The sequence below is a fragment of the Haliotis asinina genome, chromosome 2 (assembly GCF_037392515.1).
Source record: "Haliotis asinina isolate JCU_RB_2024 chromosome 2, JCU_Hal_asi_v2, whole genome shotgun sequence".
NCBI lineage: Eukaryota > Metazoa > Mollusca > Gastropoda > Lepetellida > Haliotidae > Haliotis > Haliotis asinina.
Genome location: NC_090281.1, coordinates 76,575,748 through 76,864,105, shown reverse-complemented (window position 1 = coordinate 76,864,105; position 288,358 = coordinate 76,575,748). Strand labels below are relative to the sequence as shown.

The 288,358-nt window shown below is 39.9% G+C and overlaps 1 protein-coding gene across 1 annotated transcript; it reads right to left on the bottom strand.

Annotated features, from left to right (window-relative positions):
• Positions 1–99,642: 99,642 nt before the first annotated feature.
• LOC137274349 (carbonic anhydrase-related protein 10-like) lies at positions 99,643–205,559 on the bottom strand. Its single transcript, XM_067807500.1, has 10 exons — positions 205,361–205,559; positions 144,376–144,420; positions 126,348–126,484; positions 111,361–111,549; positions 108,089–108,184; positions 107,544–107,610; positions 104,280–104,434; positions 102,071–102,190; positions 100,673–100,715; positions 99,643–99,737 (listed from the first exon to the last, which is right to left on the bottom strand). Exons 1-10 carry the CDS (start codon positions 205,422–205,424, stop codon positions 99,712–99,714), a joined length of 942 nt encoding a protein of 313 aa, XP_067663601.1. The 5' UTR covers positions 205,425–205,559; the 3' UTR covers positions 99,643–99,711.
• Positions 205,560–288,358: the final 82,799 nt, after the last annotated feature.

Here is a 288,358-nt window from a genome sequence, read left to right as displayed (position 1 = left end):
ATCTCTAACCTGCACTCCTACACTTCTGACCTCTTTTATGGTACTATATTGCATTCGTTGTCTCTTTCCGTTGTGTCATCTGATATTTATTCTCAACATCTCTCTCATTCTTCAACATTTTGTCTGATGTCCGTTAGCCTCAACTTGTCTATATGTTCTTTTACCAGTAAATAACCCAAGAATAAAGAGATCAAGTTTGACATTTGTTATTTAGTTTTCCCCGACAATTACATGATTACTTTCACAATGCACGCTTTTTTGCAGACACTTAGGCTACATATGTCAGCCAGTACCTAATATACCCATACATCATAAAAGGTCATTATGACCTTGTGCTATTTAGGAGAGCTTGACAACAGAGAGCATGATCAGGACATTGGCCTACGGTAAGGATAGCTTGAGCTGGCAAGTGTAATAAAATTCCACTAATCGCTATTCCCCGGGGAGTACAATTTAACTAGTGCTGGAAATTATATGAAATGGGCACTGAACACCATTCATGACACGAGGTGTTCGGGAAATGTAATACATGTCGTACTGTACGGGACACAACAGTTGACTCAGAAATACTGTATATCTTATAATATCTTTCGGAAATCTGTTGTAGTACAGAGGCATCAAAGAAGTTTTTTAAGCGGCGAAGAAAATTAAGTCGCTGTTTTTGTAAATATGATCGATGTGTTTTTGAAACGAAAGTTTTTGATCTAAAATACCACCGAGACATTTGTAATAGTCCATCCTTTTCTGCATTATCAATTATAAGAGGATATACAGGTCCATTTATGTCACTGGTACACAAATTGAAGCGTAAGGGTGAAAAAAGACAGCCCTGTGGAGCTCCAGTAGAGGGTGAAAGATAAGAAGACTGATAGCCATTGACACTGATATTTTGAGTTCTTTGTACCATGAACTCTTAACCCATTTGATAATGTTGCTATTAACGCCTATGTTGAACAATTTACTCATGAAAAGGTAGATCCATGCGAGTTCCATGAAATAGCTAAAACTTTTTCACGAATGAAAAACGTAATTTGTTGACGTCAACCTGGACAAAAACATCTAGAAACAATAGCGACCTCTAACGAGAAAACACGGTTGTAACTTTAGAACTATTATCGGGAAGCATAGGGAGGTAAATGCCCCCCTTCTGGACATTTCTGGATGAATACCACGAGCATGTGTTTGGTGTGAGTTGTGTTGTGTTGTATTTCTGTTTTGCTTTTTGGTCTTTATGTCAATGGATGAAATGGAATGTTTACAAGTATCTACTTGAGATACTTGAGATATCTACGTGAAAGTTTCTGTTGACGGCCTCTCGTTCCTATGGCATTTGGGTTATAAGTCCTGTAAGGATGTGAAATGTGGTGTTCAGAGGTTCATTCCTTGGGTATGTTAGATTGGATCTGTGGTGAAGGCAGCTTGGCTAGTTGAGTCTATCATCATCATCATCATCATCATCATCATCATCTGTTGTTCTTTATGTCCAGTGACCAAACATCCTTATTCAGGTTTCCAGAGGACATTTTTTTCTGTTCCCCTCTTTGCACTTCTTCCTCGTTACAAATAGTGAATTGTGTAAACATTTTAAAAGTTGTTTGTTAAGCAACCTTTTCAGGACATAAATTCTGCTTTTCTGACTTCGAACTCATATTGGGGGGCTCGCCGTGAAGGCATTTCACAGACACTGTCAAAAGGTGTTCAACCCTTTGTGCCTTTATGGTAAATACATTCTTATGTGTTCAATGCAATTGCTTAAATGTTTGACAACCTGATTTTACCACAACTGAAATATGATACATTGCATGTCTCCAGCGTTGTCGCATTGTCGCATGTCGCGTTTTAGTGAACTTTTAGGCTTTTTGGGACAAATCTCAGATAGGGCGAGAATGCGACAACGCGACATATTTTGACATTGAAAATTGTCTCTGTGTCGCTTGTCGCGCTTTTGAGGAATAGAAAAATGTTATTTAAGATTAAAACGCGACATGCGACAATGCGACAAATGGGCTAACTGCCGCGTTGTCACATTGTGGCATTGTCTCACTTTGGTTAATTTTTGTCTCATTTTGCTTGTATTTGAGAGGGCAACAAAGCGACAATGTCCCTTCTCGGATTCCATACAATACCTCTGTAAAGTTTTCAACTAGGTGCGTAATGGACATTCAACAGCGGGAGAAGAATTATGTCTGGTTCAGTACAAGGTTGACTTTTGGCATGTGTTCAAATGTTTATTTACACAAACAGTTGACTTTTCACAAATGAGGAAAATTATTAAACGTCTTCAACATTTCTACCTTTAAATATAGCATATGGTTTATTAAGGCTTTGAATGATGTAACCTTGACATCAGGACAAATCAACAGTATATTGAGAAAACAATGTGTTCTCTTTGTAAACATAGATGTTCTACAGGCTAAAGTATCTTTTACATTTGCAAACAAAGATAACGCTACATAGAAAAATAACAGCATCTACTCCTTAATGGACATTAGAGGACGAAACAGGTGTTTAAGCAGTCTGATCTCACAGTACCTGAACCACATTATTTCTCCACTGCCCAGCCCTCCCTTCAATGATAAAGCCTAGGTTTCCTCAAAGATAAAGCCTAGATTACCTCAAGTTTTGGAACTCTGGTCTCCTTTGGCCTCCTTTGCAGTTCAAATGGGTTTATTTGTTACACTCAAAATCATCAAGTGCAATTCAGTTCAATGAATTTAGCGTGAAACAGTCACGTCTGCAGGAATTGGATTTCAACTCGAACTGTGTTCGACTCGTTGCCGCCACAGGAGACACTTGGCTGAGATGCAAACAACATCTCGTTCTGTTGGTTTTTGTCTGCGAAATATGTATCGTGTCTGTGGAATGCATGGAAAGAATGCCAAATACTAGGCATGTCGGGCATACAGAACTACGAGGAATATTCGTCTTGGGCCTCACACGGTGTGTTTGTTTGTGTGTCTGTTTATTTGCTTCTACACAGTGATATTCTAGCTACTTGACGACAGTCTGGAGCTAATAGAGACTGGACCAGACAACCCCGTCATCTAGACATCATGCACATCAAAACAACGGGCATTCCCATCCGATCCCATGTAGTGTCATCTGCAAGCATAGGTTGCTGAAGATGAATTCAAATCACAGAGCCACAGAAGAGTTGATGCTATAATTGATGTACAACATAGTTCCTGAGAATCATGTTTCAAGACAGTGTTATGAATGTTGCATGACTAAAAAGTATGTGTGTCATGTAAAGTAAAACCTCATATATCCACACAGTCCGATTATTTAGAATTAATTTAAGATCATTATGCTCCTTGTATTTGTGGTTGTCCATAACACTGTCTTTTAGAATGTGCTTTGTATAACGATTTGTTTGTAAATGTAAATGCTGTCGTTAAGCATCTCACACCCATTAATCTACATGTATTGTTATGTGTTCATGTTACACTATCTCTTTATGAAAATGAAATATTATTGGAACATGTACATAGATATATCAAGCTCACTGAAAGATGTTTGTAGCTTTATTCTTGTGTGTAGTATACACACCCTCTTTAAAGATTTGTAGGAGAGGGCTTACTTAAGTTGGATAACTTGTACCCAATCCATTTTACTTTTCAAAAAATATGTTTAAAAAGACGCAAGTGCCTAGACAGTGCTATGTATAGCCGACACTATGTATTTTGGCATGTACTATAAATAGTAAAACTTGTTGTGTACTAGTATCCGGACGAATCATTCCTTGTAATGACTGACGTCGTTATTGTAATTAGCCAACTTGATACGTGAGTGTTAAGCATAACGTACAACTTTAAAAAATACATTTGGAAAGCGTTGGACAGAATAGGAAACCGATGTTTGACTCTAACCTTCAGTTGGTCGGAGGTTACACATACAACATTCATGCAAGAGACAAGACGTATTATAGTGTTACAGTTTCATTTCGGTAGATCCATCGTGTAGCTATCAGTCGAAATGAAATATCAACATAGAGATCTGTACATCTATGAGTAATGTTTTAACGTATCGGATTTCAGAGACTTATCAGTGAAGAGAATGACACCGTTTGACTGTATGTGTGAACTGCATATTAGTAAACTGATATCATGAAACATATTATATTTCAGTTATGATAAAGGCAGTATGTTTAACATTGAACCGCTTCTATAGGATTAATCACATTAGTATACACTGGCTCCAGTGACAGAGCCCTTTGTGCACCTTTGGAGAATGTCTGTGAAGAGCATCCATTGTTAGCCATAAAACATGTGATAAAACAATTAATGTGAGGTTCATGCTGTAATTAACCGTTTAGAATAAATAAATTCAGTTATCCTCCTTTACCACTCAAAACATGAACAAGTCTCCCTATGGACCCTGTTGCGCACAACGGAACACGACAGGCACAAGCACATAATTTCATTTCACAGAAGTTTTCAAGCTAAGCAAAAAACATCGGACTTTCAACAATGTGCATAAACCCGACACCACGTTTGAGCCATGAGGGATGTTGTGATTACCCATGGCAACCGTGACTGTACATATCAATATCATCATGATGTTTGGAAACCCTCGCTCAGTTTGATCCAAAAAATACTACTGCAAGGTGTAAGATCCGCATTACCTCTTCGATAACGTTCTGATTCATCAACAAATGTCCATCCATACATCCGTGCATCCATCTTTCCATTATCCATCCATCCATCTATCTATTTATCTTCTTTGGGTAATAGCATGAACGCTGAATGGTGGTACTGGTTTGATATAACACCTCTATTGTGCATTTTTTAAAGACACATATTTACATAACTAAGTATTAACATAACATATGGTACTATGTCACAAAAATACCCAATATTATCAATACTCTGTTAACACATGCACAAGAGGCAATTGGAATCGTACAGAACTATTCAGCAGACATGTATTATGATGATGGAAATGTCACGTATACGGATAGGAAAACGTTTCATGTTGATAATGTAATAACTAAACTACATTGCCATATATCATTGTCATGGATTTAAGTTCTTTCCAACACCCTTAATATACATGTGTTTCAGACAGTCTGTCGATGGCGTCCATAATGCTCATATAAATCACATCGTATGGCACCTACATGACTAAACGTCAGCCCCGAAGGAGGTAATTACTTGTGCATGGAGTAATCTGCAACATACTGCTGATAAAGGGTACCGAATACATTACTCATGTTTGTACAGTTTTGATCTACGAGTGTCGACAAATGAAGGTTCCAAAGGTCTTGTTGACTTACTGGTATGATGAATAACGAGACATAACACAGACGACAACATGGCTGTGGTCATAGAGTAGTAACATGAAAGGTGAAATCTGCATTCTGCAGAGAACAACTCACACATGTGTCACAAGGATACTGCGCAGCCAGTAAAGCACTATACAGACGACACAATACACCGCAGGCAACAGTAACAAGCATCGCCATCAACACAAACAACCGAAGCAGACAACATCAGACCACAGACAACAGCAGACTTCAGTATCGTGCAAAACGCGTGATATCAGCATACGGCCGAAACAGACAACATCATAAATCCGGACAGCGTTGGCAGACACCGTTTTGAAGTTGGATGACGCACATGTTCTACTAGCTCGAGCCTACGTTTCCATGTTATGTTCACAGGCTATGTAAACATTATCGTTAACCCAGATATGGAATTGCGAAACCGAGGTCACAGAGAGGAAGTCAGCCAATTCTAGACATTAAACATAAACACATCTTGCAAGCTAAGCAAGCCTCCACGCGTAACACGAATAAATAATAGATTTGGGTTTGATTACTACTACAATTCCGATATATTGACCATTTTAACTAACTTAAGATGTAGGGAATAACCCTTGCCCCCAGAAACAAATCAATAATGACATTTAGACTCCACTTATGCATTCATTTAATAGCAATTAATGAGATTTAAACATATTACTTTGTGTGACTTTCTGTTTCTATGTCTATTTCACATGTGTCATTTGTTTCAGAAATTGTTTTGAAAAGTTTGAAATTACGCTTAAGGAAGCACATATATTATAGACATGATGGATCTCACCATATAGTCCATGGAATAACCATGATGCAGGACTGTATGTCTCATGCACTAATCCTAGCATCAGAACCAAACAGATTCTTGTGGCCAAGGCCCCCGTTTCTCAAACCTCTCATAAACCCAAAATTTCGTAACCTTTTCTCGTAGCATTCGTACCTCCAACACTGTTACATAGTTACGAGGTACGAGATCTTAGACCTACGAGAGCATTGTGAAACGAGGCCGTATCTGACTGACTTGGCTCAGTGTTCCGTAAGCTAATCTTAAAGGAGAAATACTACGTAACAAGACATTGAATAGTTGATTGATTGATGTATCTGCGATAACATAAAAGTGAAATTCAGTATTAAGTAGTTATTATATTTAACGCTGCTTTGTAGACGAAACAACGAACTCTTTTGCCATTTTATCTCATTCGTCAGTACAATTTTGATCATATTCATGGTGAGGTACCTATCGCTTCGCTTCTGACAATTGTTAAGTACAGATGATTTTCCCACTTTTTAAGTACCTGTGGCACAAACCTTTCACTCCAAATTTTATTCCACTCAACTGAGCACTTAGTTGTCTGATGATCTTTTCCCTGATCCAGACTGCAAGTGACAACATCATTTACAAGTCCTAGGTGAAAGCCACTAGAAGGTTTTGTATGCATAGCTTGGGGGGATACCTTCCATGAATGGCCTATCTCTGCCGTCATTACTGACACTCTCTATGACCAGCTTCAAATATCCACTGACTTTGAAACCTCTGGACCTCGTGAGACCAGAAACATCACACAGGAATATCACGGATCCGAATAGCTAAACATTTGTAGTTATATATTACTCCATAACACCGAAATGTAAATTCGGAACTATTATTCTCTCAAAGGGGTCTCCCTGTAAACTAGATTCCATTTTATCTATTCGATATTTCCCAGAGTAAACAGTTGCGATGTCTAATAAACCACTCGTGTCCTAACCCGATCAAATAAGTCTGGCGAAAATGTGATAAATTTGGCGAAAACACTGCTGTGAAAGCACCATGCAGCTATATTCTTATAGATAGACCCACTACTGTTCACAAACGGTTCCCTTGTTACAATACTCAAGCCTCTGACCGACTTCCCTCTGTAGATATACGAAGACGTGATCCTGGTGCAGCCACAAAGGTCTCTACAGTAATCGCATTAGCTGATACAACTCAGTGTCTCGTACGGCTACTTTTACCCTTGAGCCACTCGGAACATTATTTGTAGTTTTGTTGAATTATCCTGTCTTTTTACACCAAAACGAAGAAAAACTACTGATAATGTACTTAACACAGACCTATGAGATCCCCAAGGTAGCAGCCATCTGTAAAAGTAGTCATCCACTTTGCTTTTGGCCACGTCGGTAACATCATCCACAACCACTCCGACTTGATCATAAACAGAGGCAGCATAAAAAGGACGCGAGGGTCGCGTTGTCCTGAACCTGCGCTCAAAATTCTTGTCAGTCAAGATGTTCACAAATGTCATTTAACCAATCAGTATCTGGGGAAAATCGTATCCAAAACTGGCAACATAAACAGGAGGCGAGGGTCGCGTCGTGAGACCGAGTCTTTATCGTTCATTATCTGGGGATACTTTAAGTCGAAACATTTCCTGAGATACACCACAAAAGTAAAAGTACAATGCATGAATTTCACTGCAACACTGTAAGCACGTGTTTATGGATCACTATCAAAAACAGGAATCTCCTTAACGACTGTTTCGACCGAGCTTCATAACTTTCAATTCCACGTTAAAATTTTCAAGTCCAGCTTAGAGTCAACAGTTGTCAAAGCTCACATATTTTTTTAAAAATCAACTTTTAATAAAAGTTTCAGCTTTGTCTCTCTGACGTCGATGTGTTCTCATTATCAGGTTCACCCCTCGGCGTCATGCATACCAGTCACGATGACCATCACAGATCACCGTCTTGGGTAAATACAGTGGCCACCTGTACGCCAGGATGATTTCACAGGGAACAATGTTGTCCGGATAATCTACGTATGCCACACAGTCTCATACTATGCAAGCGTCCCATGAACTGTGGTCTGATCCACCATAACATCATGTCTATCTGTAAAGGTTCACAACCAAGAAATAGTATGGCGACATTCAGAAAGTTAAGAGAAGGAATTCCATGAAACACTGTTGACAAAGCTGTATCGATGTGGAAAACGATTATCTTAAATACAAAATCAGTGTAATGTCTTTAGGTCATGTCTATCTATGCGAGGCTGTACCCGTGAAGCCTGTGTTAAAATTTAGCTTGATGCACGTTATAAAAGGCAAACATACGGGATCTGGTGGTCGGAAAACGTGGTTGATGTAACATGTCATTGTGTCCACATTGCCTAGACCTGTACACATGATGTCTGGATGAGTGCAGTGTCATTTACAGCCTGGAAAGCACAAACATTGTCTTTGCCTTTAATGTGTTTGATCACAAGATTAAACCCTTGCAAGGTCACACTCCACCTCTTTGGTCTTTGGTTCTTGTTCTTCATTTTATGAAGAAAGGTCAAGGGTTTGTGATCAGTAACCACTTCAACTAGCAAGGTAGTGGTACCTAAGTACTCTTCAATATGCCGTAAACCTAACAAAAGACCCAATGTCTCTTTCTCAATGGTAGAATAATTTCTTTGGTGCTTGTCAAATTTCTTAGGCAGCAGGCTTTCAGGAGGTGCTTTAGAGTTATCTCCTCTTAAGTTTATGTTTTGATTATTTGTGCGTACTTCCGGGAGACTGCTAGAAAATTCCACGTTGATGGCGATGGTCGTAAGTGCTCGAACTTCCAGGAAATGTTGATTGTATACATAAAGGCTAGTTGCCGTGTTGCCGACATGGATAGAGATTAAATGGAGTACATATCTGCCAATCTCCGTCAACGCTTGCATAACTGTTTCTCACTCTCACATCAAGGCTTCGGTGAGTTGACATTATATTTGTGACCCATTACTTTAGAATTGACTAACTTGTATTGTACATGAAACTCTCTTGTGAATGTTTTGTATCTTGCATTTGTTTTTGTTGAATACAAAAATATTGAAAACCTTAAACTTGTCAATGTTATATTTTGATGGTTCTATGGGGATTTCTTACACCTTCTGTCACGACAAATTTTTAACCGCAACATTCTGATTTGATAGATGTATTCCAATCTTTTCCAAGATTGACTTAGTCTTAGTCATGTAATACAGAGCTGTTTATCGATTTTCGAAAGGTAGGTGAAAATAACCTAGTACCCAGTCTAATGCTATGCTGACCATAAAATTGGTCGATACAGTATGACATTATTCTCCTGGTGTCATGGCTATAGTTCAGTTCCCAGTTCATGTCATTTCCATCACTTGTACGCTTTGTACGTCCTGTGGAAAACCGAGTAATGGATTTAGTGCACTTACTAGTTCCACTTTAGCACCGTGATCAACTCCGCCTATGTTTACCATAATGAGACTGCCTAGTATATTTTCACTGTTGTCAGGCTCTCCCAAACAACACAAGTTCACAATGATCTTTTAAGATGTATGTAGTTATTAGACACTGGCTGACATATGTCGCCTAAGTGTCTGAAAATAGAGTGTACATTGTGATATTAATCGTGTAATTGGCGAAAAGGACTAAATAACAAATCTCGAAATAGATCTCTTTGTTCTTGGGTTATTTAGAAGCGAAACAGCACACATACACTTTCAGGCAATCCGACTCAGATATTATGTGAAAAATAAATTTGAAGCATGAAAGAGATGGTGAGAATAGATAAATGTCAGAGACGACGAATGCAATTACATAAAAGATGACACAAGTGCAAGAGTGCAGGTCACAGAAAGGCTGTGCTAGGGTTTTATGGGAAATGAATCTTATGGCAGCCTGTGAGGGGGAAAAGAGTACCGTGGTTGAAAAAGAGTACACGTTGCCAAATGTCTTTAATGTGTTTATTTTAAATGATTGAAATATATTGCATAACAGAGATTTTCATTGCAAGGTCATATCTGAATATATTTAATGATCACATACATTTGACGCAGTGGTAGAATGTCCACATCACGAACATCAGGAAGTCTTCGATAAACGCCAAATATAACAGGAACTGTGTTTTAAAGAAAGAAGGCTGATGGGATCATGGTTAACAACTGTTGGATCATGACAAAATATTCATTCTGTTCTATGCATATCTCCAGATCAATCAATGTTTTCTCACTTAAAGTGCATTATGCAATGTAGCCGTGTCTCCAGACACAACGTGTTGGTAACACTACTTGAGAGACAAACACCAAGAACACGAGATATTGCTTGCATCTCAACCAAGTGTCTTGAGTGGCGACAAGAAGTCGGAGGCGGTTCGTGTTGAAATCCAATTCCTGTAGACGTGCACACGGCCGTGGATCGTATGAACTTTCTTTCATAATACATTCATGAATTGTTTCCCTGAAAGAATCGAAACATCTGTTTCGTGTTTTAATTGAAATTGGTATGACGTGGTTTGACGCAGACTGGACTAGTGGAGACACATCGGTTGTAGGTTGTCAGGCACATAAAGATGTAGAAGCATCTTCCCTTTATCCTGAATCTTAGTTTATTAGATGGTATCTTTCATACGTGAAGGGACCCCACTGCACATGGTGGTAATGTTGAAAAATATCCTCTTAAAAAACTTAGGGGGACCTGAACTTTGAAGTCTGGTAGAAAGAAAGCCCATTGAGGAACGTCACAATGACGTTCATCTTGTGTCACGTTATGACATTATTTCACGTTATCACCACACGAAAACTCAATGCATGGACAACGCCTCCTACAAGTGCATGGGGTGTCATTATGAATCTTGACTTTTTTTCAGACAGGTCGATGGATCACTGTGGACCATCTTTTTCCGATGAGATTCTTGCATCTGTGCACGGTCAGGGATTTCAGGGTCAAATCAAACACTACTGACTGAAAATTGTAAACCTGAAGTTGTTATGTTACAAGTCACCTAACGAGGGAGATAACTGAACGAACAGCTTTGCGTTGAATGAAATCCATGTGGTGATGTATTTGATGTATTCTCTAAACATTCATTATTATTGTATCGACATTGATTCAATCCTATATATCTCCCAGTTTCCACAATCGTACATTGAAAGTACAGTTCCCCTAATTTTTTGAAGAGTATATAAAGCCAAGTTATGTATACGAGCCTCAAGTATTCGGTCGAGTAACGTTATATGTCGATGCCAAATGTGTCAGGACTGGGAACCATTCACTTACGCACTGTGTCCTGAGATGAATATGTCCTTAATAAGACACATGTGTGAATCCTGACCGGGCCCATGTGGGCATTTAAGAACAGTACGTGGATTTTCCATCATGACAGTCTTACATCATGACAGTCTTACAGCATGACAGTCTTACAGCACGACGCAGGGGTCCTCAGGTATGTTATCGCGCATTGTGGATTCCAAAGGAGATCGCATTGAAAAACTTGTATCAGTGACAAATATCAGTATTGAACTGTTCTGTCATATGCTGTACAGGCTGTACTATCCTCACATAGTCTGATACTAACACAACCATTCGATTAAAACGGGTCATTAGACCAGGCTGCAAACACAACCTCGGCTATGGATTCGGAGATATAAGTTTTCTTATGTAAATTATAGCTCAGTTTATTTTCAACTTCTTTATCCTTGCTATACTGCTTGTTACGTACTCAGCAAAATAAAAATAAAAACATGACAGTCATTATTTTTCAAATAGTGTTTTGAAACTTTTCTTGAAAGAGTTTTTGTTTTGATAATGGTTAAATGCATTGTCAAGGGTATTATGTCACACATTCATTCTACTGGTCGGGCCTACGTAGCAAGGGGGAGAGCACTGCACGCTAAAATCACGTTTCCACTTGCCACAAGTCACGTGACCTTTTGATACACGTGCAATTGATCCCACGGTAGCAGAGTAGAGTGCCATCTCAGAAAAACACGGTTTTATGGTCAATTATTCGTTAATTTGCAATGCCACGACTATCAATCATTCAGCGTGAACGTGCCATTGGCATGCTGAATACGTGAACGTCCGTCACTGATGTTGCGAGGGTTATGGGATGCAGTCGACAGACCATCCATAGTCTCCAGACACGTGTCCATCAAACTGGCACCACAGACGACCGACCCCGTCCTGGTCGACCACGTGTTACGTCACACGCAGAAGACCGACAGATTGTTTTAAATCATTTCAGTAATCGGTTTGTCACTGCCACATCCACTGGGAATGTATTGTTTGGAGGTTGAGGGAAACCTTCATGCTGCGACATAGAGAGATCAGGCGCTCGTTTCAGAGCTTTTGCCATTCATGGCAGCTCATGGTCAAGGTCTGACTTTCCAACAGGATAACGCTAGACCTCATACGACCAATTTAAGAACGAATTTCCTCAGGAACGCTGGCATCAATATCATGGAGTGGCCCTCAAGATCCCCCGACCTCACCCCCATAGAACCTGTGTGGCAGGTGGCAAGTGTTAGGCAGGCGGCTCCGTCAAGTAAGGAACCCTCCACAGAACTTGCTGGAGCTTGGTGCCATGTTGGTACTAATATGGCGGCTCATTCCCCAAGCTTTGTTCAGACGCATCATCCAATCCATGAGGAAACGTTGTATAGCAGTTGTAAACGCCCATGGAGGACACACCCGATATTGACATGATTTCATTAAGTTGTGACTCACAGTTTGTGATCATGGACATTGTAGTCGCATTTCCGGTGGAACCGATTCCATGACAAACATGATCTGTATGCTATAGCATAGACAAAAGAATTGAATACAATCGTTATTTCAAAGCCATTTTCCAAAATGTTCAAATTATTGACTCTGAAACGAGTGTACAGTTTATATTTTTGTTGAGTTTATATGTATGTATACTAGCCTCATATAGAACCTTTGCATTGTCAAAATATTATCACAGTTGATAAGTGCGATAACAATGTCAAAGGTATATATAAACTTAAATGGGGAGATCATGAGATCATAACAAGTCGGGAGAATTTCAATTGAAAAGCGAATCCACAAGTGGGACAGGGGTTGCACGACCATGTCACAAGCTCAATAACGGGTATGTCCACCATCGGCATTGGGAACAGCAGTGCATCGACGACGCATGGAGCCTACCAAACGTGCAAGGAAAGCTTGTGGGATGTCACGCCAGATTCTCTCAAGTTCTGTTGCGAGGTCAAGGACGTTATCTGGCAGATGAGGAAGACGGCGTAGACGTCCATCCATCTCGTCCCAAACATGCTGTATAGGGAACAGATCAGGTGAATGTTCAAGCCAAGACAGTAGGTCAACGTGCGGGCGATGTCCTGCTAGAATGTTAACCCAGGGCCATGACGTTACAGGAAAGGAATTTCCACAGGTGGAAGAAACTGATTCCTGTAGACCATACCAGTCAAATTGCCATGAAGAATCTAACAATCTCAACAGAAGTTCTTTGGCGTGCTGTTATTCCACCCATCTCATATGGGACCACCACCAAAGCGATTCCTCTCCAAGACTTAGGCCTGTGCATAACGTTCTCCCACGTTATGGGAAATTTTAAACCTGGACTCATCATTTGTCCACAAAAACAAGGGCCTGAGGACATGATTTCGGCACAACATGAGTTGAGCTTTCCAATTGTGTGCGGCATTTATTTGGTCTGCGTCTCTTTCCCAGAATGCACGTGCAACAACGTATTGCCCGTCTCAAGAACGAAACCACTGACGTCATGGAACGTGGCACATGCAAGCGTGTTATATACGTATCACTAATCTCTGAGTTTAAGTCCTTATGTGCCTACACTGGTTTGATATATTTAGATTTTAAATGTTTGTATGTATACAAATTTTCTATGTTTGTATGTACATATCTGTGTATAGTGTGTATGCTATAATATTTTATATTTATCATCACCATCATCATGGCATACACAGGAATCATACCAGCCAACGTACAATCAAGTAGAAGAGCAGCAACTGTTGATGGTGCGTGGATGATTCGTACAAGTAGACGCTTAAAGAGATCAGCTGATTATTGAAATGGCTCGATATTCGAAAGGTCATCTGATTCGTGGGCGATTCCTGTGCTGAGAATAGAATAGCGATGAACCAATAACTGTTGAGTTTGAAGATCTTTTGACTTCATAGGATGTAATGTTCTGTGGGGATGTGGTAGAGACGCAGGGTTTGGGTTTCTTTTCAGAAAAAAACAACACCCCCCCCCCAAAAAAAAAAAAGAAAAGAAAAGAAAAGAAAACCAAAAAAAACCCCCCCAAAAACCCCCAAAACAAAAACATATATGCAGTTGCACACAATGCTGCTGTCAACGCAACGTAAAGCCGTTGGAACCATTTTGGAAGTAGTTTTGCCAAGGTACACTGGTTTTGTTGCGGAAGACACGCACCATCAGAGAAAATCACTAAATGGTATATAATTATCATTGGTCATATGTTTCGTCATACGACTTATAGTCCAGGGCCTACATTTTCGAAGCTCTCTTGGTGCTAAGACAGTTGTAAGTGCTATGCATTAACATTAACTTACGACAATCTTCGAAAATCTAGGCCCAAGTTTATCGACAGGGTATTTGTGCATGTTCTAAATACGCTCTGAACGCCTTTCTCTTGAAGGTATCATTTTGTCAGCACAGACTCTTCCAAACAGCAAGAATTAGACACTAGTTCTTTTTTCCTTGGTGACATTGCAAGACGATTCTGGATACTAAATGGTGACAGATTGTATAAAATTAAATGTGCGATCTAGATTTGTAATAAATTTTTGACAGCGTGACATGTAATAGAAATAAACACATTTCCACGGCCATCCGTTTTGACGTATCTTAAACAACCGAAGCACAAATAACAAATATTCAAGTTAGAACCTTTTCATTACAAAACACTGGATTATTGTACTCGACGGTAATTTCTATCACCCAGAAAGAAATCAGTGAGGGTTGTTTTCAGTCGCGTTGTTTCGCAAGACCCTGACCACACAGTAGCTCTGGAGAAGGTAATTTCTTGAGTAGAGATTGATATCGCAGATTAACAGTTAAGATTACATTGTTCAGGCCATGATGAAAGATATCTATTCTGTTTCTGACTGACAAAATGATTACCGGATATTATCTGTCTGTCGACAGATGAAGGTACCGACATCCAAGTGTTGAGTTGGTCTCCAGTATAGAACAGAAGAATGGCATCAAAGATGGGATTACATAGCAGCGGCCATAGAACAAATGCAACAAAGAAGGTGAATTCAACGTGCTGCAGAGGACGACTCGCACATCAGAGATACCTGTCACGGGGATATTGTATACAACACATAATGCGAGTGAACTCGTCATAAATATATGTTTTGAAACATAGATCAAACAGTGAAACATGTCCTTGAGCTTCAGAAGTCAATTCCAGATGTAAAACATAGACACATATTGCTAACGCAAGCAAGTCTCCACTTCTAACCAGAATAAATAATAGATTAGTATTTGATTACTTTTACCAGACCTCCAAACACCGACCTCTTCAAGTAATCAGTGACGTAAGAACAGTCCTTTGCCTCAAGAAACAAATCGACAAGGTCATTTAATTTCGTTTTAAACATTATCTATTCATATGGGTAACAATCAGTCAGCTATAGGAAGTGCTGAGACATACGGTTTGTTTGTTTTAAATGAGCTTTTAGACTATTATATGTCATAATGGCATATATAACATGCTTCAACGAAATATATCACAGACTGCGCTGGTCGTATCCATGCATTATTACAACAATATGTATTGTAAGCTTGGTCTCATCCTCCCATTTATATAATTCATATTATAAACTGTATGGGTCTTATCGTCTCTTTCAAAATAACGAAATATATTTTGGCCGAATTGATCTCACTCGCCCTTTCATTTGTGATACACCCACTCTTGTCTCACCCTGTCATTCATATAATTATATTATGTATAATATTTTACATACTGCATGTGTCTCACCCACTTATATTTACATCAGTTAGAGACAGACCTATATCTCCCGATGCTCTTCAGAACATGACGCGAGGATTGGGTGGTCACAGTCATTGTCGCAGATCCAGAGAGAGAGACTTGAACATATTCCAAACCACACTTGTATTGATTACATAGAACATTCTCTTACACAATGACTCGCTGTAGGAGCCACCGATTACACAATTAACCGCTATATAGCTGGAAAATTGCTGAGTGCGGCGTAAAAATCAACTTACTGACTTCACAACCTAAATCACACGGGTGTCCAGGACTTCACTTCTGAATTGCACATTGCAACGCCTTAGATGACTTGACATGCCATGTACACTACCAGATACTTGGTAAACATTTCATTTCACCCATTGACATAAAGAATAAAAAGGAAAAGAGGAAAAGAGAACTCAACGCTGAACTGAAAAGCAGTCCTTAATTACCACGTGATCGTGAACCGAACCATTAAGGAGCAAAACAGCATAATTTCAAACTGAAACAACAATTTCCGATACACTTGTTTTCGTTCCCATGTAACCTGCACTGCGTTTTCCATCCTGTGACGACAAATAACGGATACCCCAGTGTGTATGTAACACTTTCAAGTAAACTGAGGTCGATCATCTTCTGTCTGACAAAGAAAACACACAAATGTGATTTAGGCTAATGCCCCCACAAGTCTGACAACGAATGCATGCACGTGGGGTAGTCATCAACGAAATGCCCGGATGAGGTCGTTTGTCTCTCAACACGTTAGTGCAGAATGTCAAGGTTACAATCGTATTACGTCGTTTGGGGCTGCATTGCTTCTGGATTTTTTTGTCGAGCTTGCCTTTAGTAAATGACGTATTTCATTCTCGAAATCGCTCGATTTATATCGACGAACTCACGTCAGTTATTGGATAGTTGGAGTTTAGTCTGATACTGAGAATCCTCAAACACAACGTCTTACTTCGTAGGACTTTAAAACTCGGTAATATTTAATTAAATTCTTCAGTAAACATCACCCTGTCGAGTTCCTGCATGGATATGATTGTATTTGTAAATGAGTTAGTTTTAACAAATCTTGATATTATTAATAGTAATCTAACTGACGTCATAGAGGCCATCTTAGAACTGTGATTGCTGTTCAGTGATCAGGCATTTTGTAAGCATCAGTTTGATATCTTTCTGCTTTCTGTATAATGTCCCAAAACACTGTAATTCATATCTATTTTCACAGAGTAAACTTTCAATCCCTGTTGAGTTAACGTGACGAAAACAGTCTGACGAAAATGTGATCATTGATTTTGCTGAAAGCATACTTCTGAAAACAGCACATACCATAGCTCAAACAGATGTTACACTACTCAAGCCTCTGACCATATTCTCCTCTGTAAATACAGGTAGACGTGATCCCTGTACAGCCTCAAATGTATCTACATCAATGACATTAGCCAACACAAGTCTGTATCTCGTACGGCCATTCTTCCCTCGAGTAGGAACATTATTCGTGAATACAATGCAGTTTTGTTGAATTATTCTGTCTTTTGTACACTGAATGAAGAAACACGACTGGTGGTGTATTTATTTAAGTGAATTTATTTATTCATGTATCTGCTGTCATTGAGAACGAGGTCCCATTATATCTCCAATATGTTCCAGTAAAAACAATTGCTGTGTCAAATCAACCAAAAGTGCCTTAAATACAACTTATGATGCTATCTTATTCCTTTTTGCAGATCTTTTCCTATAGAAATATCATTCATTGCTTTGTATACTTTGTACATCAGCATAATTGCACCTACCAACGTCACACATTGATTACTTGTATTTTTCCTATATAAAGGTGACAAAATGGCAAATAAAAATTGTGATTAAACATGGTCAAGCATGTCTGACGAAAATGTTATCAGTGTGACGTGTCATATCAAACAAACACTAGAATGTCAAATGTTATGAATTTCAATGTGTCAATGTTTTAATTATGTGAAAACGGAGGAAACAGATGGCACAAACAAATTGCTGAATTGGTTTTGTGTGTGCATGTCAGAACCAGTCAAATCGCCATGTCTGTTTCAATTATTCTAACCATATCATGCCAAACGTTCTCTAATGTGCCAAGTACTTTCTCAAAACAATATCAAATTCTCAACTGACTGTGCATATTTGTGACGAACGCATCAGTGGTTCAGAATACTCAGTAACACCTACTTATAATATAGTTGCAATTTACAGTGGGCTGTGCTTCAGACATATATAACATTTTTATTGGTGGTGATATCAGTTTTCAAACACTTAAGAATCTGTTAGGTAGATTAAAGTGTGAATATATGGGTTTAACACTGGTTTCAGCGGGTTCTAAGTTACAGCACAATGTAGGACGTAGGAAAAGTGATTGAGTGAATTTAGTTTTATGCCACACTCAGCAATATTCCAGCTATATGGTGGCGGCTTGTAAATAATCGAATCGGGACCAAGCGATCCAGTGATCAACAACATAAGCATCGGTCTGCACAATCGGGGACCGATGATAGGTGTCAACCACGTCAGCGAGCGTGACCACCCAATCCCATAGTCGCCTCTTGCGACAAGAATGGGCCACTGGAAATCAATATTCTAACCCGGGTTAGACGTAGGACACAAAGGCTCAATACCTTGCATAGTACTGAAACAACATGAGCTCAACGACAACAACAACAATTCTGCTCAGCCTGTTATGGTACCTCAAACTCCGGGACCAAGACTGGGTCCCTTAGAGTATTTTAGTTTGCGATGGTGACAGTGTGCCTGTGCAAAAAGATCACAATGTGCCTGTGCAAAAAGGTGACAATGTGCCTGTGAAAAAAGATGACAATGTGCCTGTGAAAAAGGCATAACGGCGACAAAATCGTGATCATAACATGTCTCTGCTGACAAGGAAAACGCAAGTACAAATCGTTTTTTAATAGCGATGGTATCAGGAGATAACTTAAAGGTTGGCCTATCCACAAAATATACACGCAAAGGCAAGCCAGCTGTCACATAAATTGAAAATTGAAACTGCATCAGGCTTTCTCACGGTCGGAGACATTTGTAAAAGTAAAGGATTAGGTAACATTTATTTTTAAAGTCCATATCTTCGTCCACTATGACATCATTTTCTTTATACTATAATCTTTTCTATCAATCAATGGCTGTGTAAATGGGTCTATTTAAAAGAAAATTTATAAGTTGATATCTGTTTGGTATTCAGGTTCAGCATGATTAGTACACGCAACTAAACAGCGTTTGGGAGCATATTACATTCCCATGTATAAACCGTACATGTTGGTTGAAAGGTCAAGATTTGGAAAGGATAGGAGACAGATAATGTACATGCTATTATGACGCATACCTTATTACTGCAAAAGACAGTTTGTACGATATACTGACAAATAATAATAAAACGCCCCTGGGTAGTTCTATCTCGCAGTTCTCTTAGGTAAATGAGACGGCACAGAAATATACATCTGTGTGCAACATTAAACCGAGGGGACTTTCAGAGATGTATTGCCGTAGAAAACATACCTCACTACACCTGTATCTGTGGCTTGCACGTCAGTCTCTTGAAAATTTCAAAAAGTTTAAAATAGACACCTATTGCTGAACTTATAATAGACACCTATTGTTCAGTTTATAAGAGACACCTATTGTTTAAACTTTCACGGATTCGAAAGAAGACATTGAAAGCCATTCGCCCCAGTGGCACAAAGAGTGGACTGTGTTTGTAAATTGCATCCATGGTAAATCATTAAGTATTAAATAAAACTTGTATCGTGAAGGTTAAATGTGTAAATTGAACCTTTTCTGTAGCATGAATAAAACAAACTGTCCTCATTTCCAACATAACACGCGAAAACACTCCCTGTAGGACCTTTCGCAAACAACTAAACATGACAGGAACGGGCATTAATTAAATTCCAAAGCAGTTTGAAAGTTTAAACAAATTCAGACTTCTTACTACCCATGACATTTAGACTGAACGTATTAATATCACCATGATATCGGAGAATCATGATCTGCTGTTAAGTAAATGTACATGTTTGAAGGTGCTGGTGAAAGCTTGACAGATAACATTCCTATTCGTCAACGAACTATTTGAGTGACATGTTATATGTGTGCCAGCACGCATCAGACATCAGCAAAAGACAGGATAGCTGTTACAGCTGTGTCCCTGACCATCAACATTGAATAAATACTTTTTGCTGTAATGCATTTTATTCACAGTAGATGTAGATTAGCAAAATGCTTTATCGACAGTGTCTTCAGTATCCATACACCCAGCCATCTACATATCGATTTATCTATCCCCCTGATAGTATATATATCATATATGTAGCTGTAATGCATCATGGATAACACTGAACGCTGAAAAACTGTATTGTTATCATGCAGTGCCACTGTATTATTTTGCAAGAACAACATGTTTGGCGTAATTAATAAATAAAGTGACCATAAAGTTGTGTTGTATGTACTATCCCCGATATATTTTCCGGAAGCACAAATCAAGAGGAGTGGAAATATATCCTTTTCCAACTGATTTGTTCAGGGGCAATTCGTTTTGATAGAAGGATGTCCAAAAGCAAGCTTTCACCTTTCGGACTGTTTGATTATCCATTTGATAACGTGTCTTTGATACAACATGTGTTACGACATATTACATAATATACATAAACACATGACTTCGTCCGATACTACGCTTTAAGCAGAGATTAAAGAGACGGTTTTGTCGCTTTTCTTTATCATGATTATTGGAACAGTGATGCTTCTGTTCATCCATGGACTCTCTATGCTAATGTATCGAGAACATAAAGAGATGTAATAACCTATCCAGTCTGAAGTGTTCAAGTGATGCGTAATATATTATTCACATGTCTTTGTCCGGGTTCAGTTGTATGGAAATGCATATACAGCTGATATATAACATGTCTTCATGCTGTTGAGGAACTTATGGCTGTGACGATAGACCAGCGCTTCCTGCTGACAGAAGGAAATCGACCAAACATCCAGCTCACGTGGAGGGATGTGTTTTTCACAGAAAGGTCACAAGAGCAAATCCACTGACAAACCTTTTTAATTAAAAGGTGATGGCAGAAAAGAGCACCATGCTGTTTTATAGGACTACTTAATAACATGCATATCAGGAGGTATCCTTTATATTTGAATATACGCCTATTGTGCTCAGGTGAACCCTTATGGACAGTACTAAGATTCTCCCTTAGGGAAAACACCATACCGTTCCTCAAGTGTCTGATTAACGATTCTACGTTGAATGTCCTACCGAATATAAGAAACATCACATAAAAGCGTATCAATGACAAATGTCAAAACTGATATATTCCATTATGCCTCCATCACATAATCTGACACTGGCAGGTATTCGAGAATGAGAACATTAGACTTTACAATCCAAAAGTTATTATGGAGAAATCACCCTTAAAAAAACAAACTCCGATATACATACGTTATTGAGGTATAGTATAAACATGTGAATAAATAAATTTTGATGTGTGTTTGATGTAACCAAATGATAATTTTCATGATAATGATGATGATGATGATGATGATGGCACTCATAGTAATCGTATTGGCCGTCGCGCAAACAATTATAAGGCTATCACGTAGAATTTGATGTTTAAAGTGGCCAATATGTTATTGAGTGTAGTCTGTTATTGCAAACTGTGGCAGGTATCGCGATGCTCTAAATGTCTCCTGATGATAATAGATCCGCCTTCCCTGGAGGATAAACAATTGTCAGCCTGAAGAGTTACATAACATGAAAAAATATTGATGAACCGGCGAACGATCGGTATTCACACCGTTTGAATTCAAGACTCTACTATCTGATTTTCTGTGAGAATGGGGTTTGTGAGTTATGATTTCTTTTTGAAGGTCATAATAACATTGGAAATCATAATGAAAATCGTTTCCAAGAAAGCATTTACCACTTTGATGAAACATTTTAGGGCGAATTTGGGATTCGAACCATTAGCATATGTCGTGGCACACCCACTCGACTGCGCAATAGATAACAGCATATCGGCCGACGGGGGCATCTATGTTCCCGTTGTAATTACACATGTGCAGTGGCATATCGTCGAAATCAACAAGACAAAGATTGATAAAGTCTTTCTAACCGGGCACAATGATGAACCATACCGAACAGTGTGATTTCTTTCCCTAGACCTTCAACACCATCATTTCAAGATTCCAATCAAGTATCCGATGAGTAATATGTTTTTCAAAAAGCAAAAACCTATTTTGGCGATAACTGGCTTCGATAGAAAATGTTCCGAAAACAATTACAAGGAACGCGTGTTTTGCATCAATATTGCAATCTAGAGCAAAGCACTGCAGAGGACCATAATATCAGATTGTAAATCCTAACTGTTAGCAAGCTGATTCAAGCTGTCCTTCAAACACCTTTTCTTGACATTGTCTTCCTTTGCTTATTTGGCCAAGAAAACAGCTCGGTGACATATAGTGAATAAAAAAAATAGCGACCATAGATATACTTTTGAAATGAGTGAGTTTTTAGTTTTACGCCGCACTCCAGTTATATGGCGGCGGTCTATAAATAATCGAGTCCGGACCAGACAATCCAGTGATCAAGAGCATGAGCATCGGTCAGCGCCACATGTGTCAACCACATCAGCAAGTCTTAGCAACCGATCCCGTTACTCGCTAGTTTTGAAATGAAGAGTGAGCACATTAAATTGCCACTGCAGCTAAACAACTAAAGTTCTATTTTACGAATATACATGTATTGTATGTCTATTATTTCATTTCCTTGGAATATGTTACAGACGTGAGAAGGGAGGACATTAACCCACAAAAATGCCAACCCATCCCCACCTCCCCCACCTCCAACCATGCCCCACCCAGCCAAACACTATGATAGTTGCACTCACATAATTCAAGAAACTTTATATTAGCTATGTCCACACATGATAAGTGATGGCACAGTTTAATGAGTCTATCTTCGTTATCTCCATCTTTTGATTGTGTAAGAGTTTCTACTTCAGCGTGGGATGAATACATTAATGTGTCTGAAATATCGATGGCATGATATCTCCTGTTTCCAGTTTAGATGTATAAACCCCATTAATATCAAATTAAACCTGGTCTTCAACAACACATGCTTAAGGGACAATTTACCTGATTGGGTGGTATGGATAGTTACTTTGATGACTAGATTTCTCAGTGTCATATCTCATTGACGTGGATTAATGTTCACACTTTCAATCACTATCCAAAGTCAACAAAACAGTCAAAATTGTTATCACGTTGCATTGCTGAGAGCGCAAATCTTAAACCTATCAGGTATAAAACATTTCCCAATGCGATGGCACCAGTAGACAATTCCCTGCACAACTAATTTGGTTTTGATATCACATTTACTTGTCTCTGAAATGAGATTTCATGACTACATGCCACTATGTCATTGCCATACATTAACATATTTATTTCTTACATTCTCAGTGTATGGATTGTTTAATACCATCTGACGGCGGTGGAGCTGTATGATTCACGTTATTACACAACTGCATATGTGCACACATGCCTTGAGGAAGATAATTAGCTTGCAAAGAGTGACAAAAGACAGATAAGCTACAGATAAAACGTCACGATTACATTCAACATGACAAGATGAAAGAGTGACGAAATGATTACCTGATGTTATCTGTTTAACAATTTCCAGTTTGAGTGAAGAATGTCGAAAGATGGGGGTATCAGCACTCAAAATGTTGACTGGCCTGGCATCATCATAGATGAGATGACATGGCAGCAGTGATATGTGACAACCAACAAAGGAGGGGAAGTCAGTTTTTTTTATACAGACGACGATTAGCACATCAGAGATAACTGTGGCATGGATATTGTGCTGCCCCTGGCCTGATTAAACTGCATTAGACGACAAAATGAACAGTATCACATGACACCACACAACACGGACAACAATAGCAGATGATATTATGCAACTCAGAAAATAGGAGCAGACGGCATCACACAACACTGACAACAGCAGCAGACGGCATCATACAAAACAGGCAACAGTGGCAGTTGTCATCACACAACACAGACAACAGTAGCAGAACCAGACAACATAGACAGAAGCAGAAGACATCATGCAACACAGACAATAGTAGCAGAAGACGTCACGAAACACAGACAACAGAATGAGAAGACATCAAGGAACACAGACAACAGCAGGAGAAGACATCAAGGAACACAAACAACAGAAGGAGAAGACATCAAGGAACACAGACAATAGTAGCAGAAGACGTCAAGGAACACAGACAACAGAAGGAGAAGACATCAAGGAACATAGACAACAGTAGCAGACGACATCACACAAAACTGATATACAGTTCTGGACAAGAAGACTTGGATCCATGCTTGTGAACAAACAAATGAGGATATGGTCTCAATGATTTACATGGGGTAAACAATATCGTGGTTCGCTGCTCTTGCAATAAACTACTGGTGTCATCATAACACTTATTGTCTTCGGCACACAATTGTATACTCTTTCTCGCTTTCCGATACATCAGTTCTTTTAGAGCCCTTATCCGAAAAAATGCACACACGCACTCATACTTATCTCATACAAATCTTATCAAAATGAATCTTGGATTCGAACCTGTGATCTAATGTATCTGGCACTCCATGAAAAAGGCACCTAAGGATCATCAATTGAGATGCAATAGACGACTGCCGTTAAAAGGGAAAACATGACAGAATGTTTAACCAGATATTTGTTAAACATTCTGTCAGAAAACACATCTCGAAAGTTGGATAAGACTGTTCGGACAATCGTTTGGACATAAAACACAAACAAATTAAATATAGAACGAAACATACCAACATTTAACTTAAACACTTACTGATTCTAGCAAATAAAGAAAGGAGGAGCAAAATAGCATGACTGATTTTCTAGTAAAACAACAATTCCGTTACAAGTAAGACTTTTCATCACCAAGTAATCTGTATGGTGTGTTCCATGCTGTGACGATAAATAACCATTACTCCAGCGTGCATGTCTAAATCTTTCAAGTTAATTTCAGTTTATTGTTTTAATGTGACAACTAAAATAACAAATGTGATTCAGACTAAAGACGCCTGTAATACCTGTTGATGGGGTTGTCATCAACGAAATGTCCGAATGGGGTAGTTTATCTTCTTGCGCTTTCCCTCAATAGTTTCAAGGTTACAACCTGAAGGGGTCTTTAGAGATCTCAATTGTTTCTGGATTTCTTTATACTGCTTTGCGTCAACAGATTACGTTTTTCATCCGAGAGCTTACTCAAATGATATTGCTGGAACGTGCATCAAACTTTGATTTGTTAGCCGTTATTCAGACACTGACTATTTCAAACACTTCCGTAATGTTTCGTTGGAGACTTTAACGATTAAATAGCAGATTGTCGCAGTTTATGTTTAAACAAAAACATAGGAAAGGGCTTTAGATAGTAATGGAATAACATTCAACTAAACTATTCACAGAGAGTCATTCTGATGTGTTCCTCGATGAGAAGATGATTGTATGTGTAAATAATTTTAGCTGCGGTAGAAACTTGCGTAAATATATTAATAGGAAGCTACGTCTTCAGACATGGGCGTCAAACTCGCCATTTTGAAACCGTCATTTTTGCTCACGTTTATGTACATCAGTGCAATCATCGTGCATGTTAATTGTAAAACTATCGGGACATTTAACACAATTGCATTAATCGTGCGTGGCAACATCATTTAAAGCTGTGTTGTAAATGAGAACAAAAGTACAGGTACCGAGTACATACTTAGAAGAATGGGCACAGATTTTCGGTTATCAATCATGACTCATCAAATATGTGTCAATTGGTGAAAGGAATTTGTGGTGCTTATATTTACGCGCATTTTCCCATATGTGACACCCCAAATGAAAATGTGAGTGGGTGATATCGGGTTTACAGGCGACGACTTGGCTTACCCACCTTCACAAAGCGAATGAGTGAGTGAGTGAGTGAGTGAGGTTTAATATGTCCTTCAACGTTGATTCACGTTTGTAAGAGTGTCACCTTGGTGTGAAAAGTTGGAGTGGCGGTGGTTCACCACCCATTTTCAGATGTCAATATAAACTCAACAATGTTGATGTAACGTAGACGAGTGCTGTCCTGGTCCCATTCTGTTGAGATGAGATGTCAACCACTAGCGTCTTAACAGGATCAAAAAAGTCTGACTAAAATCTTATCAGTTTGACGTTTCCTGAGTCGTGTTCTGAAACCACCATACATTGTTGTTCGTGCAAACGGTTCCCTTGTAGCAATACGCAAGCATCTGATATTTGTTTGAAATATGTTTACCTGATATCATTGTAAACGAGGACTCATTTATCGTCTATGTCATCCTGTCAAATCAGCCACTTGTAACTTAAATTAATCAAAAAAGTCTGATGAAAATGATATCAGTTTGCTGTGTCCTATTCTGGCAACACCATACGTGATGGTTATATTTCTATAGACAGACCCACAGCTGTTCATGAAAGGTTCCCCTGTCACACTACTCAAGCCTCTGACCACATTCGTCTCTGTAGACACAGGTAGACGTGATCCCTGTACAGCCTCAAATGTCTATTCAGTGATCACATTAGCCGACACAACTCGTGTCTCGTACGTCCATTTTTCCTCTCGAGCCAGTGGGAACATTATTCGTGGATACAAGTTTTGTTGGAGTTTTGTTGAATTATCCTGTCTTTTTACACTAAATGAAGAAAAACGACTATGGTGTATTTAACACAGACCTATGAGATCCCTAATGTGTGAGTTATCTGTAAAAGCACCCATCTATTTTGCTTGATTGTGGCCACGTTGGCAACATCTACTTCGACTCTCGTGCTACTTTGACTTCAGAAACAGAGGCAACATAAAAAGGACGCAAGGATCGCATTGTTCTCTACCTGCGTTCAAATATTTGTGAGACAACCTAATATGTTTGACATTTTTCTTTTTCTCATTAATTATCTTACGCAAATTTTATGTATGAATATAAGCAATCACATATCTATTATCATAGAAAATATCTACAACAAGCAAAGTACAATACACGATAACAACTACAAGCATGTATTTATGAATCACTATCAGAAACAGAAACCCACAAAGAGCAGTCTTTCCACGTTCAAACATCCGTCAGCATAATGCAATAAGGTGTCCACTTATAAATAATTTAACTCTTTATGAAAGGATATGATTTCCGTGTCAATTGAAAAAAAATGTGTTCACAACAGTTTGGACCTTGTTTCCCTTACTTGTACACTTTGTTGTTACCTGGCAACTTAAACGACAATGTTACACTTAACACTCACTGTAGGCATCGACGATCTGCTTCATGGTTACAGCTTGTACGTCAGGAAGACTTCTATGTGCGGCTCAGAAACATCAGCTATATCTTTAGTCTTTATTATAACCGATACCTAGACTTTGGTGATATCTACTGACTTTGCATTTCCCAGATACTACAAAAAATTGTACTGGTCTCAATGACAACGAATCACCGAAAGCCGTCGCATTAAGACAATTGCTCACAGATGTATATCTCATATGTGCACTGGTAAAGACACAATTACCCAAATGACATTTCAACACTGCTTGGATGACTATCGGCTTGTCTTTTGCAGAATGAATGTCTCATGCCATGTCTTGTCTGAGGTCAAGTAGAGCCAACAATGGCTCCTTCGCTTTCCAACCCTCACAACAATAATGCCAGATTTAACACACTTCTATCCAGTATATACAAACCTGATACAGTTCCGTTTCATATGGTTATAAGTAACATATTCAAATTGGAATATTTATAACCTATTAGAAAATTGATAAAACATCTTACTATTAATGTGAAAGCTACAAGACACAATAGCACAATAACGCAAACAAAGGTCTTAGACCTGCATAATTTTGGTATTTCTTCCGAAATAAACATATCATGCCATGACATAACTAACATATTGTTCAAAGAGAACCCACTCCGCTCACAATAACACGCATGGCGCCAGCATGACTAAAACATTCTAAGCTAAAATATTGCATGTCAGATAATATGATTTCCTTTTGGGGAACCATCTTTATTTGCTTAAACATCTCCACGTCATTAGGGATTCTATTTGCAAGAAACAATATTCCATTTTGAAGTTAATTTGTTTACAGAGAAAATGTTGCGAAAACATTTACATCACTCCTGGAGATTGCAGAATTATTGCAATCCGGGACTCAGGAGCTCAAGAAATTACATTTGTCTCGAGTTGTAATCCTTTTACAGTCCCATTTCAATTTAGACAGGTCCCCGAAGGGAAATGTCGATGTTATTGGTTATTATCAGATTTGTATTTATTGTGGGACATTATGAAGGATGGCATCAAGAACGAGAAATCAGCTGATAATTGTTGAACATACCGTGAGCCTAATCTCAGTGTCAGATTCTCAGAGCTCCATGTAATCTTCAAAAACCGTGACATGTTTCGTTAAGCCTCTATCTGAAAATGTCCAGTGAATTTGAATAGGAAAGAGTCATCTGAACCAGATACTGGGTAAAGGAATACATACACGACATAAAATAAATAAAATGTTTAAATTAGCCAAAATCAATGGAGAAAACGTGTACTATACATACCATTAAAGTGTAGGGGATATTGGATTTACAAGATTGATAAAATGCAAATGATGAAGCCAAGGAGGTACTGATGATGAGGAAAAATTAAAATTTGTTCCATACCTTGGCGAGTGTTTCGTCCGTATGGATATATACTAGTATTACCTTTTCTCATATGACATTGGCATTTTTGAGTGGTTTTCTCGCAAATTGGAATACAACCTACTTGTTTTTAATGGTGTATAATAGAGTCCTTATCAGAACGTTCACTAGCGGTTAACTACAGTAGTCAGATCCTTTGGATACTAATAATAGGTTCATGACCATCATTTGAACACACATGTTTTCTCCAGTTATTACTGCCATCAGCCAAGGGTACATACATAACAAACATATAAACTGAAGTTTGTTTGGCATTACTACTTTCATTTCGTCTCTTCTTTGATATTAGCACGTGAAACTGAATATTTCTTTCGAAACATAGTGTATGTTTCCACAGACGAAAGGAGCATTGAAGAGCAATTAATGACAAGGAACCAGTCACAAGGGTGTAATAATATACTGGCATTTTGATCTCAGAGAAGATTTTACACTTACTGGAGGAAAACAAAACCAGAAGCCAGACAATTTTTCTGTTACTTATGTCTCGTAGCTATTATATGTAATCAATTAATTTATATCGAAATACACACTAGGGTATGTTGTCTTACTGAGTTACTGGGTGTGCTTTCAGATATTTAGGAGTAGGGTCATTTGGATTGTATAAAATGTATTATTAGTTATAATCAGTAAATAACGGTTGTAAAACATCGGAACTGTCATAACTTTATTTCCTACAGTAGGTTTTGTTTGTAGTTTTATTTTTTCCTTTCAAACACGAACAAACATCACTACTGGCTCTGGTTATTCATCAGAACATACACAGTTACAAGCTTCTAATTAAGTCTCTCTGTCTCTGTCTCTGTCTCTGTCTCTCTCTCTCTCTCAGAGAAATCTTCAGATTCCTGAAGCATGACACCAGTTCTTGCAGACACTTGTGAAGACGACCAGTCAGGCCCCAGCCATTCACGTTTTCTTTCTGTTCTCCTGTAGACGAAAATTCCATAGAAATACTGCAGTAATTTCCCAATGGGTTTCTAGAAAGTGTACCATGTAACAGCTAAACAGCGGACCAACCTTTGACGTTGGCAGCAGGATATAGATTAAATGTAGAGTTCTAGTTCACGAGGACGCACAGCTTCTCCGAAAAGCCACAGCACTAAGTCAGATGTTATCTTTCATATACAAATGGAAATCTTTTGTGTTCGGCAGTATTGCTGACATATGTATAACACACAGAGTAACCAATTCAGTTCCGGACATCCGATAACTGTCGCTGGAACTATATGTATTAATAGATAGATACTTTATTTGCATATAAGGCCATTCGACCTACATTATAAAATAGTACATAGTATAAATGCGTTAACCGATATGTATATAATATGGGTCAAAGAGGCAAATTTTGTTGGCAGTATTTCAGAGAATACACTTATTATAGACCCATCACAAAGTTGTTAATTATGTTACATATCTGAGGATGTGCAGAGACACTGGATGGAGATAAAGTGCCCGGTCGTATATAACGTGGGCATCACCTTCAACAGCTTCACTGTGCTTACATTATGCAACACTAGCACTGACATTTTTCTGATCAACTGACTGTCAGATATAGTACACAGACAAAGAGGTTTATATAGGATGGTGCGTTATAAAGTTGAGTTATGAGATGTGTCCATACCATAAGTCAAGGAGACCATTCTGTTATCAATGTGTCGCAGAGTCAACGTATTTCAAATGTTTCACAGAGTTGTTAATATGTTAAATATCCGAGGTGTATACAAAGACTTCAGGCGAAGATATATTTCCCACTTGACTTTAGAATTATACATCAGCAACATTTTCACTGACAGTATCCAAACCCTTTCTGGTTTGACTGAGTACCGTATTTTACATCCTTGTCTAAACGTTGCAAGCATACCCTTATATGAAATAATATATAGTATAGTTGAATTTCCAAATGGGTATACAGTATGGGTAGGGAAGACATAATGCCCACTTAATGTCTTTGGAATTAGGCGTTGGCGAAGGCTATCACAGTACTTACTGTTGTATGTAACATGCACTTCATCTTCAACAGCTTTACAATGCTTACATAATACAGCATTATCATTAACACTAGCCATACCTTTTCTCATTAACTGGATACGAAGTATATTACATCCCGATCTAAACATTGTAAAAGTTCGTATATTTTCTTTACTAATATTTGACAAAAGATATTTTTCACAGTTCAACAAAGATTTATGAGAGTAATAGAAACACAGTGATTTGTGATAATGAAGGGATGAGTGTCACTCTTGGTAGAGACAATCATTACGTCTTTCAACAAATGTACATATAAATATTGTTGGATCGCCAGCAGATTGTGTCATCCATGCAATTCCAAACCTATATCTGAACAATAAATGTTTGACATAACTTACCCATGTTGGTCGTTTTCTAGATTCAGTTTAACAACAGAATCAGCAACCAAAATCAGATCATCTGCAAATAGCAATACAATAATGTTTAGCATTTTTCACGTATAAAAATACCATCCTGAAACTTAGTTTCTAGTGACACTTTGAGTTCATTTATGAACAAAGCAAACAGCACGGGGCTGAGGACACAACCTTGACGCAACCTTGAGTTGTCAAAGTATTCAGTTAATTTCGTACCATATGATACAGTAGCTTTAACATTTCTGTAAATATTTCGTGTGAAGGGGAAGAAATTACCCTGAATTCCAGTTTGTAAAAGAACATATAATAATTTGTACCTGTTAACCATATCAAAAGCCTTACCAAAGGCCATAAACGCAACATATTGTTTACCACCTTTATTATGTATTTCTGCACAAGAGTCTGTAGAATAAAAATACTATCAACGGCGGAGTGATCCTTTTTGAAGCCTCCTTGGTATTCACAAACTAGTTCACAAAATTCTAAATAATATTCCAATCTTTTATTTAAAACTGTAGAGAAGGGTTTGCTCTTCATTTAGAAAAGAGATCCCTCTGAAATTGTTTGGATTACTCAAACTACCTTTCTTATATACTGACATGATGATACCAGTAGACCAAGACATTGGATAGTATCCAGTGTGTAATATCTTCTTGAAGGTTATAACTAAATATGGCACCAGGACATTTTCGGCAGCTTTATGAAATTCTGCTGGGATACCATCATCACCCGGAGATGTATTACATTTCAAGTTTTGATGGTATTAATAACATCCTGTTCATTAAATTCTATTGAAAGAATATCATCTTCAACACAACATTTTGCACATGCAGTACAGTCATGATTGTTTAGATATGTTTTATGTCCTCTACAAAATCAAACCAGCACCATCCGTTTGTGTAGGATGTAGTACGGTCTTAAAATAATCAACCCATACTGAGGGATGATAGAAGACTCAGGTGAATGACTTGTAATGCACTTTGCATCGAACATTGTTTCATTTGATATTTTTGCCATAACGCATTTTGAAACCTTTACCAAGGCCTTGAATGTTGTAACCTTGATCGACAAACTTCTGTACAAGAGTCTAATGTACCCCAACATGTTTATCTGTACCTTTATGGAGGATTTGAATCAACAAACCTCGGAACATGAGTAATATTACGCTCTTTGTAAAGAAAGCAAAGCAAATCTGTTATTACGCTTAGCTCCAGTCTTCCTGTATTTCATCTATTTATTCGACAAGTTGCATGTGCTAAATGTCAACATAAAATATACGTTACACTTTTACAAACAACCAACAGCAACAACAACAAACATAGCATACAAGGCCGTATTGTTGATCGTCTGTTCAAAAGATGTCAAGGTGTCAACGGAAGATGTCAACGGAAAACAGTTTGAACAATAACAGCAGTATTTTAAGAAATTGCAAATTTATTCTTTTTCATTCTCATTAACGTTATGGAGCCAAAGGAATGATTTTTACACGTAATATGCATTCTTGTGTTGCCTCTGTTTAAAAAATGGTTGAACTTTCCGATGAATACCACAGCTATTGAAAGGAAATATTGTAAGACGAATTGATGCACTCTGACAAATAAACGGCACGACTATCTTTACAATGCCCTTGGTGATTTCATATTAGAAATATAATTAAGAAACTAATGTCACAGATTTGAAATTTAACGGGAGTGTTTCATCTTACCATAGACTGTTAGACTTCATAATCCAGTGTCCAGGCTGCTTAATGAGAAGGAATATTATCCCATTCTACCAATAAGACTAGTTTCATGATTCTATACACATGCACAAAAGTTAAGCGCCTCCCACTATTTTTGTGATCTGCTACTTTGGATACTCAATGGTGACTACCATAACGAGATCTGTGACTGTCATTGACATCATTGGTTTGATTATATTTGGCAAGTGACGACCCATTTGCCTTGCAATGGTCCTGCATGACATGCCAGCATTATTCATGCTCATCACATGCCATTTCTCGGCGGTAGTTAACTTTCTCCTCACCGTGACTGATCCTCTAACTCTAAAGCGAAAGGAGAACCTCACTACAGACCGGCGAAACCAAGTGTGTGAAATTTGATTTCAAGATTCAGATAGTAGGGAAATGGAACTGCACGTGCAGAACGTTTTCCTTGTCATATCTTGACAATCACAGGTTAAGAATCTATGGAAGACTAATTCAGTCATAAACATTATTAGTTTGTAGTTCTGATCTTTAGTGGTGAAATCAAGACACTATGTAAATAGTGGCGCTTAACTTTTGTGCTTGTGTATATTTCTTTGTCTTGTTCGTGTCATACGGACAGACGCTTAATTACATGTAAGGTATGATTGTCTTCAAATACACCGTACTAATCGGTTGTGATCATTACATCTTAGACTCAGACTTGATTACAAGTGTTCACTTACTCTCCATATAATGCCACAGACAGATAAAACTGTAAACATTACACCGAAATAGACACATCAACATGCTGCATAAGAAAAGTCTTATTAGACAGCACAACAGTGAGTGTGGGAGAGGATCGGTTAGAGAGCAGAAGAGACAGTGAGAATAAGAACGTGTGAAACAGTAGCTGAGAGACAAACGTAAGACTGAAAGGAAATGAGAGGGGCAGAGTGTATCGGGCATATATTAAACACGAATGATATCATTAACTATGCCATTTGAACACACTAGAAAACTAGTTAATTATCTACAATTAACAAGTCTTTGGTAAGACGGGTACACCCGTGGCGAAGACTACGATGATATTTCCAGTAACACCTACATAAAGTACCATTACAGCACAATCGATAATACTTTTAATCCTGAACGTTTTTCTATTCATTTTATAATTTAGATATGAAGACTGATCTCTGTGTTAACCAGTCGATCTGTGTTTCAATCAATATATAAAACTATCTTACAAATGTATTACCATCTTTAATGATTGAGTATGAGAGTATGTGTGTAAATGTATTTGTGTATGAGAAAGTCTATTAATCTGTTATTAATCATTGGCTACATGTTGCGATTAATGTGGTTTTCAATCCGGTTATTACGTCGAGTAACATGTCGCATATATCTGTTTTGAAAACTTATCAGTTTCACAAACAAATCCTCATTTGGAAAGTTTGGAGCTCTCAGAGTGGGAGTATGTAACTTACTGTGGTGGAAAATGGCAAGTGTGTTCGTGGTACGTACACAATATTGCTCATCGGTATGCGTCTGGCATTTGAACCCACGCCCAACAAAGTTTGCCAGATACGACAAAGCTTGACATTGACTACTGCTGCATAGTAAAATATTCAAACTGGCTTCACCATTCATGTTCCAACAATTTCAGCTTTGTTTCCAGTCTCTAGAGAGTTTCTTCACAGGAAGGTGATTTTTACGTTTAATGTATTCGCAGGAGACTCCAGTAGATTATGTATTGACAAAACACTGCTCCCATCTCCCAATCTGACGCATCACTGTGTAAACGACGGCTATACCGCAGGCGAACGTTCCGTTGGGACAGCAGGGTGTACTGTGACATCCGACCCAATTACACGACATTCACGATATTAAAGATATGTTCTGAATAAATGCCTTGACAACAGAATGTTTTAGTATTCCCTGATCTATAATTATGATTTGTTTCAGCTCTGGTGGAAGGTGTTGTAGCTTGTTAAAAATACAACAAACAAAAAGCAATAACCTTACATTTTAATTATATAACAAAATATGTCATAACTAATCTGGTTAAATAACCATGCGAATTTCCACGAGACCTGTCCCAGTATAAAAGAGTATTGTGTGTAATTTTTTATTTTTGATATTTATTTATTTTGCATTTATGCTTAGTTGTCAGGAGATGAAGTCTGTATTGCAACTGTTGCATGCACCAACATATCTCTCGCCACCAGTGCGCCGTGCACGCAACGGACTTTGCGTGTCTGGGAATAAAAGACCATCCACTATTGTTTGATTTATATCGGCATATTAATCAAACACTATCTGTAGGTAGTATATGACCAGTTACGTGGAATTGACTGGAACAACAGAACATAGATAGTTGTCTGTACTCATGATGATTTAATCAAATAAAATGATACAGTAACTCGACTTAATTGCTAAGCTGACTGTGATTTGCGTTGTAATTAGCCCCAAGGAAGGGAACACATATTCAAGAGAGACACTCTGTAGATACGACATTTACATCAACCAGATGACGCGTGCGTCTTACAGGTCGTTAAAGTTAAATAGCAGGAGGGATATACTGCTCTCATTCAGGTAGGTTATGAAGTCGACAAAGGATATTGCCAGTGATAAAACGTTTTAATTTCTCCAGACACTAAGCCTTATTCATCCATTCATTCATTCATTTAAAATATGTGAAAATGGAAGGAGGGCATATTTTTTTCAGACCATTTTACACAGGGCATGGATGACTATTTCATGTACTTTCCATCCACTGTTAGAACCAACTCTTTCATATTAGTGTGATCAAAACGATTTGTACACTATAACAGATTACCACTGAACTCTTCATCAATGTGAAACGTGTTTTTCAGTGTAACTTTGTGCAATAACTAATTTGTGTCTCTTTGCTATATGGGTGAAACAATGGCGATGCAACGTTAACATCACTCACTCACTCATTCACTGACTGGCACTAACCACTGTCACAGGACACTAAAGCCATAGCCATGGCCCCAATCCACTGTGACAACGAGCTGGGTCACCAATATAATTCTAAAGTGCACTCAAATGTATTTAAGAAGTGGAAATTATACAGACAATCGAATGTAAGGTAATAATCACAGATTATACCTTTGCTTTGGAGCACTGTTACATCCGTTGTGCTCCCAGGTTAGAAATGCAAGCAAGAACTATTGCCATAGCTAAGCCCGGACATTGGCTGATTTTGTGTGATTATTCCTTCTCGGTTTTATTTAGAATTGAGACTCCATGCAACTATCTGGAGTCCATACGATAAGAAGTAGGTATCTTAAGGATCTAAAGGAAGATTAAGTTTATCTTAATAAGGCTTGTCAGATAAGGCGTAAATCAGTCAATGCGGGAGACAAATATGAATATGTGTTCACATGTGAGAATGAAGGATCAGTTCATGGCCGATCTGGTGATGTAATCGTTTCTGTAAGCACTATTTCAAGATAACGTGGGATAACATTGGATATGAGGAGTGAAACATAGGCTGAAGAGGCTCGTACAACTTCTAGCTGCTGATCTAAGCGCCTTGTGTGGCGGCAGGGAGTCTGAAGCAATACGTGTGGAATCCAATTCCTGAAATGCAAGCGCCCGTGGATAGTGTAAAGACTCCACAATCAATTGACTTCAGCTAAACTTTCATATCCTAGAAAGTTAAAACATTTATACCAAATCCCATGACAGAGTAAAGGAAGTCCTTCGTGTATGTACAGGAATATTTCCATGTTTACAAACCTAAATCTCATCCTAGATAGTAATAACCTTTTTGGCAAAAGATGTATTGTTTGAAAATTCAGATGATACTGTCGCTGCTGAGATCCAGTGTCTGGCGAAAAGCCAAACATAACATAAAAAGTAATAAATGAATAATTAATCACCCCTGTCCTCGATATATCAGTGAAAGTTTAGGAATGCATTTAATTGCATGTTTGTGGCAATCAATGTGATATTTAACCTCGTTTTGCTCATTATATAATTTTCACTCAAATGTGAAAGTTCCTATTTACCATTGAAACATTTATGCTCCGCTTTGAAGTCTGTTCTCTGCTTTTCGCTGCACTGGACCGCTAGTTTCTTGTCTGTGCTTCGTTTATAGATCAAAACATAGTTAAAGCACCCAGCTGGTTTAGGCTAGTTCGCTGTCGAACACTTAAATGCAGTAACAATACTCCACGTGTTTGCTTAAAACACGAACCTTTATGATGCCAATAACATCCCCCGAGGTAGAAATTCTTGCTGCACAATGAAACAGGATACCAGTTAACCTTCTAAACAATGGATAAAATCTCTGAAGTAGTTGTCAGCAACCTGTTTGCATCCTGAAATATTAAATAGCTCAATAAGCGTACATGACAAGATGGCTTCTAAGGTTCCAGTGGTGAAAATGCGCGTCTTTTGAAGTACAGTCGACCCTGCTCTTTCCATGAAAATTAAAACAGCGTCACAAGCCTCTCGCTGAAAGGTTCTTTAATCAGGTCTAAATCATTTAACGCTATCAAAAGTTGTATTTTAGATACGTAAAGGTTATCTCCACACTTGAAGCATCAGAGACCCAGAAAGATGTTCGATACAATTCCCACACATGACTCCTCATTCTAACATACGTTCCCGTGTGTTTTGAACAGAACAATTTCTCTTGTCCTCTTTTCAGTAGGTTATGATCCCATTTGCCACTTGTACCATAATTACGTGATACTTATTCACAAACACATACCTATGGTATCGTAATCTCATCTAATCGATTCTGCTTTTAGCAAAGATTTCCTATGTTCACTGGACTGATTTTATCGGGTTTGGTTATTGAATTATCGGTTTTAGTTGTTGGTCCGCTATTATTTCAGAAGTGTTTGAAGTGCATGTCAGTGGTATCGAATCCAGTCAAGGCATGTTCACCACAGCTTATAATGTTTATTTCTTTTCTTTGTCTTTAAAACAATAAAACATCTAATGAACTGAACATGAACTTTTTCTGTGATATCTCCACTCGTGAGGTACTTAATGTAATTTCATAGCCGACTATGATGGAATTAAATTCCTCAAGGTAAACACTTATTGTAGATTTTCACGCGCATACATGGAATCCTGACACAATTGTATTTTGCATTGCCCAGATGACTCTAAAATCACTCAGATCTCTGCAAATAGGAATTAGCTTAACCGACACTGATATTCCTCTTGAAGTTTTAGAACCTACTGAGTCATTGTTCTATAAGAGCATGAAAGAACTCGTTTTTGTGCATTAATGGTTAGAAAGTGTAAATTTCTGAGTAGTTCAGTGTCGATTTTTTAGTTTTGGAGAACAATTTGTTAAACAACATTTTTCCAGCTCAAGGAATAGCGTCAAATGTATATATTTAGCTTAAGAAATACCGTTCACTTTTTGTGGATATCATTTTAGCATGAGTAATATTATCTCACTTCAATTCATTTCACAAATATATACGGATTTCTTAATTGGAGATAAAGGCAAAATCACCTCAGTCATTGAACAGTCATTTACCTTGTCTGTTCAGGTGAACAATTGGCTTGTCTTTGAATGTAACCTTTTTGCTAACACCTGATATCAACGTTTCTTAGTATTAAAACAACCCGTGCTTACGGTACAGTCGTAATCATCTGGTGGTGGATATTTCTGGAAATCATTGAATGGGATTTGTCACTTAAATTAGTGAGGACTAGATATTGTAAATTATACATATAACATTGTTCTTTTGTGCATTCATGTAATATTTACTACCTCCAAATGCACGTTCTGAAGAACAATGCCATTATACAAATTCCTATTTGTAATTTTGCACTGATAATATCAATAATTCCCAGTGTTCGCTAAGAATTTAAACTTATTTGAATACTCATTGTAATGTGAACTTTGACAACTGAACATGTATGTATTTGCGGAAAACAACACTGATTTCATGAGATTTCAGATGTTCAGGGAACGCTTCCGGGAAACACGAACACCTGGTGATAGGAATGCATTGCTTGTTTGGTTTCTTTGTGAGCTGAGTTGAGAATGCGATTCCTAATTCTATTTACGCATTGTAAATTGATGTTTTGTGTTCGTGGACAAGGTTATTCGTTGCTGGCCAGATGCAGCACACCTTGTCTGTGTTTTATATCAAGACATAAAACCTTCATGAAATAAGCAACAGAAAGATACTAAAATCTGACAAGAATCTCTTTCTAATAACGACTTTTCTGAAAATGGTTCCTCGAAAGTTCTGGCAGCTGATATTTCACTCCTTTTCATCACGTTTTAGTAGTCTATCCAGACTGGTGTCAGGTACATTGTTTGATATGGGTACTGTTTTAGGTTCACTTCGTTGAATCCATATATTAAACAAAACCCTACGAAATGTCCTGTCATCATATCATATTTCATCACATACTCAAGTGAACCTAACGCGGCTTGTATATTTTTAGGAAACTTCATTTCTTTGGTATACATTTGTTCGTAATAAATGTAGTCTGAAATCACAGTTTGTCTGACTCCCCAAGAATAGATTAATTTCTCCCTAACTTGTTATTGGTATCATCTCAGCAGTTTCTGTTACTCTCAAATGTTGAGGTCGCTGTTCATGCACCAAATGCGATGTCACTGTTTGCGAACCCATACATTTCTGAAACAATGTATTTGATTCAGCATTGTTTTCCAAAGCAATCTATTACGTCTCTGTGACACTGTCGTTTTATCTCGGTTACTTACAACAATGATGTAATCTCAGTGTCAGAGGCAGACACAACAACCTTGATCTTGACACACTCAAAACATCGACATTTGATGGTGTCAAGCGTTGAATGGGTTGACTTTGCAGATAAGAGGGAATCAGATCACATTGACCGTGGATACGATGAGAGGATCCTGTCGTATATTCCACACATCTTGGTTCAGTCCACCTGGTGGAGTGACTTGGGGGCAGGAAATATTTTCTGGTGATTTGCGAGAACTGTGGCATCAAATCCTTTTGGAAGAATTCCGTCCCGCAACCAGCTGGTATTTCATGTACAGAGGCTCACCGACGGGTGTCTTGTTACATCATATATCTCAGCACAAATCGATAACAGATTTGGTGGTACATTTGCTGGACTGAGCAATACATCTTTCTTTGCATGTTGCTTTGGGGTCAAATACAAAAGAGTAACGGACATGTTTTGAGTTAAACCCAACGTTTGTGGTAGCGATATAAGGCTCCGGTATGCTGTATGTATTACGTTTGGAGGTATTAGTTCTAGTCGCGTGTCGTTTTCCCACAATCCCATACATTTGTGTATTTAAGCGACAGTGGGATATTTTATGATTTCGTCAAAGCAGGTGCCATGTCCAGTGTGTGTTGGCACAAATCTATATGACGAACGTTATGATCAAATTCTTTCACTACATTCCCAGTAATATGGAAGTAGCCTGACGGTTTGAACGTGATCCCCAGCAGAGATTCAGCTGAAATCAGGCGCGGTGCACATATATCATGAAGTACACAGATCAGGGGGAAATTCTGGGGAAAATTATTAAGGTGAAGATCCGCCTCTGAGTAAAGTCAATTTACAGAAGAGGCAATGTATATCACCTCACCTCATTGTTCATTTACAGTTGGAAGTGTTGTTTTTGCATCTGCTGCATTTATATATGAAAACTTAGTTAAAGGTAAGTGATACAAGCTTGTACTCTGTCTAACACGTAAATGTATTTATAATGACTCACATGAGTGCGTAAAACGTGAAGATACCTGTGGCGTTCCCTGAGAGTGAAATTCTTGCCGCACAAGACAAAAAATACAAATTAACCCCAAAATAACAAGGGACAGCAATCTCTGAAGAAGCTGCCAGCAAACGTTTTCCAAACTGAAATATTCAATACCACTTTTATATCGGTGGAGACCGGTGAGCTCAATATTACAAGATGTCTTTTAACGTTTCAGTGGTAAACGTTCACATCTTGTGAGGTAAAATCGACCATAGAAATAGAGAGAGACGGGAATGCCAATTTTAAATTCAGCTGGTTAGGTTGAGGCGCGCATGCGCATCCAAGAGTTTGTGTTGTTTACTTCCGTTTGACAGCCAGCGCTAAGTCCAGCAGTTTTATTTGATGCAAACTAGTAGAACATCGGTCACTGATGTCGCCATGTATTTTAGGGTACATGCTGGCTCTTGTTTACGTATGGGTAGGTAGGCCTTTTATTGCAGTTTTTGTAGATTATTTTTAACCATTCGGTTGACGTTTAGCCATTTTTATCGATTTATTGAGCAAATAAAAGGGGAAGTTCAATAGGTAAGGGCAAATTAGGGTTGGTAGGCATCAGGAGGAAAACAGTTTAATCTCCTATTTAATCTCCTGTACATACGTATTGGAATATCCCAACAATAGTGTATTTTGCATGCAGTGAAGTGCGGTTTATCTTACGTAAATGAGTTGCATTTGATGAATTGATTCACATCTGAATGTACACTTGACATTTTCAGATTGAAGAATACTTATTTTCTGATGCGTATTTTTAAAAAAAATATGTTATTCAATGCAAATGAGAATGCTCAAAACCCAAATTCGCATGCGATTGCAATGTTAATAAAATTGTAATAAAACTGTACATCTTACCGATGATGTATTCAGTTGCATATTAAATGTTATGAAGTTGATGTATAGGCAAGGTTCGAAACAGTCACGAAGTAGCCCTGACCTATGACAAAAACTCCAATAAATCTCGTAGTTATTCGCAGTGTCATTTTGTAACATTCCACTCTCACCGACTTGTAAAAGTATTTATACAGTTATAAACCACGCAAGACTGAGCCTGATACAATAGATGTTTGTTTTCCTGTTCGTTCTTTATGGTATTATAGTCTATTTGCAGGGAACACGTACCGAGGTTTTCACTATAAACAAAAGAAATAGAACGAATGTCGTGAAATTAAGATTGCGAATCCTCATAATATTACCTGTTGAACATGTAAATCTTAGAATTTTATTCAACTTAAGATACAAATGGTTGAACAAACGATCATAGATCCAAATGTACATGGAATAAAACACCGAGAACAAGTGGAGTTGATGTAAGGTAACGCTCATCACGTACTGTACGTGAATTTGTTTCACTGTTGCAATTACTAGGTTTACCCTGATGTGATACATAATAACGATTTGAATCTATGATCGTTTGTTAAACAACTTGTATCCTATGCTGAGTAAAAATATGAGACTTATCCTTTCAGTTGGCAAGGTAAAATTATCACTTTATTTGGTTTCCTTTTTTGTTTAAAGTGAAATTTATACGTACGTCTTCACTGCAAACAGATTATAAGTTTCATTGCACATTCACACTTCGAGTTAGCAAATGATTGAGTGGTTCAGTAACGTTCACGAATAGCTAGCTCAACTGGCCCAACACTGGAAACTCTGTCGAAACCTGTGTATATGTGAGATATATAAACTGGGAGAAACTCTTACCAAATGCCATTTAGTATCCGAACAAGTTAGTCTTTTCTCTGTTCATTCCACCAATTTAAGTATTTTAAGTTATGAAACTGAATTTCAGTGGATTTGACAATACAGATGGTGTAGAATAACATGAGTGTTGTAGTCACTGACATTTTATTTCTACACATAACTGCTACCTACAGACACTGAAACGTTTTGCTGTGACATTTCCTATAACAAGTAATAAATATATTTGCACCATTCTGAGTGTTCTTTTCTAATGCCTTTGTTACCTGGTAAAAGGAAAATGTTAGTGTTACATTCTTAGAGTGTAACCAGTCCTTGGCCGCCGACACCTGAAACGATTTTATCTGTACATTTTTTTATTTCTCAAATTCTAATTAATTATACATAATGAAAAGTTATTATTGCTACATAATAATGAAGGACCTGAAAAGACACACCTTACCTCTACGTTCATTTCTGTAAGTGTCGTTTTGAATTTCTGTTATATCAAATGTGTAACTTTCAGTTGTTGGCAGTCTGTAGCCTATTTATATATCATAATGTACTCTGTAGTTCAAATGTTTTAGATATGATAACTGCTTCGTAAATTTATATATGTGATAGTCTAGTTGTTTTACGGTCCTTCGTTGGCTGATTTCAATAATTGCTGTCACTTTTTATAGGTCTATATTTTCATTTAGTCACGATATTCTCTGAAACATCGATGATGGGGTTATTAACACTCTAATATGCATTTTACTCACTCTTCTTCACTCAGAAGTCGCTCCTCAATTAAGGTATCAACTTCTAACTAAGTGTCTACCCTTTCCACAACTTCGTCCATTAGATCGTTTCTAACTCAATGTCTACCCTTTCCACAACTTCGTCTATCAGATCGTTCATCCATTTCTGGCTGTACATTTGAAATTAAAAAGAACTAAACAAACAAACAACATTTAGATATCTACAGTAATCAACATGCCTTGTTAGAAAAATCTCGGAACCCATTTGTATTTTGGTCACGCAAATCTCGCGACATTACCGTCTTTCTCTATTTTTAGGAATCGACCCTGCTTTTTCTATGAAGAAACAGCCTCTCACATATGTGGACGTTATATCCAAATTAAAAACATCAGAAAGAAACAAGATATCCAATACTGTTCCCTAGTATGGCTGTGTATTCCAATACACACGCGCATAAGAATCTGACTTGCCCTTGGTCGTGTGTGTGGCAGGCAGTAAACACCCCTGGTAACTTCACTGTGTGATTGTGATCAACAAACGCATTCTTATGATATATTTAATCAGAAAATGGACAATACTGTTTGGAAAGATTTATTTCCTTAACAGAAATGTGTTTGTCGGTTTAATTATTGAAAGAATGTCCGCCATTAACTCGCAAGAGTCAATAGGTCAATAGTGTTATAATGAAATATAATCCAACAAATACTTTCTGGGTTCATCACAGCTCACAGATGTTTTCTTTAGCAGGCATTAATACAATAAAACATTCTCTAAAGAACTAAGCATGTATGAACTTTCCCTGTGGTGGCACTTCATGGGTGTATTTCTCCACTGGTCAGTTAATAAAAGTAAGGTACTTAATTATATTGCATAGATGGTTGTGATACAATTAACGTCCTCAGACATGATGTTGTAGATTTACACACGCATACATTGGAATGGAACCCTGACACTACTTGTATTGTGCACTGCCTAGATGACACCACCATCACTCACATCTCACATTAGGAATTCGCCTTAGTTAGCCAATAGCATCCCCCTTGAAGTTTCAGAATTCACAGAGGCATCGTTTTATATGAGCGTGAGGAACACATAGTGCATTAGTATAGTTAGGTGTACCTTACTAAGTGGTTCCATGGCATGTCTATTGTTTAGATTTGAAACAAAATCCCCAACAACAAACATACCTTTTTAGTTCAAGCAATACGGTCCTCGCTCATAGGTAGGATTTAATTATCAGATCATTTATCAATAATGATCTTTCAAAGAATTGCACAAGTAAATACAAATAAATAAGAAATTCTTTATTGCAGCATTATATGTCTATATTATTTTCCTTGTTTGTTCAGGTGAACAGTTGGCTTGTTTGTGAACGTAACATGTTCGCTAACACCTGATATCATCAACGCTTGTCAGTATTAAAAATACATTTGCTTACGGTACAGTCAGAATCATCTGGTCGACCCAGCATTGAGCAAATATATCTGAATATCATTGAACGACTTTTGTCTTTGACTTTTTTTTAACTTAGTGAGGACTAAATATTCATGCAAATTACATATACATAGTTCTACGTTGTTTTGTTGTGCATGATTCATTCATGTAATGTTCACCATCTCAAAATACATATACGAGAGTACAGTCAGATATTACATATTCTTGTTCGTCTTTTTGTAGTGATGATTGCAATAACCACTAGTGATCATATTTAGTCGGATTCTTTAGTTTCCGCTGAGAATGTAGAGTTATTTAAACTTTCTGTTTGAGGTTTGTACAGCAACATTTTAACGCAGCATAATTTTGAACCATATTTGCAGAAATTTCAAATTCTCAATGTGCACAATGTTTGCAAACCTTTCTTCTCCCACAATATGTACAGTTGGACACTCTTCAAAAGAGACACTGTGCCACTTAATCACCAGGATGCTTTCATAATGTCAACAATTACAGCTGAATTGTCACACATTTACATTGAACAATTCTTACCAGACATCTACATCAGAATCTCAATTTACCAAGAATACACTGGGTCACTCGACCATACTTTAAAACGACCTAACCCTTTACAAACGCCCAGCTAATCCCTGCTACATTAAAAGCTTTGCCTCTGAACCTAATTATGTGCAGAAGGTCAAGGACCAGTATCAACATGGATGAAACAGCTAACATTGAACGCACGTGTGATTATGTTAATTCAGTTACGTCCTGATTCCACAACTGCTTTGTAAATGGCGTTTTGTGTTTTTGGATACGGTCAATTGTTTCACATTAAACTTTGCCATTGTTTTATGCCAATATCCAATGTTGTCATGATATCTTTCACGAGCACGTTGAAGCAAATAACAGACATATTACAGACAAATCTGACAAGCATGTTTTCTCAAATAACGCCTTTAATACCGATAAGGTGTGGTTATGTGAATGTAACGACGGGTGATATTGTAGTGTTTTCAACATGTATTACAAGACTGATGTCAAGTACATTGCTTGATATGGATAATGTTTAGGTTCACGTTGTCGAATCTGCATTATTAAAAGTTTTCTTACGCTCAGCGATCTGAAAACTCTGAGTGAGAGTTTTGTTTCACAACTTCCATCAATGTTGTGACTATTCGGAATTACATTATGAAGATTGTGCAAGAATCAAGAAATATGCTAGTCTGCAGACAATTATAATGGGATAGGTCAACACTAGGACGAGCACATGGTCAACAGTGTATACCTAGGAAGAATAACGTTTCCTCTTGTCGTGCCAACGGCTTCGTTATATGACAATATGGCGGCTTGATTGTTCAGACAGTTGATATTTCAGTTTTTTCATCATGTCTTACTTGTTTGTCCCTTCATCATATCAAGTTAACCAGACTGGTGTCAGGCACATTGTTTGATATGGGTACTTTTTAGGTTCGAGTCTATGTAATAAAACAGAATCTGATGAAATGTCTTGTCATCAAATCATATTTCATCGTAAATTCAAGCGAACCTAGCACGACTTGTATGTTTTCAAGATACTGTGTACTGTTCAGGGAACTTTCTTTGATGTACCTTTGCTCGTAATTAATATAGTTTGAAATCCGAAATCGCCTGGCTCTTCAAGCATAGATTAACTCCTAATTAACATTTTATTGGCATTATCTTATGGCACTGCTCACTCTTGCTTCATTTACCGGGAGGTAGGATAGCCGAGTGGTTAAAGGCGTTCTTTCGTCACCCGACCAGGGTTTCGATAGTTATAATTTGTGAAATCCATATCCCCCACCGTGATATTGCTGGAATGTTTCTAAAACTGACGTAAAACTAATCTCATTCGATTTATAATATAAAATGGAATGCATCAACAGAGACAGCGAGCCTGTTTTCTACCCATGTGCATATTGGAGGTTAACGTTTTGCTAAAACTCCGAAACGTATGTCAGTTGCATGGAGACCATGATGTTTTGCTAAAAATATGTTCGGCAGTTTCTGTTCGTTTGACTGTTACTGGGCCAAATATAAAAGTGATGCGACAGTTTGTGAACCTACACATTTCTATTATATATTCGATTATGTTTAAGTAATAAATATAGAAATGTTGAGTCCAGAGATTTCTTCTTGCAAAACCTTCTTTATATCTCCACAAGATCTTTCACCGTTCAACGGCTCTTCGGGTGGTTAATGAAAAGTAAATGTCGTCATAGGCGATGCACAACTGTAATAAAAGTCGTCATCATGAGTATGACGTTACAGTTAGTGACAATAGCTGGAGACGTAAAACGTAATCATGGGTAACAGCTATGTTGTGTTTTTGACGTCATCATGTTTTTTACGTCATGGAGAAAGGGTTTATAAGTAGCTACTGTTGGATTCAATTTCAGTGCTTTGCAATAACGTAGGAAAGGACAAACATATTTAAGTGTCTTGTCTCAAATACTCAGATAACGACTCATGAAATACTGCCATTTTGATTGTTATGGTCTTTTTGTTAATTGGCATTCCATTCGCTTGACTCAGACACTCAGTCCCCCTAATTAAGATCCCGGTGATTGTCAGCACCATAGCCATGTCAGAGGTGACATCAACCAGAGTGAATGGATGACCAGTAAACGATAAATTATCACTGTTTCTTGATTATTATGTACACGTAACGTCAGTGAAAGCGAATCTACATACACGCTACATCCACCAGCACGGGAACATCTTTCATTTGCTGAATACAATGATTGGTATGAGCAATTATGTACGGAAATTATGATACTATGTCTTTTGTCAACCGAATCCAAGAATCCGATCACCTGTAAGCTGCCTCTTACAAAGAGCAAAGTGAATGAATTAAAACAAAATAATCGTGGTTCCAAGAGTCTCTTACGTGTCAATTGTCACCAGTTACTCTTAGTGACAGACCAGTACAAGCTGGCGCAGTAATACACCTGATTGCAATATATCCTGTTATATGACAATTAATAAAGTGATAGTTCTGTAGACCTACTGCATTGAACCCATCAACATTCTCTACGTATGGCGTGTACAACATATTCCAAGTGTCATCCATGATATAAATACCTAGATAACAAACGTTATGTTAACCAAGCATACGAGATGCAACATCGTTCATACAAGTACACATTTAGTAACTTCTTACTTCAATACCGTGGCAACTTCCACGTCCCACCAAATATGGAGCATTCGGATTTAGGGCTAAAACGCGTTGACCGACCATCGAAATTCACCATCCAACCATGACGAAAGGCTCTTCTTAATTTAATGCAACAATATCACATGCCAAATCGCATGATTTCATTTCTTAAACCGTCTGTATCTTGCTAAAAGGATTCCTTAATTTATCGGCGATGTCACCTCGTTTTCAAAAAGCAATAACCCAATTTTTGACGTTAATTAGTTTAGAGAGAAAACGTTGTGAAAACAATTACAGCACACGTGCAGATTGCTTCAATATCACAATCTATGGATCGGTGGCCAAAGAAAAGACCTTTATCGTGGACCTGAGCTACTTCCTTTCACATTTCAATTTGGATGCTATTTCGAATGAGAGAAGGTTAAAAACAGCACTTTTATTGGTCATAGTTCCACTTTTTGTAGTAGAGAAACACGGTGAAGGAGAAAACCAGAATGAGGTTCTGCAGTGAGAAGTGAAAAGCATTTCTACAATAGTCAGGTTCATAATATGCCATGCTGAAAATATCTCCTGTAATAACTGTTTTACTAGATCATATTACCTTAACTGGTGACTCGTAAAATCGTGACAGTCTTTTGGTAACCCTCCACCCAATTCCATGCTATCGAACTCTTTTGAAGTCTAACAATAAACCAATATGTGCTCATCAAGAGAACTCAGTCATGGTGTTTCACCAGTTACATGGATGTAAGCCAAAATGGTACTCAGACAGTAGATGTGTGAAATATGAAATTGTCACAGATAAAGGATTATCGCCATGATTTCATTTTTTCGAGAGCTGAGTAGATGGTTACAGATTTTTTTCTGTCTAATTTCCGGCAAGAGTGCTATAATGAACCGTTTTAGCGAGTGATATCTATTTAGTACTACACAATCTTTTGTGTTATGTTTAAACGAGATAGATGATGGAGTCAAGTGTTGAAAGGGTTGGCATGCAGATAAGAGGGAAACAGATCACAGATCGTTGATAAGATGGGAATGCACCGTCACATATCACACACAACCGTGCTCAGTCACATTGCCGTGTGACATGGGGACAAGAATTATTTCTATTTATTTGCGAGAGTTGAAGCATCAAACCGCTAGGAAGAATACAATCACGCAACCAGCTGGTATTTATAGAGGATCGCCAACGAGTGTCTTGTTACATCCTATATGTCAACATTGATCAATAACAGACTTGGTGGTAAACTGGTTTGACTGAGCATTACATCTTTCTTTGTAAGTATTTTGTATGGATCTTTGAGAACCGGTACAAAAGAGCAATGGACATGATTTCAGGTCTTGGAGTCAAACCAAACGTTTATGAAAGTGATGATTGTGTTCACAGACATCTTCCTCAGTTAACACACTGAACATTTATGTCATGATCTGGACCCTTAAAGTGACATATGGCTGGAGCTATTACATTTAATTACTGACTGACATTAGGTCAAGTTGAGCGTCGTTTGACCATAATCCAATAGTTTTGTGTATTAAAAGGACAAATGAATATTTTATCATTCAGTGGAAAACTGGTGTGTGTCCAGTGTTTGCAGACATACTTTTCCACCACTACGAGACATGCGTTATGATGCCAGGAATGTGAAAGTAGTGTGGCAGGTATTCCCAAAAGACATCTGATTGTGATTGTCTAAATTTCTATTGTGCTAATGAATGGAGGAGGAAGCTGTGTTGTGTGATGGTCTCTCATTTGCAAGCACCTCTTGTGATGTCCAAGATAAAGAAAAAGCATTCAGACTCTGAAATTTGATCTGCAGTGTTTGTCTTGAAGTGTACTCAAAAGAAACATACGTTCTTTCCAAAAAGTGAGATTAACTTAAAAGTAACATATGTTCTTTCGAAAAAGTGAGTTTAACTTGAACGCTCTTATTTGAGGACTACAACACTCTTATCTGAAAAGGTGAAACATGTTTTTTTTCTTGTTGCAACCATACGAATAGTTTCCTTGCATCCCTGTAACACCAAATACAACGTACATGTCAATGCGCGACTGGTACCTTGGTGGTGCCTTGGTGAAGCTGAAGTCTTTCAAAATGGTTTGTGAATAGAAGTCCTACATGTCAGCCCCAGAGATGTCAAACACAAACACACCTTGCAACCTCAACACACTTTCACTTTCAACACTGATAACTAATGTATTCGATTAGATCTCACAGGGGAGATAACATGCGCCATGCTTCCAACATCCTTTTTGAGCTAGATATCAGTCAAATATGGATCAGTTAGAACAGCTGGTCTGGAGAATGCAAATATCGAAGGTTTCATATTAGGTAAAGGTGTACAGTATCATAGAAGGATACCAATCACGTAATGAGTAGACATATGTCTATTCACGAGGAATAGAACAACACCGATTTCAAACGAGGTTTATTACGATCAAATGAATGTGTAATAAATACATGACATAGAACACAGAAAACGTTGATGTGAAGCAACTGTATAACATCCAGAAATAACGCTTTCCATTAACACACAATTTCCATTTAGAAAGCAACTATAAAATCAAGAACAGTACATTGCATCAACGAAATATCCACGTTTGAATGTAATTTCAATTTGATCAAAGCAAAAGAACGTAATCAATAATACGAGTATGTCATGGAGGCCCATCATACCTGGAGTATCATTCACTCAAAAACACGGCTCATTTTACTGGCATCTTATGACACACTCCATTTGCCAGGAACACAGAAACATTAAGATGCGTGCATTCGAATCCATGATGCCAATGAATACCAGACATTCGCACTGGTTGTGCAATTTGTGTTTTAAGGGCCAACCACGTGCTCCTGGGATACCTTACATGTGTCTGAGACCCCTTTAAGTTTGGTAATTCCCCCAAATAAACCTTTCATGACATGATTTAACAGAAATACTGTGCAAGGAAAAGTCACGTTCACAATAAGACTCGTGACTCGTGACTCGTGGCGCCAACATGACTTAAACATTTTAAGCTAAAATATTGCATGTCAAACAATATTATTTCCTTATCGGAAACCATCTTTATAAACAATATCTCGTCGCCATTAAGGATTTTGTTTTCGAGAAACAATATCCCATTTTGAAGTTAACTGGTTTACAGAGAAAATGTTACGAAAGCATTTACATCACTCCTGGAGATTGCAGACTGATTGCAATCCGGGAATCGGGAGCTCAAGAAAGGACATTTGTCTCGAGCTGTAATCCTTTTACATTCCCATTTCAATTTAGACAGGTCCCCGAAGGGAAATGTTTCATCACGTCGATGTTATTGATTATTATCAGATTTGTATTTATTGTGGTACGTTATGAAGGATGGCATCAACATCGAGATATGAACTGATAACTGTTGAACATTCCGAGAGCATAATCTCAGTGTCAGATTCTCAGAGCTTCACGTAATCTTGAATCATGAAAATCGTGACACAATTCGTTAAGCCTATATCTGAATGTCCAGTGATTTTTCTTCAAAATAAACCAGGCAGTTTTGTGGTAAATCAGTTGCATTACTTTCTGAAACTAATTGGAAAGAAATGTTTATGATAAATAGTACGGAGTGAAAGTACGCTAAGCTTAACTAAAGGTTTGCTCCTCTTAAAAATATGATAAATAAAAATACGATAGGTAATAAATAATGAATAGATATGAGAAGTGCATATGAAAACTCATCAGGAAACATAAAGTAAAATACTTGTGAAATATAATAGATACATTTCTTACCAAATACTGAATACGAATAGCTGTAAAACATCGCAGTTGTCAGAATCTGTAGAAAGTAATTAATCGTTTGTAATCCTTACATTTTCTTTCATAACACGAACAAACTTCATCAAACCTCTAGCCATTCAACTGGACATGTACAGACTAAGGTACATTCACATGCACAGACACATGCACAGACACAAGCATAGAATTCGGTTTTCAACTTCAGAGGCCCCTCTCTCTTATGTTAGAAATAAAATACAAATATGTTTCACAAGTTGCACCCATTTGAGGATCGATGAGATTCTCTATATAAACGTATTAAATAGAAATAGAAATGGAATGCACCCAACAGTTTGTTCTGTTGTATACAGATAGATATTTCGAAAAGTGTACATTGTTTGTTGTTCATGTGAACAGTTACCTTGCCTTTGCACGTGTTTGTACGGGCCCTATTGTCACATGATACAATAACTTGTATTAAATTTGTCGTTTCCGCCTGCTGAAGTCTGTGTTGGGGAACATTCTATCATTCTCTAGCGTTATAACATGACCATAAGGTAAGGAAGCACGGTGTGATTATTTCAATCTGCCCTACGTTATGAAGTTAAGTTAATAAGTCATATTTGTTTAAACGCAAGCCACAAAAGCCGAGTCCCTTGAATGTTGTAAATTTGATCGACACACTTCTGAACAAGAGTCTGATGTCCCCCAGCATGTCTGGCATGAACATTGAAACCTTCACAAAGACCTTGAATCAACAAATCTCTGAACAAGAGTCATGCTGCTTTTGTTTAAAATCGATAGAATTTCCGATGAATAGTCTCAACTTAGAAACTTCGGAAATATGGAGAGATTGAGGCACCTGACAAATAAACAGAACCATTTGCTCTAAAATGCCCTTGGTGATTTCACACTGGATATTCAGAAAATTATGTCTCACATTTGATAACATCACGGGAGTGTTTCATCTTACATAGGCTGTTGGACTTCAAAATCAAGAGTCCAGACTGCTTAATGAGAAGGAATATTATCCCATTCGACAAATAGGGCCTATTTGAAGATTCTGTTTCTTCGTCTCGGACGTGTCATAGGAACAGACGCTTAATCACATGCACAACCCGATTGTCTCAAATACACCGTGCTTTGCAGTTGTGATTTTTGAAATGTAGACACAGACTTGATTACAAATGACAAATGTTTCGCCAATCATATGATGTTACTGATCGCAATATAATGCCACAGACAAACGAAACAGTAAACTTTTAAGATCATACACTGGAATAGATGCATTAACATGCTGAATACGAAGAGACATATAAGACAGGTCGAGGGAGAGCACGAGAACATAGATTTTGAGAGAAGGAGAGACAGCGAGAAAAAGAGCATAAGAGACAGTAACTGAGAGACGAGCTTAAGGTTGACAGTAAAAGTGAGAAGGGCAAAGTGTATTGGGCATTTATTAAACATGAATGGTATATGGTATTTAATGCGACAAACATTTGAATATACGAGAAAACTAGTTATGTATATACCTGTTCAGTCACGTTAGTATATCAGATGTGCAAAACAGGATTGGCATTTGTTACTAGAGAGAGAATTCGATTACGTCTGCGTGTAGAAGACATATAATCATTCAACGAATTGGTAAACTGTCAACGTCGTGGTGTTTATTCCAGCAATCTATTTGTGGGAACATCTTGGTAACTTAATACGCCCGTCTGATACTTGTAGGCTACTTTAAAAATTAGTACTTAGTAATACCCATTTAATCGACATTTGTAGTGTAGAAATAATCATTTCCATAATATCAGCACTGATGTGCTTAATCTGAAGAAGTCTGTTGTCGGATTGTAAGGGTAACTTGGAGCATTTTGTTCGTGTATGTCATTACACTTCTAATCAAAACATATATGGACTGATACATGTCTGAAAACACTGATTACAAAAACCTCCCGACGTGTTCCCAACGCAGTTGTTTTCGAATGTGACAACTTTCGTGAATGTACTGATTTATGTGATAGGACCTGTTATTTGTCATAACATCCTCATATTTCAGCCACTGCGATTTCTTTTATAAGTATAAACTACACCTTATGTGTTTCAATTCTATTTCATGTATTTATCTTGTGTGCTGTTTTGGTTTATTGATTTCACAATTTAGATTTGTGACCTCTGATGTCTATGTTAACATTTAAATCGACATATGAAACTAACTAATGTATGTATTTTCATTTTCAAAGATTTTGATTTGTGTAAATGTATTTGTGCCATAGGAAACCTATTAATCTATCTGACATAATGCTTTGATATCATAAACAACATCTAGCGATTAATGATTTTTCAAATCGATTATCAAGACAAATAACGTGTTGTATATATGTTATGAAAACGTAATGCATTTGACTGAAATAATCCTCATTTGGAAAGTTTGAAAGAATAATGGTTCAACGATTGGCATAATGATGTACTTGATTTACAGGAGATATATATCTGATTCCAATTCTGGGCAAATGGGCACGAGCAGTTCGTCGCACAAAGGTTAACTAACCTCCTTGAAAAACACGCCTTTACAAATATGAATTAATAAACTGAAACACATAAAAAAATTCTGTGGAAATATAGAACGCAAACACCAATAAATAACTCGATTATCCAACAAAACATATATTACTGAGCGTAAATGGCACAGGTGCAGTAGAAATTAGATGATGTATTATGACATAGTCATGACATATGGCGTGCAGCAGAACGTGACAATACCATCTTCGCTGATTCATATCACCTATCTCAAAGTGACGGAACGATAAACTTAGAGACAGACTCCCGAGAAACGTTGTACGGATAAAAAATACTTGTAGTTTGGAAGCGTAGAAACAGGTATTCAATACTTGTATAAGCAGTGTTCAGAAATGGATGAATTTTAGCAGTTCCCCGATGAAAGTAGGATAGAAAGTATAAGACCTCTTTTTGTATTTGGATCGTGTTGCAGAAATTGTTACCCCATGCCAGAGGATCAGTTTAATAAACATGCGAAATTCCTAGAGGTATTTTACAATATTACAATAAAAACTGTCCTAGATATGACATCCAATAGATATCAGAAGATATAATATTATCTTTGTGTTCCAGCTATTGCATTCATATGTGTTGTGAGTTATCCCGCCATCAGTAAGCCATAAAACGGACTTTGCGTGACCGTGGTATAAAGTATATCCAGTTATTTAATTTATCCCCAAATCAATCAAACAGTGCATCTGAGCATTACTGGATGGTATTGGGTCTCTCACGTGGACCTGACTGAAACAATAGGAGCTGCATTCGTGAAGTCGCTCCACGTGGATCTTTTGGTAGAGACCTCTCTGTACTCGTGATGATTTAATGAAATCAAAAAGTACTTGGCTTGATTGCAAAGCTAACGGTGATGTAATTTAGTCCAACAAAGGACACACATATTGACGATAAACACGTGAATCAGTAGACTATAGACACGACATTCCATATATATTGCATCAACCAGATGATGCGTGCGTCATACAGATCGTTGTTGCTAACGATCAGGAAGGGTATGCTGCTTCCATTCATGAAATAGGATATATCACAATATCGACATAGGATACTTATTTTGATATAACAGTTTCTACAGAGACTATATATGTCAAAGGTTTGAAAATGGAAAAAAAAATATATGATGTAATCATGTCATGAAAACATTTAACCACCTCGACAACCTTTATACATCATCCATGACTCGATTTGCAGAACAGCAGTAATATTCCTGAAAGTCCAACAAATACAAATAAGTATATGGGCGAGCTGTCAAAGGCTTCAGACTACTAATCCAGCGGGCTTGGAGGTGCCGGGATCGAGCCCACCTGTGACCGGGTGTAAAAAAACCTTGGAGTCAACTTTGTGTGCAGACTCTTTAAGTGCTCTTTCAGAACCCACGAATCCGTTGGTAGATGACCAGATTTTGGCCACACGAATACGTGCAAACACCAAGTAGCGAGTACAGCAACGCAGTAAACATGGACACAATACAGTGACTATCTGTCCTAGCTTGACTAGCTTTTGAATGGGTACCTCGTAAGGATGGGTAATCCACATTAACTCGGTGCGCCTGGTAGGCTGTAAGAGTTGTATGATCCCCAGGGAGCTGAGATTGCAAATACTATGAGCCGTTGTGATGGACATCCAATGATCGAGGGAAAGACAAAGCGCCCTTGAGGAGTTGAACTAACTGGATATCGGCGCTGTACAAATATCTAGTCGTATGTATCGTATCGTATATATGTATATACTCATGATACAGTCACAATTGATTCCGTTTTTAGGAGAGATTATGAAAAGAGTTATATCTATAGACTGGTACATGTAATTTGCTGTCACTGTTTGTAATTTTCAATCTGTATCATGTTACAGAACACGGTCATATTAGTGTCATCGAGACTATTCAGTACTTTGACGGATTACCATTGAGCACTGCCATCAATGGGAAAACGTGCTTTCAAATGTATGCAAGACGTTGTAATTAATACAGACAGTGGTATATCATAATGTCACTGACAGGTTAAGCTTCTCTGTTGAAGCTGACACTTTAGTCCGTCTCCTATTCTCGTGGTAAAAACGTGTCTTGCCCAGATCGCCGATGCTTGACGGTTGCTTACATCACTGACCGGTAACTAAGAAGTGGCGAAGTCTGCGAGTGATCAAAATTTTGCAATGCAACGAATATTGGTGAGTGTTTACCAGCTTGGACAAATCAGAACTTTTCCACGCTCCTTCCGACAGGATTCCCCTTCCTTACACTTAATAACGTTACTTCCTCGCTATGCCGCGAGAATGGGAGAAACCTAGATAAATCAGTGGTGGACGACCTTGGTTTTTCATCGAGCTCAAGAGTGGTAACACACCTGATGGATCAAGCAGTTGATAGCAGACGTTTGAGGTGGTGTCTCTTCAATTTACCCCCTCTAAAAACAACAAGTATTCACACGATAAAACTGTATTATTTCTTTCAGCCGGTATCCTTAAGTACTGCGAGAATTGGAAACGCCAGTTTACCTTTGTCAAATTCGTTGATCCCAGGTTAGAAACGCAAGCAAGAAGTATTTTGATGGTTAGGCTCGGTCATTGGGGTTGATTGTGTGTCAAAACTCCAGATGCTCCAGAATGTTTTTTTTTTCAGAATTCAACGCTTCTGTTCACGAATGACGGTTATTTGTAAACTCCATGCAGTTGTAAGGAGTCCATACAGCCAGCAGCTGGTTGAAGGAAACGATCTGAAGATCTGAAGGAAACGAAAGGAAAGTTTACCTCAATAAGGATCGCGAATTTAGGCATAACACGCAACCAGTCTTTGAGACAAATGTGTATATGTACATGAACTATTGGTTATTACGATCTTTGACTACTTTATGTCGTGTTCCCCTAAACACAATTTCTAGGGAAGGTTGGATAACGTTGCATACAAACATAACGTACAGAAGCGCACATGACTATTACCCTCTGATGTAGGCGAATTGTGTGTCAACAGGGAATCTGAGGCAATATGTTTTGAATCGAATTCCTTAAATGCAAGCGCACATGGATAGTATAAAGACTCCATAGTCAATTCACTTCATCTTGACCTTCATAGCATAGAAAGTTAAAACATTTCTTGCAAATGCTGTTGCACAGTTGAGCATATCTTCCAGGTATACACGTGCCTATTTTCCTTTTAGCAAACTTACATCACATTTCCGACAACAACATCATTTGACAAAAGGGGTACTGTCTGAAAATTCATGATATTGTTACTGCCGAGAACTAGTGTCTGGCGTAAAATCAGGCATAACTCAAAATATTATTTAACGTTTAAAGAAGTGATCTGAGAAGAGCTAGGACTGAATGGTTAATTATCCCTGTCTTCAATAAATCACTGAATGTTTAGGAATACTTTCAACTGCATGTTTGTGGCAATCAGTTGAATATTAAAACCCGTTTAATTCGTTATATCATTGTCATTCAAATATGAAAAATTCGCATTGACTGTTAATTATAACATGCATTCTCTGTTGTAAATCCTATTCTCTTCTATGATCTATATTGGGAGTTAGTTAGTAATACGCTTCTCTCAGCAATATTCTAGCTCTATGGTAACGGTCTGTAAATAATCGAATCTGGAACAGACAATACAGTGATCAACAGCGTGAGCGTCGGTCTACGCAACAGAGAATGTGTCAACCAGGTCAGCGAGTCTGACCACCCGACCCCGTTAGTCACCTCTTACAACAGGGAACGTTGCTGAAGACCTATTCTACCACGGATCTTCACGGGTCTGATCTGTGTTGGAATGTTACCATTCAACTGCAAATTTGATGTCTCGAAAGGTTATATTCATACAATCTTTAGATCCGTTATGCGTAAATACCTTCCTAGTCATATGTTGTGCTTTTAAGCATCGTCCATCTTTGTATACCGAAGAACCGTTCATATCGAGAAAATACACTTTGTGAAAATAATGTCTGCCAAGAGAGCGGTAGGTAGGTGTTCGATTCCCCAGCCGGCGATACGAAAATACATTGAAATACGGTGCTCTTTATCACCCTGACAAGGGCGGCAGGCACTCAGTCAGTGTGCAGGCACAAGTCTGAAGTAGTACAAACAGCAACACACACGTACATGTGTGAGACAGTTTAAGTGCAAAAGTAATGAGGGCAAAATCAACCTAAAGAACAGGAGATGTATGTCACCTGACCTGAAATCGTTCACTTACAGTTAAAACAGCTGTCTTTCGCTTGCTCTCCATTTATACATCAACGCTTAGTGAACTCAATAAACTAACAAAAGATAGTTCACTGTTGAACACTTAAATGCAGTTACAATGATCCGCATGTTTGCTAAAAACGTGACCCTGTAAAATGCCTATACCATCCCTTGGGACTGAAATTGTTGTCGCACAAAGAAAAAAAGGTACAGATTTACTTAAACGAAAATTTAAAATCCACTACTAATTTGCAAGTGTTTGAAGTAAAGGTCGATAGCTAATAATCCAATGAAGGCGTTTAAGGTTCGCCATAGCTTTTAATATTTATTGATTCAGAAATCATTAAAACAATAGAACATTATGTAAAGAACGTTTTCCGTGGCGGCTCTTACTTGGAGGATTTCTCCACTTGTGGTCCATTAATACAAAAAGATATTTAATTTAATTGCACAGAGGAATGAGATGCAATTAAATTCCTCAAGGCAAACACATAGTGTAGATTTACACGCGCATGCATTAGAATGAAACCATGACAACACTTGTATTTTGCATTGCCCAGATGACTCTACCATCACTCAGATCTTTGCAAATAGGAATTAGTTTCACTGTCAATAAAACTGGAGTTATACAATCCATTGAATCTTTGTGGTATGTGAGTGTGAAAGATCTGATTGTGCATTAGCATGATTAGAAACTGTAAATTACTAAGTGGTTCAGCGGTATGTCGATTATTTAGACTTCGAGAACATTTTCCAACGGCTGTGTGAAATGTATATGTTCAGTTCAAGGAATATCATTCTCTTGTTTTGGATATCATTTTAATAAGCATCAGGTTACAAAATCGCAACGAATTTCATTTCACAAATATATTTTTATTCGTGAGCAGATATTTCTGAATGTCATTGAAAGGGTTTTGTCACTTACGGTAGTGATGACTACACATTTATGCAAATTCCACATTCCTTTTGACACTGTTCTAGGCTGCATGATTCATTTATGTCATATCCACTATCTCAAATACAGTAAGGTGAGGGATGTCGTATTTTCGCACTGATGATGGCAATAATAGTCATCGTGATTAGTTTTAGTCACACTCTTTAGTTTTTGCTAAGAATGTAGAATCAACGATTGAGAAAGAGAACTTTGACAATGGGCCAGGATTGTTAGCCATTTTCTGAATTAAGAATGAGCCATTGCCCTTGTGTCAACAGTAAACTTTAAAATTTTAATGGGCCATTTTTCATTCCAATATACAAAATGGACCCCTGCCTTTCCTAATTCTTGTAGAATCATTTGAATATTCATATCATAATGTGCAAGTTCAGTCAGAGCAGAGTTTTCTTCTTGAACTCAGATTATTTTGAATCTGTGTTTGTAGAAACAAAATTCTCAATGTGCACAACGCCTGCAACTCTTTCTGCTCACACGTTAGCAACTGTATACTTCGCTTCCCAACAGCTCAGACGCTGTCTCACTTAATCATCAAGATTCTATCTCACCAGCTATAACTGAACCGTCACTTGTTTGCATCGAACCATTCTCACCAGACATCTAAATCAGAATCCCAATTTACAATGAAGACACTGCGTCACTCGACCATACGATAAAACGACCAAACCCTCTTTATACGCTTAAGTAATCATTGGTATGTTACAAACGTTGTCTGTGAACCAAATCATGTGCAGAGGGTGAAGAAACTACTAACATGGAATAAACAAGTAATAAGAGGCCTTGAACAGCTAACTATCAAAGCATGTGTGATTATGTCAACTCAGTTAGTTCTGATTCCACAGCGGCTTTGTAAATGGTGTTTTGTGTTTGTGGATAAGGTTATTTGTAGCTGGTTTAGCAATTGTTTCACATTAAACTTTATAATTGTTTTATGCTGAGATCAAAAGTTTGCTATTAAGCAAATAACAGAAAGAGACGTGTTAGAATCTGACAAACATTATTTTTCTAATATCGCCTTTTCTATTGTTAAAATATGTTTACTTGAATGTGTTGACAGTTGTTATTTCAGCTTTTTCATCATGTCTTAGTTGTCCAACCAGACTGGTGTCAGGTAGTTTATTATGTATGGATACTGTTTTATGTCGTTTTTGCTGAATCCATAATTAAATGTCGTTTCATAGGCAGTTACCTGACAAAGTTTGAGAGGGAGTTTTCTTTCGCAGTGTCCATCAATGTTTTGACTGTTAGGAATTACCTGCTGATCATGTGAACATGGTGCACTATTAAAAAATATGAAAAAATAAAGGGTTTGTTTTTTAGAGTGGTTGTCCCTTCAATAATTATTCTCCCTGGCAGACAATTATCATGGGATGTAGATCAAGCTCATGGTCGCCAGTGTATACCGTAAATGTCATGAATAATACCGTTTCTTCTTGTGCTGTTCTTGTTATATGACAATATTGCTGCATGGCAGAACATGATATTTCAGTGTTTCAGTGTCTTTTGAATTTTGGTTAAAATATATCATCAGTTTCTGTTTCTTTCACAAAGTAGTGGCTAACATTCCCGTAACAAAGGTGATGTCACTGCGAACCTACACATTTCTAAAATTAAATATATTGATTTTTCATTGTTTTCGGAAGCGATCTATTGAGCTTCCGTGTCGTTTTATCTGGGTTACTTACAACAACAATCTAATCTCACGACAGAGGCAGATACAACAACCTTGATCTTGTGCCACACACAAAAGAAAATGGAAGAGAAATGTCAGATTTTTAGATCAAACAGAAACTTAAGAAATGGCTGCTGTTGGATTCAATTTCAGTGCTTTGCAATAACCTAAGAAAGAGCAAACGTTTTCAAGTGTCTTGTCTCAAATACTCACATAACGTCTCACGAAATACTGTAATATGATTGTTATGGGGTTTTCGTTAATTGGAATTCCAATCGCTTGACCCAGTCATTCAGTGCCTTCAATAAAAGTCCTAGATTCACCGTGATTGTGTTAGTCAAAACCAAGGCCACGTCTTGTGTGACATCAAGGAGGGTGAATGGGTCAATATTGTTTAACACCACAGTTGCAGTATTCGCACCATTCCATCGGAACTACGACTAATAATGAATTCTGGGCCAGGCAAAACAGGCATTGAAATAAATTATTACTTTTCAAGACTATTTGATATACGTAACTTCAGTGAAAGCGACTCTACAATGCATACGTTTTCACGCGCACATGCGTATGTTTGTAATATTCTACATGTCCACAACATCTATCACTTGGTGTCGGTAGTGTGTAGTTGTAATCCCATTTTGTTTAGAGTGTTCAATGATTGCAATGAGCTTTAATCGACGGAAATGGGTTAAGATGATTTTGGTCAAATGAATCCAAGAATCCGATCACCCGATGACTCTTACCGAGAGAATGGGGAATCATAATTTAAACAAAACGGATATTTTCTGGTGGTTCCTGCTTTCTGTAACGTGCCAAGTGTCACCGTGAAAGCCGATAATTATGACAGTTACACTAAGTGTAGACAAGACCAATCCAGTTATGCACAAACGAAGTGAAACATTTATAGATGACAACTCCTTCTTTGGTGAATAGAGCGAATTTCGATGTAGATTCTTACACCGTTACAAAGCATTTACAAAATCAGTGAGCCAGTCACAGGTGGTGTGGTAATATATCTGCACTTGCAACACACCCCATTACTTGACAGTAATAAAGTGATAATATCTGTAGAATTACTGCTCTGAACCCATCAACATTCTCTACTGAGTATGGAGTGCGCAACATATTCCAAGTACTATGGAATAAATAGCTCGAAACTAAACGTTATATTTAATCAAGCACACAAGATGGAACATCGTTCACACAAGAACACACTCAGTAACTTGTTACTTCAATACAGAAACATGTTCCATGTCCAAAAATATAGAACATTGGAGCTTTATGAGTAAAGCGCGTTGACTGATCATCAGAATTCACCATCCAACCATGATGAAAGGCTCCTCTTAATTTAATGCAACAATATCACATGCCAAATCGCATGATTTCATTTCTTAAACTGCCAATATCTCGCTAAAAGAATTTTATAATTTATCGGCGATGTCACCTCGTTTTTAGAAAGCAATAACCCAATTTTTGACGTTAATTGGTTTAGAGAGAAAACGTTGTGAAAACAATTACGACACACGTGCAGATTGCTTCAATATCACAATCTATGGATCGGTGACGAAAGAAAAGACCTTTATCGCCGACCTGAGCCTCTTACTTTCACATTTCAATTTGGATGCTATTTCGAATGAGAGAAGGTTAAAAACAGCACGTTTGTCGGTCGTCATCTCACTTCTTGTAGTAGAGAAACACGGTAAAGGAGAAAACCAGAATGATGTAATAACCATGTTACTAGGTCATACTACTTTAACTGGTGACTCGTGAAATCGTGACAGTTAACCCTCCGACCTATCCCAGGCTATCTAACTCTATTGAAATCACTCAATAAATCAAAATATGCTAATCAAGAAAACTCAGTCATGGTGTTTCATCAGTTGCATGGCTGTGAATGTGAACGTTATTTACACCGTAGGTACTTCGGTGTGTGAAATATGACGGTGATCATGTCACAGATAAAGGGTTAACGTCCTGTTGCCATGATTTCACTTTTTCGAAGCAGAGTGGATGATTACAGATTTTCTTTCTGTTTAATTTCCGGCTCGAGTGCTTTAATGAGCCATTTTATCGAGTGATATCTCTTTCGTACTATACAATCTTTTGTAGGATGTTTAAACGACGACAGATGATGGAGTCAAGTGTTGAAAGGGTTGGCATGCAGATAAGAGGGAAACAGATCACAGATCGTTGATAAGATGGGAATGCACCGTCACATATCACACACAACCGTGCTCAGAGTCACATGGTCGTTTGACTTTGGGACAGGAATTATTTCTATTTATTTGCGAGAGTTGAAGCATCAAACCGTTAGGAAGAATACAATCACGCAACCATCTAGTATTTATAGAGGATCACCAACGAGTGTCTTTGATATCAAATATATGAACACAAATCGATGAATGTTTTGGTGGTATTGAGCAATATATCTTTCTTTGTGCGTATTGAATGTGGATCCTTGAAATTCCCGTAGAGAAGAATAAAGGGCCTGTTTAAAGGTGTTCGGGTGAAAGCAAACGTTTATGGTAGTGATATATGGTTATGACAGATACGTATCACCCTCATTTAACACACTGAACATTTATGTCATGATTTGTCGTGACACTAAAAGTAGCATGTGGTTGTAGTTATTATATTACATTTACTGGCATTGGGACAAGTTGTGCTTCGTTTGCTCATAATCTGATACTTTTGTGTATTTAAAGTACAAATGGATATTTCATCATTCATTCGAAAACTGGCGCTGTGTCAACCTTTTCAATACTAAAAGACATACGCTACGATCCCTGGAATGTGTGGGTAGTGTAGTCGGTACTCCCAGCAGAGATTTGGGTTAAAACCACGTGATTCTCGAAATTTATATTTTGCTAATGAATGGAGGAGGGAGTTGTGTTGCATGAAGGTCACTCATTTGCAAGATCCTGGTGTGATGTCCAAGATGTAGAAACATACACTCAGACGCTGAACATTTTGTTCTGCTGTGTTTGTCCTGAAATTGTGTACTCAAAAGTACCATTCTTTCTTTCCGAGCTCAACTATAACGGTGTTATTTCAGGACTGCATCACTCTTTCCTGAACGGGCAAAACGTTGTTTTGTTCTTGTTGCTAAACAAGAATAGTTTCCCTATGTCAATGCGCGACTGGTCCCTTGGAGAAGGCTTCTAAAACGTTTGTTTTTTTGTGATGAGTAGAGGCGTGGTCATTCGGGTCAGCACCAGATGTAAAACACAAACACACATTGCAAACTCAGCACGCCTTCTCTTCCAACACAGATAAATAATGGATTCTCATTTGATTAGATCTCTCAGGGGGGATAACTTGTACCATCCTCCCAACACTTAGGTAATATTATGACGTAAGTGCATGCTTACTCATCAACCGTTCACTAAAGAATCTTATCACCAGGTTTTTGTGTGTGATAGATATCGGTCAAATATTCATCGGTAGAACAGTGGATCTAGTAGGATACATGGACTCAAGAAAGTAAATGTAGAAATACATGTACTCAGATTGAGGAATTTCTCTAGCGATATGCATTTGATATTACAATGTTCGTAGTGAACATGATAGATAGCACTGATGCATCACCAGACACGGTGTACTGCCTGTTAGACACTCGTTCATTTACGTGTCAGAAAAGTTTCCGTGACACTGATATGAAATATCTGAATCAACATAAGACAGATAGACTACACGTGCATCAACGCATGAGAAAGGCTCCGATGACTATGATGCATGTGCATCAGCATCAGTCACTCTGATTTGATACACATAACAGACATGTTATAAGTGACAGATTCGATACACATACTCAAGCTACGGACTGGTTGTAATGATGGACACAGTACATCAAACTCATGCATGGGTGAAGCGTATCAACATATTTAATGACACCGGGAGGGTAGCAGATTGTAAAACCGATAGCACTGTCCACTTACCCTAAAATGTACACATAAATAACATATGCACCTTCAACCATTTCCAAGATTAGAACAGTGTTACCGGCAGCTACGGAATTACGAGATACTTCTATCGCTTTCAGAACATGCTGCAGTAAGCGATAGACATTCTCATCACGTTCCGCAATGTTGAGTGCCTGGTTGGTGTTCACGGTCCGTCGAGAGAGAATTATTAAGTCCTCTGGTAGTATATCACTTTGCTGTAAAAGTGTCTCATTTTTTTCTTCGATTCAATTAAGTCCTTTAAATTAAAATTCTTCGCCGCTTTAATCACTTTAAATCTTGGGGACTTGACGATAGATTGGTTGATAAGTATCCTAGTTTTATGTCTATTGTCTATAACCCTTCGCCTAAATCTGACTCGCGTTTGATACTGATTGGTGATACTTCTTTCGTTGATTATTACAGTTGCAGGTCGATCGCTTCTGTAATTTAATGGGGCGGTATGTAGCCTAGTGGTTAAAGCGTTCGCTCGTCACGTCGAAGACCCTGGTTCGATTCTGCTCATGGGTACAATGTGTTAAGCCCATTTGACAGGTTATAGTAACTCTGATGAATACACGTGAATCAACATCAGGCATATTTCAGTAACACAAATAGGATGCAATGCATCATCATCATCATCATCATCATCAGACAATGTAGAGTAACTCTGATAGCATACACGTGCATCGTCACTCATGGGTTCAATATGTGAAACCCATTTTTGGTGTCACCATACTGGGATATTGCTGTATTATTGCTAAAAGCGGCGTAAAACTAAATTCGTTCACATACACATGTATTAACGATGACGTTATTTTATTGGCTTGCAAAATGTCCTCATATCAAAATGAATTATTATGCATACACATGATAAAAGAACATAATATATAAAAAAACTTGGTTAAACATAGTGGATGTCACGAAAGGATTGTTATGGAGCTAATCAACCACAACAGATATGGTCACATCATTACAGCTTGTGCAAACTGTTATAGTCAAGCGGATGTTTCAGGATCTGACGATCAGAACACATAACCATGCTGTCCAGCATATTATTTATTGACAGTGAAGTGATTGTTTCGGGCCAAATTAATCTGAACATATCATCTTATTGCCTCTAATTTGTGTAAACCGTTACAGACCATAAAGTGATTGTCCCAGACCAAATCAATCAGAAAACACATCACCTTGTTGCCTCTAAGTTGAGTAAACCGTTAAAGACGGTGAAGAATGGTGATTGTCCGTTGTCCTCACCCACTGACCATGCCTCCCTCCATTGTTCCCCTAGAACTGATATGACATGCTGGTTATAAGAGGCAACTTATCTTATCTTACTATCCCATTTACTTAGATCGATGCTCATGATGTTGATCATTGCAATGTCTGATCAAGACTGGATTATTTATAGACTACCACCAAACAGTTGGAACATAGCTGAGTGCGGCTTTGAACAACAATCAACTCAAACCTAGTGTGTAAAGTGTAACAGTCAAGTGAAGTGATTGTCTCGGACCCAGCCAAACAGAACGCTACACCATAATCACGTTATCAAGGCTATACTTCAAATAAGACATATGTTTTCGCTAACTGTGACAACGACATAACATCTGTCCACAATACGTTGACATGCCGTTACGTCACACAACCGGGACACAACGATCAATGATCTCACCAGATACGCGGAGAAATACCACGTGTATGCGTTATTCACGATGCCGCTGCTGCTACTACTACTACTACTACTGCTGCTGCTGCTGCTGCTGCTGCTGCTGCTGCTGCTATTACTACTACTTACTACTACTACTACTACTACTACTGCTGCTGCTGCTGCTGCTGCTACTACTACTAACTACTACTACTACTGCTGCTACTACTACTACTAGTGCTACTACTACTACTACTGCTGCTGCTGCTACTACTACTACTACCACTACTACTACTACCACTACCACTACTACTGCTGCTGCTACTACTACTACTACTACTACCACTACTACTACTACTACTACTACTACAACTAAGTGGTAAGGACACTGGCTTGGTTCGACGCCCGGCCAATGCTCACGACGCGGTGTGCGAAATAACCGTTGACCCAGTAGACTGTGGCTAGTAAAATCCTGTCGGCCAAGTAAATGTACAATCACTGGCTCGATATTTTCATGGGGTAATTTTGTATGTATATCACTCTCTCCTACTTGATAAGTTATAACATGCTTACATATCATGCAATAACATGGCCTGATACAATTGTTCATTATACATGAAGCTTAATTATGACACCAGTGTCAACATTCCAGATTTCGGGCTAGTGAGTTATATTGTGGGCAGTAACTTTCAGGTATAGCTAGCGCACCTGGCTAGCAACGATTTGACACTATTCCGCACGTTGTCATGACATCCGACAACCCGAAAAACTAGTGCGACGCTATAAACAAGAACTCTAACCAGGTATTTAAGTAGGCAAGGATAATCTCAAGATGTCTAAGGTCTTGGCCAGAGTAATCGTCTACAGCTAGTTCGGGAAGTTGCCATACTGTTTCCCACCGTGATATAGAGGCGGCGTAAAGAATACTATTTTTCACCGCCGTTATGTAGCGTGAATGTTAATGAAGCCAGAGTTAAACAACAAAAACAAACACCCGCAAAGTGACATGTAATGCATATGGGCGTTTACACACAGATGCAGCTGGATAATGGTTCATAGATCAATGCCTAGGTCACCCCGTTCCCTGGTTCCCGCGATCTATACATATGTATGTAGCGATGTCGCCCATAGAATCGGTTGTTAGGATAACGTGATGTTTCTTTAAAAAACCTCATAATTGGTGTATGTCGGGGAAGTGTGATATTTACAATCCATTTGAGGCATGTGCTAATCGACAATTTTTCTTCAACTTGCATAACTAAATCACATCACGGCTCGCTCAGCAATCAAATTAAGTACCTTTGTCTGTCGGGTTCAATGCGATTGGAGACAGTTGTCTTGCATGCAGTACCATGAGGCAACCGCAGACATGTTTGAAATTCCATTGGGAATGACGTTCGTATTTGCGATCAGCAAAGTTAGACAAGATCCATCCAGATGGCTTAAATGGAGGCTTTTATTCATATTGGAAGACATATGGTTGACGGTGATTTGTTTGTAGACGCTTGGTACACGAGGATGAACCATGTACCCGGCTGTACTTCAGTCGGTTGTGGAAAATTTGTCTGTGCATTTACAGTTGAGACAACTTGAGGCGGTGTTTTTTCCCTTCATCTGGTATCAAATGCAGAGATGGAGATTTTAGCGTACGCTTCATATTTCAATCATGCGACCGTATAAGTAGTTCTTGGTATGGCAGTTAAACTTTCTTCCAAGATTATGTTTTGGTCTCGAATATCCAAATGTAGACGTGATTTTGTGCGTGGGAGTTTTTGTTACTACTGGTTGCGTATATGCCGTGTACATTTCTTAGATCAAGAGTTGACAGTTTGTGGAGTGAGCATCATATGGGGAAACGGTGTGATGTGGCGAACAAGTTACTGTGGTAGGAAGGCGTCATATATGGCAGGGAGGTGATGAGTGTGGCTGAGATGTTTACCTGGTGGAGAGGGGTGTACGTGGTAGAGGGATGAATTGCACTCTATAGAGGTGATGTATGCGGTAGAGAGGGAGTGTATATGATAGAGAGGTGGAGTATGCGGTAGAGAGGTGGAGTATGTGGCGGAGAGATGGAGTATGTGGTAGAGAGGTAGTGTATATGATAGAGAGGTGGTGTATCTGGTGGAGGGATGGAGTGTGTGGTGGAGAGGTAGAGTATTTGATAGAGAGGTGGCGCATGTGGTGGAGAGATGGAATATGTGGTAGAGAGGTAGTGTATATGATAGAGAGGTGCAGTATGTGGTGGAGAGGAGGTGGTTTATGTGGTGGAGAGGTGGTGTATTTGATAGGTGGAGTATGTGGTGGAGAGATGGAGTATGTGACGGAGATGTAGTGTATTTGATAGAGAGGTGGAGTATATGGTGGAGAGATGGAGTATGTGGCGGAGAGGTAATGTATTTGATAGAGAGGTGGTGTATTTGATAGAGAGGTGGTGCATGTGATAGGTGGTGTATGTGGTGGAGATATGGAGTGTGTGGTGGAGAGGTGTATTTGATAGAGAGGTGGAGTATGTGGCGGAGAGATGGAGTGTGTGGTGGAGAGGTAGTGTATTTGATAGAGAGGTGGTGTATTTGATAGAGAGGTGGTGTATGTGATGGACAGATGGAGTATGTGGTGGAGAGGTAGTGTATTTGATAGAGAGGTGGTGTATGTGGCGGAGATGTAGTGTATTTGATAGAGGGGTGGGGTATGTGATAGAGAGGTGGAGTATGTGGTGGAGAGATGGAGTGTGTGGTGGAGAGGTGTATTTGATAGAGAGGTGGAGTATGTGGCGGAGAGATGGAGTGTGTGGTGGAGAGGTAGTGTATTTGATAGAGAGGTGGTGTATTTGATAGAGAGGTGGTGTATGTGATGGACAGATGGAGTATGTGGTGGAGAGGTAGTGTATTTGATAGAGAGGTGGTGTATGTGGCGGAGATGTAGTGTATTTGATAGAGGGGTGGGGTATGTGATAGAGAGGTGGAGTATGTGGTGGAGATATGGAGTGTGTGGTGGAGAGGTGTATTTGATAGAGAGGTGGAGTATGTGGCAGAGAGATGGAGTGTGTGGTGGAGAGGTAGTGTATTTGATAGAGAGATGGTGTATGTGGCGGAGATGTAGTGTATTTGATAGAGGGGTGGGGTATTTGATAGAGAGGTGATGTATGTGATAGCGCGGTGGAGTATATAGTGGAGAGATGGAGTATGTGGCGGAGAGGTAATGTATTTGATAGAGAGGTGGTGCATGTGATAGGTGGTGGAGATATGGAGTATGTGGTGGAGAGGTAGTGTATTTGATAGAGGGGTGGGGTATTTGATAGGTGATGTAAGTGATAGAGAGGTGGAGTATGTGGTGGAGAGATGGAGTATGTGGTGGAGAGGTGGTGTATTTGATAGAGAGGTGGTGTATGTGATGGATAGATGGAGTGTGTGGTGGAGAGGTAGTGTATTTGATAGAGAGGTGGTGTATTTGATAGAGAGGTGGTGTATGTGATGGATAGATGGAGTGTGTGGTGGAGAGGTAGTGTATTTGATAGAGAGAAGGTGTATTTGATACAGTGGTGGTGTATGTGATGGATAGATGGAGTGTGTGGTGGAGAGGTAATGTATTTGATAGAGAGGTGGTGTATTTGATAGAGAGGTGGAGTATGTGGTGGAGAGATGGAGGATGTGGTGGAGATGTAGTGTATTTGATAGAGGGTCGGGGTATTTGATAGAGAGGTGATGTATGTGATAGAGAGGTGGAGTATGTGGCGGAGAGATGAAGTGTGTGGTGGAGAGTTAGTGTATTTGATAGAGAGGTGGTGTATGTGATGGATAGATGGAGTGTGTGGTGGAGAGGTAGTGTATTTGATAGAGAGGTGGTGTATTTGATAGAGAGGTGGTGTATGTGGTGGAGAGATGGAGTATGTGGTGGAGAGGTAGTGTAGGTGATAGAGAGGTGGTGTATTTGATAGAGAGGTGGTGTATGTGGTGGAGAGATGGAGTATGTGGTGGAGAGGTAGTGTAGGTGATAGAGAGGTGGTGTATGTGGTAGAGAGGCGATGGATGCGGTAGGTATGTAGGTGCCATGCGTGGTAGAGAGGCACGTGTACCACCAGGCCACCTTATAGCCCAACTAAAGATGAAGTATAACGATGAATGATTTGTTTTTCACATTGTACCTATCTGCATATTCATGATTTAATATTGTTCCATGAAGCGATTCAACTGCAATGCCACGCCAAACCCCTCAGTCCTATCGTAGATGTCATGAACAAATATATAATCTTCATTAGAAGCCAAGATATCTTTAATGACACGAAAGCTAATTTTGAAATCATTATCTCTATCTTCCAGTGCTGTCTAACATACTTAACACCATTCAAACACACAATCTTCCAGCTACACCCCTTCGTGTGATACAAAATTGGTCTCTAAGCTCCCTCACTAACCATACGGTTCATCACCTCATTTCATCCTGTCAGTGTATGTCACGCCATATGTTCACAAAGCAGTCACCGTATGATGTTAAGTCGCACTGCAGATGCTGATTTAGATACTCATGGTGTGATGAAGTCCCATGTCCAATATTAAGTCTCAGGCAGTATAGACGATCTCATCACTGAACTGTCTGGGAAGATGTATACATATACTAACACACCCACACCACGCAATATTGAGTGGATGGTATTTCGACTATATGTAGGTATATACTAACGTGTTAAAGAAACGCAAACGACACTAGATCTGCATGGGTATACATTGAATATATGCATACGCAGGACACACAACACGGAGTAGGGGCATTTTAAATATGTAACAATGTTCCATGTTGTTGGCTGCACGTTTTCATTTTCTAAACACATTTGAATAGTTTGGCGATCACCACAGCCAGATAACTTCTTTAAGTGGCATTTGTTGACATTGGAGGGTCAGATAGGGACAAACGTTACGAAAGGACAAGTGAGACGACGTCAAACCTTACGGAAGGACAAGTAAGAGAAGGACAACTTTTATGGAAGGCCAAGACAGATAAATACAAACTATATGGACGAACAAGCAAGATGAGGAAACACTTTATGGAAGGACAAGTCAGCTAAGGACAAACTTTGTGCATGGGCACGTCAGAAAAAGAAAAACTTTATGGAAGGGCAAGTAAGATGAGGACAATTTTATGGATGAACAACCTGCTTGACAACGATAAGAAATCTGTATTATAACGTTGCGTCACCCGAATAAAGACGTTCTCCATCCAAATAGATTGATCTCATCTACATGTATACCGCAGTCACAGTTTCCTGCTAAATTAGTAAAGGAACTACACCAACAGCACCACGATGTCTGTTACCATAATGTCATGGGTATTAATCTCCCATTATGCTTTGAAGTTTATTTCCAGAATATGGAGAATAAGGGAGATGTCTTCAAACCAACCTTGAACTCAGTTTCATTATGCCACCGTGTGACAAAGTTTTGGGAGGTAAGTCTAGAATAACTGACAAGGCACAATTATTGAACCTTTCAACAAGCAGTTTCACAAGTGTTGTAACAAGTTTCACATGGGTTTACAATAGCATTAGTTTAAATAAGATAACAAACATACGGAATACTTTATCATGCAAACATTCTCCAAAGAATGTCATCCTATCTTTATAATCTATTTTATGGAGAACCAATCATTTTGAACTGGAGTAACACACATTTTTTCACATGTCAAAATTCTGGAACGATGGCAAGAAACAAGGCAATAATCAGGTGGCTGGACGTGGCGACTTGTTGAGTCGATGTCCATGGCATTGTTTTTTTTAATATTGAGGATCTGTCGATGTTCAGCTGGAATATTGCCTAGTGCGACGTTAAACAACAATCAAGCAAACAACATCTCAATTTACCGAACTTGGCAGATTTGCTTCTGACACCAAAGAGTCTTTCACTCAGATGGCAAAAGTATACGACTTAATTGTCCCAGTTGGTTGATTCAATTTACGGAACAACCTCGAGAGTTACTTCAGTGTCATTTAACTACTGGCCACTGACCACTGGACAGATTGTCTTCAGACCACTTACCATCAAGATGAAGTACTGGAATCACTTAAAATGTCCGTTTGTCTCAATTGGTCCTGTCCATTGATTGCCCAGAATACTTCAGGCTGACCGGTGGAGTCCCTCCACTGATAAAGATCTCACTAATTGGCTGACCTCACTTTCCTGCCTAATCAGTGAGCTGTTTCAGGGCAACAAACTACTCCAAATTGTCTCTTAAGTTGCTTGTCAATCAGCTGATTAAGAAACAGAAATGCAATAAGTTATAAGTTCGCCTTTGGCTAGGCGTGAACATGCTCTTACTTTATTCATTGAAATCGTATGGCATGTTCACATATAACAATACCTTTCACAAAATCCATTAACGGCAATTTACTGCTTCATTTCACTGTTAACGTTGTTATGAGCTGTGTTTTTTTCTTGGATAAATCTAATTACTTTCACTGTCAAATCCGTGTCGTACATGGTCTCACGTAATAATATTTTGTTTATGAACCCATTACCAAAAGAAAAATAAAAAAAATCTGTTAACTGTGTAGTAATCATCAGGCACGTAAGGAATACTGGACTCCCAGGCGGGTGGTTGAAAATCTCGTCTTACATGTCACCGACATTCAAACATTATTAGTAGAGTTAATTCCGTTTGATGTGTCACATGCGTGTCATGTCACAACTGATGCTGCTCAAAAGTGATCCCCACAAGGTGTTCTTTTCAGGCAGATATATGTCAACCTGTCCCGGATGTTCAAGTAACGGTCTCACGCAGTGCATGAGGTCCACTTGACAGCCAAACGTTGGGGTTGGTAACATTTTGAAGTTTACTGGTTAATGGATTTAACCAGACCACACACCAAAATATAGTGATGTACTCAGATGTATGAAACATCAACATTCCCTAACAGGCCATTGGGATGTCGATGTACATTTAGACCGTACTTCAGAAATCTAGTCCGCTAGAAATCTAGTCGAGGAGCTTTATTTCATACACTGTGTCACGACGTGAAGCTTATACATACACACATGTACACACTGCTACTGGCACAAGTAATGTATTGACAGTTGACAGTAGTCAGTGTCTCCCTTCAGATAAATGATTCTACATTCAAATATTTTAGTCTTTACCGACAAGATTTGGCAGCAGTCTTACGGACAGTGGTCTTCCTTGAGAGCGTGAATAAGATATGCTTTTTCCGCTTTTAGCAATATTCCAGAAAGTAGTCTCCTTCAATCACTGTAAAATCCTAAGCTGGTCCTAAAATACACTTTCTTTGCTTCGTAGATAATCGAATTTAACGAATCTTTACCGGATGAGAGAGTAAGCTGGCTGAGCAATATCAGACGTCAGAAATGAGTTTCAACCTAACGAGCGAACGATTTAACCACTACACTACCCACCACCACTTTGCAGGGTGAAATACAATGACGCCACCTTTCCATGTCATCACTCTACAATTTCCGTGATTTCCATAGTCCGGAGGTCCGACTCTAAAGTTCAAGGCCGTATTGTTTTTCTGCTCCAAACGTCTAGTGTTTGTGGACCATGACTACTGAAAAGATGATGGTTCTAGGAAAGTTGTCAGTTAGGAGAGTTGTCTGCGTCCAACAGGAGAAGGTCCTATGACCAATATTAATCATGATAGGCCGCATCATTGTAGATACAAATAATTAAACATACCTGTCTTTCAAGGTTTTCATTCCAAGGCAGGTCACTCCAAATGTCTTGCAAGGGGACCTAACTATTGGCGACCAAAGTGACCCTTGGGGCATCGACCCATATTCTCAATATCAAGTCTCCAGAGATGATTTTGCAAATGCATTTGTTTTGTGGTAAAGCGTAATATAAGAATTGAATGTGTACTTATTGTCTTTGATCATTCTCCGAGGACTCATCATTCACCGTTGAGTGCAATGTGCATTGATTGATTTTACTTGCGTGAGTCAATGTCTTCATTAACCGATGAACGTCAACAAGTGCACATTCATTCCTGAATGGAATAATTTCACACTCTACCACTGTGCGCACCCACCTCCCAACTGTTCACAATAACGTGAAATGGCTTCTGTGTGGACTGAGTTGTCAGGCTCTCATGACGATTCATCGTCTTCTGCCTCACGTATCTTGTCAATAACATCAGCCCGAGTCCATACTTATTAACAAGCCACAAACACTTACATTACAGAAAAGCTCGTGAAGGTCCAATACAGAATTGGTCTAGTTCCTGCTTGTCGTAAGAGGCGACTGACGGGATAGGTTGGTCAGACTCGCTGACTCAGTTGACACATGTCATCGTATCCCAGTTGCGAAGACCGATGCCCATGCTATTAATAAGTGGATTGTCTGGTCCAGACTCGATTATGTATATACCGCCATCACACAGCTAGATTACTGCTGAGTGCAACGTTAAACAACAAACATATTAAACTAAGGACAATACTTGAATACCGGTCTCTGCAAACGTTTGCAGTACGTTGAAACGCTTGAACCAGTCCCCGAAATATAGAAAACAAAGCGTGACACCAATAATACGTCCACCTCTATGAAATAACCATTTATTGTTGGTTTCAGTTTCAGCCACCATCAACATAAGAATATTCATCATTTAGCCAGACAGGTGAGTTAATACTAGACTGTTGCTTGGAAGATTTTCATTAAGCAGTTCCACAACACCGTGTTAATACTGTCATGGTCCGTTGGAAGTCTTCCTTGCTTTACCCAAACATAACACACACCATTGTTTCTTCAGGAAATACATTTTCGAATTGGGAAATATTGTCTTCATTTATGCAGGGGGATTACAAGTGTGTTTGCTGTATGCATATTTGCACTGACTGGAGCAAGGTTTAATTACCATGACAACACGACTGACGGAATCATCTGGCATGGTACCATCGTTCATGTTTTGTTGCCTCACATTACCATCATGAACAATACGCTTATACAATACGATTATACGCTAATCATTAACAATGCTAACTAGAGAACGGGAGACGGAGATTAAGTGTCCCTTTGGTACGGCTGAGTAACTTCAGCGTCACCAAGGTAAAATATCACTATATCATTTTTAGGACTTAGGGAACCGCGATGACCCAAGTCACGAGTGCACCCTGTCGCTGATCAACAGTGACCTTGTGCTTGGTATCGGAGGCGGAAGGGTAACCATACACCGCTCGCGTTGACAGAGCCTTGGGCCACGTGGGTCCCTTAAATGTAACGTTCATCGATCTTCAGCTGAATCATGTTCAAACTGTGTTTTTTGATTAAACCTTAAAAGTCGTTCCACTTTCTAGTTTAAAGCTTTCGTTGGAGTTGCAGTACTGAACTCATAAAGGCAACGATATCAAACGAAGGAATCCACAGGTTACCGAGCTTAAATGGTAAGACTTGCGTAGGATCAACAGCGTAATGTCTAACATGAAACAGTGTACTTTAAATTCATGTGCAATTTCAGATTTTAATTGTGTTTGTTATCGCTGTCATTCGGTTTATTGCGTATCGTCGAGTACATGTCTCTAGCTGCCGAATCTCCGCGTTTGAGTGGCATACTGGGGTCAATGCTTGTTAGTACTGAGAGAGTTGTCCTCGTGTTGTCCACCCTACATTTACTCATTACCGACATGCCACTTCTCATCAATGAGATGAGACGGTACTGGATCGAAACTCGCCGGCATACCCCTTGGGCGCACCACGCCATCATTTCACAATAACATTTAGTGCTGCAGCAGCAAAGACGTAAGGGAGGTCTAGGTGTTTCAAAATGATATTCCTATGGCGAGTGACTGAACTCGTAAGGACTCTGTTCGTCAGCTGACATTATTCTGTTATCTTTTCCAGGAGAGAATTACCGAGATTCATGAGGAAACCTCCAGTCTTCGGGACGGCTGGGTAGCCTTGTGGTTATCGTGTTCTCTCTCCTCGCCGAGTACGATTCCCCAGATGGGTATACGTACAATGTGTGAAGTCTATTTCAAGAGTCCCACGTCATGATATTGCCAGAATATTGCCATTAAAATCAACTCACACACTCACTCTTCTCTCTATCGTAAGGTTCTGGGTTTGTGAGAACCACACCTCTACACCTATATTCCTGGCTACATAATGTGGCCTGAGGCCTGGAAGAATTCGGGCTCTTCTCCCATATAAAACTGAAACGGCATCACAGGGTTGAGTTCTGTTCAGAGCGACGTAAGACACAGCTCAAGCACAAGAAGAGCATATGTAGCTTTACAATACCGTTTCCCCCATGGCACTTTTTGCGATGTCTTCTGAGTGTTCCTTTGAACCGTATCATCGCACCGGTGGATACGGGACATGGACTTTAACATCGTACGCATATGGAGAACCGACCCTAGGTTTCCGGCGTGACAGGAGAACAATTTTTCTATCAGCCCATCTTGCCGTTCGTAAAGTATATAGAGTAAGACTGAAGGAGTAACCACTCTTGAAAACTATCTATGCAACTTAAATAACCAAATCATATGCAGTGAAAGTCCGTGGAAGACAAACAAACTCTAAGGTCATTACAGTGTTAACGCAAGGTCAAAGCTAGAGCTGACCTGATTGTCTTACGTTCATTTTCAGTTCCAGTTCTATGCGACTGGAGTCTTTATATTATCCAGGGTGCCTTTGTACAAATAACATCAGTGCTGCAATTCTGAGGAGCGCTAATTGGGTCTGTGTTATTGGAATTACCTTAACGCCAATTTCACTTTGTGTAAAGGCACCCTGGCTTTACGCGTTCAGTTGTCCGTTATCACACTCCTCGTCGTGCTCGATTGTGCTTTGTACCTGACTGGAATAACCGTTTTATACAGCAGTAGTTGTTGGTGGATGTGTGTGTGCTGTCATATCGAATTGCCAACATAAGTTGGCATGTGGATCGACGGCGTAAACGTAGGAGCTGTTCGCTGGCAGCCAAATGTTCAGTAGCCAGCTCCCTCTTGTTTACATGACTACGCAAAATATATACCTAATTGGAATCACCGTTTTGAAACACTCACATGCAGTGGTTGTTGATGTTCTGAAGGATACTCCTGGAACTGCCATCATAAGTTTGTCTGTGTCTGTCCACATCGTTCTATTGTGGGCTGTCCACTAGCAGCTTGGTGTTCAGCGACCAGTTCTAAACTGCGAGCTCACACTGGTTTACATGACTACGAACAATATTGCTCCTGTTTATAAAATGATAATGCGGCAAAACCATATAGTACGTAGTCAGCAATCCCCATGACTCTAATTCAGTGGACGTCCGAGTGAACCTTGACCTAAATAACATAGGAGAAAACAAAAGTCCCACAACTCCGAGATCGTGTCTGATGTACCGCACCTTTCAGTGACCAACGACCTATAAGCTGATGATAGCACGTCTGATCTGTGACCTCGTTACATCCCCTCAATAACGTGTTTGCCCAAGGGAAAAGTTGAACATATGTCTGCAACAACCTAGCAGCGTCGTTTGCCGGCACACAGTGCACGCGACGCCCTGCCTTCTATGTGCAATATACAGTATACTGTATAAAAATGTATATTGGAAGCGTTAGTGGCGTCGTCTGGATGTACTACAACTATGGAAGGATATGCTATCATTGCAGCAAAGTTTTCAAGAATTATTGACCTGTTGAACATATTTTTCACTTTGTGTGCACAAACAGCTGAACATCTGTTTTGACGTTTTCTGACGTACAAGCATAGGTATATATAAGATAGGTATATACACGATGTAACGGCTACGAAACTTCAAAGCTTTAAAGTACTAGTAAATGTACCCAGGATATATTGAGTTAGTGAGTGAATGTGTTTAGTTTTACACCGCACTCAGCAATATTCCAGCTACATGGAGGCGGTCTGTAAGTAATCGAGTCTGAACCAGACAATCCAGTGATCAACAGCATGATCATGGCATGTGTTAACCAAGTCAGCGAGCCAGACCACCCGATCCCGGGTAACTGAAGACAAAATTCTAACACTGATCTTCACAGGTTTTGTTCGGGGAGGAAACATCCAACTTTTATTGTTATAATCATTCCACATAATTATGCCTGTAAACAGGGTGTTCGAGGTGTCAGTGTGTTATGTTGTTTCTTTGTCCTTATTAGGGCATTAATGGGTAATGCGATCACCAGTCGTCCAAAGTTTGATTCCCAACATTGGTACATTATGTGAGGCCCGCTTCTCGGTGGTGATATTTGCTAGAATATAGACAGAAGTGGCGTGAAACTGTTTTAGCAATACGTCAACCTATCATTACATCATGGACGCAGATATGTACCAGTAAGCTATGTCTGTATTCGAACCTCGATGAAATAAGGCTCCAGAAAGAACATTAGTATCTTGACAGGTAGAATAGAAACCACGATGAATTTCATCTGCCTGGACGAGGCAGTTCATGTTGCTCTTCATAAGTTTTAGAATATCGTTGTGTCATGTTATTCATTATTTACTGACAATATATTGTGTTGTAACTGATCAGGGCAGATACTGTAGACTTCAAATTGATAATTAATGATAATCTGACTTGATGTACATGCAATACTTTTAACATGAGCAGCGAAACTTCAATATGCATGTACAGTTAATAGAAGCCGTGTGTATGTGTGTTTGTGTGTGTTCGTGTTCGTGTGTATGTAGGACTTGATCAAGAAAGTGGCCTCTACGTAACTGCAAATGTGGGTATTGGGTCATTACACGTTGATACAAGTGATGCATTTTTGCAGCAATGATATTTTGGTTATTAATCCATATCTTATTTATCAAAGCAACTAACCATATCTTTATTAATGCTAATCATAGTGTCACTGTTACTTCAACGACACATACGTCGCTGTGGATGCAAACAAATAGATTAACTGCGACAATGATATTCAATAATGATACCGTTCTTTATTACAGTGCATAATATCTTTGATACTTTCACTATACCATCTTTCTTAACTCTTTATGACACCCATGGTGGTTATAGCATCACGTGTGTAAATGCAAAACTGTCATGACTTTGATGATATAAGTATGGAATATTTGGTAACCATGACATTTTTTTTCAAATGCAACCATTGCATCTTTGTTAAAACAAGCATTTCTAAGTTAAAGCGTAGACGATAACCTTAAATATGTCTTAATAGAAACATGGTATCTTGGTTAAGGCAACAGTTCTATCTTTGCCGGGGTGATGTGGTTTGGATTTGTTTGCCTATGGTCGTACCGTCTCAGTCATATGTTTCACCGTAATAATGCTAAACATCGTTAACGCTCACATATCCATGTCCTGATTTTCAAGTTAAATGTGGTCATACTACAGGTGTGAATGTGCTTATGTGAAACTGGTAACTTGATCTTGTTAAGTGGGCATGTTGTTATGCCATGAATATACAATGTATTTCTTGTGGAACTATATTGGAGCTGTATGATGGCGGCCTCTGAAAGTAAACAGTCACAAATGTGAATGTCCTCATGTCGAAAACTGGAATCAGGTCGTTTTAAAGCGTGAATGCGATTTTGTCATGTTGACTTTTAATTGTTGCGATTCCTATTCATCGTGTCCAAGTTTCAGTTAAAATTCATGATCAAACATGCAAATGTGTCACCATCTCGAGTCGGATGTATTACCTGTCGCCTCTCATAACACATGCCATACTCAACAACAGAGGGTTGTAATGAAGGACCCACACTAGAATGAATATTGATGTGTGCAGAGACAGCAGCATTTGCAGTTCCCTTCTACAGATGAGACATCGGGGGCGTTGGGTAGCCTTGTGGTTAAACCGTTCTCTCGTCACGTCAAAGGTTCGGGTTAGATTGCCCACATGTGTACAATGTATGAAGCCCATGTTTGGTGTGCCCCGCCATGATATTGCTGGAATATTGCTAAAAGAGGTGTAAAATCTTACTCACTAACTCAAAGAGGCATCAACTTTCAGACTAATATAGGGCAAGGACGTTAGTTTCAATTTTTGTGTCTAAATATTGTTGATAACCACGTTTTAAATTGTAACGATCCAAATGTTATTTAAATATAATTCCATAAATTTTAATGAGTCACTTGTAAATGTGGTGTATGGAGGTCAGCACCGTCAGTTGTTCTGTGAGTTGTTTGTACTGTAGTGGCATGGCTATTCTGTACATCTAAACTGCTGAACTCTCTGAGCATCACTGACTCCTTCAGTTTTGTGTGTGACGCGAAGCCAGGCCCTGCCTTCTGTGTGTAAGTTTGTAAGCACCATGCCGATTATCTTAGGTGTTTCCACATGAAGACCCGGGTTAGAATTGATCGTCGGCACCCCATGCGTGTCGTAAGAGGCGAATAATGGGATGGGGTGTTCAGGCTTGCTGACTCGGTTGGCACATGTAGTGTTCCAATTGCGTAGATCAATATCATGATGTTGATCACTGGATTGTCTGGTCCAGACTCGATTATTTACAGGTCGCAGCTGAACTATTTCTGAGTGCGGCGTAAAACTAAATCACACAATCAATATTGTGATGTAAAGTCCAGGACTTCTTGGTTGACACCAGTTTGTTGCTATGTTCTCAGGTTTATGCCTAAGATCTGTATTACTTCCTTCAAAACCCTGACAAGTCGTGATGTAACTGAAATACTGTTCATCCCTTGCGTTCACACCGACAAAGAGCTCGGTTTGATAAAGATCGTGGTGAGTTGCCTATTGACTGTGACTTTTACACATGTTTCGAGACGAATTTTTGCACAGCGACATTGAAAGAAATATACATGGAAAAATCTTAGTTAAGCGAATAAAAACGAACATACACACCGAAGGACAAAACAAAAGCAAAGTAATCAAGACTTTATGACAAAGGGGATAACTTCAAATTTTCAATAATGAACTTTGCTCTTTTTGTCAAGAAGTATTCCTGCTCCTTTTTGCAACTTCTGTGTCGCTTTACATTTTCTGAGAAGCCGTGTGTCAACACCATTTTTAAGCTTCAGGGAGTTGGGATTGAAAAATACTTTGCCATATTTTTGCCTTTGTCTTATATTTTTGCAACTTGTAAATTATATCCTGTTGGCACCACAACTACTTTCCCAGGATACTCTTCCACCTTCCTTTTTCACGTGACTAAATTCCTATCATATGTGCGTGTCTTTACCAGTAAGAACGGTGTGACAATCACCCACCTGTGGAAAGAGATGCGGAACTTTACAGCATAACAGGGACAAAGTTGCAGCATTTTCTGACGGCAAGGGATTTAAATCAATTTCCAGTCTTGCCGAAGTAGCCAGGAATTTCAGAGTATTTTTTTGACTGGTTTATACACAGTTCAGTCCTAAATCACTCCGACATCAGGGTCCCGATCCATAAATGTTACGATGTATCGTAATGTTACGATGTATCGGATCTATGTACTGTATCATAGCTTGTACGAATAACTTGTCAACGCTTTGTGGTTCGGCCGCCTGGTCCCTAAGCAAAATGGCGATTGCCTTGCAGATTTGGTCAGATTTGAAAACAAAATCCAACCATACTCACCCCTAACTACACGTCGATGTTTTCCAAATCGTGTATTGTTTTTATTCAAGATGCCTGAGCGATCTGACGCTCTACGTGAGACATTTAATTAAAATATACAGCGTGAATGTCTTGACTAGGTGGAACAATGTTGTGTAAAGCAAATGCGATATATTGATTGGTGAATAGGGGAGATGTAACCATGCTGCAGTCGGACCACTAAATTCCAGCTACACCATTTCCTTGCTTCACCTGATATCTGGAGGATGCGCTGAGCAAAAAATATTGACGTCAAAGGGGACTAGATTCTTCAAAAAAATGTTTCCATGCGAGAAGACGAACATTACTGTGTAGCCGATTATGGATACTCGAAAAACAATGTTTCGATAAAGAGTTAATTTCATCCCTTCAAAACCACTAATCTCAATGAGATTTCATTTTAGACTAAGAAATCTCCTGACATCCCTGTTATCAATTTCAGAGGGCTGAGTGAACGTGATGTGACGCTTCTACTTGTATTTTTAGACCCGTGTAGAGTTAGGTCGGTATTGGTCTTGAGCAATCAATGCTTGTTATAAGAGGCTAATAACAGAATCGTAGGGTCAGGTTTCATAAATTATCTCGGCTTCTATTCATTGTATATCGTATGTTCGTGAAGCATTTTTCATAATATTAAAAGGTATTATTTGAGCGTCAGATTATCATGAATAATAAATATTAATTGATGTCCACAGTATCTATCCTGGTCAGTCACACAATACACTCTCAGTGAATGATGAATTACATGGCAAAGCTGTGTCATGAAACTTATGCAGAACAACATGAAGTGATCTTCAAATAGATCTTCGGTTATAGTCTGGCAGAAAATGTTTCAGGACAGCCAGTTGTATGACATCGTACCCCTGTGGCGTGGCATACTATGACATATGTCAACCGATTCAGCGTGCCTGAAATCCCCATGCCATCTCACGCCTCTTTTGACAAGCATGGGTCATTGAAGATCTATAGTCTGGCAGAAAATGTTTCAGGACGGTGTTTGGTAACTTTACTTTAAAAACTATAAGCGCTATCCGTTTCCAATTTGGTATGAGGTTTTATCATTCTTCTACCATTGAGGATTTTAATTTTCATAATTTATCACTCGATGATAAGAAAGTTGTCTATAAGAGCTGTCATTATTTCAAGTCACAACAACACCTCACATGTCAAGGGTGTTGAACTACTTACCAGAACAGCGATCCGGTCATGCAAATAGGCAGGTCACATGTCACATTCTTACATTATGATGTCATACAACTGACCACTCAATCCCCATTTAATTAACCTTTGAGGCAGTAGCACATCGCATGCTTTCTGACTTGGATACTCATTAGCAGTCATATTGTCTGAGAGGATCACTGATTTGTCTGGTCCAGAATTGATTATTTACAGACCACTGTCATAAAGCTGGAATATTGCTGCGAGCGGGTGTAAACAAACAACTCGCATGTTCTTAGACAATCATGTTTCAAATACACTCCAAGAGATCCTCCATGTTTCTTGTGATATCTGAATCAGGTAGCTGTTGATATCATACCGACATCCATATTCAACCTCCATTATCTTTGGATATCAACTGGCATCAGGTCTCTTCATCCAGTGGGCCGATGTTGTGTTGGGTTAAAGAGGATGCTATTTCATCATTTAGGTCATGCTGTTCATCGCTGAAGGAGGGAAATGAGTTTTGTACAAATCCGCTGTTTTTACACCCCGAAATGTAGAGAAATCTGTACTTGTCTGAAAGAGAGGTTATAATTAAATCGCTTAAATGACATCTTTTCCCGCTATTTCGCATCTTATCGATCCGAGCACGCAAGAAATCGAGAAACTATTAGCATTGCCCATGCTTTACCATACCGTTTTTACCTGAGGCGAGCATGGCGGCAAATTAGATTGGGACGCAACCCTGTAATGTGTTGTTCATATGACAAGGTCGATGGGTCTGTGGCCACAGTGGTGGATTAAACCAAGCGCTACGCGAGTTCCGATCCCAGTACTGTTGAGTAAACCCGATAAATGTTTATGATACTGAAACAATGTGAAGCGAGTTAGGTTTAGCGCAGATTTTAGCAATATTTCAGCAATATCACAGCAAGGGACATCAGAAAGGGGCTTCACGTAGTGTTCCAGCGTTGGGAATCAAACCCAGGCGTGACAAGCGGACACTTATACCACTAGGCTATCCCACTTCTTGTTGGTAAGTTTAGTTTTACGCCGCAGTCAGCAATATTCCAGCTATATGGCGGCCACTTCCTATTGATGTTGGTCAGTGCATATAGAGAGTAGTGTGATATACTGCAGTGTGGTTTTGAGACCCACCTTACGCTTTCAATATAAGTTGGATAATACCAATGGTTTGTATGCTAACAGCAATAATGAAACATGTTCGTAGACACGAAGAACTAACTTGCACAGTGCACAAAGGTCCATTTCATCTTTCTTAGCTATTTGCATTGTCTGAGTAAATGGGTAGATAAAAATAGTTTACAACACGGCCCAAATGTGTGCGTGAGGTTTTACTCTGTGCTTAGCAATATTCCTCAATATCATAGTTAGGGACACCAGAAATGGGTTTCACACAATGCACCAATGTAAGGAATCGAACCCGGGCCTCCAGCGTGACCAGCGGGCGGTTTATCTCTGGCTACCACCCTCACCGGCTTGCTCCAGTGGAAACTACGGCTTTGATTCTCCATAAGGTTTCATAATATGAAACTCGCAGGTCAAGGTAAGGACGTAGAATGCCAGTGTTACATAAACGCAGTGTGTTTCTACCTGTATTTGGATCGTAGAATCAGTTGCGTTCAAGTGTCAAAGACCTGTGGATAACGAAGACGAGAGCTCGTGACAAACCATGTTAAAATTCGACAAGAAAGTCCTTGTAAGCGTCTCTGCAGGAATAATGTTCCAACTGTCAGACTACGTCCACATCGTATAGATTGTATAGCAGCGAAGGAGATGTCGCTTTCAAAAAGTGGTTTATTAAAGCATTCGAGACGGAAAGAAATTCTGTAATCATCCAGTCGGCTTTGAAAAACGAAATCATTGCTATACGACGTTAACCCTTTATCCTTGATAAGCTAAGAGGCGACAGAGAAGACTTGGTTGTCATTGTATGACATCTCGTACCTTAGCCTTGCTGACGATGTTGGACGTTGTTCGCCATACCAACCCATGGTGGAATCATTAGTGGTCGGTTTAATACAAGTGCCTATACACAGCAGCTATGTGCTTGTTAACAGAGCTATATTTGTACAAATTGTTTGGTTCTGCGTTTTACGATCATTGAAAACGGCTCGTCATAGTATTGTTCAATGTTTCTTCGACAAGCGTCCGTTACTGGTGACCAATCGACACTGAGTAGGTGAGTGAGAGAGTGAGTGAGTTCGATTTTACGCCGCTGTTAGCAATATTCTAGCAACATTACGGCGGGTGGCACCAGAAATGGGCTACACACACTGTACTCATGTAGGGAGTCGACCAAGGACTATAACATCTAGGCTACCCCATCGCCCCAGCTTGTTGTTCAAAGCAACTCAAAGCAGTTTTGAATGTATGTGGCTGTCTGTCAAAAGTAGTCTTACGTCAAGCATGCGTTAATGCTGACCTCGGACATTCATGGATGCATCATCACAAAACCACAAACAATTCGAACGCTTAAAAGTAAAAATCTTTATTTACAAAATATGCATCACTTGCAAGGGCGACACATTCGCTGTGTCACATCTACTTAACAACATTGCGGAGTCGGGCACGGCCAATGACGCTTAACATAAAACTTCAATACATTTTTGCATAGTTTGATTGCATCCTGCAGCACTAGGGGTACACCGACGGGTAAGTACATATCTACATTGATCATAGCATGGAGAGATATGCGTCAACAGATTCCAAGGTAAAGATGCATAAATACGATATTATACATTTATAATAACACACAGACATGCATGTTTCCTTCTTACTTACCATATGACCATTGTCTTCACTTCAGCGATTGACAAAAACACAGATGCTATATACTGTTGCTATTGAAAGTAAAATAACCGCATTTACTGAAAGAGACGTCCAGTAGCTACGCAGACGCTCTCTGTAGATTGAGTATAATATCCTTCTCTATAAGATAGAGGCTGGATGTAAAATATACTTTTATGTCGTTACATGTTTGTGATTGATAATGACTGTCTGTAGACATGGACATTGGGAAATGTATCTTGGGAATCGGTAAGGAAGCTGCTCACAGTCTTTAATGTAACAGAATAGACGTCAAAACTCGACAAGACGAGAACTTACAGACTGTATTATCCTGTCAATGTCATTTAATAAAGGAGATTAATAAAAACAAATCAAGATATATATTTTAATATATAGATCGTATGCCTAGCAACCAGTGCGGCAATACGGTACGTTACATTGTCAGCCAAACCGAAGAAAAACTGTCGAAGAATTCATCTACACCATGCCATTTATCAAATGAATTTGTTTGTTATACCTTTGCTGAACATTAAAGCTGGCGTTGTTTCTGTTTGCATTCAAGAAATATAGTTTGCGTATTGTGTCATAAAGCATAAATGTGACCAAAATAATGATAGTGTAAGCATGAGGATCCATCAGAACTTTATTCTGTTGTTCTTATGATGCTTTTAAGATTAGCCTAGTACATTGTATTAGCCATGTGCAGCACTACATTATCCATGGACCAACAATATTGCAACTGTGGGTAATGGGACGGCTTGACGAATTGGTAGCAATATACGACACTATAACCAACGTTTTCAACAGCATGAGGCGCGCGAGATATGGCGTCACCGAGAGACAACATGGCGAAAGAGCAACTGTCGTTTTCCTGGCCGCAGTAAGTTGCGAAATGCCCTACAATGACCAACAGATGTCATGCGACCCTTGAAGGAGTGCTCAAGCTGTGTTCAAAAACTTAAGTCATAAGTTTATTGCGCCAAACTCCGACAGTTCTTTTTTTGACTTGGCTCGACGTGGTACTTTAATATATTGAGGAAAATCAAGTGGCATGAGAAATCTATGACTTCATATCGCCACATTTCTTTCCTGGCTTCAAGGACATTGTCAACGGTCGATAATTGTCGTTGACACATCGTGCTGCCGACAATCATGAAAAGGCGGACGATACTAAGGTAAGATAGTAAGCTCAAGGGGAGGATAGTTTGAACAGCGCCTTCTCGTGCGTGAATTTAGCCTAGCTCAAAAAGGGTATTTCATCTCGAATTTGATCTCCTAGAGAAGCATCTCGTCGAAAATGAAATATGAAAAAATATTAAGGAAAATGTTAGTATTTCTCTCTTGTTCGCGTCGGAAGCTGAGTAACAGCGCAATACCAGTAAAAGAAACACAATGATTAAATATTACAATTATGGGTATTTTTACATTTTAAGATGCGGAGATTAAGACTAATAGAAGTTGAGATTGAGACTAATAGAAATCAATTATTGTGGCCATTTCTTAAAGAGTTTGATTGATCTAGTTATTCCAGGACTAATGTTCATTTCATGCCTGCAAGTTACAGACTCATAGATACTTCAATGTACTGACAAGACACGCACAATACAAATCAATAACAAACAGCAGTAACATGATATTTGCTTCTGACTTACGAAGTGAGAACTTTAGAGCAAGTGGGGCTAGGCACAGTCAGCAATAGGAAAGTAGGTCTAAATACAAGAAACAGCAGAATAGTAGGACTAAACACATCCAACAGCAGGCTAGTAGGCCTAGACATAGCCAACAACAGGCTAGTGGATCTAGACACAGCCAACAGCAGGCCAATAGGTCTTGAAACAGACACCAGCAGGCTAGTGGGATTAGAAACAGCCAACATCAGGCTACGTGGGGCTAGGCACTGCTAACAACAGGTTAGCAGATAGACGCAATCACACAGGCCTTAGATTTAGCCAACGGAAGGTGAGTAGGTCACGACACAGCAGGCAAGGTCATGACACCTGCAGCTACAGTCAAAAAGGTAGACACAACCAACAGACATTCAGTAGATCAGGACATGGTCAGCTGCAGTCAAGCAGACCTACACACAGTCAAAAGTAAGCAAGTAAGACTAGACACAGGCTAAAGTAGGCAAATAGGACTAGACTCAGCCTATTGCAGGCAAATAGGAATAGACACAGCCTACACCAGGCAAATGCAACTAGACAGAGCCTATAGCAGGCAAATTGGACTAGCACAACCTATAGCAGGCAAATAGGACTAGACACAACCTACAGCTGGCAAATAGGACTAGACACAGTCTTATGAACAGGACTAGATACAGCCTATTGCTGCCAAATAGGAATAGATACAGCCTACAACAGGCAAATAGGACAAGACACAACCTATAGCAGGCAAGGACATAAGATATTCTATTTCCTCTGTGAGATACCAGCAACATCAATCATTACATGATATACATATGTGGCTGTCCGTTCATACTAGCATCACTTTACATTTATTTGTTTACAATGCAGACAGACTCAGTGTGTTTAATTAAGCCCTGAGCTGTAACACAGATCAAAGAAAATCAGAAAGACATCGTCTTATTTTTTGCGTAAGGACATATGGCATTATACATACGAACAACTTCTTGTTGAATAGTATAATGTTCTATGTGATTGTCAAGATATGGTGCTAAGAATAACCCAGTAATAGAACCCAGTCTTATAGAACAACGCAGGGTGGCTAAATTGATTTTCGTTATTGGATTCCGTGACTGAGGTTTGAGCAGTTTGGAATTATATAATAGAAATGCGTCGATGTACAGATGAAGTGTACTACTATTTCTTCAATGTGTGGACATGTTATTTTTTTAAAACAAGTTCAAACTTCTTTATATTTTTAGGGAATCTTTCACGTAACGTTTGTTCCTCAACATGCCTTAAATGATTATGGTGCTTAACATGACGCCGTCCAAGCTCCACACCCAAAACTCTTAACAAACAAAAATCGATGCATTTTAAGGGGAATAAAAGTCTCAAAGACATATCGATGCAGGTAATTCGACATATTTGATTAAAACTCGAAGTCTTGACAGTTGGAATTCGAGACAGACACGTCACTATGCGTATTCATTTCGACAAAACTACACTTATATTCACTTGGATATAATTGCACTTATACATGATAAATTTAGGAGGTTTTATTAAGTACAGAGTTGTTCAGCAATGGAATGCAATACTAAATCTCTTGGCATTGCCGTTACATAAGACCACATAGCGTAAATGTCGCAAGTGAACATTTAAACAAATGTCACACAATCCAAAGACCTTTCGCAAAACTTACGTTACATTTTTTGTCGTGAAGGCTTGTATGTCTGTGTCAACCGAGCGTCAGCAGCCATGATAGTCATCGCAGTCTATTTTAGCCCCGACAAGACTGATTTCTCAATTTGAGCTGAGTGAGTAGGTAAGGCAATGTCATTGATGAAGTCTCTCGGCCACAGATTTGACGGGGTTACAAGAGAAGCGGGGAAACTAGAAGATTAATAGGACAGGTCGTGAGATTGTCGATCCTCCCACTGAACCAGTGCTCGTTGTTCTCTGACTCTCCTGTTACAATTTCAGTCGTCGCTGATGACGTTAAACAGCGTTACGTACACCTATATGCCGTCAGTTTAATATTCGTCGCTTTGGAAATTCTGCACAATAATAATCATCATCTTTCTATACATTTCAGTCTGGTAATATCAAAGCATTTACACCATCCGACTATGTTTGCAAATTTCAGATACATAAATGACATTAATATTTGAAATAACGATCAATTGAATATTGTGAACGAAGGCGTCGCGTATTCTCGTGTTCGAAAGAGTCGCGTTTTCCTGTAAAGCTCTTGTGGATAAATTAGATAACAGAAATGCCGATACGGACGCTGTTGACATCACATATATTGAAACATAAACTTCCTGACATTTCAATAACCCAATATTTCAAAGACAGAACTCAATACCTTCACTCAACTTCAAAATGATTATATTGTTTTTCGAAAGTGAATTTTCAAAGTCGGGACGCCCATAAAAGACAAAATAAGTGCCAGCTTGTAAAATGTTTATATCATCTGATAAAGACATTACCGACTGGTATTAGATCTGACTAAATTTATATTTTCCTTAGAAATCACCTCCGATTCCTACACCTGCATAACGTTACTACAGATTCTTAAATATTGCAGACTGTGAAATATGATCTGTATGACGTAAATTGAAAAAATATGGCATAAACTCAAAAAAATAAACAGTCGAGGTATTTTGGAATTAACTAGCATGGCATGTGCTACCTAAAGTAGTGTTAAAAATGAACGGATTGTTTTTCAGAACGACTGTAGTTTATCCGTCATGTTGGTAGATACTACTGCCAGCGGCCTTCTACTTGTCGCAGTTCTGTGAGTTGATTTAAGTCTTCGCGAGCTTGTTTGGGGTAGGCCAACTCTCCAAAATTGACCAAACATATTTTATATACAATATCAGACAGATCATATCTGCCAGGGGCATTTCACTTTCTTAGTAAAGTACACATAGTACTTTTTTGGTTGAACCCGCACCCTCAGAGTCAGGCACCTAATCGCCAGCACACAAATAATCCCATATATGACATGTTGCATTTGAACACTTTCTAAATGGCATTGTGTAATCATGCCAGGATCTCATTTAAAGATCCCCGTCGAGCGTACAATTCATGAGCGGCTTACTCCAAACACATGACATATATATATGGTATTTATATACCACTGAGTTTGGTGTGCGTAAAGGGGATGTAATCAGTTGTCAAACGTTTCCATAATCCCATTAACGTCGACCAACCACTGAATGTCGTTCAAAGGTCAGATTTAAAGTCGTGTACTAATCTATGTTATTAGCCACTGACCACTCAATCCCCAGTTCTTTAACCCTTGAGGCAGTGGCACATTGCATCTTCTCTGACTTGGGTACCTACTAGCATACATATTATCTGAGAAGATCAGTGAATCGTCTGGTCAAGAACCGATTATTTACAGAACGCCGCCATAGCGCTGGAATATTGCTGAGTGCGGCGTAAAACAACATACCAGCTGAAAGGACAAAACACATGCTGCTTAGAGGACATGTTACCGATCTACTTATGTCCAGCCATGGAACGGCTGACGAAAGATTATAAGTTCACCATATCAGTTGTTGGAAACAACTCTGGAAGAAGACACTGATGACTAATAAATATACACTCGAATGGTCAATCTGGTTAAGTTCTACTGAAAGGTAAGCTGCTCTCCAGGGCAAATAGAACTACTAACAACGTTCAAGTCTTTCACCATTATCAAGCGCAGAATATCATTCAGCTAAAACACTCATCCCAAACATGTCATACCTGCAACGGATCCCAATCGTTTTTTCATTGGTAATATACTGAACAGCAAAAGAAACACAAAACTTTCTTTTTGTCAAGTTTTTAAATAGACTACATAAACATGAAATCACACTTTCATGACATTGGGGTATTTTTTAAAAAAAAATACCGTTTCTTTTGATATTCAGTATATATGGCATGGTGCAATCTTAGTTGTAAATAACTGCAATAAAGTTCAAGAGAAATTACTGGGATAATCTTATACATTATGGTTTGTGAGGCGATCCTTCAGTGTTAGAAGACATACGGACGGACACACGACGATCAAAGCGCCAGCCTCACGATCACTTGCAGTTTCATGAACTAAATTCACCTCCCTGGTAGTTTCTTTGCCATAGATGTCGATTCTGACGCATCATACCGTATTAAATTATTAAAAAACGACCAAATATTCGAAATTTGGTCATGCGTATTTACGCAGTTCTAATTTATAAAGATGTTTTTTTCACTTATATAACAAAGGTTTATATATACAATAAGCTCGCCATTCAACTCCATGCAGGCATTAAAGCATGGGTTGCTAATGAACCAATGATTGATGTCGGGAACACTCATTCTCCCGTTGCATAGCAACCCCTTCCATCCTTTTAATTCTAACAAACAGAACGACATAAATGCCTACACAATAACACTAAAAGCTATTTCTATTAAAATTTCCTATCATACACACCTTTCAAAATACACACATGCACTTTTCCTATATATTCATGCTTCTTTCCAAAGACAAAAAAAAAATAAAATAAAAAAATGCTTCAACACAGTCTTGGACGATCACGTGACAAATGTTATTACATTATAGTGCCACCATGTTCACCTTTTGGTGATGGGTACATTTGCAAGGGACTATTCATTTCCCCTGGAAAATACTTCCGTTGGAAAGTCATATTTAGGTTATTGCTTCCTTCCAGAGAATGCAATACAGAAAATCTATTCTTTAATCTGATAGGGCAATGGTATGTATTTTCCAACCGAAAGGCAATGAATTACCCTTCGTGCATTCAGTTAGAGCCAAATCACAACTGAATTAATGGCCCATTATGTAAAGGTAATCACGGGAGGTGTGTGTGACGTAATTACATTGTGAAGTCACAATGTCACACATACACCAATCAATCATGGTGTTGTCAATCATGGCAACCACATCTACACAAGGTATCAACAAATTAAAAGGTTGTTCTGCTTAAATTCCGAAAAATTCAATGTCTGGAAGAACTAATATTAAATATTAATAAAAGCTTTTTGCCTATCCCTGAAGCTAATCTGTCGTCGTTGGTGGATATATTTACACTACATAACAATTAAAAAATGATTACCTTTGTTCAGCGATATCAATAACATTGTTTTCGGAAAGAATGGTCATCAACTCACATCGTCCTCTTTCCATCCTTATACAACAAGAAAGAACTAAACGTTTGTATATTTCCATGATTAATCTGTCAACCTTCTTGTGTATTTTTATAATTATTCTCAGAATGATATCATAATGAAATAACCATTGTACTGTGATAAAGTTTGATCGATTTCACAATATCTACAATAAACCGTCATGTCTCTTAATTATCTGACAGGATTCTTCAGAGCATGGTCACGATAAATACCTTTTCCTCGAGAAATACGAAAACCCGATTCTTCAACATATATAAAAACACACATACACTAATCCACACCTTCACTACTTACACAAACAATATGCAAGAAATAATTCGTCATAGTCCAGACTCGGAAGTGCATGCTTCTCTGATTCGGAGCAGTATCGTACAAATTCGAATCCAAGCGGCGACTATTTTCATGTAAACATTGAAGTAATATATGGAAAATATTTCCTGTAGAATGCAACGCTGGAAAAGCTTGAGACATTACAAACAAGAATGGTAAATGATTCCCCGGGGCTTGTCTGGAACCCTTATGGCCCTCCCTGCTAAACTCCTACTCTTTGTAATACAATCATAATACACCCATGAAAACCTAGCTATTAAGGTCTTTCGCGCGGTGAATCACTTTCCACCATTTGCACCAGACACTCTACAAGATCGCCTTCCCTTGCAACCAACCATGTGACATTGTCGTCATTTGCAGGACACGCTATTAATACTGGTCTACATCGACAAACTGTCTGACTCTCTTAACTTCAAGGACACGATGAAGACTACTGCAGCATTTATGGCCACTATTAGCTGTCCCATTACCAGATCTTCAAACATCGCCAGCAAACAGAACCAATGCATGTACCTCTAATTTTGTCTGGCTATTAATATGACGATAAATCCACACGTTCTACACATAATGAGGTTTTGGTCTCGATGGATTCGTGAATGAAAGGGCTAATGGTGCAAGGAGCTGTATTGTCTGACCATTCAATCTCGACTGGTAGATAGAAACTACTCTGGATAGTAAAGGGTTATTACTGGGAGGACACAAGCGGTGCAATATTGCTGTGAAATAGGCTAATCAAAAGTAGGCCATTTCTGCCTGTCAGGCATTATGTGCCGGAGCTGTGTGATCCCCATATGGGCCCACTAAGATTTGTTTTCAATTTCACCGGGATAGAATTGAATTGAAAAATAGAATTAATATAATGAAATTACATTTTTGCTGCATGGTGAACAATACTGAAAACACAATCACATTTTTAAAAAATGTATCGTGAATCTTAATGTTTTTTAACAGCATTATCATATCTCTATTTCCTCCATAGGCGCATTGTTTACAGGTTCACATCAAGGAAATGGTTTATCATCACCGTTTATCCGGACTCTGAAAGTTTCAAAATCGATTTACTCGAAAGATTAATATTGGAGGAGCCATTATATAATTAAAGGGACATCGAAGCACATCCATGATGTGTAATGAAGACGACTGTGTAATTATTGTGACGTCCGTGTTATTGAGAAGGTGCCGTAAAACACGTGAGATAGTGGTTATCTGACATGTCATAACGATGACAAGGACAGTGTGGCGTTTCCTTCACTAGTCCATACTACTTCTAATAGCCATTTTGACTTTTATTGTTATGAGTGAGTGAGTGATTTTACGCCGCGTTTAGCATTATTCCAGCAATATCACGGTGGGAGATACCAAAATTGGGATTCATTGTACCCATGTTGGGAATCGAACCCAGGTGTTCGGCGAACGGTCTAACCACTAGGCTACAACACCGCCCCTTCACTGTAATGAACGTGTGTGTACACAAAGAATATAACCCCTTTTTAATCCAAATGTTGCACTGGCAATGCTTCCGTTTTGATTAAGAAGGTTTCGCTTTGTAGGGTTTATTTTTTCTTTGAAGTGCTTAGAGCTAACAGACCTTCTTTAAACAGCTCACTTCATCCTTTCCCGTTTTTATCGATGCGTTCCATTATCTGTGTGCTACGCTACAGTATACACTTACAACATGACAAGTGATGCTTGTTACATTGTCTCCTGATTGTGTGGGATTGACTAATGCATCTTATCTACTTAGGTCGTGTTTACAGACAACGCAGCCACATACAACACGCTCAAGAGAACGTTCCTCTACACAAGAGCAATACATATAACACTGAGCGTCCTCGATACTCTCTGGCTTCCTGTGCATCAACCACTGCATGGTGCTGACATATCTCCTTCAGTCCTCTTCCTCCGTACCCAACCAGCTTAACAGTACCAGCATCAGCAACTCAGAAAGACCTTCCACTCCACTTCACAATCACACACTCTCATCGTTGTTTATTCGGTCATTCAGTCGCTTCATAGTAAACACAAATGGCTGGGTTCCCCCAACAGTGGATCGTCCTCCTTGTATTGGACTCATTCATTAGCTTCGTGATGGTACGTCTACCATTAATGTGCCAATGTCAGGTCTTCCAATGCAGACATTGCACCACGACCATTGTCCTTGATACAAGAAGAGGTAACCCTTCCTGTAATGCCTCTCCATATCTGCAAGCACAGCGAATATTTCTTGTTCAAGGAGTACATTCTTTGAAGTCCATGCTTACTAAAAAGGTACTCTACCCTCTCGAAAAGAATTGATCTATTTGTACACCCCTTTCAATCCTTTGTCTAAGGGCAATCAATTGCCCCAGACCGACATCAGCTAACATAGGACATGAGACTGCAAATTGATCCTAATCTGCAAGAAAGTTGAAAGTCGGACTTTTGAAAAGAAAAGCATACAGAACATGTTCCATGAAGGGGTCTGTTCTTTTGATGTTGGGCAAAGCGGGAGGAATTGTGAAAAAACATGTTTGCCAATGAAATGGAGATTCAGATTGAACATTGACCTGAATTCATTTTGTTCCTTGTTACTAATTACGATACGCCATATTGCTTCAAATAGGCATTCTGATTCTGTAAATGATTAATTTTACCAGTAGCAGCTAAACGATGAAACCGTTTCATCAACTGAATATTCTTTGATGCCTTTGAACTTACATTCCAGCTCAAAGAATTTTTATCGCCAGTGATGAAACAAAATAATCTTTTCGCGCTTCGGGGGCTACGAAAACAAACTATTACTTGACTGTTCAGCACGATAAAGAACCATTATTAGGGAATAGTTTCGTGGACAATACTTTGTGCTACACATAAATAGTCCCTTATCCCTGCCCTAAGTCATATCAATCCATGCTAACGGTACTTAGGATAAATGGCCATAAAGCAACCATTAGCTCATTTGTCTTCCGGTACCATATCCATTGCATGTGTATTTATGAAATTATCTGTTGGATGTACCATATCTATAATGAGTTCATGAGTTCCAAGATTCGCCCCTACATATGAAATTCAAAAGTAAACAAACCATTATATTTCATCTGTAGAACTGTTGGTCGTAGCGATTAGATTGCTATAATCAGAAAAAGAAAACACCCCAATTTATTCATTTAAGTCACAGATTAATGTTTATGAGGCCAAATAGTCCTTAACTGATTAATTGAATGTTTGCCCACGTTCACATATTACACAACAGAATAGGTTTCAGTGCAGAAATAACTGATTCTTAAAATATATTCGTGGCTGTTTAGCATTTTCAAAGGTACATCAATGGCTAGAATTACCCGACCTTAAAAAGCGTATAGAGAAAAGTTAGACTTGGTTCTGTTGATATGGCAAAGTTTTAACTGTGACCTTACCTGCCCACTGACAGTAGGCGGACGTTTGAAACAACTGGAACAGTAGTTGGACGCTTATGTCTAGTTGGTGCCGGGGTTGCAGAAGACCCCGTAGAAGTTGGTCACAAAAGAAGAGCCGTAGTTAAAACCTTAGATGGATCCGTTGTTATTAAAGTCGCTGTATGACAATTTCAGATGCTGGCCATATCAGAAGTACTGTAGTCTCTTCCTTATGTCTAGGAGCTGTTGCTGAAGAAGACGCAGTAAGAGAATTACAAAAGTTAGCCTCAACAGAAGTGTAGTAGTCTCTTCCTTATCTTTAGACGGAGCTGTTGCTTGTGAAGACGCAGGATGATAATCTCAGAAGTTGGCAACAACAAAATAGTCGTAAATGGGGTCTTATGTTCAGTTGGAACCGTTGTTGTTGAAGATGCTGTATGATAATCTCAGAAGTTGGCCACAACAGGAATGCAATAGTCTCACATGGTCTGTTCACACATAGTCTGTAAACACTTTCACACACGGCCGAAGCATGTGTCAATCAGACAAACACACATCATATAACACAAGCCCGCAAGAATTGAAATCACAAATAACACAGGTTAACCAGTCTTGTTCTTTGCGTCTTTCAACAAAAGCATTGTTTCTTTGGTTGAAGAAATATAGCACCATTTTGAATAAGGCATGAACAGTGTCTTCAGGGATCGTTATCCACCTCTGAAAGAATAAAACAGGATCTTTTATAAATATCAATAATAGTATTTTAAACCCTCCATCTACTTTCCTTGTTTGGTATTCGTTTCAATCTTAGTTCAAATCAGGTTTAAATAAACACGTCAAAAGAAAGTCGAAGACGTATAAAGATGCCCTTAATTGGGTTTCAATATTGGGCTTAGGTCAGAAAGGTTACTGTCAGACTAACTGAATCAGGTTTCTTTAAAATGAGGTTTCATTCAATCAGCAAAGGGATTTTATCAGTTATCTAATCAGATTACCTTATCCGAACCACAACGTGTTGATAAATGTGCTTATCACTTTTTAGTCTCTATTCAATTTTATGATTTATTTATTAGTGTATCTAGGTCAGACGGTGATAAAGGTAAAAAGTGCTGACTTGAAGAAAATGTTGATGGGCACATGCTGGACTATAAAAATAGCCCTAGACAGTGGGTGTGAGGACGATATCGAACCACGAACCCAACACACTCCGCCTGTCAATTCTAATGCATTTATCCCCAGCTGATTTTCTTCCATTGACAAAGGAAGCTCGGTTTGTGTTTTAGTAGTGCGTGTCCTTTCATGCACTCCAGCATGTGTACTTGGTTCCTAGTTGGGTCTGGTTTCACAAAGGAATTTAAGTCCCGTGATATCTGAACGTCTAAACGCTAACAGATACTTACTATGCCGACATATGTCTATGTATTTCCTTACGTACCTTGAGACTGAATGTTTGAATAGTGTTTTACGCCGCTGTCAGCAATGTACCGGCGCGGACAGTACAGCATTCTGACTGCACATATTTTATCAATAATTTTGAATAACGGATCTTAATTTTGAATAGGGACATCTGTCGCCGAGTCATCCAAGGCGCCAAGCAAAGTTGCATCCCTTGGGTACGTCAGAATCATATGTTCGAGTCACGGTTTGCCCGTGTTATGATTTTTAGTTTGCCATTTCCATACAGCATACCAAAGATGTAGAGGTCTGCATCTTGCATATTTTCTCCTCACATTAATTTGACATACATTCATTCAAATTATTAGTTAGGGGCATGCATGCATAGTCAAGATGTCACTGCCTTTACTTGTAAAGTAGCACATCCAGTGTCCAATCCATAAAACGGACACTATGAATATGACGAAACAATGATTTAGGAAGTGGGCAAATATAACATGTTATATTTGGGGTCACACTACTTGAAACATGTTCTCGGTTATTACCCTTTCTATTGGCATTTTATGGGATGAAGCAAAACGGGGAGCTATTTACAGACAGAAGGAATGTATACTGACAGATAAAAGAAAATGACTGATATCTTTACTACAGAATGGTACGTTCATGTGTATGTTAATCTGACAAATTTGGGTGGTGAATATTATGGCATTCGTCATCTCTACAGCGTTCTAGTTGCTACACGCTTACATATTACATATGTATCGTTCACACGGCAGATTGATCCCAGAACTTCAACTAAATGGAAGTGAGAGAGTGAGATGAGTCTACCTTTGAGAACAGTTAAATTCTGTGTGTCTCCTTAACATGGGACGAAAACCGGTAGTTGCAAAGCCGATGAGCCGACGAGTGAAAGCCGGTGAGCACGCGTTTGGTGACGACAAACCTCAAAATCTACTCGTTTCGAACCCGATGTCGTAGCGTCTTTGGTCTCTTTGGGACGCAACTCGAATGCCACCACAATCGACGACTGGGCCACCATTGGTTCCAATGAAAGATGGATTGTGTGGACAGCGAGAGACAAAGTCATTGTGCCACTTTGATGAGTGATGCTATAACATGCCAGCACATCATGAATTTCCACACACACAATCTTCAGAATAATAGATCACGTTGGGCAGCCGGAAGAACAAACACCTGCCGCAATCAATGACTTTCAGTGACTCATCACTGTATTGCCTTCTACACCCTACGTAATCAGTTTGGACAGATTCCAGATGAAATGTTATCTGTTGTTGACATGTGGAATTGAAAGAATGGGCAATGAAGTTGCTGTGGCCTTGAGATGACATAGAACACACACTACATTAACTTGATGCGTCCCTTTTTCACCCATTGCTTTAAACAATGTTTAGGTTCAATCAGTGAATGTCAGCTCAGAGAAAAAAAAGAGTGAACTCCTGCATGCAATATTTTCACCTCTTTCGTGAACTTATTGGTATTGTGCTGGGGCTCAGTTCATGCAGCAGTCTTTACTAAGGATACCATTAACGCATTTTAACATTACACTAAGGGTACCACAATGACTCATGATCACCTTAGTGTTTTGGGAAAGGAGGACCAGATCCACATCAGAAATAAAACTTTGTATATAAACTAATGGTTGATGAAAGTCAAAGCCAAGGCGTAACGTTCACCACGATACAGTAATATATTAGCGTTATGTCGAACACACTGACCATTTATTCTATGTCCAAATGTAAGGATGTCACCTTTATTTTGGTGGTAAAGACTCCATCAACCACTGTACGATACCTCTTACCTCTCTGAACTGTTTCCGGTCCAGGAGAGGTGGGAGGCAAGTTGACTTCTGAGACTGCGCAGAAAGGAGTTGGTATCAGGGTTCTTTGAACCGCTCGTTTACTGAAATAAAAACAGACACGATACTGAGTGCGTGCAGCCTCGGAAAGCAATTTTAGTATTTGTTGAAATAGAAAAATCAAATTCATTCTTTTTTGTTAAGGAAGAGTTAGGTGGGGCTGAGAGTTCTATCAGTGATAAAAATAATGTCACGAAACAGTCAAATCTGGTATGCACTCCCTGCTATTGTGAAATAAGTGGTAATATTCTTTTCTTTTTTTTTGAAACAAAGTTTTCAGGAGAATTACTATTATTTAAAAAGAAAACATGTCCTTTATTAGAATATTCAACCGCCTGTCCCTTTAAATCCCCAAGTGCGACAATTAACAAAATTTGTTTTGGTAAACAACATTCAATTATTTAAGGTCAGGACGCAAATACAATGAAGGGCACCCCCTTTTTGAATACGAACTTAATGACACTGTTAAGAAGCGATGTTTTATCTGGTTTCTAATTTAAATGACAAGTTAAAGGTGAATTACGATTCCTCGTTTTTCTTACTATTTTCTTTTGCTATTAAAGAGGGATTGTACTCTAGGGACCGGGTCTAGTTTCAAACCGACAGCTATAGCTGGATATAATTACAAGACCTCCTCTGTCTTGCGATACGTCGCACTGACAATCTGATATTCATTAGCAGCAGTCAGTAGATAAACAACGTAAACTTGATGGGACTTGAGTAAAACAATAGAACTGCCAAACAGCCGAAATAACCTTTTAAAAAGAGAATTGTACTCGCTGAGTTTGTACGGGAATACACTATGTATGATCACCACGCCGGGAATGTTGTACATGTATGAGTTACCATAACAAAACCTGTAGAAAAATAACTAATGACTTACTTTGCAATCATGTCGTTTCTTCAGGTTCATATAATCCAAAATCTGCATGAGCAATATACATTGATTGAACGAACGGTATTTTGAAATTACTCCTACCTTTATAGAACATATCCTTTCCCATTGAGCAGCTACGCGATTGCTGAAATAATAACATTGAAATGTCGTTAGGCAATAACACAGCGGATGAATTACAAAGACATGAAAATTTGAAGGATATATGCCAAGCTGCAACGTTAAGCAATAATTGCACCAGCCCCCACAGCAGGGCTACCTCAACAGCTACTTGGCCTTTATTGAAATTGATTTTCCGCGTTGATTTAATAATCAAATTTTCCACAAGGATTTATTAGCAGATGGCCAAGGATAATTGTTTTTCATCTCAATAAAATACAACAACAATTCATTCAATTTCATGAAAGCAAGCACACAAGGTTTCTATTGTACCCGTTACAGCGTTACACTCCGCTCGCGGACATGCAGTTCATGATTTGCCACTAATAAAACGTAATTTTAGGATTTAGGAATAAAACGCCACATGCAAGCATTATTTCTTATGTGCAATACAGCAGGCTTCATTGCTATATCCAGTAATGGAAACGCATACTGCTTTACCAGTACAGTGATTTTCAATTACAGCTACTTTAAATTCACTTGGTTTATTGGACACGTTACAATGGGTAGGAACGTAAGTACACAAAAACTGAAAATATGTCCAGTTCTGAATGCCACAAGTGCTGGTTTCTCCAAGAGAATCAGTATTCCGTTTTCAATACACCTAGTACGATGTAACATGATCAACTCAGGTCGTGTTACGTGATAGGAATCTTAAGATATATTGTGGGGTTTTAGAAAGCTCTAATACACTAGATACCTATTTGGGGCAGAGTTTCCCAGGAAAATAATCAAATTACCTTCCCCAGGAAACTGATTATTTTCAAAATATCGATGAACTGATTATTTCAGAATGATTGTAGAACATTTACCGGTTTTCTTACGTAGAAAACCTAGCAACCAATAGTAATTAGTTTGCCAAATTTGTGAAATTCGGACACAATTTACATGTAATGAAGTTATATATAAAATTGATCTTTAACAATAAGCGAAATATTGATGCGAAATACAAAATTTATGACCTTATATCTGATCGTTTAATGGGTGTTTTCCTTAATGAATTCCTTGCATCTGCTACAAATATTCTGATATAGAAAGGACTAAATATCCACACCTAATGTATTTCATCTTACTTTGTGCTGACCTGACCCATATACTCGGCGATGTCAACAACGTACTTTCTTTGACCTAAACATCCCTTTATTGATCTCTATTGCTCTTGCTCATGGGAAAAATGTTTTATTACACATATACAGCCGGTGCCTACTTTCGATTGATGTGACTCAGCTGGACATATTCTCGAAAGAAAAAACGTAAAATAGTTACTGTTCGGTCAGATTGCATCATTTGACCAACACGTGAGGTTTCACATGCAGGACATACAAAATTTATATTGGTGCGGACAGTGCGCTGGTTGAGGGGCATCTGAGGCCGGATGTTCCCCGCCATCAGCATGCGGGGGTTGTCTCTGGTCGCCTGGTTTAATATGCGCAATGACTCGATCTGTGAACAGAAGGAAATATTAAGAAACTGCTTAATTATTGATGTTGTGGAATGACTGAGCTGCAGAAATAAAAAAACAAAAAAACAACAAAAAACAAACAGGCGTGTGGTCCTGTGCGCAAAGCTCAGGTCACAAATCAGATAATGTAAAGCACCAATGAGCTCGGACAGTGCCTGGATGGGTGACCGTACGCGTGTTTGTCAGCTTGACTTCAGTATAATACTGAACATTATGTCTGAGTAACCCCTGATCCATTCTTATTAAAGGCGAGTGCAATCTGCAAATAGGGTTCACAAAAGCCACTGGTTTAACGATGCGATATGTTCTGGTCACCAATCGGTTCCCTATTGCGCAGATCAATATTCATGCACAACAGGGGATTGTAGTCACTGGATTGTCTGGTCAAGACTTGATTATTTACTGACTGCCGCCATGTAGCTCGAATATTTGTGACTGCGGTGTAAAATTAAACTCATTCACTCACTGCACTGCCTCAATCACTGAACGTAAATAATACACGTATAGTAATGACACGTCATTAATATGAAGATTCTTTCATTATTGTAGGTCACCCGAGAAGATCCGGGTCAGAATATATATTCAGCTTTCGTAAGAGGCAACGGAAGGGATTGGGTGGTCTTGCTTACTGACTTGGTTGACACATGTCATCATATCCCTATTGCGCTGGTCGACGCTCATGTTGTTGATCACTGGAGTGTCTGGTCTAGACACGAGTATATACAGACCGAGGTCAAATAACTTGAATATTGTTGTTTGCGTTGTTAAACAACAATAGCCATGATAGTTTACAGTTACGTGAAAGACACAATATGGCAGTATGACATAATTACAAGGAGGTTACATTCTGTCAGAACATGTCTAAGACAGTTTTGCTGTGATGACCTATACATAATAATGTCCGCTTCAGAACTTTCAGAGGAAATCTCAAAACAGCTGTGAGTGAGTGAGTATTGTTTTACGTCGCCTTTATCAATATTCCAGCAATATGAAGGAGGGGGACACCTGAAAAGGGCTTCACCAGTTGTACCCAGGTGGGGATTCGAACGCGCGTCTTCGGTATGACGAGTCGACGCTTTAATAACTTAGGTCGTCCACAGCAAAAAGTCTTTCTGTATAAGCACACATAAATACAAGGGACAAAACTTAACATTCGTCAAAATCCTTAATATTATGTATCTTACTGTATTTGATTATAGATGGTGGTGTAATAGTTAACGCTTTCGTTCGGTACAGGCTCGATTCCCCATTTGGGTAGAAAGTGCGTGGCAGGTTTCTGGTATCCACCCGCCCTAAGACAGGAATAAAGCTAAAAGCAGCATAAATCTTTATTCACTCACGTGTAACTGACAAATATATTTCCTGGCAAATATGACATTATGCCAGCTGTAAATATGGTCATGTATTTGACAAACGTGATAAATCAAATATGGACGTCATGGCGGCCATGTTTAAAGTCGGTCCAACCTGGTGTCTCCCGCCATGGTATTGCTGGATTTTTGCTGAACGCAGGGTAAAACGTAACTCACTCACTCACTTTGAAGCCGGATCAAAATTCTGTGGCACCTGTGATTGGCCATTGTAACGATAACCACCGCTGACGGACGGACATACGGACATGACATAGATTATACTAAACAACTTTCCGTGTAATACCATTTTTAAAACTAGTTAATGATTTGGCATCAAATGAGCGAAAGCGAGTTTGATACTAAATCATTCAAGAGGTAAATAAAAACGGTATTTCATGGAAGCGAGTTTAGTATTCTGTTTATTGCTCTCCATCATTAGGGCGGATAGAAACTGCGGCTTCTAGTACCATTGTTACAGCGACATTACATTGTGACGTCATAACTATGAAGCGTTATGACGTCATGCGCCTAGCGGTATTACACTAGTGTAATATTGCCGTACAAATACTGCACTGCAGTATCACCCGTGGGCGAGGAATAAATATCAGTTCACTGATATTTCGCTTTGATGACTTTGTTTCTACTACCTTCCAGCAATAACACAGACACCATTAACTATCCGATAATGTCACTTTTAAGGTGCTATTGATAATCTCACCTGCTTTTTACTGACGTGAATGGGTTTATTTAACACCAACCACGTCGCCGTCTCAAAACAACCCGGATGTGTCATTGAACCTTCATACGTGACATAATTGTCAGTCGACGGGAGAAGCCTTGACAACTGCAGACCTCGTACCGGTGTCACATCGCCTGAAACATTGATGCAGTTGGATGGAGGAGGGAGGAGAGATCCCGGTGTCACGCAAGTCGGGGGCTTTTAGGGGCCACAAATAAATTTTTAAAAACAACTAGCAAAATTCAATTTTGTGACAGAAAATTAAATTTATCTAACGGGTTCATGGCGTTGCAAGGCGGTAAATCTTGGTACTTTGTGTCAAGAAACTGCAATGCTTAGGATTGGCGGTGTCATCCTTGTACCCAAGGTTGTGAGTGTGTAATGTCTATAGCAGTACACATCAATCATTAAAATACTGTTTAAATAGCTATCTCTTTATATCGGAAATAGTAATGCTTGCATATACACCTGTGAGGCAATTTCGAATTCTGATCAGCAGCAGGCTATTATAAATTGCAGACTAGATTATAATATATTACACGAAATAGTATCACCTGACAACCTTAATGTTGTATGTTCCAAAAACAGGAATTACGGTCACATAGCCATCAACAATTGCAAAGAGGATGTGGGTAACACTGCACTTATTTACCTCAATATTTCACGGTGGTGTAGAAACAGCCGAGTCTTCGCATAAGTAACAAATGATTGATATCATGAACAACGATCCACACCATCGGGTTACCGTGAAATACAATGAATAAAGGCAGATGACATTTTACATTATAATCGGGTCTTTAGTAGTATTTCTAATTTTATTTCAGTGTGAAATCACGTTGACCTTTGAATTTGATTTTATTAGACTAAGAAACTGCATCTTCTCTCTCTTGGGAAAGATACTATCAGTTCTGTTCTAATGAGATGACCCCTGAATGTGTGGGATGAGCCTCTGTGTGTGGAATCAGATAACATAGTGTTCACTGTCACGCAAATGACATTATAAATCCCTGGATAAGCACGAGGTGTTACTCGCCAGACAAGCTCACATTTGAACATGAGCAGGTATTTGCCGCTCACATTGGAAACGGGATTGAGTTGAACTTCGTTCATTCCAGCTAGATGGGAGTAGAAGGAGTGAATCCAGACAGTTGCTGCTATAGATGTGTAGGGCTAAGGGTCAGAGCGATACGACAGATCCATATAAGTTGTGATGTTGGAATGACCAAACGTCTTTCGGTAGTGTTGGCTTGGAGTTGGTGGTGGGTTGTGTGCAGCGGCTGAGTTTAGGGTGTGGGTGGAGGGGTTGAGCCTGGAGTTTAGGGTGTGGGTGGAGTTGGGAGTTGGGGATTGTTAGGGATGCAGATGACTCGTTATACAGTACCAAATATTTTCTGTCGCGTTTCACTTCTTCTCCTAAAAGGTTCAGATTCAGTTTTACAGTCCTGGTGACAGTTTCTGTTTCCATCATCCCGACCACGTTCTTTCAAACCGCTCCAAATATCAGACAGTACGCTAGAGCGATCATTTCTAGGTTATTACGAAGCTAGTGTATCCTGAATTAGGATTAGAAAAAAACCCAAGGAAATAAAGATTTTGATGTAAATATTTCATATTGGTAAGAAACATGGGTTATATATTTTTGTCTTTACAATTTTTCTGGATGTCATTTTACCAGGAAGAATGTTAAGAAATCGTTTTAAAAACTGTATGCTCTTTGCCAAGACTCAATCTGTTATGCTTTAACCATTATGGGTCACTGGAAGGGCATTTCAGTATCCCGAACTTGTTAGAACCAAACAAAATGTAAGTGAGGTAGTCACAGTGTGTGACACAAACATGTGCAAACATGTACAAACATGTACAAACATGTACAAACATGGCTTGGGGCCATGTCTAACCAATATACAAGGGCCTTGCCTAGCTCCAGTTCACTGTTGTCGAAACGCAAGAATATCGCTGCGACGAAAATTAACATTGACTGATTGGATTAGTTTGAAATACAACGTTTCCGGTATAGGTAGAGATGGCACGACTTTTACTAATGAAAACTGAATATTGATCCGTCTAAATGGAAAAATACATATTGTCAAAATTACTGAAGTTAAGGTTAGAATAACCTTATAAATTGGTTGAATAATTACATCATTTCGCTTGAAAGCAGAACGCCTTAATGCGAGGTGAAAAAGTTCGAGTTGCCTCCTAAAGAAAAATCTTCTTGCAAATGATTTGGAGAATGAAATGAATATTCGGAAAATACAAAGATATTTGGTCACACTTTCCGGGCAGGAGGTCATGAATATCCTTGATTTTAAACGTGGGAAGCACGGAATAAGATTCGAAATGCGGTAGAGATCTGCAGGAATTCAACTCATACATTTACCTTACTGTCTTTCGGGAAAAACAATCCCAGATAATAATGAGAAAAAGTACATTGATTCTGAGAAATTGACTACTCTTGTCCTTCGAGACATCGGTGACAAACTCAATTTCCCAGAAGCCGTTTGTAGGCAAAGGACGAAAGGTAATGTCTTAAGAAAGTCATTGTGTGTTTTTTTCTGAATCGATCTAATGCTAAAAGCATTCTAAAGAACAACATTAGATTACATCTTTCAGAACATGAAGCTGAATGTAATTTTTTGTCCTTTGTATTAACTGTTCCTCAGACTGGAATGAGTTTTTCGACTCACAAAAGCTGAGTACAAGTATCACAGTCACACGTATGTATGTAGAATTTATGAGGAGATGTGTTTGAAAAAAGATTTAGATGTAGCGGAGAGCTCATTGTAATATTTCTTATGTCTGATTTCAGAAACGTGTATGGTACTGATGCATTACGGATGATAACATACTGTTGTTTAATTTAACTAACTTAATTCACTGGCTATTTTAGCTAAAACTGACACATTAAGACGTCATCCAAAAGCATGGATAATTTGTGTTTCAATGATAACTTCAACTAGAAACAACTGACCTTCCGGATTCATTAAATCCACCTGGAGTTAACAAACTGTTATGATTTCCTTACTATGAATTGTCAAAAAAATAGCTCTTTGGTCCAGTTCAAAGACTGCAGACTTGATGTTTTTCTTGGGAGATCCTGGTTGAACATTCAGGAAAGAACCACATGTCAGGCAATTTTACAAGCTTCGGCGCCGTCCCGAGTTATGTCAGTGATATATCACTTTCGCTGTGTAACTACTGTTGATTACTCAGGCAAAACTCCTTCCAGGAGGCAACACTTACCTTTATATTTTGTTTTGTTCATGGCTTTTAGTAAAACTCCAAATTCTGAATGTGGCCTCCCGGATATCTGAAATAAAACAAAGTCTTGAATGGTATTTAAAATGCTACACATACGAGGTGAACATTCTTGGGGGTGATATGAGGTGAATGAAGAAGAAGTAAGGTATACTGATTCAGAGTTGAAGTGTTTACTATGATGACATACTGTTGCTAGTGTTTCTTTAATCTAACTCTGAAAATCGCTGGACATTTGAAATGCATCTTAAGTAAAACTGACATCATAAGATATAACCCAAAATCATACATAATTTGTCTTTTAATATATAAAGCATAATTTCAAATCAGACAAAATCTACAAAATCAACAGATTCTTACAATTAAGAATAATCCATTCCCATCCGTTGCGCAGATCGATGCTCATGCTGACGATCACTGGATTGTCTTGTCCAGACTCGGTTATTTATAGATCGCCACCATATAGCTGGAATATAGCTGAAATCTAAACTCACCCACTCCCTCACTCATTCTGAAAACCTTCAACTTACTTGGGCAAATAAAGCGATGATGGTAAGACCTCGTGGTGACCTCTTAGCCGTTGACATGTTATTATACAGGTCGGAGTTGTAGGCAAATATCTGAATCTGAAAACATAGCACAGAAATAATTAACATGCAAAACTAATCCTCCACCAACCCATCTTCCATCAACTATTTATCCAAGAAGCTATCCATCAACTCTCTTTCTAGGCGTATGATGCTCTCTGATGATATCATCCATAATGGCGAGGTGGTGGGCGTAGCCTAGTGGTTGAAACATCCGCCCGTCAGGCCGTAGTTCCGAGTTCGATTCCCCACATGGGTACAATGTGTGAAGCCGATTGCTGGTGTCCCTCGCCGTGATGTTGATGGAACGTTATTAAAAGCGGTGCAAAACCACATTCACTCACTCATCACATAATGTTTCTATTTGCCAGTATTCGTTGTTTCTTTGTCCACTCATAACGCTGTCCGCGGTTTTGTTTAAATATGTTGATTTAACTGTTAGCTCCTCTAGAGCACAAACATACGACTTTACTTGTTTATTCACAAATACATCACATACACCTTTCAGCTTCTTCACCAAACTCGCGGACCGATGGCCCATTCTTATCCAAATAGTCCTGATCAAGTGTCGCCCGTTGGACGAAAAGCGCCTCAAGCTCCCTCGTTTCTTTCCACGCCATGACACAGATATGTCTTTGTAAGTCTTCTTTCCACAGACGGAGACGTCTTGTGTACTATGAAGTGTGCTACTGACGCTCCCACAAGTGGAGATTCCATCTTCATCATTTGCATCCAGCAGGGGTATCATTTGTCAACAATAGAGGAATCAAAACACTCACACTATCCCCATTTTCCTCTCCCGACCTCCCATCATCCAATTAGCCGACATCAAAGGTAGACCATATCCTTTCTATCGCCCATCAAAACCTTCAAACTCGATCAATGCAGATTTTTTCTTATTTCTGTGAAAGTTCAGTTTGCTGAAGGTAATTCAATTTGTGAAAGCTCTCACCAAGGAAACCATAGTTAGACATAAATGAAGAGGAATTCGCAAAAACATACAAAACACATTTATTTTGATTCCAAAATGAGAGTCTCTTTCTGATCGGATCCGTATCCGTTCCAATTTGATTTCTACTTTTTATAGCACCCCTTAAATCTAATGAAGTAGCAACGGTTAAGATTACTATCAGATTGAAACTTATTATGTCCAAACATCTGTATTCATCGATCCAGAGGCTGAAGGACTCCTTCTCTTGTAGATCGGAATGTAGTAATTATGCGATGTCCGTCTCCATCACTCCGACACCTACTACAGTCCTTCAACGTCTTATCCTGGCCCTCCCAGTTTATAGACCAGATCTTCGCAATTCCGACAGATTAGGAACCACCAAACCTCAATCATGGCACTGACTGCCACGTATCTCTAGGATGACTGAAAGGACTTCATTTTCTGACAGCAAATACCTTAAGTTGAAACTTTTCTTTACAAAGTTTGAATCTGTTTGCGAAATTGATCAGCTAAAAAGGGTTATACACTGCTCTATACCTGTCCAAATACATAAAACAATACATAAATCAAGGGAAGGCGCTTTTTAAAGTAATCACATTAGATGGAGGACGAAGCTTTCTGCCCTCCGTTCATTCGGCTAATAGAATTGTTCTCTAACCAAGTCAGATGACTTCTTAGCTGTTTCAGGATGTATGGAGTTTAATTGATTTAAAAAGTAATCTAAACTTTACATACCCTCTCAGAGTTTCTGTTCATGCAATTTGTCAGAGTATTTTCTTTCCTTTTCAAACATATTCAGGCATGATCACTAAATGATGCAATTTGCAAATATTGCAGATACATCAGTCAATGTCAGGATTTTACGGTTTCAATGGATCGTATGCACATAAAATGAATATCATTGATCAGAATCAATTCATCGGTGTTTAGTATTAGAGGGTATAGGAGTTGTAGAGCCACGATTTCCTGGTTTGTAATCCAATAGAACCATATGGTCCTTATCTTATAGAAAATAAAGATACAGTTTATTTACGGTTACCGTATATCTTCTGTTTGAGGTCTATAATAGAAGGTAACTGTGTGAATGTATTCTCCTAGAGATTAATTTAAGAAACTAACCCTAATCATTCGGGTTACATATGTTCGCTTACATGTACGTTTACGAGGTAGCAATTCAGCATGCATATTTTTAGACACTTGTTACAGAGCGTGACAAAACTATGTGACAAAGAACTATGGTTTTTCGCAAGCGAACCATCCAGAAATACATCTTATATACCCACGCTGAATATGGTAGTCACCTCTACATACATGTACTTTAGTACTGGTTCAATCAAAGCAATGACCATGAGTATATATGAAGGTGGCCTGTAAATAATAGAACCTAGACGAGGAAATACAGTGATTGACATCATGGCTATTGATCCAGTGAACGTTGTCAGATTACCTGCCACGTCTCCGAACATGACAGGCCACACTCAAAACAAATGCCAGTGAGTAGGTTAGGTGCAAAGTCTCAGTACAAACGTTACACTATGTCACCATGAATCGTGTTGACAAAAGACATACTGGTTAGTTCCTGTAGACATTTACCATGAAAGTTCTGGAATGTTATAAAGAGAACACTCAATGCGAAGCTTTGACTTAATGCCAGGTAATTTCTTTAAAAAATGTACATACTCTAAAGCACCAAAGCGTCTGGGAAATGTACACGCCATGAGCCAGAGCTGATGGGATATTGCTCGACATGAAGGAAAATTCGCGATTGGAAAATCGAAATCATCCCCTTGTCTGACAGCTTGATACAGAGGTTGCCACCTGAAGAGTGCTGTGTCGATGTCCCGTGTCGACTGTTTTGATCTCAACGAGTTTGTTCTCTTCCACAGCAGGAACACAGAGAAACAATATATATCTATATGATATAATCATGTAAAATTTCTTCAGGAACCAGATTAAAGAACCTGAAATACGAGCCGATCAAATAAATAATGACTCGTGAAGGAACGGACACCAGGTATTCAGTCAGAGCATCCGTAGGACGGTGAGATGTGACACCACATTCTCATCAGCAATTACTCTCACACTGACCTTGACCTGTGAGTCCACCAAATAGTTCCCACGAGGTATAACCTGGATATCTATTGTAGGATATTCTCTTATGTCAATTATCTGTCAATACGTTTCAACAAAAACATCACCCTAGGCAGTAAATACCGTCAGAATCGTCTTAAACGGTTCTATCTAGCGATGTAGAAGGACTTACCTCAGCTGGAAAGGATTTGCCATCGATTGTGTGTTCTGAACCGAGTTCATCCTCTGTGTGGAAGTGTACCCGGATTTGCTGGACCACGTACTTGTAGGACAGCGGGCCCTCCGTCACGTTGACCTTGTAAGAGTTGTTGGCGACCTTCAGTGTAATATCGTGGCCGTTGTTGAACAGGTAACCATGTATCTGTTACAATAATAATAATTCATTATTTTCTTCGCCATGCCTGTGGCTTTGACTCTTTGGCGTATCTGAGCTCAAGATGAGTTTAACTTGCCCGACTGCACCCGGATCAACCGATTTTGATTTTTTAATTACACGTAATAATAATTTGATATAATATTTTAATTACCATTAACAGGTCAATTTAGATTCACTGAAAATGTGCCAGATTCCATTTCCAAAGACAGTGTTAGTGGAAGTACGATAGCTAGTTTAATGAGCGGTGGGGTAGCCTAGTGGTTATTTTTCGTCTTCACGTCGAAGATCCAGATTCGATTCCTCATATGTGTACAATGTGTGACGCCTATTTCTGGTGTCCCCCACTATGATATTGCTGGAACATGGAGCATTGCTAAACGGCGTAAAACTAATTAACTCACTAGCGGATGAAAGAAAGAAGACTCGTGGCGAGCGCTATGTTCTTGCTGCGTGTTCCACCTTTGTTTAATGCAGGCTACGTCTAGCTATGTCATGGCAACATTTCTTGCTGAGGTGAGGTTAAATGGGATCTAACGTCTCAGTGGTTTTGCACTGACATAGGGACGCGGGTATATGTGCTTGTATCGGTCGCGCTAATGCCAGTTTTTTTCTAGATACCGCTGACATACATGCCCCCGTTTAACACAGATTCCTGATCCCGATCCGATCACTCCTCGTTTTAGCCCCTTAAATATACAGTGTTCCCAGAAATCATTGAGAAAATCTTTGTTTTTTTCTAATGATGCTAAGATTGGAAAAAGGGCTTTCACTATGCACTAAGCAATCTCCCTTGTCTGAGCAGACGGCTTCCTGTGTTGACATGGCAGAATTTACAGCAAGGGAGAAAAGAAAGCTCATTCTAGATGATTTTGAAAGGGGTGAGGCTGATGCTAAAGTGTTAGCTTGTAGACATGGTATTCCTCTGTCTACAGTATACAGAACTTTGAAGAATATTCAAACAGGAACCGGGATGGAGCACAAAGCAGGGGCAGGTCGGCCTAGGAAATTCAGTGTTGTGGATCGCCGAAGACTTGGGCAGATTGTGAGTAGGGGCAAATTGAAAAGTGTTGAGAACATCAAAAATGAAATGATTAGCAGAGGAAGTTCTCAGGTATGCAATGAAACAGTTAGGCAGGAATTACAGAGACTTAATTGGGTGAAAAAACGTGGAATTCCCTCGCCGTTGATGAAAGATGCACAAAAGGAAAAACGTTTAAACTGGTGTCGGGCTCATGAAAATCAAGATTGGGATAATGTTTTCTTTTCGAATGAAAGTTCTGTTTGGCTTTTCCCTAATTGTGTGAAAATTTGGACCAAAGATACTGTCAAACCTATCTACCAGCGACCAAAACATAGCCCGAAGTTTCACATGTGGGGTGGCATATCGGCTCGCGGAGTGACGCCATTGTGTGTTTTCACGGGAAACTTGACAAAAGAAAGATACGTTGACATTCTAAATGGTCACCTTCTTCCGACAGCACAAACATTGTATGAAGATGATTGGATTTTCCAGCATGATAATGACCCAAAACACACTGCGCGCTACACAAAACAGTGGTTGTCGGGCGAAAATGTTCAAATTTAGACTGGCCCTGTTACAGCCCAGACCTAAACCCAATTGAGAATGTGTGGGGAGTCATCAAGGACAGAATAAATCAAAAGGGACTGAGAAATATTGAAGATATGAAGGCCGAGGTGGTCCAATATTGGGATACCCTGTCACACGATGACCTACAAACTTTGATGGGTAGTGTGCCCAGGCATGCATTGCTGAGCGAGGAGGTCTAACAAAGTACTAAAACAAGACTGAGACTGTAAAAGGATGGTGTTTTAACATGTTTATGTAAGTAAAACGCCAGAAGTTAATAAACGTAATGAGTTACATGACGCAACATGATTCTCAATAATTTCTGGGAATACTATATGTCCCAGGCAAGGTCTTGGATTGAACTAGGGACCGTGCGATATTAGGAAAGACGCTGACCACCACTTGACCCTGGGCTGTATCAGGGTAGGTGTGTAGTGTGTGTCTTGTTTTGCTTCAAACCGGATTTATGCCATTCAGTGTGCATTTATGAGCATATATTGTTAGTGAGTTAAATCCCAAATTTATTAAAACTAACACTCGATGAGGTCCCCTTGGAATACATTTACAGAACTCCGGCATCAGATTCACGTGAAGCACCCGTGATCATCTGGGTCAGACGTGATGTTCAGTAAACCCATGCTTGTTGTAAGAGGCCGCTGACGGGATCGGGTGATCAAGCTTGGTCACTTGGTTCACACCTGTCATCTTAGCACAGTTGCGTAGATCGATGCTCATGCTGCTGATCACAGTTCTAGACTATTCAGACCACCGCCATATAGCTTGAGTATTGCTGAGTGCGACGTAAAACTAAACTCTCTCACTCATGCGAGGGCAAATCATACATCAACGTGTCTCGGCCTCATCGTGGACCAAGCGAACCGATGAATGGGAAGGGACAACAACTATCCATGCCACTGAGCACAGTGGCTTTCCAATTCTGTCGAACTGTTACTAGTTTCACCAGTAACAGTTCCGCTCCTATGACAAATATGAGGTACTTGTGATATTTATTGACTCGCCCAGGAGCACATGGAATATGGCAGGGCATATAAGTTTTATATGTTTTGCTGAGGGAATATCATGTTTGCTGGGTGTTTAAAGCTACACACTACACTTTTACAGCTGTATGCCTGCAGTCTGTACGGAAGCAGTCTGAATCAGACACTCTAGTGATTGATCTACTGGTAACGATACTAAGAAACATTTATGTCAGCGAGCCTGACCACCCGATTCCGATCTCATATTACATGTATGGGTTACTGAAGATCAATTCTAACCCGGATCAGTCAGCAATGGTGTGGTTGGGGAGACGGTGTGGTTCAAGCATTCGCTTGTCACACCATCCGCCCACGAATATTATGAGTAAATACTATTTCAGGCGTCCCTGTCGTAATGTCGTAGGTATAGTGTTTAACAAAATATCTGTAAACTCACTCACTGTCAGAAGTCTAGGTTTGGTTCGACTTGGCTTGGGCGGCTGAAATCAACTATTATCTCACAGATGTATAGCCAATCCTGTCAGCATCTATAAACTAATTACATATCGGATTAATACTGAAAGCGGTTATATACACACTCACTCACTAGATGTGTCAGAGCATACACCATGAGCGCGATCGAAGCAAGTTGGGCTAAAAGTAAAGCTAGAATCAATTTTGTCTTCTTTTCTAAACACGCTAGGCGCTTTTACCACTATTTAGGAAAATTGTAAAACAAAACTTCATTTAGCAGCTGACAATATACCTAGTTTAGCCAATGTGGAGATATGTAACTCTATTGCCGTTTTTCCAGCCGAGAACCGAAGACGGTCGATGGCTTACGACAACAACTACGGGAACAAATCGAAACCAATTCTCCCTGAGGACAAAAATGTAAAACAAAAATGCTTAATATGTGTTTTAGCAGGTTCATTTTCTTTTTCAATTAAATTCACCGTCTTCTACGCCATCCAGCATATTGGGGAATGATATCCAAGTCTCCATCTCCTTGGCACAGTATCGATAACAACAATACTAAAGTAACTTATCAAATACAAAGTTTCAAAATGGATCAGTACTCCGACACAAAGCAATATGAACGGCATGAGAAGAAGAACAAGGGGATTTCGTCTAGAGGCTGATGCTGTTAGCGGCTGGAGAAAAACATCTCAAAGTCAAATCCCCTTTGTCTGATCAATTGTTATAAGGTGTTTGTTTTCAAGGTCTTTATTCCGAATAACATACAGCCTGTAGTATATCCTGCGCTGTCGGCCTCCAGGGCTGGACTTGTTTATGCGCCCACGGGGGAAATCAGAACAAATGTATAGGCTTATAGAACTGCCACGCAGTTTGAAGTTATCACCGTCGCCCGTCCCCGTGGACGGTTGGAACAGTTGCAGTCCTCTGTGATACCGTTATGTGGTGTTAGTAGTAAAGATAGTTTCCGCAGATAAATTACAGTTGTATACTGTAGGGACTACTCAAGCTGCCAGCAGGATAGTTTCGGATTTATTTGTTGAGAACACAAATCCAAATCTCGTTAATGATTCTTGCGGATATATATTGCACAATTCAAATGGTTGAGTTGTTAAATAAGAATATATACTACATGATAAAGGGTTGAATTGGTACACAAAGCAACATTTAATATTTTTGCACATACCAAAGGCTTGTATTGTGGCATGACACAATAATAGATATATTCTTCTGCATGCCAAAAGGTTGATTTGCTTCAGAAAACAAAAGTACAGGGTTGAGTTGTTGCATAAAAAGAACAGTTTGTGCCGAACGCCAACAGGTTGAAGTGTTATTATTAATATAAAACAGCACTGGGTATCTTCTTCATGCTAAAGGGTTGAATTGTTTCATAAAACAGCACTGGATATCTTCTTCATGCTAAAGGGTTGAATTGTGTCATAAAACAACACTGGGTATCTTCTTCGTGCTTAAGGGTTGAATTGTGTCATAAAGCAACACTGGGTATCTTCTTCATGCTAAAGGGTTGAATTATGTCATAAAGCAACACTGGGTATCTTCTTCGTGCTAAAGGACTGAACTGTGTCATAATGCAACACTGGGTATCTTCTTCATGCTAAAGGGTTGAACTGTGTCATGAAGCAACACTGGGTATCTTCTTCATGCTAAAGGGTTGTATTGTGTCATAAAGCAACACTGGGTATCTTCTTAACACTAAATGTTGGAATTGTTTCATAATACTACAGTAGAAGATTGTGGCACAAACCAAAACATTGATTGAATTGTTTCATAAAAATCATTGAATTTTCTTCAACATACCGAGGTGATGAATTGTTTCGTAAAACAACAATATCATTGTTTCTCCTTGACTGGATGTATTATAGAACTTCAGTACTAACAACAACAGCCTGTATCGTTTCTAGCATGTTGGTTTAACTAAGGGAACGTTGAAACAACCTTGAAAGATTTTAGGATCAAAGCTTGCGAGCGGTGCCTCGGTAGGGAAAACGTCTTCTTTTGTTCACTGAAACCGAATGCTAAGACACTGGCAATGTATTATGTATTGTACTGAATCCCAAAGCTAGACTCTGGCTTTGTTGCCATAGTTACCTTAGATTCCAGAAAATTCACCTCGGTCTGACTGTTCCCATAAACATTTCCAATTCAATTCAATGAAAGTACCGGCGCAAAATAGTATAATGTGTCCCCTCGTTTTTTTTTTACATCTAAATGCCAGTCCTTCAATATTAACCATTTTGATGTGGAATATAACAGAAATTTACAGTCACAAGTAATTTCCCTTCAAAAGGATTCATCAAAATGTGAGAGTATTGATTTTAGGGCCACGAGTGAACCATTGTGGAATTTCGGAAGCACTTCTGTAGGTACTTGACGAATTTATAGCCAATTACACATTGCAGCACTGCATTATGTTTGGCGGACAGACCGTGCATGCGTTTTCATAAAGAGAAAAAATAGTACTTATAATGTTATTTACATGATGAAATATTATTTTGAGTTTGTGTTTCTTCAATTCAGGTGACAGGGAAACCTAACGGTTAAGGCGCTGACTCGTCATAACGAAGACCCGGGTTTGATTCTCCACATGGATAGGATGTGTGACACTCTAATGTGAAGTTATTGTGATACTGCAAAAAGCGGCTTAAAACCATGACCAGTCAGGTAGACTTTAAACAATTGGAAAATAGATGCAACAACCGTCACAAAGCACTTTTGAAGCTTGATTGAAACTTTAATGTCAAAATCCTTTTACAACTTCTGTAAAAATATCCAGCAAAAATAAACATGACATGTTTTTGTATCGGACTATGTTCCAACTATATAGACGGTCGCTAAAATTATCTGTCTGGACCAGACAATTCAGTGATCAACGGTTTCTTTAATACCCTCTTACGACATGTATTGGTGGCTCAAGGCCAATTCTATCATGGGCTGGTATACAGTGCACAATTTTAAGTTGATATCCAAGGCTACAAAAAAATTCAAACTTTATAAAGCATTTCTTCTGAACGTCTTGTAACGACGTGTTACTTAGTGATGAGTTGTTTGTAGTTCTGAAAGTTTATCAAAAGACTGGTTTAATGACTGATAAACAACATCACTGATCGCACTCAAGAATAGTGTTTACTAATTTACTTGTCTGTGGGGAAATGAATGTCGCTGGACACCTGGGAGAAACAAATATCTCCTGTAAAGGTTTCTGCACGCAACAACCTAGACGACATTGTCTCATGAAATATGACTCTGGAAGAAACGCTTAATACCGAATAACCTTCGACAAAACGGTCAACTTTTTGCGACAAATGAATTATTGACGTAAAGGGAAGCGAAGTGAATTAGGCATTGCTGCGTCGGATGATGTATGGGAGAAGGATGCTAATGAGGACACTCGCTGATCTCTTTGGACTCTAATCTCGTATTCTATTGATAATGATATTGAAAGTGACTCTTCCTGATATGTTACAAGAACATTAAGTTTTAATTACTGTTTGAAGAAAGCTCATGATGCGTGCAGTACGTGTCTGACTTGAGGGAACATGGCACGTCACAACTCAGTGCGTACGTATATCTTAGAATTGTCCTCTTGGAATTGTCCTCAGGATGGGCTGAGCACATGTTTCTGCGCGGACTGACACAATGTTGTGTCGGGTATGTTTCTGGGCGTCGGATGAGTGACCACCTTGTTGACACCGATGACCACCTAAACGGTGCGGACACACCACTGATGAGCAAACCTTGAAGGAATCTTGGATTCGAACCAACAGTTGCCCAGCGGTGATACATCGCTGTGCAGACTTTGCCCTGCGAATGGATGTCTATGACGTCATGTGTCTACGTTAAGGGAACAGATATGACAAGAGTCGTAGCGATACGATAGCTTTATGAAACGGGATCGTTGATATTAGGATTATTTATCGTACCCAGGGGTTAAAAACAGAACGTGGTAAATGTCAAAGACCCACATCATTTCGTGTGTTTTAATATCAATTAACAGCCTTATCGTGGCACACGTTATTATGAATTATGATATGTTCAATGTGCAGGTTTCATGAACGCATGAAATGACACCTGGTTTTACCTGAGGTTGTTATTAGGTACGCGGTTACCGCCTACACATTATGGCGTCGATGTCGTTGACGTGGTTCACGGAATAAAGAGAAATATATGACCGTTGCACGTCTTGCACATGTCGTTGTAGGCTAACACTATGTGTGATTAGTTTTATTTCAGCATCCTGTTAAACTCGCCAAACATGTGTTGTTTGACTATGACATCCGGTGATATGCGCCGGCTAGATAGATATAGCATTGCCTTCAACGATATAGGGCCATCAGCTTAAACAATAATTCATCGAGTTGAAATAAACTCAGTACACACTGTTTGTAAGCGGACCAACGAGGCCAAACACTTTCATCGACTTAAGCCATATTTCGAGTTAGCAGGATTATCATTAGCATAGATAGTATTTAGGTGACGAACCCAACGAAGCACATATATCAAACTACAACATCCTGTTATAGATTTCGACTATAAGTGTTGGTAGTGATTCTGCCCTAGTTTAAAGGTTACCGTAACATTCTCTTGGAAGAAATAATTAAGTTCGAATAAACGAGGTGTCAGCGTATTTCAAATCGATCAGAGGTGTCCATGTAACATTGCAGACTATAAAGGTATAACGCAGAACAAAAATATACCTACATATTTACACTTCACGAGAGGACCGACATACTGTTGACAACATCAGCAAGATACCACTCACGTGGTCTAAAGGATATATGGTCTGTCCAGATATCGGATGGTTGGCAGGCAATCCAAGGACGTCATAAGGCCCTTGCCGCTGAGTGCAGGGTTTCAACGGGAATAAACAAAAACTGGTCTTATAGAAATCAGCATAATGTGTCTGAGAAGAGAATCCTTGCTAAATTGGGGAAAGGTATCTGAGTAGATTATCACTATAAAAGAAATTTATACAGCCTGTAAGAGCAGGCACACACAGACGCGCACGTTCCTGTAAAAGAGCAATAATTTCAGACCCGACGTTAAGCCTCATTAACCTGACTATAAACAAGCCTTTCGCTTAATCACCGCAACTACCCTAATCATATCTGTCGTGACACGAGTGACCTTACACCGATAGTTAAGACGGACAACTGCTTTTGACCTCTACTGATATGTAATTAAGCAAAAGGGTCCAAGTCTTTTTTTGTCAGCCGGAGGAGGGTAATAGCAGTAGTAGGGGGATCCTCTGAAGATCAAAGGTTTTCCACCAGACCTTGTGCTGTCGTACATGACGAGCTGCACGGTGGACATGTAAATGGTGAAGGCGCTCTAACCCATACACATTTCTTCAAAGTAACAAAGGTAATTACGTTAGGGTTTTTTGTGCTTTTAGACAGTTCTTTCAAAGTAAAATATATCACGCCTAATGGGTGTAGGGATTGAGAAGGTATAGACTACAAATACTCGTTGAAAACTTCACCATGGTGTTACCTTTTTTCAAAAGCTGTTTTTGTCACCTAAACCTGAACGATGAGTGTTAGACGAGGAGTGTCTAATTCTCGTTGGAGCCTCTCTTCATCCACGAGAATGAGCGAGACTAGGGAAGTACTGGTTCTAGATTCGCATGTGGCACGCAAGCTAAGATGCAACATCAATGTTTTATTAAGCTAGTCTGATGTCATGGGCCAGTCTACAGTTTCAAATGCTTAACTTCAAGACTTTGTTGATGAACGAGCCTTAGTAGGGTGCCGAACAGGAACGATAACTCATCCGTGAATCAAGACGGGATTTTTATCTGGACAAAATCGCTGACAGGAAGGCATACAGTGTTTGACTGCAAAAGAAAATGGTCCTTATAGTCGTTGGCGTGTTTTCACGTGGGCTTTCTCTCGCCCTTTATCTCATAAAAAACTAAATTTCTTTTCCTGGAACGATAAAACCATCTCGGACGAAATAGCATTTGTTTTATTACTACCGATTAAGTGCTACGTTGACGCTATATGAGTGTGTTAAAATGTCATGCAGTAGTATGTGTTGAAGAAGAGATCAGGCAAATAACTGAATCAAAGAATACTACTAAAACATACATTTCCAAGTAAATATTTTTTTTCTGAGACGACTCGGTACACATCTAGTGTTTGCTTTACCGATATTGGTATTTTGAGCGAGATGGAGCCTCTTTCAAATGTATTTCAGTTGGGTAAGAGTGAGTGAGTATGGTTTTCCACAGGAACATCCTGCGATATCACGGCGGGATACACTTAATATGGGCATCACACAATATACTCGTGTTGGGAATCGAACCCTAGTCATTGACGTCATGAGCACTCTAACAACTCTGCTACCCCTGAACATGAGATGAAGACCGAAATATTACATGTCTTAGATATATACGTGGTTGGTAAACCAACCGAAATCGGGAATGGTGCCGACAAACCTAGAAGCATTAACAGAGCTAACAGAAATCAAAGGTTTCTCGTACGGATTATCTTTAACAAGAGTTGAGGAGCTATAAAAGACTTCCTCAACCAAGAGCCTTATTGTGGTTAAAGAGCCCTTATATCCACTATACATTGCCGAAATTCTAACATCAATCTCGGTGCCTAATATGTCAACATATAGAAATGGTAATTAAGATCGTTATCAAACAACATGCGTCGATTTCCTAATTCCTGAAACGATCTGAGTGTCAGTTTCTTCTGATGAAATCCGTGACCAGCTGAAACTGGTAATGCCAAGGGAGGTAAAGAGATGTTACCTTAAGTAAGACAACATGTATGCTATAGTGAGTGAGTATAGTTATGCCGCTTTTAGCAATATTCCACAAACATCATGGCGGGAGACACCGGTAATGGGATTCACTCAATGTACCAGTGTGGGGAATCGAACCCGGGCCTTCGGCGTCACGGGCGAACGCTTTAACCACTAGGCTACCGCACCGTCCCGATATGAAAACGAGGAGGCTATTACATGCATCGAAAAATTCTGATACATCAATGATCCACCCGAACATGTGTTTCGAACTGGGAATTGTATAAACATAACTTCATCATTATGCCCATGTTTTACCAAGCATAAGAATCGTTGTATTTCTACTATCTCATCGAATCAGAAGCTTTGACATGATGCTTATAGATTTGTTGGTTCTACGCTCTAGCTATCGCCACACACACAGTATGTAAATATAATCCCGGAGTGTTGAGGTTGTCGTCATATGACTACGATCACGGCTGACTTGAGCTGCTGTTTATGAATCAGTCGGGATGAGACTGACGCGCGGTACATGATACCAACCAATGTTATCTCGGCCACGGTCAATTGAACGTGAAGCAATTACATTAATGACAAAATGGCGGGGTATCCAAAGCATATAGATCGGGGGAACACGGTTTGTTCGATTAAAATGTTCGGTGCCGTGTTTGGGTCAGCGGTCTCCGTGAGTTGTCACATAAAACATTAATGAAATCACTCAGGGTGCCTCTACAGAGTAAACATCAGAACTGGAACGTGTATACCTATTTCAACCCGAGACCAATCTTCCTTCTGCTGACAGCATGCCCCTTGTTAGTGCTGTGCACTTCACCTCTGATGTGAGGCGCGACAGCAGCTGCAGATATAGGTATTCCAGTCACGTCTGCTGCACGGGGAGGTGACTGAAGGAATTGGGGAGATGGCGGGATGGTTCGTGGTGGGGAGAGGGGCGTCGATAAGGCTAGTAAAGGAGACACGGGTTGTTCAAGAGCTGTGACAAGGGAGTTGACGTATGCGGGCTTAAGCCTTGGTCGTACCCAATAGGACAATCTGGGATTTCGTTGTGGGTGGTGGCAAGGAATTGATGTATTGGTGGGTTTAGGACGTACTCACGTGGGCAAACGGGGAGTTTGCTGTGGGTGGTGGCAAGGAGTTGATGTATTGTGAATGTAGAATGTACACAAGATGACAAGCGGGGAGTTTGCTGTGGGTGTAGGCAAGGAGTTGACGTATTGTGAATGTAGAATGTACACAAGATGACAAACGGGGAGTTTGCTGTGGGTGGTGGCAAGGAGTTGATGTATTGTGAATGTAGAATGTACACAAGATGACAAACGGGGAGTTTGCTGTGGGTGGTGGCAAGGAGTTGATGTATTGTGAATGTAGAATGTACACAAGATGACAAGCGGGGAGTTTGCTGTGGGTGTAGGCAAGGAGTTGACGTATTGTGAATGTAGAATGTACACAAGATGACAAGCGGGGAGTTTGCTGTGGGTGGTGGCAAGGAGTTGATGTATTGTGAATGTAGAATGTACACAAGATGACAAGCGGGGAGTTTGCTGTGGGTGTAGGCAAGGAGTTGACGTATTGTGAATGTAGAATGTACACAAGATGACAAGCGGGGAGTTTGCTGTGGGTGGTGGCAAGGAGTTGATGTATTGTGAATGTAGAATGTACACAAGATGACAAGCGGGGAGTTTGCTGTGGGTGGTGGCAAGGAGTTGATGTATTGTGAATGTAGAATGTACACAAGATGACAAGCGGGGAATTTGCTGTGCGTGTAGGCAAGGAGTTGATGTATTATGGATTTAGAATGTACACAAGATGACAAGCGGGGAATTTGCTGTAGATGGCGGCAAGTAGTTGATGTATTGTGGATTTAGAATGTACACAGGATTACAAATTGAGACTTGGGTGTGAGTTTTTGGACAGAATGAGTGTGATTTATACAGTACGCATCAGGGTTCCCCTTTAACAGTTTCTCATTAAGCGACCCTTTATGGCCCTTAGGGCAATTTCTGATACTTCGCTCTCTTTCCAACAGTTCCCCGTATCAAACGCCACTTACAGCAGTTCCACATACAGAGGTGTCCTTACACCAGTTTTTCATTAAGTACAGCCTTTATAGCAGTTCCACATTCAGCTGCAGTTCCCCCAAAATGGCGCCCCTGAGACCTGGTCCCCATACATAGCGCCCCGAACAGCAGTTCCCCATACAGACCTGTCCTAACATCAGTAAATGTTTCCCCATACACGAGGTCCCTTACAGCGGTTCTCCATCTGAAGAGCACCTAACACCAGTCCCTCATACAGAGCGTCCCTTACACCAATTCCCCATACAGTGCTCCTTACTGCAGCTCCCTATACAGAGCTCCCCTTACTGCAGTTCCTCGGGCAAAGCGCCTCTACTGCATTCACGAATACAACAAAATAACCCTTATAAACAGTCTCTGATATATAACATCCGTTCAAACAGGCCCTCACTCGGAAGGACCCTACTACTAGTTTCAATAAGGATGATTTATCGAAGCATTCCCTGATACTGAAGAGACCAAACAGCAATCCTAATAACCTAACGTCTCCAATAGCAGTCCCTGTTACATACGCCTTCCTTTTGACCCCCCTGCCCCAAACCCACACCCACTTGCTTCAGTTCAACATGTATACGCCTCACTGTAGTTTCTCCAGCTGAACACCCATCATACCAGTAACACATAACGAACGTCCCCTGTAGCTCTCCCTTAGCGGAGGTGCTAGTCTTGAACAGCATGCTACCATGGCCCTTTAGATCACGCCATCTTGCTCCCCATCCACATCCTCAGATCCTGGAGTAGATGCAATATTTATAGGAATATCCCCAAGACACGAATCCATTAGGACTTACGATTCGCATGTTTTACTGAGAAATCTGGAGATTAATCTGATTGCTTGTAATGCATCAAAGAATAGATGCATTTGCCTCTAACTTTCCAACCCAAAGCCCCACGGATGAAGAAAACGTTTAAGAAGTTGAATGGATTTACCATCCCTGTTGACAACGCCTGTAGAGAGCATTGTCTTAGTGTCCTCTAATACCGCCCTCGAGGGATACTGGTGGATACGTCGGGAGAGTATTTTTTAAAATACTGTCACGGTATTTGTCATTTTGTCATTGGTAATTGTTATTCATTTCTCTGGGGACACAGGCAATCTCGGCTCCAATTTTTGTTACACGTTTCTTAAGTGGATTTCTTTGCTGTATTCTTTCAATGTTTCTGTGTGACATAACGTTTCCATTAACTGAAACCGAACACTTCTCAAACTACACAGGAGTTCTGCCCAACCATACATTTCACCTCAAAACCTGCATTTGAAACGTCATTCGACCATACGTCTCAACTCTCTCTGCACTGAAGATCATAATCAACCATAAGAAATTCCACCTCCTGAGTACCGAGCTTTGTTCGGTTTCTATGTCTCCCTGTCCCTGTACTAGTGGATCTGCTCGTCGCAGAAATCCAACTAAGTGTTCAGACGTTTATAAAACCTTTTTCATCTATGACCCTTTAAAGTTATGTACAACTTCTTCTTTCTTGTTTCAATGTTTCTCTGTGCTGTTCTATCTATTGTGCTGTTCTTTCAAGTTCCGTGCAATTTTTTTTGTCTCTGTGTCCCCGCTCTTACAAGTTATGTACCAGTGCTTGTTCCTCTTTTGCATTGTTGTTTCAGGCTTTTTGAATGTGCAATGTTCTTTCACGTTACTTACAAGTGTTTTGTATATATGAGCCTGTTCTTTGAGGTTTTGTCAAAACTTATTATTCTATTGCCCTGTTCTGCCAAGTTACCTTCAACTTTTTAATCTTTGACCCTGTTCTTTAAAGTTATGTACACATTTCTGTTTGTTCTACTTCCCTATTTTTTCAAGTTATGTACACACTTTTGTTTTTCTATTGCCCTGTTCTCTCAAGTTACGTACAGTTTTTTTGTATCTGTCAGTTCTGTTCTTTCCGGTTATGTACACAGTTTTGTGTATGTTTATCCCCTGATTAGGGAGTTCTTCGGAGCTCTTCAAAGCTTTATGTGTCTCTCTGACATGAAAATCCTAGATCTCTGTACAACTTTTCGTGACTCTGCACCCCGGTACATCAGAGCTCCGAATGACGTCTCTCTCTGACGTGTGTTCTTCAGACACTTAAAGTGTCTCTCTAACCCAGTAATTCAGAGATCAGAACAGCTTTGGGTTTCTCAATCTCGGCTCTTTCTAAGCACAAAGCTGCGTTCCAGAGTTCTGTAGATATACCCCTGACCATGTGCTTCATAGTTCAGTTCAACTGAATTTGTACCTGTGCCTATGTACTAGAGAGATGTTTACTGATATCCCCTGTATTATAGTGTTCATTTGAACTTGAGCAATCTTCCTGAAGTATTAAGATTCGCTACCAAGAATAGTACGTCGGCTTATTACACCGGTGTTCAGTGTCTATTTGAAATCAATGCGAATGACGATAAACACGACGAAATATACGCAATCGCTTCTGGGTTTGTGTTATGTTAATCGAGGCATCGGGAAGTAGTTGTCTCAATTCGATAAGAAATAGAAGACAAGGCGCTTTTTGTTGTTAGCTGGAAAAGATGTTTGGTAGCATATACAGTTTAGCATATATCACAAAGTGAACCGCTCAGATTCCTTGAAAACGTTTGAGGGGCGTAGGGTAACCGGGCGTAGTTAAAGCGGGCGTAGGGTAGCAGGGCGTAGAGTATCCTTGTGGTAAAAACTTTCGATTGCCCTGCAGACAACTAGGGTTCGAGTCCCCACGTGGGTACAGTGTGAAAATGAATGCCAGTGTCTCTCGTCGTGCTTGAATATTGATATACTGGGTGTAAAAGTATATTCACTCACTCAAACAAAATGGACTCAGCGGCACCACGTCACACAAGGCGGCATGCTTTTGAGAACATTGAGGAACGGTGCCGATATGTTCAATACTTACTCGGTCTCCTTCTATGACTATTGGCCCAAGGCTGGGGTCAAACAGCAAGGTCTTGGGGTCAATGTTGATCGGAGATTGATTCCTGCCTTTATTGCACAGCGCCCAGTCGATGTTCAGGAGTCCCCAGTACGCAGGACCTGGAACAATAAACGCGGTATGTGAGTGGGTGACTAGGTCAGAGTGTGACCTTCTCCTGGATGACTGGTGATGAGCAAAAGGATGGTCAGAATGCCTGAATAGTTAGTCTGGATGGGGGACCTCCATGACTGGACAGTTGTAGCGAGTCAGTGAGTGAAGGATTGAGTCACTGATAATAATAACGGTTGTGCAGAAAAGATAACTAGGTAGTGGTGAGTTAGGGGGTGGGGGTGGGGGATGGGGGTGGGGTGGGGTGGGTGAAGGGGGGGGGGGGGTACGTGTTGGGTGGTGGACTGCATCGTGTGTTGAGCGGCATGCTCCGTCGAACGTAACGGAGTTGCGGCTGATTGGTTGACTGAATGGACCGGAAGTGAACGAAAGGGCGAGTGGCTGTATGAATGAGTCACTGGGTGTGTGGGTTGCTTGGTTAGTTGCTGACAGCGTACATACAGGTAGGTATATGAATATGTGACTATGGACTGTGGACTGTGGGCTGTGGAAAGACTGTGGATCAGGTGAGCGGCCTACTGGTACATGTGCTGATCAACCAAATGGATGAACAGGTGATGGGGGCGTGCCATACTGCTAAGGTGGAGGCTTTTCTAAAATTGTGACAAAATATACGAATAAGCGAGGATTGATAAGCTGTGAGAGACTGAGAAACTGAATGGGTTGCTGGCGAGAAAATGCATCGGTGGAAAAGATTATGATAAATGATATCAGTAGATAAATGAAGAAATGTTTGGAGATTGGGTGGATGAGTCATTGGTAGCTGGATTAATAAATCATTGAAGTAGATAAAAGCACATACACATTGTAGGATTCAAACCCATAATTTACTCTGCGTACGTATACGGAACCCTTTCACATTTGGATTTTGTTAAAACGAGGAACCATGAATAGCATCATGTCACCGGGTACCACTGAGCAACATCAATGTTATACATGTGTTTGCAGCAGATCGTCTGTTATGTGGTCCAATATCTTTTCCTCGTCTCTTGTTCCTGAGGATTCTACATAATTGGCTCTTACAGTCTCAACCAAACTGGTTTAAATCAAGAACTAAACCGTAACCTACAAGCTAGCGTATCATACATGTTATATAGTGCTTATATCTATTGTTGATGACAAACAGATAACAAATAGACATCACTAGATGTCATACTGAACAATGCAATTCTCAATAATGTTGAAGTATGCCCAAACCGATGTTACAACTAATTAAAAAAAGAAAAAATCCCCAATGTTCCAACCCTCTAATGCATGATTACAGTAGAATCCAAGCCGACTGGAGGGGAAATGTTCAGCTCGCGGAGCACTGGCCTCCTGGCCGACTGATTATAAAGTGGCTAATTAGATTGCAATGATATATATTCCTCGCGCCTCTACAGACCCGCAAGTCGTTCAATACCGCGGTCTTTCCCTCCTCCCACCGTACCGGCTGTTCCCGCAGGGAGGGTTTTAATAAAGACCGCGACACGTAATATTGGTCGTGCCAGGACCTGGAACCGCAATGTAGAGTTCCAGGAGAGGAGGAATACCATTGCTGCTATAACTTTAGTAGAGGTCAACTTTTTCGTTTTGAAGATCATATTCTTTATTTCCTTCATTGTCCAGATCTGACTTCTTCAGAAATAATTACATGCATCGATAAACAACCTCTTATAACTGGACCAATTTTCCGACATGAATAAAACATATTTCCGTTTTAATTCATAACAAAGAGAGTAATGGGGTGATATTTGACGCTGAACTTTGATTTGCTTCCAGTTTACTTAGCATAAGAAATAAATTCGCCTGAGCTTTAATCTGCCTCAAACAAAAACAGACTTAGTTCTACGCAAACAGTGTGAGTGGCTGTGCTACCGGAGGACAGGATGCGCTTACCTTTTTCTCGAAAACCTGATTTCATCACGAATTTTCAGTTATTCGTCCAGAATATTTCGGCCTTTATTTTACTTTTATACCAAATGGAATATGGGCGAGATTGGTTCACTTCAATTAACAATTTCAGCTTTATGTTCGATTTTTACATTAAGCCAAAGTTCATAATTTGATGTCTTGGGGATCTACCTTGTCGTGCATTTCCTAGATGAAGTCTTATAATGTGGACAAAACACCTGTAGTATGACCAGACATTATTGAGAACTTTCGGCATATGTTTTATTGGTTTCATTTCGAGAGAAACAACTCCGTTATTCTTTTTTCATTAGTTTATGAAGAGTTACCCCCCTTTGTTTATCTGCTAGCAGACGACATTTTCAGTGATCCTTACTTTCGATAATTTTGAGACGATGATGTTGATTTTAGAGTATCATAACAAGGCCATCAGATTTGCTAAAGTGATTTCAAGTCGAACAGACACCCCTTTGTCCACTGTTTATCGTGTTTTGAAAAATATTGGAAATACGTATGGCCTTGAGTACCAGGGAGGCGCAAGTAGGACCTGAAGGTTGGCTGTCGGTGACAGGTGGCGGTTTGATATTCTAAATTTTTAACAATGTGATTTTCTCAGGTGAAAGTTCTGTGTAGCTGTTTCGTAAAACACTGAAATTCTGGACCATACAAACTGAAAAAACTTTGTATCAGCGACCGAAGTACAGTTCGAAATTTAACGTGTGAGGAGATATATCTGTGATAGGGGCCATACCCCTCTGTGTATTTGAAGAGAATTTGAACAGTGAGTGTTACACAGATATTAACGAGGGATGTTTACTTCCATCTGCTCACTTGTTCTATGGAAGGTTTTGGAGTTTCCAGCAGGACAACGATCCAAAACATCGTTACGAGCATTCACAGGCATTGTTTTGAACCCAAGATAGCTGTAACCTAAAATCAACAGAAAATGTTTGAGGCCTTATAAAGGAAAGTGTTATTAGAAACATCAGACGAATATTGCTGAAATGAAAGATGAGGTGGTCCGATATTATGCCAGCACTGACCACGACTTTCTAACTTCTTTGATCAGTAATATGCCCCGCCGCACTGAAGCCTGCATTGCTGCCCATGGTGACTTGACAAAATACTAACTGTTCAACTGTCTTTGAACCTGGAGTTATGTTCTGGCAACATTCACATTTAAGAAGTGAGTAACGAGTGAAAAAAATGAAAACGAAAAAACACATTCTTTTAATTCCCAATAATGTCTTATCATATTATAACTCTTTGACTGTTTCATATACAAAAGTCTCAACTGGGCACTGACCACGACGCTCCGACCTATTTGTCATCTACTACAGTATATAGAACTAGTTACTGAAGATCAGGAAATTTATGCTTCACCAAACTGACGTGATTCCATCCTGCTAAAAAGATGTGTCATGAATATATTGCGTAATAACACATTTCTGGGAAACTACACATTTTAAAATGTGTGATACATTATGTAGTAACGTACTTGACATAGGAATAACTATAAAGGCTTAAAACGAACGTTACTACACCAAGAGTTATAACCCCTGGTGTTGGAGACGGTTACCTTTGAAGACATGGCATACTTGACAGCAGAAACGAAAAGAAAGCTGGTTCAAGATGATTTTCAAAGGGATATGACTACTGCAAAACAGTTGTACATATGCCATTCTTTTGTCTACACTTCAGAGAAGAATATTCAGTCAGGAGTTGGATTGAGCACAAGATCGCCGTCAACTTGGTCATATAGATTGTAAGGAAAAAATTGAAAAGCGTTGTGAATGTCAAAAATCAGATAACTAATAGAGGAAGTCCTCGGGTAAGAAATGAAACCTTGGGACTACGTGAAAATGCGCGGAACTCACAATTGATGAAAGATGCACAAGAAGACTCACGAAAGTCAAGATCAGGCCTATGTTTTCTTTTCTGATGAAAGTTCTTTCTGGATTTTTCCGAACTGTTTGAATAACCTGTCGTAAATTTCTACCAACTCCCAACACATACACAATAATTTCAGTTATGGGTAGGGATATCGTGGAGTGACACTGTTGTGTAGTTTCACGCGAGATTAGACAAAGGAACAATGTGTGGACATCTTCTCTGATCACCTCCAACGGCACGTACACAGCATGAACACAACTGGCTAGACCAACATTATAACGACCCAATATACACTGCAGGCTACATTTTAAACAGTGGTTGTCGGACGAAAATGTTTTAGACTGGTCCAGCTACAGCCCAGATCTGAACCCTATTGAGAATCTGTGGGGGCTAATGAAGGACAGAATAAACCAAAAAAAGGGCTTAGAAATATTGAGGATATGAAGAAAGAAGCGGTCAAATATTGGAAAACGTTGTGATTTCTACAATCTTTGATCGGTAGTGTACCGATCGGGAGAGGGCTTTTCTAAGTTGGATAATTTGTGCCCAATCCTTTTAGTGTACGCGCATTCTGTCGTGCATTGCAGTGGAAAGAGATCCCAGACAGTACTGACAAGACACTTGCTATAATCATCAAACAATAACAGGACAGAATAAGAATTCTGTAAACGCCAAGAAAAGTGATTTTAGTTCTCCAGTAACACTGCTACAAACTGAAGCGGTTGGGTACCCGAGTGGTTAAAACGTTCCTTCGTTACGTAGGAGACCCGTGTTCAATTTTCCATATGGGAACAATGCGTAGAGTCAATATCTGGTGTCCCCGCCGTGATATTGCTGGAATATTGCTAAAAGCGGTGTATAAACAAGCTCGCTGATACAAATGGTGAAGTCGAGTTTATAAGAGAATCGTGTTACACAGCTTCTAGGATTCTCTGATTCCGGGTTCGAATCCCATATCGCCCAAAAAGGAACCTCCAGACAGACAAACGTTTACAACATACTGAAATACTGGAAGCAGGTCCATGCCATTTCGTGATACAGTGTTGTCTAACATATTAATACGATCAGGGACAATAAGCTCACGAACATAGGTTTCCTTGTGAAGCACCTCTAGATGTGCACAGTCTGGTACCATAGACGACTGGACCTTCAGAGATGTCATATACTTTGATTTCGATACCATAACCTTATCTACGAAAAAAATAAAGAATCACAGGAGAATTTAAACGTTCTTTCGTTGTTTTCCAGTTTTCATCACCATAGCGCTATTCAAACCTGGTCATGAATACTAGAAAATATTAAAGGAACGTTGAAATCTTCCTGTGATCCCATATTTGTTTTTCTCAGTATATTTGACAATTCCAGATTATTCAAATTTAGGATAAAGAAAGTCACAAGGTTAATTTCCATATTTTCTAAAATAATGTAACAATCGTTTTCTTTAATTTTCATTTCAGTGGATAGATTATTCATATGATTTCATGCCTAAGTAAATTACTAACACATTTCGCAGTAACAATCTGAGGATTTCAATCAGAAACGATTTCATAAATTTATTAACTAATATATTGATTTCATGATTGGGGTGTAATGGTTTTCTCAAAGAAACGTCTCAGATTTTATGTTTTTTTGATTTCTATTTGTGATTTCACGCGAAACAAATTACCACAAAAACGTTTCTAATACTATTGCATAAACTTGATTTGAAATAACGACTGTAATAATGATGTCATATGCATGACACGTTACAGAGGAGGTTTGATATCAACAACTTCACGCAGAAGAGGTTCCGCACATGGAAAAGGTCGTTTCATACAGGAACGTGGATGTGAATACGTCCATCATCATTGAAACTGAATTACAAAATGCCTTTGTCGAACATGCTGAAATGAAGATATGGTCGAATAATATTGATTTCGATAAAATTCGCTGATAGTACATACTCGTGTGAAATAGCGTGATGACCTCCCTATCCATGGTACGACTGAATGTAATATTTACTATGAAATGTAATATGTAGTTCTTTACTACATATAATATTCTCTCTCCCTTTTTCTCTTCTTTCTGCCTCTATCTCTGTCTCTCTCTCCCTTTCCCTCTCCCTCCCCTCTCTCTGCCTCTGTCCCTCTCACTTTCCTCTCTCTCTTTCTCTCCCTCTTTGCCTCTATCCTCCCTAGCCCCACTCCCCTCTCCCTCTTTCTCTATGTCTGCCTGTCTCTCTTTGTGTATGATACAACTGAAGCTGTCTGTGGTTTTTCTTGCCATTGCTGCCTTAAATCTTTGCATGTTTGGTTTCAAGTTGCTCATTTAGCTAGAATAAAATCAAGTCCACAAATACAAAGTAGTTTTAGCACGACCTAAAAATTCACCTCAAATCAATAACCGCCATCTTCATAAAACGCCTTTCATTGATTATCATATTCAAAACAGTGGCAACCTTTCCTCACCAATTAAATAAGAATCTAAGACCTAATCCTTGTAAATAGTTAAAGTACGTGGGTATGTAGTAAAGCTAAAATCATATAGATCATTGTAAATAGTTAAACACGTGGGTAACTATGTAGCTTAAAGCTAAAACCCTATAGCAAATTTATTTTTTATTAAAATCTTACGGTTTATCCTAGTGTAGAATTTAAAGATAAAAACAACACTATTCAGTAATGTGGGATAGGGGTTTACTAATAAAAATGCAATGCCCTTTCTAATAACATGTGAAACGTTTGGCGGTATCTGGAGTCGCCGATCGGATTACTGGCGTTGCACTGCTCTGGTGCCCAACCAGTCTCAAATCACTTCATTATGCAATATACCAGCATTGACGCAGTGGTCTGTATTGAGAAGAGCTTCTCATCTCATAATCACCCTAATCAACGTCGACCTGCGTTCAAAGGCAGGGTAGGGAACGCCGCAAGGGGCGACTTAATAATTAAAAGGGGATACCTCCCTCAGCAGTCGGAATTAGTTTTTGTTATTGGACATGATGTTGCATACACTCAGGCCGACGCAGGTCGGAGACGGAGGGGTGTTGAAGACGTCCCTAGACAGACTGTGCGTGCGATGGACGCCCCGAAGGAGGAAGTGAGCAAAGAGTAGAACCGCTCTCCGCACTTGTTAAGAGGAGAGCTATTGAAGTAAAATTCATGCAGTCAGGGTTTTGAATGTCAACAGGCTTGGCTCAGCTGCAAGATTCTGACCTGTCGCTGTCATTGGGCGTTTTTATGGCAGAAAAAAATGTTTTCTCACTGTATTATGTAACTGCCCCTGTTGAAGGTGCAGTGAGTGTGTGATGTATGGACTCTGCGGGAAGAGCGTGTTGGTTTGGAACAAAATGTCAAGTCCCAGTGGTTGAGTGGGCAGCGGTATTGTCAACAGTGCCAGGCACACGAGTTCTGACCAGAGAGTCCCCGACGGTACCGTTCACTATATGGAGATTTGAACATAAGTGCGAGGGACTGTGAAGAGTGAAGCGAAAACTATCCGTAGGCAGTTTTCAAGGGGCAACCTCGTTTGTCAAGCCATCAAATCCAACGGCAACTCGCTGTCATACTCTAGAAAGTGAAACATGAGAGAGTGAGTTACGTTTTACGCTGTTTTACTAATATCACGAGCTTCACACATAGTACCCAGGGGGCAAATCGAACGTGCCGAGCAAACGTTAGGGTACTCCACCACCCCAGTTAAACATGAAGATATATCATTTCGTTAAATTCAGTGGAATCGACATAAGGACGTTTACCGTTAAAACACTTACCAGAACCTGTTTCAGCTTGTTTCCGAATGACAGCATTAATCTAAAACCATGTCTTTGAGAACATTATCATGTAAGAGGAGAACAACCGAGCAGGAATCGAACATGAGCTCCTGAAGTTCCTGTAGCCATTACTAGGCAACCGTAACAGTCAGCGAAAACTTCATGCGTCAGTGCTTTAGTCATGCGTAAATATACACGTAACTGTGTTGTGAAGGATGATCTGTGGGGTTTTCTGGGAGAGTATTTGCTTCAGATTCATAGATGAGCAGGGACTGACCCTCGAACATTTTCTCAGACCAAAACCTTGATGGTGAACAATTCATGTTGGAGACAGGGTCATGGAAAGGGAGTTTAGTTTTACGCAGCTTTTGACAATATTCCAGCAACATCACAGCTGAGGACACAAGAAATTTGATTTCACACATTGGACCATGTGGAGAATCGAACCTGGGCCTTCGGTGGGACCTCATGGGAACACTTTACTTATGTTTTCGCACTTTTCTTTGACATATGCCAAAGTGTTAGAAGTTACAAGGGGGAAGAAAGGAACATGCCTGGTAATCGAACGTCTATAATTGCCAAACATTTATAACCACAATCTCCACAACCTTCAGATTTGAAAGATAGAATACATAAAGTGTTCTCATCTACCTCATCCTCCCACTCCTCCTCTTTCACATGTACCCAGTATTTCAAAATTCCATGACTAATGGTACTAACAATCTCCTCAAACCGCGTTTGCCGATTAAGAATGCTTGAGTCGACATTTGATTGATGCTTACAAACCCTTCGAATAACAGAGATTTCATGGTATACGCAAACAAATAATTTGAGCAACTGCTATACACAAATCAGAATCGTTTGTTAAATGCACCTCTGACGTCTTGGTCGTGGTGAAAACAGGTTGGTCTTCACCTCCAGCTAAACGCTGCTCATCCTGTTTTCCCCAAATCCCCTCATTCAGACCGTTGCTAGCTCAAAGCTAGTCATAAATTTCATTCAGTGATTTTAAAACCCCACCATGTTCACACTTGTGCCCCAACAGCATGAAACTGTCACTATCCACACTGGTCAATAATTGACAGCGGGAAAATATCGAGCATAAAAAACACTACATTAGAAAATATGACCCGCGTCAATGTGTTCTCGATCGGAACAATGGCCCTTCACGAGTGACAACTTTTGTGGACTCGTGTGTTCCAAATGCATTTTATTGAACAGCGCTGTGGCTTTAGTCAGTCATGAGTACAGGGAGCTGCTTTGACAGAGCTTTTTGTGAACACTGCTTATTCGTCCTACGTCTATTTTGGTTCAAATGAATTATGAATCTTTCAATTGAAAAGACTAATAACCTGTGAAAACGGTCTGTCTTCTTCTAAATTTATTGAAATGTAGAGATTTACAATTCAAGATTAAGACGGCAACGTTTAGTGTTGAATTCAATAGCTATAGCCGGAAGTGTGCGGCTCAGAGAGAAATCTGGGAGTACTGAGGTCACACAACAATAATGTTATCTTCAAAATCATGGAATTGATTATATTCTTCTTACTACCTGAAAAATCAAACAAAAAGGTTTTGAAATGCCAAAATAGGGGAAGATGAACGTCTACATGGTGGAACGCAGTGAATAATTGATTACAGTTTTCTTACGTTTGTTTTCAAACTTTTTTGCTGCTTTGGTTTGCAGTTTCACATCTACGATATTGAATCTGTCACAGCGTGTTCAATGCGTACACGTGTTGGTTCTTTGCTGCAGCAAATACTAACAGCATCTTTTTAGGCAATCATTAACGACAGCTCAAGCGGCGTATTGCAACCGAAACTCAGTTGATCTGAAGCCTTGATCTTGAAACTCAATTTCTGGTCTCCTTTAACGTCCTTGTCGTCTCATTAACCCTTCACAAACTGTTCAATGAGGTGCGCATGGACCCCGATATCACCTGACAAGGAATATTCACCAACTTCAATACCAAACGAGCCAAAGTGCGTTTTATTGACATGTGCACGGTGTGTATGAAAGGATGTAAAGTGATGCAGATGTGTCGTTAAGCTGTTGATCCCATCTACTCACAATTACTCGGCATTTTGGGGCTGGAGTGTTAGTCTTCTAGAACACTGAGTGAGTGAGTTTTGTTTTACGATGCTTTCAGCATTAATGCAGCAATGTATCACGGCGGGGGATACCAGGAACGGTTTCACTCATATGGGGAATAGAACCCGGGTATTCGGCGTGACGAGCGAACGTTTTAACCAGTAGGCTACCCCACTACCCAGAACACTGCATGATACATGTATATTACATCTGAACAAGTGACTGCTGCTGATTAATGCGATCGATATTACACCTGTGCAGGACGACGGTCACTGAAGAATGGAGACTGGATCTAACAGTTGAGTATTGACATAGGTTTTAGTCCACGTGTACTATAAATTCGGAAGAGGGGAGCGTGTAAATGGGAATCATTCATATTCAGAAACCGTATTGGGAACACGTCTTAAAAACACAATTCTCTTCCCCCACTTATAGTGTAGAAAAGTACATCATTGCCTTCAGCCATCAAGGTTAAAGTGCGAGGACGCGATGTATCTACGAATTCATAATACACATCAGGCGGTTGGTAGCTTAATGGTCAAAGCGTCCACTCGCCACGCCGAAGGCCCCGGGTGTGATTCCCCACATGGAGACAGTTGTGAAGACCATTCTTAGTGTCCCCCGTCTTGATGCTGAATGACCGTGGCCAAAAGCGACGTAAATCTATACTCAACTAATCCTAATACATGGGTAGGGAGAAGGGCATGTGGCTCCCGGTTGACTTTTGTTGGTCTTTTATTGTCAAAGGTTACTCAATTCCTTTTGAATGTTTGCGTCCGTTGGGCGTGTTAGAAATCTATGATCCATGTTTCAAATCCCGTACACTCTTGCAACGTAACTAAGATTGCTGACACTATACTCGTGATTGTCAATTTCACCAGTGTGCCACAAACGTCTAAGAACTCTATCATTTTTTTTCTACAATGAACCAACACACCGTGACATCAGTGAAATACATTTCCAAGCGGCGTTACAAAAACTCACTCTTAGATGTACATTGCTCCACGAATATTGCTTGGGCGTTCAGGATGTCGCTTAATGTCGGAAGGATATTAAATACAAAACATCTGGAGTGTGATGTTCCTTGATGTTTGATACTGACGTGTTCCCTTTTTCACACAGTGGCTATTGCACCTCCAGGATGCACGGTTCCTGCTTCCTCTGATGATAGTCCTGAGTGTGTCATAACAATTGTCAAAACCGAGCTCCGTGTTTCATATGTGTCAGTCGTATAGTGTTTCCTAGACTCTGAGTTGTTAGAGGCGGGCGCTCTTAAAAGACATAAATATTAAAATGTTGTTTAGTGTTGTCGATCGTTGGAACCAGTGAGGTTTCCGGGTTAGAATTGATCTTCAGAATTCTTCAGTCCTAAGAGGTGACTAACGGGATCCGGTGGTCAGGCTTGCTGACTCGGCTGACACATGTCATCGGTTCCCAGTTTCGTAGGTCGATACTCAAGCTGTTGGTCACTGGATTGTCTTACCCAATTGCTTACAGACCCCTCATATCTAGCTAGAACACTTTTGAGTGCGTTGTTGAACTAAACTCACTTACTTGGAAGTTGGACTACTACTACTACTACTGCGGTATGTAAATAGTCGTTCCTGAACCAGATAATCCAATGACTGATGTTATGAGCATCACTCTACAAAAACGGTGATAAAATGATATTGACATAAACAAAGAAAGCGAGACTATCCCGATATGGTAAGTCGCGCTTACGACAAGCATGGGTTGATGAAGACCAGTTAATACCTTGATCTTCACAGATCGAGAGATGTGATCCAGTGAAGATACACATATATCCAATAGCTTTCCTTATGATTACAAATCTCTGGGCAACAATATTCTCAACATCAGTGTCATCATATCTCACTTGCCTAGATCGATGCTTGTGATGTTAATCACCAAAACAATCCCAAACAAACAAAGCCAAAGCAGACAAACGAATGAGCAAACACACCTTGCAGTAAACAACAATTAGCGTCAAGTTCTTCGTGTTTCGCCAACAACAGTGCGGAACAATATGATGACTAACCACTAAAACTGGCATCTTTACTGAACCATATAGAAACATGATATACGCACTCAACATATTGTTACAGTGAGCTGACAATGAAAGTGGACTGCCCTTATGATCATTCGATAACAAAATGTGGTCGTTTGATCTGCTGCAGAATAACAGCAAAAACTCAGCTGTAATTGAGCTTCAGACCGCCATAAAAGTTCTGCTGCATATCGTAAGGGGACTTTATCACGAGTATACATGATAATAAACTGAAAGACACTGACGCGAATCTCACGACAATGAAGTCCCCATCAGTACGTGACATCATCATTGCAAAAAAACATGTTGTTAAATAGAAAAGTGATGTTTTCATCTACGTCGTGATCCCTTGTTCGCAAGTCTCGTCGTAACACATCATTTCTCGCGGTACTCTCGGTGATGTAGACACTTGTTCAACTCCATCAACAGAAGGCGCTTCATTGCACCATGTTCAATGGAGCGTCAAAATCTATCAGATCTCTGTGTGAGTGTGTCAATCACAAACGGCATTATCGATAACGTGCCCTCTGTAAAACAGGCCGTGCTCACGCTAGGCGAGTCTTAGCACGGATGTTGAGACGGTCTGGGTAAGCTCTCGTTGTAATCCAATACGCGGGACTACTTTCCAATGAAAATAATCGATCTGACTCAAGCATGTCCAATGCATGTCCATCATCCGCCGCAGTGCGTTTATTGTTTTGCTGTCAATATACAAAACTAGACAATGATCACGGAGCTGGTGGAACCTTTACTCTTACGTCAGAACATGTCATCAGCTGTTTCACCGCGACTTCTCAAGGTATTTCAATAATTCCACGGGAAGGTATTCATTTAAACATTTTGTCGAGTCAAGATCATCCTTCATAAGTAATGTATAAAAAAACAATGTTCAACGGATCCTGAGTATGAACCTCCATTCATATATTGAGCTTTTCACATTGCAGTGGTGGATTGACCATCCTTGTTGGCAATAACGATAGATGTTTTTCTCTAACAGTGCGTGTTCGAATCCAGAATAGGACTCAATGACTTTATGTGCCTTCGAATAGGTGCCTGACTCTTAGTGTGTGTGTTCGAATCCCGGATTGGACTCTACCACATTAATGTACTTGAATCTATATTTAATGAGAAAGTTGCAAAATATGACATGCTCATGGAAACATATGGAGGGACGTAAAAGTACGAGTGCCCCTCTATTCTCTGAGTGAAATTCAGGAACACTTTCTCGTTAATGTGTTCCCTTATTAGCTCCTGTCAGTATGTGTTCCGTTATTGTAATTAATTTGTCCGTAATATAGGAGGGGTTAATCTTTATCCCTAAATCTGTTAAATGTCCAAATTTCTTTCCTACTGCATGTGCTCAAACACATAAATAAACATCGACGGTGAAAGCACTAATGAAACACCATGGATGATGATTAGGAAAGATTGTGTGGAATCATGTGATAGTGACTTCAACAAATTACTTCCTTGTATTTTTCCAATACCTAATATAGGACATGTATATATTTACATATTTCCGATTGAATAATAACGGCTTATTAGAAACGGGGAACCATAGAAATACAGTATGTTTGAAATAACCAACTAGTTGTCGACTGACCTACTATCGTAAGACTATTGTAATCATTTAATCAGGTTCAAATCTCAGTTCATTTAGCTGTCAGTCAAAACTGGACTTTTTCTCTATACAATTTGTCTCTTAAGTAGCAAATGTTATAATTCTGAAACATTTGTTACGTTCGGAATTATGCGACGATATTCAATGGTATCTGTTATCTTCATGAAAATAACGGCGTGGTTGTGAATGTTCTGTCCCGGACCTGAGTTGACCTCACAATGCCTGATACATTTGCTAATCAAAGGTACGATGCCAACATACTGTCAGTACATTGTAAGCCAAAAATGAAGATAGCAGCACGATTGATCGTATATATTTGTCAATTACTCTGATTACCTCTAGCTAATCGAGTTTGATTAGTAAGCTAACAGAGAGAACTGGTTATATTGCAATTCTTTTATTGACGTATACTGTATATCTTTGCACATACATGATATGGACAAAGCAAACGTTATTTCAGGAGAAAGTGCAAATGTATGACACACAATGCCATGTAGAAAGTGGTCAAACACTAAATATACTATTATGAGACGGCACTTTCTCTGTATTCATGGTTTACTGTCGTGGGGGCCAATTAACGGCGGCTGCTGAGTGGGTTAGATCGCTAAACTGAGCCATCGATTCCCATATGGAACTAAGTTGAAACAAAAAAGTACAAGGATCGCTACTTTAGTTTCAAGGATTATATTTTGAGGCTCTCTGAAACAGATTTCCACGGCTGTGTGTTTGTCCACAGCTTCATAAACTGCCATCGGCAGTGTAAAACCAGGGACAAGAACCAGAGACATGGGACCAGAAGCAGTTGGGACTTCATTCCAAAGGCCAGGTATCAGGGATATAAGACCAGGACCGGAAACCGAGGATCGGGGACAAGAAGAAGCACGGACCTGATTTAATGGTCGCGTATCAGGGACCCAAAACCAGGGTCCAGAACAGGGAAAAAGGGACCTGAAGCAGTAAGGACCTGATTCAATAGCCGTGTATCAGGGACATAGGAGCAGAACCAGACGCTGGACACCGGAAGCAGTAGGGACCTGCTTCCAAAGGCCGGGTATCAAGGTACCAAGGCCAGGGACCATAGTCATGCCGGGGACCAAAAGCAGTGAGTACCTGTTTCCAATGGTCTGGTATCATTGACCCAAGAACAGGGACCAGAACCAGGAACCGTGGAACAGCGACAAGGATCAGTGGGGACCTTATTCCAAATGCCGGGTATCAGAGTAGTAAGTATCAGACCATAACCAGGAACCGGGGACCAGCAGTAGTAGGGACCAGACTTCAAGGTCCGGATATCAGGGCACCAAGGCCTCAGACCATAACCAGAACATATGAGCCAGAAAGCGGAGACGCTAAATCGGAGAACAAGGGACAAAGGACCGGACGCGGAAACCAGGGACTAGAACGAATAGCCGTAGGTCGGTGACCAAGGACGGGATTTAGAACCAGAGACTCCTGTGGATCAGAGACCAAACCGGCAATCGGAAACCAGGCCTAGGGACTAAAGGTCAGAGACCACAGGACATTGAAAACCTGAACGACGAGAAGAGTACTTAAACATACAACTTGTTTATTACTGATATCAACAACGGTGTAGTTGCAATGAATCGGAACGTGGCTGGTGCCGGTAATAACGAAGATATATATCCACAGAACTCTACTCCTTGTTCATGACACCAACCTCTTAACGCCACTCACAGAATTTGTTGTTTGAAAACCTAATAGTATGTTGTTTTCTTGCAAAGCCCACGTTTATCACAAGGCCGAAGTCATCGATACTTCCGGTATTGGTATTGTAGTTCTTTCGGCATGAGGTGTAGCTCAATAACTATCTGTAGTTCTTCAGGACTGAATCTGTTGAGACCCAGTGAGATACTAGCAGAAGAATATTCTGGTTTGGTTCTACTCCTCTTCAACAAAAACAACAACATATACTATCACGGCTACTGCTACTGCTATTATTCTTATTATCATCATTTCAACCAGCACTACGATCTCCTACTTTTCTTGTCTCCTAATATATCAGCAAGTAGTTAAATGGCTAATTGATACAACTCCATCATTCCGAGGTGTTGTGTTTCACAATTCCAACCTTTACAGTCATATATAAATTTGATCAACGAAATTCAGTACTTATAGTCAGCTAGTCAGACGATTTTATTATTAATCTCCAATTCAACAATCAATACACTGATATGAAACCTTCTGAAAACATTTCAGAACCTTACATTACATTTGATCAAATACAGTCCCACCGAACCAAACAACTCAATTACTGTTGAGATCATAACATCAGGCGCTGTATCTTTTCCTCCAAGTACAACAACGTCTTCACTTCATTTTATGACTAATCAGTTCTAGTCATTTCGTGGCTTCTGTTTGTCCAATCGTAAGATTTCGTACTTTGGGTCCGGTTCTTCGGCGGGCCTATTTGAGCCTTAAAACACCAATGTATTTCATAAATATTCTGCTATATACTGTAGCTAGTATCTTCTTTCACACGAGATCAGAGAGCTGCTTAACGCTATCAGCTCCAATCTAAGTTAAGATACAAATTGAAAATTGATACACCTTTCACGTATCTAATAACGACTCATAAATCTTAAATATGACCCTCTTATGGCCCTAGGTTCGTTTATTTATGTCACCGAGGTATTGATAGGTGCTTGAAACGAGAAACTGACAGTTGATTGGAACAGATTGACATTTGGAATTAATTACAATCGGCTAGACATGATATTTTATTGCTATGTTATGAATTGGATATGATATTGACGAAAACAGGTGTGAGCTATTGCGGAATTTCTGTCTCATCGTCTGACGTTAATATCTACGGCCAATCAAACGTCATCTCTGACTAGTATGTGTCTACGGAAGATTATCAGGGCCACAGTGAAAAGGTTTTTGAGTCTCGTTATCTCCTACGTAGGAGATCATAAGACCTCGAAGGTGACAGTAAGTCCTACATAGGTGACAGTAAGTCCTACGTAGGAGATAGTAAGTCCTAAGTAGCAGACAGTATGTCCTACGTAGGCGATAGTGACACCTAAACAGTTTCACTGTGGTCCAACTACGCTTCTGTATGTGTCCAAGTCATGTGTTGTAATGGATTATTTTTATATGACTATTTAATGGACACTTTAGGGTTTCAATGCATGGAAGAGACTTTAGAATAATTGTTCAAAGTACACGCAAACACATCTTAACACACGCACAACGAATGCATTCTATTTAAAGACTTGACAAAAAGGGTTACGTTTCTTATGTTGCTCAGTATATAAGGGAAATATAACGGTGTCATTCGTTCAATGTTTCATTTGCCAAATTTGGTGACGCAATCTTCCACACACAAAGCTCCTAAATGTAAATTTAAATGTAGGAGTAGCATAATGACTTCATTTGGATATTTGACTGATGCTACAACAAATATCGGCAACTTTAGTTGTCCTCCATTACATTATAAAGTTTCATTCATTGAAACATGTCAATATTCAGTCTTCTCCACGTTCGTTTCTTTGAGTTTGTAAGATTCCCTGGCTGTTGCGAAAACAAACTGTTCGTTCTTAATATCATTATGGGAAAGAAAGATGGAGAGCGGTTAGGTTTGTTTTGTCCGCATGCACAGGGTAATGAATGAATGAGTGAGTGAATTTTGTTTTACGTCGCTTTTAGCAATATTCCAACAATATCACAGCGGGGGACACCAGGAAATGGGCTTAACAGGGGTGATGAATGGTGGACATAGATGACAAGATGGATGTCTTCAGCTTTTCAGCTTTTATGTCGGGAAGCCTTCACCTCCAGCGTGTTACGTCCACATTCCAAATCGGTTAAGATACAGTCGACATTTCCACATCAGTGGTGTAAATAGGTGTTCGATGTAATTTAATACCATAGGTTCCAGTGTGTTTCTCAGGGGAACATTTGACTTTGACTGTATGAGTGTGTGACAAGTACTATCAGTGTCACGCGTTTTCGTTTACAACTGATATCACCATTCCCTTGTGGTGATACATAGGCACATCTTAGAATATGGTCCACCTTGTATAGGTTATGTAGTTTGCATATATTTCTCATGATCATTTAAGAGTACCAAATGTTATATTTGGGATTCCAGTATGTATATCATTGAATCCGATTCAAATTAATTTTCTGTTTGACTACCAAACTGCCCTACATATCAGAATTTCATGGGCAATCAGTTGTGCTATGCAATCACATACATGCTTAATCACGTGATTAAGTCAGAATTAAGCAGCTGCTATCTGGTAATTATTACATATTACCAAGTGGTAATTGTATATAATTGCATGGGTGCTGGGTGTTCCTTCTGGTAATTATTGTATATTTGAGAAGTCACTATCGATGTGTATGTCCATGCTCAGCCATCATGTTATTATCGTAAACGGTATTTGCTTTGTAATATATGCTCCTGGGCCGATTGCAATGCAGTTATGTGTTAGTATGGCTGTCATTTCTTGAAGTAAATGCAGGTTTGATAATTATGGCTTGTCATTAGTACAGCTGACATTTTGTTTGTGTTTGATATGTGTGGGAAAATTGAGGTACGAAATGTGACACATGTCTTACCTGAAATTCCCTCGTACGACCACCAGTCTTCCCATATAGATGTGTCTGTGGAGAAACAAAACAGAGTTATTAAGTGCATACAGGTAGTGCATCTGTCAGTTGTGCATTCTGCAAATTCCTAACAATTAATTAAAATTCAAATATAATCTCTCCTATGTTCATATCCGTTCTCAAACATCGTTAGGTAGCCTAATTTTAATTATTAGTTGGTCACGCTAACGACTCGGGTTCGATTCTTCACATGGGTGTAATGTTTGAAGCCCAATTCTCGTGTTCCCTACTGTGATATTGCAGCAGAATTGCTGAAAATGGCGTAAAACTGAACTTACTCACAGCCCTATGTTGCTGTCATACTGTGTTTTAGAATCAAGTTCTCTCAATGTATGTGAGTCCCCAAATACAAACTGACAAAATGATATCTCGGTGCCTGTCTGGCGTGAGGCGCGTTTCTCATGTCTTTCAACAATTATCTAAGACCGGCGAAATCCGGGTTAAAACTGGTCTTTGGGAATCCATGCTTGTCATAAAAGGCGACTAACACGATCGGGTGGTCAAGCTCTCTGACCTGATTGACACGTGTCATCGTAACCTAATTGCGTAGATCGGTGCTCATGCTGTTTATCACTTATTGTCTGGTCCACACTCGATTATTTACATACCGTCACCCTATACTTGGAATATTCCTGAGCGATAAATCATAACTTTGTGTCATGATCACTACCAATGTTTGCTGTATACTGGACAAAAATAGTTAGGCATATATGTGAATTTTGAAATTATTAATAATGACCCTTGTAGTCTTTGACACACTGATAAAATGTCAATCTTAACCTATTTTATCTCTGACCTATTTTGTCCTTGGAAGCAAGGGTGATAAACGTATTTTATATGTTTAACTCATTAAAGGAAACTCAAACGTATATAACAATATATAAACGAACCCCCTAACGATAGACAATAGACTATAACTAAAGCATGGCTATAAATGTATAACACTGACGATGGATATCGTTATCAGTCTAAATTGTCCAATAAAACGAATCTCAGTCTGATAAAAAGGCTGTGAACATTGCATGGATAGATATCTAAAATAAAGGATACACCAGTGTTCGCGACCAGGGCAATTAAAAAACGTTCATGAAAGAGATAAACTTCCCTTTTGGAATAAAAGGCAAAAAAATGTATGAATGGACCTCTGAAAATATGCGATGGCGTAATGTGAAAGTATGTCTTGCATAGCCGCCATTTTATCTAAGAAATTATGTACAATATACTTAAAGATACCTTGATTTCTCAATGCAGGAACGTGACATTACTATTTGAGGAAAAGTTTGCCCGGTTCAACTTGATAAACGCGATTCATCCACTTTCTTAACAGTTCTTTACAGTCATGCACGCTTTTTAGTTCCTGTAAGAAGTTGGACAATGATGAAGCCATCATATTGTAAGCTGAGCGTTCTTGAATGATAAATGCTGTCTCAAAAGACATTTTATGCATGTTCTCCGTGCTGTGGTATTCAAGGGAGACTACTTGCGTTGATAACGAGGTTCGTACAATATATCACATGATTTAGACGGGAGACGGTACAGGGTAATGATCACACATTATATAACCCCTATGCCTGGGAGATATTTAACAAGAGTGACCTTTAAAAATCACGTTGGGGGATGATGGATAATGTAAGTGGCACTTGTTTTGGGGGTGCTCAGTAATATATAGGCAGCATGTTGTGATGGGAGTAGCCAGTGTACATATGTAATAATAGATAATTTCTGCAGACTATATTTTGCAGATACTGCCATTTAAGATTTGGAGATATATAGAGGTAACGAAAGAAAGCTGGGTTTACACGATCCAACTGTAACTGTACTTTGTGTAAATAATTACATATTTTGTGTACGCAACTTTGTCTACACATTACATTGTCACATGATATTTAGATGGTTCGAAAACATATTAGACAGTCGAATGTCGGTACAGACATGTTGAACTAACATTAGTTTCGAAATAAAGTTCAGTCCCTACGAATTCATTCGAAGTAAAGATGTCGAGTTATTCTATGTTGCACACAACCACAAAATGATGTCTGGAGGAGGAATACGATGAGATCAACCTTTATTTCGAAACAAGTACGGCACATCTACGTTTGGGATAAAGATACATATTACTGTTATTCTGTCACTGAAGGGACGATGGGGTAGCCTAGTGGTTAAAGCGTTCGCTCGTCACGCCGAAAAGCCGGGTTCGATTCCCCACATGGGTACAATGTGTGAAGCATATTTCTGGTGTCCCTGCCTTGTTATTGCCGGAATATTGCTAAAAGCGACGTAAAACTCACTCGTTCAGTCTATCATAGTGTGGCGATACAATATTTGCAGCTGTAACCAACACGGCCAGAAGCTTACATGGCCCATTGGTACCATCTGTGACTTGCTGCCAACTAGGTCTTTGTAATTATACCTCTCTCCACACGTCCCTGTGACAGCCGAGTATAATACGATTACTAATCTATATTTAACGCCCAGTATTACTGGACTTCTCTGCCCCTACGTCTATTGATCATGTATGGATCGCCTTCACCGATAGGTGGCGCCCAAGGTCATCCTTATTACTGTCAGCTCCCTCTAGTGCCATCCTGTGATGTATTAACAGCGTCAGATCACTGAGGTGTAGAAATGAGTATCTCGTCCGTCATCGAGCGTGATGAAATTTGTCACCTTTGATTCAGGGTGTGATTTGGAGTTATCAATTAATTATTGGTATGGTTATTAACTACCCATTTACTATCGTAATTACGACTGAAGATGAAATACACCATTACAGGAATAATAAAATCTTCCTCGCAGCGATTTGAATATGATATTACGTGTGACCTTAAAACGCAATACGAAAATTTAAGATTTAATATCTAATAATATGGTAACATTAAATATTGATTTTGTGATATCAACATGTTTGCATACCTGGTAGATAATCTATCTTCTACCACCTATAGCCCTCATTTTGTATTACACGTTCGGTAAATACTTCGGCCTATGATATAAGTATTCTTCAACGAGCTGGTTTGGACACTTCAAATCGATTGCGTTTGAGAATGGTTTCGAAATGTTTTACTTACAATCGTGCCATATTTAAGTTGACTTCAGCATGAACACGACACAATGGTAAATGACTCGTTGAAAGTCAAAACTGATATAGAAAAGTTGGAATAATATGTCGACTTGTCTCTCGTTCGAGTTATGCAGGGTGTCAATGCCAGACCATTACACTAATGATAATTCTGCAGACACAAAGTTTCAAACTAGTAGACGCGAAATATCGACTGAATGAAGGTGGTCCCTATGAAGCATCATGGTGTACAAAACAGTTTCCTTCAGCATTCGATTGGGTTGAATTTTATATAGAAAACAGGGTACAAAACGAGACCTCTATAGGAGAACATTACTTTTCTTGGCATCAATGGCCCGATGTAATAAGATTGATGCTATAACGTCCTATATAGTGGTCTTTTCACGCCTAACGACCCTCCTTTGAGACGCCCTGTTGGTTAGGCCCTAAACTTGGGACGAAAAAGACTTCTGTCACGGAATTCTGCCAAGTGGCATAAACCTGGTAAATATTCTATCAATTACCACTTCAAAGCCATTCATGGCTCCTCGACCAAATTTCAATAGACTTACTGTGGCCCTTGGGAAATTAACACCCTTCGACGGCCCCGTTTTATCGGATCAGGCTAACTTGACTATGAGATTTATTTTTATGCGATGACAGGGGATTTAGATGGGACGAAAAAATCGTAATGATTAAACAGAAGTGATCAAAGTTGTTGAAACTGTCTTGACATCGAGAGGACCATTTGCAGGGTATGAAGTGGGTGAAGACAAGCGTTCAATACGCAAACTGCCGGTCATCGCGTTGATGCAAGATCAGAAAGGTGTTGAACTCGTCTCCATTTCCCTAATGGGTCGTCATCACTGGCTGTATTTTCTGAATGCTTCCATCATGAGAAATAGGAGACATTGCAGGATGTCTTTAAGATGCAGTGGAGATGGTTTGATCTGAGGAAGTAGTGTGGGAGATTGAAATGGGGATACATTTGTTCTTTGTGGCATTTCTGAAATCAGGACGGGGTATGTATTGGAGCATTAGTACTACTGGTACAACGGTGACAGTTCTATTTGTCTCCGAGTTGGATAGAGGCAGTGTTAACTCCATAGAAGCACATGCCGGTTTTGGTGTATGTGAAGTTGAATACACAAAGGCATTGACGCATGTCTTGGGGCCTGAATCAGTCTGTGTGTATATTTCGATCAGTGTTAGCGATCAGGTTTGCAGGTGTATGCCTTGACGCCAGCGATCGTAGGTTTTGGTGCCTGTATTGAGTCTTGAGATCAGAGCGTGTGTGCATATATTGACGCCCGCGATGTAGGTGTATGTCTTTAAGTCAGAGATCAGAAGTTTTGGTGCACGTCTTGAGGCTTGAGATCAGAGATTGTGTGCATATGTTGACGACTGAGATCAGAGGGGTAAGTGTATGTCCTGAGGTCAGAGGTTTTGGTTCATGTATTGCTATCAGAGAGGTATGGACGTATTTCCTGGAACGAGAGATCAGAGGTTAATACAATGATGCCATAGATTAGAGGCCTTGTATCAAGAAGGTGTAACTCATGAAGAATGGGTGGTTCTAATGTTAGTCTTGAAGAAGACGCGGCTGTGGAGAGGATTATGTTTTGAAGCAGGAGTGGTATTATTATATGTCCTCGAAGCAAGTTTGACCTTAGTGTGTCTGCAGGCAGGGCTTTTGGCTGGCAGTTCTTGAAGTGCAGTTATATCAGACATTGACGGTGTTGGATATAACGTCGGCCTGAATGAGACGTGTTGCGACTTTACAGACCGTGGAAGTTGTACCATACTTCTGAGACGTAGGTTGGGTTCAGTTTAACTGAAGCTTGAGTGATGATACATAATTAGTAAATTGTTTAGGATTGATGTCTGTATCTGTGTTATACCTTCTCTTTCTCCTTAATGAGTTAAAACATAAAAAGGAAAAAAGAAAAGAAAACACAACCTTCTGTGATATCCTTGATCTTAAGTGCTCTGAAGTAACGCACTAACCTAGAAATTGTATTTGCTACACAGAAAAACACGTTGCCGCGCTTTCCTTCCTTTGAAATATTGTAACGGCTGGCATCGTTTGTTATCTGCCTTATCGCCCTAACGATGAGGACACTGATGTGATATCATCAAGCAACAACTCAAGTACTCTAACTGTACCTTTGAAGTGGTTTGGACGGAAGAAGTTGATTATGTTCAAAGGAACTGAAGATCAGAGATTAATTAGATTTGCCTAATATCGCTCACTGTTCAGTAAAAATAGGACTTACAAGAAGAAAAGTTCATACACTTTTCATTATGTGTTTATCCCTTGCAACAGAGACCGAATCCATTCATTTAATCCTGATTGGGTTACAACGTCCTTCATGCATAATTTGGCGTTAATCACAAATCACATTCATCCGACTGGCCTTAGCCTTCGGAGGAGCCTTGTTTAAATGACCCTCTCATCTCGGATTAGCCAGGGCTGATTAGTGGAGTGTATAATGGTCTCTAACCATATACCTCACTCTCAGCAGCTCCATCACCCAAGGCCGTAGAGACGAGACAGACTTGGGGCAGTCGGGTACCTTTGTATTAGGTTAGGACGGCCCTAATACATACGCCAATCTCTTCAGCTGCTTCTCAAGGCGTGATGTCCAGCCGGGCTACTGGATCAATCCTCGCCGTACACATACACACTCGGATGCCATCTTGATTGAAACCAACGTCTATAAAACGGAACTATTCCGTCCGATCCATATTTTTCTGTCCGTTACATAGCTGTTTGTCCAGATATGTATGGCTTAGGTCCGTGCTGATGTGCATGTGACGGGAAAACGCCACAGTAAATTGGCTCTGCGGCAATTTGCACCGGAATACAAAACCTAATTTGCGCTTAAGAGGAGGCATAATTTGTAAGCAAAGAAGGCTTGTGAAGATAACGCAGAGCCAGGTGCGATTTATGACTGTGATTTGGAACAAACGTAAACCCTCCTGTTTGCAAAAACAGTACGAACTATCCGTTGAGATAAGTTAAACGAGTGGTCATTTCGTTTCGATAAGCGTCACTTCGAGCCGTTAATGCGGTCGGTTCTTCTGCCAAGTTTTCGCTTGTGTAGATTAATGGTGGAAAAACAGCGTGAATAGTTCCGTACGGACCTGACAAGGGTGATCTGTCGTCTGTGAGACGGCAAATGGAAAACAGACACTTCCCTCATGGGACAATGTCGCTTCCGGTGAGATGTACTTTGAAGGCAGACAAAAGATCGACCTTCAAGACATTGGTAACCCGTGGCTTCCCCAGCTGATTACATCACGTCTCCACCTGAGATTTATCGAGACGTATCGTAGACATGTCCGAATGGGTTATGTTATAAGAAGAGGAAGCCATTCATCGTAACTGAGAGACTTTCGGGATAATTGAAAACACTGCCTGTTTGCTCTTCATTATTCAATAGGAGACATTTTGGTACATTTTTCTGATGAGAACAGAGACATTCCGACTATCGAGTCACCATGAATTATATGGATATAACGAATAACGGATATAGATAATGCCCCTTGATGTACAAATGCTAACAGACGACAGTGGATAAGGTTGTGGATCTCGAACAGTCTGCTCAAGCCACCACGCATCGGCAGACACAAAAGTACGGTTTGTACGAAATGTAAGGGATCACTAATTAGTTGTAAGCATTTCGACTAAAATGTAGAGCAAGTGGCTTGGGTTCGTGTTAAGCGTGTTTGTTGTAAACCAAATACTATACCGTTCTGTGGGACGTTCGCTCGCGTACTCCACTCACCGACTCGGATGTAATCTAACTTCCTCAGACACAACGGACGTTTCCGCTTTTTACTTATCGTCTTGGTTTATTTCCTTGCAAGGGCTTCTTTATTGGGGCATAAAAATAACGCAAAAACACGTTAAAAAGTTGAGCTTTACCTCGTCAAGTTTAAAGAATTAATGACGACACATACATAAAAAATTATTTCTACAAACGTTAAATTTTTTAGAACTTTTCAACATTTAACGCATTATCGTTCTTTCAGTAATCTCTTTACTGAAGTACAGAAGTACATAGTTAAATCGCTAAAAGGTAAGATGCGCTTAAAGGACGCATAGAAAATCCAAAATGAATGCCATATGTATCTACCTGTTTAATTTGATCAATTATATGTCATGTGACCTTTAGGCGGGGTATTTTATAAGATGACATTCATACTCATAATAATAATAATCAGAAAAATGTTTCTCTTGTGTTTGTTTAATGTGTGTCTAGATGCAGTTATGTTCAAGTTTTTATTTCAGCTATTGAGAAACAAACGGGTTATCGCGATCAATATTCTTCACACTTAGTCAGTAATGACTTTGTATGTATGTCAGTATATGATGTCAAAGTACTGTATTGAAACGAGACACACTGTCAGTACAGGACAGTCTTGGGCTATAACCATGAGTCATGCAACGTAAACCTACACAAATGATGTTCATAAACGTGGATATTGTGATCTCATGTACCAATTAATGTATGACGGAAATCATTCAAATTTATTATTCCGAAACAGAATATTATTCTGAAAAATATTATTTTAACTTGTATCTGTTGGCGTTTAAACGGTGGCGTCAAACAAAGACGTTAGGATGGCGAAGAAGAAGTAGAAAAAAAAGAAAAAGAAACCTATTCCAGTTTACCAATTCATACTTTGACCAGTTACCTTTTTCATAACTTGAGCAGTTTAGTTAATGGGGTAAATCGCGATTAGTTGTCGGGTAAATAGCTGGTAATAATTATACTACTCAAAGGGTCTCACAGTCAAAGAAGCGTATTATTTTCCCTTTCACTTAGCCTTGCCTGCAATGCTAAAGCCCTAAAATAAAGCAAGTTCTAGATTTCCGGCTCATATCACTGGTACTCCTTTACAATTTGAAAGGGGCTATTTCTCTCTGTTCAAATTATATATATTCAGAGGCTAACCGGCAGTACACGTGCAACGTAACATGAATTACAGAAAATAATATGGCGGGTTTTGTTCAGAAAACTGGCGAGGTCTTGTTCAGAGAACTGGCGAGGGTAACTCTGTTTTACTGGTTTAGCAGTATACCGAGGTGGTGAAGACGACATGAAGACCTACAAGACACCGATATCTGAGGTCTCCGTCTAAGAAGGGAATTAGAGATGTCCTTCCGTCAGTTCCTCGCTACTTGCTGCATCTTCACCACGACGCCCGCTCACTTACGCGTGGACAACTCAAGCCACGGCTGTGAGACCCGACAGGGATAAGGCTGCATACACATCCCTTATTTGATTGAATCATTCGTGTTACTTATAAATTCGCCTACAGGCACATATTGATGAGTATCATTTGGTTTCTGTAAATACAAGCTGAGGGACCGAGGTGATCGTTACGTTCAGACTGTGCAGCATCACTCGTGTCACACATGCTGTACTTTCCCCTCGAATTTCATGTGTATCGTAAGCCCCCATGCATGTGGATCACCACATATGTCTTCGGAATACCAATGTTAACGCACGAGGCGATGCAATTGCACCGGGATGGGTGGAGGGTACGTCACTAGAATACCAAGTAGAAGACGACGTATGTGGACCGGGTGGTACGTCACAAGAAAGCCATAGTGTATGGTAAGAGACGGTATGCGGATCGGGTGGTACGTCACAAGAAAGCCATAGTGTATGGTAAGAGACGGTATGCGGATCGGGTGGTACGTCACAAGAAAGCCATAGTGTATGGTAAGAGACGGTATGCGGATCGGGTGGTACGTCACAAGAAAGCCATAGTGTATGGTAAGAGACGGTATGCGGATCGGGTGGTACGTCACCAAGCTATCAAGAACGCTATCAAATACACACATAAATGGAATAGCTTCAGGTTGCGTACGGTGCTGCCATCTACATCTTTTTTAAGCACAAATTACCTATTCTCGAAGATCGATCTACGAGAATGCCATACACTTTCTTTTGCTGTACACAAATTGTCTTTCAGTTTTCTTCGTGTTTCTATGGTATATATAATATAATGCAAAATATAAGCAAAGGTTATCATCTCAGAAATATAACACGTCTAATTGAAGCCCAGAATTATGTTTGATTTCGGACCCTGGGCAGTAGAACGAAGATGCTACAAGTAATGTCAGTACTTGAGGAAGTGGTTAGCCTAGTGGCTAAAGCGTTCCCCCGTCACGCCGAAGACTCGGGTTCGATGTTCCCCACATGGGTACAAAGTTTGAAGCTCATGCAGGTGTCCCCAGCCATGATATTGCTATAGCTAAAAGCTCCGTGAAACCATACTCACTCACTCAGTACTTAATCTGTAATGAGCTGGTATTTGATCTGTAGAGGGATCAATGCTAAGTCAGCAAAGCTAAGACACAATTACTTTCTGCAATACATCTTTAACAGGCACATATAGTCAGTAAGTTAACTGTCATGACTGTAGGCCTTCTACAAAAAGAGTAACGGACTCTAGTTTAGAACAAACATCTTCCTTGTGTCTCGAGCAACCATTCGTGTTATACATTAAATATGACAACAGAACATATCAGTTTATAATTACTGCTATTAAATCGTGAAAAAAACCCGCCAAAGTAGAATCTTTCAAATTAAATAAAGCTATGATGGCAAAGTCAAGGCATCAGATGGCGATACAATTATATGTGAAAGAACGGGTCTCCTTGAGATGCAGTAATGGAACGTTTTCAGCTAATGAATAATTCACCTTAGGCTCAGCTCGAAAAATATTATTCAGACTAAAGAAAAATAGTTTTTTTTATCAGACGCACATTTTGAAAAATAAAGGCCCATCCATTTTCCTGATTGCTGTCTTATCTTAGCGTATCTTCAGAGAGTCATCTATGTTTTTTTTTCTCAGGACAGGATAAAGACTTGAGTCAAAGACATGTAATATCCAAATAGATCTAGAAATGTCAAAGGTTGTGATAACCCGTGAACATAGCTATAATAGAAACGTTTTTGTAAGACTTTGTAAGTCCCTAGTCTTCTCCCCCCCCCGACCCCCCACCCCCCCCACACACACTCTCTCTCTCTCACGTACATAAACGCACAGCTATGTTTAAAACTAAACCAGTTTTATATAACAAGTAATTAAGAACTAAAATGAACTATTTTTATTAAGATTACGCCCACTTAACTATCGCCCGTTCCCTCGACAGCTTATAACACGTAGCTGAAGATTGTGGTTTTACGGAGAAATATATAAACCTGTGTCGGTGAAAACATGAATTTAGAAATAATGACCCTTCTGTTTTGGAAATGTACAAAGAAATTTCCTGATTTTTCAAAGGTATGAAGCTATGTTACCTATCATCAAATAGGACCAATCATGCTTTTGGTGCCGGCAAAGTTATGTTTGTATAATACATGTATTGCTTAATATCAGCCGTATGTTTTTGAACAACTACCCCCTAGAAGTGATTTATCAATGTCAGGTTGTGGTGGTCAGGACAATCAAGGAAATCACTCTGCCACCTTAAATGTAATTATTGTTGAATGTTTAATTTACATCTGAGAGACCCTGCAGATTCAGTCTGTACCACTGCAGTCAAACCGGCTAAACTGGTTTGTTTCATACTGCTGTCTCTAGCATACCAATATTGTAACGGGATATCAGGGAATTTAATCACTTCTTATACTGGAAAATGTCAAGTATTGTAGATATCAAGTCTCCTGATACAAAGCATCAACTGGCAGTAACACATCAGTTAGGCAAATGAAGTCAATCACGTTAATTTTTTTTATAAAATTATAACCTTGTGATAGCGTTACAAGCCTTTGGAGCCTCTAAGAACGTAAGGGTGAAAATGCATCCCTGATACTTGTATGAAATAAGTTGCTATGGAATAATCATTTGTTTTTTGCTTCATGTTTACCACCCATCAACATTTGCCCAATTGTTTATTCAGAGAGGTGTGAGATAGCCCGTATCGCCAGAGACCCGGGTTCGATTCCCCGTACAGGAATCCGTATACCCGTATAAGTAGAATTTGTGTTTTCTCCGAGTGGATGTTGCTGGAAAACTGCTGCGAGCAGCGTAACACACACCTTACTCACTGTTTATTAAGAATACATGATCTATTTACCCTCAAATATTCTCGCATGATACATTGCACAAAATACTACATACCCTGTCATGGCTGGTTAATTCTTTTTAGAAATAGATGCACGGATTGAAGTAGATATCCTGGCCATATATATGTTCTTCACAGTACGTCCTCTACACAATACCTTTCGTTTCATATGACTGCTCTTAGATGGTCTGCACCATACATGGTATATTATCTTACCTCACACATTAATGTCGCTTTTGATTGGCTAAGCGCCATTCTATTATTTTCAATGTACATATACCCCGCTTAAAGGCGATGTATTATTTTCAATGCACATCGCTGGGAATTCCGAACTCTTTTGGTGCTTCATGGTAGTACATCTTTATCTCGAATAACATTGAATCACGCATCAAGCACGGAAATTACCGATGTTTTGCGATTAAAAATAGATGGAAGGGAGATAACTCTAAATCTGTTTACATTGTGTCGTCAACAGAAGTGCTTCAAACAGTTCAAAATTAAAATTCAGGTGTTCGGTAAGATAAATACGTTGTTCACTAGTCCCTCGGGACTCATAAACAAACATGAACATGGGCTCATGTACCCTCGAGGTTTGTTTATGCCCATGGCCCCCTCGCGACTAGTGGACAACTTATAGTGTACGTCCTCCGGGCAAAACCACACATACTTCAGATGACTGAGCTAAGATAGTCTGCACGATACGTGTATCATATGATGAGCATGCTAATAACCTGCTAAGACCATCTGGAATATACGTGTTGTACTGTCCGACATAGTAAATAAATCGCCTCAACGTTCTTTACTGTTACCCCATGTTGAATTAAAGGGCACCTTATGTCCTTCGTGTCGTTAACCAACATTATACGAGCTTGATGTATGCTCTGCTGAGTTTGTTAGCATTTTACGTTTTGGATGGGACCGAATAAGGATAAGGCGTCTCTAAATATTATTTGATCTGTTATCTTTATCTGTCGGTTCCTTCTAAGATGGTCTGCATTAGATACCATTCTGTAAGGATGTCCCGGTAATATGATCTGAATCACACACGCCTTTGTTTGTATGGCTTTCTACAATGGTCTGTATCACAGAAAAACTGTTCTGAAAACATAGACCTCGTGCTTCATAATACACATACTCAAAACCCTTATGTTTGGTCGGCTCTTAACTTCACACTATTCAAGGCAGATGCCAATGACCATTACACAATTGAATCTGAACCCTATTCATGTGCTTAACGTCAAGTCATAAAATCATTGCATACTCTCTTACGAAAGGTTACTGAAGATCAGAGATACAAGAGGAACATTACCTTTTTGTTTCATACAACTGTTTTATTAATTGGTAAATCCTAGTTTCACCTGACAATAATCTATTTGGCTTTGCCGGAAGTTTACTTCAAGATCTATATGGACTTGTTGCTACCTAATAATGAAAATGTTGACTGTCGAGTCACACCTTAATACATGCTTGCCGTTAACACAACTTGTGAGATTATTCAGGGGATATGTATTACATGAAATGTATGTTAACACACGTAAAGTCTGTAATTTGGATCCCGTTGTTTATCGCGAGACGTTCTTTGCTTCGTCAGATACTGAATGAGCCCCCTTCCTTCCATTGTCACGTGGACCGCAGCCATGTCCAAAGAACATCCATCTTTTCAGATAAATAAATTAAAACGGATAGGCAGTTCCGTCCGCCGACAACGCTGTATAGGCTCATGTGATACATTTCTCGTACGCTTGGATTTGCAGCGTCTGTAGCCGGCGGAAGGATGTGAGCGTATTTCCGAGGCAATGGGGCCGTCGCGGTTTGTTGTATCACTACACCGTGCCTCAAGGGAGGTGATCCTTTTCACATTTCACCAAACAAATGAAGATTAGACTTGGCAGTATTTCTGTGATTTGGATGAAGTAGACACGCTTGGGCTGGATTAAATCATACGTTTTGACCTAGAACGAACTCATACCAACTAACATTGTTTGTACATTATGTGACGACATCGTCTCATGGTGTGTTGACATTAAACAAATGGTATTGCAAATTGTTACACAACGCATGAATTGTCTTCAAAATGTCGACGGGTTTAAAACTATATATCGCCATCGAAATTGATCTGTTACCGTACTAGGCAGTACTTCTTGTTGGAGAGGTTAGGCTTGATGAGTCGTTACGTCGACGTTAATGTACAACAACGACTTTGTGTTATCACTGTAATTACATTAAGTTGCTCTGAATGAAAGTTTAATGTACCATAAATCATCTTTACAACTCTTGCGTATCATATTTCAAAGAAAGAACAGAAAGCCTGTCATCGACATGTACTCAGGAAACAAAAGAACTAATCAAAACAGTAGTCAGTGGTACATAGATAATGTTTAGTGAGAGGGACCTGGTTGCACTGCTTGCGTGCGTGACTGCCGGAACAATGTAGCGGTTTCGTAATGTTGTCCATGTGTTTGGTTTTTTAGGTTTTTTTTGTTGTTTCTGCTGACAATTAGATAAATAGTCTGTGAAGTTGTTGTTGTCACTGGTGCATAAGAGTAAACTTCAGCATCATGTTTTTTGCAGTTTGCAGAGTTTGCACGTCTGTTTTTAACACGAAAAGTTTTTGCGATCAAATGTTAAGTGGATTGTATAGTCATTATAAACACATGTTATGTTTGGGATTATGCAAAGGGCTTTGTTTTAGGATAATCCGGAATAAGCGAGTGAGCGTGGTTTACATTTTACGACTTTTGTGGTACAATCGAGAGTGGCTTTCTTATCCGGATTTCAATGAGCGTCATGCCACTCTTTCTCAGAAGTTATTTGATCAAGATTACACCATCCAATGCCTCACTACAGTACACCACCATGTGCACTTAAAAGAACCCACGAATCCGTTGGTATATGACCAGATGGTGGCCACACGAATACGTGCAAACACCTACATGCGGGTAAAGCAACGTGCAGTGAACTTACTGTAATGTGTCCCAGTCCACCCAGCTGTGAATGGGTACCTCGTTAGGATGAGAGAGCCTCAATAAACCCGGTGCCTCATGTGGCAGTAGGAGTTGTATACTCCCAGATAGTTGAGATTGAAATCGATGTGCTGTTGAGATTGACATCCAGCGATCGAGGGACAAATACCAGCGCCTTGAGCATGCACTAGTGCGTGGATATGTGCGTTATATAAATATCCTATATCTATCTATATATCTATCACTAAAGCTTTAGCTTTTATGGTAGACATGAGGAGGTTATTTTCCAAATTTGATGCATCAGTGACAAAAGATAATGTCATGATATGCTTTTGGTATACGACCCAAACGGATACCGAAAATATCCGTTGGCTTTATCCTGCCGAGGACACTACCCACTGTTTGATAAAATGCGTTCCCGGGCCAGGCATCATCCCTATTTCATAGGTATTCATAAGCACATGCTCAGTCCATGGTGACAATCACTGGACTGTCTGCTTCAGACTGGTTTTGTCTACAAACACCATGCATACACCTGCAATGCTGCTGAAACAAGTATATGCTGATGATATGGAGACAACTGTACAATCGTCTCTTCTTTTCGCAGAGATTTCGTATAAATCTGCAAAGGTTCTTGTCGCTCTATTTACGCCGCTGTAGAAATATCACATCGGGAGACACCAGAAATGGTCTTCCACACTGGTCCCATGCTGGGAACTAAACCCGGACCTTCAACCCCAAGTGCAAACGCTTTAACCATAGGCGTCTTTCCTAAATCGGGAAATGAAAATTATGTATTAACATTATGTTCAGCCATATCGAACTGACACAGTGATGCGAGAGGGTGTCCTGAATAATATATATACCTTTTTGTGTTGGCTCAGTGAACTACCAAGTTGACGTGTACCATTCATATCCCATGTCTACCTCTAAACGTCAGTGATCAGACAGGGCAATAACAAATGCCATCTTTTAGCACGTCATTTACAGTCTGTGTGTTGAGGACAGGGGAACAATAAGACATACGGCATGTATATAGTTTCACCATGGATTGGTTGTTTCTGGTGATGGTCATGTAAAGACAACCCAAAGTGTGTTCAGATGAGATTTTACCATTACAGACCAATATCATCTTCGGCACACCGGGAAAGTTTGCGTTACAGATGTATATTACGCATTGTTAAATCAAACCTAAAATTGACAATATTGTCGTGCACACGTTCTGTACTTGTTCAAAGGTTGCATCTGTACTCTGTATTTGGAGTTACCAGCTGAAGCTAGTTCAGCGGCATGTGAAATCAAATATTACGAAATAGACACCTTGTAAGAAATAATGGAACATAAATCGATTGAATGAGTGAACTTATTACATGTAACAGAAATCTGTTACCTTATACAATGTACAACAAATTTCCCTCGGGATAATAAAGGATTATCTTAATAGTATCTTATCTTATCTTATCGTATCGAGACATGGACTTTATTTCAGTGAACAGTGGTTACAGTGAACTTAATGGCCACTAAATATAATTCGTTAAAGACGTGGATCGTTCACGCCTTTCGACTGAATCGTACAGCATGTGTCTCTTCGTAATATCCATCAGTTCGTTATAAACGTTTTCGATATATATTCGTGGTTTCTCAGACAAAGATATCTGAACATAGTTTACAGTATAAAAATATTGGTGTGTAAATTTCATGACACTGACAAATTTCAAAATATGCTTTAGCAATTATAGAAACAACTAAATCAACCACCCCCTTCCGGAAAAACAGTCGAGGACGTGGCCTCCTCCACATTGATTTCATGCTAATCCACAACGCGGCCATTGACACAGGGTCTATAATTCGTCATGTTTACGCGCGAATTCGAAGATGGCGGAAGGTAAATGGTTCGCGGGGAGATAACCCAGGGCGTGGATAATCTGAAAAGACAAATTCCCAAACACTACGGACTACAGGCCAGATTCATCCATCAACTATATAGATCTAATTCAGGACAGTCATGTCCACAAACACGGAAAATCCCATTCAGATCTACAAGAAAACCCTAACTCATTGAATCTGCAGAGAGGTCAATGAAACCCTCCTACATCTAGAAGTAATGGCTCTATCTAGACGAAACACAATATGATGGTGTAGATAGGACAGTGACCCTCCAGTCCTAGATGAGATCCGTCAACCCCACTTGATCAATGTCCAATGGTTCCTGATAACCTCGTATGTCCAAGACACCTAGGAAGATTAGCAAGTTCCGACACTCACGTGTTAGTGATGGGTATTTGTTGAAAGGTTTGTTTCATAGTATACTAATCGGCATCGAGACAGCACCCACGCGGTCTGTCAAACAAGAGTTACCGCGTTTGGCTAATGAAGATTTGGCGTTGTCACTTGGCGTCATGTGAAGGTTGTAGTGACATGCAAATTCACAAACACAACTTTTTTATAGCCCACATTTCGACATTTTTCGTTCTCAACGGCAGTAGAATATGTGTCGAATGAAGAAGTGTCCGCTGTAAATCCATAAAAATGTGATTGTTGATAACCTTTTAGTTCCAACCATTATTTTCATGGCAGTGAGTTGATAGACTGAACCACAAAACTACAGTCTTGTATTCATACGTATTCTCTCGTTCTTTTGCTTACAGCTGGTATCTACCCTATGTTAATGTGATTTATAAATGTGCTCACTGTGTATTTGGAGGGATACAGCGGAGTTTTAGCAGAGACGTCTTGTGGATAATAAGTGTGAACACAAGCAGTAATTTACTGTGTTGAGGAAAATTACAACCGAACAGAACTTATGTAACTGTATTGTAATGTTTGGGGTACCAGTTTGGACAAAAGTGAATCATCAGTGTATTTGACCAAACAATTAGCAAATGCTACTTGGCTGTAAATGGTCGTCGAAATACTGCAGACGGTCTGTATACCAGTGCCGACAAATCACCATAGAAAAGACGGGGGGTAGTAGTTAAAGAGTTTGCTCATCACGCCCGGGTTCGATTTTCCACATGAATACAATGTGTGAAGCCCATTTCTGGTCCCTCGCCGTGATGTTCTTGGAATATTGCTAATAGCGGCATAAAACTAAATTCCCTCACTCCTGTCTGTTTCACTGATAACCATCACCTGGAAATATCGTTTCTCTTGTCTGGACATGTATTTTATACATGAAAGAAAACTTGTTGTATGGTTTTTGAAACATCCCAGGGACATTTGCGTCAACTACAGGGAGCATCGCCAAAGTTAGAAGACTTCATTGCATAGCAGTCAGGTGCGTTCTTGTCAAGTAAATGGATTTCATTACATTTAGTAGTTACAAAAGTTATATTAGATTAAAGGGTTTGTACCTCACAGATGCTTGGTATCATATACACCATGCAGATCAATAGCTGTCTGTGGGCAACTAATGTAAAGTCTGCCATGAAATCCTGAAACTATTTTCCTGTTGACGACTGGCTGGGCTTTTGGGTAAACATTGAGTCACAATGAGTCACACAGGTAACATATTTCCGTTAAGGACAACAGCAGAGGAAGCCAACAGGTGAGTGGTGAGCTACACTGCTCAGAAGCAACATATTGCTGTTGAGTTCTGGGTAAGCAGCAAGCAACACTGTCATGGGGCAACGTATTGCCGTTGATTATCTCAGAAAGATGTCATTCTAGATAAACAACGAGCCACACTGTCATAAGGTAACGTATTGCTGCTGTTGATCTCATAAAGTTGCCATTCTAGGTAAACAACAACTCAAACTGTCATTAGGAAACCTGTTGCTGTTGTTGAGTCCATAAAGTTGCCATTCTAGGTAAACAACAACTCAAACTGTCATTAGGAAACCTGTTGCTGTTGTTGAGTCCATAAAGTTGCCATTCTAGGTAAACAACAACTCAAACTGTCATTAGGAAACCTGTTGCTGTTGTTGAGTCCATAAAGTTGCCATTCTAGGTAAAACCACGAGCCACACTGTCATTAGGAAACCTGTTGCTGTTGTTGAGTCCATAAAGTTGCCATTCTAGGTAAACAACAAGTCAAACTGTCATTAGGAAACCTGTTGCTGTTGTTGAGTCCATAAAGTTGCCATTCTAGGTAAACAACAACTCAAACTGTCATTAGGAAACCTGTTGCTGTTGTTGAGTCCATAAAGTTGCCATTCTAGGTAAACAACAACTCAAACTGTCATTAGGAAACCTGTTGCTGTTGTTGAGTCCATAAAGTTGCCATTCTAGGTAAAACCACGAGCCACACTGTCATTAGGAAACCTGTTGCTGTTGTTGAGTCCATAAAGTTGCCATTCTAGGTAAACAACAACTCAAACTGTCATTAGGAAACCTGTTGCTGTTGTTGAGTCCATAAAGTTGCCATTCTAGGTAAACAACAACTCAAACTGTCATTAGGAAACCTGTTGCTGTTGTTGAGTCCATAAAGTTGCCATTCTAGGTAAACAACAACTCAAACTGTCATTAGGAAACCTGTTGCTGTTGTTGAGTCCATAAAGTTGCCATTCTAGGTAAACAACAACTCAAACTGTCATTAGGAAACCTGTTTCTGTTGTTGAGTCCATAAAGTTGCCATTCTAGGTAAACAACAACTCACACTGTCATTAGGAAACCTGTTGCTGTTGTTGAGTCCATAAAGTTGCCATTCTAGGTAAAACCACGAGCCACACTGTCATGGCAACCGGTTCCTCTTCATGACCCCACAAAGAGATCACTCCAGGTGAACAACGAACCACACTGTCATAAGACAGTGTATTGCCGTTGATGACAACATCACTCTGACCTACTATATATGCGTGTGGGTCACACTGTTTACCGCTAATTTGATTGGTCTCGACCAGCTAAACGGTTCGAGTGGTCACGCAAATTGTCTCAGCGGATTCCTTCCTATCGAATTCAGACGATGCATATCGTTCCTAATGGTCATATCAGACACTAGATAATGTCCTCCAGACTCGACTGTTTACAGCCAGTTTACAGAAATCTGGGGTTCGAGAGAAGAAAATAATCCTTAAAATGGTATGTGTTCTTCGGGTTTGGCGCACTGGATGACAGCTCTGATGACGTTACCGAAGTAGTGCTAGCGAACCACTTTTCACTAGTTCCTCAACTGCATTTGATTTGTGAACTTTCGAATCGTTTGTTCTCATGTAAACAAATCCTGCGTTGAAGCAACATAAGGCACAGTTGGCAAACATATACTTACGGACAGTTCAATACAGAGATTGCATTAGACGCGTAACAAACATAAACTGTCACAATATGTCACTGTCAATAAACGTCACAGCGCTACTTTGGTTAATGGCAGTTCCCTTCATAGTTATCACAGCAGAGACAAAACATGGTGCTGTTGAGCTAACCAAACATTGCTTGTGTTCCTCCGTACATTACACTGAGTCTACTATGATATCCCGTGACCCTCGGGTGCATTAAAATCGCATTTCTCCATTATTTTAATTGAACTAAATCTGTTCCATGCCTGTAATGTGGACGTATAACGCTCCATTTGATACACGGCCATTACGTCACTGTACACATTCTGTACTCAAGCCACAAATCGATGCAGTCGAACTTCTCCGGAGTAGACTGGTGGTCAAAGAAGACTGGTTCGAGTCCCCACATGGATACACTGTGTGAAACTATTCTATGCGTCCCCCGCCTGACATTGCTAGAATACTGTTAAAACCTTACTCACTCACTCACTTAACTCCAGTTAAAAGACTGTTGAAAGCGTTTGTTTCTCACTCCTATTTCTGGTCCTTTGCCTTGATATTACTGGAATGTTGCTTAAAGAGGCGTAAAACTAAACTCACTGACTCCCTCGCTTATCCTGGCAGTTGCGTGTTTCGTATGTTTTCCTGATAATGGAAATTCCGATACTTCAGGTGACGTAATGTGAGTGAATATTGTTTGACATCACCAATATTCCACTTACATGCTAGTCTGCAGATAATGGGGTCTGGCATCAGCCAACTACTCAGTTAATTCGAATGATGAGACAAAATACACGTTCACGGATGTGTAATCACGGAAGATTAACATATTTGGACCAGCATTTTGTGCTGGCATGCACAATGTCATCTTTAATAAGGATTTGTATAATCGCAGCTCAACATAAAAGCATCATGTGTTTAACATCGCCTTATTCAAAACCTCGCCTCCAGTTACTGGAGGCTGTGGTGGTGCTGAGAAAACGTCAACATAGTACTGTTCACAGTTCTTGTTCTTGCATCATTAGTAGTGTCTGTTGTCGTAATGATGCATTATGTAATGACCTCGTAAACTATCGCGTCGGATGAACAGTAGTGGAGATTTACATGTCAGCATTTTTGTGATTATGTATCTACTGAAACACAGGGCGAATCATCATGATCGTCTATATTTAGTGAATCACAATATGTGAGACGATATTTGATCAACGCTTTAAACAGCACTCCACCCCAGCACCTATTACAGAGTGAGTGAGTGAGTCAGTGAGTGAGTGAGTCAGTGAGTCAGTGAGTCAGTGGGTGAGTGAGTGAGTCAGTCAGTGAGTCAGTGAGTCAGTGAGTCAGTCAGTGAGTCAGTGAGTCAGTGAGCGAGTGATCGAGCTACTCTTTTACTCTTCTTTGGATTTCAGTTGCATCACAACAAGTCGGCATAATAAATAAAGATGCATGTTATAACTACATTGTCAATCCAGCTGGCACGGACATGGGAAACCAGTCAAACCAGGAAAAATCTTGGATTCGAACCGGTTATCAACAACCGCTAATAGTAGCATTAGCAAACGCCAATACTAGCAGTATCATTACCAGTATCAGTAAAGAGTAGTAGTAGCTGTCGTTGTTGAAGTAGTAGTAGTAGTAGTAGTAGTAGTAGTAGTAGTAGTGGTGGTGGTGGTGGTGGTGGTGGTGGTGGTGCTTGTGGTGGTGATAAAAGTAGTTGAAGAGGTTGTTGTCGGTACAAAATGTAGCAGACGTAGCAGTTGAGTTGGCGTTGATGTTGGTGGTAGCAGCGGCTGTAGTGGTAGTGGTCGAAGACAAAAGTAACATCAGAAGGAGTACAGTCGTGTATGTGGGGCGAACGCCTGAACTGGATAAACCTACTGGCTGGGCCGTGTTACAAACGCTCCTACAAAAACACGGAACAGAGTCCATGGGGAGAAAAGTCCATTGCTGTCAGCTTTCGCAAGAATCATGGCGAGACAAATACACAATATCAATTGTATCAACAAGCTTTGGATCACGATCGATTGCAATTTGTCAATTAGCGTTCCCATATCACCACGTAAAGGCATTGCTGCGGACACCGGGGGATATTGTGCGGCCTGTTGACCATTGATAGGCTGGGCTTGTAACACTACTTCCAGCAGAAAAAAACCCGACTGTACTATTTGTTTTCTGGATGCGTGCTAATGCCCAAACAAAAAGGAATGGCAAAATTGTCAGGAACCGTTCTGATGGCGATAATGGACGACACGCGTCACGCGCTGGTGCAATCTGAAACACCTCAACCGACCATCAGCAACAACTGCAGAGGCTGCCAACATCTTCGACGTGGAACTTTACGAGTTGATGTCCCCCCCAGGGAGCCAGTGCTACAACGGGAGAGCCCTGACACGGCACCTATCGTCAGTGGACGTGATCCACCTGCTCCTTTTCTTTCAATCTCAGCCTCCCTCTCAGTTTCACCCAGTTTCTCTCAGCCTCCGTCCGTCCGTCCGTCCGTCTGTCTGTCTGTCTGTCTGACTGTCTGTCTGTGTTTGTCACTTTGGGTGATTTTGATTTTGTGAGTTTGCGTGCTTGTGAATCTGTGAAGTTGAGACTTGGGTGCAATATGCAAATTCAAGCACAGATATAAGGTTCTGTTACAAACACCTCTGTCTGCACATAAATTTATAAGATCCATAAAAAACATTGCCCCACATCTGACACATAAAGCGTATGCACACTCCAGATTCATGACTGATATTTCGCCACATCTGACACAATTACGCGTATGTACTCCTCAACTTCATGATTGACATTTGTCACATCTGACATATTCAGTGTCTGTACACTTCACATTGATGGATGACATTTGCAAAATCTGACACTTTGAGTGTATTACACTTACGATTCATGGAGGACATTTCGTAGCGTTTGACACAGAGAGTTTCATACACAAGGCCGATGATTTACGTGAAGTAACATCAGATTCTTGACCCATATTTGCATCATCTGGCACAGACACTCATAAAGTTAATGACTGACTTTTCGGATCACGTACAATATTTCGTGTCACAAACATATCAGATAAATAATGATGATTCTCTGGTAGTGTGTCCGGAAGAAAAAATATCTTACATACTCACGTGTCCGCAGACTAAATATGTATGTAAATAATCGTTATTCGAGTGAGTGAGTGAGTGAGTTTAGTTTTACGCCGCACTCAGTAATATTCCTGCTGTATGGCGGCGGACTGTATATCGAGTCTGCACCAGACAATCCAGTGTTCAACAACATGAACATCGATCTGCGCAATTGGGAACCGATGACATGTGTCAACCAAGTCAGGGAGTCTCACCACCCAATCCCGTTAGTCGCCTCTCACGACAGGCATAGTCGCCTTTTATAGCAAGCATGGGTTGCTGAAGGCCTATTCTACCCCGTGACCTTCACTGGTCGTTATTCGAGCAGTTGTTGTAACAGTACAGATTCGCGAAAATGCGGGTCAGATGTGGTCTTCAGCAACCCACTCTTGTAAGAATCATCTGACGGGATCGGGTGGTCAGGTTCGCTGACTTGGTTGACACATGCCATCGTACCAGAACAGATCGACGCGCATGATATGCATCACAAGATTGTCTTGGTGCCGACTCGAGTACGACAGCTGTAGCATTACTAAATGCGGCGACACACATACATTCCAACACTGTAACCGCCGTAACGGCACCCATCGTTAAATCAACGTATCACATCATCCTCTATTAGTACATTCAAAGCAAAGCTCTTCACCCTCGACATATTGACATATTGATGGCATTGCCATTTCATTCTCGCTGCCATTTCCACCCGTGCTTGCACACAATGTATCTGTAATGTAGCGTACGTATAGATGGAATATTACGGAAATCAAGATTACTCAAAGGTGTAATTTGCTTAGCCGAGAGCACTATTCCATGACGTTTTATTTGATCGGGCTTATCTTTAAAAACTCAATATACCAGAGCAGAAAATGCCTATAGTTCAATCATATGGTACGCACAGCAATATGCCTGCCTGCTTACTGATCACCGTAATGTCGTAAATTGATATCGAGCGTCAAAACGCCAATAACGACATTGCCCCACCTCTCAGAACAGTCTCTGGCAGCCATTCACATGCATTTTATCCGCTTTGGGCTCATCGGTAGAAAATTCAATAATCTTTGGTCGGAGATTCTGAGCGGCTACGACTGGTGGTAAATATTGGGTTGAGAGCCTGGCAATATTGGCTGGGATAGGCTCTGGAAGTACATCATTTGTTAATGGAGGACTGTCTGTGTTGATGACAGACCTGTACATCGAGATGGTTTGTCCGGGGGATTTGACGTGAGGGAGAGAGTTGATGGCGCAAGTAAACTATTGGCTTGGAACATGGACGAAAGTGCCCACCTTGATGAATTGCTTAGGGTTATCCTAAAAGAAATGTTTTGAACGAACTCTGACCTTCTCGAAATCCATTACACTGACAGCGTTTCCGATGTACTTATTTGAAGTAGATGTTAGTGGTGCTTGTGGTCTTCCCGGGCCATTAGGTGGCGATTGTGAGTTGTTGTCGTGGATGGTGTCAATGTCGGAGCAACCACTTGTGACGTCCTCATATTTCACGAATGGCCCATCTGCCTGGCGGAATAACATGACACTCACACCACGCCTCCGTGCTGCTTATTTGGTCGTAAACTTCCGATCTGAGACTTTTCACTTTGGCGACTCATTTGACCATTGTCGAAGTGGTTGAGTTTAACTGGAACAAGTTTGTTCTTTAAGTCAATCAGTATTACTAATTACCGACTGACATACACCCGAACTGACTTTGCAGTCGTTGATTTCATGTCTGTGATGTCGATAGTACACATTTTGTATTACCCAACACAGTTCCTGTATTTTAGATTGGAATTTTCGGATATATATTTGTTATGTTTCTAGATGAATGATTGATGCACTTCATGGTATCGCGATTGTGTAGATCAGTGCTCATGATTTCACTCACTGGAATATCTTGTCCAGACACGAGTATTTACAAATCGCCGTCATATAGCTACAAACTGTTCTAGTGTGCCATCTACACCATCGGGCCATCGGGGTGCTGGTTTCACGAAGTCAACAACTTTGACAATCTGACCATTCCATCAACCTCTATTTACAACTGACCAGCATGAGTTACGTGGTTCAGCAATAAACAAGAATCCTACCACGGCCAGCTGGTGGTAGTTAATCTGCACATTTCCCCTAAAAGACACGATACATGATCATGTCTGATATAGTGAGTGAGTAAGTTTAGTTTTAAGCCAGCAATATCACGCAGGGACACCAGAAATTGTTTTCACACACCGAACCCATATGAGGAATCGAACCTGAGCATTCAGTGTCATGAGCGAACGCTTTAACCACTCGGCTTCCCCATCGCCATGTCAGAGAAAGAACATTGTTAAATATGAGATCACACACGCAATCTGCCAAGTAAACATAAGGCATAATATTCCCTCAGTACCAAGGCAGATATATCAGTTCTGTAATCCGAAAACATCTTCAAACATGGCGATACTGTTCATTAGGGAGAAAACATCGTTATCTATTATAGTCATTAAGACCATGTCAACCAAAGATAAACAATAATTTCGTGCCAGATCTATTGGAATGTGTCTGGAGGCGTCATTCAGTTGCAAAATGGCGCTTAACTCAACTTTAAAGTTTCTGGAGGCGATCCCCTAAGACCGGCTGAGCCCAGTGCGTACATCACTAAACGCTATGTTGACATGACATTTGCGTCTAATACTATTAGCCAATGATATCTTGTCAGATGTTATCTCCGGGACTATGTTTGATGATCACGTGCTTACGCTAATCCAATCACTTCACAACTCTTTAAAGATAAGGCTCTCAGCAAATATGATGTCAATGGCTGTACTATTGATATTGACGAACGTGGGAGAGATGGATGCCCGACTATAGGGATCTTAGCTCTTGACGCATAGGTCAGCTGCCTAAACCATTTACGAGAGTCTTCCGAATCATTTACTATGTTTATAGAGAAATATCCATAAGATTACGAGCCAGACAGATAGAGTATGGGCATATAAATGGGATGTATAAATTGATATGGTGGCGAAGGGTAGGACGTATGTCTTATGATGTCATTGAGTGAGTATCTGCGCCCGCTATGATGTTTATTCTTTTAAGTTTTCAGTGAGGTAGTCCTTGTGTAACGGGGATCGTAAACCTTCGCATTCGAAAATATGATGCTACATATGTGTGATAACAACGCTGCTTGGGCACACTGTAAGCAGCCTTATCATTGACCTTATGTGATTATCATGGTTAATACATATCCATCCATCCGTCCGTCCATCCATCCATCCTTCTATCTATCATCCTTCTCTCTATCTATCTATTATCTATCTATCTATCAAAAAACGCCCAACATCCATTCATCCATCATCCAACCTTCATCTATCCATCCAACAATCATTTGTCATCCATCCATCCATCCATCCATCATCACACCTCCATCCATCCAAAATCCATACAACCAACAAACCCACCAACCAACCAATCAATTCACCAACATTCAACCATTCATCATTCACTTATCATCCACACATCCATCTATCAGTCCGTCCACCCATCCATGCATGAAAGATAAGGTTATTTTCTATTTTGAATGTTCAATACACACTCAGTCAAAGAAACCAGTTAAAATGATAATCAGTGATAAATTGTAGAAGTAATACGATCGAACCAAATATGTTACCATGATTGCAATACATTAATACTGAAGAGACCCTCGATTGATTGGGGTTGAAGAACTATTGACCACAGTCCGTGCTGCGGTGTAGGACTGACCTATTTCAACCAAGCAAACCGAGGGTGTGATAGATAATTCGCGTGCAAAGCCCCCGCCTTTTGATTGGCAACTCGCTTAAACTCAGTGGATCCTAAATTAATGCCCTGGAAATGAAATTCAATTATTTAGCGATGACAACTCGCTGCTTCAACAAGACAGCAATTTGAAAAAAAGTGGCAGACCTATTGTGATAGTGACAGTTTGCCTCATCAGAATCTGAAAGTACCGTTACACTTCGTAAATAGTGAGTGCTTTTATTTGTACACTGACAGATAAGACGGGGACTGGGCGGGAGTGGTCGCCCTCAGCAGGAGAGCAGGATGTTGTGTGTCATGATCTGTGATTTGTAACAAGCGAGATGAAAAACCTCCATGGTAGTTCAATGACGACCTTCGCTACCAGCAAAACGATCATTCTTTTCGATAAAACACTGAGGTTATAATTCACAAATTCAATAATTTACCAATGATTCATTTGTGTTATCTGTGCATGAATAATCATAATTCATTTACTGTGCCAACAGATAACACTAAACCAATTAATATTTTTTTCTGTAAAATAATCTTTGTCTCAGAAAAACTTCACATTTTGACATTTACAAAGTTTAAAGTGTAGTTATACATGATTTACAACTACACATTCTTTACCTGGTCGGGCGGTAGTCTAGTGGTTAAATCGTTCGCTCGTCCTGGTTCGATTCCCTACATGGGTACAATATATGAAGCCCATTTCTGGTGTCCCCCGCCGTGATGTTGCTAGAAATCTAAACTCACTCACTCTATATCTGATCATTCGATTATTGTTACATATTATGCACATACAAGAGAGTGAGTGAGTTTAGCTCTACGCCGCACTCAATACTATTTCGACTGCATGGCGAGGGTCTTACCCGTATAACCCTAGTTGCCTGATATGCGCTAGCAGGTTAATAGTCTCACCACTTATTTCATCGGGTACCCACTTTCTGCTGGATAATCAGAGGCCAACAAACTCACTTGCCTACGGTGAGACCACATGTATCAAATATGCTTTGTTGTGGGTCTGGACTGATGTCCTAGAACCTCTCAGAAGTCAAGTTGCCACAGATAGTGACCCATACAAGAAATCTCCGCGCTTAACGTTGCTTAACTGAATTTGTGACCTCAACCCTATGCACAGGACCACAAACCACACCATATCTAAACAAAGACTTCATATTTTTATTTTAGATTTGTATGAAGATTTGTTTCTATCTATCTATAATATCTATATCGAGTGGTAGATATAGATCAACATACAAACATAGATGTAGATATAGACAGATATAGATGTTGATATGGACATTGAGCTACAATATGAATATGAAGTCTTCGTTTTTACTGATAAGGCACCCCTCGTAATTCAATATTTAAGTTAGTATTTATCATTCATACGTGACATGGAGATATACCATCTTCGGAATAATGTTAAATCGTTAACTGCGGTACGCTCTGTGTGATCAGTGAGGATAAAGTTTTATAGAGAATGGTATTTCAGAGATAAATTGGCAAAGATACGATATTGAGGGGATAACGTATCTAGATGTCTAGGGCACTGAATAAATTTGTGTGTGTGTGTGTGTGTGTGTGTGTGTGTGTGTGTGTGTGTGTGTGTGTGTGTGTGTGTGTGTGTGCTCTTAACCATTTGGAGCATATGTATGACATGATTGATTGGTCATTGTGCGCAACAAAGAGTTCCTTCTGCACTGAGCATTCATCGGACCCGTGGATTTTATCACTTCAGATTTGTACACAGGGTACATGTTCCAGAACACAAGTTGACGGAATGACTTTTTTGGTGAAGACGCGGTGTCTGAGTGTGTTAGGTCGCTGACTGTGAGATGGGGATTCGGCACTTTACTCTGATGGGACGCAATCCTCAAAGTACCAGAAAATGTAGATGTGGTGTCATTTAAACTTATGAAGATCATTGGTGTTCGATTTCACTAGTAATGTGTAAGTTACGCTCCTCACAAGTAACTTGTGTTGTGTACTCCTCAGTGAGCTGAGCCTTGAAATCGTCTAATAAGTGATCCTTATTTAATAATGTATCCGATTCGATTGGAGCATTTACCGGTGTCGCATGAAAATGTATAAAATCCTTTATTACTCCCAATACTGTTCCTGATGTAGATTCGACTAAGGTTAAAAGTGGCCTTCTGCAACCCCTGCTTGTCGTGAAGGACGACTGACGAGATCTGGTTGCCAGACGTGGTTGACACATGTCAGTGTATCCCAACTGTGTAGATCGATGCTCATGCTGTTGACCACTGGATTGTCTGGTCCAGACTAGATTATTTAAAGACCACCGCCATATAGTTCAAATACTGCCCAAAGCGGCGTAAGACCCGAGTTCTATTTCCCATATGGGTGCAGCGTATGAAGCTAGTTCCAGCGTCTCTGATGTGTTGGGTGACTTGGACGGGTGGCCGCGTGTGGTAACTTGGCTTCTGAGTGTTTCTAAGACATCAGCACACGTGATACATGTGGTCTCACCTTAGGTGAGTTTGTTCAAAATTGCCTCTGTTCACCCAGTAGAAAATGGGTACCCAGTGGGATAAGCCTTGAGATTACTGACCTGCTAACGCCTAACAGACAGCTTGGGTTATCCGGAATAACAATGATCAGGTTATGCGCTTTGAGCAGGGTATCTTAGCCTGGAAAAGGCACTTTATATACATATTCTAATTATTAGTATGATAGACAGACAGACAGACAGGCAGGTAGGTAAATATCGTGACTGTATAAATCATCAGTAATTGAGCGAATTCTTACCTATCCTCCACCTTTTATTTTCATATAGAACGCGGGGCATTCTACAGGGTTTCCCAAATTGGTAAATCCAACATTATGTTTCTCATGTAAAACTGAGTTCAGAAACCGTTCAGCATAACGCTGTGCGCTGCTGTGCTGTGTAGTGATGTATCTTGTCTGTCAGTTGATGCAGTGTACAATATGTACCATAAATTAAAAGATCAGATGTAGAGTGAGTGGGTTTAGGTTTTACAGAATATTGCTAATAACAATGACAACCTATACTCACTAATGATAGTACATAAAATGCCATATAATCACACGTACTCAGTCATAATTGAGTTATCTTAGCGACAATTTAATCGACGTCAAAATTCGGCGTCATATGAAGACACGTAGGATAATTGTATTAGTTTTATAAGCAGGTCTCTTCTCTGTGTCAGTGTGACATATCGACAAGAACACCGTGGATGGACAAGACACACAAATAAAACTCTGCACTCACGAAACTACGATAACATCAAGCCTGTCTATCACTTGTCTTCAGTTGATTGTATGCACCTGCATGAGCCCTAGAAACGCAGGGGATCAATAAACAAACGTACTTGATTTGAAAGTAAATATATCACAGACAGCTTTATGATTCATGAACATTAAACGGTGCAACATTTCTGGTATAAGTGTGCCCCGTATTCAATTACATTGTATCGTACAGATTAACCCGCAATCAGTTACCTGCTCACGTATATCGTTGTCCACAAGCTGTGCTCTATGTTCCGTACATATTTATCCTATGTCACACGAATTTACCCCGATCCTCAGAGATGTCATGTTTCATGAGCTTTCAAACTACTCCACATATGATTATGTTGTTCCATACGCATTCACCCTGAGCTACACACATTTGTCCTGATCCATTCATGGTTTATCTGTTCATAGCATAATTATCTTGTTTCATACAATTTACTTTGAGCCATACACTTTTACCTTGAGCCAGATTTGTTTATCCTGAGTCGCACACATTTACCCAGAGCCATATACAATTACCCTGAATCAAAAATTAGCCCAGAGGAATACAATTTACGTGTGCCAAGCACAGGTGTCTTTTAACATGCACATTGTCCCGTCACACACACACATACACACTCACAGAAAGAGAGTGACAGACAGTCAGACAGTCAGACAGTCAGACAGACAGATAGACAGACAGACAGACGGGCACATTTAAGATTGTGGCACAAATGTACTCTATTCTGACCATAATTTGTGTTTCATACATTTTCAAAGCGCAGTTGTTTAGTTTCATATCCTGCTGAACACACCCAGCACCAGAATTATTCAACCTAGACATCACCGGCTGCCCTCATTAGTGTATAAGAGCCAAGTACCTGCTGCTTTAAACGACAGATGCACTTTCACTTCAATTCCAACTCATGAAAGATTCAGACACAGTTCAATCACATTCAGTAAGATATCTGATGTTTCTTGTAACAAAGCAAACACCCAATCAAGATCTACGGGCATCAACAAAACATTTCAAACTATTTTTGTTAAAATAAACGAATTACAATTTTCATTACAGAATTGAGGTTTGTATTAGTGAATGTTGATCTTTGGCTCAATCATCATGGTTGAGTAAATCTTCAGTTGGCCTACATTTGTATTTCCTGCCTACGTGCGTGATGGTGTGGTGTGGCATGGTGGCTGTGTCCCCCAGTGGAATTGTTGGTCAATGAATGAGGGGGTTCAGTAGAACCTACACAAGCACCGTGTCTGCTGGCAGTATACCAGCTACAGTGAGGCATTAATTATTCAGATATTGTGTCTGATGTGTTGCAAGGGGGATTCTGGTTCCAAAGTAGATTAGAGAGAAGGGAACAAAACTGGAGACCAGCTGAGTAGTTCTCCACAACCGTATATGATATTTGATTATGGATTATCATATATTTTACAACGGGTCCCTCATCCGTTAGAATGGCCGGTTACATCTGCAGACTGAACTGCCACATGTAATGATACGGGGCAGTGTTGTGAATGAATGGTCGTATCGGATATGAAGGAGTAGTCACGGGGTCGATTATATTTGGTGGACGGGTAGAAGGATCAGTCACATCGGGTAGAGGGATCAGTCACATCGGGTAGAAAGATCAGTCATATCGGGTAGGAGTAAGTCACATCGAGTAGAAGGAGTCAGTCACATCGGGTAGAAGGAGTCAGTCACATCTAATGGAAGGATCAGTCACATCCGGTAGAAAATTCAGTCGTACCAAGTAGAAGGGGTCTGTCATATCTGATAGAAGCTCCAGCTAAATCTCAAAGAAGGGGCAGTGGCATTTTATGGAACGATCATTCATAGATCAGTGAAGAGTTTCGTTAGAATGAATTATGCCTACTCTGATGACTTAAGTATGTAATGCCTTGCAAGGTCGGTCATTAATCAGTAATAACAGCAGTTCATGATAGATCTATAGAAGATCTACATGATACATCATCAAGGGAGGTCACGTGTGACGTACAGACGATGAGATGTAGCAGATTTACTTCCAGTTTGCAAACACCGTCTATGCTAGTGCAGGAAAATGTTCATAAGAAGAAATACCATTATCAATCTTGTAATATATTATGAATATTGTGGGCACTTTGAAGACAGTTGCAAGTGAGAGAAAGCAGGCGTGGGAAGGACGAGAGGGCGTTGCAAGGGAATAGGCTTCATGAAGCTCTCAGTGACCTTTTGAGCCTTTACCGGACAAAGAAAGGTCTTTGATGGCGAAGGAGTATTGTCGAAGAGAGAGTCTGTGGAGTCACCTTAGGTACAGGGTTTCGATCCAAATTTCTAGCGCTACAAGATTCTTACCTATAGAAATGCGACGGGTTGTTACGTTACGTCGCCTTGTGGGTCGGAACACAGACCTTCATTGTAAAAGCAATTATTATAATATTGTGTTTAATATGTTTTTCGCCGCACTGAACAATTCTGTAGCTACTGACAGAGAACTGTCAGACAGTGACCTGACAACCTGAAATCCGGTGATTGATAGCATGAGTCACGAGTCCAATCACGATATGGTCTAATCTGACCACCTGATCAATGACATCGCCTCACACTACAACCATACCTTGCCATCGACTAATTCCATAACGGCATCCCAACACAGGAAACAACTGAAGCCTAGAGGATAAAATGAATTCATACCTCATCCTCTAAAAACAAGGGTAATTTGTTTCCACATGATCATAACCAACAAGTAACTGCCCTGGTTGCCATGGTTTCGATAATGCAAGAACACGACCTTTTACTTCAAAATGCCATCATAATGCCAACATTGATTGAATTCCAGGTCTCCTGACAGAGTGTTTGTTGTATCACTCTTCACCATGCCATAAATATTACAAATATGACATCGACTTTCTCACTTATACATGAATAGCTGCCAGGAATCTCGACATTTAGGCATATTTTATTCAAAAGTCAACGTTAGTGAAGATTCCAACATGTCCAGTTCAAGAAACGTGAGCACAGCGTCAATCTTTGATGGGTTTGGAATGCCGGCCAGTATTATCAGCTGTGCAAGGGATTGGGTCACACAACGTGAGTCGGGCGAGGGGTGTTACGGCAGACGCTGTACCGTCCGAGGCGTTTACGAACACCAAAACATCCTTGATTGCTCATCTACGATTGATCTCATAGCTTAATGTTGGTCTCATGAAACAAGATTTAAGCATTTTCTGTAAACGTATGTTAATTGATAATATATAGCGATATGTAAAATGCAGTGGCGTTAAGTATGATTTAGTTCAAAACAATGACGTTCTCATTTCTCTTTACAGAGGGACACCTGAAGATCCAGATTAAGATTTGTCTTCAGTAACCCATGCTTGTCGTAAGATCCGACTGACGGGATCGGGTGTCATTGTATCCTAAATTTGTAGACTGATGCTCATGCTGTTGATTACTGGACTTTCTAGCCCAAACTCGGCTATTTACAGATCGACACCGTATAGCTGGACTATTTCTGAGTGCTTCGTTAAGCAATCAGCCAACCAGAAAACCTCTGTCCAATGGTGAAGACACAAGAAAAGGTCTGTATTTGGCCTCACGATAGCATGAGGTTTGTTTAGTTCTCCGAATGCATTACACATTGACATTAGTTATCACATTCCATTTCAGTGTCTATTACCGCATTTGAGAGAGTAAATGAGTGTGGTTTTATGGTCCTTTTAACACTAGTCCAGCCTTGTCATGATGTCATGGAAGACGCTGTATACAATGTATCTATGAAGAGAATCGAACACATGGCGAGAGAACGCTTAAACCACGCTTCCACTTCTATGTACCTATCCGTTTTCAAGGTCATGGAAACTGCGAGGAAGAGGAAGCCGCTTGGCATTTAAGGTAAAGTGTAACGGAAAACTAATCTTGATGTGTCAACAATGACAATTAACGCAAGACTCATCAAACATTTACTCTCATGTTGTAGAATCTCTTGGGCTCCCTTTTTGCATTTCTCTTATCTGTTGGCAGAGACTTAAATGCTGTTCAAACTTGCATTAAACCTAACTCACTCAATCATGCATTTATCTGTTGATATATTCTTGCGTGGGAACGTCGAGTTAAAGTGGTCTGCCTACAAGCTGACATGTACACGTCTACCCATGGCAGCAGATGCCTTTCCACAAGTCCAGAAACAGGGATGTCAACCACCAAGTTGCATAGAACACCAAAACTGTCTAAACTAAAGAAAGGATTGCAGGCGGGATGGTCCGAATAGAGGACCCTGTTCCGCAAAACGATCTTAACGCTACAACTGACGTAAATCTATGAGCAAGTATCATAGTCACGATAAACATAGCGCTACGACTGATGTATGTCTGTGTGAAAGTGTGGGAGTCACGACAACCTTAGCTCTACGACTGATGTATGTCTGTGTGAAAGTGTGGGAGTCACGACAACCTTAGCTCTACGACTGATGTATGTCTGTGTGAAAGTGTGGGAGTCACGGTAACCTTAGCTCTACGACTGATGTATGTCTGTGTGAAAGTGTGGGAGTCACGACAACCTTAGCTCTACGACTGATGTATGTCTGTGTGAAAGTGTGGGAGTCACGGTAACCTTAGCTCTACGACTGATGTATGTCTGTGTGAAAGTATGGGAGTCACGACAACCTTAGCGCTACGACTGATGTATGTCTGTGTGAAAGTATGGGAGTCACGGTAACCTTAGCTCTACGACTGATGTATGTCTGTGTGAAAGTATGGGAGTCACGACAACCTTAGCGCTACGACTGATGTATGTCTGTGTGAAAGAATGGGAGTCATGACAACCTTAGCTCTACGACTGATGTATGTCTGTGTGAAAGTATGGAAGTCACGACAACCTTAGCTCTACGACTGATGTATGTCTGTGTGAAAGTATGGAAGTCACGACAACCTTAGCTCTACGACTGACGTATGTCTGTGTGAAAGAATGGGAGTCATGACAACCTTAGCTCTACGACTGATGTATGTCTGTGTGAAAGTATGGGAGTCACGGTAACCTTAGCTCTACGACTGATGTATGTCTGTGTGAAAGTATGGGAGTCACGGTAACCTTAGCTCTACGACTGATGTATGTCTGTGTGAAAGTATGGAAGTCACGGTAACCTTAGCTCTACGACTGATGTATGTCTGTGTGAAAGTATGGGAGTCACGGTAACCTTAGCTCTACGACTGATGTATGTCTGTGTGAAAGTATGGGAGTCATGGTAACCTTAGCTCTACGACTGATGTGCGTCTGTGTTAAAGTATTGGAGTTCCGGTAACCTTAGCGCTACAACTGAGGTAAGCCTGTGTGAAAGTATGGGAGTAACGATAGCCTGTGTGAAAGTATGGGAGTCACGACAACCTTAGCGCTGGGGTCGCTATGTGGATCGGGACCCAAGACGGTTTAATCGCTGGATGAATGAGACCATATTGTTACTAATTACAGATAGAGGACATCAATACTTTGAAATCAATACTCACAATGATTGACAGGATATATGATTGCAAGAACAATTAACCATTGTTCACGACTTTCGATGTGTATCCAGTATTTGTCGTTTTAAGTGTTTTTTAATGATTAAGTCCTTTCAAATCAAGATTTCATAGAAGCTCCGTAAAGTTGCAGCACGATTTGGTCATTAAATATGATGTCACTTGCCACGTTTGAACCCATGGATTAATTATTTACACTGAGTGTTATCAGATCATTGACTCTGACAGGGATTAATTTGGCCAGCAGCACCAACCCCAATTTCATCGTTTGTTCTGCTGTCAGACTTTTGTCATCAACATCAGCCTTTGATGTGTGGGTATTGAACTCAGGGAGATAAAGTGTGGAACACGTGTCTGACTGATTAAACAGATTCCGATTGTACATATCAAATCTGATGTTAAACGACACGACTAATGGCAGGCATCGTTCATGCGAATATTTAGCATAAAGATCGGATTCAGCGTTGCTACACATTAGAGATAAGGTTACAGTTTTCGAGAGGGAGTGGGAAAGGTGCTGGGTAAATGGGTGGTTTGTTTGTTATTTGAAGGTCCTTTTTATTGTTCCCCAGAGCATACTGCTTTCAGTAATTCAGATTTTCACTGTTTGGCACACTCTTCATTAGAAATAAATCATAAAATATCCATGCCCTTGCATGATTTCATTAAATGGCCTTCAGTTATGCGTTTAATAAGAAACTGTGATGTTTCCAAAGTGTCTAATTGTATATTTCATAGCATCAGGTAGTATATTCAAAACATGCAAATGGTCCAAATATGTGGTTATAATATGTCTTAAACTTGGCAAAAGATAAGAAACTAGTTTTTACACATAGATCCTTAACTGTAAGAGTTGCGTTACTTTTCCAGTTGTAATTGTAATGTGTTGGGTTTTTCCACTTATTTAAACCGTAGGGGCTGGGATTTCACAAATATGTCCAGAATTCACATGGCGGTTTTACAATATTTGTTCCATACTTTCCTTCCTTTAAGAGCTACCAATGACAGTTACTTAATCAGCATATGCACCATGTTTTAACATGACATCCAAAGGAATGCTACAAGGGTTTTCATTTGTTGCTTTTCTACAATATGACCTCAGAGTGTCAAATGTTAGTGCTTTACAAAGAGGTGCAGTGTCAGCCATAATTAATCCCGCATCTTTGTATATCCATTTTAAATTGTTCCTTTTGATTGTACCATTTTTATCAGTCCATATGCATTTCAAGAACATAATATTATTCTCCAATGACGTGATGAGGAGGATTAGGCAAAGTAACGAACATACGATTAGATTTTGACATAGCCAAAGTTTTATGGCAGTCATTTTGCCGGTCAGAGTCAAGCGTTTTCCTCATTTGTGCAAGCGGTGTATTCATTTGTTCCCGTCTTTATCTTGTATTCGTTACTACAAACTGTTAAGTTTTGTGTGGAGTTCAATTCCCAAGACATCAAGCACTCCATTTTGCCATTCCCCTTCAGTATCTTTGCATAATATATAAGTACTATTTCTCTGTGAGACAGTCTATATTGCTTTTGTCTTATCGATGTCTACTTTAGGTCTTGGTATTTGCTAAAAAGTAATAATATCGTCAATAGCACGTTTTAAACTTTATTCTTTCACATCAAGAAATAAGTCAGGATTATCTGCACATTGATTTAATGTATACTCGTTATTGTCAATAACAATGCTTTTTTTTGTTCGTATTGCTACCAATCATACAACGAGGTATTTCAGAGGCAAAAATAAAGAGGTACGGTGACAGAGGATCTCCTTGCCTGCCTTCGCGTTCAATTACGAAAAATTCAAATCGTTTTTCATGTTGGGTTACACAGGATGTTGTTAATATGTCAATATATTTACTCAACGAATGATTTCAACATCAAAATCAAATTTTGTTAAGATAATATTCGAGAAATCGTCATCATCGAACGCCTTTTCAAAATCTACTAGGAGAATTAATCCTGGCCTATTTTCAAGCACATCATAAAGTGTCTGAAAGCAATCTAGTTTTTTGTTTTCACTGACAGTTCTGCTTGGAACAAATCCTGTTTGATTTGCATGTATTAGCTGTATAAGGCACTCTCTGTCTGTCTGTCTCTATCTGTTTTTCTTCTTTTCTCCTCTCTTCTCTCTCTCTCTCCCTACGCCTCCGCATTTAAGGCCGTAGATGCATTTTCCCTGTAATAAGCTCTCTACTTGACATTTTATGGTTCCAGTCAATATGATCTATTATTTAAAAAAATATCTCATGTTTTTCACATGCTTAGGTCATGGAACGATACAACATTTATTGTACACGAGCTCATTAACTGTAAACCTCCACACCTTAAAGATTCAACTTTTCCCAGACTAACAGAGCGTTCAGCGTAAAATGGTCAACTCTTATTAAAAAATCCCTCTACTAACATAATATGTAAAAATTCAAATTTATTACACAAAGCAAATGAGGAACTGAGACGCAAAGCACCAACACATTATTTGCAACCAGACAGCGACTTGTTGAAAACTCCTGTCACCCCTTCCGGATCATACAGTCACATGGGAGGGGCAAGTTCTATGTGGAGATCGCATCTATTGTGTTTGGATTGACATTTTATGAAATATGTATAGAGTAATCAATTATCTGGACAGGCCTCGTCAACTGGCGGCCAATGTGTGGTATGTGCATCAATGAGCATTTGGCGAGACTGAGAAAGACACGGCTTGGCTTTGTAATGCCCTAATAGGATTGTCTAGTGATTGTGAGCAGGTCGTTGCAAGGAATATTAGATAAGGAACGATATGGCATCCTGTGACAGAGATAGATAGTGTATTGTGACTTAGGAATGTCGAGTGAGTGTGTCCAGAGCTATTTTGAAACGGATTTCAGCTGCATCACGTCGCCCCAGTTCTTGTGGGAGGGACGCCTAAAGTCAGCCAGGTTTTACAATATTCGTAATTTTCATGAGGATGGTGAAGGTGCAGATAAACCTTGGAACAAGATCAGAGCGAAGGTGGATTTAAACCCACGATCACATTCCTTCCGCTTAATTAGAACAGCCCCTGACGATCCGGGTTAGACCTGGTCTTCAGAAACCCATGCTTGTCGTAAGAGGCCAGAAGCGACACCGGGTGGTCAGACTTGCTGACTTGGTTGACACATATCATCGTATCCCAGAGGCGTAGATCAATGCTCAAGCTGTTGATCATTGGAACGTCTAGCCGTCCAGACTTGGATATTTACAGACCGATGCCATATAGCTGGAATATTGCTCATTGCTTTATCGAGCGTCTAAGAAACACAACTCATTCACAAAACATCCAACCTTAAAGGTCAGAGAATGACCAGCCTCAACTTTCCGCGTAACGAACTACACTGGACGCCAAACGTTAAATAACTGTGAAAAATATACGAATAGATACGATTGACACCGAATGTTTGCACAAAGGTGCACATATTGGGATGTAAATATGTAAGCATAAAAATGATTACAAATCTTAAACCATATAGGGAATCGTTCTGGATTTGGGCATAATTAAAGAACGCATCATCCATTGTGCTACCGCTCTGAAAATTACCGCGGATAACACTTTGTTTTGGCGTTTTAAGGGTTATTGGGACGTCTTACAGTTCACCAACGCCAATTTTGGTACCCTGTTAGAGATTAATTTGGAATATCAGCTATCATGACAGTAATGAAACTTTAAACGCAGCATAATGGATCTACTTAAATACAAATTACAGTTTTTGTAAACGTATATAGGCGTCTATATACTCACTACACGCAATGAGTTAGTCAACAGACTTTTTTGCCAAGACAACAAATAGCTTCAAGTTGTCACATTAATTCCAAAGTAACGAAGTGAAAGTGGTGATTCAGCGTTTCTAGATACACGCGAATACAGGTCATGTATATCAATCTTTTCAGTAGGATCAAAACTAATCATGTAAATAGCTAGCTGCGAAATCTCATGTATGGAACGCTGGGCTTATATCTCAGACATCCACAGGTCGCTAATGCATAATATAGTTGGTGCGTTGTATACCGCCGCATTCCATGACATTCCAGTGATCAACAGCATGATCATCTCTCTTGGATATGAGGACATGTATCAGCCACGTTAGCGAACCTGACCACCCCATCCTGTTTGTCGTCTCTTCCGACAAGGGTGGTTATCGAGGACCTAATTCTAACCTGCATCACCCGGGGCAGTAATGGTACTCCTCCCAGTACTGACTGCCACTGACGTGGCCTATTGTCCTAAACAGTTCATGCGATGCAAGCACTGACAAGCACCTCACAAGCACTGACAAGCACCTCACAAGCACTGACGTTATAAGGATGCAGAAATGCATGACGACTTGTTTTCAATGACAGGATTCCCCATCGTCATCGGAACGTGTACGCCAAGGTCTGAACTTTCGATTTTATCGCACGAAGCATAACAACCAGCTTTGTTTTATTGTTGTTCATTTGAACGCAAGTCGCCGAGGGATTAGGTCAGAGATCTGAAGCCAGCCAGCTGGTACATGGACTGTCACCCAGGTGGGCTGTGTCTGACCAGACAGGTGGAAATACAGATATGCTGGATCCCCGCCTTCATACAAAAGTGATGGGCTACCATTTTACCAATCACAAGCAGTGTCATAGATTCACTTAATTATATCCGCCCATCTTGAATGTTTAAACGACAATTCCTTGAATAAGGCTACTGCCTAATATTGGTCTAGGACTCAATGTGATCAGTGTTTGCAGTCAAGGCGTAAGTATTAGTCGTTAAGTAGTTGCAATCAAGACACGCATACTATCTATTAAGATATAGGTGGTTGAGTATTACTCGCTACGATGTAAGTGGCAAAAGTCAAGGCATAAGTGTTACTCTCTAATATATAAGTGGCTGCAATCTAGGCACAAGGGTGAGTGGTTAAGGTGCAGGCGGTTGTAATCAAGACATTAGTGTTAGTCGATAAAATATAAGTCTTTGTAATGAAGACATAAGTATTATTCAAGACATAAGTGGTATTCGCTAAGATATGTGGTTGCTTTAAAAATATAAGTTTTAGTCGCTAAGATATAGTGGTTGCAATCAAGACATAAGAATTCTTTGCTAAGATATAAGAGTTTGCAAAGAAGATATAAATATTATTCAGTGGTTGGAATCAAGACGCGTATGTTTCCCTAAGGTATAAGTGTTTGTTTGTATCTTATTCACTAAGATATAAGTGGCTGCATTCAAGACATAAGTAGTATTTGCTAAGACACGTGGTTGCATTTAAAACATAAGTATTACTCGTTAAGATATATGTGGCTGCATGCAAAACATGAATACTATTCGCAAAGATATAACTGGTTGCATGCAAAACATGAATACTATTCGCAAAGATATAAGTGGTTGCAATCAAGACATTAGAATTAGACATTACGATGATTGCAGCAATCTAGGCATACCCCCGCTAACAAGATATGAGTGGTTAAAGTCAAAACATAAGTATTCTGTATCAAAATATTATGCTAAAATCGGAAACGTACAAGTGATTGTACTCAAAAAGAGATTTAATCTGATTATGGATACAGTTAGTGGTTTCACTTCAAAGACGAAACCGAACAAATAACTGTTGTTGACTCCGGAATGTGATAATTTCCATAGAGTAACTCCAGATACGCCTGAGGTAATTCATGTAGGTTCGCCAGCAATGTAATCACTCCTGTCTGTAGTCCTGGGATGAAATTACTCCTAAGGGTTATCCTGAAACATGTCAAGACCTGTTGCTCCACGTACAGAAAGTGTAACTACATGTACTTAAGGCAGACATGTGTTCAACCATGATAGTCCGTCTAACATCCGACATATATGTCTAACATGTTTCGTTTCAACTTCCGAAGGCGTTACTTCGTGTTTTCATAAAGAACATCCTGCACTAAATATTGTTCCCCTCTCAAAGAAATTACGTCTTGTTATTATCTTTTGTTCAAACAGTTTTCCATGTTCAAAACTATATTGATGTAAGTATTTTTACAAAAGAAAAAATAATTGTACTAAAGGTAACCTGCTTCATTATGCTTACGATATAAAGAGGCATTCAGGGTAACGAAAAGCGTCACCTTATAAAGTTTGACGCGATCGGGATCGAACCATTGACCTTCAACTCCTGCTGCTTTCCCCCTATCCATTACACCACGGATGCCGTGGCTTTCCATAAGAGTGTGTCACTGAAGCATGATGTATTTTCTAAAGGTTCCACAAATTGAATTGGACACTTCACACGAGTAAATCAACCTTTTTACTCCTATAAACGCTGTTTTTCAAATTACAAGGCCAGAACACGTTAATGGTTTTCCTTAGCATCTGAGGTCCAAGCGGGTCTGATGCCCTTATGAGCAGCAGCCACTGTCATCTCAGAACAACGTAGAGCATCGCAGAACAAAGTTTTCCGTGGGACAGTTTGGCTAAATATTAGGGCAGATCGGTATCTTTAAACAGCCCGGTGGTTTTTAAATAAAGCAATGGGTGGGTTTGGCTACACTCAGAAACGCTAATGAGCATTGATCTCAAGTTTAACATGATAACATTATGACGTTGTGCAAATATTCCAAGATGGCTGATCAATATCTCCTGGTCCTGCTGGCCACATGCGAAGAATGAAACATGCAGTCTATTTGCAGCAAATTATTAATCCCGAAAAAATCGTTTCAGCATGACATACACGACGTTCAAGATAAACGCGAGCAGTCGGTCCTGATAAGGGTCAAACTGTTGTGTAAGTCAAATATGGTTTTTGTTTGTTGTGTTTAATCAGTTATTTTTGAGAAGTGCCGTGAGGTCAAATTCGAGAAAGTTATTACACTGTAACATCGAAGCGTCCATAAAGATCCTTCATTATTCAGCTAGCAAGAATATAACGTCTCTCTACCATCACAATAACGTTGTTGTTCATTAACCTATTGTCTAATTTGTCATCCGTTATCTGCATGGAAATGGCAATCAAACATTTCTTTATGGTGTCATATTTAGTAATGTAGAATTAAGTAATGACTGGGTTGGGTACAATGCCGATTTGAACAGTATTCCAGCTATATGAGGGTCTGTCAGCTTCATATAGGAGAAAAGTCCGAAGTGATGACAGTGCAAGACGTTGCGAACGTCTATGAGCGTGGTGCCAGTAAAGCATTGGGACTAACCGGAATTCGAACCCAAGGCCATACATGTCTTGTGTGCGAAAAGGACGTAGGTCTGCACATAGGAGTTATACCACGGGACAAACAGCTGTCGCATTAAGTACCAGAACATAGCGACGTGGCGGGGGTTAGTTTATGTCCAAAACATGTTAAAGGTGTATGTATGTATGTATGTATGTATGTATGTATGTATGTATGTATGTATGTATGTATGTATGTATGTATGTATGTATGTATGTATGTATGTGTGTGTGTGTGTGTGTGTGTGTGTGTGTGTGTGTGTGTATGTAGGTAGGTAGGTAGGTAGGTATATATGTTTGTATGCATGTATGTAGTTGCATGCGTACGTGTGTAGGTGGATGCGTGCATGAAAATACGTATTTCCTACAGACAGAATGTGAAGGACAAAATTTACCTTGAGATATAAATAGGGGACATTTGAGGCCATAAATGCACTTTCCCTGTAATGCGTTCTTTAGTTGACATTTCATGGTCATAGTCAATATGATCTATTATTTAAAAAAATATCTCACAATATTTTTTCGCATGCTTAGCGTGTATATGGTCACAGAGCGAGACAACGGAAGCTTATGAATGATTTAGCGTTCGTGGATAAGATCACTATATTGTAAATAATATTTATCGTGTCTTACACTTGAAGGGTTGTATGTAAAACAGAAACGTCATTATAAGATTGATGTTTTATACATAAGATTTTGATTATGCTACGACATCAGGGAAACAGAAATATGTTTACCATTTTGAAACATAATGATAATTTTGAAGCGTCTTGATTCTTGTATCTTCTCGCTTCTCTTTAACACTACTTAAACATAGGAACATCTTTTGTTGTTATGTTTAGAAGCCATATATGCATGTACATGTGTCTGTATGTAGTTGTGTGCGTGCAATGTGCGTGTGTGTATGTATGCATGCATGCATATACGTATTTCCCACGGAGAGAAAGTCAAGGCCAATATTTATCTTGAGATACTTTGACCTAAATGGGTTTGGGTTTTTTGTGGTACTAATTGTCAGGAAATGGCTTCTATTTGACATTTGAGGCCATAAATGCACTTTCCCTGATATGCGTTCCTTAGTTGACATTTCATGGTTCTAGTCAATATGATATATTATTGTAAAAAAACATTGTAATATGTTTTCGCATACTAAGCTTGTATGTGGTCAGAGAACGAGACAGCGGAAGCTTTTGAATGATTTAGCTTTAGTAGAGAAGATCTCTATAATGTAAATAATCTTTATCGCGTCTTACGCTTGAAGGATTGTGTGTAAAACCAATTATAATAACGCAAAAGTCATTTTGCGATTAATGTTTCATACACAAGATTTGGTTTATACTACGAGGTCAAAAAAAGGCCATAAATCTGTTGACCATTATGAAACAATATGACAAGTTTTAAGTGTCTTGAGCATGTACCCTCCAACAGTATCTTCCGGTTTCTCTTCGACACTGCATAAATATAGCAACGCCTTTTGTTGTTATTTTCAAAAGGAATCAGTATAAAAAAATTCGAAAGTCCAGCATGTCCATCAAGAGCGACCCCTTTCACTAACTGCCATGCTTCTGTTCCCAGGTATATCAACATCCCACCGTTTTCGTTGGAGTTATACTCGTCTGTGACTACATCGTTTGAGGCCTTGACACGCTTTCAGATAACTTTCAAAAAGGTAATATTTTTAGGGATCATGGTCCGTATCCACGAATCTTTCGTAACGTTACGAATTGTTGGAATTCCATAGTTTCCCATAGGCTACCAAGTGTCGTAGCGCTACTAACCCTTTTCGGATCGGGGCCCATTTCTGTAATACGTATAGCCATGCCTTCAGTTAAAACCTGCCGTCTACCAAACCATGAGGTCCATGAAAGCTACGTTAAACCCGACTCGCAGGCTTCCATAAATCATCGTGTCCCATCTGCGTAGATCAATGTTCACTGGATTGTGTGGTCCACAGTCGGTTACAGTATTTCCGGCCGGCCGGAATTCAGCGGCGTTAACACACAAAAAACAATAAAACAAGGCAAACGAATGCCCGACCAGGTTATTTGGGCACAAGGAGTGAAACTATACACGTCACCTTCGAAGACTTTGGACCATCGAGACGGTAGGTTTGAAATTAAGTAATGATAACTGACAATGTGAACACTTGGATAATGTTAAGTTCGTATAAGGTGTTTCTCAGTTCTGTAGCGATGCATATTCAAACATTGAATCACCAGCTCAGGATCCTTGATTGAATGGGTATAATGAATGTTCTGTTGTTAACCATGTTTCCAGATATTGGAATTCGTCTGTTTCAATTGGGCCGACATACTGATGATCAACCTGTGTCTGCTGCTGGCGGTCAGGTTCGCCATCTCTCAAACTGACGCTTATCCGAGACAGACTCGAGTTAATCTATCGTAATGGGTTCTTCCTTCCTATATAGCAGACACATTCATTTTAAACTTCTATCACAATGAATGCAATAAACGTAATCTTAATAAGTGCCCCTCACTTTCATTTGCACTGACGATAGGCCTGCACAGGGCGGATTTAACATCCGCTACCCTGGCGGTGAATTTATCATCAAGGGAGACAACTTTCTCAATCCTGTTTGGCCATCTTCTTTCGGAGAATTTATCTGTTTCATTTCCCCAATGATTGCCCAAATGAACTCTAGCGGCTGATAATGTGTATATCATCATTAGTTACAGAGAGTGGGTTTGGCTCTAAGTACTTTTTAACAGTATTTCGCTTATATCACCGAGTGAAAAGAAAGTCTGAAGCAATGCAGAAGGTGGATCTGACAAACTGGTGGTATGGTCAACTTAAATGTGAGCTTCAAACCAATGGCTTTCATGGTTTCTGTTTAACGGACACAGTCCTGCAAACAGAATCACGGTGCTAACATGGACCGATTGTGTAGACCGATGTTAGGAATCTACTGTATTGTCAAGGCGGGGTACCTGAAATGTGCCTACATGTTCGAAATCAAACTCGAACCTTAGGTCTAACGAATGCAACAACGCACGGTAATGAGACGAAGTAGATTAGTTTGTATTTCACGATTTCGCTAGTTGAAATTTCGATTTCGCTAGTTGAAATTTCAATACACATATCGTTTAATATTCAGGCTAAATTTAAAAAGCTAAAATGTAATGGTGAATTATAGTTCTGGTAAGAAACGTATCTATTTTTGACAGAGGTAATAAAAATATGAAAGATGATGGCGAGTATTCATTATCGTGTTCAGTTCGTACAGAAGAAGCTGTTCAACAACCTCAAAGACAACTTAAACATCAGCCTGGACCCATCTTGAATTCCAAAACCAGGTTTGCACAACGGATGATGGTGTACAGGCACACGGTTTGGCCCGCTGTGCATAATGATTGAAGTAGCCACCAAAAAATCTATCACCCTTAAAACACAGCGGTGGTCTTTACGTAAGACTTAACATAGCAAAACCAGGCCTGTTTCCGTAAAATGTCGTTCGCGTGTGGCCAATGAAATGTGGATAATTGTGCACGGACTGTAATTACAGTACAGAGGGTGAACGATATGTTATACAAATATTCGAAACACGCACTGCATGTGTACGGTTTCTTTGGTAGAAGAAGGAAATCAGGAAAGTGAGTTCAAGGCAGTTGACTTTTTGAAAACCGGAGGAATTACTCTCAAGGTGCGAAAAGGCAACACATTTAGTCCTGACTCTCAAAACATCCGTAAATTCGAAAATCGATAATCTTCCCCTTCGTCCAATTGGATTACTCCCCTGATGATCGTTGTCAAAGATGAGAGGGTTCATTTTTACGTTCATTTAAAGGGCTAAAAGTCGTGTAAACATGACTGATAACGTGGAGCTTACCTTTCCATGATTGTATAGCCATAGGCTGTAGTCTGATAGAGTGTAGGCATGAGATGGCTTCACTTATACATCAGCTACAAATCTATCGGATATCTACTACTAATTCTGTTGATAACGGAAACACCGATAAGGCATAGGAGACGCCCCAAACAACCTCAGAACCACAGGGATCCTATCTGCTCTTCTGTAATAGATATTCTTTCAAGGGAATAGGTAGCCATTCCCTGAACCACAAATATTTCAACTTGTCCTCCGTGCACGAAAGCAAACGCAGCAAGGTAGCCTTTCCCAAAACTACAGGGTATCACTGTGCCCTCCGTGGACGGGAGCCCAAATAGCAAAATATCTCTTCCCTGAACCATAAATATATCCGATCTGCCTTCCATACCTCGGAAGCCCAAACAGCACCATAGCCTGCCCATAATCAAGGGATTTTATCCTTCTTTCCATGCACGGAAACCCAAGTAGCAAGATACCCCTTCCCTAAACCACAGGATTAACACCTGTCCAACATACACGGAAACCAAAGCAGCATTCCCGACCTTAGGGAATCCAACCAACCCAACATGCATGACGCCAAAGTAGCAAGATAGCCTTTCCTTAATCACGGAATGATAAACCTATCCTGTCCTCCATGCACAGGAATCCGAACAGCAAGATAGCCTTTCCCGACCTTAGGGAATGCAACCAACTCAAAATGCATAGCCCAAAGTAGCAAGATAGGCTTTCCTTAACCACGGGATCCCGACTGCTGTGCATGCACGGAAACAGATCAAACCAGTCCAACATGAACAGCTACAATAGCAGGTCCATACTTCGTCCGCGGAGCCTCATTGAGACTGCAGCTGTCTACAAGAATGGTATTTCATGTTTTATTCTCTTAAAAAACTGAGAAACATTTGTGTGCATAATAAATGGCCTTAGGGAGCGATTGCAGCTAGACATGCGCCACATGCACTAGCACCATCCCGACGCTATATTCTACCACACATATAGGTGTGAACGTGTGTTAGGGGAATGGTGTAGGCGAGGAAAGGTGGTGAAAGAGTGAGTCTAGTTTTACGGCGCTTTTAGCAATGTCCCTACAACATCACGGGAGAACACCAGACATGGACTTCACATATTGTACCCATCCGGGTAACAGAACCCGAGTATATATGATGTTCACCAAATCACCATTTTATATGTATATATGATGTTCACCAAATCACCATTTTCTTCTTAAAACCCCGACACATACCTGATGATTATCAATTCAATTAAAAATAATCTCCCCGTAATCACCCCTGCACGGCTGTGTAAAATCTACAGATAACAAACATTTTTTTTATGTAAATATAACTTCCATTGTGTTTTTTAGTCAACAATTAACCATTCGTTATAAATACACACTGCAATCGAAAGTTATGTCAACAACCCCAAATGCTGAAAATCAATCCACAATGATCAAAGATATACTACCTTGCATAGGGAAGCATGACTGTTTGGCTAGAAATTTATTAATTTCAGTGAAGTCATACATGCTAAGATCTGCACCATATCTGACTTTCCCTCTGTATCAAATTAACATGCTGTGACTTTAAGGAAATTACGTTTAAATGACGCTGCATCTTATTTATGTCACTTACTCAATTACTCATTTACTCACCCAAACCCACCGACTTACTCACTCACTAAAGTGTCCTACTGCTAGTCTCCAGAAACAGCATTGTCAGCGTCTCTGATGTTTACTGAACAGGAAAAGAAACGCAACTCTTCTTTGTCAATGTTTCAAATGGAAGCCATAAACATGAACGCTTAGTTTTATGAGATTTCTTTTTTTTAAAAAAAATTGCGTTTCTTCTGCTGTTCAGTACATGATCCCGTTTGTATACATCGTCTTCATCAACATCCCTTTAACCTTCTCCCCTTCCCACACCCCTGGCCCCCAAACCGTTCAGATGTCTGAAGCTCCGGACATGCATTGGCCAATCAATACCAGGTTGTCTGATTGCCTCCTGTGTTGTGGCATGTCAGGATACTATTAGTACACAGTCATGTTTTATTAGGTGTTCTGTTTCAGCAAGACGAGAGTCATTACAATCAGCAGACCAAAGTGAAGTATTCCGTTCTCGGAGCTATGTGCTTTTCTTGGAGCAGTGGAGTCCATAGTCATAAGCATTTGTCTCCCAGGTAGACGAGTTAGAGCTATACACGAGACCGTAGGGTGTAATGAAAGACTCCTCTGATGTGAAGAGCTTACGTATACGGCCACAGGATCCTGTATGCAGTGGGAGGGATTGGGGCGGACTATGATTACAAGAAGGGACCTTTTAACTCCAGCAGTACCGTTCCACCGTTCAGGGCAGTTCAAGCATGGTCGTGCCACAATGCTAGTATGGACATCAATATAGTGTCACGTGTCAGTTATTAACAAAGCCTCCATGTTTGACCAGGTGACAGGCAATGGTAAAGCACCAGTGTGAGAACAAACGTCAGACAATAGTAAAGCACCAGGAGGTGGTCAAACGACGTTTAAAGGTACAGCGTTTGTATATGGACAAAAATCCGTTTATCCTAACGCATATGTGCAATCGCACTTCGGCTGTGGGCAAATCGTCAGTGTATTGTCAAACATAATTTAATAGTAAAGCGGGTGGTTAATTGCAAAGAGTCAGTACAGGGTCAAGGATCTGTATATGACCGAACATCAGTTTTACCATCAGTATATAGTCCATGTATCCAGTATATGGTCAGCCCTGAGCACGGCCATGCTTGAGTTAGTGGCTACGGCCATGACTGAGTTAGTGGCCAAGCATTGGAATGACTGCCTTTGCAGCGTTACTTACAGCCTAGTCATCAGCAATGCCTCTGGCCTCATACCTAACGAATCTTCCCGTTGCGACAGTTTGGAAATAACCGAGGTGGTGATACGGGCACCATGTTCAATGAGTTCTTAAATTCCCTAAGTAACCGAGGTGGTGATACGGGCACCATGTTCAATGAGTTCTTACATTCGATATTCACCAGGGGCCGTCCATAACTGAGCTTTACGACAATCTTGACGCGAAGTTCGCTGTGAAAAGAGGCCCAAAGCGCCATTTTAGAACTAAGATCATTGTAAATATCTGAAACGTATCGCCTACGATAATGACAGTGCTAAGACTTCCTAGAGCTGTGGTTCATGCATACAAAGAACAACCGAAGCAAGTCCATGGGATTACCTGCTCGGGTTCATCGAACACACAGAATAGGGCCTTCTAGAGGGTTGACTAAAGGGTTGATTACAGGACTCACCACAGTCGTGACTAGACATTCAGCGAAGACAAGGAGTTGACAAACTGTTGAAGTCCTGACGAAGAATTAACAAATGGTTGATTTGAATAGAGGTTGACCGAACATTTGACAAAAAGTTGACAAAACGGTTGGCTATGAGTCGTCTGAATGGTTTATAATGAGTTGAATAAACTGTTGCACTAATCGCTGACCGACGCAGTGACTCGGATAAATAAAAACAATAAATAAATAAATATTTTGCATTTTAGTAACATTCCAACACTGCCGACTCAAACGTAAAACATTAAAACGTACAGCCCAATTATATAATACCATTCAGATACTTTTGTCTTTATTATCTTTTTCTATTTATTGTTTTCTGGACTGACCGACCAATGTTCAGAATTTAGTGGCTATATGAAACACATGCAAAATATGCTCTTATAATGCACACGGAACTTTGACGCTGTTTTACCTCTTTAAAGATCCATAATTACCCTTCCATCCTAACATGCTGCTAAAATGGGACAAACAAACAAACAAACAAACAAACCACTGCCAAAACATTGGCAATTATCTTCTGGGGTGTAATATTCAATACCCATACCCATGAACAAGGTTTGTGTTCATAATCTATCAATACAGGGTTCGATGAATTACTGACATGAAACTCAAACAGACTGGTAATTTGACTTAGCTTGGGCAGTTGAGGCAAATACGTTCAATGTGGACGATATCTGAAGTGGGTGGCAATTGACATACATGTGAAACATATTAACACGTATGCTCCGATTACACCGAAAACGAGAAGCGCCCAGGTGCACGTAATGATTCCACGCGCCTTTAGAACACAGATCGATCAAGTCTATATGACAGATTGTGTCAATATCTGCTCATTATTTCTATCTATTTTTTATTCAGTGAACCGGATGGAGTTTGAAATCCGGTCACGTAACCCAGAACTCCCAGGTGGGCAGATGTTTTTCTCAGGTTGCAATAAATTCCTAGGAAACACTCACCAAGTGATGCCAAGTTACCATGTCCTATTAATGATTAAAGCATGTGAAAGAGCATGATTATTTGTGGAGGAAAAGTGCAATTAACATGTTGCGAAATATCGAGCACCGAAAGCACGGAATAGCGGGATATTCGTTATCATGGCAAAGTGGAGTAAAATGTATAGATATTTTTAAAAAGTTTTGCTTTCTATTGTGTACTCTTTTTGCGAGCACCTTTTTCTCTCTTTCTCTTTTTCTCTCCCTCTCTCTCCCGCTGTCTCCCACTCCTTCCTACTCCCACTAATTTTTTCACATTAGGTGACACCCAAAATCGACATGATTTAATGTATGTTAGAATGTGTGGAGAGGGTGGGAGAGAGTACGAAGGAAAGACAGAGAAAGGGAGGAGAGAATGGAAAAGGAGAGAGTAGGAAGGAGTGGGAGACTGCGGGGGAGAGAATGAGAGAGAGAGTAGGAAGGAATGGGAGACAACGGGGAGAGAGGGAGAGAATAGGAGAGAGTAGGAAGGAGTGGGAGACAACGGGGAGAGAGGGGGAGAATAGGAGAGAGTAGGAAGGCGTTGGAGACAGCGGGAGAGAGGGGGAGAATAGGAGAGAGTAGGAAGGCGTTGGAGACAGCGGGAGAGAGAGAATGAGATAGAGTAAGAAGGAGTGGGAGAGAGAAGGAGAGCGGTGTGCGGGAGAGATTAGAAAGGAGAGGAAGGGAAGGAATAGAGTGGAAGGGGAGACAGAGAGAGCTGAAGAGGGTAGGAAGGGGAGGTAGAGAGTAGGATGGGGCGAGAGACTGGGAGAGAGTAAGATAGGGTTGTAGAGGGTGAGAGAGAGACTGTGAGGTGGTGAGAAGGGTGAAGAGGATAGAGGAGATGCCAGATATAACTAGGGTAGGGAATGGGGATGTGAGCATAGTCCTGTAATTGTTTGCCAGTACTAGGGAAGTGTTCACCCGAGATTAGTACAATACACAATTGCAGAACACTACACATCTGAAAGCAATACAAGGCATGCTTCTATACTGCTGTATCTTCATAAAGTAGGGCCATCAAACTTCCTTCAAAGTACCTGATCAGGGGAATGTTATGATGCATTCTTAAATCTGTTGAAGGAAAGCATGCCAGTTGTAAGCGATACCGTGTGTTAAGGGGTTAAACATACTATTGACAAGAACTTCATTGCCAGAAGAACGACGGTGCGTGGTGGGCGTTTTATCTCCTTGCTTATCAAGACTACACTAAGCTTTATTGACTAGTACTTCCTACCAAGAACAGAATATATAATTGCGGAGGATTTTCAGATTACATCTCTGTATTATTACCCCAACTATTTGCCAAAGACGCCAACGGAACATCCGGCAAGCATACACTTTCCAATCTGTGTGTAAAGTATATTTGAGAAGAGTAAAACTCCATCGATAGGCGACCGTCTAGAACCACTCCTGACATCTGTGCATTCTCGGAGATCGATATTTGGCAAACCATTCACTATGGCATTTGTTAGTAGAGACAGTATGAGGAATACTGGTCAAACGGGGTCTAAAGGCAAATGAACATTACTGAACATACCCGATGATGTAGGTTTACATGCCTTGGCTTGCTTGAACATACCTTAAATATATATTCGTACATACCTGCGTATATTGGTAATAAACGAAACGTATCTGAAGACTCATATGAACATTCTTAAACAGTCCAAAACATACAGGGATATAATATTAACTCCAACCCATTCCTGAACATTCCAGAACATCCTGGCACATAAAATAATATACAGGAACATACCTGTACCAGCACATTCCTGAGCCAATAGTGATAAGGTCATTCCTGGCCGTACTCTAGCATACCACCAGTACATGCACATTCCTGAACATGCTGAAACATACCGCAACATACGATGAGCAACTGCACATTCCAGAACTTACCTTACCACAAAGGAACTGCACATTCCAGAACTTACCCGACCACAAAGGAACATACCGCAACATGCGATAAGTAACTGCACATTCCAGAACTTACCTGACCACAAAGAAACATACCGCAATACACGATAAGTAACTGCACATTCCAGAACTTACCTGACCACAAAGGAACATACCGCAACATACGATACGAAACTGCACATTACAGAACTTACCCGACCACAAAGGAACATACCGCAACATACGATAAGTAACTGCACATTCCAGAACTAACCCGACCACAATGGAACATACCTCAACACACGATACGTACCTGGACATTCCAGAACATCCCTTACCACAGAAGAACATATCGGAATATACGGATGGTACTGCACATTCCAACATAATGAAAGACACAGGAACATAATACAACATGTAATAGGAACCTGCACGTTCCTGAACATACCTTAACATATATACATACACGTCAAGGGTTTGTGTCTGTGCACTGAGTATTTTCGGAATATGCACCGGGCGAACACCCTTGCAGCATTGATACCACCAGGATACGCATGTGATGAAGTTGTCGCGGTGTACCATTGATGGTTAACAACGCGTTGTACCTTGGTGACAGCGTGATTTTGAGAATGTCTGATGCTACGGTTCTGTCCCACGAGGAAATGCACTGCTGTGTATAAAGGCTAGTGACACTGTAATGTGTCATTGTTCATCCAGCAATGAACGGGTACCCGATAGGAAATGTAACTTGGTTATATGGAATCCAGTGAGCCGAGAATACGACTCTCGGGGTTGATACAGTCTAGAGTTAGGAAAATTGAGATGGTGGTGGAATTTGGCCCCCATGACAATTATAACAACGCATTCCCAAATTCATTTGTCGTAGCCTTGCAGAACGGCATCAGTCACAACCTGCCCATTCAATGGAACGGTTTTGGCACATCCATCCATCCATTAATAACCGTCTACTTGCTCGAGTGGATAAACCTGTCTAGAGTAGGGAAGGCTGATGGTGTCAAGTTATACCTTTATAAGTCATGCATTTGTTATTATGCCTGTATCTCTGCAACAATGCCTGGTGGTCTCGGAGTCGCCGCGTTGAAAGGTAGCTCAAGACTAGCAGACCAAAACGGCAAACGTCATGGCTGATACGATTAGTGACACAGACACGCATTCGTACACACACGCACGCACACATATACAAACACATTACATTCATCATCCATCAACCAGCATACCTACATTAACGTAGTAATTACATACAGGCATGACACAACACTCTTCAACAAACATGCACTTATCTAACGATGTCCGCTACCAACATGGAACCATGCTAGGCTATTCTCTTATCCGTCATTGTTTGAGCATGTGTATGCTCTCTTGAGAAAACTCTTAGCATATTTACACATACCCTCGAACATCCAAAGAAATCTAAGAGTCACTGTACATCCATGAAATGTTCATTTGACTCTCGGCGACGTGTTGTTCAGAGCGTAGCCCCATTTATGTTATCCTCTTATGAGAAACATTACCTTCGATAACCTAGCTTGCCCACAACCGATGTGTATTTAATCTGCAGGACAAATGGACTGTTTCATCTGCAGCTTCCATACAGATTATCGATTTCTTTAACAATGGAGTGTATTAAAAGCAGATTTACCTGGCCTGATTTACAATTGTGCTCGGTAATTCTCTGATGCATTCGTGAAACGTTGTAATTTACCAGACTTTTCTATTAAGTAGGTTTACGTTGTACGACTATGTACATTCCATTTGAAACTGGAATCCTCGTGTGTAGTGGAGTTGGGTGGTAGCGTAGTCTGGGTAAAGTGCGGGATAACACTTTTAAGCACTGTCCGGGACAGAGTTTGGGAAATGTAATCAGATAAACCACAAATTTACGGTTTAACGTTAAACTTCCAGATTAATTTAAAAAAAATTCAGTACAATCTGACAATGTCCGTTAAATTACATAACTTCTAACGGTGTTATATATAACACTCCTGTTATGGCTGCGTTAAGTGTAAGGGTGCGGTGGATTGCCTCGTGATTAAATGTTGGATCATAAGCTTGTCGATGCGGGTTCGATTCCACAAATGGTTACGATGTTTGACGAACATGATACTGGAACATCATCGTGGGACTACAAACTCATTTCACTCACCGTCAGAACATAGCGAGAACAGAAACAGCCCTATTCCAATTTAGGGGGTGGTGGGGTAGCCTAATGGTTAAGGCGTCCGTTCGTCACACCGAAGACCCATTTTCAATTCCTGACATGGGTACAAATCATGAAACTCGTCTCTGCTGTTCCCTGACGAGATATTGCATGGATAGTGCAAAAAAACTAAGTAAAGCTAAACTCACAACTTGCTCAAATTGTAATTTGAGCTAACAATTTACAATGGCACAAATTATCCATTATCAATTAAATCGAACACATGCAAATTTCACGTCATACACCAATTATCTTTCAAGAGCGATTGCTGTACAAACAACTATGCCCGCAAGACGTGCAAGTGGCGATGCCTTCTCAAAACATGAATCATATCAACAATGATTGGCTCCGAATTATCTTCAAGTCTACAATCATAAATTAAAGACGAAAGTTCACCGACTTTCATTGAAGAGTAAATTTACAGGTAAATGTTTATATCAGCATCCACACACACACACACACACACACACACACACACACACACACACACACACACACACACACACACACACACACACACACACACACACACACACATACGCCTTTTCCCCACCTTTCCAAGGGTGACAACAGCTACTAATATGGCTCTTCGCCGCCCGTTGAGCTATGTAGAATTATCTCGTTAATAAAGTCTTGATTGAACTTGATAATGGCTTAATACCGGCTTATGGCTGCCGTGGAATGTAATATAGGAATACGGCGACCTTGTGGAAGCCAGTAATGAGGGTCGCTGACCACACTCCGCCCTTGTGAAAACATAACAAACTTGAAGGCAATAAAGTAAAGCCTTGGGTAGTCAATAATGCAAAGTAGTGGAGTTTAATTGGTCTCTGCGTGAGTAAGTTGCCTGACTGGGAGTCAACAGAACAGCAGGTGAGAGCGTTTGCCCACCGAGCCTTGATCTATTGATAGGAACATCGTAGGCGGGCGATGCACAGAGAAGATGCATGTAGGTAAACTTGATAATCTCGGGTGAACTGCTTTGGTCAGAGCATTTGGCCTATCAGATGATGGTTTTTAAAATGCTTTGCTACAATGGGTCTTTAAGTTTGGTTTTACGACGCTTTTAGAAATGTTCCAGCAATATCACGCGGGGAACACCAGAAATGGGTTTCGCAGAAATGGGAAATGAATTTGTGACGGGCGAACGGTTTACTCAAGACGCTTGGTACCATGCCTCGATTGACAGCAGTGAGCGTGTGGTTAAAAGTCTCTGCTGGTAGCAATACCATGGGTAATAAACCAGCCCGAATCGATGCTCATGAAGTCAGTCCCTGGATTGCCTGTTCAGATAAGATTATGTACAGATTTCCTTTACTTAGCTTCAGTATTGCCATGGTGACTATAAACAACAAACAACCGTAATTGGAGCACTGGGCAGCACAACTTCCACCTGTGTACCTTGAAACATGAAGGTTGCGGGGAAGCGTATTGGCCAAAGCGTACGCTCACCGCGCTGAAGACCCAGTTTCTATTCCCCACATGAGTACGACATGTGAAGCACATTTCTGGTGTCCCCCGCGTGATTTTCCTCGAATAGATTGGGGAGGGGGGCTTGAGGGAAGTTGGGGCGGGGTGTTGATAGTTGTGTACATGCGTTACACCTGTATACCGAACCCACACCCATTTTACGACTTGTTCATCTGAGTGTCAGCTTAGGTTTTGCTGTTTTTTTCTCTCTTAGAATTGGCGACCCGCCTGTTGTCATAGAGTAAGCTATTTCAACAGGTTTCTGTAAAAGTTCATATATTCAGTCAACATAATTGTTTCAGTATATATCCAAAGTGTACCGAAATTCTATTACTCTGTCTATTTAATCTATTCAGCAATCATTCGTTGTAGCCGTCTTATCATAACCCTCCTTCAGATCATCGGCAGAAGTGGGCGGTTTGGCCAGTCGGGCCTTCGTGAAAGGCCGTCACTTAACCAACGACTGCTCCGACAATGAAGAATCGCCGCCCGACGTGTGCGTGTAAGTGACAGAGCGGGTCTCCACATCGGGAACATCGGTCCATGAGCGTTCTGTCACGTAATTTCCATTTCGTATATAATACCATTTCAACCTTTATTATCTAACCATACTTAACATGGCTGCCGCTGTCTTCAAGTCTACCGCTAATTTTTTTTCTTGCGTCTCATGTCCACCAACCTGCGTACCCCAACAAAGGCTGTTGGACAATACTAGGAAGGTCGTGAAGGCGACTTCAGGGAACGAGGGATCAAGTTCCTCTGTTGGTATCAGTTCAGCGTAGATATCGTCATGCATATAGTTGGTCAGCGTTGGTCGTTGGTTTCAATCACTGGATCGTGTGGTCCGTTTTAGATTCTGTGCTTCAACATTAGATTCGGTGGTCAGTGTTAGATTATGTGGTCTACACGTTAGATTATTTAGAGACCGTCGCGATAAAGGTGTAATATTGTGCAGCGTGGCAACATAGAGACCATACCCACGCATACGCACGCACGCACCTACCCACTCACACAATACACAGAAACACTAAATCATGGTAATAGTTTCCTCATAGGTATTCCCATCTAGAATACTCTACAAACCAGTTTTGCTTTTCTCATCGAAGTCATGTAGGAGTATTGGAATTAAAATAGCCATACCTCTTTGAGAAGGTGTGGGAAGTGGCAGATATCACACGCTTGTCTGCTTAAAGACGGTAATAATGTGGCAAAATATTGCAATCAAAGAGACAAATGAACGAACACACGAATTAAAATTAAGCATTTCCGTTTTCATTAAATAGGACCACGGGTGGTGCAATTGTCAAAGATTCTATTGATGTTTATTCGAATAAAAGGTTTCTTCAAGTCTATCAGTACAATCCTTATGTTTGTGGGATGTAGGGTTTAACGGCGACATCCTCACTTAGATCTTTAATGTCCTTAATCCCATGTTCCATAAAACTTTCTGTACAGCAATACGCCAAGCTAACTACCTCATTTAGTTCCATAAATTCATAATATCCTTTATACACTGAGGCAATTAGTACAAGCCAAAGTGTTTAAATAGTAATAAAAATGCTAATAAATATAGCAAAAACATTTTACTGACTTTGATGTAGCTGGTTAATAGGACATATCAGAACCCACGCAAAAATGACGTTAACTTGATTAAAGTTTAATAAACCTATGTCCACTAAAAAGGTTTCCTACACCGCATCGTCTCCTAATAACTAGAATATTGCTGAGTGCGGCGTAAAACTAAACTCACTTTGTTACATCGGACCCTCAGGAACAGAAACGTAAAAGCAGCCCACATCTTTGATGACAAAACTCTCTGTTAAAAACAAAGCACAAACAGGGGACTGGTCACACATGAGCGTCATTCAAAGACATCCAGTAGCCAGCGGTTGTGGCAACATAATTGTATTCATCTGCTATGCTTACATTATTGATTAATTAATTGTGGAGCATGCGGCGCGTTGTTTGCTTTTCAATAAAGATAGCTTCGTCCGTCCTGTAGACATCAACCCAAACAACAAGCAGATTCACAATGTAATCCGCACAATAGAGACAGCAAGGGACTGTAGTCATCGACCTGGAGACTGCATTCTTGATGATGAGAAGAATGCCATCCACATGTCTTTAGTCCTCCTTCAATGACTGAGACCATCTTTGTGTTTGGCGTTATGTAACGGGTGATTGTGTCGCAGCGTACAGCCGTTTCATTTTTGATGATAGGCTCTAGAAAAATGATCAGTGATTTCATACAATGACACTTGACTAAATATGTTGGCAGTGATTTCATTTACCAAGAACAACCGTTGATAATGACGATGATGATAATTATGATGATGATGCAAGTTTTGAGGGGATAGAACAAGCCGCTTAGGATTGACATTGCTGTTAAGAATAATGCATGAATAATGAATAAGAATATTGCGTTATTGGTAATTTTACTCCAAACTTTTTCGAAAGTGCAAGGCGTCGATGCAAACTACGTTCTGTTGCTAAGAGAAAATCAGCCAGAAAGAAATTCTTAACTTGCGGTAGGGCAGGACATTCTAACATTCATTTACAACTAGGTGGGATAGAGTGTCGTTTACGCGACGTGTTTGTAGAAGACACACCAAGTGTTGTTCTTATATGTCCACGTTGCTTTTACCTGCCTCTTTTCATCGATCACATCTTTAACGTCGATCGATAATGTGTTTGTTGCTCCTGTGACTCGCCCACAAAACCAACATTTGGAAAACCATAGTATTCCATCTGGAAAAATATAAACTCGACTTTTCAATTATGTCTCTTTGAGGCAGTGGCTCCAGTCGTGGACCTCATGTCCATGTGTCGTCAAGCAAAAACGGCATATCCATAATGAAAGGTCGATTCATAACGGAACATACAAATTCCTATCCACAAAATATGTTGCCTTTTCTGTTTCTCACAACATATAACTAAACAACAACCAAACAGTTCGTGTTTTACTTATATTTGTGCGTTTTCACTTCAAACGTGGATGAAAGATAGAATTGGATGAAGGATAATGCCATAGAGTTGTATATGAATTATGCTAGGATATGCCATCGACAATCTGTTATATATTCGTACAATATATTCTATCATATATTATAATCACATATCTACAAAGGTAATTCTGTGATGTATTATGACCACATATACCACCGTGACATTTTAGGATATACCATCATCACATAGCACCCCAAAAGGAAATTCTAGTGTTATATACATGTCGTATATATTACCACAGGGAAAGGTAATTCCTGGATAGAGGTTTTAATCATATACCGTCAAGGAAGGTAATTCTACGATTAATCTTACAGCAAGAGGGATAATTCTGGAATATAGTGTAAGTGATCTGATACCATCTAGAAAGAACGCTCTTGATGTTCATAGACGGCCCACTCTAGTACACATCATTAGACCAACATTTTATATTCATATCAGTCTATATGAGTTAAGTGATATGCATATCACTCTTTAAGTTAAAGACGTATAACGTCATACAAGTCTTTACGTACATTTGTCACGGTTACATCATCCAGTGGAATTATGACTACAACACGACTATGTAATCGGAGGCAGTATGGCGATATACCTGCCTGTACCTTCAGTCTACGTCTGTGTTCATAATGTCACATAAAGAATACACTACGTTCTCAGTGAAAGTATGCAAAAGGTCATCTGTGTTAAGGCATTCTCTTATTGGTTTTAAGGTCAAATTGGCAGTAACGTGCTTTTAAATTTGTTCAGCTGAAAATGCCAAACTAAAACAATTGGCACCGCCATGCCAGGGGCGTTAATTAACTCTTGTTCAGGTTTTCTAATTAATTAACTTCCGTGTTTAACGATAATTCGTTTGTGTCAAGTCAGGTGAAATGACCCACACAGAGATATAGACTTTAACACGAGAAGAGGAACAATGTTAAAACGTTACACTTCTAAATGACTTCCTATTGGCAAACCTGACCTACAGGCTAGCAGATATGACAGTGAGCGAATGATTCTTCCCACTCAGATGTATCAATCTGCGACACAGTATACACAAATTAATCCCAAGTCGATGACAGTGCTGCTATTCATCTGCGGATGTAGGACGTGTAACAATCACTTAGATATGGGGAGTCTGGCGTGCTTACTAAGAACTCTGAGCATCAAAGCTGACAATCCAAATGTGGATCAAAAGGGTCTTGTGTGCAGTGATACGTTGCGAGCCATGCATGTTTGGTAATCAGTGAGATGTCTTCATTTATCAAGGTATAGATCATGCACTATTTAGAAATTGAGAGCCAGTACTCATATTCTTCAGAAACATCGTCGGTAACATCATCATCATCATCACCATCATCATCATCATCATCATCATCATCATCATCATCATCATCATCATCACCGCGTTATCAGTCTGCATTTTGGGGAGCCATTGAAATACATCAAAGCAGATTCAATGAATATTAAATCCATACGATGTAAATTACAACCTTAAGTCCTACAAATCAAACATGATTGTGATGGTCTCAAGTGTCTTACGACCTACCACTAACGTTTTTCAAGACACACTGGCGAGCAAAAAAATGTACACTGGCCAAAATTCGCCATCGTCTTCACAACGTTACTCGGTTGACCATGAAGATGTTTAGTGGTAAAACGTATCTAATACCACCTGACTGATACCTACATCAAATACCTCACAACTTCTTGCTCGTCTCGTTGTGCAACCATCAAACATGAATATACACACTCTTTGCAAGGCACTTCAAGTTTCAAAGCTAATTCCTCAACACAACAACCAATATTATAAGACACCCGTGAGTTTCGAAGTTACCGAAACTGGACTGCTGACGCGCACAAATAACGACCTTATTCAATGTAAGTTTGTTTAAGTCAAACTTTCCGCTAGATTCTGAGTCCGACTCGTAGAGTTAAGCGATCATTGACTGCAGGCAAACATTTCCATGTAGCGGAATGTCTGGGTTTAATTAACAGCGAAAGCTCTGTAGACAGAATTTCAGTCCTCAAAGTGAAGTCGTAGGGAAGAGTTTGCAAAGTTTATAAAAGTGACACTTTCCTACCTTGTGCAGTGATAGCATTGGTCAGCAGAGATGTAAGGAACAAATGCAATCGAGTAATGTCCATCCTGGATTGGTCACTAATATTCCGTATTCCGTGAAAATTCCGATCCCGACTTTAAATACCTGTGCCTCACCCGCTGAAAGCTCAGCTGAAATATCTCATTACCCGGACCATTGCCGTGAGCCACCGATCTCAAACACTGCTGTAAAGCGCTGCACGGGTTTATATAGAAGTTGCCTCGGCGTATTGATCGGAACGAAATCCACTTGTGACGTGTCGGGGAGAAGCACAAAATACGCTCTACCAGGATTCCGAGCAAACTTTTACTATCAAACGCTCTCTCTCTAATTCATTTCAATCATATGCTACGAGCACAATCGGCCTTAAATCCCCCGGGCTAGTTTTCATGAGCCAAACTACTCGTAAATACGTCCTTTGCTTCCAGCAGGCATGGCTGAATGGGATTCTTCTATACGGGGAGGGTAGACAAATATTATCCTGTATTTGCCAATAACGATCTTGGGACAGAGTAAAATCATCATTAGACATGAACGGGGCTGATGAAGTTTACCAGAGCCTGCGACACGGGCGTCAAATTAACGGCGATGGATTAACTATCGCTTCATAGCTGTTTATTTATTTAAGGCTCTGTGTACACCAAAGGGCAGAGCGACGTCGTCAGGTCAATGAATTGGTAGTAATTCTTGTGAGAAAACCGTATTTTATTTCTGACAAATGCTGTTATTTGATTCTGTTGTTGGCAGTCTGTGATTGGTCGCACAGGTATTTAAGACCTACTTACATCGATCTTGATTGTAAACGAAGGTGCAGTGTCAAAAGAGACTCAAATCACATTCCATACTCGAATGGCATCCTAGGCAGTAGCAGTAGTAGTAGTTGTAGTAGTAGTAGCGGCAGCGGCAGCAGTAATAGTAGTAGTAGTAGTAGTAGTCGTTGTTATAGTAGCAGGCGTAGTAATGGAATCGGACTCGGGTGGAATCGTCATTAAAGTCCGGTTAAGAGGACAGTCCGGATTAGACAGAAACCCTATTCTAGCAAGAGTTACATCCCTTGGTGTCTGACACGCAATAGGATGAGTCGACATGGAAGATGCACACTAACGTATTCCATGTAACCCTCATACACACATGTATAATGTCTGAACAAATTCATCTTCAACATCCACCAGCTCGCTTCAAACACCTTATGTTAAATAAGGGTGCTTTTAAAACGCACATGTCAATCTCATAACAAATCGTTTTGTCTCCGATATATATTTGGTTTCTTGGTCCGTCCACACCCAGTAGTTCATATCTGACATAAAATGATTATCGGGGTATATCTCGAATTTGCTTTGTAATGACATATCGAATATGAACACCTTACCCTTCGTGGTAACACGTTTATGTATTAATTTTGTCAACACATTTTACTATTTAGTCAACTTCGGTCATCACGGATTCAAAGGGGCTTCTAATATTAGTTCGTTACAGGCGTTGTTCTGTACACGGTTTACGATATAGCTTGAATATTGCTGAGTGAGGCGTAAAACTAACCCCACTCACTCACTCAAGTGGTCGCGGCCACACCCTGTTCTTTATATCTTTCAGATTGTTGTTTATAGTCATGTTCGTTTCAAATGTACTTTAATGTATACATTTTGGCAACCACGTTTTCTCTCAGTTAGGACATAGATGGCCAAGTGGCCTAAGGTGCGCAATTCGTTGTTGAAAGTTGCGTCCCTTAGATGAAGCAGGAACCTATGTTTTATTCATGATCCTCTTGGATTATGGTACCAAGATTGTCAGCTCCATACCTGCAGGTTTCATGGTTTCACTTTGTCCTGTTCTGCTTCATCCATGGTGGTGGACGAGCTGTCTAAGGCGCGAAGCTTGTGATCCAGCGAGTTGATGAAGTCGTGACTGAGCTCACCTGTGACCGGGCTTAAAGACCTTGGAGTCAACTTTGTGTGCGGACTCGTTCACTGTTGTCACAACCCATAGTGTACAGTACACACAGTCCTGTGCACTTTGAAGAGCTTGGTAAATGGTAAATGACAAGTGCCCACAAGAATACATGCAAACGTCTATATAGTTGCGGGTACTGCACCGTGTAGTAACACGCATCTCCTGTGACTGGGTACCTCGTGAAAATGGGAAAGCCACATTAGCCTAGTTCCTTCACGTGTAGTTTGATCCTCAGGGAGTTGAGACTGAAAGTGCAATATGCCGATGAGGTTGACAACTAGTGGTCGAGGGATACAAACGCTTTGAGCATGCATGTAGGTTGTGTGGACTATAGCGGTATATGAATACCCATAAAATGTAATATAATGTGATGATAATTAAACAGACAAGCCTCGGCAAGCTCGTAACGATGAGAGTCCATGTTCAAATCCCATTCCTGGTATCGCTCGGTAAGGAATTGCTGAAATAATGCAAAATGTGATGCAACGCACGACTCATTCACTCACTCATCCACATGCCATGCGTTAACTGAAATACTAGTGAAAAAAAAAACAGAGTTAAACACGGCTCACTCATTCCCTCCTATTTATGCCCCATGTAATGCTATTTATATTCGGCACCTAACATCATCGATAATGAAGCCTGTGATTGTGTTTAACTGCTTTAGTTCATTGTGTTTTATGTTTGATGCGACCATTACCCCAGTGTGATGACTCCGTCGAGATCCATTGCTAAGAAACGATTTTCACTATCGATGCATGCCTCACATCCGAATAAATAAACGAGTTCGTATTAATTCAGGGAAGAACCACTTGAATCCATCGATGTAGAACGTGAACGAGTCAGCTGTCAATCATGTTTCCCTTCTGCAGAAAACAAACTATTTAACAGAAAAAGTGCTAAATGCATTTCTTTCAAATTGATAACAGAACCCATAATACGACAGTAACATATTTATGTGTTAAGGAATTTCATATCGTACGCTCCTGTTTAGGTCAATAATTACGATGTGTAACTCTCAGCGTTTTATTGTATTGGTTTACAAAGTTACTCTTAGATCAACATGGGTTTGGTTGGTTTATAACGTCACAACGGCAACATTCCATTTATATTACACACGTCTGAACATGATAGAGTCGAGACTGGATAATCCAGTGATTCAGCATCCAAAATTGCCGTGGAACCCAAATGGGTAAATATGACGTGTCAAATGCGAAATATAATAGGGTTTGCATTTATGAGGTTATCAAAGCACTCTTTACTAAACGATCAGCCTTCTATAGGACAAATTGGACGCATAATGGGGCACATTATTCATCATCTTGTAGTACAGTCAATGTCGCAGTAATGTCATTTGTCACATTCTGCTACATGATATGCTACAGAAACTTCTACTGGAATCTCCTAGTACATCACATGCTACAGTTACTTCTGTTGGCATCTTCTGCTACATGATATGCTACAGAAACATCTACTGGCAACTTCTAGTACATCACATGCTACAGTTACTTCTGTTGGCATCTTCTGCTACATGATATGCTACAGAAACATCTACTGGCATCTTCTAGTACATCACATGCTACAGTTACTTCTGTTGGCATCTTCTGCTACATGATATGCTACAGAAACATCTGCTGGAATCTCCTAGTACATCACATGCTACAGTTACTTCTCTTGGCATCTTCTGCTACATGATATGCTACAGAAACATCTGCTGGAATCTCCTAGTACATCACATGCTACAGTTACTTCTGTTGGCATCTTCTGCTACATGATATGCTACAGAAACATGTACTGGCATCTTCTAGTACATCACATGCTACAGTTACTTCTCTTGGCATCTTCTGCTACATGATATGCTACAGAAACATCTGCTGGAATCTCCTAGTACATCACATGCTACAGTTACTTCTCTTGGCATCTTCTGCTACATGATATGCTACAGAAACATCTACTGGCATCTTCTAGTACATCACATGCTACAGTTACTTCTCTTGGCATCTTCTGCTACATGATATGCTACAGAAACATCTACTGGCATCTTCTAGTACATCACATGTTACAGTTACTTCTGTTGGCATCTTCTGCTACATGATATGCTACAGAAACATCTGCTGGAATCTCCTAGTACATCACATGCTACAGTTACTTCTGTTGGCATCTTCTGCTACATGATATGCTACAGAAACATGTACTGGCATCTTCTAGTACATCACATGCTACAGTTACTTCTCTTGGCATCTTCTGCTACATGATATGCTACAGAAACATCTGCTGGAATCTCCTAGTACATCACATGCTACAGTTACTTCTGTTGGCATCTTCTGCTACATGATATGCTACAGAAACATCTACTGGCATCTTCTAGTACATCACATGCTACAGTTACTTCTCTTGGCATCTTCTGCTACATGATATGCTACAGAAACATCTGCTGGAATCTTCTAGTACATCACATGCTACAGTTACTTCTGTCGGCATCTTCTGCTACATGATATGCTACAGAAACATCTACTGGCATCTTCTAGTACATCACATGCTACAGTTACTTCTCTTGGCATCTTCTGCTACATGATATGCTACAGAAACATCTACTGGCATCTTCTAGTACATCACATGCACATTTACTTCTATTGGCATCTTCTAGTACATCACATGCTACTTTAACTTCTATTGGAATCTTCTGCTACATGATATGCTACAGAAACATCTACTGCAATCTCCTATCACATCACATGCTATAGGTACTTCTATTGCCATCTTCTAGTATATCATAGTAACCATCAAATTCACGATTTATCATTTAACGAATGTGGGTTACAGCTACGTTAAGGGAATCAGAAAGAATAATTTCTCACACAGTATTAATTGTCATGATGGAACTTGGGTTTACGGCACCAGTAACGATTGTGTTCACAAATACTGTAGTAGGTAATGCCGCCTTCCTCGGCATCATCATTTGCTATGGTAACTTCTACGGTCATCTACTACTACGGTATATCCTACTTGTACTATCTTCTCCTACTGCGTCATATGCTACAGTAACGTCTATCATCATCTCCTTCCATATCATTGGCTATGGTCTATGGTCCTCCTCTGGTCATGTACACGTATTACAATGACATCTATGGTCCTCCTCTGGTCATGTACACGTATTACAATGACGTCTATGGTCCTCCTCTGGTCATGTACACGTATTACAATGACGTCTATGGTCCTCCTCTGGTCATGTACACGTATTACAATGACGTCTACGGTCATGTACACGTATTACAATGACGCCTATGGTCCTCCTCTGGTCATGTACACGTATTACAATGACGCCTATGGTCATCGTTTAGTACACCATATATTAATATGGATCATTTTCTGGTACGTGTAGATCATACGTTTATATGGATCATCTTCTAGTACGTGTAGATCATACGTTTATATGGATCATCTTCTAGTACGTGTAGATCATACGTTTATATGGATCATTTTCTGGTACGTGTAGATCATACGTTAATATGGATCATCTTCTAGTACGTGTAGATCATACGTTAATATGGATCATCTTCTAGTACGTGTAGATCATACGTTTATATGGATCATCTTCTATTACGTGTAGATCATACGTTTATATGGATCATCTTCTAGTACGTGTAGATCATACGTTTATATGGATCATCTTCTAGTACGTGTAGATCATACGTTTATATGGATCATTTCCTGGTACGTGTAGATCATACGTTTATATGGATCATCTTCTAGTACGTGTAGATCATACGTTAATATGGATCATCTTCTAGTACGTGTAGATCATACGTTTATATGGATCATCTTCTAGTACGTGTAGATCATACGTTTATATGGATCATCATCTAGTACGTGTAGATCATACGTTTATATGGATCATTTTCTAGTACGTGTAGATCATACGTTTATATGGATCATCTTCTAGTACGTGTAGATCATACGTTTATATGGATCATCTTCTGGTACGTGTACATCCTATGTTAAAATGGATAATTTTCTAACACATCTTATCATCTTCTAGTGTAATTTCTACTGTCATCTTCCGTTTTATCATATGTTACAGTAACTTCCACTGTCAGCTACCTCTAACGCCATTGAATAAAGCACAGGACAATGACACCCCCCGAACTCATTTGCAGTATCCACTAAATACTGCAAACGGACAAATGATCGAGGTTCGTACTTGGACGCAGAAAATCTCATCCAAAGTATTTTGTTATCGACTTTTTCGTTGACTTCGGAGTACCGTAGTGGGTAGCCATAAGGTCCAATGGTAACATAACTGCAATACAAACAGACAATGAGGACTTCGACTGTTTATCGTACAATTTCAAAATGTATTAAGTGTTAAATCACAAGTGTTAGATCTTCAGGAAAGAGAACAAAGCTTGGTTTAAGTGAAGAATGTGAGAAGTATGTTTCGTTCCTTAGAACGTTTATAGAAAGCCATAGTGGAATAATCCTTCTCCTACGAGTGCCAGGGAACTGACTGACTCTTTCCCAGCAGGTCAGTTTTTAGATGCCATGTGTTACTGAACGATCCGTCAGGATGTAGAGTTCGGTATTCAATATTTATAGTACTTATACGATTGTATGGTACTCATGTCTATATCGAGAGTTTATCAGTTCTAGGAACATCACAGAATAACTTGTTCTACTTTTAACAAGTCAATTTCTTTCAAAATGTAATTTAACATGACAAATGGTTTAATAAATGCGACAACCCGATTTCCACATCCATAAGAAATAGCTGTTAAAAGCAGATACACGTAAGCATTATGTAAGATACATGTAAGTAGATTTTTCCATGCGCTGCATGTAAATCAGTGAAGGAATGAATGAGTGAAATTACGTCACGCTCAGCAATATTCTGGCTATATGTGGGCTATCTGTAAATAATCGAATCAGGACCAGACAGCCTTGTGATCAACAGCATAACTATCGATCTACGCAACTGGGATACGCATTATGAATCGCCATGAAATCGTGATGATACATTGCCTACTTTACAGTAGGTTACGGTAACAGTATTGGGGTTACTGGAACCTTGCTCACAACGTAAACCAGTATTAAAATGCTTTGGAAAAATCCAAGAACAAGATATTTATATATCTTACTCCTCTTTGTTGATGAAAATCCTTAGAATCACAGACCGTAGTTGATACAAATCTGGGAATAACAAAGTGTAGTGTAAATATTTCATCAGTGGTTGAGGATCTACCCCACAACATCCTTGCAATTCTAATTATGTGCATCTATCCAAACTCTGAGATGATGATGCAGGAATTAATATATCTTTCAAAAATATACTTCAATGCAAACATTTATTCATAAAAAAATCCACAGACATTTATTTGGAGACGTTTAAATTCCATTGTTGTATGATTCATTGATGCTTTCCGTCCAAGTATCAAATGAATTACTTTTTAAAAATACAGACAGAAAAATTAAAAATTCGGTTCGTCCGAATTTTGCTTGGAGGTTTGCCAGTACCATCATCTGATATTTGAGGCAATAATATGTTGAAAGCAATACTGAAAATAAAGTATTCTGCAAAGAAACAGCTTGAAGTAAACGAATTAGAATTCAAACTCAACAAAAAATTTCCCTTCGTAATTTTGAGGGGAGGTAAGTTAGCGAAGTAGTTAAAATGGGGGCATGGTTGTCTGAACGCCGCGTAGGTTTGCTAGACCCGGGTGTGATTTTCACATCATGGCAATGTGTGAAGCCCATTTCTTTCTAAATGTACTTACAAATATGTATCTAGATTTAACCGCCACCATATGGCTGGAATATTGCTGAGTGCGGCGTAAAACTAAACCCACTAGCTCTAATAGATTTATGTATGCAAATGCACATACACTTACTTGGAGAAGTTTCAAGTGAAGTGGTTAAAAGGGCTCGCTCGTCACGCCGAAGACCTGAGGTATGTGGGAAGCACATTTCTAGTGGTATATCTGGCATATTGCTACAAGTGACTTAAAACCGTACTCGCTCAATCACTCACTCACTAGCTTTAGACTTAATTTTGAAGCATGATGTTGCAAGCAAATCAATTCTGAAGCAACATCAGAACCAACAGGAGACGTCAGCATGGTTTAGTACCTCTCCCTAATATGGTCTACGAGGATGGAAATGTCATGAAAATAAGTTTCAGTGTCGCTGTCATCTATAATCCATGCTGAAAGTATTTCAGGCACGACAGGAAATAACCTCCAAAAAACATCTAGGTTACCATTCCAGTGTTGCTTTTTTCTGGTAGATAAATGGAGCATTGCCAAGTCTCTTCAAATACCACACGTGAAGCATTTATAGATTAAATCTAATGTGAGTCAGTCATCAATAGAATTGGTAATTAGTCGTACAGAATGCATCATTTCATCGCAAACTAGATTTTAAAACAAATGGGTTTTGTTGGGCAGTGATCATATAAGTTCATATAGGTCGAAAGTCTGTATTCCGTACACCTGTCATACTTCGGGTTTTCCTCCCACGTCAAGCAGACAAGCGGCGATCGATGTAACTGTAAGACGATTCATAAGGACGTGATATACCATTCACTCACTCGCTGAACCGGAGTAGAATTGCACCTGTGAGGGACACTTTCGTGGAACTCGGGTGGCCCAAACGTTATAGAGACGATGAGCGTGAGAGTGAGAGATTACCAAAAATTCCGTTTCTATGTTCCTCACGTGGAACCCCTCTGCCGAACACCTGGTGCCATCTTCAGTCATCCATTACAACCGTGCTCATCTTTACAGTATTAGATCAAATGGTATCTGCAGAGACTCATGATTAATGTTATACTGACGTCCCCTATTCTCGCGTTACTTACGGATATCGGCTGAAAAAATAATACGAACAGTTATTTTAGCATGAATTCTTGTTGTTTTTAAATGAAGACATTATAACAACAACAATAATAATAATAATAATAATAATAATAATAATAATAATGGGGTGCAAAACTTCTGATGGACGTCCGCGTCAACCTCTTTCCTCTTCCTGGTGGAAACTCTTCCGAGAAAGAGCCAATTGGCCCCGAAAGTTTGGACCCTCACTCTTCTTCAGTTGCAGACCTTACCGAAAATTCTGTGTACATTTTGTTTACATCTATTCATGAGGAAATGTGTGATTTACCTTTAGAGAAACGGAGGCCAATTAAACAACTAAACGTGTCTTTTCCCAAAAGTGAAATTGATCTACTAAATGAAATTATCTCTTCAAAACTTCCTGCGGACTGTTCATTACATGAAGTAAATTGTTGTGTCTATGCTGCCGCTCGAACCTTGGAGGAACTTCACACAGTTTCCAAAGAAAAGTCCTCTAATACTAAAATCAATAAACCAAGAAAAAACCGGTTTCAAGTGAAATTAACTGAAACTAGTAAATATATTTCCTGGATAGAGCTGTGCCTGAAATTAAGATCATCAGGGAATCCCATGTCTAAACGACAAAAGGCAATTTGGAGAAAAATAAAATTACAGTACAAGACAACAAAAGAAAAGGTACTTCTCCAAATTGTCGATTCCCTTAAGGCAAAAATAAAAGTTTGGACTGAAAGAAAGAAAAAATGGGAAAAGAGAAACAAATTTATCAAACAAAATAAACTTTTTAAAAATAATGAAAAGCAATTTTACAGGCAACTCAAGACAAGTGGTGTCGATGAGCATGATAAACGGCCTCCCATGGCTGCCAGTGAAAGGTTCTGGAAACAGGTGTGGTCTGTACCCGGCGACTGTAACCTGGAGGCACCATGGGTCAGTGATTATGACCATGCAATACATGAGAAAGTAACTAGGTCATTTGTCTGTTACATCTCACCAGATTGCCTGAAGACTGTTATAAAGAAGTCCAAATCTAATACAGCTCCAGGGCCTGATGGCATTCGAAACCGGTATTGGAAACTGTTTCCCTGTGTCCAAGCACCACTCCTTCACTGTTTCAATTCTCTTGTGGATACAGGTGATGTTCCTCCATGGTTCTGCAAAGGTCGCACAATACTCCTTCCCAAAAAAGGAGACTTGACGGATCCCAAAAACTTCCGCCCTATCACATGTCTAAATACTCAATATAAATTATTCACAGGGTGTTTGTCAAACCTCGTGTCATGTTACTGCTCTTCCAATGAGATAATTTACAGAGAGCAGAAGGGGGCAAGAAAGGGATGTTGGGGGTGCAAGGATCAAATCTTGTACAGAAAATGATTTTGGAAGAGGCTAAAACATACCACCGCAACCTCTCCATGTGCTGGATAGGCTACAAAAATGCATACGACTGTGTCCCTCACGAATGGATTCTGAAGTCTCTTCAGTGTATTGACCTCCCTGAGCGACTACTTGATTTACTCAAGTCTTTAATGAGTTGCTGGTCGACTCAACTTGAGATGTACTCGCAAGGAGAGGTGCAGACATCGGAATCTATTCCAATCAGAAGGGGAATATTTCAGGGGGACTCCTTCAGTCCATTGCTCTTTTGTCTGTCTCTAAATCCTTTGAGTTTCCTGCTCAACGGGGAGGAAGGGTACCATCCCGGACCTCCTCAGCACAGATCCCCAACACCTCTCACTCATCTCCTCTATATGGATGACATCGAGCTCCTTGCCAAAGGAGATACCAATTTGAAAGAACAGGTTCTCCTTGTCGAGTCCTTCTCTAATGATATTGGCATGACATTTGGACTTGACAAATGTAATACTCTTCATCTGAAACGTGGCAAGGTAACTAATGATGGATCGGTCAAGTTACAAGGGGGAGGAGTTATTGAGCATCTTGTGGAAGATCAGGCCTACACCTATCTTGGAATGCAAGTTCGAGACAAGCTCCGGAATGCCCTGATTCAAGATAAACTTCGGGCCGAGTATAAATCTCGTTTAAAGAAAATCTGGAGTTCAGAGCTAAATGCTCGAAACAAAGTCAAAGCCACCAATACTTTTGCTGTGCCAGTCCTCTCCTACTCCTTTGGAGTAGTTGATTGGACAAAACAAGACATCCAGAATCTTGACCGCCTGACCAGAAGGATCATGTCTGATAACAGAGCACACCACCCTCGTTCCTCTCTTAATCGTTTATATATGCCAATCAATTCGGGAGGTCGGGGTTTGATTAATGTGGAAGCTCTTCATGACAGAATGTTATTGTGTACTTTTGCACATATTTATTTGTCAGATGATCCTCTGGTGATGCACGTCAAGATTCATGATGAAAGCAAGGAATTCCACAGCTACTTTAAGCGTGCCAAGGTTGTTGGACACAATTTGAAATTTGAAGTTGATTTTGTTGATGGCGATGTACTGCTGGACGGTACAGTGATGGGAGTAAACCAGGTGAAGTCTTTCACCAAGTCTGCCCAGAGTCGGTCCTTTGTGGAGAAGCTGTCTGAGAAGCCATTGCATGTACATGCAGTGCGTGGAACAGAACAGCAATCCAACTGACTCCTTCGCCTGGATGAAGTCGGCTGGTCTCAAATGTGAAACTGAGGGCTTCCTTTTTGCTGCTCAGGACCAGTCACTTCCCACTCGCAATCGCCAGAATGTGATTCTTAAAGAAAATATCAATATGAAATGTCGTCTTTGCAATGAATTCACAGAGACTGTCCAACACCTTGTCAGTGGATGCCCTTCATTGGCACAAACAGCATATCTTAAAAGACATGATGGCATGGCTCGCTGCTTTTATTATCGTCTCCGCCATGCCTGTGGCTTTGACCCCGAGGTCCATCCATGGTACGACCCTGAACATGTCCAGGGCGTCCTGGAAAATGATGCTTTTAAACTTCTCTGGAATAGGCCAATATACAGCCTGAGATGAATCCCAGCCAACAAACCTGATCTTGTTCTGTTTGATAAAACTAATGAAATTATTTATATCATAGAATTTTCTGTCCCTTTTGACAGCAATGTGATTGGCAAGATTCAGGAAAAGCATGATAAATATGCGGACCTCGCCTTTGAAATGTCTCGCCTGCATCCCAAGTACACTGTCGTCAGGCCCCCCATTGTTCTCGGTGCCCTTGGTTTGGTACCTCCTGATCTCTTGGCGTAGATCAGGGGAGTGCCCGGTTTCTCCACCGGCAGCACAGCCCTTCTGACAATCTGGGTAATGCAGAAGGCTGCAGTGTTGGGGAGCCTCCATATTCTCCGAAAAGTTCTTGGTGGGTTCGACTAGGCAGCGTTTCCTGGGAGAAGTCCCATTCGCTGTCTGAGATGCGTGTAGAGGGGGCGAGGGCCCTGAGCTGATGATGAGCCTTACCGGCCTGACTGTGCAAGGATCACCCAAACCCTCTCTGCTGCAGCTGCATATCAATCTTAATCTGTAAAGCATAATAATAAGAGTGCTTGTAAAGTGCACAACTCCACGCGCTAGGCACATGCTCAATGCGTATGACAAAACATGAAATATATTATTTAAACAAAAGAAAATTTACAAATATGTACAAAAAATGAGGTAAAAGCATTACTGGTACACAGTGAAGATGAAATGAATATATTAGAGATAGCGCTTGAAAAGATGTGTTTTGAGACATGACTAGAAGAGATCGAGAGATGAAGCTGTTTTCACATGGAGAATTGTGAGAGAAAGAGCGTCCTCCGAAGGTTTTTAGATTAATTCTTGAGATGTCGAGCTGTAAGTTGCTACCCGAAAGAAGAGTGCGGGGTGGGATGTGTGGCTTGACAAGATTCTGGAGATACTTTGGAGAGAAGTTGTGGAGAGATTTGTACGTGAGACACAGTATTTTAAAGTAAATTCTTCCCGGGACCTAAAAGCCAATGAAGAGAAGTCAGGATAGAGTAGACACTGGATGATGAAGATAAGCGAGTGACATGATTCTGAATTTTCTGTAGGCGTTTTGGAAATTCCAAAAGTTGCAGTAATCTATGCGAGAGAAAATCAGAGAGTGAGTGAGTGAGTTTAGTTTTACACCGCACTCAGCAATATTCCAGCTATATGGCGGCGGTCTCTAAATAATCGAGTCTGGACCAGACAATCCAGTGATCAACAACATGAGCATCGATCTGCGCAATTGGGAACTGATGACATGCGTCAACCAAGTCAGCGAGCCTGACCACCCGATCCCGTTAGTCGCCTCTTACGACAAGCTGAGTCGCCTTTTATGGCAAGCATGGGTTGCTGAAGGCCTATTCTACCCCGGGACCTTCACGGGTCCGAAAATCAGAGAACGGACTAGGAGTGAAGAAGTGTCTTCCGTGATGAGGTGACGGATATATCCTATATTTCCAAGATGTAGATGACAGATTTTACACAAATAACTTATATCAGCTTCCATCGTTAGTCCCGAATCTAAAAAGACGATTTTTTACGACTGGAGAGCAAGGGATGTCTGCACTTCAAACGGTGATTTGAAGGCGGACTTTGGTTGAAACTACGAGCGCTTCAGTCCTACTTTCATTTAATTTCAGTTTGTTGTCCAACATCCAGGACTTGACCGAGGACAAGCAAGACTCCAATTTGGCAACAGCCACAGATTGATTTGTAGGATCTGCATGAAAGCTGTCAAGCAACTACGAGTCGTCTGCAGAGATATGCTTTGCCACACCATGTTCAGAGATGAGTTGACTGAACGGACGAGTGTAGAGTACAAACAGAAGTGGGCCCAGGACGGATCCTTGCGGCACCCCGTACAAAAGAGCACTATCAGACGAAGTTGCATTTTGAACCTGTTCGAACTCAGATCTCCCAGTCCAGGACTGTGCCATGAAAACCATATTCGCGTTGTAGACGGTTTAAAAGCACTTCGTGATCTATAGTGTCAAAGGCACTTGATAAGTCCAATAGCACCAAAACAGAGTCTACAGAGCTCATGACGTTGTCCAACACACATTTTAACGCTGTCTCTGTACTGTACCCAGTACGGTACGCTGACTGATACTCATCGGGAAGGTCGTACCGGTCCAGATATTCCATGACCTGTTGTTTCGTGTCTTTCTCCAGTACCCTGGAGACAAAGTTTAAGTTGGAGACTGGTCGGTAATTACCATATACCTCAGCATTCAGGGTGGGCTTTTTGAGCAGTGGTTTCATCACATATACATATTAGAAAAGACACCTGCACTTGGACTAAGGTTGACAATCCTAAAAATTGTGGGGAGCACGACATCAAGAATATCTAGCAAGAATTCCGTTGGAATCGTGTCCATTTGGCATGATGTAGTTTTGAACAAATTTCTTGATCTCAGTCTCACTGACATGCCTGAAGACGCTAAAATTGGATCCCGAGAAATCATTATAGGACAAGTCGTCACAACATGCCCCCAGCTGATTTCTGAGTTTTGGAATTTTGTCAATGAAACAAGAGCTGAACTCACCAGCTAACTCTTGGTGATCTCCTTGAGGGAGAGAAGATTCCTGGGTTTTGCCAAGTAATTTGTTGCAAATTGACTATCGAAATCAAGTCCCTTGGATTCGAGGAGTTCTCTGAACGTTCTCCCTCAATGTAAAGCTTCCTGGCACTAGCAATGCTCTTGTTTACCTTGTTGCGTGCCTTACTGTAGGTTTGACGATCTACCTCAAGACGGGTTTTGCGCCATCTACGCTCAGCTGTACCTCGGGAAGACATCCTATGGTAGAACAGCCTTAAGTTTCCAAGGTGCATGCGTGTCCAGAAGAGACGTAAGAGTGGAGTCAAACTTACACACTAGGCCATAAACATCAGTGATATCGGCTGCAGAGGACATTTCCTTGACAAAATCATGTTTGAAAACGTCAGTGTCGATGCGCTTCCAGTTTCTGATTTGAACAACTTTCCTTTTTTGGCCCGGACTATCAAAGTCTAAGTTAAACGTTATCATAAAATGTCGATAATGTTACCGGACTGATGGGTAGGCTCTGAGAGTAATTGTCTCAGGCCCAGAGTATCTAAGATTTTAAGGATTTTAGAAGTCAAAGTGTCATTTGGTTCGTTAAAGAGCGCATTGAAGTCACCAATGATTATAATGGAGTCAGTCTGCTTGTTGACAGAAGAAAGGAAGTTAGTTAATTCTTCAATGAACTGGGCTGAAGTAAGTTTGTTTGATTTGGAGGGAGGCGGGCGATAAATGCAGAACACTGTAAACGTTTTCTTTCCATTTGTAATGACGGATGCCATAATTTCAAAAGTAAGGAAGTTACTGAGAGGTTTTGGAAATGAAATAGTCAAATTGTTTCTGGGCATGATCCCTATACCCCCACTACGCCTGTCTACCCGGGGTACATGTCTGAATTTATATCCGTTTGGTGTCATCTCGCTACATTTAGATCATCTCCATTTGGTAGAAGCCATGTTTCAGTAATAAAGATAATGTCTGATTGTGATTCCAGAATATAGTCCAATATTTGAAGAGATTTATTCTTCACAGACTGTGCGTTCCACAAAGAAACACTCAGATCTTGGGTTTTGTGTATGGGGTGAGCAAAGATCAGATTTTGGTGATTACAGCAAGGTCCTTGATCAGTGGAAACTGGATTACATGAATTGCTGATAAGTACTTTCATGTGTCTTTTTTTTGCCCTATAACATTTGCATCTATTAACTGTTTGATCCATCAGGTGTGTTATCGCTGACTTTTCGAGGAGCCTCCCATTCTTGTGGCATAGCGAAGAAGTAACGTTTTGAAGTGTAAGGAAGTGGAATCCTGTCGGAAAGGGCGGGAGAAAAGTAAGGATTTTTCCAAGTTGGTCAAAACTCACGAAACTCGCAAAATTTTGATAATTCACAGACTTGGGCCACTTGTTCGTTACCGGTCAGTGACGTAAACAACTGCTAAGTATCACACATCATCGATCTCGGCAGAAAATGTGCTTACCGCGAGAAAAGGAGACGGCCCTATTGTTCTGAATCTACCATAGTAGCCCCAGGTAGGACATTGATCACTGAAAATGCTCTGGTATCCGTCATGGTGGACACGGGTGGTTGTGTGGCCTCGTGGTTAAAGCGTCCGCCCGTCACGTAGAAAGGCCGGTTTCGATTCCCCGAAAGTGTGATGCCCATTATTGGTTTCTCCTGCTGCGATTCTGGATAGAATATATCTATTTCCCGGCGTAAAACTCAATTCATTCACATGCCTAACTATTTTGACGGAATATAGGCGTTCGACCTACATGAACTAAAAAAGATCTTTGGCCAACAAAACATTTGCGATGAAATGAGGCATTGTGTAGTTCTAATTACCAGTTCCATTTCATGACTGACTCACAGTAGATTTGATTTATAAATTCTTCACGTCTGGTATTTCCAAAGACTTTGCAAAAACTCCATTTATGTACCAGGAAAAAAATACATTGGAATGGCAAGCTATTATTTGTCGTGCCTCAAATACTTTCAGCATGGATTATAGATGACAGCGACACTGAAAATGTTATTTTCGTGACATTTCCATTCTCGTTGAGTATATCAGGAAGAGGTACTATACAACGCTGACGTCTCCTGTGGGTCCCGATGTTGCTTCAGAAATTGATTTGTCTGTAACACAATTCGTCCAAATCAAATCTAAAGCCAGCGAGTGAATGAGTGAGTGAGTGAGTGAGTGAGTAAGGTTGGTTTTATGCCACTTTTAGCATTATGCCAAACATATCCCGGCGTGATTCACCAGAAATGTGCTTCACACATGCCCATGTGGGTAATCGCCACCTGGTCCGGCGTGTTGAGCGAGCCCTTTTAACCATTACAAAGTTTCCCAAATATGTGTATGTGCATTTGCATACATAAATCTATTAGAGTGAGTGGGTTTAGTTTTACGCCGCACCCAGCAATATTCCAGCCATATGGTGGCGGTAAAATCTATTACATATTTGTAAATACAATTAGAAAGATATCACAGTGCGGAACTCCAGAAATGGGCTTCACGCATTGCCATCATGTAAGAATCACACCCGGGTCTTCGTTACCACTGACAAACCCTCGCCGCGTTCAGACAACCGTTACCCCATTGTGAGGTACAGCGACTCCAGTAACCTATATGTAGTTACTCCAAGCATGTTCCGAGCATCATACGTGCCGGGAAACCGCAATGCCTTGAAAAAACACTCCAGCACCGGCAACACGATAATGGAGTACATCAAGCAGAACTTCTTCTTCCTCCTCTCTCTGCTCACAACTATTTTATTAACAACTGTTAGCTTATGCTCCTGGGATATATGTTGTCCATTATAAAACCGGTACACCACCTGTCGATGCACGCCTGGCAAGAGGGATAGACATGGAGGTGCCATTTTGTTGCTACGAACCAATTAAGCATAATGCGATGTAGAGATAATGGCATTGTAGCCTTCGTGCGCCAGCAAGGTGTGGGGGTGTGTCATCCTGAGCATGGCACACATTTGAGGTACGAGTTATGTTTGGTTTGTTGTTTAACGCCGCACTCCGCAATATTCCAGCTTTATGGTGGGGGTCTGTAAATAATCGAGTCTGGACCAAACAATCCAGGTAACAACAGCATGAGCATCGGTCTACGCAATTGGGATAATGAGATATATCGACAAGGTCAACGAGCCTGACCACCCGATCCCCTTAGTCGTCTCAAACGATATTCATGGGTTGATGAAGATCAATTCTACCTCAGATGTTCAAGTGTACTTTGTCATGTGAATCTCTCCACTGCTGTAGACGTGCTCGGTATGTGCGAGGGTGGGTCTGAAGGTTTCCTCTTCCCCATCATTACATTCCTACGGACAGAATATTATTTCTATACATCGGGAACATAATACGGTATGAGTCATGTGTGACTCAAAATCAAGAACATACAAAATCTCATGAGACAGGAGGTATGTAAATCATTAACATATGAAACCATGAATATGTATGTGTTGTGTTTTCATGGAACTGGGTTTTGTGATCATGAGTGTTATATGCTCAGCCAAAACGTGACACTTGTCCTACTGAATCCCATAGAAGGAGTACTGAGTACATTGTACTACAAATGCACGTGTACCATGTTATTACTGAGAGAAAAGTAGATTGCGGCTTATGTTTAACTGGGCATAATGACTGGCGTCAAGTTCTTGTTAGGTCGGGTTATACTCATCAAAGCTATTCACAGATGTGTGCAACAGGGTTCAAGTCTGGGAAAAGCGAAGGCCAGTTCATGACGCCGGTATTGGAGTTATGTAAGAAGTTGCGCGCCAGAACTACAGTGAGTGAGTGAGTGAGTGAGTGAGTATGAGTTTTGATTGCTTTTCCAACAACATCATGACACCAGAAACAGGTTTCATGCTATCTTCGGCGTAACTAGGAAACGTTTTAAACACACGGCTACCGGTAACTGCCAGAACTGCCATGCTGGGCGTTTCGTCGTCATTGTATAATCCATTGTATGACTGTACGACCCAACAGAAAACTCAGAAGAATTACCACCTCATTACAGACGTTATTTTAACGTATGCACACGTAGCATTTTATCTTGACATGTCCGTGATGGAGTGTGTAAGTTTAGTTTTACGCTCCCTCAGCAGTAACCCAGCTATATGGCGGCGGTCTGTAATTATTCGAGTCTAGACCACACGATCAAGTGATCAACAGCATGGGCATCGATCTGCGCAATTGGGAACCGATGACATGTGACAACCAAATCACCGAGCCTGATCACCTGATCCCGTTAGTCTCCTCTTACGACAAGCATAGTCGCCTTTTATAGCAAGCATGCGTTGCTGAACGCCTATTCTACCTCGGACCTTCACGGGTTTCACACGTTTGTATGCAATTAAGAACTAAATCATGACAATATGGTATGCTATTGGAAACTAAATCAAATATGGTATGCTACGGGGAACTAAATCATGAGAATACGGTATATTACCAGGGACTAAATGATGATAATATGGTATGTTAGCAGAAACTAAATCATGTCGATATATACTCTTCAAAAAAAAACGCAAAATGAAATCCAAAAATGATACTCAAACATTTTGGGGCGCTTGTACATTGTTTCTTGAATGTTTTTGAAGATCTTGCTTTGACCAAACACAACCAAAAATGATTTTGAACGGTTTTTTCAATCAGAATGGTCACGATGTGCGTGGATGTCAGGCAGCACGAATATCAATCACAATGATTGTTTCTCACGTGCAAAGCATGAGTACAGCATGTGACTATAAAAGACCCAAATGAATTTCACACTTTCAGCCACGATCTTTGCAAGTACTGTACACGAAAATGGGACGTCTCAACGCTGCCGATCGAAATCAGGCAATTGGACGATTGCAAACTGGCAAATAAAAGAGTGAGGTGGCAAGGATCTTCAATGTTCATCCCAGCACACTAACTCGATTCGTCAAACAAATTCGACAAATGGCCGTCCAAGATCAGGAAGACCTGCCCGAAATCGGTGCATCCTGGTAACCCACCTAAGTGACCGCCATCGTATTGCCCGGGACACAGCACAAGAACAGTTTGGAGCCCAAAGAGAGTCCGATCAGACAATCAGGAACCGTCTCCGAGAAGAAGGAATACGTGCCAAACGTCCAAAAGTTGGCACGACTACATCGACGTCGACGTCGACGAGTGAGGTGGTGTAACACGGTGCTGCCATGGAACCTGGCAAACTGGAGGCCAGTATGGTTTAGCGATAAATCCCGTTGTGTCCTCAGGCGCCGTGATGGTAGAGACCGTATCTACAGACGACGTAATGAACGTTTTGCTCCTAACTGCATCACACAGGTGGACAGATTCGGTGGATGGGAGGGTTATGCTGTGGGGAGAGATATCATACACCCGCATATCGCAACTTGTGCTTGTGCCACCGTTGACTACCTGGCCAATACCAACATCAATACCCTCCACTGGCCCTCCATATCCCCGTATCTAAACCCAATTGAACACCTTTGGGATCAGATCGATAGACGTCGTAATCCACCACAGAATGAACAGTTTTTCCACATGCTGCAGGAGGAATGGAGGGTTCCACAACATAACACCAACGACTGATTCGACCTGTACCCCGGAGGTATCGGGCAGTGGTAGCAGCTGGAGGTGGTCATACGAAGTACTGACTTCAACACCACCTGGTGGACAGCAGTAATGACTGTGATGCCTCTTATTCTCATGAAATATGGACCAGATAGCAATGTATTCTTCAACAAAATTTCATTCATGTATCTTTGTTTTCCGCAGATCTACACGTCCTTGAATAACACCAAACTTTTATTAATATTTGGGTTTTGCGTTTCTTTTTTTGAAGAGTGTATTAGGTTTCCAAGTATATGGTATGCTACCTGAAACTATATCATGACAATATCTTATCAGAAACTAAATCATAACAGTAATGTTACCAGGAGCGAAATTATATCAGTATGTTACGTTATCAAGAAGTACCACGACAACGTGGTATGACATCAGCAAGAACATCATGTCAATGTGGTTTGTTATCAGAAACACAAAACAAACTCCACAAATCTAAAGCACGTTGTATGCAAATGGTAAAATGGTGTGCTCAATATGTAACCACGTATGTCAGTGGGGGGTATGGGGTGTCGAGGCTCGTACTGGCTTGATTTCAGTTGTTAAACTGTATGTCTTCGGCGCTGATATTTTTCAATAATTTGCTTTACTCACAAACATTTTGTTTCAAATATGTTCATTTCCTTGCGATACCAATAGCGATATTTGTTATATGTCCAAAAGCGACATAAAGTCATGCTCGTCTCATGAACGTCGATTTTAATGCCTGAACAATTTTTATATTATACATGATATCATGTTATTCAGAGATTTATTCAGTTCAAAAGACTTTAAGGACCGCCCGTTTATCATCGTAGTTAGTCATGCTGTGACAGATTAGATATCGTCGTTAAGTATTTTGAGAGGCGTAGCTTAGTAGTCAAAGTGTTCGCGCATCACAAAATGTGAGGCCCATTTCTGGTGTCACCCGGGAAGGTCCCGGGAAGGACTAGGCCTTCAACAACCCATGCTTGCCATAAAAGGCGACTATGCTTGTCGTGAGGCGACTAGAGGGATCAGGTGATCAGGCTCTCTGACTTGGTTCAAACGTCATCGGTTCCCAATTGCGTAGATCGATGCTCATGTTGGATCGTGTGATCTAGACTCGAATAATTACAGACCACCGCCATATAGCTGGAATATTGCTGAGTGCGGCGTAAAACTAAACTCACTCAGTCACTCATTTCTGGTGTATCCTGTTGTGATATTTCTGGAATATTGCTGAAAGCGCGTAAAACCCAACTGAAATTGCTGACTGATATTTACCTTTGCACGGGGTAACATGGGTTTGCGGTGGAAAAGGTTTGCTCTCAAACTGTCTTATTTTAAATACCAACTACTGTTTGGGTAGGCTGACTCATGAACACCTTCGACATGTAATAACCAAAGAAACAGAGACTCCTCACAGCTCAAATGCAATTCAAGCAGACAACTTGCGCTTTAATCGATAGCTCAGCCTTGGAGATTCGTGTGAATTTTTTCAGTGTATGTGTCGAGTTATCCCGCTGCTGCAAAATCTTGCGGTGATCACTGAAATGACATATGGTGTGTGTACTGGTCTCCGTCTGCTCTTCCGCAGATGTTCCCTTGTTAGAGAAGAATATTCTGTCAAAGTCAAATGCTGTAATGTATCATTTCTTGTATGTGATTGATCGCTTCGCGAGGATATGAGAAGTAATGATGGACAATAAGAATGATAATATCTGACAGGAGTACTGTCTTAGATGCCATGATATTGTCTGATTTATGCCTTAATTAGATCCGAGGGCCCACCATAGCTGCTTTGATAGTATCTGAACCGTAGGGATGTCACCGATGTCATAACTACGCTTGGGCTGGTGACCTACCATAGGTACCTTGATAATATTTGAAGCACATGTGAACATGTTCCTGACGTCAAGTTGCTACACTGTGAGGCATTGTTCCCTAAGATACGTTGCAGCAGCTATGCAGTTACATAGAGAAGAACGATAGCTGCTGCCATGGTTACGTTAGAAAAACAGTTAAAGACATAATGGACCTTATCTGTGTCTTTCGATATGATATGCATACAAGTGGCCCTTTATTACAAATTCAACCACTAAAGAAATCTCTGCAAAACAGCTGAGTGTACCATGAGGATGTGTTAATGAATCACGATGAAATAGTGATGACTCCAGATGTTCGCGAAAAGGTGGCATGTCCTGCTTCACTGAGGGAATGTACTCAACAACTTCAAAAATGCCACTCATAAAAGTGAAAATACTAGTATGTATCGGTTACTGACGTTAATGTAAGGTTAAATCTTAAGCCAGGCTTTCAGACGAAGTAATAGCTACGCCTCTTGTTAAAAATCCCGGTACAAGATTTCACATGGAGGAAAGGCATCTCGATCACTGTGATCGGGACACCCACATGTCCATAACAAGTAGCCTATCAAATCACGCAGGAAGATTCCTCAAAATCGTCTGATTCTATTATAAACTCCCCTGGGGGTATGCGCCCATCGTTTTGACACGTCCCTCTCTCGAAGAGGATATTTAGTACCCCTCAACAGATTGAAAACTTTCCAAGTTTCCTGATGAAAATGCCATCTGCTGTGTCGGTCGTGTTTATCATGAAAACGCGCGCCCGCACCGCACGAGCAGACGTTGATCAACTCCGAACAGGAAATTGACTGCCCTTTGTTTTCCGTACATATTAGTGGGCCGACGTCAATCATTGATAGGGAATGTGATTGTAAATGTATAGTTCTGTGGTTTGCGTCTGTGGTCACCTCACTCACAGAGACACACAGAGATAAAGTCGTTGATATCTTCACAAGCATGCGCACTTTTGCGCCAGTGGTCATGTGCGTATGTGCGTGTGTTTCTTTATAGCTGTTTGATGGTCTGCGAGTGAGTTGATGAGAGGGGGAGATTCAGCATATGTATTGCGGGTATTAAGTATAGTTTGCGCAAGGGCTTGGTAACGTCCTGGGGAGAAAGGGGTGGTGGGGTAGTCTGGGAGGAAGGGGTGGGGGTGGGGGTAGTCTGGGAGTTAAGGGGTTCGCTCGTTACGCCGAAGCCCAGGGTTCAGTTCCCGAATTTCTTTTTCTGCTCTGAAAGGAGATTGTGTTGAAGAAGAGACGATGCTACAATACAACCGCAAATGGTAACTCTGGCTGTGCAGTCCTTTTTGCACCATTCCCAGTATGTAATAACATTACGTCTAGACTAAATTCTGAATTTGAACCTTAAATTCTGACCACTTTTAGCCTTAGCAATAACATAAGTTGAACATTAGTGAATCAGAGAAGCTATTTATGTCAAAACGACAAGAGACGATTTGAATCCCTGTAATTTCAGAGATGGTATCTGAGGTTGTCATATATAGTGAAAATAAATATTCTAAAATGAAAATCTGTCTATTCTGAATAGATATTGATGAGTTAAAGTGACGACAGGAATCAAATCTGGAACTTTCAAAAATAGATGTTTGCCATTCATGGCTGAACATATTGAACGCTCACATACGAAATTGGCTGATGGCAAATATATTTTGTCAACGAAATGAAGCCGAAGTCATATCTAGACAGTGATATTGATGACATTTGATGAACTAGCATCTCACCAAGGGTATCAAAATGTACAAGCATGCTGTTAGTCCTTTAATCAAACTATGTTAACCTCTTTGACAGGCGGTTGGAAGTTGTGGCAGGAAGGAAGCACAACTAAATTTATATGGATGAAGAACTTCTTTTTTACAGTGAAAGAGACGTTTCGGTGTAGGTTCTGACACAGTTATCAAGCAAATGGTGAACTGTAATAAATAAGTTGTTCTTGTTGTTGTTCTTATCTTTTTTTTATTCAATTCCAAGCTGCAAGTCCACACAGAAGAGTTCATGCTGCATATTTGTTTCATTTGTAATAAAGAAGTTGTTCATCGATATGGTGTGTCCTTCCTAACGATGATCAAACATCTCAGTTATTTTACACCAGTGTTTTAAACAAAGAGATTACGATACAGTGTATAGTCGGAAACTCATGCATTCACCACAAACCACAGCACTTAGTCAGTGCTAAGTAAGACCACCTGAGACCCTAGCTAAAACATACAAACATTTACAGATGACCAGGTTCTAGATTTGCAGCTCCAGCAGGTTTTCTCCAGGTGAAAAGAGAATCCTTTTGTTATCTCCCATTTACGATGCTTATCAGTCCACGACGAAAGTGGTTTGCCTCAGTCGATCATTGATAAAAGTCTAAGTTTAACACAGTTCACTCACAGAATGTCTGGATTTAGACTGAAACTGACATTCAGACCGTGGTGCTACCCTTTCTGTACACGCACATAACACACATAGGAGATGCTCAATTTGACTGTCATTTGAAGACGTTCCTGCATTAAAGCCTCAAGCATATTTAAACGTTTGCCTGAAACATGTTTACAATTATTGCTCACAATCTAGAGGTTGATAAAATACTCACTGATGTCTGATCACCATGTGGTGATCACCACTATTGACCGGTTGCCTGTGAGTACACCACAGCCATCTTGTACCGCTTAAACCATGTTTGCACTCATCACGGTGAAAGCTTTAATCTATTAATTGCTCTGCTGCGTTTGTATTGTTGTAAGGTACTGTTGGTAAATGCCCCCGACCGTTAAATTGAAATTACAAATCAATCAAATAAGTAACAGGGAAAAGAAACTGGGCTGTCCCGGGTTAACAGCGTCGGTGCTACACGTATAACTTGCTTGAGCTAAAGTCTTGTCTCGAAATCTGTATACACAATAATTTCGCTGACGGATACAGGTTTCGGAGGAGGGAACCGATACCCAGTTGTCTATAATTTTCGTACTATGTATGAAATAAAGTAACTATGATGGCATTTCGGTGGCAAATGAGATAATGGTAACAACACTAGATGAATACAAAGGCAAAAGATTTCTCTTACACACACACACACACACACACACACACACACACACACACACACACACACACACAAAATACTGGCAAAATAAAAACAACAGTTGCCCGGACTAGTACTCGGGGCAACACAGGCGTATGTAATAGATTTGAAACGGACGCTCAACACTCTAACACCCCATACAACGACGTTTCGTATTCAACCGTATTCAACAGTCATTTGCTACACCCAATCACCATTGTATCCAATTTCTTGTATACAGAAATTCTGCAACCACCTACTTGTACGATCAGCACCCTTGCTTTTGTCTAATGCAGACTGTAATAAAGACAATCTTAAACGTGTGAAAATATTTTCATGGTATTAAATATATCGATGTTAAGCAATTCTACTATACAACATAAATACTTGTTTGACTTTTCAGAATTCGAAAACAAGCGTTTGTATTTCCAATTAATTATTGACGAGGGTTTCGTTTATCTAAGGATCTCTTAAATTTCACGTATGCAATAATGAGATGAACTTTGAGATAACGAGAAACAGGATTTAGAAAAAAGCCACCAACAGTCATTGAAAGACATGGGACGTCAATAAAAGCGCTATAGTAAAGGTTTTCCTTTCTCGTGAGATTTATGTGAGTCGATCTCCTTTGCTCATAGCGAGAGCTATACCCATTTACTTGCCAATGGTAATGAACGAAGTCACCGCTTTAAGTCCTGATCATATCATTCATAGTGGTTCTAGGTCAATGCACAGCCAAATACTGTCATTCGAAGTTGAGCGAATGAGTTTAATTTTACGCCGCTTAGAGCAATTCCATCAATATCACCAGAAATGGTATTCGAAGTTGAAGGGGCCTCAAGTAATAATTCCTTCTGCTTGAGGTTGGACACGTCCGAAATATAGACTGTACTTATATTTAGACTTGAAACTGAAAGACGAGATAAATGTGCATATGCATATTTTGCATTTGTTTTTCATCTTACCAGTGTTGGGTAATTTGTGCAGAATGCGCATATGTATATGTCGGAATAATCAGAAGAAGAAGTGAACAATACATGGCTCTATATTCTAGCAGTACCTTATTGTCTTGAACAGCAATGGAATACTTGAGGAGAGAAGACATAACCACCTGGCTCTCTATAAAGTAATAGGTCTCCAGTTTTACAAACGTTGGGTGGTCTGGTTACGGTAAGTAAGTTTCTTGTTGCTTGTCACCGGAGTTAATGATAAATAAAGTCATATCAAATACCAGTCCCACTCACACATACACACTGTTCTTTACCACTCCGTCGGGTTTCACCACACATGCTTTCATGGCCTCTGCAGTTATGCATAATTTTATCCATTCAAGCTTACAAGGGATTTTTGATACCAAATGAAATGCTATATATGTTTTGTGATAAGCCTCGCTGACGTGGTTGACACATGTTATCTTATCCGAACTGTTTAGATAGATGCTCGTGTTGTTGATCGCTGGATTATTTATAGACTGGAATATATAGACTGGACTCATATAGCTGGAATATCTCCGAGTGCATCATTAAATAACAAACAAACCAAAATCTGACTCGATGGATTCGGTAGTATTTTTTAATTCATTTTTTCAACACATTTGACTTCATGGATTACGTTCAGGATCCTTGGACTACTAAGGGAAGTAAATGAAGCAACACTGAGTGCTGAATCTGACTGCTGTCAACGACTAGACTCTCTAGTCAAGTGGTTTTTCAAATACTTTGCAGAGGGTATTCTCAATCGCATTAAATGCCGATTTTAATGACTTTTGAACAAAAACCATAAACCGTTCATCTCATAATAGATATTTCCGTCTTATCTCGGAAAGTGGCCCATTGCAAGCCATCGTTCAAAGGCCGCTCTTTTCCGCTAGCAGCAGTAACGTTATCTGTTCAACCTGGCTATTTTGTTTCTGCGATAAACAGGACATTAATAATAAACAACTTTGCTGCGGCAGGCGACATTTGTAGTGGCAATAAATCCCAATATTTATTACAGAAATGTCTTTCTTCTCGACATGGCCATGACACTGAATAGAATGTAATTGTGTATCGTGTCTGTGTGTCAGCTTGTTCCATTCGACGCCGCCGTTTTTACATTGATTTTACATTGATATCTATCTAAACATGAACACTGGCGTCAAAGAGACACCGGCGAGAGGGGTTATCCCCCCTGGGCATCGCTAGGTGGCGTTGAGTGAATATAATGTGACGCCTCGACAATGGAGCAACACGGTATCAATTGAGAAAATGAATCCACGTTTTGAAGCTGACATTTGTTCGTTATGTTTTCTTTGTCCATAAAATGAGTAAAACAACATTTACTGATGAAACGTGGCGAGGTTTCAGGGACATCGATGAAGCATTGTTTGTAATTGATTTACAAGCTCGAAAGCCTTATCACAATGCGCTTGCTTTTTAACAAGAGTACTTCACAAATTGATCCCCTATGTACCCACCTCAAACGGACTCCATCAAAGCGAGTCCAGAGATCGTTATGAATTGTGTTGACGTACAATAGAAAATGTTGATGAGTTATTACACAACAGGGGAAACAATAAATCACTTATGTACGTAATAAGATGGTCGATCCAACGCCCGCCTACGTGTGTTAGTGTCAGATATCAGTGAGTAATTGCTGTTTTATGCCGCCCGGCGTTTTGGATGACAATTATAAACAACATACTGCAACATGCTAGACAAAAATGTCGTGTGGATTCTTCGACAGAATGTGTTTAAATACGCCATGTTTATCTTGTATCAGGGGTTTAAATACGCCATGTTTATCTTGAATCATGGGATCCACATCTTTTGGTATTAGGCATTTTTTCCAATGAGTCACAACAGTCAATCATCTGATGAATTGTATGGGGGCCCAATGTACATATAAATCATCACAGTTCACGTTTAGTTCAAATGGGCATAAATATTTCTGTTATTCTGATCTTAGATCTTCAGTGCTGTATGTATACTCTTAAACATTAATTGTATTCACCCATGGTGAACAGAAGCTAAGATATATAAAAGTAGCTTGAATGGATAAACAGTTAATCATGCTATCAACCATTGGTTTGAATACTTACCTAGCTATTGATTACTTCCAATCCTGTGTGCTAGAGTGGAAATATTGTGACAATACTATCTTCATAAAAAGTGACAGACACGGATATACGTTATTCAAAAAAAATATAATGAGAAGGTTGAGGTTTAGCAATATTTCAGGAATATCCCGCCGAAGGACACCACAAATGAGCTTACATACTGTACCCATTTGGGGAATCGACCCCAGATCATCAAGGTGACGAACGAACACTTTTACCAACAGGCTACCTCAACACCCCTTAGTAAATACACAACTGACCACTGACTAACGTGTCAGTGTACACGAATCTCTATGGACATCCGGGTTAGAATAGTTTACAAGCTTGTAAATATCAGGTAACTAAATAGCTCGATGCTCAGCCGTGGTGATTTGATTGCACTGGCACAGTACGAAAGATGTAATGTCATCAAATTGATTGGGTGTTTCAGAGACAAATATCACAGCTGATGCTAAAGGATGCAACTTAACTTTTACCGATTGAGACGCAAAAAAGAAGAAGAAACAATTAAACAAACAATATTTGAAAGACGATGTGTGTTTGAGCGTGTATATGAGAACATTTAATACATTCTTAATCGAGATAGTGAAGAGTAAATGTCGACGCAGTAATGAATGTTTCATCTTTGCCACCGGAGACAGTATTATTATTAATGTCGTTAATGATTGAATACATATGTCGTTTGTGAAAGCAATTTATCACATTACAACCGGCGATGTCATGACTAACCTTTATGCATCCCACTATAGTAGAGAATCGCTCCTCTGCTTCGCTTAATATACATGATTGTCCAGTAATGTCAACCTCGGTGTCACAGGGTCAGTGGACGTAACTTTCTCTCACCATGGCTTGGTTCGTTATGTCCAAGTCCCAGACTTTGACATTGCTGGAATATATACAGTCTTTGAATTTTTTTTCTGAAACAGAACAAGCAACATGTAAAAGGATCGCTCTCTTCATATAATCAATTGAAATGGGGGCTTGTCCATTAAACAATATTATGTAATGATCAGTTGTAGCTGTAGCATACTCAGGTCCATATGCGTGACAAGAACATTTCCTTTAACGCATTTAACTCACTCGTATTTACTCGAGTTTCCAATCCTTTAAACACCAGCTCTTCAGATTCCCACGCCGTTACCAAGCCGTCATTGAAAGCGCTTGACCATGAATTTTAAGTATATAAAATCATGGGTTATCCCTGCCGCCTTCAAGTTAAAGTCAAAGGCCCAATCTCCTTCACTGCATCTGAACCGCCATAGCCTGAAAAAATATAGTCATGTAGGTACACCCTGGCTATTCACAAAACACGTACTGCGAATTTATACTCTGTGTTTCTTTATGGAATTGAAATATCATTCAGAAAGTAATAATTCTGAGGACAGAAGAATGTTCAAATTCTCGCCTCAGCATCCTTACACTGAACAGTTCGGGGAGAAATACCCTTTCCTTCATTGTGAAATGGACGACGATGTCATGTCAAGATCCTGTCTACAGCATTGCCCAACTTAGCCTTCAATACTTTAGTATTTTTATCCAACATCCTGCAAAGCTGCTCAAAAACGTTTTGACCTGTTTGGAAAGCTGTGTACCACCTGTTCCAGTGTCAGAGGGGCCTGACATTACGTCGAAATGCATTACTTATGATTATTGTTTTCACAGGAAAACTTCATCAAGAGCATTCAGCCCGTGCAGATATATGCATGATTAATGTAGCGCAATGCTAGATTGTAATCTGTTATTCCTACTACCTGATAAATGTGAAATCAAAAGTTATTTAAAATAGTTTTGCTAGTTATATATATATATATAAATTGGGCTTTCGTAAAATGTATAATGCAAAACGTCGCGTTCAAAGGTTTTGGTCAAAACAGACGAATAATAAGCTAGATTACATTTGTATACAAATGCAATATTCACTGCTCCGTGAGTACACTGTACCCTTTGTATTTTTCCATGTCATGTTATATTTAATACCACGTGTACTTTCCTGGGTTATGTCTCATACAATACCCTGTATACTGTCCCATGTTATGTCTAAAAAAAATACCCTGTACACTATCCCGTGTTATGTGTCATACAATACCCTGTGCCCTGTGTACTATCCCGTATTATCGCTCATATACCATTCTGTGTACTTCCACGTCTTTTAGATCATACAATACTCTATGTCCTATCCTGTGTTACTCATTCGGTACTCCGTGACAGTACGTTTCTTCTCTCGGATAACATTGAATCACGCATGATACATGGAAATTATATATGTGTTGCGAATGTAAATGGATGGAAGGGAGATAACTCTAAATCTACATTTTCTTGCGTCTTTTGCAAAATCTAGGCTCTGGCAACATATACAAACATCGAGGGTGCATCAACCTTATATGCTTCTTCCCACATGGTCGATGAAAAGAACTTGTTGCCATGTCAACTTCTGTGCACCTTCAACCAATAATATACTAATTTATAATTGTTTTACAAACATAAAAGATGGGCTCTCAGGACGTTAAATAATGAAACATTAAGGCGTTAAAGTTCCGTATAAATACGGGGTGAGGTTTGTATACACAAACAAATATAAAATATTTTCACAAAATGGATCACATAAATAAATAAATACCTGTCTGTTGATTACACATCGCTTTTCATTGTGTAAAATATATTGTTTTAAATTCTGTCTAAAAGAATGTTTTAATGCTTTGATAATAACATATTGTTTTAAACGCTTCAATTAATACAACTGGATAATGTTTCAAAAGCAGAAATAATAATATGACATCTTTTTCATTAATAACAATATACAGTTTTTACAACTGCAGAACTGCAGCAATAGTTTATCTTTGTATGACTCATTAATGAGGAATTGTTTTAAGTGCTACAATAACTATAAAATATCATCTATAATGTGTCATTATTGATATCATAGTAGTTACGTCTCCAGTAAGATTATGTTGTTTTAATATGCAATGACTACGTTATTTTTTAATGTTACAGTAATATGTATATAAGAGTATATCACTTCGAATCCTGGAAAATAGCGTTTCGTTCTAAAATGGCATTGATATTATTGCATTAAATAACATTATCTGTTTTAGTACTTCGCATGCAAGGCACATAAATCTATTTGAAGTATATTTTATTGCCTTAAGCTCTACTGGATCTGCGTGTATGGTGAGGAAGATCATTACTGCAACTGTATCCGATGTGAACCGGCTTCGTGCAGTTTAGCGCCCATGTTCTCAGTATCTTCACGGGAATAAATATAAATCCAATAAAATATCAGGTTTTCCTCAATATGTGTTTATGTTATGTTTTTATTTTCAGAAACGGATTCAAGATAATAGCTGACACGCAGACATGAGTCAGACTAACATACGGAAAAGCAGAGATGTCAGTATATTTTGTCCAGAGAATGAAAAGTATGGTTTATCACGTAGAATATTCATCATTGAAGTCAAGCTTAAAATGATATGAAATTTTACTCATAGTCCATTATTTATTTGATATTATGTCCTGTTTGTAACAAAAACTAAACAAATGAACTTTTCTTTGTAAAACTTAGATGAAATAAAACAAAATGGGAATTAACCAGTCTTTCTATCAAGCATTTTTATTTGTTAATATGCTCTTATAACATTTGCTTTCAAAGCTGAGCTAAAATTTGAATGTGAAAGTTATGGATTCCGGGAACCATGAAGACAGATGTAGTTAGTCTATAGCACTCTGACGTGTACATTGTCGAATATTTGAAAAGTAAACTTGTGGTTGATGGCAGGAACTAACAACCATGCCGAGGAGTGCGTGAGTGAGTGCGCGAGCTGCGTATTGTAATTTTGAGTGAGTATGGTTTCACGCCGCTTATAGCAATATTCCATCAATATTCTATGACGGCACCAGGGGGACACCAGAAATAGGTGTCACACACTGTAGCAATACGGAGAGTCGAACCCGTGTCCTAGGCGTGACGAGAAAACACTTCAACCACTTGGCTACCCTACCGCCCCACCATGCCGAGGATCGAGTCTGTAAACATGCCATACAGTAACACCACGCAGTTGTCTTTTATTTACTCAGAAATTTAATTCTCTGAAAAACAAACCTATACTGTTTAAACCCTTAAATAAAATTAACGCAACTAATCCAGAAAGGGTAGCCGAACCGGAAGGAGGAATTTACAAGTGAGAGACAACAGAAAATCGATATATCTCCTTCTCTTGTTTTCGTAATATCAAATATGCATTGCCGGAGATTTCTGTACGCTGCCATTAAACATTCACAATAAATCTTTTCTCCCTTTCCGACCTAGACCTAAAGTCAAATTTTGAAAATACAGTGAGCGCTGCCAAAACATAAAATCTGTTCCCTCTGTGGCTTGGACATTAATCATTAGCTCTAAAATCCGGCACATTGTCTAAACCGGGTTATTTCTTCAGTCCCTGTGAGTGCCGGTTTAGACAGCTTCCAGTGTGTGCAACAACATATTTCGGTGTGCAACATCACTGATAACAAAGGATGATTTATATCCTTGAACTCCAAACACAATTGTGATTACTATGTAATATTTATAAAATTACAGATCTATGTATGATTTCGTTTTAAAAACAAGGCCAAAATGTATTATCTCTAGACGAATGGATATGAATCGTGTCCGGATTGGTCCAAATTGTCAAAGAAAATATTAACACTCCCATCGGACAGTCTGCTTCGATTATGAGAGTAATACCATCTTCATGATCCTCATTACTGCCTCGTCAGCAACATTTAAACAGGCAGACCGAAACCAGAATGGACTCATTTGAAGATAACTTAGCTTGTCACCACTCACGCTAAGTACATTCTATTTTTTTAAGAGTGACAATGAACCATAACTAAACGGAGACGGATATTGATAAACAAAACAATAAAAGTCATATGACTAATTCATATTAACTAGGTCATGGAACATAGTCGTTGGGTTTCATCTCAGTGGTATCATTAAAAGTATTGACCAGATGTCAGTGGAGAATTTCTTCTGGAATGTGCAGAGGGTATTGAACAAGGAGCATGGAAATGATTATGTTTCATCCACGTTTTAATTAGTTCTGCTGCCTATGGACATATCATGTCGTAGCTCTTTCCCTTACTCTTGAAGCCGAGACATCTCTATAGTGGGTTCGAATCCTAATCCTGATTATGTTCGACTATAGACTTTCAGCAGTGGAATAGTCAGGTCATGATCGAGGATTTTGTATTTGAACACGTTTCCGAGATCGTGTTCATGCTTCATAACTACTTGACAAACCTTCTTATCACATGCAAGCCTTGTATGGAAACACAATGTATACTGTAAGTGAAGGTTCAAAATTGATATACTTTCGTAACATGTAACAGCCGTGATTCACTCGAGAAATGAGCTCGATCTAAAGGCGATTACGTCATCAAAACATGTTGTTGATTCAGAGATTGTTTTACACGTTAAATCTATTAAAATACAAATTAATATTGAAAACGACTCACGTACACGTGTTCTTGGAGGTGGAGGTAGACTACATCAGTTTTATTTAATGTCACGTCTTATTTGGATGTTAGATTAGATTCTGCTCGCTATAACGTTCTTTGCGTCGTATCGGAAGTAGAATGACGTCACACATAGTTTTCTCTCGTTCTAAAGGAGTTAGAGACATAATATGTTCAGCGTAAGTTGTAGACTTTTTGGCAGAGATAATTTTAGGAAATTTTCCAACTGCATAGGTATTTTCACAGTTTTACGTTAGAAGTTATAATGATGATTTCTAATGATATAATAATAATCTGGGTCTTTACGCACGATAATTAGTCTTGAATTAATATTTTAAAAGTTGCTGAAATAATACATAAAATCTCGAACCGTCATAACGGGCAAGCCGGTAAACTAGCAAAGTTTAATTACGTTCTGCAGTTACCTACTCTTATATTGCCGTTGTAATACATGCAGAAATAACAACAATCGTGAGTAAAAGATTTTCATTGGCTTTATTTACTTACTTATTAGAATTTTCTTTTAATCTGTTTCACATCTTTCTTGAAAACAGACGGTTTCAGTGGATTCATAAAATATCTTGATGACCACGTTCACCACCCCAAACCGTTACAAGCAGCCAACCCACGCTTGTAGGTTTCATCAAAATGGCAACCATACGTCACTTCATGATCTCCCCTACATGAAACTGTCACACCCTAACATTCTGAAATATTATTACCGGTTTCAAACTAGCCGCACACAAAATCTAAACTGACAGCGTCTGACCTCTGATGCTGGCTGTGATGACTGGCGACACATGTAGCCGGCAGTGGGCAGTCGGTGTTCAGAATTTTGTCCCTTGGGTGGTTTAAGATCCGTTTGTCACTAGTTTGAAAATCAGTTCTCCTTAAAACGGGCTGGACTCTTCACTCTCTTGACTTAGAGAAAACTAGAATGATACTCCCACTGATGTGAATACGTCAATGACTGCAATACTCAAGCATCCCCAGGGTCTGTCGGGGTAACCTCGTGGTTTATGCGTTCGCTCGTCACGTCGGGGTTCGATTTCCCACATGAATACAATGTTTAAAGTCCATTTCTTGAATTCCCCGCCCTGATATATTGCTGGAATATTGCTACAATCGGTGTTAAAGATTTCAGCATTATTTCTGTGAAAATACTGACGGCAATTAATGGAGGGACAATGAGGGAAGGCCACCATTAAGAGCGAGGTCAAAACATGTCAGGGATTCTCAAGTGAAGTTTTCTTTTAAATACTCTCAAAGCAGCAAAACATGGCTAATCTTCTCTTTGATAAAATATCTTTCCAAGAAAGACAGAAATGTCAGTCTCCTTTTGTGTCTCCTCGAGTGGCCAAGCGGTCATCACAGGAGACATCATGAGGACAGCAGGTGTGCATTCAGTATGAGGATGCACTTCACTGGCGATCAGTCCCACGATTAAAATATGCAGTGGAATTTCACGATTGACAGTTGAGGCAGTGAAGTAAAGGTGAGGTACAGGCTGCAGGTGTTGAAAGAGATGGTTCCAGCCAGTAGCTACAAAAAGAAACGCGTGGGTGGTGCTGGTAGCTTAAGGAGGGAATGTGAGGTCGGCGCCAGCAAGACAAGAGAAATCAGCTGAGGGAAGAGGGACGGTGCTGAAAGCAGCTTGAGCAGGATAAAGTGAGTAATGTATTTAAGCTTTCTAAGTCAGCAGTGCCACGTCGGGGGATACCAGAAATGTTGTTTTATACATTGCACCTATGTTGGGAATCGTCGCGAGTCTTCGGCGTGAAAAGCGAACGCTTTGACCACTTCATCACACCTTCTACCCAGCTTAAGGTGGAAACGTGAGGCCGGTCCAAGTAGCTGAAGGGAAACAGTAAGGGTGACTGAGTCAGCAGCTCCATGGAAATGGCAGTGACGGAGGCAGTAACTTGAAGATGGGATGTAACAAGCAGTTTGATGAATTAAGTCATCGCAAATTATATATTGTAGTTAAATGAATATGCACAGCAACTGCTTTTCTGATTCGTTTGATGTATGTGAAACAGTATACGTTACATTGCATGTTCACATGGATTGAGTGTTCACTTATAGACACAGACATTGATGTATCAGCACCAAAGAGAGAGTCTACATGACTGTTATTGTACTTTTTCGCTCATTTATTATCATGGCACAAATAGCTGACAATCATCGCTTAAGTGCAAGACAAATATCTACGCTGAATACGAATATCTGAGACCACAGTAATGCTCAATCTTCCGTAACAACCCTCTGCTGTCGTCTGCTGATCGCAACATCCACATATACATAATACGCAAAGACCAAGTAAGTTTCTAACATCAACAAACAGCAATATTAGTCAAATTACATCTTTTAGGAGTAGGCGCAGCTTTAGCAGTATTTCAGTTACTGTCATGTCTATATTTAAACATTGAACACGCAACGTTCAACCACAAAGATTATCAATAATACAAACAAAGATATACAGACCTCCTTACATACAACTTCACAAATATTGATCAAATGTTTGCATCAATAAATTCAACTTTAACAAAGATCAGAAAGATGTGTCAAACACATTTCTCCTATCAGGACACAACACAAGCGTTCCTCCCAGTTTGATATTGGAAGTACAGTTCACATTTCCCATGAGAATATCTCACTGATTTCATTGCGGACAATTCAACGTTTATCAAATAACAATCTGACCGCATATCAATCTAGCCAGTAGAGGATAGGGTTCCTCCACATTATCATCTTGGCAGGCATGCAACTAAGATCTCTAATAGAAACATTCTTTAATCCCACAATCAAACATTGACGCCACGACTTCAAGAATGCCCACCAAGAACACAGTGAAGGCTAAGATCTGGACAACTGCCAGGAAATACTAAATAGACATCAGACGAAGAGGTCAATAGATTCCGGGTGCCATGTGAGCTATTTGACACCCGGTGCCGTGTGGAGTAATTCATGTCTTAACTGAAGACTGGTCTCTGAAATGATATCGGATTGAAAAAAAAAACACATAACATAGGACCACAGTTTTATTTGACACAGCTTTAATGTTGAAAACGAAGGTTGTCAGTCACAGTCTTTGCATCTGAAGCTTCATATGTCCCCAAACAGTCGTATGTCACGCAACACGGTCCTGCCCACACATGGACTGAAACACATTGCATCCTGCTTCGTCCTTCGAGACAGATAAGCTATTGTCGCCGTCGCTTTGATGATGTCTTTCACTTAAAGACGAAAGTACAATGCATTGATTGGACATCAATACCATCCACAGCGAGGCCGCGGAATAATCATTTCTATACATTCGCTGTTATCTCTGAAAATATATTTCATAGCTTAATTGAATAACTTGGCGTTGTATATCTCAATATGGCGCTCTGCCAAGTTTCCAGATCAGAGGTAGTCGGATCCAACAGAGAAGCTGACGGGTAAAGTTTGCTTAACCTTATAACATTGATCAGGACTGCTACACAGACTGAATTTCAAACAACTCGATAAAGGTCGGGACATCAAACTCTCGGCACTTGGGTTAAGCCAACATTCTATCAAACAACTGTCTTATCAATTTATGTAGGCCAATCGGGGTTTTAGCAGGCGCCGTTATACGAATTTCACCTGCAACGGAATGGTGGTTCAAAGAAACTGCCGCAGGGTGCCTGGGAAATATTCGATACCTTCACATGGTCTCACTCATACCCGTGAAGGACTGGATTAGGACAGGCCTTCAGCAACCCATGCTTGCCATAAAAGGTGACCATGCTTGCTAAAGCCGCGATTCGCTGAGCCGTGTAGTATCACTCGGGTCTTGTTTTCAGCATCGTGTCTTGAACCAGAGAGCCAATTAGAAACGGGCAAGACCCACATCACTTTGGGCGATCACGATGACAGCCATTACATGGGCGTAACGATGCTAAAGCAGCATCACACCGAACATACTCACTCTGGAACGCTTTCGACTGTACATTAGTCTCCTGTAAAAGTTGATTTTCCAAGACTGTTTGATAAAGATGCGTTTAGTAGAGAACTGTGAATATCTGCTAACGCGACCACATGAGTAAACCATGACGTTCATAATATTTCCCATTATGTAATATTCCTTTCGCTCCAGTTTTGTTCGAATCGAACAATATCATGCTCCGGTACATGGCCATGTAGAAGTAGGAAGGTAACACAATAATGTATGGTATGGATTCACTGGATGAAGGGACAAGGAGTAACCCAGAAACGTCGTGTTTTAAATCGAAAAGAAGATATAAATCTGTCATACGTTAATGTCATGCCCTTTAAGATAGAATTCAATATGCGGCTGTTTTGATATCAACGTTTCAAAACTCAAGGTTCAGTAAAGCCATCCTAACGGTTTATGGTAGACATGTGTAGGTCATGTTAAGATTTGACACATCAGGCCAGTTAATGGTTCCACTTGCGCCATGTGCTCCCTTGCGTTTAGGATAACTGCTGGATAGTCTTGGCCACCGTAGGGACGGGATACGGTCATCCTTTGCAAAGTTCACGTCCGGTATCTATCTGGGACTGATTCATAAACATATTCCGGCTATATAGTTGGAATCGTTCAGACAACTCGTGTATAGTATTGCTTTCTTGTAGCTGTCAAAATGTTCTATTTTGTGGGTTTTTTTAAAATCTTTATCAAATCTACATTAGATGAGTCACTGACATGCCAATTCATGTGGAATATCGGTATTGTGGCCAACTTCGACAGGAGACCAAGAAGCGAGTGATGGTGATGTTACATGGTGGCTGAAAGATCATTGAATGACATAAAGATGTGATACATATAAAGGTGGGATTTCTGGATGTCAACTTCCGTAATGTGAGGAACACGAAATTTCGGCGCATGTTCTTATTCCTTCATTACCTGATATGAGCAGACACCGAATAGATAACGTCCTCTTCGTATTACCCAAGTTGTTATAGATATTGTTCAGTGTTCCTAATATAGAGCAGGCATGAAGAATGTGCTTTGGACCTTATGTTACATAGTCGACTGTTGGCCGTTTAACCATGTGACACTATGATGCCTTTTGAAATTTTAGTCAAATTCAATTTTCATTATCATACTTTCGTATGCCAGACAGTCTATAAGACCAATAATGTGTCTAATTAGGGCAATAAACAATCCATTCCAAGATCCAAGTGTCGTGATACATAAACACCAATCTCGAATTCGATCCATTTTACAACATCGTCGTCGATGGGCACATTTGACGAATGGCTGTCAGGAGTTTATATACTCAGTGAGGACTATTAATCAGAGCCTGATGAACGCGATAACTGTCTGTAATCGAGGACAAATCAGGCCATAATAGGGAACCAGCCTGAGCCGGAGATGCTTCAGCGTTAATGGCGCTATCTTCCCACAGTAAAGTTGTCATGGTAATTGTGAGGGGTCGCAGACTCGCTGGCCAATCAAAGCATTGGGATTAATGCTATTCCCAATGGCCATTTCTGATATAGTTGGCAGTGATGCATTATTTCTAATTGAATTTTTGATTTCTTCCTGGAAACTAATTATTGTCGGTAACCAAAATGCATGTATAAATGTTGTGAAAATGATCATTCCTGAATTAACAACAGCCTCACACACACGCTTTTCATCTTGTCTCGATGATTACGCATCAGTAATATCTGGTCCGTGGAGGGAAACTGTTTTCGTGAATATATTCAATGAACTAAATCGCAATTTTGCTCAACGTTTAATGCCATGAATGATATATTTTTTATCGTTTTATTTATTCAAGAATATGAGAGAATGTTTTGTAGTTTGTAACATTTTTTACTTCGCGTCCAGCATTATTCCTACTATATGACGGATGTCAGTAAATCTGGTCGTGATAATCTGCCAATGATTGATCTCATGAGCATTAACACGATGTACATAGAGAGATGTATTCCATAACGAAGATAATATTATGTTTATTCCACTTCAGTACAGGTAATAATGACTAAAATTCATTAGGGACACTGGGTTCGGAAACAGATCTTAGTGAGATCTATGTTATATGATGTGTCTTAATCAAATCAAGTGAATACTTTCGTTTGTCAGACAATTCAGTTACTGTCAACTTTCCATCTGGGATTACTGGGTGATCAGTAGGCTAAGAAAAATCCACTTCATACACTGAGTTGTATCCCTTGTTTCTTTCGTGATCTTGGGTTCTGATCCGAATTTGCATCGATCCTGGATATGATAACTTCATAATCAGATATTTCACCAAACCTGAACCTCCAAAACCTACCTAAGGCCTGCTTTTCTTGCCCTTGATTTGAACACCTGTTGTTATGACTGATGTTTTGGGACCATTCATATATTTCTACCGATGTTTGGCACCGTATGAAATGTGGAGATTAGTTATGCTTTGCTGCTGACATGTGAAAAAATAAGGGATCATTTTAAAGGACAAGTGTTCCTATATTTTCTTCCAAGTTTTCTTCAAGAGCTTGTGAAGGAACTCCTTTCATATGATCCCTTATGTTTTCTCTCAGTATTTTCCCCCTTCATGAACATGAATGGGTAGATTTTGTACGTTAGTTTTGAGCTGTCATTTGCATTTTGTTCGCATTGAATGTGGACGCGATTCGTTATTCGATTCTGTTTGATTCAACAGTTTTATTAGGTTTATGGGGTTTTCTTTCACATATTCCGGAGCAATCAACAGCGAAGTAGTTTATCTTTCTCTACTTGTATGCTTTTTCGCTACTGCTCAATTCAACAGCGCTGTTAGTTTTATGGGGTTTTCTTTCACATATTCCGGAACAATAAACAGCAGAGTAGTTTAGCTATCTCTGCTTGTATACTTTGTAATTCAATATTCGCTCAAAACATCGTAATGTCTCGTTTTAAGAAATTCGAATTCATGAAAAGAATGTACTTTTTGTTCTGCTTGAGTTCAGCACATTGTGCAATGCAATTGTCAAATACTCATAAAAATACCATGTTAAATTGAATATTTCCCAAATTCCTGTAATTGGTTTTAATGTACGTGTGATATCAAAAACAGTGTCATTAAATACAGCGGGCCGCCTACTGTTAAGACTGACGGTATGGTAATAGGAACCGCTGAACTCCCATGCTGCCAAATGGGTTCTACCGTCTTTGAAGTTTTCTGCCTCGCTAAGATTAATTCCGTCTGTCTCTAGGGGCAAGAGAACGCTGTCGTTTAAGAGACGGTTGCGTCAAAAAGTTGACTTTCTACTGCCAGCGAAATGACTTGTAATTTCACGCCTGTCAACTATCTTTTGAGTAACGTTTGGAGTCATAGCAGAAATCATATACCATAGAGCATCGGTGTGCAACGCAGCTTCAGATACTCTTATATCTCGCCCTGAAAAGGAGCCGCTTGAGACACATTCAACCAAATGTAGAAACAATTTTATTTTAATTTGACGCACAGGGTACCAGCGGTGTTATTAAACAGCATCAGACACCACAGCACGCTCCTGTTTTACAAGATAACCATTAACGTCGATCTCAGGTAGTCCTGGTGTTTTTGTGCTGAATGGGTTAAGTAACAATTTTCTTTTTGACATATAGGGAAACAATGATATAAGTTAACTTGTTTGAGTTAGTGAGTGTGTTTTAATCTGAACAGTTTTTCTGTCTATGTCTGCTTGGTGTAGGATGAATGCCCTCGGTATGATGGTGAAGTACTGGAAACATTATCAGGACGTATCTTTGATTAAAACACCAGATTCCAGGTTTACTTCTGTCATTTCATTTATATGTGGTGGACAGGTTTTGTAAGATGTGGCTGTTCTGGACAGCGCAAGTGTCAGCAAACAGGTGTAAATGCTTTAAAGCCAAGCTGAAGTGTAACAGTCGCTGCTACAGTAGTGACAACTATCAGAAACAATAAGTGATGTTCACATTGTGATCCATTTTTGTAGATTAAGTGAATTTCACAAAATGAATTGCACTTTTATTCATTTGAAGAAATGACTGATTTCACAATGTGATTGTAACATACATACTTTTACTTGTGTTACAGCGCCGGTGAGCACCTGTCGATGGATACTAGGCCCTTTAGAAATAAATTATTATGTATTTTAATGTTATTAACTAGTTTCTCTCCAAACACTGATATTTAATTAAAAATCACAGGAAAACCCTCTAAATAATTCAAGTAACAAACGCAATTAGAAATATCTTAGCATCTTTTTAAACTAAAATTCTGTGTCTGTTACACACTCCATTCAGCAGTGAAACATACAACGCTGATGCTGGCAAAACCTGGTGCTGAATCATCGAACACAGAAATCTCCGCTGGAGACCTCACCGAGCACAGTGAACCATTTAATGCTACCACTGTCATATCCTGACAGTCGATGGAAGGCTTCTCGGTGGGTAATTATTTACACATTCTCTTTTCAAAACTTTGATCGTTTTATAGTTTCGTTGAAAAAAGTTAATTGAATATCAGGTTACAGTATCATTGTATTTCTCGGGATTAATTGCAATTCTAGGTCGGTGGTAATTCAGTGGAATTGAGTCGGATTAGACACCATGGCCCAACGCACAGTCAAGTTATACCCGGGAGTCTGTGATGCGGGCTCTCACGGTCGCGGCCATTACTTCCTGGAAACTCATGGAATCTGTAATTCCGTTTATAGATAATTCCATTCGTTGGCATTAGTCGGCACTGGACATAATGCCTTGGCGTGATTCTAACAGAAACTTGTATAAATATGTTGCATAGCGATAGAAGGAGTCATTACACGCGGGCATTGGTGCATGAATTCATTGTGCCGTGTTGACTTAACCAGCCTGAGAGCGCCATGGTAATAGGGGGAAGGTTGCTAGGCTTTGGTATAACGGCGTAGTTGATTGAAAGAACGGTAACTCTGCTTGAACCGTGTCGTCATATCCGGTTTACTTGAAAGGAATTGGGAGGAATGGTTTGGTGTGACTCCTAATTGGTGTGACTCCTAATTGAACATGTCGTTAGGGAATTGTAGACTGGAATAGACAACTGAAATACGGTTAACTGGATCCTAAATGCAAGTGAATGCGACTGTGTGTATGTGTGTATACGCGTAAGAGAGAGAAGGAATGCAAAGGGAGAGCAGAGAGAGACAGAGAGAGCGAAGGGAGAGAGAAGGCGGAGAGAGCGATGTTTTGCAGGCACAGAAATCTACACTGAACTGAATATATACTTCTTCCCAGGTGTCCCCCATGGAAAGTCTGCATAGACAGAGTTCCACAATGAAGAACGAACATTTTTGCAATATTTCAGTAAACATAGTGGCGTTTTAGTGTCATTCAGGTAAAACAATCCTTTTACTCCTGACAGCACAGTGAAACAGCATGGTCCGTATTAACAAGGTCCCATTGTATGGAATGCTTGTTTTCGCAATGTAGTGTTCCAGTGAATAGGATGGCGATTCACTGTCGGTCAGGTAAAACCATCCCCTCCTGCAAGCACACTGGCGCACCTGCAGTTGCTGCATGTCCTATTGATCAGATTGCACCCAGGGCGGGGTGAAGGAAACTAGAAACAGGATATATTAATCAGCTTCCCCTACTCATCCCATCAATTAACGCCATTGCTGGAGCCTTTTGTGTGAAGTCATGACCTCGGAGGTATAGTCAGCAAATCTCCCTACGTGAGTCAAGTGGTAATATGTGATCTGTAGCTGTCAGTCGGGTGTGTCGGTGTAAGTGATGTCAGCTAGTGCGAGTTTATTACATCCATGCAACCAGCTTTGAGGGTTTGGGTGGGGATGGTGCTGATGTTTAGGCGAGTTAGATGAATTAAAAGGGCTAGGTGTTGTGCAATCCCTGTGCAAAGAAAAAAATACCAAGCTAGGTTGGGTATAAAGTTGTTTTGTAGGTCTGAATGTGTCACTCTATCGTGAAATCATTAACTCATAGGTTCATGTACATCGTATAATTTGTCGTTCTTGATGACTAAAACGAGTTAGAAATGGACTAAATACAACATGCCACCACTGGTAATAGAACTCTGGAGGGGTAATGAGTAAGTTGTGAGCGGTAAAGAGAGTGTAGGTGAATTCTGGGGGCTAGTGTGCGCGTGGGTGGATGGGTGGTGGGCTAATGAGTGGGTGGGCGGGTGTAGTAGTAGGATGGGTATAGATGAGCGAGTACATATTAGATGGTTGATTATAGGTTGGTGAATGTGTCAGTTGGATTAAACGACAAATCGCACCGATGACAATTATTTTACACTACCATCTCCGTCGCAGTAATATAATTGGTTTAAAGAACAATGTGGCATATACGATTCCTTAGCTTCCTCGCCTGTTTTGGATGTCATTACAACAGTTAATCGTTAATCTTGTCGACCAAAGAGTCCCTGAAACATCTGTTCTGACTTGACGACAAGCCTGCATGTTCGTTGTTGTATGCATTTCAGCAATATGCCACGACTGCATATAATCAGGAATTGAGCGTTCACCAATAACCGACAGCAACGAGAAAATGCTGGTGAGGTACCATAACGAAAATAAGTTCTTAACAAAACATTGGTATGCTGTCAACAATCAATGAACACGTTTCAGCACGAATAACAATATGCATGTTTCATGGCGCAACATAATTCCCAGAACTGGGATAAGTTTGAAAAAATAAAATCTAATAAAATTTCCTAAGTTATCATGAGCAACTGGTGCGGCAAGGTTATCTGGAGACGCTGAGGACAGAACGATGGAAGGTATGCATTTCTTTGGTCACCATTTAAACCAGTACAGTCATGACGATAGATACTATTCCCTAGAGTCTGTGTATTGTGCATCACGTCACTGATATCTCAATCCTCTATATATACTGAGATGTCTTGGGACGTCTCCAGTGATTAATGGTCTAATGGTCTAATGACGGTATAAATGATAAACATCTTAGACGCCGTGCAGCAAGTTAGACCTTCAAGTAACAATCATTACGGAAGCCCTGCAAGGCAATAATTTCACGTTTGATGTCGATGTCGTAATCATATTAGGTTGAGATAAAGGGAATGGTTACCCAGCCAGTCTACTGAGATGTGATTTATGATGTTTTTGTGATGACTTCCTTGTCGAGTGATACCACCGCCTACGTAGTCGTATATATAAAACAAGGACTTATCATCTTGGAATCATCAGATGTCAGTCTAAGAGAACCATGTTAAACTGTGGAAGGTCCTATATGGGACATGAACAGGCATCTCTCTCTAAATACAAGGGACTGTGGGATAGCCTAGTCGTTAAAGCGTTCGCTCGTCACTCTGATGACCCGGGTTCGATTCACCACAAGAGTACACTGTGTGAAGCCAATTTCCGGTGATATTGACGGCATATTGCTAAAAATAGCGTAACTCTAAACACACCTAATGCAAATACATAAATATTGAAAACAACGTTAAACCCTGCGACATGTTGCCTCTGAAACTAGCAACATGGCACAGATAGATGAGGCGTCTAAGAAGTCTCAATTAGTTGTCCAGACCGATCAGCCGGTCAGGCTTTTGATGAGCCGCTGATCGAGCGATCGAGAAAATGAACCAAGCATAAGCAAAGGGTCGGAAAGGAGCAGAAACAATGAAAAACCTGGAAATGTCCAGTGGGCTTCAGACAGTTTGAAAGGAAATGGACATGGTTCAACGAATTGTGGGAAAAAGGGTTCACAAAGAAAATCCTCATGATTTGAACGGAGTGCAATGGCTAAAGACGGACACAATCTAATGCCGTGGATTGAATTACGTCCCTGAACATGCTGACACTAAAACGGGTGTGTCAAAATAAGAAAGGCGAAAGGTCTGCATCTATTACGAAGGTTTTGTCATAACATAGGGGAAAACACTCCACCTTCAATGCACGCACGACTCTCTTTGCCCAGTGAAAATAGAACACCATCCCAACATCGCCATGTGAAAGTTTGTCAGATTTAATATCAGTTCGGTTAGTGTTTATACCATACAAATGCGTATTTTTTGTTAGTTCAGCCGTCACGCTACTCTACCTCTTTGTCCGGTGAAAATTGAACACCATCCCAACATCGCCGTGTGGAAGTTTGTCAGATTTAATATCAGTTCAGTTAGTGTTTATACCATGTGATATTATAGTGCATATTTTTGTCAGTTAAGTTGTCACGCTACTCTACATCGATCCTTTTAAATCCGTGAGTCACAACTGCTGGTAAACTTTGGTAATGCCATTTGGGAATGCACGCAATCCCTTTCTACTACAAGTTGGACAAAATGAATAGAATTATTCCATTAAAAGTCTCTCTAACTGATTAAGTACTTTGGCGAAAACAGGAATGGGGTAAATAGTCTTAATTTTATTTAGCTGAAAATGTACTGATATGGTTTTTAAAAAAGATTGGCAATTGGTTAGATATTGTATGCATTTTGGAAATGTTAAGACTTCAAATTAAATCAAAAGATCTTGACGGGACATTATTTTTTAACAAAACAAACAAGTCTGCAATCACCAATTCCATTATATCGGGAATAGGGGTGTCTGCAACTCCTGCATGCATGGCAGGGGATGTTTGGTGCGGTTGTAAATGATGCAATGATTACACAATTTTGTGAGTAGCAACGAAGCCAGTGACTCACTTCCACATTGTTACCAGATGAAGAGATAACCCATTGACGCAACGTAGAATGAACGACTATGAATTTCATGTAGCATTGAGATGTTTGAGAAAATATCCCAATTGGCATTCCATACATAAAGATTCATTCCTACTAAGGAAATTAAATTTCAGACACAACTGCCTTGGTCTTGTACGTTACAATTTGTCATCACTGTGAAGAGATTTACAGCACTCTGGGGAGAGAGGCCATATTTCTACTCTGTGATTATTGACGGCGTGTAAGTTGGTTTCCCCAAGACTGTATGTCAATGGGATTGTTGTATGGGTTTAACAAGAGCATTGAGAGGTGGTTGATGTTGAATAACATGTTCAGGTGAGTCATGGGCGCAGCCAAAAAGTGATTGCTGAGCAGATTGGCTCAGCTAAATGTGTCACACGTTTACTGTAATTATTTTCATGAGGAGACACTTGTTTTTGAATACTTGTTTCCTTTTGGATTAAAAAAAGGTTGCCAGCCCTTATTCACACAAGTAGTATTCCTCTCTCTGTAAGAATCGTACACGTTATAATAGTCCTAGCTTTATATCAGTTCACAATTTCCTCATACAAAGTCTATCATATCGTGATATGTTAAACACTACTTATACGTTACTGGACCACATGTTCCTACAGTGTCTTGTCTTCCTGTACACACATACCATGTCTGTCACGTATTATTTGCTAGCTGAGTATATATGAATTATTGAAAGACTGTCAGGTTGATAATTACTTATACATTTGAGAAGCAATCACTGCAGGCATCTAAGCGTCTTAAGTTATCTTTAAGTCTTCTCCGTCATTCTACTACAATGTGTCAATTTGATGTAAGCCCCAGAACCTAAAGCTGAGAGACATTTGGCGACTTTTACGCGGTGTTATACCCAAAGACAAAAGAGTATTACAGTCAAAACCACTTGTGACTAATATCATATTAATATGGCGTTTGTTTATTCCCCATCCTCTGTTTAGAATGTAGCCTTTGCATTAAATTGTCAAATTTTTTTATCTAAATCACAGGTTTAGTCTACAAGACTGCCCATCAGGAAGATTATGTATTGGTGACCTGCAGTAGGTCTGTACATGTTTTAACTTATACCTTCCTACAGGGAATATCCCAGGATAATACAGACAGATCAGACAGGTTTACAAATGTGTTTGTGAACAACTTAGTGTCCATGATTTCATAAAGGTACGTCCCGTGTCGACACGAGATCAATCTGCCAATGAAATAAAGTAGGAGAAAATAGTGCTAGCAAAATAGATCACATTCTCTTCATGCTGTTTGAATCTCGAGTCATTGTTTCCCCTGAGGTCGACAGCTCGCAATTACAGTTGTGCTGAATGCGAAAGCACTTGGGGATTTTGTCATTTTCTAGTGACTTCAGATTCCATTGAGCTGGTACTGATGTTTTACTCCTATATGCTGTCCTTCCTGTCACTGATACGAGGGTTGGCTGAAAAGTTCTCAGCCTGAGTGGTTTTTCCCCACCAGGTAGAGACAGGTGTTTGCCACCAATGAGGACAATCATTTAGTGAATCATAGACACAAGAACTACAAACGTACTAATAGTTTTATCTCAACTACAGCTCTTTTGGTAAACCTACCCTCTGAAATCATCAGAAATGGACAAAATTGAATACAGGGCAGTCATCAAGTACTTGCAAAAGAAAGGGATGTCCCCAGCACAGATACATGCTGACATGGTCTCCACTCTAGGGGATGATGCTCCTTCATTTTCCACAGTACAAAAGTGGGCTGTAGAATTTAACCGAGGCAGACGAAGCCTTGATGATGACCCACGCTTAGGAAGGCCTTCAACAGCAACCACTCCAGAAAACATCACACGAGTGCTCGATATGTTGATGGATGATCGACGATTGACTACTCGACATATTGCTAGTGTAGTGGGCACCTCTCATGAGAGGGTTGAGCATATTATCACCAACGAATTAGGAATGACTAAAGTTTCTGCAAGATGGGTGCCAAAGCTCTTGACAGCAGAACAGAAACGTGTCAGGTTCCAGACGTCCCTTGACAATTTGCGTCGTTTTGAAGCAGATCCCGATGATTTTGTGGCACGATTTGTAACCATGGATGAGACCTGGATACATCACTTTCAACCAGAAACAAAACTACAGTCAAAACATTGGAAGCATCCTGATTCACCAGCTCCGAAGAAAGCCAAGTCTGTTCCTTCAGCTGGAAAGGTGATGGCATCAGTCTTTTGGGATTCCAGGGGTATTCTGCTCATTGATTATCTTGAAAAAGGTCAAACTATCAACGGCAGATACTATGCTGATCTACTGAACCAGTTGCGAGAAGCAATCAAAGCCAAACGACGAGGGATGATCGCTGAAGGTGTCCTCTTCCACCAAGACAATGCGCCTGTTCACAAATCGGTGGTGGCCATGTCAACAATCCGCGATTGTGGCTTTGAACTCATTGACCATCCTCCTTATTCACCTGATTTGGCTCCTTCTGACTTCCACCTGTTCCCCACAATGAAAAAGGAACTCGCCGGTCGCCATTTTGCAAGTAATGATGTGACTGTTTCCGCTGTGACTGATTTTTTTAGGGTAGCTGAAGAAGATTTCTTCCTGACCGGGATTCGGGCCTTGCAGCATCGCTGGCAAAAGTGTGTGAACTTGGAAGGGGACTATGTAGAAAAATGAATTACAAACATGGACTTTGTAACTTTTTTTCACAGTGAGGCTTAGAACTTTTCAGCCAACCCTCGTATATCAGAGTAGCTGCATTTTGCTTCTAGTTGAGGACGTATTTTTTCCAAGAGGGAATTCCACCCTACTAACAGATCCGAGTGGAACGTAGTTTGTGGTGAATACCCCGTTATGCTCAGTGTTCACTCAGTGTTCAGTGACAAACTGAAGGCCAACATTACAGTCTTTCATCTTCCGTTCGGTTTACTGAGATATTAGAATGGCTGCATTTTGCTTCAGGTTGAGGACACACGTTTGCGAGAGAGTGGCAAAACAAATCACATTGTCTTCATGCCATTTGAATTTGGAATCATTTTTCGCCAGAGGACCGGACAGTATCTATTGCAATCGTGCCATTTTCCAGTGACTGCAGATTCCATTTAGTTGGAACTGACATTTACGCCTACCTGTTGCCATTCGGTTTACTGATGAAGCAAAATAGCAAGGTTCTGCTTCTTGTTGGAGACTTTTTTTTTCATAATGCCATTGAAATTACTATATCCGTCCATTTCTAGGCGAATTTCCATCCAGTTAATAGATCCGGATCCGTGCGTTGTTTATGCATCATACTCAATGTTCACAGGCGTGACAGCGTGGTCACTCTGAAGGTCAGCGTCACAACCGTTCATCTTAGCTGTCTCGCGTCTGCGTCATAGCAAACGTTATACTCTTCAACACAGTGACCTATCCCCCACAAACTCGTGCATTAATAGGCTTGAATATGTTAAACCATAGATGTGTACCTTCTTTTTGCTGACGATGTATTATTGTGTTTTCGGCACTTAATGATGAACTTGTTTATTGATAACCAGCCGACCTGGACTTAAATATCTTTCAGGCTTTGTTGACGATCAAACATTCAGAAAGTCTTAAGCGAAATTGTCTTGCTAACAAAATTACTGTATCTTTGAAAATCAGTTCTAAGACCTGATAGTAACAAACCTCACACTGAAATAAATATAACGTTAATGTAATCACGAGAACATACATGATGTGTTATCGACTACTACTGCTCCCGAGCAGAAATGATATTATCTTTCTAAACAGAGGTGCGAGTAAAGTATCGTTTTTGAGTAAATAACATATTTAGTACTGTTAGGGCAGGGCTACACGCGTCTACCACCACAGACAGAAGAGGCCATGTCAGATGAAAGGCTGTAACGTTCACCTTTAGTTTAAGCGCACTGTCATGCCAGTGGACACTGAACATAACGCTATACTGTATACACTTGTCACTACTCAGGGATGGAATTAGCAAATAAATGAATGGATTTTCTAGTTGTAAAGGCCAACCATTTGGAAAAAAAACGGTCCCCAGCCAGAAGCAAACGTGAGCCGAATGACAACATATCGGCGAAAAATGTCAGTAGCAACTATATGGAATCTGAAGTCACTGGAAAACTAGTAAAATCCCCAGGAGCTTTCGCATTTAGCACAACTGTAATTGCGTGCTGACGACCTCAGGGGAACAATGATTCCAAATTCAAACGACATTAAGAGAATGTGATCTCTTTTAGGCAAACTGAATATAACTGGTTTTTTCTACAATATTTCATTGGCAGATTGATCTCGTCATGACAGGAGACATGCCATAATGTCATTACACAAAAGTTTGTTCACGTGTTAATTCACTCTGTGGGAAGGTGCAGAGCCACGGACAGGAGATTTACACTTAGATGAAAGGCGGTACTGTTGACCTTCAGTTTGACCACACGGTCACGGCTGTGGCAGCGTATGACGCGGTATATTCGCCATACACTACCCTCGGCAGGTTCAGGGAAACACACGGTATGCGCCAAGGAATTGATGGGTTTTCTAATTTCAAGGCCTAACCATCTGTAACAAAACAAGAAGCAGCAGTAAACCGAATGGTAACAGGTAGGCGTAACATGTCTAAATGGAATCTGAAGTCACTGGAAAATAATACAAGTGCAATGGCAAGTTTCTGTCCCTCAGGCGAAAACATTATTCGCAATATAACTGGCATGAAGGCAGTGTGATATATTTTGCTATCATAGGTGTATTCTACATTATTGCTTTGGTGGAGTGGCTCCATGTCGACATGGAACAGATATTGATGAAATCAAGGACACTGGTAGAAGAATAACTGCACAAGCGGAATTGTTTGTGTTTGAAATTACATGCAAAAACAATAAATCTGCAGGACTCTCAATTGTAGGAGCCAGAAATAAAGTACATCTTCTGCAAGTAGTCGGGGAACTTGAATTTGAGCGTAAATAATCTTTAATAACTCTATTCCTATTGGCATTGGTGTTTGGAAATTAAACAAACAGTGTCAATTTGATGAAAGTAAACCTATACAAACATTAGTGACAGGACCATCTCATGGTTGGTTGGAATTCTAACTTCTTCTAAGTTTTGACATTATCATTTAATGTCTTATTGGTTTTTGATGTAAGAGTGCATGTGTGTAGAAGGGAATCACGTTAGCAGATTTCTAACGAAACTGTGCAGTGAGTTTCGCCTCTTGGAGGGTTCCTACAACACAAGCACAGTAACAATCCGCAAGGCCCTAAGGCTTCAGCTGCACCTGATGAACCGATACAGCAAACACGGACAATGATCTGCAACCTTTGCTAAATGGCTGTTGTCCCTAAATAATTACAGAAGAAGAGTGTTTTACCTCTACATTCACTAATACCAAATTGCAACTTACAAGACATTGTTGCAACTTGACAAGACATGACAACATTGTTTGAGATATAATTTCGTCAACAGAAGTTGGAAGGCCACTGGAAGGCCACTTGAGATGTCTTCTAGAACCTCTAAACGCAAAATGAGTCATAGTCTTTCATCGTATATCGCGTCCGTGGGGTATGTCCTCATCTGGTAACTGTGTGGAAGTGAGTCATTGGCATCGATGCTATTCACAGGGTAAACAAAGTTTCGTGATAAGTGCATAAATTACAAAAGTACCAAATATTGTCAGTCGTTCTTTCATGAGTCGCAGATATGTTTGTTCATAGTGAATGGAACCGTTAATGGTAAATGTGTTTGTTTTGTAAGAGAATTATGTCCTGTCCAGATCGTTAGATTCAATTAGACAGTCAGTGCGTATCGCAGCCTTAGCATTTTCAAAATGAATCACATGAATATCCAGTATTTGCTATTCTTTTATGAAACACTGGATCATTTCTCACTGAATAAAGGTAGGGTTATGTACCCCATGCCTGTTATACGCCGATTTAAAAAAAATCAGTTGGACACAGCGGAATTATTAATAGAACTATTCATTTTGTTTGTTTGGAAGCAGAAGAGGATTGCGTGTGTTCCAACATGATGATACCAAAGTTAACCAGCAGTTGAGATAGAGATTAAAAAGGGTCCATGTGGAGTAGCGTGACAGCGGGACTGAAAACAATACACACTTTAATGTCATATGGTCTAAACACCAAATGAACTGATACTCGAGTTGATAAATTTTGATATGAAAAAGTAGGGATTATGTGAAATTTGCTTCTATCGGCGTTCAGGAAGACAGAATCAGATTTGTGCAGTATTTAAGAAAGGATGTGTAATTTGTTCATATTTTATTGATAAACTACAAGATGTATACTTGCCTCCTTTTTGGACACTTCCATTTTAGTGTAGGCAATCCTACTGAAGCCTTACTAATGTCTTTTTAGCATTAATCCAGTGTTAACATTTTTGGTAATATGTTGGGTGGTGGGGTAGCCCAGTTGTGAAAAGCTTCGCTCGTCACGCAGAAGAACGGGGTTCAATTCCCCACATGGACACATTTCTGGTGCCTCCCCCCCCCCCTCCCCCGCCGTGATATTGCTGGCGTATTGGTAATACTATTCTGCGTAAAATCAGAATCACTTACCCACCCACTCTATAATATGTTTCTTCGTTAGTACTTTCTCCCGATGTCACCTTTCACGCTATTATATAATATTATGTAAAATATTATTTAACGTGCTGTGAAACAGGTTTAAGGACATGCTTGCAGGTTCAGGGTTTCTTACTTGTGTCCTTGGGTCGTCCGAGAGAATACTTTTGATATAGGTTATCATATAATTAGGTCAATACTTGTGCTTTCTATCCCTGGTGCTGTCTTCAAGAGATAACATTGTGCTCTAAATAGTGTTGAACGAGACTCACTCATTCCTATATTTAATTCACTTACAAATATCATGTGAGATTAATGTCTGTAAAACGTGTCTCCGACTGCTCACCACTTTGGTTATGGTATGGTACTAACAGACCTGAGAGATGGTCGGCTTGTTCACGAACACATTCTTTTTCTCTTTTTCTGATATCACCCAACAAGGAAATCATGAGAAATACAAAACAAATCCCGTCTCGGTAGACTGTTTAAGTAATCATTCCCTTTTTCTCAACCCACATTAATTACGACATCAACATCAAACATGAACTTATTGCCGCACTGGTCTTCCGTAGTGATAATTACTTGAAGCTTTATCTTAAAGCAGTCTCCCAGTACGACGTCTAAGATGGTTATCAATTATACCGTCATTAGACTTACACACAATACACGTATACCATTAATCACTGGTGATGTCCCAAGACAACTCTGTATTTGCAGAAGATGGAGATATCAAAAACGCGATTCGCCCTACAAACACAGAAGGTGGATCAGCATACTACCATGGGGACTTACCGTGCTCTTGCTCCCCGCCTGGGCACAAGGTGGATGTACATCAACTCTTCAGCTGCTGGCAGTTTTAGTCAAATTTAACCCAAATTAAAATGACAAAAATGCTGCATTTTAAAACAACTGGAACATTTAAACTTCCTTTGAATGTTTTGGGAGGAGGAGGAAGAGCAGGACAATATTTCTGCAATGCTTCAACCCCTTCTAGGGTACAACCAGTAACAATCGCAGTTATTACAATAATAAAATATTTATCAATGTACAAATCATTAAACAAATCTAATCCTTTTTAAAATGCAGTAATTAAACGGGAACGGACATCCTGGAATTCTGTGATATTTTGAGGTGTTTTTGTAAAATGCATAATATATTTGTCACCCTCCCTCACTGGCAGTGTCTCACTGGCAATCGTTGGTCGTTGGTATTTATTGCTCAGGTTTCTATTCTTGATTACAGGCAGTCGCAATATAATGCTCACTGACATAAAACAGCAAACAAATAACATCATTACTAAGATGAATTTTGTTATGGTAAATAATATGCCATGAGAAAAGGTATAAGATATGCCATATGAATCAGCAAAATATAACACATACAAGTCTAAATTATTCATTACTATGTATTTGTCAAAGAGCAAGATACAATGATTCACAATGGAGGTATCTGGTACAATGCAAAACAATACAAGACAAGAAATTGGTCACAAATATAATATTAACTCATCAAAGTCTTGGTGAAAAAACAGTGAAAAATAGTTCTAAATCTTTCACAGCGAGCGACCTCTTGAATGTAGGTCAAGGTTGGCGAAGAAGCAGACAGTTGAAGATAGACCGAATGATGACGCAACTCCAGGATAACTCCGAGTGTAAGTCCGTGTGCATGGCATCACAACAACCAGCCTTTATATACACATTCATTGATTCTTGAGCATTCCAGCGAAATATCGAAGCTTCGGCATCGGCGTCGTGTTTACCAACAGTCAAAACACACTCAACGGGAGAGTGCCTAGAGGGAGGCGATGCCGTAACTGGCGTGCAGCTAAAATACTAATGCCGCGGTACAAACTGTGACCCATAATAACTATCACTCAAAATTCTAAACATTGTGACCCAATAGTGACTATCACATAATCAGTGATAATACAAATTACAGAAAACACACTCTCTCGTAAGAATCTTGTCGACAAAGAATCGTGCTTCACTAGATAAGTCAAATATTTGGGGTGATGGGTAGAGGCTTGCTATAGGGATCAATCTGGGTATATCTGACATGTTGCCAGTTTGTTTGTCGTGAATGCCAAACTTTAGTTAGTTGTAAACAGTCAGAAGCGTCATACATTGTATCCTTCATCAAAACGACAAGACTGCAGTATGCACCAACTTTCTATTCACTAGACGTTATTCTTTCACGAAACAAAGTCTGCAGCAATCTATTTCATTTGTTGTGAACAAGGCTGTCTGTGACCCCTGCATGCATAGCAGGACATGTTTGGTGCGGTTGTTTGGTGCAGTTTTATAGACCTATCACATAACCTTGTTTATCCTGTGGACCCGTTGGGATCATATTTTGAGCTGATCTGCAACGTGACACGCTTGTCTTAAAGAGCTACTAAAGGAATCAAGTGGTCAAGCTCGCCGATTTGGTTGACGCACGCCATCGTATCCCAGCTACATAGAAAGATGCTCATGCTGTTCATGGTCTGGATTGCCTGGTCAATACAGAAGGAAAAAGGACAGGGTTTGACAAACCTCCAAATTTACACAATAAGGGTCCCGAAGTTCACAATACAAACAGGTAGTACTGCTCTCTCAGAATCTGAACTGTCTTCCTGAACGATGATCCTCTTTGTCCGGTGAAAATAGAACACCATCCCAACATCGCCGTGTGGAAGTTTGTCAGATTCAATATCAGTTCAGTTAATGTTTATACCATGTGATATTAAAGTGCGTATTTTTGTCAGTTAAGCTGTCACGCTACTCTACATCGATCCTTTTAAATCCGTGTGTCACAACCGCTGGTTAACTTTGGTAATGCCATTTGGGAATGCACGCAATCCCTTTCTACTACAAGTTGAACAAATTGAATTGAATTATTCCATTAAAAGATCAAATATCTCCATCTGATTATGCCTTAACTTCTTTCAGCTGACAAAAACTTTAAAAACAATGGCAAGTATTGGTTATATATTTTATCCATTTTGAAAATGTAAAGTCGGGGACACACACTGACTGTCAAACTGAAACTAACGATTTGAACTGGACATCATTCTTTAATAAAATACAAACAAGTCTGCAATCACCAATTCCATCATATTCCATTGTCTGCAGCTCCTGCATGCGCGACGGGCAATGTTTGGGGTGGTTGTAAATGATGCACGCATTACACAACTTTGTTTACCCTGTGAGTAGCAACGAAGCAAGTGACTCACTTCCACATTGTCACCAGATGAAGAGATAACCCATTGACGCAATGTACAATGAAAGACTATGAATTTCATTTAGCGTTCAGGTGTTTGAGAAATATCCCAAGTGGACTTCTATACATAGTCAATCCCACTGAGGAAATTATATTTCAGACACAGTTGCCATGGTCTTGTAAGTTACGATTTGTTATCACTGTATGAAGATTTAGTGCACCTTGGGGAGAGAAGCCATATTTCTACTCTGTGATTGTTGACGGTTTTTGTTAGTGGGTTTCCCCAAGACTCCATGTCATTGTGATTGTTATATGGGGTTAACAGGAACACCGAAGGGTGTTAAATAACATGTTCAGGTGAGTCATGGGTGCAGCCAAAAAGTGACTGGTAAGCAAACTGGCTCCGCTAAATGTGTATGTGTCACAAGTTTACTCTGTTGTCTTTCATGAGAAGACACTTTGTTCTGTGGATTCGTGTTACTTTGGTACACACGAACCGTATGGCTGATGACATTCGTCCAGGATCACACTGGTAAGATGCAAGTGTTTGACTGCATCGTACACGTTGTAATAGTCCTAGATTTTTATCACTTCAAAATTTCCACCCATAAGAACTTGCATATCGTGGTATGTTAAACACTACTCATACATTCAGTGTTTTGTCTTCCTGTTCACCATATACCATGTCTGTCGCGTATTATTTGCCGGTCGGATATTACAGTCAAACCCACGTTTGACTAACAACATTTCAATATAGCGAGCATTTGTTTATTCCCCCAATTCTACTTCCAGCCTTGGCATTAAATTGTCAAAACTGATTTTTTAGCTAAATCTCAGCTTCAGTTTACAAGACTGCCTGTCAGGGGGATTATGTATTGGTGTCCTGCAGCAGGTATGTATTAACTCATATCTTCCTATAGGGCATATCCCACGACAGTACAGGCAGGTTTACAAATGTGTTTGTGAACAACTTAAGTGTCCATGATTTCATGAAATACGTCCCGTGCCGACACGAGATCAATCTGCCAATGAAATAAAGTAGGAGAAAACAGTGCTAGCAAAATAGATCACATTCTCTTCATGCTGTTTGAATCTCGAGTCATTGTTTCCCCTGAGGTCGACAGCTCGCAATTACAGTTGTACTGAATGCGAAAGCGCTTGGGGATTTTACCATTTTCCAGTGACTTCAGATTCCATTGAGCTGGTACTGACATTTTACGCCTATATGCTGTCCTTCATTTCACTGATATACCAGAATGGCTGCATTTTGTTCCTGGTTTGGGATGTATTTTTCCAGAAGGGAATTCCATCCCATTAACGGATGCGTAGTAGAGTGTACTTTATGGTGAATACCCCATTATGCTCACCGTTCACGTGCCTAACAGTTGGGACAAACTGAAGGCCAACGTTACCGCCTTTCATCTTCCGTTCGGTTCACTGAGATATTAGAATGGCTGCATTTTGTTTCTGGTTAGGGACATATGTTTGCGAGAAAGTGGCAAAACAAATTACATTGTCTTCATGGCATTTGAATTTGGAATCGTTCTTGCCAGACAGTAACCATTGCAATCGTGTTATTTTCCAGTGACTTCAGGTTCTATTTAGTTGTAAATGACATTTTACGCATACCGATTGTCATTCGGTTTACTGATGAAGTAATATAGCCAGGTTCTGCTTCTTGTTGGAGACGGGTTCATTTCCTAAATTAGAAAATCAATACATCCTATTAACGGATCCGGATCCGAGCGTAGTTCATTGCATGATACTCAGTGTTCACAGGCGTGACAGCGTGGCCAGACTAAAGGTCAACGTTACCACCTTTCATCTGGATCCCTCTCGGGATTTCTAGAGGGGCAGATTCTTGCAATTACAAAGTGTACAGAGTTAACTTTGTATTTTCAAACTTTCATTTACCTGAAGATTTATGTTTTTATGAACCCAGTATCATTGATATGATGAATGCATTACCCCCTGTAGCAGCAAATCCACCACAGTTGAATCACCATTTCTTGTGTGATTTGCTACAACCAACATGAAACATAGATGCATACATGGTTTTGATTGACGATTTATCTTGTGTTAATTAGTTCCCTGATCAATAAACCTGCTTCGTGATAACGACCTGGATTCCAATACATGTTTCTTGAGCAAAGGGATAATTCATATGGTGGGAGAGCCCAACGCTGCTTCCACCTCAGACGGGACACAGACACGTCAGATGAAAGGTAGTAACGTTAACCTTCAGTTTGTCACTGTCACGCCTGTGAACACTGAGTATAACGCAGTACTGCATACACTTTTCTGTGCTCACAGTGCGAAAATGTAGTGGAATTTGCAAATAAATGAACGGATTTGCTATTTTTAAACACCAGCCGTTTGGAAAAAAGAACCATTCCCCATTCAGAAGCAAAACGTGGCCATTCTGATGTACAAGTGAGTCGAATGACAACATATCGGCGAAAAATGTCAGTACAAGCTAAATGGGATCTGAAGTCACTGGAAAACAGTAAAATCCCCAGGCGCTTTCGCATTTAGCACAACTGTAATTGCAAGCTGACGACCTCGGGGGAAACAATGACTTCAGATTCAAACAGCATGAAGAGAATGTGATCTATTTTGCCCAATATCACTACTCTCTCCTACAGTATTTAATGTGGTAGATTGATCTTGTGATGACAGGGCACATACCACAATTTTATTACAGAAAGAAACACGTTTTACACGTGTTAATTCACTTGGTCTGAAAGTCGAGCGCCACAAACGGTAGACTTTCACATACAGATGAAAGGCGGCAACGATGACCTTCAGTATGATCGCGCTGTCAAGGCTGTGGACACAGAGTATAACGTGGTATTCTCCCTCGGCCGGTTCAGGTAATGGGATGGCGTTCGCCGAGAAATTGTTGGATTTTCCTAATTTTAAGGGCTATCCATTTGGAAAAAACTCGTCCCCAACCAAAACTTGCCTATTTTGCTACATCAGTAAAACGAATGACAACAGGGGGCGTTAAATGCCAGCTGCAACTAAATGGAATCTGGAGTCAGTGGAAAATAGAAAGTTTGCAATGACTAGTTTCCGGTCCTCAGGCAAAAACATGACATATAAATCCAAACGGCATGAAGACAATTTTATATATTTTGCTATCACAGATATATACCACATTATTTCATTGATCTCGAGTCGGTAGGGGATATGCTTTAATGAAATAAGTCGTCAAGGAACTTCATCTCTTACAGGCATTTGCTTGTAAAATTATATATTGAACATTGTACATTTACATAACTATCATTTACAGATGCAAAAAGTCAGAGTTGAATTACACTCTGCTTGAAGAAGTCGAGTAAGTTGAAACTGAGCTCGAGGGTAATTATTCTGTAAAATAAAATGAATGTCTGGAATTGAAAGTGAGAGTCTTAATAGGTTCTCTGAGTGAGTGACTTTAGTTTTACGCCACATTCAGCAATGCTGCCGCGTGAATATTTTCAAAATAGCCCAGATCCACACCTGCTATTCTTTTGAACGCTTTGGGATATTTTCGACTAAATGCCAACTGCTGCCGTGTCAGTAATACCCCGGTTCATCCTTAACCTCCATTCTACGCTTCTACCTATTGCTGTTGCGTAGATGGATGCTCAAAAAATTGTTTTCACGAACCATAAATAGTGTTATAGTTGGTGTTGCCGTTCTATGTGGGAAACAACGCCCCCTCCCAAGACATTATAAGATGAGTATATTATCTCTTATTTTTTTTCCCATCCTGGAGGTCGCATAGAAGCCATTCTGAAGATACGGGTACAGAGTGTGGACTAAAATTACAATACGGAAAATAAAACACAAACCTCACACATATTTATGACGTCGTGAATAAAACATGCATGTCCAAACTCAAAGAGCTTTTGTGCCTAGTAAGAGTTGATCATGACAGTTTGGCCCTTCTAAAGAACAGGACAGCATACAAGGATAGGACACTATATATCGTAAATGCCATCAGAGCATAGTATCAGAGTGATATATCCACAGTATCCTTGGTGCGGCAGTCGGTATAGTTTCATCTGTGGTCTTTAGGCCCCTCATCTGTTCGCAGATGAACTGATACACCTTTCAAAGTGTGAGCATATCTTACATCACCCGATTCAACTTTATGTAACTCAGAGACGTTCAGATTGAGTTGACGCAAACCCTGGATTCTGACTAACGAAACCATGAGATTGTTTTCTTTTTAAGAAAAACGAAACAAAACATATACAACATGTTACAAAAGGGAGTCTTAACTGTTACAAGTGTACACTGTGAAGCAACGTAGTTTTTACATTTAGTTGCACGGGCAAAAACCGCAAGCTTTAGAGTCTCTTTTAGGAATCAAAGTAGGTGAGTGAGTCACTTTAGTTTTAGGCAGTACTCAGCGATATTCCAACTATATGGTGGTAGTCTCGTATATAAAGTCAAGTCTGAGCCAGACAGTCCAGTGACCAATAGCATGAGCATCAATCTGCCCAAGTGGGATACGATGACCTGCGTTAACCAAGCCATCGGGTCTGACTACCGGATCCTGTTAGTTGCCTCTTACTACAAGTATGGCTTACTGTACACGGATATTCACGGGTGGCTCCGTGGGCAACAATACACTTGACATTGTCCAATCAGCAAAACCCTTTCAGCATTCATAAGAAATTGTCAGCTGTACAATTCCGACTTTTTCGTGAGCATCAAAATAGAAATGACATCAGATGTTAGCGAAAACGTTACGAAATGCTTATGTGAAACTGGCACGGCAGACTGATTCATGTAATTTGTACACGTACGAGTCTTGAACAGCAAGACAGCACAGGGCCTGCATGTTTAGACTACTCACTGAAACCACTCATGTCATGATGATAGATGCTGCTCCCTAGACTGTCTGTATGTTTGTCGTCCCTCTCAAGGGTGATGTCTCTGTCTTCTATACTTACAGAGGAGCGCTGGGATATCTGGAGTGATTAATGTTGAGCAGTGTAAGACTAATGGCGGTATACCATACAGACTTCTTAGAAACAGATGTCGTCGTTGGAGACTGCATCAAGCAAGAACTCCAAGGTCCTGTGAGGCAATGATCTCTTGTTTGATGTATTCATATTGAGGTGAGATAAAGACTCAGGGTACTTAAAACAACCGTTAACCGAGACGAGATTTTCGTTTTATTCCTAAAGACGCCTTTGTCGAGTGATAACAGTCAGAAAAAAGGGAATGGGTTTGATAATTTGATAAGCAGTTCAGATAGTTACTATCAGTGCGGAGGTCCTGTGAGGCAATAAAATCATACTTTATGTCGATGTTGTAATCATGTTGGGTGGAGATAAGAACAAACAGCCTGCCCAGGCGGAATATACGCTGTGATCATGATGACTTCCATTTCTGATAGCAGAGTACGATGGGAATCACTTTCCCCCACATCTCTGATGCAATGTTTGTAACTGATTGAAATATATGAGTGAGCAAGTCTGGTTAAAGTCCAATTTATAAAAGAGATGGATAGAGCAAATAAATGAATACGGTTATGAGTATAAGTATAATGAGTATTTCAAACAGTGTTTCGGTTGTGCAAAGGCAACTTGCAATGGGACCCGCTTCTTTTCCGGAGATATCCTTTTCCATATAACTCTATATGCATGTGCATCATTTACATGGCTCGCCAAAGGCTCATGTATACGATGGAAGACGTTAACACAAATATACAATGAATTCATTATCCCTGTACACTTTATGAAATAACTTGACTCCTTTACAGAAGTATATAATGTATCTTTTCATCACGCTTTGAACGGTGAAGGCTCGTGTATACGATATCGAACATTAACACAGATATACAACCAATTCATTTACCCTGTACACTTCATTAACAATTTGGCCCTCATAAATGAACATGCCCCTCAGATAGGGTAAAGGTAAATGACATTAAACCCTGAATGCAGGCTGATGAAACCAGAGAACGTAATATGTAGTGTTGCCCGTGGAGCCAGTTCAGTCCCTCAGAGAGTCTAAAGCTTATGGTTTCTTGTCAGTGGCACTGGTGTGGAGTGTACATTGTTTCACGGATGCTCATTACTGTGAATAGATGTCATGTTTCTCACTCTCGCCATTATATGAGTAGAACGAGGCACAAGAGGGTCGTTATTTTGGTTTAGTCACTGTAAAATCTGGTTTCCGCAACTAAAAATGTTCTCAGCTACTTTATCAAAATCAGAATGTTTTTCAGTATATATATGAAAGCTCGTATCAGAACAACGTTCGTGGATGTATTGGAGCACTTGTGATGAAGACGTTTTGTTAAGATGCAGCTTTCAGAAACAGATATTATAATAACTAACTGTGTATAATACATTAAGACTATTTCCAGTCAACTTACTAGTACAACAGCAAAGCAAGTCCTTTGCACAGGTCAACCGCTGTGGAATATGTGAACTTTATTGATATCACTGTCAATCTTTGACGACTTTGGTGTCGGTTGATTTAGCGATTAGGAACGTTGCCTATCCTTCAAGTAAACTAGTAATTTAGTAAGAATAGAGTCTGCATCAGATACAACTCTTCGATTGATAGCGCGATAAATAACCATTTACATGTTGCTACTCTGAAAAACTGTCTGTCTATGAAAGTTCCCTTTACGCATTGCTGCATTCAGACGTCATGTGTCATCGGTTCAGATATCTTGGAATGGTGTTTTGCTATCTGAACCATTTCGTGTTTGTTTCAATTTTACCAATCGATGTGCCAGTTCATTCAGGTTTACCAATTTCTGTGTTACGCTACACGATAAACTCAGTGGCCTCAAGCTCTTTTACGTTTAGATAACGATCATGAATTTAGAAAGCCACAAACAAATTTGTCTTGTTAATGAAATAACCCAGAGTGTATCTTTGTTATCGTAGACGAAAATCTAAGATCTGAAACACAATAACATAATATTCAAGTGATACAGTCAATTGTCTCGATAACAATATACTGTTAATGTAATCACACAATCATACCGATAACACAGTGCTTTATTGACTACTAATTGTTTGCACATGGTCTGGAAAGGCTTGCCTCTCATAAATACAAAAGATAACCAAGTATCGTTTTCAAGAAAATAGTATAAACAGGCCTTTGATGCAAGAGTGTTTGAGGGATAATGAGATACTTGGTGGCAGGACCTATCGCTGCTCGTGCCACAGTCGGGGGACGGCCACACCAAGATGAAAGGCGGTAACGTTGACCTTCATTTTGACCGCACTGTCACGCCTGTGAACACTGGGTGTAACGCTGTATTTGCCATGCACCAGTGTCGGCTCCGCTACTGTTAATGGAACGGTATTTGCAAATATATAATGGGATGGGTTTTTCTTAATGCTAAGTCAAGCGTTTGGCCACAAGTCCGCAACCATAAACTAAGTGCAACCCTGCGGCACATTTTGTAGCCCAATCCTTGGAGCTCTGAGTCTTTACATGCAGCCATTGTTCGCATGAACTATTGTCACAACTATCCCCCAAAGCTTGTGTTGAACGATTCAGTAAACACCAACAATGATATACAGTTCCGGGAAAATGACCGTCAAACCATCCCCAAACTAACAATTTTAGAAGAAGGCCCTTTCTCCCCAAGGGTACTCTAAATCTACATGCAGTGATAACAAATTGCAACTAACAAGACCATGGCACTTGTGTCTGAAATTTAATGTCCTCAATGGAATTGACAATCTATGGCCACTTGGAGTATCTTCTAAAACATCTGAACGCTAAATGAAATTCATGTTCTTTCACTGTGTATCACGCCAGTGAGTTATCTGTTCATCTGGTGACAGTGTGTAACTGAGTAACTGGTGTCGTTAAACAAAATGTTTGTATGCGTGCATGATTTACAACAGTGCCAAACATTGTCAGTCGTGCATGCAAGAGTCGCAGACATTCTTGTTCTTTATGTAATAGAATTGATGATTGCAGACCTCTTTTGTAAAACAAATAATGTCCGGTCCATGTCGTTAGATTCAATTAGACAGTCTGTGCGTATCTCCGCCCTAACATTATTAAAATTGATCAAATGACTATCTAATCCCTGCTATTCTTTTAGAAAGATCTGAAACTTCTTCAATTAAATATAGTAGGGGTTATTTAGCTCGTTCCGGTTTTACGCCGAGAAAAGGTGATGAGTCGGAAACAGAGGAACTTGTAATGGAACAATTCAATTCATTTTGTTCATTTGAAAGTAATGGATCTAGAAAATGATTGCATGTGTCCCCAACTGACATTGCCGAAGTTAACCAACAGTTGTGACATAGTGATTACAAAGGATCAGTGTAGAGTAACTTGACATCGGGACTAACAATAATACACAGTTTAATGGTACATTGTCTAAACACTAACTGAATTTGATATTAGATTTGATAAACCCTGATAAGAAGAAACAAGGTAGTTACTCATTTTCGTCATCTTTCTTGAACCACAATGTGACGAAATAGTTAAAGTCCTAAAATAGTTAAGGGTTAGTCTACCCGGTCCCTGTTTTCGCAGTTTGACAAAGCACTGGACATTTTTCAAATTTTCATCCTAGCCAGCGCAGTGCAGTCTTGGCATTGGTATCATTTGCTGAGTTTTGGAAGTGTTCTTCTGTTTATCATGGTGGGGTCCAGTTTCACTGTCGATGTATCTTAGCGTCTTGGTATATGCAGGAAGTTACCAGCTGAGTGGCATGTCCTGTATTTAACCTCTTTTGACGTTGCGGGAAGGGGTCTTTCAAGGTAGGCACTCCATCCACTTCACTATGTATGGAGTCTGCTATTAACAAACACATTCCACCTACTGATGTCACTTTACAAGAAAGTCATCATGAATACATCATCAATCGTGTTCGTTGGCGCTTTCCTTAATGAACAGTTCTTTTTATCTGAACTCAAACTGCTTATGACAGAAACTTTAAACATGAGATCATTGCTCACCGTGTCTCCATATCAATTGTAACTTAGAGCTTCAACTTGATACAGTCTCCCAGGACGGTGCGTGTGTCTAAGACAGCCATAAATTATAGCACCATTAGATTAACATAGATTACACTGGAAATATCCCAGTGCAACAGTGCATGACCAGAAGATAAAGCCATCATTCACGACGCACACGAAGCACAGACAGTCTGGGGAAAAGCATCTATCATCATCCTTGTTTCAGTGCGTAGTGTAACACATGCGAGTCCTCAATTGTCGTATTTCTCAAGTCGCTCTACGTCTACAAATGACACTGATAATTTTAACATTCTGGACTGACATGAGTACGTTGGACATACAAATACGAATTGTATGTTGTGTTTGATTTCTCGTACATGGTGACAGTCCCGAATGGCACTGTTTTGTTACATTCAGTTAAATCTGTAACATATTTTCAGCGTCTTTGCTTAAACGATAAGTTTGATGGTCTTGTTTCTTTATCTTGTTCACGTCCTTTTATTGTTGACACAGCTTGGTGAACTGATAGATCCAGATTACCCAGTCTTTCCTGTATCTTGTATCTCTTTGTTCGTTGCGCCACACAGAGCAATAATCCATATCTATGATGATAACAATCCACATATAATCCGACTTGAGTCTGATAATCACAGCTTGACAACGATCTAGGGATGCAATGAAGTGCATCAAACGGGTGAGCGATTCTGACCACGCAGTCCCGTTAGTAGCCTTTACTGACAAACACGTGTCGCTGAAGATCAATTCTAATCTGGATCTTCATGAATCCATTGTTTTAGTATAAGTCGACTAATGAGGTTCATATCTGGCGTGATGTATTGTGTGTCTTCGTGCCTCATTGTAATGCCTATTTTCTCATTGCTTGAAGTCTCAAAGAATAGAATATTTATGTAAAGCAGGGACTACCCACAGTATTGTTCACAACGAATAGACATTACTCAAACCACAAGACGCTTTGTTAGATTTACCTCTTTTAGAGACACTCATATACATACTTCCGTTGGATGCATTATTCAGGTAAACCTTCAGTTAGTAGTCTGTCATTATTATGACGATCAGTTGCCTTTCGAGCTCTAAGAAGAGAGTGTAAAAGACTCACGTTGTTGTTTCTGTCGTAGTCGATTATTCTAAAGATAGAAGATGGATAGCATCTTTAGTCAGTGTCTGTGGCAAGAGACTGTGTTGCCAGTGTTCTAAAGTAGTTCCTGTTGGCGAAGGTAGATGACTTTAGTATAGCAATGTAAGATGCTGGTGAAAGCAGCTCCTGTAGGTGAAGGGGATGACTTTAGTATAGCAATGTAAGATGCTGGTGAAAGCAGCTACTCTAGGTGAGGGGGATGACTTAAGTATAGCAATGTAAGATGCTGGTGAAAGCAGCTCCTCTAGGTGAAGGGGATGACTTTAGTATAGCAATGTAAGATGCTGGTGAAAGCAGCTCCTCTAGGTGAAGGGGATGACTTAAGTATAGCAATGTAAGATGCTGGTGAAAGCAGCTCCTCTAGGTGAAGGGGATGACTTTAGTATAGCAATGTAAGATGCTGGTGAAAGCAGCTACTCTAGGTGAAGGGGATGACTTTAGTATAGCAATGTAAGATGCTGGTGAAAGCAGCTCCTCTAGGTGAAGGGGATGACTTTAGTATAGCAATGTAAGATGCTGGTGAAAGCAGCTACTCTAGGTGAGGGGGATGACTTTAGTATAGCAATGTAAGATGCTGGTGAAAGCAGCTCCTCTAGGTGAAGGGGATGACTTTAGTATAGCAATGTAAGATGCTGGTGAAAGCAGCTACTCTAGGTGAAGGGGATGACTTTAGTATAGCAATGTAAGATGCTGGTGAAAGCAGATCCTCTAGGTGAAGGGGATGACTTTAGTATAGCAATGTAAGATGCTGGTGAAAGCAGCTACTCTAGGTGAAGGGGATGACTTTAGTATAGCAATGTAAGATGCTGGTGAAAGCAGCTCCTCTAGGTGAAGGGGATGACTTTAGTATAGCAATGTAAGATGCTGGTGAAAGCAGCTACTCTAGGTGAAGGGGATGACTTTAGTATAGCAATGTAAGATGCTGGTGAAAGCAGCTCCTCTAGGTGAAGGGGATGACTTTAGTATAGCAATGTAAGATGCTGGTGAAAGCAGCTCCTCTAGGTGAAGGGGATGACTTTAGTATAGCAATGTAAGATGCTGGTGAAAGCAGCTACTCTAGGTGAAGGGGATGACTTTAGTATAGCAATGTAAGATGCTGGTGAAAGCAGCTCCTCTAGGTGAAGGGGATGACTTTAGTATAGCAATGTAAGATGCTGGTGAAAGCAGCTACTCTAGGTGAGGGGGATGACTTTAGTATAGCAATGTAAGATGCTGGTGAAAGCAGCTCCTCTAGGTGAAGGGGATGACTTAAGTATAGCAATGTAAGATGCTGGTGAAAGCAGCTACTCTAGGTGAGGGGGATGACTTTAGTATAGCAATGTAAGATGCTGGTGAAAGCAGCTCCTCTAGGTGAAGGGGATGACTTTAGTATAGCAATGTAAGATGCTGGTGAAAGCAGCTCCTCTAGGTGAAGGGGATGACTTTAGTATAGCAATGTAAGATGCTGGTGAAAGCAGCTACTCTAGGTGAAGGGGATGACTTTAGTATAGCAATGTAAGATGCTGGTGAAAGCAGCTCCTCTAGGTGAAGGGGATGACTTTAGTATAGCAATGTAAGATGCTGGTGAAAGCAGCTCCTCTAGGTGAAGGGGATGACTTTAGTATAGCAATGTAAGATGCTGGTGAAAGCAGCTACTCTAGGTGAAGGGGATGACTTAAGTATAGCAATGTAAGATGCTGGTGAAAGCAGCTCCTCAAGGTGAAGGGGATGACTTTAGTATAGCAATGTAAGATGCTGGTGAAAGCAGCTACTCTAGGTGAAGGGGATGACTTTAGTATAGCAATGTAAGATGCTGGTGAAAGCAGCTCCTCTAGGTGAAGGGGATGACTTTAGTATAGCAATGTAAGATGCTGGTGAAAGCAGCTCCTCTAGGTGAAGGGGATGACTTTAGTATAGCAATGTAAGATGCTGGTGAAAGCAGCTACTCTAGGTGAAGGGGATGACTTTAGTATAGCAATGTAAGATGCTGGTGAAAGCAGCTACTCTAGGTGAAGGGGATGACTTTAGTATAGCAATGTAAGATGCTGGTGAAAGCAGCTACTCTAGGTGAGGGGGATGACTTTAGTATAGCAATGTAAGATGCTGGTGAAAGCAGCTACTCTAGGTGAAGGGGATGACTTAAGTATAGCAATGTAAGATGCTGGTGAAAGCAGCTCCTCTAGGTGAGGGGGATGACTTTAGTATAGCAATGTAAGATGCTGGTGAAAGCAGCTACTCTAGGTGAAGGGGATGACTTTAGTATAGCAATGTAAGATGCTGGTGAAAGCAGCTCCTCTAGGTGAAGGGGATGACTTTAGTATAGCAATGTAAGATGCTGGTGAAAGCAGCTACTCTAGGTGAAGGGGATGACTTTAGTATAGCAATGTAAGATGCTGGTGAAAGCAGCTCCTCTAGGTGAAGGGGATGACTTTAGTATAGCAATGTAAGATGCTGGTGAAAGCAGCTCCTCTAGGTGAAGGGGATGACTTAAGTATAGCAATGTAAGATGCTGGTGAAAGCAGCTCCTCTAGGTGAAGGGGATGACTTTAGTATAGCAATGTACGATGCTGGTGAAAGCAGCTACTCTAGGTGAGGGGGATGACTTTAGTATAGCAATGTAAGATGCTGGTGAAAGCAGCTCCTCTAGGTGAAGGGGATGACTTTAGTATAGCAATGTAAGATGCTGGTGAAAGCAGCTCCTCTAGGTGAAGGGGATGACTTTAGTATAGCAATGTAAGATGCTGGTGAAAGCAGCTCCTCTAGGTGAAGGGGATGACTTTAGTATAGCAATGTAAGATGCTGGTGAAAGCAGCTCCTCTAGGTGAAGGGGATGACTTTAGTATAGCAATGTAAGATGCTGGTGAAAGCAGCTACTCTAGGTGAGGGGGATGACTTTAGTATAGCAATGTAAGATGCTGGTGAAAGCAGCTCCTCTAGGTGAAGGGGATGACTTTAGTATAGCAATGTAAGATGCTGGTGAAAGCAGCTACTCTAGGTGAGGGGGATGACTTTAGTATAGCAATGTAAGATGCTGGTGAAAGCAGCTCCTCTAGGCGAAGGGGATGACTTTAGTATAGCAATGTAAGATGCTGGTGAAAGCAGCTCCTCTAGGCGAAGGGGATGACTTTAGTATAGCAATGTAAGATGCTGGTGAAAGCAGCTCCTCTAGGCGAAGGGGATGACTTTAGTATAGCAATGTAAGATGCTGGTGAAAGCAGCTCCTCTAGGTGAAGGGGGTGACTTTAGTATAGCAATGTAAGATGCTGGTGAAAGCAGCTCCTCTAGGTGAAGGGGATGACTTTAGTATAGCAATGTAAGATGCTGGTGAAAGCAGCTACTCTAGGTGAGGGGGATGACTTTAGTATAGCAATGTAAGATGCTGGTGAAAGCAGCTACTCTAGGTGAGGGGGATGACTTAAGTATAGCAATGTAAGATGCTGGTGAAAGCAGCTCCTCTAGGTGAAGGGGATGACTTTAGTATAGCAATGTAAGATGCTGGTGAAAGCAGCTCCTCTAGGTGAAGGGGATGACTTTAGTATAGCAATGTAAGATGCTGGTGAAAGCAGCTCCTCTAGGTGAAGGGGATAACTTAAAGTAAAGTTGTTTTCCTTGATTGCATTCAGCAATGTTAGATCTTTATGACAGCGGTCTGTAAACAATCGTATTCTAATCAGTCAATCCAGTGATCAACATTATGAATACCAATCTATGCAGTTGGGAGACAATGACATGTGTCAACCAAGTCAGCTAACCTAACACCCCAATAGTGTTAGTCGTCTTGTACTACAAACCTGGGTTGCTAGGTCAATTTTAACCTGGCACTTTACGCATAGGCATAGAAAATGAAACTGAATTTTGTATTGATGGTTTGGTTACTGTTCGAATGCTTCGTTGACGTCAGATTGTCTTGGTAGAGTGCGACTGTTTCCTTTGCTGTTCTTGAGAAGATGATAGTGGTTATAATGATCAAAAATACGCTAACCTTTAATTGTATTTCTTCCTTCTCTTGAATTTTAAGGGGCAGACTAAATCAAACTTTAAATGACGTAAATACATTATCCTTTAACAGCCAATCGGTAACCCTTTCAATAAGCTGGTACTTGTGGGAACGGTCACGTTTAGTTAACAATATATGCAGTTAAATACGACTTAATCAGAGCTTCAGACAGGATGTGATGATTATGAGTCACACCGCGCCCGTTCCCACAAGCTTTTATACATAACTATTTTTGTATCTTTTCGTCACACATGGATCGGTGAAGGCTCCTGTATACGATATCGAATGTTAACACAGGTATACAAGCAATTCATTTACCCTGTACAATTTATTAACAACTTGGTCCCCATAAATGAACATGCCTCTCTGAGAGGCTAAGGTAAGTGACACTAAACCCTGAATGCAGTCTGACGAAACCAGGGCTTACAGGAGAACGTAATATGTAGTGCTGCCCGTGGAGCCAGTTGAGTCCCTGAGAGAGACTAAAGCTTATGGTTTCTTGTCACTGCAGCTGATGTTAAGTGCACATTGTTTCACGGATGCTGGGTACTGTGAATAGATGTGTTTCTCATTCTGCTTGTGATATGAGTGGAAAGAGACACAAGAGGGTCGTTATTTTGGCTTAGACACTGGAAAATCTGGTCAGAATGCTTTTTTCAGCATTTGTATATCTCTGGAACAACATACGTGGGTGTGTTGAAAGACTTGCGAAGGCGACGTTCTGTAAAATTGTAGCTTTCAGAAACAAATATCCAAACTAGCTGTGCATAATGCAAAACGACTGCCAATGAAGCATTTACACTGAGTTTTCAGTATCAATCGCTGTGTAGCTAGTGCCACATACAGTGACGCGAACACAGTTTGGAATATGCGCACTCATTGAAACCACTGTAAATCCTTGCAGACATAGTGCCGGTTGACCTAGCAATAAGGAGTATTGCGGATCTATGTTACGGTAATCTAGTAATGACCAGTAGTACCAGATAAAAACCATCGATATTGATAGCAAAATAAACCACATCTATATCAGGTACTACTATAGGGTAATAAGTATGCTTTTGAATGTTCACACTTCACATTGCTCATTGTTTCACCGTTTGAGATGTACAGGTATGGTGTATTGACTCTCACCTGTGATGTCTGTACGATCAGAATCACCGACAATTAACCATGGGTTTAATTTGTATTCTTTTGGCAGTAACTATTCAATTTTCTGTATAACACTTAACCATAAACTTGTTAACTGCGATGTTGATATATTTGGTGTTTGGATAATGATCGCAAGTTTCGAAAGTCTCATACAAAATTGTATTGCTAAAAACAGTATCTTTGTTATCATGTCTAAGATCTATTGATAATATACACAGTGTCCAGTGAACACAGTCAGTTATCCCGATAACAATATAACGTTAGTGTAATTACACAATCATATCAAGGACTCCTTGTTATATCGACTACTAATTGTGTACTCATGGACTTGAAAGACTTTAATTTCATAAATACAATTGATAACGAGGTGTCGTTTTCAAGACAATAGTATACTACGACCTTTGATGCCAGAGTGTTTGAGAGATCTATACACTTGGTGGCAGAAACCAACGGTGGCGATAACGCTGACCTTCAGTTTGACCACACTGTCATGCCCTGTGAACACTGAGTATAACCACTGCATTTGCCATGAGCTGCCATTGGCTCAGAGTTGGTTAATGCAAAAGTATTTGCAAATATTGGGATGTTTTTAATAAAGCTAAGCCAACCTTTTGGAAAACGTCTGCAATCAGCAGCAACATGTGCCTATTCTGCTTTATCACTGAAGCAAACAGTAAGATCTAGAGGTAAAATAAACGCAAGGAAAACAGTGAGTTCTGAGGCCACTGGAAATTATTGAAATCGCTTAGAGCTGTTGTATTCAGTGCGACTTTAATGCCAGGAACCCAAGGGAAAACAAAGATTTTATATTCAAACTGCACGAAAGGAATGTCATCTATTTGGCCTCTATTCTAAAAAGACAAGAAGACATCTTGTAAGTGCTATAAATAAGTTTTTTTAATTCAATGAATGCTTGTGATTTAACTGACAGTGAGCAATTGATTACACAGATATTAATAACTCCGCTCAAGTCAGTGATTGTTGAAAGCGTCTACAAGACTGAATATTTTCTTTTATACCGAGCGCTAGTCATTAAAACGTTCGCTCTTCATGACGAAGACCTGGCTTCAGTTTCCCGCAAGGGTGCCCATGTCTGGTGTCCACAGCTGTGATATAGATGGAATATTGCGAAAAGCAGCATAGAAACGTTTAACCATACTAACTCACGCACCCCAAACTGTGATGATAGGTTTCTGGCGTTTAACTGCAAAGCGAAACTCGTCACCTATGAGGAAATGATCCCCCAAGAAATCAGACACCCTGCAGCATATTGTGAAAATACACTCCACTGAGCCTTAACTCTTTACCTGCACTCATTGTTCACCTGAACATGTTAGCTTACACCAACTAACCCGCAGTGCTTGTGTTCAACCGATACAGCGACAATGATGGACAGTCGAGGGAAAATGGCCGTCAAACCGTCCCTAAACAAATCATTGTAGAAATATGGCCTCTCTCCCCAAGGGAACTCTAAATCTACATGCAGTGATAACAAATTGCAACTAACAAGACCATGGCACTTGTGTCTGAAATTTAATTTCCTCAATGGAATTGACTATCTACCGAAGGCCACTTGGGATATCTTCCAAAACATCTGAACGCTAAATGAAATTCATATTCTTTCACCGTATAGCGCGTCAGTGAGTTATCCCCTCATCTGGCAACAATGTGAAACTCAGACACTGGTATCGTTTCTACTCACAAGTTAAACAAAGTTATGTAATGCGTGCATAATCTACAACAGTACCAAACATTGTCAATCGTGCATGCAAGAGTCGCAGACATCCTTGTTGAATTGAATTGAATTGATGATTGTAGACTTGTTTTGTATAAGAATAATGTCCAGTCCAGATCGTTAGATTCAAGTAGACAGTCGGTGCGTATGTCCGCCTTGATATTTTCAAAATGGATCTAATGAATATCCAATACCTGCCATTCTTTCAGAAAGCTAAAGAATTTTTTCTGTTAAATATGCTTAAGGCAAGTTTCCTCGTTCCTGTTTTTCGACAGAAATAGATAATGAGTCGAACACAGTGGAATTTCTAACGGAACGATTCAATTCATTTTGTTAAGGTGAAAGTAGAAAGGATTGCGTGTGTTCCCAAATGACGTTACCAAAGTTAACCAGCAGTTGTGACACCGAGATTAAAAAGGGTCGATTTGGAGTAGCGTGACAGCGGGACTGACAAAAATACACATTTTAATGTTACATGGCCTTAAACACTAAGTGAACCGATATTAAATTTGATAAACGTTGATAAGAAAAAACAAGTTAGTGTGTTATTTTCGTCATGTCTGTAAAGCCACAATGTGACAAAATGGAAGAAGAAGCAGAAGAAGTTTTATTTCATTTCTTAGGCCACCGGTCACTGGTGTAGGCCTACAATGTACAAAGCTACAAAATGGCTAAAATGTCAAAGGCTTATTCTATGGGACCTTTCTTCAAACGACTATTTTAACAGTTTACCGACGCACTGGACATTGTCAGATTTTGTCGTGTTGTTTTGCTTCCAGTTGCTGGGTTTTGGAAGTGTTTTTTTCTGTTTATCATCACCGGTAGTTTCACAAAGCGAGTCTAGGTAGATACATGACCTTACCATATGAGTAAAGGTCGCGGGAAGGGGTTTCGAAATTCCCTTCCTCTTTCTAATCAGACACCCTGTCCGATTGACTATCTAGGTGGTCGGCTTGTTCACAAACACACTCCAATCCTCTCCACTCATATCACTTCACAAGAAAGTCATCATGAATATATTATAATCATCCCAGGACAATGCCTGAGACTTAAGTTATGTCTCCGTTTCACTAACATAGAATATAAGATTCTCATTAATCACTTGAATCACCTCAATGTTATTGTGTATGAACCAAAGCTAAAGGCGTCATCCGCGAGACACACAGCTTACAGACAGTCTGGGGAATAACATTAATCATCATGCCTGTTCTAGTTTCAGTGGGCAGTCTATCGTGGTGTTTCCCAAGCTTCTACACGTCTACAGGTGACAGTGATGATCTTTCCAGACTAGACTGACATGATAACATGGGACATGCTAATAATTATTATATTCTATTGTTCTATTTTATTATAATTATTCTATTTTATTTCATTCCATATGGGACCAGTTCGGACTTGGGCTATTTTGTTGCATTTTGTTGAATTTTTAACATGACATATTTTAGCGTCTTGACGTAAACGATATGTTTGTCAATTAATTACTTTGTTTTCTTGAAACGGTTTTATTTGTTGACATCACTCGGTGACATTATGGGCTCACAACACCCAGTATTTCTGGTATTTATTTGTTGCTTTTGCCACAAAGAGTAATAGTAGAACAATATGACAGTTGCTGGACTGCGTGTTAAGAGTTTCTCAAGAACTGTACCTGGGTTTTCTAATCCGCATATAATCCTGCCCAAGGCCTGGTAGGCTTCCGATTTATATTGCTTGACAGTCGATGGGAATGCATCCAGTAGGTCACCGAATATGACCGCGCCACCCTGTTTGTCACCTCGCCACATGCATGGTGGCTAAATATCGCTCCTAACACGGATATGCATGGGTCCATTATTTTAGTATTAGTCGACTGATGGTGTTTGTGTTTGGTGATTCTTATTGTGTTCCACCGTGCATCATCGTTATGCCTGTTTACTTAATGAACAGAGTTTGGGGTTTCCAAAGACTGAAATATATATATGCAGCAGAGAATCGCAACAATATTATTGACCGTAGTGCAAAACAAGGAATAGACATTACCCAAACGACACTACGCTTTGTTTACATTGAGCTCTTTCAGAGATATTCATATACAATGTACATACCTACACTGGCTGAATTATTCAGCTAAACCTTCCGGTTAGTGGTCTATCATTATCAAGAGGATGGGTTGCTACTTAAGTTCTAAGAATAGGGTGTAAAAGACTCAGGTTGCTGTTGTATGTAGTCGATTATCCTGGGGGTAATTACATCATTTGGAAGTGTGTACATCATCACCGGTAGTTTCAAAACTTGAGTCTTGATAAATACATGTCCTTACCAGATGAGTGACAGATCCGGTGTGTAACCTCCTTTGAAGTCGCGGGGAGGGGGTTCGAAATGCTGCCCTTCTTCTTTCTAGGCAGACACCCTGTCCAATTGACTAACTAGGCCGTCAGCTTGTTCACAAACACACTCCAATCCTCTCCACTGATATCACTTTTCAAGAAAGTCCTCATGAATATATTATTATCATCCACTCTTTTCGTCGGCGCTTCACTTGATGTTGTCGTCGAAGACAATGCCTGTGTCTTTAGTTATATCGGCATTGTACTAACATAGAATGTAAGATTATCATTAATAATGATTGTTGTTGTACGTAGTCGATTATTTTAAAGGTATTTGCATGAGTTGGTGTCTTGGCAAGAGATTGTGTTGTCGGCCAAGCGGAAGGTAGAGGACTGAATAAATGTTGTTTGTTGACAACGCCATACTTAACAATATTACTTTTGTGACGGTGGTATGTAAATAATCGAATCTGGATCTTGCCATGCAGTGAATATTAACATACACTGCCAGTGTACCTAATCCATTATTCTAAATGTAATTACACAATGGATCGCATCTTTAGTCAGTGTCTGTGGTAACAGAATATGTCAGCTTTCTTTCTTGTTCAGGAGAAGACAATGGCATGCCATGATGCGCGCTATATACAGTCCGAGGATAGTGAGTACAATGATTAGTGATCAAAACATGCAATAACAATAACAACGCACTGTTGTTCTCTGGTGTTACATTATTACCCTGTACTTTCAAAGCCACTATAGACTGATTCATCCGCTTCTCAGGTATCCATTTTATACAGCTAGGTAGAGTGAGTGCAATGTGGACAAAGTGCCTTGACCAGGCACACAACACAGCATGAGACCCAGTTCATAAATGTCCGGTGTCTCCATCGCGATTCGGACCTAGACCTTTGGCCAGAGAGGCCATCATGCTAACCACCACAGCAACATGCTAAACATGCCCTCTATCGTATTTCTTTACCCTCTGGAAATCGAAGAAGCAGACTGAATCAAATTTTGAAAAAAATATTCTTTCACGGGCAATTGGTAACCCTTTGATATGCTTTTACTTTGTGGGAACGGCCACACATTACTCGACAATATGCGTTGCTTAAAACGATTTGATCAGAGGTGTATCATTTGTTTCAGCGTGTGACAATATGGGACACACCTCGCGTTGAGATGTCGCCCGTTCCAACAAACTATTATACTTATTGCTTATCGGTACGACCTCCAATAACGCAACAATAAATGCGTTTTAATACGACTTGGTCTGAGTTTCAATTATATATCTGATACACGCGGTGTTGAGGTGTCATCCGTTCCCACAAACCTTTATAGGCAAGTTTATTATATATCTTTTCATCACACATGGCTTGTGTATACAATATCGAACGTGAAATTCAATACATATTCATTTACCTGTACATCTCATTATTAAGTTTATCCCCTTACACTAGGATGCCAATTACAGAAGCTGAAGGTAATTGACACTAAACCTGGACTGACGAAACCAGGGCTTACAGTAGAAGGTAATGTGTAGCGTTGCCCGCGAAGCTAGGTCCCAGAGGGAGTCCAAAACGTACGGTTTTGTCACTGTAACTGACGCAAGTGTACGTTTTTATCACCTCACGGATGCAGAGTATTTTGAACAGATGTGGGCGTTTCTCATTCTTATTGTCCTGTGACTGGAAAGAGGCAGACGACGGTCGTTAGTTTGATTCAGTCACTGTAAAATCTGTTTTGTTTTTGGGTATTTTTTTTGAAACGACAAACGTTCATGTCTACTTTATCAAAGTCAGATTTTTTTCAGCAGCTTCATATACCACACGATTCTACACAGTCCCCTCCAGAACAACGCACATGGGTGTGTTGGAGGTTTCTTAAGAGGATTTGTTTATGAGATTTTGTTTTCAGAAACTCTTACGAGACTGTATTTTCTGTAATATTGTATTAATAATTAAGCAATAATTGGGTCACAATGTTTAGTTATTTGAATGATAATTATCATGGGTCACATTTCGTTTCACATTTGAAACAACCTTTACATTGACCCGTAATGAAACATATTCATACCATAGGTCTAGCTCTGTGTAGTTAGTGCCACATATAGTGACATCACTACTGTTTGGAACCTGCCCACTCATTGAAACTACAGCACATCCTTGCAGACTTAGTGTCAGCTGACTTAATAGTCAGGACCATTCCAGATCTATATGGACGTAACCTAGCAATGATAGAATCTGCACCATATAAAATCATCCATTGATAGCCGAATTAACAACAATCTTTATCATCTTCATGGGAAAAGATATAAGCGCTTGAAAGTTCACACGTCCCTTTGCTCATTGTGTCACCGGATGTGATGTATTGGTGTGGTACATAGACTAATACATGTGATGTCCGTGCTAACAAACTCACCAACAATTAAATATTTACTGTAAGTTTCAGTTTTACTGATGGATGAAAACTTTCTTTTGGGTAGTTTGTTTAAAATGTCCAGTTTAACAACTAATGATGAACTAGCCAACAGTGATTTCAAAACATTAGACGCTTCGATAAAAGAAGTAAGTTTACAAGGCCACAAACGGAATCTTATTGTTAATGAAGTAAATGTTACTTTTTTGTGATCATATCTACGTTCTGATAGCAATGAACATAATACACAACCCTTTATCCCGAGAACAATATGACGTGAATGTAATCACGCAGTCATATATAAAATCTCCAGTTTTTATCGACTACGAAATGTCCACTAGAATTTAAGTAAATTAATTAATTGAATTATATTTAAAGACTTGAATTTAATAAATACATATGATAACGTGGTATCGTTTTCAAGAAAACAGTTTAATCAGGCCTTTGATGTAAGGGAGTTTGCGAGACAATACATTTGGCGGCAGGGCCACATGCTGTTCGTGTCACACTCGGGAGAACTACCACATCAAGATGAAAGGCGGTAACGTTGACCTTCATTTTGACCGCACTGTGAACGCTGAATATACGTGGTTCCAAATCATATCAAAACTAATATAACTATTAGTATGCCCTATTCTATGTCATTCACGAATGGTAAGATTATAAGTGTAATCTGTAAACGCAAAGAAGCTTTGAGAACGAAAATTACGACGCTGAGAGTCCGCCTTTTAGACTACCTACTGAAACTACATCAGGTACAGTGATAGATGCTGTTTCCCACACTGTCTGTGTATCGTGCGTCTCAAAGATAATGTCTTTATCTCCTGTTCATACACAGTTGTATTGGGATTATTCTTAATGTCATTTTTCTGTGCTAGTCAAACCGCGATTTAATTGCTAGCCATCTTAGACACATCGTCTTGGGAGACTGCAACAAGTCGAAGTTCCAATTTTCCATCAAAATGGAGGCCCCATGAGGGAACAATCTGCTGTTTGGGTATTCTCCGTCCGCTAGGTAGGTGTACATGTATTTTTCGAGTCTTGGACATCCAAAACTCTCGCCAGTGACCAAAGAGACATTCCGATGATGCACTATGCTATACAAGCCAGCAAAACTCAAACCTCATCAGTCATCTCATATTAACATAATGGACCCATGAAGATCCACGTTAGAATTGATCTTCAGCCCCATGCTTGTCATAAGAGTTGACTAACGGGATGGTGCGGTGAGATTCGCTGATCTACCTGATGCATTCCCATCGCTGTTGATCGATTGTCCAGCTATCAATTTCAAGCTTGAGCTGGATTATATGTGACCTATTACCGTCAAATAGCTGGAATATTGCTTTGCGTGGCGCAGCAAACAAATAAATACAAGAAAAGTGGGTGTAGTGTCCCTATAACTTCAGCGAGTGATGTCAAAAATGAAAATCGTTTCAACAAGAACGTTATCGTTTACGTCAAGATGCCAAAACATAATGTTACAAATTCAGCAGAAGGTAACAAATAGCCTAAATCGGAACTCCATTTAGAAGAAACTAAAAGTTAAGATGGTTATCAATTATATGGCCATTACAGTAACATAGAATACAAGATTACCATTAATCTCTAGAAACATCCCAGTGCAATTGTGTATGAACAAAAATACAAGACACGACGCACAGACTGTCTGGGGAATAACATCCAGCATCATGCTTGTTGTAGTATTTGTGGGTCGTCTGAAATACTTTCAGAAAGCTTTTCACGTGAACAGAAGACATTGATTATTTGTACATACTGGACTGACATGACAACGTACCGTTGGGCATACTAACACGTGTTGATTTTATTCCTTGTAAAAGGAGTCAGTTTCGATTCAGGTTTTCTGTTGAATTTGTAACATGATATTTATAGTATTTTGATGTAGACGGTACTTTTGATAAACTAGTGTCTTTTTCTTGTTGAAACGAGTTAAGTTGTTGATACAACTCAGTGAAAGTATAGGTTCACAACACCCAGTGTTTCGGGTACTTGTTTGTTGGTAGCGCCACTCAGAGCAGTATTCCAGCTTTATGACGGTAACTTCAACTTGTCGCAGACTCCCAGGACGATGCCCGTGCCTGAGATTGCTATCAATTTTATCGTCGTTAGATATTAAAAATATTATTATATGATATTTGTTTGTCAGTTTGACATAGTATGGGAGGACACCAATACTTCTCTTAGTTTTGATTTCTCGTTCATTGATTGAGACGATCCAGATTTGGGACAATTGTCCATTTCTTTGAATTTTTAACATATTTTCAGTATCTTGAAAAAGATCATTTGATTATCTGTTTTCGTTTTCTTGTTAAAACGTTTGTTGAGAGTTGAGACCTCTCGATGAAATTATAGATCCACATCACCTATTTTTCAAGTATTTCTGTGACCCTTATGACAATGAACCATAGTCTATCTTTATGGCGGTAACAATCCCCATATATATTATAATCCCACTTGGATCTGACAGGCCTGCCAATGATAGCTTGACAACTTGACGTCAAGCAGGTCAGCGATTCTGACCACTCCATCCCGTTGGTCATATCTTCAGGGAAACATGGGTAACTGAAGATCACTTCTAACCAAGATCTCGCTGAACATCACGTCTAACCAAGATCTCGCTGAAGATCAGTTCTGACCAAGATCTCGCTGAAGATCACGTCTAACCAAGATCTCGCTGAAGACCACTTTTAACCAAGATCTCGCTGAAGATCACTTTTAACCAAGATCTCGCTGAAGATCACTTCTAACACGATCTTCATGGGTCTAATGTTTTCGTCGACGAATCTGGTTCTTATTTGGCATCTGCCACCTTGCCTCATTATTGTGCGTATGTAACTCACTTGGAATTAGCGAAGACGGGAACATGTATGTGCAGAAGAGAACACCCACAGTATTTTAACTGTTGTGCAAACAACGAATAGACATTACCCCAAACCACAAGACGCTTTGTTAGATTTACCTCTTTTAGAGACACTCATATACATACTTCCGTTGGATGCATTATTCAGGTACACCTTCAGTTAGTAGTCTGTCATTATCGCGAGAATCAGTAGCTACTTTAGTTCAAAGAAGATGGCATTAAAGGCTCAGGTTGCTGTTGTACGTAGTCGATTAGTCTAGAGGTAATTACATGATGGATCGCATCTTTAGTCAGTGTCTTTGGCAAGAGACTGTGTTGTCGGCCAAGCGGAAGCTAGAGGACTATAAGCATATTTTGTTTGCTGATTAATGGTGTACTTAACAATGTTAGAGTTTTGTGACGGTGGTATGTAAATAATCTGGACCAGATCATCTAATGACCACCAACATCATGAACATTGATTTATGCAATGGGGATACAATGACATCTGTCAACCAAGTTAGGTAGTCTAACACCCCAATCCTGTTAGTCGTCTCGTACCACAAGCATTGGTTCCTTAAAAACAGTTTTTACAATGGATATTCACGTGCACTTTAAATGTAGACATTGAACCGGATATGTTAGGTTATTTAGGTTTTGTTGTAATGCTTGTTTGATGTCAGATTGACAGTAAATGTGATTAAATACGACCAGAGTTTCAGTTATATCAGGGTGTTAAAATATAGGACACACCTCATGCTGAGACTCCCATCCACTCTCAAACTGTTATACATAAGTATATGATATATCTATATCGAACGTGGATACTATATCGAACGTAAACACAGACATAAAACCAATTCATTTACCCTGTACACTTCATCAACAATTTGGCTCACATAAATGAACATGAACTCAGACAGACTAAAAGGTAAGTGACACTAAACCAAGGCTTACAGGAGAACTCAATACGTAGTGTTGCCCGTGGAGCTAGTTGAGTCTCAGCTGAGTCTAAAGCTTGAGGTTTCTTGTCAACGTAACTGATGCAAGTGTACATGCGGAGAATAGATGTGGGTGTTTCTCATTCTTATTGTCCTATGACTGGAAAGAGGCAGACGACGGTCTTTAGTTTGACTCAGTCACAGTAAAATCTGTGTTGTGCCATGACAAATGTTCTCGACTACTTTATCAAAGTCAGAATTTTCCCGGCATACAGCGCACGATCTTACACAATCTGACCCAGAACAGCACAGGTGGATATGTTGAAGGTGACTGGTTTGGTTAAGATCTAGTTTTCACATAAAACTAATACCTGTGGATAAAACATTTAATGAAAGATTTACATTCACCTGCTGTAACAAATTTTCATGACACAGGTACAGCGCTGTTTGGTTAGTTTCACGTGCACAATCATTGAAACCATTATAATTGCTTGCAGACTTAGTGTCAGTTGACTTAGCAGCCAGGCACTTTACTGACCTATATCACGGTAATCTGCTGATAATGGAGTCTGCAAGGGGTAAGAACCATCGATTGATTGCAGAAATAACAACCATCTCTATCGGGTATTACTATGTGTGAAATAAAAATGCGTTTGAAAATTCAGACTTCCAATAACTCATTGTGTCACGAGCTGAGGTGTCAAGGTATGGTGCATGGGATTATCAGTTGTGAAATCTGCACGAACAAAATCACCGACAAGTAACCATTCTCTTCATTTCATGGAATGGTATTCGCAAATAATGGAATGGTTTTTCTTTTCGTAATGCTAAGCCAACCGAATGAAGAAAATTTGCATTGCACCTGACGACAAGATCTAGAAATGAAAGGTCAGAACAAAAACAGCGGGTTCGAAAGCCAATGGAAAATATTAACATCCCGTGGTGCTACTGTATTCAGTGCAACTGTACTGGATGAAGAACCCAGGGGAAAACAAAGACTTCATACTCAACCCGCACGACAGAGATGTCATTTGTTATTTTTTGTATAATTTACAACAGAAGCAACCAATGTCAGTCGTGCATGCCAGAATTGCAGACATCCTTTTTCATAACGTAATTGAATTGATGATTCCAGACTTGTTTTGCGAAAGGATGCTGTCCAGTACTGATCGTTTGATTCAATTAGTCCATCGGTGCGTATCTCCGCCTTAACATTTTTAAAATGGATCAAATGTATATCCAATACATGTCATTCTTTTAGAAAGGTTTGGAACTTCTTCAGCTAAATATTTGGTTCAGGGAGCTTGAGGCTATTATCCTTGTGCCGTTTTTTCCGAAATAGACAAAGAGTTGGACGACAGAGGAACATTTAATGGAAGAATCCAATTCATGTTGTTAAGTTGAAAGTGGATTGCGTTCCCAACTGATATTACCAAAGTTAATCACAACTTGTGACACAGGGATTAAAAAAGATCTGTGTGGGGAAGACAGCGGACTGACCATTGTACACACTTTAATGGTACATGGTCTAAACACTAACTAAACTAAACTCAAATTTGATAAAGTTTCATAAGTAGAAACAGGGCAGTGTGTTATTTTGATCTCTGTTTAAACCATAATGTGTTGAACGGGTTTAGATTTCCTTTAACAGATAAAGGAAGAACCCTACTTCAGACCATGAAATCTTTATTTCCTGTCGACATTTAATCGCAA

Coding starts and splice junctions, on each gene's coding strand:
- LOC137274349 (XM_067807500.1), bottom strand. CDS start 205,424: ATGGACATTACTCGATTGCATTTGTTCCTTACATCTCTGCTGACCAAT. Junction 104,435..107,543: donor GAACAAAACAAAATATAAAG/GTAAGTGTTGCC, acceptor TCAATGTTTCAG/GCGATGTGACACCGGTACGA. Junction 99,738..100,672: donor AAAGGATATGTTCTATAAAG/GTAGGAGTAATT, acceptor TTTTTATTTCAG/TAAACGAGCGGTTCAAAGAA.